Genomic DNA, 288,358 nt, shown 5'->3' with positions numbered 1-288,358 from the left:
TAGCAACTTACCCAGCACCACAGCTGGTAAAAGGGGGAGCCAGGTTTTGAATCTGGGCCATGTGACCCTGGTGTCAGCTCACTTAACTATCAAAAGCCCACTAAAGGATCAGCAAACAAATGAAAAAGTCCTCACAAAATGTGAAAGTTTGAAACACCAGGAATAAAAAGATGATTCTAAAAGCTTCTGGGAAACAAATCACAACACAACAAGAATCAGAATGGTTATTAGTCTTCTTCACAGCAATACTAAAAGCAAGCAAACAGTGGAGCAATGGCTTCAGTTTTTGAAAGAAAATAAAATTTCAGTCTAGAGGTTTATTCCAGTCAAATTGTCAAGTATGAAAACAGAATAAAGACACTTTCAGACAGGTTTAGACTCAGAAAATTGACCTTAGAAAGTGACTAGAGGATGTACACCAGTCAGACAAAGAAGTAAACTAAGGAAGGGGAAGACATGGCATTCCAGAGACAGTAAATCCAACCTAGAAAAGCCATTAAGAGAAGACCTCAGGTTGATAACTGTGTGGCGGGACTACAGAGCCACCCATCCGCAGCAGAGCAGTAAGAGAAAGGGCTTCACAAAAGAGGGTCCAGGAAAAAAGTAGACCCAATAGGGAGGTTGATATGATATAAGAGATGATGAAGCAACTGGAAAGAAGATGTGATGAGGCAATTGTTAATTCAAAGAATGATAAAAGGCTAGGTAAGAAAGGACATGGAATCACAGTATTCCAATAGGTTCTGCAGTGAACACTATTTACGTTGGTATAATGATGCAAACATTAATTATTGATATAATTAAAAGCATGATAAAATTTAGGGGAGAGGATGAGGAAAGAGAGTGGAGGTACTAAATCTTCATCTCTAATAACATTTATAAATTAAATTTTTTTCTTTTTATTGTATCTATATGAATTGATGGATGTTAAGTAAACCTATTGTGGTAATCATTTCACAAGTGTATGTAAATCAAACCATAATGTTGTACACCTTAAACTTATACAGTGATGCATGTCAATTATTTCTCAATACAACTGGAGAAAAAAAAAACTCTAAAAACTGCAATTTATGCTATTATTTAAAATGTAAATTTAACTACCACAAAAAGCAAATAAAATTCCAAAGCAGTTACCTTTAGCAAAAGACTGGCAGCTGTTGTACAGGGTACTACTGTTTTGTATTACAAGCATTTTTAGCACTATTTGACTTCTAGATTATGTATATAGTTACTTAATTTTAACAAAAAGAAAACTTATTTTTAAAAGAGGCAAACCCATGAGAAGAATTCACACAATTAACACAGCTTCATGGATCTCCCTAGTTCTTTTCACAATTCTGCCCCTTGGCGCTTGGCCAGCTTCCTGAATTCCCATCCTTTGACATCTCACCTATGTCTCCTGTTTGGGCTCCTGCTTTGGCCTCGATTATCTGGTAACATCTGGTTCCCCATTCTGACATGCCCTGTTCACACAACGTCCCAGCTCACTTCCTGTCACTGACTTTGATATCCTTCTTGTCCTCCCCCACCCTTTCCCCCAGCTTAGAACACACGTGTCCTAGAAGTGTGGCTTTCATCAAACAATTATAGGAAATACAATCTGCTACGACCAACCAAATCACCTTGTGTCTTATGGTCCCTTTTCTGCAAAGGGAGACAATTGAATCGAGGTGATCTTTAATCTCCTTCTGTCTCTAACACTCTGTGATTTGTACCCTGATCATAAGGCAGAGCCATACAAAAATGATCACAAAGAAAGTGACATCTATTCTATGATTAAAGAAAATAACTCCCTGAAGAATCACACCGGGTTCTGTGCACTTTAGAAAGAAATTTGAAACTCTGTCCATGAACCCTAAAGCATCAGTGGTCCAGATCTGAATCAAGCCAGTTGACAATTTAAGAGGAGCGCAGACAGTTCCAAAGTCAGTGAACTCGTCATCTTGATCAAACTTCTTTTATGAACCGTTTTATGAGACAGATATTCAAATTCAGACTATCACAATGGCTCTGGTGACCTCTTAACACAAAGGAGGGAGTTCAGTTTTAAGTCCCCTCACCTCTTAGAGGGGAGAGAGAGAGAGAAGCTGGAGACAGACAAAGGCAGTCTTCCTTTCAAAAAGATGGGCCTGAGCGACAAGGAGCAGAGTAAGGGCCCAGAGGTGCACAGACTCCCTTAGTGAGGAGAAGCGGGGGATTCCACTGTAACAGGAAAAGATCTTTTCTTCCCCCTTCCTCCACAGTACAGAGCACCAGACTGTGTGGACTAATCCACCTGTGCTGGGCGGCACCCTGCCGGCCTGCAAGCCCCGGACTCACCCAGCCTCAAGACCAGAGGAAGAGCCCGAGTCAGTGACAGAGACATCAGTGGTTTAATGGATGGGGGATCTTCCATGTCCGAAGGAAAGGGGTCCTGGGGTGACACCCCTCGGTGGACGGTGGACGGCATACAGCAGCAGTCTTTGCTCCTGAAGGTTGGGGGTGGGGGGCGGTTACCAGTTATAGAGGGAACTGAAGTCAGGTTGGCTCATCGGTTACCAGGGAAACTGGCAGAGGAGCAGGCCCCTCATGGCCCGTGTGATAAACTATCACAGTCGAGATAGTTCTGATCTAAAGGTCAGAACAATCACTAGCTGGGGCCGGGGGCAAGTACATGGGCATTTACAGATTAGGCTCTGTGATTGGAGGGCAGGTCGGGCAGGTGAGAAGGGTGTAGGTGAAGCAGGGACTAGTCGAGTGGAGGCACAGAGAGCAAGAGAACAGCCATCTTGGGTGGCCTGGTCCTACAACTTGCCAGGTGGATCTCAGCACCAAAAGAGAAATCAAGGTGTGTACTTATAATTACTAACAGGGAAGACGTACGTGGCTGGTCATACCTTCTAGGGTCAGGGAGAAAATCCTAGGCATATGAGATCCCAGACCCCTTGTGTCACTAAATAGATTAGGCTTGAGGGAAACTTGCAGGTGTGTCCCAGCAAAATGCACTGGCATCCAGGGAGGCCAGTCCTTTGAAGTATTAATAATCTGTAAGTCTTTCACAAATAAAAGAAATTAAGCAAATATAGTATATCTTGAAGTAGTAACACACACACACACATGCACGCACATTCTGAGAAGCAGATGGTAAACAGAATACTAGAAGGAAAAAAATAAAAATCAACCTGAAAAATCCTCAACGATAAGGAGAAATCACCTAAGGATTCTCAGGCCTCTGCTAAAACTGAACTGATTTTTTTCAAGACAGATAACTCCATCCCTGCTAATGGACTTATTCTTGTGCTATGGCATTGGTTCCTAAACTAGAGCACATGGATATACAATAATAAAGGTATTCCTTGGAGAAGAAACGTTGTCAACCATGTATATATTCAGTACACAGTTACTGAACTAATAAAAATGTTTACCGACTTCCCAGTGTGCCCAGTATATCACTCAGTGCCTTACATTTTGGCCCATTTCATAACGACCCTGTGAAGTATGAACTATTAGTGGCCGCATTTTACAGATGAAGAAATGGGCAAAGCAAGGTTAGGGAACACACCTAATGGCTCAGTCCTTGATTGCACAGCTAGGGGGCATGTTCTGAACATGGTGCTGCTCGCTGGTCCCTCAGCAGTGGTGGGAGAGGTGACCTCATCCCTGTCTGGAATTAGACATGAATCTGAAACTTTCACAAAAAGTAGACAGGCATTTAAGGTCATCTAACAGGGTGAGCAGTTAAGAATAAAGCCTACTTGGTGTTAGACATGGGTTTTTTAAAATGTCTAAACACCACTGAAGAGGGTTCACCTCCCTGGCTTCCAGTGGAGGTTTAGAGGGTTTAATGGGTGACCTGGGCCCTGGGTGGGAAAATTGCTGCCAGATGCCTTTCAGAGAGACCCAATGAAAAAGTCCTGTTCAAAAGACTGCATTGTAAACCTGCTTGCAGATTTTCCAGTTTGAATAACAAGAGAAGCACAATCAAGAAGTTCCTTCATTTCCCTGGATCTAGAGGCCCCTATGCCTCAGTGAGGTTGTAAATGTCTACCTGGGGCTCATCTGTGTGCATGTCTGATGTGTGTGTGTGTGTGTGTGTGTGTGTGTGTCTGTGCGCGCGCGTGCAGTGGGGGTGGGGGTGGGGTGGGGTGACAGAGGAGTGGGAGGGTCAAAGAAATTCCCCAGAAGCCCAAAGATGTTATTGAAATCTTGTATTTTATCTTTAATATATGCTAATTTTAAATTCTTCCCCATAATGGCTCAGTTCTTGATTTAATTTTTAAAAATCCCTCCTGAAATGTTCAGTAAATATGACACTCTAGAGAGAGTCCCCGTAATTGTATAAAGCTTTGAGAACCCCAGTTCAAACCCACATCTGGTACTCCATGCACTTGTTCTTTAAATGAGAAGCAGGGCCAGTGGAGAGAGCACTGCGTGGGGAGTGAGGCTGCGTCCCACACACCCACAGTGGTGGGGAAGCTGAGGATGCTCTGGATGAGGCAACAAAAAAATGAATGAAGCAAGGAAGGAAGGAACAAATGAACAAAGGGGTGTGACTCTCTGTGGAATACTTGTTTCAAGGAGGCCTGCCCATGTCCCCTGTGACCTGTCTTGATTGCAGAAGATGAGCAGTTTTCACTGATACCCAAGGCACAAGCCAGACACAAGCACTCAAGACAGACTTTCAGGACAGACCCTGGAGATGCCAAAGGATGAATCTAGCAGGAATAATTAATCACCTGGGAAAAAAGAACCTGAACCTGAGAGACAAAGCAGCTGACAAGAGGGGAATTCTATGTGGAAAACTATTAGACATGGGTGTTAGACATCCCTACCATCTGTGGCAGGAGAATAAATCATGTTGCCAACAGCAATTTGTGGGTAAAGGAAGGTTACGGAGAATAGAACAGAGGAGCCAGAAACACAGAAGGGTCTCTCAGGAAGGGGACCTCCCAATCTGGGCTGGGACCCGCAACCCAGAGAGGGGGACACACCAGGTACCCTGAAGTCAGCTAAGGTGACCCAGCTCAAAACCTAATGATGAGAAGGCTTACAGAGGGCGAGGACAGAGGTCTCTTCTCTTGCATTGCTTGGTGACTGCCTGGCAAAGTGATACAAGAGAATGGGAAGTGTGGCCATTCAAATGCAACTATATGACAGCTAATTAATTATATGCCAATTTTTACCCCAGTACGGAATAATATTTGCGTTTTTGTGTGCTTCAAATGTGAAGGATGTAGCATTTCTACATCCTGCGTACTTCCAACATTAAATAAGAAACCATCTATAAAATCATGGAAAAGATTTGTAATCTGCCTTGATTCCTGGGCTAGAGTTTGATGTATGTGGACTTTAGTCCAAACACCTGGGAGAGCTGATGTGAAATATCCAGAATGGAAAAGTGCCTCCACAGAGATAGATAGTAGATTAGTAGATGCCCAGGACTGAGAAAGGGAGTTGAGGGAAATGGGGAGTGACTGATAATAGGTCTGGGGTTTCCTTATGGGGTGATGAAAACTAACTAAAGTGAGTTGTGGTGATGGCTGCACAACTTGGGGAACTCACTAGAAACCACTGGATTGTGCATATTAGGTTTGTGACTTGTACACGAATTAAATCTTGATAAAGCTATTAAAACAAAACAAGAAAACCCTGGGTCAGGGTCCTAACACTGTCACTTACTAGTTACATGCCCTCGAGAAAGCTACTTACACTTGCCTCAGTGTCCTCATCTGTAAAATGGGGATGATATGAAAGCACTGTCTCAAAAAAGGGATGTGAATTCTCAGTGCGATCACACATGTGGAGGACCTAGCACAATGTCCTGTATATGGTAGAGACACAATAAATGTCAGCTACCTGTCCATTTGTCCCAATATAAAAAAATAAATGAATTCACTTGAAAATCGAGGTTTGGGGTTAGATTGATAGCTCCCCGAACAGGGCCCTTAGACCTCCAGAGAGCCTAGAAAATAGTCCTTGGGCTTCCTCTCACTGTCTCCTGCCAGAAAATCTACTTGAAGTTGCACAGTTCCCAGAGATCAGGCTGCCCCAGACTCCTAAAACCATCAGGTTTCTTTGCTTTAGGCCGGAGTTAGATGAACTCAGCATGATTCTTTGCAAATCGAAAGTTCACCTTGGCAATTATATTAAGCCTTTGGTTAATTATCTGATTATTACCTGTTAAATGCTGTTCATCTGGGGGACAAAAATCTTTCAAAACACAGGGCCCGTGGAGGAAACTAATGAAAGGACTTTTGGTGGTGAAAGGGTGGAAAACCACTGAACCAGGTTTCTCTGAGCTCCGTCAGATCTATTGTTTGTGTTGGGTTTTGGAGGAAGGGTGTTTGCCAGAGACAGAGAAGAAAGGCGTTTTGTGTATTACCTTGTGCTGGAACAGCAGCACACGTGACAGCTCGGAGCAGGAGAGCTCCGAGAAGAAATGGGGAAGAGAAGAGAGTTCTCTGCTCCTTCTCAACCACTAAGACTTAATTCTGGCTCCTTCTCAACCACTAAGACTTAATTCTGGCTGCAGGACCCAGGCATTTTGAAAGCCACTTCAAGGTCATCCAGCTCAGATTCCTGTCTCTAACTCATCTTTTGTGATACAGCCGAGGTCAAAGCCACCGTACCAGGCACCATTATTCCGGGACAAATGGGAGCTTGATGTGGGTTATTTCACCTCCTAAGTCAACTCTTACAAAGCACTGTGAGTCTCCCTTGGCATCTGCCAGGCTCAACAGCAGAGTTAGGTGCTAGAAGGAAGAATCACCTGGGACTGTGTTTCTGGGTGGATCTGATCCTGTTCAGGGTGCTCAGTGTCCGTCCCTGTAGGCAATGCACACAGCCCACTGGACATTGGCCCCTTCCCAGACTTGGGAGCGGCCCCTTAGCCTATGTGTCAGCTGGCGGAGAAAGACTTCCACCTCCAGAAGGTCAAATAAGAAAAGGGCTCACAGCTGTCTTCTGAGAGGCTTTCCAATGTGGCAGTTACTCACTTAAGGACTTGACCGTGGTCCATGGTCAAGTAGACACACAGAGAACAACTGACCGTGATCACATGATCAATGCATAAAGCCATTCTCCCCCTGAAGATAATCTGGGATGGAAACCCACTCAATGGCTATTGAAAGGGGTTTTGTGGCCCTAGATCAGGACAGAGAGAAGTCAGGCAGGTGAAAGGTGGCAATTGTTAAGACTGCCTGGGGCAGCTATCACCACTGCAGGGTCAGTTGACATAAAATAGTAGGTTGAGAAGCCTCAAAAGATGATGGTTAATGCTTCTGGTACCACCACCAACTAAGAGAGAGCTCAGAGGGACTTTGCCCACCTCCGTCGTAGGTCCTCTCCTTTTTCTTAGCTTCCATGGTGACTATGCCCTTGTGACTGACTGACATCAGCTGTCTTTAAATGCATTAAAATAGTCAGTCAAATTAATCAAAGCTCAGAGGCTTGGGTGTGAAGCTGTCTCTCTCAGAATCTGCCCATAAATGCTGGAGTCTAGTTGGACCCTCAAAGGACAACTACTTAACTCCCTATTCTTTGAGGGGGTCTCCCTGCAGCCTCTGAGCATTAATAATCACAGACTAACATTTACTGAGTGCCTACAATGTGCCAGGCACCATGCCCAGCACTTGGCGTATGCTAACTCATCCAGTCTTCATGAAAACCTCATGAGGGGGGTTCTATTACTATCCCAATTTACACGTAAGAAACTTGAAGCACAGAGAGGTTAAGTAACTTGCCAAAGAACATGAGGCTCATAAGTGGAGGAGGCAGTATCTGAACTCTGGCCGTCCAGCTCCAACATCAATACCCTAATACAGTGTGTCACAAATACTGACAACAGTCACTGCTTGAAAGGTCTTCCCCAAGGAAAAGAAAATTAACTGGATTTCAGGGAAAACAAATGGAGTTTGCTGGAGATTGAAGAGTCTTGCTGAGTGTTGAATCTAGTCTTTATAAATAAGTAAATATGCAGTGGCTGGAAAGAGGAAGGAGGTGCAGGTAGGCGCCTTGCCCTGGGAGCGCCCTCCCTTCAGTGTGGCTTGGAGTCCCTGCTTTTGCAGTCACTCCTTTGATTTGTTGTCTTATTCATTCAGCAGACTTGTATTGGGCACATTTTAAGCAACAGACATGAGATGCCAAAGAAAGACAGAGAGTTGCTGCCCCAAAGGACTTCCCAGATATGGCGAGAGATTAATATTTGTTTCCATGTATACTATGTAGTTAACCTTGGGACCACCCCATGAAGTAAGCAAGGTGGGAACTGACCTGCCTATTTTATGACTGGGAATACTGAGGCACTGAGTAGCTAACTGCTCTGCCCCCATGTCTCTCATATCATGCCCACTAGAATTCCAAATGTAGCTCTATTTCAAATGTTCTGTCTTCTTGCATCCATGTATATAAATTACACATACATGGCCTATCTGTTAAGGAGGATTTCAATAGTCACCAATGAAATGAGAAAAAAATGAGGATGATGGAGCATTTTTTCATTAAACTAAATTTCTTCTATTTAAAGAACTACCCATCTATTCTAAAATTATGTTCTTCCTACTTTTGATATTAAAATGCCTTTTTATAAATATTGGTAGTTTTTTTTTTTCTTTTTAATGCACTTACATGCCCCCCCCACCAAATTATTAGTAATTCTGATGTTTCCCAGATCGATTTGCTGGTCTTTGAACCATTGCCCTAAAATGGACACAATCCCTAAGAGAGACAGAAAGTCTATCCATCATCCAGAGGCCTAGATGAGCCTCCCACAAGCTGTTACCCAAGACCATGGCCTTGACTTGGGGGACAGGGACGCTTTGAGGAGGCTTGGATTGAGAAAAACAAAGAGCAGTAACAATATGCTGCAATCCCTTTACTCTGATTTACATAACACACGACTTTCCACAGCCATGGCAACTAGCCAAAAATGATAAGGCTGATTAATTCCACAAGTGCATTATTCACATGTCACCAAATATTGACTCTTACCAACCCCCTTCCCCCCGGCCATCTGCCCTGGTGTGTCAAATCAAAATAAATCAACAAACAAAAAATGGCAGGCAGATGATACCCCAGGGATGCAGAGCCAACTGCACAGTTCCCAGTACTAGGCTGAGTCCTGAGTGGCTGACTCATTTCTCCATCTCCCTTCTTCCCCAGTGACCAGGAGTGTGTAAGCACACGTGAATGCACACACACAAAGGTTTTAGATGGCAATGTTATGTATGTGAGGGGGAAAGGTTGGGGACAGCTGGGGTGAGAAAGACTCAAAAGATCCTAGGGAGTAATAACAACAGTAGACCACTTACTGAGTTCTTATAATATACCAGGCATATTAATGCCACCATAATATTTAATCCTCATCACAACTCCAAGATTTAGGAACTAATATTATCCCCATTTTAGAGACGAAAAAGTAAAACTCGTTTATATTAACCAACTTGTTCAAAGCCAAACATGTAGCATTTCAGGGTCCAAATTCAAAATTAATGCTTTTCATCTCTACATAAGCTAATTCACCTTCACTGCCTCCTGGATATGTTTTTTAAACTCTCTGGGCTTCCGTGTCTGCATCATGATAATGGGACAACTATGGTACCCAGTTTACAGGGCTGTTGTGAGAAACCAATGAGCTAATACATGTAATGTACTTATACTAGTTTTAGTACATTTGTGCTTGATGTGTATTTGCTGTTCTTATGATATTGTTACTTTTATTACACAGTATCATCTACCTTAGCTGGATGAAGGGAGTATCTCCAAAACAGATTTAACAAGGAAAAAGGATATATTTGGATGTATGAGCATTCTTGGGGATCTAGTGCCAAGAGAACTACATTTCTATTCCCAGGCAGAGAATAAGTCATTTTCTCTACACCTGCCCACGCCAAGTTGTACATTTTCACGCCCTGTAGATTTCTGAGTCTCCTGTTCTCTTCCCTTCCGTCTGTCACCTCTCTTCCGACAGCTCACTGGAGAGGCCACTCCTCCATCTTTCATAGCCCTCTCTCCAGAGTCCCAAGATGCTAGGGTGCACAGCCCCTCTGCGGTGGTTACAATGAATCGCCACATCGGTAGCTTGGTGGTGATGTGTGCCACACCTGCACAAACTCCCGCCGGAGTGTAGCGGATCAGCTCATCGCTCCATCCTATTTTTTTAAAGCAGTTTCCAGCATTTGCCCTCTCCACTGCTTTCCAGCAAACTATGGGAAAACCTCACAATTAATTGACTGTAACCTTCCTAACAGCTGCTACCCAACTCCATGCAGGGCTAGTGGTACACACTAAGAACTTTGCATTTTGTCTTACTTTTTGTGACTTGGAAAATGTAACCAACCACCCCTGCGAAAGTGAGTTATTTCATGAATTTTCTTTTCCAACATCTGAAACTGATGACTAAAGTCCCAGGCACCAGCTTGAGTGGGTCGGGAAAATGCTTCTTTCCCACATGACCTTCTTTCGCCGCTGACTGCGTTTGCAAAAGTAGCCCAAGGCCAGAGAACAGCTGTTTGCTGGTTCTCTAAAGAGCAAGTTGCAAATGGTGCATCACTGGCTTGCGCTTTTTTCCCCTTCTTTTAGGGAAGCATTTAAATGTGCTAAATGGAAGAGAAGAATCATAGGGTGTTAAAATGGAAAGTTTCTACTACTCACCAAGATATAACAGATGTGAGAGTAAAAAAGCAAAGTGTAAAGTTAAAAAAAAAAAAAAAAAAAAAACCAGCACCAGCTCCGTAACTCCTTGTGCTGGATTGTTCCAGTGCCAACCTGTTTACACTGGGCACTACACTTTCCAGAAAACCTTACAGAGTGTTCTGGATTTGAATTTATCGCATGTGAATTTGGGAGGGATTTGGGATGTGGAATTGAAGCTGTCACCCTTACTCACTCGTGGTTGCTGTTGGTTAAGGGCAGTGAGAGACCAACGCAGAGGTGCCAATGGGTTCCAGTTCATTTTTACTTTTCTCTGCAGTGCGTCCAGCTCCCCTTTCCAGCCGCTGACCCCGCTGACCAGCAGTGACCCCAGACCCACCACAGGTGCTTAGCCATGAACTCTGAGGTAGCAACTAGGAAGAGCAGACAACCTTCCACGGGCTTCTGTACCTGCCCCCTTCATGCACCTGCTCCAGCAGCGGGAAGAGCCCAGCTCCCCGTTGTCCCTGAGAACTCTGACTCATCCACCTGTGCCAGGCCACGTCGTGACCTTTTCCTGACCCTTCAGCTCCTCTTTTCAAACCTATATTTCCCCTGTGCCTCCCACAACTGTGTATGCAGCAAATTCCTTATTCCCTAACACTCCTAAGGGTCTGTGTCCCTGGCTGGACCCTGACTGCTGTATCCCTGGGCCAGATCAAGGATAAAAAGGAGGCAGAGTGTGACACAAAAAGAATTGTCAAGCAGTTTCCTTGAGAGATGCAGCTGCGGCCTGTGTGGCCACCTCCTCTCACACCTCAAGCCTCATGACGGACCACCATGGGCCCCTCAGAGAACTTTGACACGTGCTCCAGCAGCTGAGATAGGAGAGCTGCCACCTAACATATGCCTCAAAAAGCTGCAGCACAGGGTCAAGGTGGCCGCACTGGGGTCCACGAGGTTGCCTGGAGTTTAGGGGGCTGTAGGGTTGTCCTGGGCCCTGACTGATAGGACTAGTGGAAGGGGCAGAGCAAGCCCGGCAGGAAGAAGCTGGTGGTGGACTCAGGATTCCCAGGGAGGAGGCATTACCAGCGACCACCAAGAATGGAGGTGCAGCCACCAGATCAAGGGATCTGTGGGGGCTCCAGTGATGAGAATGTTGGAGGAGCGTGAGAAGGCAGTTCATTGGAAAAACAGGGGTCAGTATCTGCTGACCTGGTGAGCCCTCATTTACCATTCCTTTCTCCCTCCTCTCTGACCCTAGAAAGATCACAAGTTGCCTAGCAAGCTAGAAAGGTGGTGGGGCAGACAAGGGGTAAAGATTTGCTATAAATGAAGTTCAGAGTTTCGGTTAACCTCTTGGAGTGGACACAGCTGAATTGAGACTATGTCTTGGGACTTAAAGTGACCATGTTAACTGAGAGTGAGCTGAAAATTATGAGTCTGCTGGAGTTTTTACCTAGGGGTGAAGAGAGTATTTCCATTTAATTTACCTTAATGTGGGAAAGGAAAACGGAGCTGTGGCTGCTCACAGCCAGAGGCCAGACGCTGTGAAAGCCAGTTACAAATGCTGAGGCAGGGAGGGTCCAGGCCCTGCAGACTCACTCTGAGCTGGTGGAGCCCTGGATGCCTCTGGTGAAGCCTCAAGGACAGGAGGGGCCCCAGAGGAGGCTGAGAGTGTGGGATTTGGGGGTCGCCCCTCTGCAAACAGAGCTTCCACTACTTTTTATATTGGAGTTCCAAATAAGTTCTCATTTGAAGGCAGGAATAGAATTCCACCACTTTAAACAGACCTTGAAACCTACTTTCTGTCAACCCCCCCTTAACCAATAGAGAAATGAAGGGGATAGAGAAGTGATCTGCTGAGGTACAAGCAGGACCTGAACCAGGGCTCTGACTCCCAACCCTAGACCTTCTCCCCACCACCCACAGCCCCAACCCCAGCACCCACACGGAAGTCTGCTAGGTGATTTCACATTTTTCAGTTCAAAAGCAAATGTAAGGGCACAGATGAGACCAAGGGTAGAAGACGAGATCAGCAAGCGCAGGGCCAAGCAGGAGGAAGGTCTTGGTGAGGAAATGAAAGACCCAGCTGCTGAGGAGCAAGCCCTGCCTGCAAATTGCTCTCGACCTCAGTGGTGCCCTGTCACCTGGCGGACATGTGACAAAGCAGATTCCTAGTCCCCAGGTCACCTGGGTTGGCACAACCCTGAACCTGGATTTTAACAATCATCTCAGTGATTTAGTTGCCACGGCAGGTTTGGCTCCATGAGGTGGCTGCACACATCAGGCCCAGAATGCCCAGTGCACTGTGAAGGCAGCGTGCTGGCACTGGCCCTGGCTTCTCCCTCCCCACTGAGGCATGCTCTGGAGAAGTGCAAGGCAGTTCCTGCAGGCTGAGGGGTGACTGAGGTTTAAAGGAGTTTGAAAGGCTGATTTCTAGGCTGAGGAGTTACCACTGAGGGGCAGATGCTGAGGGAATCTGGGTTAATCTATGCAGGGACCATTCTAGAAACTGGCCTAGCAGACGCATGGTGTCTGGCTGCATGAAGGACAGCAGCTAGAATGGAGCCAGAGGCAAGAGCTGGCCCCAAGCTAGGCCTGGGAGCAGGGCTATAAAGCCTGGGACATGAGGAAAGGTCAGGATTCCAGGTGATAGGGGCCATTTTGAGGGAATGAGACACCAGAGAATGAGAAAAGGTGCTAAACTGAGAATCTTTGGATAGCTCTTCGGCCACAGGCCCTTATGGAAAGGTTTTATGTTTCCATAACCAGCCTGAGTCCCAGAGCCTCTGAAAACATGTTACTCCTGTTCATCTACAATAGTTCTCACCCAGGGGTGATTTTGGCCCCCAGAGGACATTTGACAGCATCTGGAGACATCTGGTTACAATTGGGAGTTGGTGGGTGGGCATCCCACAACACATGGGCCCTCCCCACATGAAAGAACTACCCAGCCCAAAGGTGCCAGGCTGGAAAGGCACTGGTCTGTGTATGATGGAATCATTACAGGAACCCATTACAGGAATTCCATCTATGTATGATGGAATCATTACAGGAACCCAGTGTCCTTTGGGGAGACCCACATCTGAGACGCCCACGACATGGAGCCCTGGGGTAACTGCACACACACTGGAGTCCTCCGCTCTGGGGCACAGCCAGGCCTGGAACGGGGCGGGTGTGTGCAGATGTATGCTGACCACTATGTATCAGAGTAAGTTTTATTAAAAGACAAGATAAACAGCAACCCATTTTGTAACAGGCTAAGTAGATAGGTACTGAAGACTGTTGGCCTCACACCCCGATAGCCCCTTCTGCACCCGCATCTAGCCCTCGCTCACCGTCCCTCAGCGACGGTTCTGCTGATGATCCCAGAGCGTGGAACAAGCGCCTTTGCATTTCCCGCCTCCACCTCAGCCACTAGGACGCTGCTCAGTTTCCAGGAGGCAAATCTGACATCTCTAGCAAACCAAGGGATCCAAGGCAAAGCTGGGGAGGGGGTGGGGGTTGGGGTCATTGCTCCTCCCAGAGGAGCCAGTTTACTTTCTTTGGGGGCTACTCATTTTGCAGATAGGGTGACTGCAACCCCACGCTGATCCTGGCGTATTTCCTACCTCTCAGCTATAGGTGTGGGCATCGTGTCCCCAGGACACTGCTCCGACTTGTCCAGGCTGCAGCACCCCACTTTCTCCCAATTCATCCTTACTGAGGCACTCAAAATTGTCCCCCCTCATATGCCAGGGCAGCTGGGTCCTCTGCCTCTCTCAGAGTGTACGGCCAAGTCCCTTAAAGGGCCTGGCAGGGAGCAGAGGGTGCGAGCTCAGAATTTGTGCTCTGTCTAGGCAGGGTGTTGCCAGATTTCTTTCCACACTGGAAAAAAACCTATTTAATATTTTGAGCTGTGACTGAGATGGCATTTATGACATATAGCAAAGCAGGAATTATCTTTAGGAGCAGAAAGACGAAGACATACTGTGGATCTGATAAGATAAAAGCAGCCGCAGATGAAAACATTTACAAAGGGAGACGACGGCTATCTGCCAGACGGGAGCAAGGAAACTCACCTGCTAAACTCAAAGGAATGAAAAGAAGTCAAACCAAATTCTGTGACGGGCTGCACACTAGCACCCCTCCTTTCCTGCAAGAAGAGTCAGTAAAGGGAGAGACTCTCATAGTCAAGATGAGTTTAAGTAAGTAGGTGCAGGTTAAAATCTACATAAGCTGGGAAGCATCATATATTTAAGGGATGGGTTCTCAAACTGCATCGTACAACAGTGTCACATAGGAGAGCTGTTAAAAATCCAGATTCTGGGCCCCACCCCCAGAGGTGCTGATTCAGTAGGTTTGAACTATGTCCCAGGAATCTGGATTTTGGACAAGTACTTCAGGTAATTCTGAAGCAGGATGTCCCTAAGAACCCTATGAGGTAAAATACTGCTATGACTCCCATTTCACACATGAGGACACTGAGGCACAAAGTCTGATAACTTGCCCAAGTTCACCGCCTAACTAGTGGCAGAGCCACCTCCCAAGAGATCTAGGGCTCAAGAGACAAGGAGTGAGGTGGTCTCGGTCCGGGTGGGGACTCCCCTCTCCACCCTGTCCTCTCAAGCAAGGAGCAGAGTTGCCCATTTCCAGAAATATCCAGCAATCTCAGAAGTGCTGGACCTCTGAATCCCTTAAGCTTTAAGCAGACAAATATGCTCGAGACAGGTGCAAACAGATAAACTCATGAATGAAAGAGACAGAGGAGGAGGAAGGGAGGGAAGGACCACATTAAAAAGAATCTTTCATTTCAAATTTGTGCTTCTCTAGAGCACTTTAAAGATTTACCAAAAAAAAAAAAAAAAAGCTCTAAAACGTGTCGATGCCAAGGTCATTAAAATGCCATTCTCTACCATCAGCATACAGCCAGGAGAAGGAGCTGCAACTAAGATGTCAGGTTTTCAGAAAATAATATTAAATGAGCAAGTAGAGTTTCAAACCCCAGAATCACCGAATAGTCGAGCTGGATGTACCTCTGGGAATTAACTCAATTAATCTCTCTATTTTACAGATGAGAAAACTGAGTCTTGGGGAGGGGATGTGCCAAGGTGGGTCAGCAGCCCCAACCCCAAACCTCAGGGTTCTGACCCCCTAGTCTGATGCTCATTTTGCTCCACACTCTGCCCTCCGTGAACATTGAAAGGAAAGGAAGCCCTTAACATAAGTTTCCTCTAAACTCCGTCTTTAACAGACACGTACCCTTGGTTGGAACAGCAGCTGCAGGAAGAATGAGCAGAGGTGTGGGGATGTAGTCAGCAGCCGACTCAGCACGTGAGGGAGTCTCACACAGTCAAGGTGCCGAGAGGGCCCAGGTCTCCAGCTCCCTCACAGAATCACAAATGAAAGGGACAAGCGACTGAGGGGAGGAGACCCGGGGAAGCTCCCCAGGATGCTCCAGGAGGGGTGAGCACATACCTCCCCTCTCACTACCTTCCAGCCTCTGGTATCCAGGGACTCAACTAAAACATCCACATCTTGGAGACACAGGCTGCAGTGGCTAGAAGCAGAGGTGGGATTTTGGACAAGTGATTCACTTCCAGCTCAAAACCCTCACAGGAGCCCTTGACGAAGCACCGCAGGTCCACCATGGTCTGGCTGCAGGCTGTCCACCCAATCTTATTTTCTGCCACTGCCTTGATGAAAGCACACGTCCTAAACCTTGGATTATTCTGACCAACCAACAACCTGAGAAAAGCATCGGTGTCAGAGCGAGAGGCCAGCCCAGGGGCCGTCCTTGGCAGTGGAAGAGGAAGGATGTCCTGGGGACGGGGGACAGGTGAGGTTACAGGGAGCAGTCCTAAGACCAGAGGGGAAGGGTCGCAGGCCTAGGCAAGGAGTAACCCAAGGCTCCTGCACCTCTCCCAGCCCATTCCATCAGCACGCATCCCTGCACAAGTGACACCACCGTGCAGCCACGTCACCAGCAGAGGGGGCATGGTCCAGCCTGAGCTTCTGAGCTGCCAACCCTCCTGCAACCAGATCAGTCAAGCTCAGTGCCAGCAAGAATGGCACAGAACAAGATGGAGGGGTCCAAATTTCCTGTTTTCTCTCCACTAAGAGACTGTAGCCAGGATCATTATCACTGGCTGAGTAAGCCCTGAGACCATCACCAGAGCGGTGGTGAAGGATAACCCAGGATATGCTTCCTCCAGTGAAAGGTCAGACAGGTGAGCTTGCTTCCCACTCAAACTGGCAACACAGAGGTGACCCTGGGACTGAGGTTACAGACGCTCACTGGCTTTGGCTTTAACTTTGTTTAAACCAACTTGCAGAAAAGTAAAGGGGAAGATTCTCAAAGGGTTAGCCACGAAAATAATCCACTGGGTAACCCTCCACGCATCAGGCGTATCAAATTGTCTTCATTTTCTGAACAGAGCACGGGTGTGTGGCGACACCAGAAAGAACGATGGCCCTGCCAATCCGAGTAAGTCCCACAGAGCCTCTCAAGTTCCCCTCTTTCTGCGATTTATCTTGGTAATGAATTCTCTGCGCCTTTGACCTGCCAGTTCAGCTATCTTTCCCCATCTCTGACAAAAGCCTAGCTGTGGGGAAAGATAATATTTTCTTAATCAAATGAGCATCAGTGAAATCTATGGAACAGTTGCTAACATTTTTTAATGACCTGAATCCTTAGAAGTTTCTCTTAGGAGAAAGCCTTTGAATATGGTAAGAATATGAAGAAATAGTCTAGATTTATTCAACTCTTTTTTATTTTTTAAGCTTTAACAGTTGGCTGGAGGAAACCTTGAACTTTCTAGCCTTTTCTACAAAGACAATGGAAAGGGGGAATGTGAACAATTTTAAGGAAGATTTGATCAGTTTCCAGTTCCAGTTCGATTCAGTCTTAAGGCATGAGTACTTAGGGTTTTGAAAGACCTAGGTTAGAATCTGTTACTTAATCCCTCTCTGCTACAGTATCCAAGCTTATACAAAGGGAGTATCATGGTGCCGGCCTCAGAGAGATATGGAGAGGGTTACATAAAATAGTGACTGTAAACATTTAACACGGAGCCCAGCTCAGTAAATGTTAGTTTTCTTTCCTCTGTCAACCAAAGGATTATCTCAAATTTCCATTTGATTTGCCTTCATAGACATGGCTTCTAGACATTCTGAGTGTCACGGGGCAGCTCTAACAGTGAACAAATAGCCTCTCTGAGTAAATGCAGTCAGCACAACCTGTGTATTTGTTGCCTGGAAGGAGAAATTGGCTGGAGGATTACCATACTGTTTCCTGGAGTGGCCACCACGATTTGCCACAAACTGAGTGGCCTGAAAAAACAGACTGTTACTCTCATAGTTGCAGCAGAGCCCAGAAGTCCAAAATCAAGGAGTCGGCAGGGCGAGTTCCTTCTGGAGGGCTCGGAGGAGAACATATCCCATGTCTCTCCCAGATTCTGGTGGCTGCTGGCTCCTGGCATCCCCTGGCTGGTGGCTGTCCTCTAGCTTCTGTCTCCATCTTTTCATGGCCTTTTCCTTTGTCTCCTCTTTCTCTTACAAGGACACCAGGCATTGGATTTAGGGCCCTCCCTAAATTCAGGACGCTTTTATCTTGAGATCCTTAATGAATTACATCTGCCCAGACCCCATTTCCAAAAAAGTCCAAATTCATACCACTCATATTCACACTATTCAGCCCACTGCAGTTACTTTATGTTCTTCAACTGCAATGTTTTTGCAATATATACAAATGTTGAATCATTTATGCTGTACACCTGAAACTAGGTGGTGGAAGTTCGTCAATTCTTGATATGTTTGGAAAGTTGAGCCAACATAGTTTACTGAGAGATTGGGTAAGAGGTGTGCAAGAGAAAGAACAAAGGACCGTGTGGATGGCTCCCCAGAAGATAGCCCTGGAACCTGTGAATGTTACCTTATATGGAAAAGAAAAAGGTCTTTGCAGATGTAATTAAGGAGTTACATGAGGAGGTCATACGCTGGATTACCTAGGTGGGCCCTGCATGCAATCACATGTAACCTCATAAGAAGGAGGGAGAGGGCTATCTGACACACAGAGGAGAAGTGATGTGAAGATGGAGCAGGCAGAGATCTGACAATGCTGGCCTTGAAGACTGGAGTGACACAGATACAAGCCGAGGAATGCCAGCAGCCACCAGAACCTGGAGGAGGCAAGGAAAGGATTCTTCCCTAGAGATGCCAGAGAAACCAACACTTTAATTCCAGCACAGTGATACTGATTTCAGACTTCTGGCCTCCAGCACCATGAGAGAATACAGTGACATTGTTCTGAGCTGCCCAGTTTGCGTTAATGTGTTACATCAGCCACAGAAAACTATGACAGACGCCCACAACAGTTTCCCTCCCCACACTAAACATTGACTGTTGTGTGATTGACACATGGCCTGACACAAGTATGTGAACTTGTAAAAACTGGATTTGTTTGGAGGGTGTTTGTGTTTCTGATCAATATTATTCAGGTTTGCTGTCTTTTTTGTGCCAGACTTGATATGTTACAGCCTTCCCACACTCTCATGTGCGTGCACACCTTGTTGGATGCCTCCGTCCGCTGCAGAACATTCTTCCTCCACCAGATACCCCTTTTTCATTTCTGTAGACACGGACATCTAGGTTGCTTCCAACTCACCACTGTCACACTATCACTTGAATAAAATTTTAAAATTTACTTCATCAAGAGGCAGAGAATTGCTGATGCAGTCTTTCCAGGACCAGGTGAAAAGAACAGATATTACAGTTGGACCAAAACTACAAGATGATAAACTGTCAGCTCTGTAAGTGTTTAAGTGAGTAACCATTATGAATGATTCTTGGCTTCCCTTGGCCTAGCCTTTCCTTGCAGGTCTGTCTGCCCTGGCCTTCCCTCTCCCCAAGAGATCCCAGGAAACTGAATGGCTTAACAATTCCAGCTGCTTTGCCTGACAAATTGGAATGGAAGTCAACAGCTGTTTTCCCTCCGGCATCCTCTGGGAAATCCACCCAACTACATGTTCCCAGCCTGCCCTTGATTTCAAAGCTATAACATTCAATACCAAGTGGCAAGCGCCATGTACAGGACATTAGTGTCGGGAAGCAGTTCCAGGGCTGGGATGGGCAGAGACAGCCCCTGGGAGGAAAAGAAGCTGAAGTGAGTTAGCTAGAAGAAACGAGGACAGGATGGTCTCAGGTGGCTCCAAGTGTATAAACAGTGATGCTAAACAATTGTGCTTCTACTGAATCAAGGAACGGACAAAATAGACCTGAGCTGATAAGAAATATCTGGCTCAGACGTTCAGAAGGAATTTTTAAACAAGTAAAATTAGAGGAAACAATCATGCAGGATCGAAGCTGGAGGATGTGGATTCAAGTAAGCTCTAAAGCAAAGCCTTTGCCTGGAAGGGACCCTAACAATCTATCTTAGCTCTGTCACTACTTTGCTTCAGAACCTGAGCTAAGCCCCTTTGCTTTGGTTTCCTCATCTGTCAAGAGGAGGCTTCAAAAGATGTGGCTGCACAAAATTAACTCAAAATGCATCATAGAACTAAATGTAAGAGCTAGAGGTATAAAACCTCAAGAAGAACACATAGGAGAAAATCTTTATGACTTTGAATTACACAAAGATTTCTTAGATATGACACCAAAAGCATGATCCATAAAAGATAAAAATTAATAAGTTGGATTTTTAAAAAATTAAATAATTTTGCTCTTTAAATACTATTAAGAAAATTAAAATATAAGCCAAAACTGATAAAGTTATATAAACAGTAATTTATGTAACTGATAAAGGCTTATATCCAAAATATGTGAAGAACTCTTAAAATTCAATAATGAGGCAAGATTTGAACAAATATTTCACCAAAGATAATGGCTAAGAAACATGCAAAAAGATGTTTAACAACATTATACATTAGGGAAATGTAAATTAAAACCATAATAATTTATCACCACACATTCATTAAAATGAGTGTAACCAAGAAATCTGATGATACCAAGTGTTCCCAAGGATGTGCAGAAATTGGAACATCCATACAGTCACTGCTGATAGGAATGTAAAACAGTTACAACCACTTTGGAAGAAAGTTTGGTGGTTTCTTAACAAGCTAAACACACACCTATGAAATAATACAGCAATTTCACTCCTAGGTATATACCCAAGAGAAATGAGCATATATGTCAACACAAAGACACATATGTGAACGCCCACAGCAGCGTTAGTCACCGTATCCCCACGTTGGCAACAATCCAAATGTCCATCCACTGGTGAATGGATGAGCAAAATATAGTCTATCCATACGATGGAACAGGAATTCAGCAATATCAGAGCAAAACCACTACAAGCAATAACATGGTTGAATCTCAAAAACATTCCTCAATGTGGGAGAACCAAACACAAATCACATATATGTGATTCCATTTATATGAAATTTCTAGTAAAGGCAAACTATTGATACAGAGAGTTGTGGATCACCTGGAGCTGTGGGTAGGAAAAGGAACTGAACATAAACAGTCACGACAGGATATGTGAGGGTGAAGGAAGTGGTAATGGCTTCAGAATTGTATAAATGTACTAAAAATCACCAGCTCTACTCTTACAACCAGCAAATTCCATGGGTTATAAATTATACCTCGGTAAAATGGGGGGGGGGTGGCAAATGGGAGACTCTCCACATCTCCAAGGTTTGCACAAATTTTGGTTTTTGTTCAATACACACCCACTTGTTCAACAATCTAGTTAGAAAATGCCTAAGAACAGTGAACCAGGAGGTGGTGGATTTGTGAAATTTTATACAAAAATCAGGGGTGGTCTGGGTTAAAACTATCTGGGTTAAAACTAAAGTAGGTGGCTTTGTCTCTTTTCTGTTATCTGTCCTCTCCTCCAGGTTCTGGTCACCTCATTTTACCCTTTCTGTTAACCCTTGTCCTCAAGTAGATGAGAATTAGACAGACTTGTGTTCAAATGAGCAAGTTCCTTAGACTCAGAAGAGAGTTTTTCTCAGTGAAGTGGGAATAATCAAACCAATCTCACATATAGGAGCTGTTAGCTGCCAGCTCCTCTCTCCTATGCTCCTGCCCCAAACCTCTGCCAGGAAAAGAGGGTGCTGTTAGCCACTGACACCCTGCTGAGGATGACTGCATCAAATTCCTTCTCTGCAGAGTTGAAGAAAGGCTGGTTTTGCACTGAAGGGAAGATGGGCCCCAGCCAACTTGCAGCCCTTCCTAAAACTCCCCAAATCTCCCTCTGGTCTCCTTGTTTGACTGCCCACCAAAGACTCTGGAAAGAAGCTAATTTTTGGCTGCCTGAAAACTGCACTTTCCCATCTTGAAGTGCCTTGCTGTCTGTCACATGGTCCCCATGAAGGTAATGCTATTGGTAATGACTAAGTCAGCAGACACCCAGAATGCTGAGGGCATAGCCACAGCCAGAGCTACTCAATGCTATGTGCTTTCGTGTTATTGTTATTGAGAATGCTGGTGTGGAGCAGAGCTGGGACAAGGGTGAGGCAAGAGGGGCTTCGGAAGCAACATTTAAGGAGGCACTCTCTCTCCGGGTCGGAAGCATAGGGTTGGCCCAGAGAGCGGCCTCCTTCGATGTTACACCTCCTTAGTTGCAGCCCTACTGGAGAGGGCTTGGCCCCAAGTCCATGTGCTGAAGTCACAGCACTCACCCTGCCACCCATTACATGTGTGACTTGGGGCACGTCTACGCCCCTACTCTTCCTGCCTGTTCTGGCTTCATGAGTCCAGGGCTACTTTACTCCTCTCCACATCAAAGCAAAACAATTATGGAAATATGCATTACCTCGATCTATTAGAACCCAGCTTAAATTTCCTGTCTTCACGGAAGCACTCCCTGGCCGTGTAAACCACCCTCTGTCATGTTCCATTAGCAACTTGTTCATTTTATTCACAGCGGTTATATTTATCGTAATTTTATTTTATTGCTTTATATCAGTCAAGATAGTCCAGATTATGGTGCAGTGATAAAAACCTCAAAATCTCAAGAGCTTAAAACAGCAAGGATTTATTCCTTCTCTCTTCACATGTCTGTCATGTCAGCCGGGAGGCTGTGCTCAGGGACCAGCTGATGGAGCAGCTACACACATATGGGGCACTTAGCTGGTCACTGTGCTGGAGGGAAACAGAGCTCCAGGGGGCCGTGCATTAACTGCTCAACCCGGTAGGGACACACATCACTTCCAGTCATGATTCATTGGCCAGAACTCGTCAATGTTCGCACCCACCCACCTGGGACCCCTGCCACTGCGCTCTAACATGTGCCTAAGAGCCAGAAGGGTTTGGTGAGCCGCTCTAATGACTCTGCATTATTTACGGGGTTTGGTCTGAATCCCCGGACCAGCGCGGCCCATGGGGGCAGGACCGTCTGTCCTGTTGACCGTGTTGTCCCCAACGCTGGCACTTAGCTGGTACTTAATAACGATCTATTGCCTGACTAAATGGTTCTGGTGGTTTAGGGTGGGGGCTGAGACTGTTGTTTAGACTAAGATCAGCTCCCAGCAAACTGCTCAGATCCTGGAGGACTCAGGGCCCCAGCCTTCCGTGTTCACCAGACCCTCCTAAAGGGGGAAGAATAATTACTCTAACTGCTGTTTTTCCTCAATTTCTCCTGGAGTGTGTAACTGCAGAGGCCGATGAATAAGAACCTCTAAGCATCTGGGAGCATGGTCCAAAGTCTGAAACTTCTTTGTAATTTTATTCTTTTTCATCCTAAAAGTTCATGTGAAATTTATATTTTGTTCTATATTATAGTCATAGTCATAAAAAAGTTTTAAAATATTTTTAGAAGTTTTAAAATATTTAAACTTAAATTAATATTTGAACTTAAATTAATATTTGAACTTAAATTAAGGCTTCGAGAATGTGTCATGCTTATCTCACAGCTTCAAGGTTCCCCTAATAGCCCACCTCCCCACACAACCCCAAGGTGGTTTGCCCCAAACCAGGAAACACAGCTCTAAGACTCCTTAGATGGTTGCTGGGGCCTTAAGGCTCAAGCTTAAAGCATGAAGAATAGACCCTGCATTTTGCTTTCTTTCTGTGGTGATGCTTCTTTTCTCATGGGAATAAAATTCCCCTTGCATTTGGGAATTTGCTGTTGTCTAATGAAACGAGGGAAAGTGTGGCATTAAAGGCTTCATTTTCTTTTCTTTTTTTTTATTTCTTAACTTTTGGTGGGGGCAGGTAATTAGGTTTATTTATTTTTCTTAGTGGAGGTACTGGGGATTGAACCTAGGACCCCATGCATGCTAAGCATGCATGCTACCACTGAGCTATACCACCACTCCCTCAAAGGCTTCATTTTCTTTCCCACAGGTTGATGGACTAAATTCTTCCAAACCCGTGTTTCTCATTTTTTTACGGTGACCCACACTAAGAAGGACACTTTATATCACTTCCCAGCTGCTGAGTGTTGACTGGTATTTTCTATAATATTCTATTCTGTGGGGTTTTTTTTTTTCTCTCTTTTTGTAATTGAGCAGGACCCTAGGGGCCTTCCTGGGACAGACCCTTCCCTCATCTCCTTTGCCATAGCTCCTCTCTGAGGTGCCTAGATCCCGGTATCTGATGCACATTTCCTGAGTTGTTTCACACATGCTAAAACCACCACCAAATGGAAGAAATTCACTACTTGATGATCATGAGCCCCTGACCTACAGGCACCTAAGGACTGGTGATGTTGACCGCCCTGTTACCCCAAATTCAACCAGTCAGAGAGTTGTGCATGAGCTGATCACAGACCCTGCGATCCTCCTCCCTCACCTGGCTTTTAAAAATGTTTTGCTGAAACCCTTTGGCGAGTTCAAGGGTTTAGAGCAGAAGCCACCTGTCCTCCTTGCTCAGCCCTGCAATTAACCTTTCTCTGCTCCAAACTCCGAGGTTTCGGTTTGTTTGGCCTCACTGTGCGTTGGGCATGCAAACTTGAGTTCATTAACACTTTGTGGCCCTCTAATTTGATTTTACTAATAGGTCACAGCCCAGAAATGTAAAAATCACAGCACTAAACCTTTCCAAGTCAACCTTCTGGAGGCTGATGTCCAGCACCTGGGCAGGTGAGGGAAAGGGACTCCAGTCTCAGTGTGCACAGCATCAAGGGTGTTGAGATGCAGGAATTGGACTCCACAGGGCTGAGCCTCTCAAGAGAGCACCTGTGTCCTCTGCCTTCCGAACGCAGAGGTGGCCACCGGCCTCCTCCACACTGTTCCTCGGGCTGCTCCTCCTTCCCCACAGGCAAACACCCTTACTCAGGGCTTCAATGGGAAATGTGGGTTCCAAGGAGATAAAGCAGTTTTTGACCTTGTACAAACGCACAAAGATGGACATGTGAGAACATTTATTTCAGCGTCATCTGTGATGCCCAAACCTGAAACATCCCAAACGGCCATCACTAGATGAACCACAGTGCAACCAAAGGATGACCATGTGCCCACTAAAAATAATGAGGTAGATATCTAAGTACAAAATATTTCCCGTGATACACCAAGTGTAAAAATCAACTGGCCCTATAGTTCACCAATATGCTTTAACGTTTCTTAGTTTAATTTTTGCATAGTAAAAATGTGGAAAAAATATACTCAAAATTGTTTACAGTAATCATGAGCAGGGGAATGATTATGGAAGACTTTTACATTTCCACAACCTTTGAACAGTTTGCCACAAGCATAATTTACTTCTGAAATGAGAAAAAAGCAATCATTTTCATTTTAAAAAAGTAAAACACGAAAAGAAGCTGTAAGGTGGCGGCGTGAGTGCCTTTGAAGTCACAATAGCAGCCCTTCAGCAGGTAAAGTGTGTTTTCAAGAGTCTGAGATAGAAACCATTTCTAGGAGTTCATGCTCCGAGGCAACATTTTCGCTCCAACATACAGAAATGTTAGATAAAATACAAATTGAGGAAATTTGTAAGTCATGGCAAAGCCCAGAAACTAGGTAAGTGTCGCCGTGCACCAGGAACAGAAGAAAACCCCCTATCTGGGAGCAGGACTGAGGTTAGGGTCTTCGAGGCAGGTTTTGGAAACAGACAGAAGTAGCTCCAGCAGGACCACAGGGTTGGCAGGGGGAGGGTGGGGACGGGTGATGTGGAGCTGCAGTGCAACGCTCACTGTTGGCAACTGGGCCTGGAGGCCAGTTCCCCAGCTGGTGAAAGGAAGCTGGAAAAAGCTGTCTGGTGTTTTTCGTTTGTTTCGGTTTTTTTAAAATCAGGAATTGTTACCCTGGCTGCATCTTAAAGTCACTTGGAGACTTTTTTAAAAAACGTCATTGTCCCTGAAATTCTGATTTAATTTTAAAATTCATCCTCTCTCTGTCTCTCTCTTCTACAAGTCTCCCTTGGAGAGCCTAGTACACATCCAGGTTTGAGGAGACCTCACTGAAACTCTGGGTCTACGTAGGGATTGGAAGATACAGACACAAAGTCCATCCAGGCACTGTACCAAGCAAGCAACCAAGTTTGGTGGTAAGATCTGGGATTTCCTGATTATGATCCCCAGAGGGGGCATTTCTAACAATCTACAAGGCCTGCTTTTGGACTGGAAGCCTTGGGGAGGAGCCTAACAGGGTCAGGGTGGGGTAAAGAGACAGAGAGATAAACGGGGAAGAAACGTCCATCCATACGTTAATGGGCGAATCCATGCCGTACGTGACATATTCACATAACAGAGTATTACGTAACCATGAAATTCAGTAACCCAGCGTTAACACTGTGCCTAGATGCATAACCCTGCAAAAACATAATGGCGAGTTATAAAAGCAACTTACAGCACGGCATGTTTTTTATAATACCATTTATTTAAATTTTGAACTCTAGGATACAACAAAAAAAATGTATATTGTTTTGTGACTAAATACATATACACTAAAGCTATAAAAATATTTATGAAAATCAACCATACCAATTTAAGGACTGTGATTACCATTGGAAACAGGAGAAGGGGCAGACAGGGAGTGATAAAGAGGAACAACCCTGGATGAACCTCAGGGCATCACACTGCGTGTAAGCAGCCAGTGTTTAAAGGGTCACATGGTTTATGATTCCATTTACGACATTCGTGGAAAGACAGAACTATAGTGATGAGAATGGATTAGCGGTTGCCAAATTTCTACATAATCAGAACACCCAAATAAGTTTGTATGGGAGCAAAATTTGCCACCCTAAATGATTCTTTGGCATGCAGATTATTTTGAGCTGAAAGCAATCCAGGCCCAAAAGACTTAGAAAGAAACCTTGACTTTCCCCCTAACTGCCTAAAAGAATTTAGATAGAGAGGCTGTTCCTCTCTATCACCAGAGATCTCTGCAAAGAATACGGGCTAATTGTGATGGGGAAACTCCACAGGTCCTAGAGATCAGAGCCCGCTCTGGGTCCCACTGTCTCTGTGTGGCCCAGCAAACATTTGTTTACCAAACATTTCCTTTCCAACTTCATGTGACTTGCCTTCCTCCCTTTTGAATTCCCAAGCCACTACTCTCAATATCCTCTTTTGCCTTTAGCTGAGAATAATATTTACAGCAAGAGCTTCGGCCGTTTTGATGAGTTACTCAGTTTTCCTGGGTCTCCCCCTTGTACATACGTTATTAAACTTTTGCTTGACTTTCTCCTGTTAATCTTTTTCATTCAACTTAATTCGTAGACCAGCCAGAAGAACCTAGAAGGGTAGAGGGAAATTTCTCCCTCTCTGACAATATTCTCAAGAAAAGAATTAAAATTTAATCAGTAGCTCTCTTCAAAAGAAGTGCTAAAATGATTTTAAAAGAAAAAATACACAAAAACGTGTCAATTTTAGTCTGAGCTACTCAGATTGATCTCATAAAGCATTTTAATTTGTTTCATCTAACTTTTGCTTCTGCCAGTCTTTGTTCTCATCCTAGTCTCCTCCTCTCTAAGTACAACTTCATACTGAATGACTTCTGTGACTTCCTTTCACTGTAACCAAGCAGGACCCTATGGGGCCTTCCTGGTGCAGCCCCCACCCCACCCGCACTCCACCCCTTGTCCTCTGCCTGCCTCTTCTTTGTAGAAGAGCTGTCCTCTCCCAGCCCTGAGTCACAAAAGCCTGGCCCAAGTATTAACGATTGAAAGAATGTAAGCATATAGTAACAACAAAAAATTGCAGTTGGGCCAGAAGAACTGGCAACAATCTAAACGGTAAACCAGCCATTTAGCTGTTACAGAATCTTTAGTTTCTCCCTGAAGGATGCAGATAACAATATCTGGTGCACATCCCTGAGTTGTCTTACAGATTCTAAAATCCCCACCAAGTGGAAGAAGTTAACTACGCGATGACCATGAGCATGTAGCCCCCAGACTGACTGGAGCCTGAGGACTGATAACGTTAACATCTGTAACACCACCCTGCTACCTCACCATCAACCAAAGAATTGTGCACGACCTCTTCACACACCTTGTGACTCCCCTTCCTCATCCTGCCCTTAAAAATTCTTCCCTGAAACCCACCGGAGAGTTTAACTTTTTAGAGCATTAGCTGCCCGCACTCTTTGTTCGGCACCTGAAATAGACACTGCAGTTTCCTTCACCGTAGCCCCTTTACTGCATGTGAGTGAGTGGACTTGTTTACTTTGGTAACATCACCCCACTTCTAGAGTGAGGGTTACTCTCACTAGAGTTAGAATGATCTTTCTTTAGAATGTAGTACTCTGCAAAATTCTTGGGTGAAAAACTTCTTCCATTGCATCTGCAGGGTTCTTGGCTGCAACAGAACTGACCCCAAAGGTCAGGGAAAACTAAGCCTGCACAGGGAAAGACATGGGCAAGAAAGCCCACCCAGGGACCCCTTGCCTCGCCACCAGAGAGGACTCAGCTTGAGATAGTACTACCTTTGGAACCATCACCCCCAGCTGGATTCCCACCGTGCCGCAGCCATCATGAAGAATTTCTCAGCTGACGGAATGTCTTCTCTGTGCCATTCCATCACGATTGAAGGTTCTGGGTGTGGCCATCCAGTTGGCAGAGCCTGGGTCCCCAGTGCATTCTCTAAGCTGCCAGGAGCTTCTTTAAAAGGAATCTGAGCCCCACACTCCAACAGCACTCAACGAAGGACTCTCATTTCATAGGAAGGGAATTCAACAGTGGGCAGCAAAACAAGCAAGAACTACTCTAATAGATTTCCACAGACTTCCCAGCATCCACATGCGCTCTTCTTCCCTGACTTAAATTCACCTCACAGGCTCCCCCTCCCCCTCCCTGTGCCCCGCCCCCATACTTCCACCCAAAGCAACTGCAACTTTCTTTTGCACAACCAAAAATATACTTGCCTTTGCCCAAAGGGACAACACAATTCTGACACCTTTGAAACTCTTGCTCCTCCTCTTCTCCACACAGCAACCAGGATGATCCTTCTAAAACCCAAAACAGATCCTGTCACTCCTCTGCTGAAAGCCCTCCAATGGCTCTCAGGTCCCTCACAGGAAAAGCCAAATCTTCACAATGGCCACCTAGACCTTACGTTAGTCCTCCCTCCCCACCTGCCTGACCCCATCTCCTATCACTCTCCCTCTCACTCTGCTCCAGCCGCCCAGCCTCCTCTGTGTTTCCCCTACACACCCAGCTTGTTTCCATCCTGGGGGCTCTGTTTACCTTTCCTTCCATCAGATAAACACATAACTTGCTCCCTGTACAGATAGTCTTCCCTGACTCCCCCTAAATTAAAGAGCACCACACCCCTCTTCCCCCACCCCATATCCTACTTAACTTTTCTTTATATAATCACAGCTGATGGTGTTCTGCGTGGCCATCGTTTATCATGCATCTCCGTCTGGAATATAAACACTACGCATCAGTGGTTTGTGTTTCCACTGCAATATCCGCAGAGCCTGAATGGGGGCCTGGTGGACAGCAGGTGCTCAGTAAACATTAGTTGCTACTCAAGTGGGAGGTGAAGTCATCTGCTAAGAATAAACAGTGGGAAGGAAAGTGAGGGTGTCTTCGACTGAGGAGGAGTGTGGATGGGGTTTGAGAAGGCTTCTCTGGTAAAGTGGAGACAGCTGACCAGGAAATGGAAAGGTTTGTCCCTACAGTGATGGAAGACACAGATGAAGGTGGAGATCAGGTGATGGGGCAAGGATCTGTGGTTGAGCAACTGTTTTTCTTTCAGCCCCACTCGGCAGCCTAGAGGTAGGTGCAGAGAAGCTGTGTTGCATTTATCCACCAATAGGGGATGACCATGCAGGTAGAGCAAAGGGGACAGGAGGCAAGGACCTTGAGATTCATTAGCAAGAGGGTATTAAAGGGAAAGGACTTTGGGCTTTAAGCTGATTCAGGAGAAAAGACAAGGAAGTGGTACAGAATATGCAGATGCCAGCAGGTGAGGGACGGCACTCTGTCCAGAGGAGGTTAATGAATGGAGCCATCTGGAGGATTGCTCCTAACGGGTGGAGAGCCAGGCCAGTAGTGAGAAGAGTGGGAGAATTAATGCACAGGAAGTGTGGGTCGGAGGGAGGGTAATTGAATCTGAGATCTTTAAGCAAATCAGTCTCGGGTTATGTGTGTGGACAGGTTAATGGTAAGCAGATGTACAAGAGTGTGATCTTTGTAGATTTTCTGGACTCGTAAATCCTTCAGCTGCAAGAATATCTTTTCATTTTTCATTGTTGTCTAATGCATTATGACCTAGTTGAAATGATTAATTTCCCAATGACACTTAAAGATCCTTTTTATTGTTGAACTACTCAGGTATTACCATTTGAGAGGAACGATCGTAAAATATGGTGACTATAGTTGATAACACTCCATTGCATAGTTGAAGTTAAAATTTGCTAACAGAGTAGAAATTAAATGTTCTCGCAAAAAAAAAAAAGACAAATATGATGGGTGATGGGTGTGTTAATTCGCTGGATGATGGAGGAAATTCTTTTACAATGTACACATACAGCAAATCACCATGAGGTACACATTAAATATCTTAAAAGTTTATTATCAGTTTTACCTCCATGAAGCTGAAATTTAAAAAATACATGAGAGTATTTGAACAAAAAGTTTTATAGTAACCTTTAGTCTAATAATGCTCTGACTCCCAGGACAAAGACGAAACCTGACTCCTTTGAGTAGGACGATTGGCAGGGTATTGGGGAGCACTCTTGGATTGATAGAAAAACTGGAAAGATAAACTCAGAAAAGGGGCAGAAACCAGAGAGGCAAGACATCCCCCGTGGGGTCTGGATCTCCCCACAGTGGCTGCAGTGACCTTGTACTACCCACTAAGTTTCTGTTGCCTACAAAATCAGAGACAAGCCCATGAACATGGAATGCTAGGTCCTCCACCACCTGGTAGCAACTGACTTTTCCAGTGTCACCTCCTGTGGCTCTGAGCTCTCTCCTTCATGCATCTTGTCCCAGTGCAGTCTTCACTGATCCCCAAACACACCACAGCCCTTATGCCTCTGAGCCTTGGCACAGGGCTTCTTCCCATGACCTAGAATGCCCTTCTCTCTCCTGCTGCCTTTATCAAGCTGATGAACTCCTACACACACTTCAAAACCCTGCCAATATCACCTCTTGTATGAAGCCTTTCCCTAGGCTCCAGGTACATGGTATTCCCACAGTACGCAGGTAGTATCTCTAGGATAGGCCTGAGTGTGTTATTTTTCAAGGATCTGTTTTCAAGTCTGGACTGTTACCTAGCAGAGGGCAAAGTCAGTGTTTGATTAATCTTAGTTAATTAATTGGGTTACGCTAATTAACCTAAAAGGTAGGGCCTGTTATTTGCCCCAAGTGGAGAGTACAGTGTCTGGCACATTTGCATAGTTAATAAATAATTTAAGTAGTTAAATGAAGACTCAGAAAGCTGGCCAGTGTCTCATGATGCCACTTAAGGGATTCTTCTACTTTCATGCACGGTCCTCTGAAATGTGATCAATCTTTTCCTTAGACCTGGGAAGCCTTTGGGCAGACATTCTAATATTTCCTCTCCTCTACGTGAGGAAATGTCCTTATGCCTAGTGTAGCTTCCTCCTAATGTGTCGGAGGTGCCCCCTCTGTCCTGCTGGCCTCTCCGTTGGAGAGGGGAGGCCCAGCGAACGAGCGCCAGTCCTCCTTTGCTGCTCCCTCCCCGTGGGACCCGTCCCGCACTGTTTTGCTTTTTCTTCTTTTTTCCTTTTCTCCTACCAGATTTTTGGCGCCTTTGTCTTTCAAAGAGGGCGATGTTCTGTCGGCACTGGGCAGGTGCTCTGGTTGGCTGAGGGGTCCGTGGATGAGAGTTTTGGTGTATTTGTGGGAGAGGGTGAGCTACGAGGGTCCTTCTACTCCGCCATCTTGCTTCTCTCCCCTCCTAATGCGTTCTGCCCATGCTCTTGAATCCAAGCAGTGGACAGAGAACAGCTCATCACCATCACCACACAACAACTGAATTAGGTACCAAGGCAGGTAGGGAGGGCCGCACTGGCCAGCCTGTAGAAACTTCTCGAACAGTCGGCTGGAGGTACCGTAACAAAATTCCAGACTGGGCGGCTTAAACAACAGAAGTTTATTCTCTTACGGTTCTGGAGGCTGGAAGCTCCAGATCAAGGTGTCTCCAGGGCTGGTTTTCCCCGAGGCCGCTCCCTTTGGCCTGCAGACGGCGCCTTCACACTGCCTCTCCGTGTGGTTGTCCCTCCGCATGCGCGCCCTGGTGTCTCTCTGTGTGTCCTAGTCTCCTCCTCCTACAGGGATATGAGTCAGATTGGAGGGGCCAAACGTATCCAGTCTTATTTCAACTTAATTCCCTTTACATAGGCCTATCTCGAATACAGTCACATTCTGACGTTCCACAAGAGGGGATACAGTTCAACCCTTGACACCTTCCAAGGAAGCGTTCTGTCTCAGACAGTAAACTCAAAGAAAAGCTCACTTGTAGAAAGCCTCAGTACACCTTCCTAACTCATTCTTTCATCCACTTTTACTCCACCAATATTTAATGCAAGCCATTGATATAATGACACAGTCTATATGAAACCAACAGAGTGATCTTTCTAAGACGTATGTCTGATTATGTCTCCCTTCAGAACCTCCTGAATGGCTCCCAGTACCCTTAGCAAAATTCCCAAATCTTAGCATTGGTGTGCAAGATATCCCAGGATCTGGATTCTGCATACTTACACAGCCATAATTCCCTCACATGCCTTTTGCTCCAGCTAAGCCCCTTAAGTAGAGTGGTTCCTCAACTTAAGTTGAGCTAAGTTACTTCTAGCTGTGTGATCTCAGGCAAAAATGTATTGACTCAAAAAGTATTTCATTGTCCCCTCCTTTCTGGAGCTGTGCTAGACTCTGGGGCAGGTCACAAAACCCCATCCTCCAAGATCTCCTAATATGAAGGAAATGTTAGACAAGTAAACAAAAATTATAATCAATCAATAGGTGATAACAGTCTAGTTAGATGCAAAAATGTGGTCAGGACCTCAGAAGAGGATCTCCCTAAATTCACAGAGCATTAGTTTCTCTAGTGAAGTAATACGTCAATCTCTAAGATTAAACTAAGAAGGAAGTCCAATTTATAACACAATCTATATGTTAAGGTATTGCTGAAATAAATCAGAAATATGGTTCCAGTTATTAAGAACAAGATAAGTGACACCTTACATGAGTAATGAAATGGGAATTGGTCACACGCCCACCAAAGGATGCAGAACCCTGAGTGGAAATTGAAAGCTCTCCATGCCAGCATGAATCCATCCCTGGAGTGTTTTTTAAATGTACACATGAAAAGTCATGTGGGACAACCCCTGTACAAGCCTCTCCACCAAAGCCCAAGGAAGTCTAATTCATTAATCACCTGAAACTAGCAGCTGTCCTCTACTGATATACTTTTAGTATCATGCAACGTGTAGTGAGAGCTATTTTATTTGTGTTTAAAACCACCAAGCACGTCTCTCAAGAAGTTACCAGGTCCAGGAAGTTGGCAAAGAACAATGAAGAAAGAACAAGAAAAAGTATTGTTAAACTGCGAGAGCAACACAGACTGAAAACCCTCCCTCTAAGGCCACTCAGAAATGCCAGGTGTAACACATGCCTCTTTGTTTTTAGTGCACAACTGACTTCACAACCCGAGTGATCCTAACGAAGAAAGAGCATAAAGGAAAAGCAGTAAGTGATGAGCTGACTGAGCAGCGACTCAACTAGGTGAGGTGATACTGATACCAGTTTCCAAGAAGTTTGGGTTTTAATGCCCACGTGGGAACAGGAAAGAAGTCCCTGAGTCCAAATGAGGTGGGAAGTGGGAAGAGGGCCTCCGCTTAAGGACAGGACTCTCAAAAAGGCGGCACCATTGGAGAAAGGCAGACGGACAATAAGTGGATGCCCTGGCAAACAGACAAGGAAGTGTGTCTTCACCCACATTCTGGGTAAGGAGGAACGGCAGTCCTGATAGGGCACTTAACGTACTGCCTCTCAGGTACAAGTTCGTCTTAGTCCCTGGTCTGTGATAATGGATTGGCTGCCTTAAGCATTTCTCCTTTACAGTAAAGCAGGATGCGATGCTTTGTCAGCAGAGGGCGCTGGAGGGACACTGCAGGAGGAAGGGGGCTTCTCTTCCCGGTTCCCCTGTGCTGGGTTTGCTTTTCCTCGCTCTTGTCCCATGTTGTGTCAGCAGTGTGGGTGTGCCGGTACACCCAGTGGTATTCTTCACAGCCTCTCGGTGACCTCAATGTCCCAGCCCAGGCCTGGAGACCACAAAGATACCATGTGCTCCGGGTTTCATGCCCACGATGGCATCCCAGGTCTCTGCGTGCACCCACATGACGGCCTTGACATCTGCGCCCCAGAGGGTTGCTTCCTGCCTGCGCAAGGTCTGTGCATCCACTGGAGTCTGCGCAGCCCAGAAAGCTTCTCTGCCTTCCTGTGAGCTTGACCACCCCTCACCAAGGAGACCTGCACCCTAGCCATGGGGGAGAGCTCTCTTTTCAAGTTTGTTTTTCCCGTCAGCATTCTCTTCATTCTTTTTGTATCTTTTTAGATGTCCTCTTATAGCTTAATAATTCCTTAAACTAACCTATTTAAATTACTGTGTGGTTTCTGTCTTCTGATAAGACCCAGACTAATACAACTGAGAAATCAAAATCCTTGGCCTATGCCTTATTAAGGTTCAAATTCACATTACCAAGCAGGAGCAAACGCACAAACATTGTGGAGGGCTGTTTCCTCACCTTAGTTTGCATGGCGTTCTCACAGAGAAAGCATGCTGAATGTGAATTCACGATCCAAAGTTTTAAAACTCACAAATAAGTAATCCATCGTGAGGAAGTGTGCCAAATATAATAGTTGTGGTCCTTAGAATTACAATAACTTCTGACAATTAAATAATCTTAAAAGAAAAAATTAAAAGTATGCTTGAAAGAAAATTGTAACTTAAAAGAAATTGTTTAAAATGTAAAGGGACTCAGCAACTGAATTAAAAGACAAAAATAGTAAGATCTTTGTTTTATTTCCTGATTTGAATGTTGTCCCACGGATATGTTCACTCTGTGAACATTTATATGGGTATCCTTTTATAATTATGCACTTTCCTGAGCGCATATTTTTTACATGTTTCTAAAATACGTGTGTTTATACATAATTTATAGGCCAAAGAAACTAGAAATATTTTAGAAATAAATCAGTAAAACACTATTATGTCAAAAGTTTGTGAATGTAGATAAAGCAGTACTTACAGAGAAAAAATTCATGACTTTAAATAATTATACCAATAAAGGAAAATAAATAAGCTAAGAAATTAAACAAAGACATTAGGCAAAGAAAATAGTAAATTTCAAAGAATGTAGAAGTTTAGGGAAAACATGCCTGAGAAATTGCAAGTATTAGCAGATCTTTTCAGTGTTAATTTGTGCTTGCCTTCATGACAGAAAGCCAATCTGTGCAAGTAGGACACCTGAGCCTTGACATTGCTTTTGGGCTTTGGTTGATCTAGGCAAACTTGGACTTCAGGTTTGGTAGCCTCACAGAGTGAGGGGGAAAAAAAAAAAGTAACTGCCCAGGGCGCATCCTGAACCTGGGTCCTCTAATAGAAAGCCCTTTTCTGTATCAAGCTGGTTTCGAAAGACTACACCCTCAGGGGAGGATAAACTATAAGTTCTGCCCTGAAGCCATCTGAGGGCACTAGTGAGGGCTGCCTTGTGCTGGCTGAAGTCAGCTGGTATGCAACTGACCCCCCTCAGTTCCTCCTTTTCCTCAAATTCTGGCCTGATGGTTCTTTATGATCTTATCATTTCTATAACACTTTTACTAGATTTTGAAATATGACTTAGGGAAAAAGTATATGTCTGTCTGTCTGCCTGCCTGCCTGTCAATCTATCCAGATAACATTTACCTGTATTTACCATGAGGAAAGGCTTGAATTACCTAGCCCAATGTTATCAGAAGCCAAATCTTTTTATGTGGTGAGAGTATAAAATCTTTCTAAAAAAAGAAAAAAAATCCAAGAGTTACACATGCCAGCTTTAGGTTAAAAGTTACCTGTGGGATGGAAGGGAAGAAAAAGAAAGAGCGATGGGTCTTTACTTTTATTTGTAGTGTTTTGTATCTTCAAAAGAAAACAAAAGATCTGAAGCAAAGTTGCAGAATACGAACATCTATTAAGTCTGGCAGAAGCAGACATTGGTGTGTTACTTGCCCAATGTCCATTCTTTCATATTTACAAGCCCCAGTTTTGATGGGGTTGGTAATGCCACCTTTCCAAAGTTTCTTGTAGCCTGGAACGGCCATATGACATTGATCTGGCCAAAGAAGAGGGGGGCAAAAGTCCCAGGGAAGGGCTTTCTGATGCAATAAAACAAAATTAATAAGGTTCTGTGTATGGAGAAGGCCCTTTTCTGTCTTCTTCCTGCCTGGAATGGACAAGGTGACAGCAACCATCTGCACATCATGAGGAGGATCGAAGCCACTTAAGGTGGTGCTAAGAGTAGAGGCGAAGCCAGAGAGAAAGCTGGTCCTTGCAGGCCTCTCTAAGCTACCATATCAGCTTCGGAATCCCTACTCCCAAACTTCTTGTTACAACAGAAAAATTAACTTTCTAAACCCACTCTTTTTCATTTTGGGGGTTACAAGCCCCTGAAACCTAGCCCTGTATAGTACATTGGTCCATGGCTTTTATTAAATTATTTTATACATGTTGAAATGTCTCATGACTTTATTTTAATAAATTGTTTTAAAATGTAAAGAAGTAACAGAAAATATAGGAAAGTAGAAACAATTTTGCCAAGTGAGTTCAGCCTCTCTGTCCAGACTGGCTGAAGGGAGTTAATGGTTGTATCAATGTCATTCCTTTTGTTTCTAAGAAGTTTCCTGTACAGAATTGGTTCCTATTCTAGGTTTGAAGAAGAAATCAAAGGAGAGAGGTCTTCAATTCTGCTGTGTCAGATAATTTCTTCTCTGGTTCTGAACACCGGTAGGGATGAAAACAGTCTTCTTGTTTGCTCGATTCTACAGTTCCAGCTGGCAGAGCTAAGCCACTTTGACTGAAGTTATCGACATCACTTACTATGACACTGCTTGGTGGCCGGTGACCCTTAAACACTGTGTCATAAGGTGACTCGTTACGGAGTTTTGTTACTAAATAACAGGACATAACAGGGTAGTTTGGGCAGGAAGAGAATGTATGGGAAATAAGCTCAGTGACTGAAAAGGGGGCTGATGAAACCAAGGGGGGAAGTGTAGAAAGAGATAGTCTTCAAAGATTTGAGAGACGGGAACAGCTCAAAGGTCTTAGCAAATCATTGATTAAATGATTCCAATCATTTATCTCATCTTTGTGACACTCCAGTCCAAATTCAAATTCCCAAGTGTGTGCATGTGTGTGTGTGAGAGAGAGAGACAGAGAGAGAGAGACAGAGGCGGGGGGTGGGGGCATTTACTAGCTAAGCATAAGCCTGGGGCCTTCCTGTCTGCTACTGGGGTTTGGACTTGAAGCATGTGACAAACAGAGCATTTAGATTCTGACGGGAAGAGCACACCACGGATCTGCCATCCTGCTGCACATGTGTGGAACATTGCTCTGAAAGTCATTTAGGCCACTGTGACAAAGGGGTCTGGATGCCAGGTAGCTAAAACAATGACCACCATCTGCTGTCATGATCTGTCTATTGTCAAAGTATATGTGCAGAAAGAAACTGGTTTATTTATCCTGGAGATCTCTTAACCACTACTTTCCTACAGTATTGAATTATACAAATACTGCTAGTGGAGAATCCTGCTTTTGCCGATAATTTTCAAAGCAAATTTCTGAACGTTCCTGTCAAATGAATGCATAGGTATTGTTATCAACTGAAAAGTATAACGCTCAAAGCATGGACTTGTCAGATACTAAAATGAGAAAAGAGCAGCCTTTCAACTTATTTTTAAGAAGACTTGGTCTTCTTAAACTATGGTCATGTCAGTAACTCATAGTCTTAGTGAATAAGGATAGTTAATATTACTATCAAAGTTAATATTACAACCCAAAGACCACTCCAAGGTAAAGTGTTACCTTGCAGTGTCATTTATTCAAACAAATATTTTAAATAAGTTAACAGGTGGACAATGACCCTCTATGTACAACAAGTTAGACTTACTTTTGAAAAAAACCTTGAAAATCTCCGAAAATTACTTTCTAGCAGTATTAATTTTCCCCATAATTTTGAAGTTAATTAAATGGCAATTTTGTTTTCCTTAGAACTTAGGTTGACATTTCTATTGACTTTTCATCTACCTTTTTTGGTGTGCAATTAAAGCCACTGAAGAACAAAGCAGAGCGTATTTAAATCTTCAGTTTGAAAAAACTGTTCTGGTTTGGATTTCAGAATATTGCACGAACACAATACATTTATCTACTCTTTCTCCAGAGACTACATTAAGATGAAACTTAAAAAAGAACAGAGTCAACAACAATGTAGAGAATCAGAAACGATCATGAGTGGATGAAAGATTTCAACACATGTACACAAGATGAAAAGCAGGTAGAGACTTTTACTTCTGGGAGCAGAGCGGGTTGAATATTCTGAAGCGTCCTGTCACTAAAAATTAAGTCCTGCGTAAATGACAACAAACACGGCTCCAGATGTGTTGCTGACATCACAAGAAAGTGAACAAAATTTCTCTAAAAGCCGAAGTCAATAAAAGAGGAACAGGAGGAAAGGAGAAGGACATTAAAAAGGGAGAAGGCAAAGCAGACAAAAAAAAAGTAAGTGAACGGGACCCAAAGGAGGGAGCAGCCACCTGCATGACGTGGCTTCACCCTCCAAACCGTCTATATGTTTGTAAAATCACTAAGCCATGGAATTTTGCATAATAAAAAGAACAGGATACACAGGAAAGCTGGGATTAGGAAAAACACTCTAAACCTGTATAGTCTCATAAAAAAAAATCACTGAAATATCATAATAAAAGTAAACAAATACATACGTAAATGCTACTGCCAGTTTCATTTTCTAATAATAAATACAATAGCAGTAATCATAGACAAAACGTGTAGGTTTGTTTGCTGTAGTGAAATGTCACAGCTTTGGAGTCGAGGAGAAGAGGGAGAAGGAAGAGCAACGTCACTCTTAGGCTGAAATGCTGTGACACCAGTGGTGGAGGGTTACGGCTCATTGTTTCTCTTTCTTTTGCTCTGGCTTAGAATAGAAATCCTACCTTTGTTGTCTCCCAGATCTCTCCGTTCACAAAGAAGCTCCCCATGCGTCCAGACATGGGGTGCCATCCTGCTGCTCTGAGCACTGTCGCCATTAGCTCCAACCCCTTGCAAATGCTTCCCAACCCCAAGTAACACAGAGGATAACTGGGGTGCATCCACCTCTCCTTTTACTTTCTTCACAGTGTCATCTCTGATGGAATGCAGTGTGGCCTCCTTTGTTCCTTGAATATCACACATTCACTCGTTTCTTTTAAAACTATAACTCCAACCTTCCCTTCAATAGTTCAAGGATTTTTGTTGTTGCTGTTCACCATTTGGATTCACATAACCAGAATGTTGACTTGCATTTGGAATGCTGTCTTAAATATTTAAATTAAAAAGAATACACAAGCTTTGGAGAACAGTGCAATGCACCCTTAAAGGATAGATGGATAAATCGTGGAAAGACGGACATTGAAATGTGTGTGTGTGTGTTGTAGACCTCCATGAAACACAGTGTTTAGCAGGGTGGCTTTTTTGTTTAATTCTGGCATTTGGCTCAAGCACAAGCAGAGTAAAAATGTGAAAAATCATGGATAGGCCAACACAACTTCTAGTTCTGGTGATTTTATTCTTTTGCATGTTTATCTTGAGTATATAAATTCACTCATCACAAACAAAACAGAAGAAACTGTAATGATGCTAAAGGCAAGACTGCTCCAGAGGCAAATGTTGGTAACAGTTCTGAAATCTGGAGACCAACCCTTTGGCCCACAGCAAAGTGAGTGAGCTAAATCTCAGATTGATCCATTATGATCATTACAGGGGGCTGAAGCATTCTTGGTGGCACCCCTGGGTCCTAGTTGCTATTAGGACCACAAACAAATGTCCAGTCTCTCTAGAAAAACCAAATTTAGGCTCTCAGGATTTCTATTTCTATAAGCCCATCTTCTTCATGAATATAGGGCATAAGTTTTAAACAAAAAAATCAACAAATCAAAGCCAGTGACATACGAGAGGACTGTACATCACAATTAGGTAGTGATTATTGTAGCAGTTCAACGGTAGTTTAATATCTGTGACTCAGTTCATGTAATTCACCACATAAATGATAAAAAGAGAGATACCGATCATATGAGCATCTCCATAGGTACAGAAAAAGCATTTGATAATTACTCTTAGCAAATCAGGAACAGAGGTAAACTTCCTTAATCTGATAAAGAATATCCCTATAAAAATCTATAGCAAATGCCCTACTTCATGGTGGAATATTAAAAGCATTCCCTTAGAGACAGGAAGTGAAACAAAGATGGCTTCTATCTTAATTTTTGTTCGCCACTGTATTGGTTCTAGTCAATGCAATAAGGCAAGAAAAGAAATCATAAGGATTGGAAAGAAAGAAATAATTCTACTTTATCGACAAATGATATAGTTATGTACATAAAACTCTAAAAACATCAAAAGATGATTTCAGAATTATTAAGTAAATTTAGCAATGTCATTGGATCCAAGATCCAAAACACTGCTCTTTTTATATGTCAGAATAAACAACTGGAATATGATAAATTGAAATGATCCCATTACACTAGCATCAAAAACTTCAAACCTTAAGGAAAATGCAAATTAAAAAGCACAGTATTATATGATTTCCCACTCAAAAGAATGGTTGTAACAAAAAGTCAGAGGATACAAGATGGTGCCAAAGATCTGGAGCAACGGTAACTCTTCTACGCTGCTGGTAGGAGTGCGAATTAGGGTAACTCCTTTGGAAAACTGTTTGGCACTAACTAGCACAGCTGAACATATAGGTACTCTGTGATCTAGTTCTTCCACTTCTAGGCCTATATCAATAGAAATGTACACATAAGTTCATTTTAAAAAAGTATAATAATGCTTACTGTAGCACTTCCAAATGTCCAAATATTGGACAGACCTGAAGTGTCCATCAACATTAGACTGGATAAATAAAGTGTGGTATTTTCATATAGCAAAACACATTGCAGAAATAAGAAGGAATGACATATACATACATCAGCAACAGGGATAAATCTCACAAACATAATGTTGACCAGTAACAAAAAAGCCAGCTACAACGGCGAGCATACCGAATAGTGACATTCACAGTCAGCCTTTCGTATCTGCAGGGCCAGCTGTAGGAGACTTGAGCACCTGCTGATTATGGTTTCTATGCAGGTCCTGGAACCAACTGAGAGTCAACTGTATATGAAACTTAAAAAGAGGCTGAACTTATCCACAGTTTTAGAAGTTAGAAAAATCACCACATTTGGTAGAAAGTAGTAAGTAGGAGCCAGCAGGAGAGGACTTCCAGGTGGTGGTAAAGCTCTATTTCTAGAGCTAAGTGCTGGCTGCAGAGGTGTGTTCAGTTATCAAACTTCTCACTAAAGATTTCTGCACTTTTGAGTATAACTATATTTCACTTGAAAGTTCTCTAGAAAGAAAGAAAAGGTAGAGCCTAAAGAAATCAGGAGGTCAATGGGGATGATACAGGTAAACAGAAGGGAGGAAACAGTAATGCTTCCATCTTAAAAAGTGGGGAGTCAATAGATATTATTATTAATGGAACAGGTAATGTAGGCTTAACTAATTTGAAGATGCAAAGGTGATGAATCGAGAAACCAAGACTAGTATCAAAACTATAAAATGAGGGTGTGTGGGAGAAGGGGATGAAGTAATGGACTAAATCTTCATTTGTCATAGCAGGGGATGAATGGACAATGCCAAAACTAGATGAAGAATCTTAGTATCTTAAAACAACAACTATTTGTTATTTCTCATAATTCTGTGGATTTGCTGGGTAGTTCCTCCACTGATTTTGCTTGGGGTCACCCAGGGGCTATATTCCCCTGGAAAGACTGGCTGGGCTGGGCTGGACCGTCCAGTGCGAGGTGGCCTTCCTTGCACATCTGGCTGTTAATGCTGGCTGTCAGCTCCTACATGGCCACTCACTTCTGTAGGCTAGACTGGCTTCCCTAAGTGACGGTCTCAGGACAGCATTCCGAATGGCCAAAAGCAGAAGCTGCAAAGCCTATTAAAGAAAGGCTTAGCTTCAGATTTTGCAAAATATCACTTCTGCCTTACGTTATTGAACAAAAGATGTCCCAGGGCCAGCCTGGATTCGAGAGGTAGGGAAACAGACTCTGCCTCTTGATGGAAGGAGCTGCAAAGTCACGTTGTAAAGGGGTGAACATGACAGGAGGAGGAATCTGTGGGCACATTTATAATCTACTACCATCTGCCCTCTGTTCACAATTATTTACACGTCTGTCTCACACAGAAAAACAAAAACAAAGTTCAGATTGACTGTTTCTGGGAAGCAGAACAGGAGGTAAGGAAGAGGAGGGACATGGTTTGTTTGTTTGTTTGTTTGTTTAACTCTAAGCCCTACCATGTCATTCTTTTTAAACACATGCATGTTGTATAAAAATTAATATTTCTAATGTTATACAAGGTTTGATGCATATAAACCCCTTGCTTTGAACAGAACAACAGGGAAGGCAGCTTCTCCTACTCTCATTTAATAAATGCTGAACAGTATTTATTGAATATGGATTTTAAGAACTGTAAGATTATTAAACCACTGAGAAGCAATAGTCTTCAGTTTTGTCCTACCTACTAAGGAGTCCATCAAAAAATGTGATTGTATATATGAAAAGTGCTTCTTAAACTATAAATGTTTTATAACTCACCAGACATTATCCATTGCCACTGTTTCCATGTTGTGCCCAGCACTGTATGAAGCTGCGTGTAGGCCGCAAAAGGTCCAGAAAATCAGGTTCCTGCCAGCAAGGAACTAACAGTCCAGGTGACGAGAGAATGCAACACCCACAAACCAATTATGAGACACTGTGCTAGACCGTAAGGGTCCAAGCAGACAGGGACTTCACTCTCGTTCACTACGGTCTCATCAGGACCCCACATGTAATAAGATCTTGACAAACAGGTGTTAATGGAGGGATGGATCCATCACCTGGCAGCCCACAGTTCAGAGCCTGGACACAGTGCCGACTGGGGGTGCTGGGGGCGTCTAAGAGACAGTGATCACCTGCACCCTGATGTTCATAGCAGCACTATTTACAATAGCCAAAACATGGAAACAGCCTTAATGTCCATCAACAGATGACTGGATAAAGAAGAAGTGGTATAGTTATACAATGGAATACTACTCAGCCACAAAAACCGACAACATAATGCCATTTGCAGCAACATGGATGCTCCTGGAGAATGTCATTCTAAGTGAAGCAAGTCAGAAAGAGAAAGAAAAATGCCATATGAGATCACTCATATGTGGAATCTAAAAAACAAAAACAAAAACAAACAAACAAAAACAAAGCATAAATACAGGACAGAAACAGACTCACAGACAGAGAATACAGACTGGTGGTTACCGGGGGGTGGAGGGTGGGAAGGGATAGCCTGGGATTTCAAAATTGTAGAATAGATAAACAAGATTACACTGTATAGCACAGGGAAATATACACAAAATGTTATGATAACTCACAGAGAAAAAAATGTGACAATGAGTGTGTATATGTCGATGAATGACTGAAAAATTGTGCTGAACACTGGAATTTGACACATTGTAAAATGATTATAAATCAATAAAAAATGTTAAAAAAAATAAATAAAACTATGCCTTAAAACACCTCTGAGTAATTCAAGCTGGACTTGCTCTTGTTTCGTCTGAACATGTCAGGTTTTACATGCTGGCACTAAGAATAACTTTGAAGGCAACCTTGCAGTTATTTTCAAACCGTTCAGGTCTCCCCCATCATCACAGCTACCTCATGAAGTGGTGTCAACATAAGAGGCTAACGATCAGAGTTCTTCCTTGCCGAGAACTAAAGTAGACTCATGAACTCAAGCAGGAAGCGATTATAGTGGATGCACGCTCGAGAGCTTGAAGAATCAACAGAAATATGTGTAAGAAAACCAACAGCAAGGAAAAATGAAAAACTAGCTTAAAACTAAAAGAAAACTTGATTTGAGGAATTAGAAATAATTCAAGGACCAGAGAGTATCAAGACACAAGCAACCAACAAAGTTATCCACAACACAAGACAAAACCACCTAAAATCTAAAGGGAAATATGAAAATGTATTATATTTATTATATATACATTATATATATATTGTATAGTGCCAATATATAAATTGTATATATGTATACAAACTCAGGGTTTGTTTTATATTATTGTTATTACATATGTACATAAAAGTTATGCTACCCTTTAGCAAGAGTCAAAAAACAAGGTTTGAAATGATAAAAAAAGATTAAAAACTTAAAAGCAGGGCTAAAGATAAAATATAAGTCTTTTACAGTAGGCAGCCAAAACACAGATAGATAAGAAATATGTCAGATAACATGAGACATGGAAAGAGTATCCATCATTCTAGGAGGCCTATTACCCAATTAACTAGGTGTTACAAAAAAAAAAAAAGTAAAGAAATGGAGAGAAGGAATTTATTAAAAATAATAAAAAAATTCACCCAAAATGAAAATTTTAAGTCATCAGACAATGACTTTTGCCCAGTACAATAAAATTTCTGGTCCATCAACAGATGACTGGATAAAGATGTGATATAATTATGCAATGGAATACTATTCAGCCATATAAACCGACAATATAACGCCATTTGCAGCAACATGGATGTTCCTGGAGAATGTCATTCTAAGTGAAGTAAGCCAGAAAGAGAAAGAAAAATGCCATATGAGATCACTCATATGTGGAATCTAAAAAACAAAAACAAAAACAAACAAACAAAAACAAAGCATAAATACAGGACAGAAACAGACTCACAGACAGAGAATACAGACTGGTGGTTACCGGGGGGTGGAGGGTGGGAAGGGATAGCCTGGGATTTCAAAATGTAGAATAGATAAACAAGATTATACTGTATAGCACAGGGAAATACATACAAGATCTTGCGGTAGCTCACAGAGAAAAAAAATGTGACAATGAATATATGTGTGTTCATGTATAACTGAAAAATTGTGCTCTACACTGGAATTTGACACATTGTAAAATGACTATAACTCAATTAAAAAAAGTGTAAGAAAATTTAAAAAAATAAAGTTAATATTCAAATAAAAAAAAATTTCTGGAAGATTTCCAACTAGACACACAAGACCAGGAATAAAGAAATGCAAAGAGCCTCCATGGTGTTGGGTAGGGGGGCAGAGTAGCTTCCTACAAAAGACAAGAAACATTCTGACACTGCACTCCTCACACGCAATACTTGATGTCAGAAAAGCTGGGGGGGAGTGAATTTTGAAGATAGAATTGTATACCCAGTCAAGCTGTTAACCAAATATGATCCATCTGAATAATTTTTAGACAAACAAAGCCTCAAAAAACTACTTCCTCCTTTCTTAAGAAGTTCCTTAGGGATGTACTCCAGAGAGAGAAGGATGCCGGGTGCAGGAAACAGGAAACCTAGGAAGGTTGTATGGAGAAATCTCAGGACAGCTGTTCAGAAGAGCGAGAGGTCCTAACTCAGGTCAGGGAGCCAGGACAGGAGAAAGACAGGAGCTCTGCAAGAATGGCTACGTCTGAAAGTGTTACCAGACTTGGGGCTCTGGGAAAGGCACATTCTTCTCTTTGCCAGAAAGGAAAGATGAAAGAGAGGGAGGGAGGAAGATTTGAAAAAGAAAGATAAAAGATGAGAAACGGCAAGAAGACCAGAGGCTATACAAGAAGGTCGTGATCCAGACACAAAGCAAATGAAAAGTGACACAGTCAAGAAGGTCGTGATCCAGACACAAAGCAAATGAAAAGTGACACAGTTTTAAATAATCGCTCGTCTGAAAGGAAAGAAAAACCATTGACCTTGATGCTGCAGCGTCTCTTCCCTCTCACGTAGCCCATAGATCCTGACACCGGGCCCGTGGAGCAGTGCACAGAGCCCCAGGATGCTGCCCCTCCCTGCAGTGGGCAATACTTAAATAACCGTAATAATGCAAATGCCTTTTCTGTGCATTACAACTTTTAAAATCAAACCATAGAGAAAGCAGGGAAGCCTTTATTACAGCTGCAGAACTGAACGCAAATCTTAACGAACGTTGGTAACATAGAAGGAAAGTCTGGCTGGCAGAAGGGGCTCTAGGTCAGTTCAGTGAGTTAGCCAGCATCTCCACAAGAACGGAAGTGCCAAGGAGGAATCCAAAGCAATCACATCACTACAAAACACCAAAATCCTAAATTTGGTAAATTCAGCACATTTGCTATTCATCACATCGCATTTTAGAGAACTGGGCTACTTCTTAAAGGAGGTAAGTGATTAAAGAGAAAAGAGTGATACCTGAAGGGCAGAAGATACCGACTGAAGGTGACAGAGCAAAAATGAAAGGTTTTTAAATTAGAGGTATTGAAAGTTTGAAATATCAGCATTAGAGGAATTTTTAGAAAATAATATAACCATCCAACATCCAGAGGGAAAGAGGGAGGGGAAGTACCAGGCCCTGGGCCCTAAGTCCTCATCTGTCATAACAGGGAGTAGGCAGCATGTTCTAAAGGCAAGGAAATGAGGCAAGGGTGATATAAGCTTATTATTTTGAATTACAGAATAAGCCACAGAAGAGTGAAAAAGAGTGACAGCCAATGAAGTTTGCCTCCGGAGGATGGGGTGAGGGCTTGGGCGAGGCAGGCCAGGAGATGGAGCTTTTCAGTGTAAGACGGCTCTTGCAATTCTTCCTTTATATCCAGTGCATCAGCTGTGTCAGAAATACTTTCAGATGTCTACGTACGTGTGAGTGCGTTTTCCTTACAGGCATGGACCACACGTTAGCCATCTTTGTTTTCCTAGGTCTACCCTATTAGTTGGCTCGATAACCATAAAGTAACAACAGTAAAATCATCGATTTGCTGAGCGCCCACCCTCCCCCAAACACGTGCAAGTACCTCACCTAAATATGGTTATTCCTGACATAACCCTGCGAGGTAAATATTCTATCTTTCCAATAAGGAAATGGATGTAAAGGAGTCGAAAAAATAAATTCTCCAAGGATACACAGCTGGTTAATGGCAGAGTTTGAACCTAGGTTCTGAAAACCAGCAGGATTCGAACCTAGCCCGACTGCCTCTACAACGTTTTTTTTTTTTTTAAACGAAAGCAACATTTGAAGGAATTATTGTGAAAGAATAACTATGAATAAATGGATGCCTACAAAACTTAAAATGAATGTCAGTTACATTGTTCCACGCCTCAAAAAGTACCATTCTATCTTGCTACAAGCATCACCATCTAGATCCAGAAAGCTTTAGATTCATAAACATCTTGTGCCTGAAATAACTCGAAGAGTCTATTATGTGAAGCAACAAATAAGGTCTGGTGGAAGCCAGAGGGAAAATTTAGATTCTCAAAAGTAAGAGGAGACATTTTGTCCAGCAATAGAACAAATTGAAATAATCCAGGCTGAAGAAACACTGGGTAGGAAATACATATTGAATCAACCTCAACATTTTCAGCCCTCTGGACTTAAAATATTATTTTCATGCAAATTTTAATGGTTTAGGGATTAGGGCTTAATGCAAAATTAGTTTGCCTAAGTGGCTGTGTCTTTGAGCCCAAAGAAGGTCACACAGATGCAAGAGCATGCCCTGCCTCCGGAGCACAGCACGGGTCCCCGCGCCTTTTGGATCACTTACTCTATCCACAAAAAGGTGGCGTGCGCCCCTCTCCCTTGCATGTTATAACTGAATAAAGATGTGCGTTACGGCACATATACAGATACTGAGAACTTAAGGGAATGAAATAAACGTAGAAGTTCTACTTTTTCTTCTCACCTTCTTGTACAAGCCCAGCTACACCCGACTTGGGAGAACACCGGCCTTTGTGGGTTACCACGCACTGAGCAAGTAGCCATGGAGAAAAGGTTGTGTATAAAATAAAACAAAAATATTACAATTTGAGCCAGCATTTATTACGCACTTATCTGTGCCAGGTACTGTTCTAAGCAGTCTGTGTGTTTTAACTCATTTAATTCTTATAATGACTCTATGGGCAGGTTGCATTATTAACTCCCGTTTTACAAAAAACATGATTGATGCACTGAAAGATGAAGTATCTTTCCTGAGGTCACACAGCTGGTAAGTGCTGGATCCAGGCTGCCTTTTTTTTTTTATATTATATTTTATTTTATTTTATTTTAATTTTATTTTATTTTTCTCCCCACCCACACATATATACTCCCATACCCTCAAAAATCCCTCTTCAGTGTGGCATATTTGGCACAATCGATGAACCAACATGGACATATTATTATCAACCAAAGTCCACAGTTTACATTAGGGTTCACTCTTGATGCTGTACATTCTATGGGCTTTGACAAATGAATAATGACATATAGCCACCACTGTAGTATCATGCAGAATAATTTCATTGCCCTAAAAATCCCATGTGCTCTGTCTATTCATTCCTTCCTTCCTCTCCCTACAGGCTGCCTTTTTAAAAAAATAAATCTTTTGCTTCAGAATAAGGTTTAATTTACAGGAAAGTTGCAAGGATAGTACAGAGTTCTCATAGATCATCATACAGCTTCCTTCGGGGCTAAATCAAATGTACCAGGGTACATTTGGCAAAACTAAGAAAACAACATTTGTACATTAACTAGACTCTAGGTCTTATCTGGATTTTACTAGTTTTCCCACAAATGCCCTCTTTCTGTTCCAGGATCAAATCCAGGGATCCCATCCAGAAGCGGTACCCCTTCTGATACTGTGCATCCGTCACAGTAGGATGTGTAGACAGGTACAGATATTGTGCCTGCACTTGCAGGCGACTGTCTTCTCCCTGATTCTGCACATCATCTTTCCTCTACGCATGTCTTTCTCTGTGTCCACATTTCCCCCTTTTATAAAGACACAGTCATATCGGATTAGAGCCCGACTAACGACCTCATCTTAACTCGATCGTCTACAAAGATCCTATTTCCCAAAAAAGGTCACATTAACAGGTACTGAAAGTGAGGACTCTACATTTTGGCAGCCGGTGGGGGGTGGGGATGTCACAGTTCAATCCATAACCAGGCACATCTGAAATCAAGAGGGCAGGCCACCAGGAAGGGTAGGCTAGAGAGTCAGGCAAGCCTGAGCTGCTGTCTACAGGCAGAATACCTTCTATTTCAGGGAATCCTCAGCTCTGCTCTTAAGGCTTCCCATCTGATTTAATCAAGCTCACCCAGATTATCTAGGATAATCTTCCTTATTTAGAGTAAACTGATTACGGACTATAATCACATCTACAGAACACATTCACAACCACATCTAGATTAGTGTTTGAGTAACAAGTGACTACAGCCCAGCTTCACTGACACATAAAAGTGACCATCACACATTGTAATACATTTAGATTCATTTGCCAGAGTCGGCTTTCCAAAGGATGCTTTTTGAGGCCCTTCTGAAAATCCAAACCAACCCCAGAAAGTGCTGTAACCACGAGCATCACTAAGAAACCTTATGCATGTACTCACTGATGCCAGACATGCTCCCCATGCATTATCTCATTTAATCCTAGCAAGAGCCCCATGAGATAAGGGTGCCAGCCACACCTGACAGACAAGGAAAGAAAGACTGGTGGTGGCAGAAGCATGATTGGAACTGAGGCAGGTGTGTCTGGCTCCAAACCTTTGGGGCCCAAAACCTTCACCACGATGCTGCAATGCCTCCCTGACCCCAACTGAGTCTTTTCAAACATACGCAAGAAAAACTCCAGGGGGCAGTTTCAAGCATTTAAAAGTCATATGATTTTCACTTACCCAAAATAATTTCATTTTTAACTTCAGTGCATCAGGTATTTTTTTATGAGGACAAAATTCCCTTTGTCACTTTTTTGAATTCTTTTTATTCTAATAAAATACACATAAATTTTGATTCCTTAACCATCTTTAAGTGTACAGTTCTCCCTTTGTCTTTTGCAGTTAAATAGGTCTTCGGCAAAGCCCAGACACGCCTCTAGAGGTGGCTGGATTACTACTAAGGCTGTGATGACACCTTCCCTAAGAGCAGAAGGAAGAACCTGGAATAAGAAATGTTCATAGACCAAGGGCAATGGGCTTGGCAAGGTGAGTGGAGTGGGCAGGTGAGACGGGAGGTGGGGGAGGGCACAACCAGTGAAGGAATGACACCGCAGTGGAGGGCAGGACAGACTGGTTACCGGTGGAAGATTTGACTTCCAGTAGACCTTGAGCCTCAAGGCACACCCACAGGCACCATGACAGTTCTAGGCTGCCTGTAAAAGTCAAATAGTAGGTGGGGGTCGGGGGCGTCCAATTCCCCGGAAATCCCTGCTCCTTCCCCCAACTAATTGGAATAATCCTTCTACTCATTAGCATGTGAACCGAACCCACGAAAACTAACGACTTTGCACCTCCTGGTCTCTCTCTTTCTGAGGCAACCTGCACTTTGTCTATGGAGTGTGTGTCTACTTTTACTTTGAACTAAACACCCCAACACATTTTGGCCTCTCTCCCTCTTGCCTTCTGAGACAGCCTGCATTCTGCCTATGAAGTGTGTGTCTTCTAAGCTGTTTTCCCTTCCGAATGAGACAGACCCCACTCTGTCTATGGAGTGTGTATCTCCCTGAATAAACTTGCTTTCACTTCACTATGCCTTGCTCTTGAATTCATTCCTGCACGAGGCAAGAACCTATTCTCCAGCAACACAGGGTCCCCAGGGTTGTGCCTGCACTGATGGCATTTCCAGATGGCAGCTCTTAGCTGGGTGGCAGAGGTCATGAATGCAACAGGGCCTGTGCAAACCTCTACAACCTTTTGTCGAGGGGCAGTGTACTGTACAACTTTCCTTCCTGTCTTCCAAATCTTTAAATTACTGTCAAGTCCTCAAGTGAGGATCTTGATAATAAACTAAAAGAGAGCAGAAACCATCTTGGATTGCGTGTGGATTACCAGAATGGCAGTTATGGGAAAGCAGTCCCCTCCACCCTACCCTCTGCAGACAATGAAGGACTTACAGTCCTGAAACTTTATCATTAACCACCTGGTGACCCCCAGCAATGTCCAAGACCCAGGTGAGGTCACATTTTATATGTTTCACTACTTTAGACATGTTTTAACAGAAAGGGTTACAAGATGGTTTCCTTAAAATCACTGCAGAGACAGGAGGACAGAGTCGTGGGGCAGTGGAAGGAGCCTCCTTGGATGAGGGGCCCCCATTCATCCGCTCTCACCTGCTCACCTGCAGCCAGCTCACTTGCAGCTCTGCTCTGCAGATAAGAGCGTCAAAACCGGGTCAGACTTTCAGGATGGAACGAGGAATTCCACAACCCTGGCAATCTGTCCAGTCTCCTCCACGTGGCCCACACAACCTACCCCACCACACAGAGGAGATCTAATGCCTTGTCCTCCTTGGGGTCCACAATTACTGCTCAAATGCCACTGGGAACAACAGTGACCCAAAGCAACCCCAGACACCCGTGGGCATCTTCAGGAAATTCTCTCCAGCTTTCCAGTCAGAATGTGAGACCCATCTGAGATGAGGACTAGATGTCTCTCTCTTCTCCTATAGGAGCTCCCCTGGAGTCAAGGGTGTTACAATGTGAGGCTAATTACTGTAGCCTTTTAATATTCTCTTCTCCGAAGCCCTCCCGGGAAGGATAAAATAAAACACTGCATGGTAATAGGTGAAATGAACGGCGGACTGGGAACCTTCAGTAGCTGCGCGACCTTGGACAAAGCAGTTGACCCGGACTTGTGATCTCATTAACACACAAGAGAGAGAGGGAAAAGGCCCCTTCCTCTCCCGTGCCAGGGTGAGGAGGCTCCGGCCGGAGCCGCGCTGTCAGCACACCCGAGGGGGCGGCGCTGCCTGTGGGGGAGACAGCGCCTGGCAGTTCTCCCTGACACACACCCTACAAGTTTCGTTCAGCTGACAGCCTCAATTTTATTTGCCCAATGACTTCTTCTGTTTTGTTTTCGTTGTGAACTATATCCTGTGCACAGAAGGGTGTAAAAAGCTTATGTACAGTTTAGAAGCTAACAACAACATGAACACCTGTGTATTTGTCACCGGCAAAGCCCATGAACAATTCCCAGGAAATAAAAATAGAGTCTGGGCAAGAAAATAAAAGCTAACCTTTTTTTCCTTTCCTTTGTGCTTAGCCTAGTTTCACTTGCTCAAAGGGTGTCGCCCGCAGAGGCCTTGCTCCCGACATTTCAGTCCAGTTCCTGGTACGAACCGGCTGCTGGCGGCCGCTCCGCTGAGGACCGAGCGCAGAAGCCCTGTGCGCCGCACGGCAGTCCAAGATGGCGCGCCGGCCGGGTGCAGGCGCTACCAGGGCACTGCCATCCGGAGCGTGAGCCGCGTGCCTGCGCCTGCGCCGTGAGACGCCCGCCCCTCCCCGCGGACGCAGGCCCCGTGAGGCGGCCCCGCCCACAGCCTGTCTAGGAGAGCGTGGACTCTAGGGCCAGAGCTCCCAGCTCTCCATTCTCTGATCAAAGAATAAAGCCTTCCTTTGCTTCTGAACCAAACTCACTGTCATTCTGTTGGCTCCAACGACCCCGGCAGGAGGATCCTTGCTGGTCGGTAACATATTCACCACTCAGGAATAGAAATAGACTCTTACCATGCCTTAAAAAGTCCAGCGTGCCTCCTCAAGACCACTTTCTCCTTCCTCTGCAGAGCTAACCTTACTAGCCTGATTTTTGTGTTAATGGTTCTCTCTTGCCTTTTCTTATCACCTGTGAATATGCCTCTAAAAAAAGACAAATTTTGTTTCTGACATTTATGTCAATGCAGTCATGCTGTGATGACTTCATCTGTGACTTGCTGCTTGTGCTCAGTTTTGTTCTTAAGATTCCTTTGTGTTATTGAGGGCAGCTGTGTGCGGTGTGTTCCTTTTCACAGCTGTATCACATTGTTTTCATATCCTGAGTCAAATATAACAGAATTTATGCATTCATTCTACTGTTGATGGGTATTTGGGTTGTTCCCAGTTTGGAGCCATTAAGATCAACCCAGCTATGACTGCCCTTGCATGTGTCTCCTGGCACACAGTGTTTAAGAGCTTCTTCAGGTACGTGTGGAATTGCTGGGCCACAGAGTGTGTGGGTGTGCAGCTTTACTAGGCAATACTAGGTGAGGCTATCCTGTCTGTCAAAGTGGTTGTGCCGATTCATATTCCCACTAGCAGTTAGTAAGTTCCTTGCACACCCTCAACACTACCAATTACCACCTTGGTTGTTGTTTTTGTTAGTTTGTTACTGTAACTTGGCTTCTCATTGTAGGTGGTAATCTTTTGATCTTCTGCATTAATTTAAGAATCTGCTGGTCATGTTCTATCAAAAAAAAAAAACCAACTTCCTACTGGAATTTCACTAAATCTATAGATCAAAAAGGGAGGAATTAACATTTTACATCTTTGTAATACTGTTTTTCTACTCAAAAATATGGTACACATGGTGTGTATCTGCATGGTTTTAGGACCAAGACTTTAGGACTAAAGTCCATCAGTAAAGTTTTAGAGCTCTATCTATAAAGACTTACATCTCTTATAAATTTATTACTAAGCATTTCATATTTTTATTGCTAGTATAAACTTTATCTTCTAAACTTACATTTTTCTAGTTGCCTCTGGTATATAGAAACGCAACTGATTTTTATATCAATTTTATATGCAGACATCTTGCTAAACTCTTATTAACCCTAATGATTCATATATAGATTATTTTGGAATTTCTACATCTGCAAATAGTGACAGTTTTGTTCCTTCCATTCCAATTCTTAGACTTTCCATTTCTTTCTCTTGGTTCACTACCCTAGCTATGCCCTCCCTGTACAGAAGTGGGCGTCTCTATCTTATCCCTTGAACTTAAACTTATGATTCTTAATAATGATGTTTGCAGTAGGTTTTTAGGAGGTCCTTTTCCAAGTTAACAAATCTCTCTTCTATTCCTAGTTTGCTTTAATTGCATTCCAGAAGTTTTAAAGCATCATATTCAGTTCTATGTATTTTTAAATTTCCATTATGACATCTTCTTTGATCTATGAGCTTTTAAAGGTGACTTTCGTTTCCAAATGTAAGGTTTTGTTTCATTATATTTTTGTCATTGGTTTATAACTTAATTGCATTTGAAATTTATTCATAGGAAATTCCATGAGTGCTTAAAAAGAAGCAATAATCTCTGACTTGCAGAGTGCAGGGTTCTCCATATGCCCATTTTACCAGGTTTATTTAGCGTGTTCTTTAAATCTTCTATATCCTTACTGATTTTTATCTGTTTAGTCCATGAATTACTGAGAGAAGTGTGTTGTAATCTCCCACCAGCATAGTGGATCTGTCTGGCTTCCCTTGTAGTGCTGACATTTTGCTTGCTTTGTGTATTTTGAGGCTATGTGCACACATATAAATTTCATATATTAGAACAAAAATACATGCCTTATTGCTAATGTAAATAGTACCTCATATATGTCATCTATTATATATATATCTTACAAGTTTAGAATTATCATTTATTTTGGAGAAATTAAGCATTTTGCCATTATGTGGTGACTTTTTTATCACTCATAAAGCTATTTGCCTTAAAGTCTGCTTTTTTCTGCTATAAACGTATTTTTCCATCATTCTTTTGATTGGTAGTTGCCTATTGTATCTTCTCCTGCCCTTTAACTTCTGATACTTCTCCTTCCTTAAGTTTGAAAGTGTCTCGTGTAAACAGCATATGCCAGATTATATTTCTTTATCCAGGTTATCAATATTTGTCTTTTAGCTGAGGATTTCAGTCCTGTTGTATTTATAGGAATTACTACTGCATTTGAATTTATTTCTAACATCCTGCTATGTGGTTTATACTTGTGTCACTTTTTCTCTTCTCCCTCACCCCACTTCTTGGGAATTAAGCAAGTTTGCTTTGGTTTGTGTTACATCGTCTTGTTTGTTTAGAAGTCATCATATCCGTATCTTTTTGTGGTTTGCCCTAAAATTTTAAGATGCATTTTTAATAATTCTAAAATTAATATTTTAACTCCCTCTTGAAAAATTCAAGGTTTCTAAATTTTTTTTTTCAGATTCCAGTTATCTGCCCACCTAATCTAATGCTTGTTTTCTCTGGTATTTTACTTCTAATACTCTTTTTATTCCTGAAAATATAACATTTTTATTATGTTATAGCGTTAAGTTTAATTTTTTTTTAAATTTTTCTTAAAAAAAATTTTGGGGTTGGCTATTTATTTTTCTAGTGGAGGTGCTGGGGATTGAACCCAGGACATGGTGCATACTAGGTGTGCACTCTACCACTGAGCTATATGCCCTCCCCCCAAGGCTAATTTATTTTTAGCCACACATTTATGATGTATCTGTTCACCATTCCTGTCTCATATCTCTTATCTTTTAGACTACCTTTCTCTTACCTGGAGTTTATTACGTAGAATTCCATTCAGTGGGGATCTTCTAGTGGTAACTATCCATTAAACTGCTGTTTCTTACTTTTATTTGTAATATCTTTACTTTGTCTTCATTTTTTGAAAAAATCATTTGGCCGCATACAGAATTTTTGTTAAAAATTATTTTCTCTCAGCACGTTATACCCTTGGGCTTCTGTTGTAGGAGTCCGCACTAACCTCTAATTGCCATTCTTTTACAGAAGGTCCATCTTTCCTCTCTGACTGCTTTTAAGATCACCCTTTTCTTTATTCTGTAATTACTCTAATGTGTCTAGGAGTGTGTTTCTTTTTATCTACCCTCCTTCAGATTTGTTGAAGATTAGCGTCTTTCAAGAATTCTGGAGGATTCTCAGCCATTTTCTGTTGAAATTAAATCCCCTCCCCATATCTGACTGAAATCTTTCACTTTGTCCTCTTTTTTCTTTTTTGCCTTCCACCCCCATTTTAAAATTACTTCCAAATGTATACCCATGATAATGCCACTGCATCCATCTCCATTATTTACCTCTAATTATATCTAGTTGTCTGGTTACTCTATCCATTGAGGTTTTAATTTCAATTCGTATATTTTATTTTTCAAAAGTTATGTTTTTTTTTCCCAATCTACTTGCTTCCTGATCAAATTTTCCAGCTTTCCTCTTATATCTTTAAACATGTTTTGCACAGTTATTTTACATTCGGTGTTCAATAAATAACGTCTGACACTCTTGCTGATCTGTTTTGACAGTTTTGTGTTTTGCTTTTTTGCTGGTTCTTACGATCCCAATACGTCATTACCTTGTGTGTTTTGTGATTTTTTGACTATAAGCTGCTCATTCTCCTTGGACATAATCTGGAAATTCTGAGAGGACTGGGCTGCAGCTGGATTCCTCCAGAATATATTTATGTTTATTCAGTTGGTCAAGTGAGGTATTACCAAACTGAGATCACACTGAATTTTCAGATTTAGATATTTAGGACCACACAAGTGGTATTTGCATTTGAACTGCAAACACAAGTGAGGGTCACTTTATGCCAGGCCAAAGTGATTACCTGGGTTGAGACAGACAAGCTTTCTTGCTCCTCTTTCTCTGTTCACCGTAAAACATGTGTAACCTTTTGGGATTCCAGCTTTATTTAAGGATCTCCTATAGGTACCCCACCTTGGTCAAGCCTGGACTTGAACTCCTGTATCCCATCCCCATACAATCTCCAAGGCAGTAGCCCAAAGTGTCCGCATCTGGCAGAAGCTTCCAGGGTGAAAGCAAGCTTTGATATTCACTTACCTCCCAGAGCTCCTGGTTTCAGTTTGTTAGGGAGCTCCATGTCAGCTCAGAGACACATTTTTAAGATTTTAAAATATATTTTGTTCAACATTTCAGTTGTTTTGGATGGGAAAATTACTCTGGCTATCTAATTCACTCTATTGCTGGAAAGAGAAATGATCAAGCTGGTTTATTTTTAGCCAAGGCTAATTTCTGCATCACTCTGCACCTGTGAACCTGAACCAATCTGCATGAGTGTGCATTCCTTTTCTGGCTAAAAAGAATTTTCAGAGAGGCTAACCAACGGACTTCTGTTGGAGAAAAACACATAGCACACCAGCCTACCCATCCCAGAGGCTCTCAGAAACTATCACGTCAAATGTGTTCATAATAATAGCTAATGTCCATCAGGGTAAGGCTTATTATCATTTGTAAAACACTAGGTGTGTGATATGCATTATCTCAGTTTTCACAACAACCCTCTGAGCTAAGTATTATTATTAGTCCCATTTTACAGATGAGAGAAACTAAAGAGCAAAACGGCCAAGTAATTTTCCCAAAGAATGCAGTGGAAACGGGAGACAGGTGGGCTCCAACACACATGTCCCTAGCCTTACTGTTAGGCTGTCTCTGTTAGAAGATAAGCAATCAGTGAGAAACTAGCTTCCTGAGAAATATGGCCCAAATTAGTTTATTCAGGGGAAATTATTCCTCTAGCACTAGGGCTCTCAATCTGAGCAGCCCATCAGAAGTACCCAGGGAATGTTTTCAAGATACAGTTGGCACCTCCCAAGAAGAGATTCAAATTTAGTTGGTCTGGGGTGGGGCCCCAACATCTTTATTTCTTCAAGCCTCCCAGGAAGTACTGGTGAATTCCCTTGATTAGAATCACCCCTCTGTGGGTTATTCAGGGCCACCACCCTGGATAGCTTCCTCTCTCCCTTTTGTTTATGTGTGAGAACACTTTACCAGGTCTCAGCTTCCCAGAAAAATGGGTGTTGGACAAGAAAGAGTTGTCATCTCACTAGTCACCACCAGGATGTCCTCAGGCAGTTAAGACTCTTGGGTTTCTGAGTGGCACTGAATAAACCCTAGGCTCTTTTGGATCAGCACCGTGTATCAGCAGGTCAGGGCTGGGGGAAGGGGATTTCTGGCCTAAAGCAGTCATGGGATGGCTTATGCACTCTATATAGCCATCACTCCATATGTGTGGGTATTTGGGAGTGAGAGTCACTGTGGGATGCTGCCACCGAAGTGGTCCTGAATGGTCTCCAGCACATTTTCTGTCTCGGAAAGCCCATCTTCTCTCCACCGTAGTTAAGTGCTTAAGAAAAGCAAGAAGCACAATTTAACTGGGGAAGAGTCACTAAGGGACAAAGTCCTAAAAAAAGAAGGAGACCCAGATTGAGAATGCCACCCACCTCCACACACACACCCTTCTGTCAAGGCTGCTGAAGCCATCTGGGCAGAAAGAAGCTGCTTTTAAGGAATTTGGCTTTGTTGGGCCTGCATATAAAATTCCAACACAGATGTTCCTTGGCAACCTGGCACCTGGCTTCTCTGGACAACACGGCAACAACTCTCCCTCCCTAGCTGGTTCTGGCCTTGGGTTTGCATCACCAACTTAGTGCTTCTGTTCAGCACCTCTGTCCTGAGCCCTTCTAGCTGTACTGGATCCCTCCCAAGAGTAACCAAATACTTCACCACTGGGCCAAGCCTGGAATCCCTCCCCAGCGCTCCCTGCCCTGTGCTTCATAGGGTTTCTCGGCTCTGCTCTGTTCTCTCACAGCATCCCAAGCCCTCAGAGGTCAGGGGCAGAAGTCACTCCATGTGCAGTTAGAAAGGTGCCAGGGGAATGTGCTGAGCTCTCTGAGGACCCCTGAGAAGCCACAGGCCGTGATGCACAACCCAACCTCATCCACTTCGGGACTCCCCTGAGAGGTAACCCGGCTTCCCCACCAGCCCCAAGCCTGTCTCTGGATCACCAGCTGAGCCTGGCCGTATCTCCTAGACTCCCAGACCTCCTGTGGCTGCCTCTGTAGGTGAGCCCCAGATAGGTGATCAGATCTCAAGGACAGGGCTTAGCCAATACTCTGCTTCCCTCTCAGCAGACAGGCCTTAGACAGGCCTCTGGACAGGGGGCTGGAGGGGGGAGTGGCAGGGGGACTGGAGGCCAAGAGGACCCGGTTCTGTGTCAAATGAGCTCATGTGCTTAGTGCGTTACCTACAGCATCGTAAGGGCTCATTACCCCAGGCTATTACTGTGGAGTGCTAGGTGGCGATGGTCTTCAGACGCCATGTGCAACACTCTATGTATACTCTCCACGAATCCTAATAAAGTTCCTGCAGGATGGGTATCATTATCATCACAATTTTAGAAGTTTAGAGAAGGTGAAGTAACTTGTCCAATGTCACACAGCCAGTGACAGAGTCTGGATCCAAATCCGAACGGGTCCAACTCCGAAACTGGACCCTTGCCTACTACTCCAGGTTGTCATACCTCCTTTACAAAATGGCAAGGTTCTCACTACATTTGCTTCTTAAAATGACTAATAAAGTATTTTTTTTTAAGTCTTAAAAGAGCTGTGAGGGGAAAAGGCCAAATGACAATCATTACAGTCAGTGTGATTACTGTAACTGAGCATAAAACTGTGCCCTGGCCTCTTCACAGCCCAAAGAGGGAAATAAAGTGGGTGAAACTTGTCTTCCTGGGTCCTCCTTTTCTGGTGGCTCTTGCTTCCACCACACTAGCATCTAGCTCTGCCCCTCTTCCAGAAGGTTCTAGTGCCCAGTGCTTGATCCCCACCCAGAGCAGCAGCCCGTGCCTCGCCCCATCTCTCTTCCCTCAGCTTGCCAGCCATTGGTAATCATTTTTTCCTGTATTCTGTGCATGCATAAAAATAAGAGAATAAGCTACATGCAATAAAGGACGGATGTGGGCAGCACAGGTAAGTACAGGGCACAGTAGGGTGAAAGGACGAGTTTGAGGTTTAAACAGGAAGGGCAGCAGGCACATCCCCAGTGCAGGAAGCATCTCCCATGGCAGGCAGGGGTATGAGGGAGAATTCAGAATGTGGGTACCTTTGGAGACCCGACGTCATGTGCCCTAGAGCCCCTGTCTGCTCTACCATGGGTTGAGTTGCTCATTCTCTCTTAACAAGTCTGTAGTACAAGGTCAAGCAAGTTTCACTAAATAATCCTGGAAGAACAGGACTGCTTCCCGGGACAATGAATCTGTTTCCTACTGTTCTGGCGCACAGGGCAAAGGCAGTTAATGAAATCCTATATCCGAGGCAGAGCAGGTCAATCTGTGCTTCCCAATTCCTTGAGACTGAAGGTATTTTGAGCCTGAGAATCCACAGCACTTACTGTAGACTCAATCACCACGTCTCCCACTAATGTTAGGAGCCACCATCTCACACAAGTACCAGACACTACTGAGTTTGTTGTCTAGGTTCTTTTGATTTTGAGGAACAAAGTCAGAAAGAAGGGCTCTTTGGTAGTAATGCCGTGGAGTGGTGAAGGAGGCAGACTCTTCCACGGTGCTTCAGCCAGATTTCTCCAGAGAAATAGAACTAATAAAGGCAGGAGTTGATGCTGCAGTCTTAAGGCAGCATTTCTTCTCTGGGTAACGTCAGCTTTTTCTTTTAGCTGATTGAATGAGCTGATTGAATGAGGTCCAACCACATTACTGAGGGGGAGATTCCCTTAACTTAAATTCAACTGATCGTTAATGTTAACCGCATCTACAAAATACCATCACAGCAAAACCTAGATTAGAATTTGGTTAAATAACTGGGCAGTATACTAGCCAAACTGACATAAAACCAACCAACACACATGCACATCCGGGAACAGGAGTCATCATGGACCCACGGGGGCAGGAGGAAGGTTGTCCACACCGACTAGTACCCAGGCATTAACGTGACTCAGCCACCTCCTCACGTCTCCTCTCTTCCCAAGTAGCGAGTTCTTTTTGAACATTCAGTTCACATTTCTAAGAGAGAAAATCCATTTATTGAGGCCATTGTTTCATACTAGACAACATTAAGGCCATTGTGGAGACTGGTTGTCCTAGAGTCAGGCAACCTCCCCACGGCTCAGTCAGTGGTTACTCCCATGCAAGAACCAACCAAGGGCTCCGTCTCAGAGCAGGTGGCTGGAGGCCCAGGAATTTGAGCTCGAGGAGAACACGGAACACAGCAGACGCCTGACTACACACCTGCAACACATCCTTCTGTCTTCACGGCTCCCACCCAGTGTTCCAAATCATAACACACACAGATGCACACAACTCACCTGCTCCCAGCAAGGAGACAATCAAATGTGCACGTCCTGCAGGTATCGTGTGCCACGGCCATGTCACGCCGCACCTGACAAAGCTGTTTTTCAGCATCAAGCCCACGATCTCTTGAGGATACTCGCTCTTCTTGTGTTCCCTCTGCTACCATTTCTAGGGGTTATTCCTCATTATTTTGCAAACTCAGGGCAAATGGTGAATGTAACCGCCACCAACACACCTGATAAACATGACAGAAGGAATACAGAACATTCTTAAGCTGGCAGTAGCTAAAATAATAACATCTGTCTTGTTTTATAAAAATGGTGGTGGCAGAATAGGGTATAATTCCTCAATTTTCAGACACTTTAGCAAGGAGGGGAAAATAAACCTGAAAAAGAGGTAGGGTATGCCCTTAATTCTACAATTGATCCTGAGGCTGTAGTTAATGGACATCCGTTGTTCCCTTCATTCATCTTCCAGGTTCTCTTTGTTTTTTGCTCAGTTGAGTGATTCTACCTTTTGCTATCAGGAAATCTCTTAGCTGCAAATAATAGAAAATCCAGATAACAGTGGCTTAAATACAGGGATTTGTTTTTCTCATATAACAAGAAATTGAAAGCAATTTCTGGGTTAGGTTTAGCTATAATGTCAGGTCTCTGGGTCACATCTCCACTCCACTCCTGCCCTTTGCCTCACGATCACAAGATACCATCATGGGCACCTTGGCCATGTTCACAGCAGGAAGACTAGCGAGAGAATGGCACCGGCTAGCGGCTTTTCATCCGCAAAGCCACAGCTTTCCGCTGGGCTTCCAGCAGGCTTCTCCTCCCATCTTCTTGGCCAGAACTGCATCAGGTGACAACTCCTGCTACACTGGAAGCTGCGAATCACGTATCTAGCAAAAGGAGAGAGGAACGTTATCACTGAGCTAAACCAAATGCAATTCTTTAGCTGGGTCATGACAGATTACCTTCCTTCAATCAAGATGAACAAGAAAGAGGTGGGGGACGGGTCGCTGATGCACCTGCTTACCTGGTGTAGTCTGTTTTCTGCTGGCCTTGACAGTCCCCTGCCCTCTGTTTGACAGCAGTGCCTCCCCTGGATAATCGGCATAGGGCTCCTTTGCCAAGACCCTGTAGGCTCAGCATTTATCACAGTCCTACTCCTAGTTCTAGTTCTGTAGGATTTTACCCTGTGCCTCCATGGAACTATCTCTCCACTGGGTAGGGAAACTTCCAGACCAGCAGAGTCCAGCCACAGCGGTGAGACTGCATCATCGGGTGTAGGCGTGAGCAGCCTCCGGTCTCCACCTGCAGATTCCTGGGAGAAGACGGCATTGTATAGAGAACTGAGAATTATTAATGAACTCACAGTTGCTTTTTCTCATTATCTATTTGCTCAACCAGTCATTACCAAGCAAGAGTTACATGAGTGTCTGTGAAATGGTTTTGACTTCCAAAAGGGTTCCTGACAACTGAACCAATATGGAGGCTCACTGATCCAGTGGGAAGACGCCCAGGAGTTAGAGGCTTTCTGTGTTAAGCCTGGCCCTGTGGCTGGCTAACCAGCTGGACAACTTTGGAGAAACCACCTCTCCTCCCAGGACCTCAGTTGTAAGATCAGTTGATTGCACTAGAAAAACCGCTAAGGTCCCTTCCAACTTGCAACGTTTTCTACTAACTTATTAGGACCTTAGGATTTTAAACTCTGGATCCTATCACTTTCAGGGTTAAACTTTCCTGCTCTTCTTAGTTGGCTGTCATTTCAGGCACTAGGGGTGGACATCTTCTCATGTCCCCTTGAGGGGATGGGCTCTCTCTCTCTGGACTAACTATTCAGAATGTTGCAGCAGCCTCCCCGTGGTCATCAGGCATCCAGTATATTCACAACTTCTATTTTCAAAAATTAGAAAAAGAAAAAAAAAAAAAGGAGTTCAGTTCAAAAAATCTTAAATCCCCCACCAAAGAAAAATAAAGCCACTTGTCACTCTCTGGATACTACTGAGGACTTTGACCCTCTAGGCTAATTGGCAACGCATCAAAAGAATCACAAGGTTCTAACGGAATTCATTGATGCCAAAGTTCATTTATTCACACATGGTGCAGAAGTGATGGCATACCATGGTGAAATAAATCTTCATTTAAAAAATAAATGTCAAGGCTGTTTGAAGATTTTTTTAAAAAGTTAATTCTTTGGGTTTTTAGGCCTCTCCTTTTTCCTCACGGATGGTTACACAGTGTGCTACAAAAGGCCCAGAGCTGGGAATCCATCATCAAAACCGCCTGGTTGCAGTAACTGTGTGGTCCTAACCAAGTCCTTTTACACTCTTTTGCTTTAAAACAGAAAGAATAATAATGAACACTCAGGGCTTTGGTGAGAATAAAATCACACCAGAAGAAATACGGTAGTAAATGCCAAAGTTTTTGTGAACTATAAAATAATGTAATTAAAATTAAAAACGCCTTATGAGCTAATACGGAAATGGTGAAAAAAGAATAGTTTGCAAACTATATGATTTGTGATTAACAATTTTGTTTGAGGTTCAAAAGATTCTCTACATCTGAGTTTTTAAAGATACATTTGCCAAAGTTCAAAGCAGCTGAACTCACATAGATACACACATGCGCATGCTTCTTTAGTAGGATTTTAGATGTTTGTTTTCATTGATCCAGAAAAAGAGGGAAAATAAATTCTTTTCAATACCATCATTGTAGTTACTGTTTTACAGGGGTATACGTAAGTCAAAACTTATCAAATTGTACACTTAAAATACAGGTAGTTTTTTTTTTTATGTTTTTAACTTTTTTTTATTGATTTATAATCATTTTACAATAGCAGGTAGTTTATTATGTATGAATTATACCCTAATAAAACTGTAAAAAGTGTTACTCCTAAAAGGTCATTTAACACAGAGGATTATATCCTGGTTGACTCACTCCTCTGGCTTCCCTCTCCTGCATTTTCCTTCATTCCTGGAAATTTTCTGAGGGAACCCTAGCCTTGAGCTGCTTCCAGCTGGAGTTGGCCTGAGACCAAGACTTCACTACCACCTCTGCAGTAATGAGGGGGGAAATGAAGACCGGGAGTCTGGAAGAACCTCTGTTCCTGGTGGGAGCTCAGCTGTGAACTAGCAGGTGGGAATAGAACCAACCAGCTCCTGCCCACTTCTGGAAATCCTGACCCAAATGCTTAGCTTGTCTTTCTCCAGGGATTCAGCAACACAGGGCAGGCTGTCAGCACATTCCCCAGGGAAATAGACAGGGGTGGGAGGCAGGGGATGCGGAGCATTAACGGGGCCTGAGTTCAGAGTCTGATGCAAAAGCAAGAAAAGTCTGGTCGCCTTGAAACAACCCCTGCCTCCCAGCATCCTTCCCTTGTCCTGATGCTTGGCTGCAGGGCACATGCTGGGGAGGCCAAACACAGGAACAGATGTAACTGAAAGCCATTTTCATCTGGCACAGAGATCTCTAAACCGATAGACTATTTCAGGCGTAATACAGGAAGCGATGAGATAGGACATTTGCCAAAATGACAGGAAGTTTATGCAGGATGCTAAAGAGAAGGCTACTCTGCCCACACTGAGTCCCCCCACCCCACCACCAGCAGCGGTTAATGATTTATTCCCATGCTGTAAGGATTTGACTTTTATACGAAGTGAATTCTTCTAGGAGCATAATGCTCAGATTTATTTTTATTCTCAGGTAGGTTTGAAAAGTATCAGAAGTCCTCCCAGTGGTTCTCAGGATTATCTACCGACTGAATCACCTGATTCGATTTTAAATACTGATACCTGGGTCTCACCTCCATGGATTCTCATTCAGTTGGTGTGCGCTGCAGTCTTGGTATAGGGATTATTTTTAAGTTCCCCTTGGTGATCCCAGGGTGCAGCCAGAATTGAGAACCACCTCCTTGGGGAGGGTACCCGCTCCTGGCTGGTAACTGGAGCCTCTAGGAGTCTGGTGAACATACAGATGTGAGGACCCCCTCCGACTTTATGCTCAGGATCTCTGGCAGTTCATCATGCAGCCCTGCATTCATCCTGGGGCGAAGTCCTCCAAGACAGTACCTGCATCTGCTGCTGGCCACTCCCACTTCACCCGGAGGCTGAGCAAGGCCGAAAGGGGTGCTTCTGGATGTGCATTCACGTTACCTGGGGATCTCGTTAAATGCAGAAGCTGATCTGTGTGGAAGGGGTCTGAGATTCTGCATTTCTAACTAGCTCCCACCTAACACCCAAGCTGCCAGTCTGTGGAGCACATTTTAAAGAGGAAAGGACCAAGAGTAGTGGTTTTCAACTGAAAATACTGATGCCTGGGAGATTCTGATTCAGCTGGTCTAGGGTACAGCCTGGGGTTGTTCTGGGAGTTCTCCAGGTGATTCTCAAGTGCAGCCAAGGTTGAGATCCACAAATTAGCAAAAACAAATAGCTATTTTAAAGGGATCTCAGCTTTAGGGTTTTGGCAAAGTAATGCTTTAAATTTTTGACTAGAACAAAGAATATATTTTTTTAAGTATATATTATTCCACTAGTAGAGAATGGACCTTGAGGGAGAGTCTTTTGTTTGCTGAAGGGATGGTAAAAATGCAGAAACTAGTGGTCAAAAGGGAACTCTTTCTACATAAAGAAGAGCTTGGAGCTCTGAGATAAGATGATCCCAGCACTGAGTACCACCTGGAGAGAGAGAAAAGGCAGCTGCTGTGGGGATGGAACTTGGGTAAGCGGAAGAAATGTCTACAGAGAATTTTAAGGAAGTTTTGCTGTGTGTAGGGCTGTGTACCCTCTTTCCTCAGTGTCCTCAAGAAACCTTAAACAAAAAGCTGGTCTAAATAACATTTAGACTCTGATCTGTGATGGGTTTTGCTTGGGGTCTGCCTGAGTCACCGTGCTTAACAGGGTCTCACACCAAGCCCGTATGGAAGTGCTGTTACTATCTGTGTATCACAGATGAGGAGTGTGAGGCTTAGAGAAGATAAACAGTGTGCCCCGAGTCCTGCAGCTGCCGCCTGGAGCCAGAGCTGAGCCCTGGGTTGGCAATGAGTGAATCAACCACACGGCCCAGGTCTTGGGATGGATTTGGATTTGCATGAGAAGAGAAAAGGCCTCAAGTAGAGAAAATTTGCTGCTGGATGCAGGAATACTGTCTCTGCTGAAGGCGGGAAGTCTCCAGCTCAGCAAGACCTGTCACTCAGACCACACTCCACACCTGAAACCCAGGAAGGAGAAGGGCTGGAGGGAGAGGAGGATGGAAGTGAGAAGTGTAAAAGCTTTTTCTTCAAGGATCTCTGGGCAGCGTTGGGGTCACAAGGCAGCCTGCCTCAAGATCCAAATAATAATGCAACACAGAGGTGGGCCGGGGTCCCCCTACTTCGGCAGGAAACACAGAGCTTTAAGAGCTCTGTGGAACACCACATTCATTCACAAAGCATTTACTTAGCACCTACAGTGTGCCCAGCGTTGAGGATTCAGTGATGAGCGATCCCAGCGCTGAAATTAGGGTACTCCTCCCGAGACATGGCGCTCCCTGGGTTCCGGCCCACTGAGGCCAGGCATGTCTCACATCTTGATCTTCACTCATTCCACCAGAGAAAAATTATTTCTAACTTTCCTTGTGCTGCAAGCTTTCTGGAAGCCAAAGACAAAAAGAAAGTGTCCACAAGATTAAAACAACTGCCCAGTGGCTTGGAAGATGTCTCTCTCTTGCTGCTTTAGGATTGCACACAGAGTAATATCGCCCACAAATCACCAACGTCTTATTACAGGACTTCCAAGGGTTATTTCTTTCATGGCTCCTCAATATAAGTTTGTATATCAGGCCAAAAGTCATCCCCAAAACAGTTCCACAGAGGCCCACTCAGCAAGGACATGCCTGGGGGCAGCTTCTTCCAGGAAGATGTTAAGGTAATAATTCTTAAATGTGGGGGTGGGTGTGGTGTTGAGCTTCCCTTTGAGAATCTGAAGAAAGCTGTGTTATAGTTCCCTGGGAGGAAGTGGACATTTTACACAAATACAAAATGCTGCCTAGGATTCCTGTTCCCAGAGCCCTGAACCCCAGTCACAGATGTGTTATGACTTGTGGGACCCAAGTGGTGAACACCTAACCCAGAGGAATGGGTCACTCTTCATAAATGTGGCTTTCAGCTGGGCTTTGGAGAGCAAGGCAGCCGTAAGTTTGAGGGCTTTGGCATTCTTAAAAGATCCTCTGGGGATTCTGCTATGCAGACAGTTTGGGAGCCGCTTTCAGAGAGTAGAAGGTGGAGATGTTAATTGCCCCAGGTCTTTCCTACTCTCAGGCAGATATTCTCCTGAAACGCATCCTTGTGGTCATCCCAGATGTATAAACTCTGAACTAGCTTCATATCGGTTGGTACCCAGCTGCTGACTCAAGCCCCTGTCCTTCCCCAAGACCCCCCTCCTTGCTCGGGCTCGCCCACCCCTCTCCCCCAGAGTTGGAAGAGGGTACCCTGACTGGCCATGCCTGTGCTAGAAGTGTTGTTGGATATCTCAAAGATCATTCCTGGCAGTTTCAATGCTCGTTTCCCTTTTGCGATACCTTGGTATGTGTGGGCAAAATCAGAAAGACAATTTTGGGCAAACAGCTTTCTGGACACAAGTGGCAGAAAGCTGAAAACCCCAGCTCTACCTGTTCACATACTAACTGAAAAGGTCAACAGCAAATTGGGACTTCTGCTCAGCTTTTGCAAGAGACAGCTCAGGTCTTTGAAGTTTTGTTCCCAAATGTACCCAGTCTATAGTCGGGTTGACTCGAGTTGTCCAGAGAATAAGAAATATTAAGAAAGAAAAAGGAAGAAAAGAGACTCATGACATGATCTCCCACTTTCCAGCCAACTACATTTTCTTGAATGGTGACAAGCAGGCCAAACAAGCCTGAGATTTGAGCAAGAGCAGGGGACGACAGTTTCCCATCATTAACCAGAGTCAACCACATTCAATAAGACAATCAGGCAACACACAAAACAAGCTGGAAGTATGTGGCCTCTACATATCTGGTCAGAGACAGTAAACACAGAAAATAAAAACTACATTTTACTATTAGTTCAATCTCTTTCATAATTCACTGCAGAAGAATATAAGCAGTGAGAAGAGATCTTCATCTTACCCAGGGCACATCAGCCGCCTGTGTGTCCCCGGCTTTTATCACCTGTAGAAAGTGGGGCCCTCCTTCATTCACTCAACAAGCATCAGTTGAGCAGCCAGCGTTTGCCAGGAGCCCTGCTAGGAGCCAGGGTAGAATGTGAGCCTAAGACATGAAGTTGGCTCTCAGGAGCCCACAGCCCAGCAGACAGACATGCAAACAAATAATTATAGTGCACGCCGGGAAAATCTGTAACCAACACCAGGCAAGGGGCATGGGAGCTCAGAGGAAGAAGTAATTAGTTTGCTGCCAGGTTAGGAAAGACCTCACGGGGAGGCAGTATCTGAAATGATATTACAGATGGATGGTTACAGATGATTCCTACTGTTTCTTCCAACTCTGACCTTAGATTCTGTACAAGAGGATGGAGCACAGTGAAGACACACTCTGGGAGCAGTCCTGGATTAAGCATGAATATTTCTTAAAGGCTCAGATCAACATTTGGAGACTCCTTATGCATCACTGAGGCCCAAAGGAGTGGCCTGTTAATATCCGCTGGGTCTTAAAAAGTGTCAGGCTATGTAAGACATTGCTTGGAAATTATGTCATGACATTAATGAATTGATCTTCAGGGAGAAAATGGTGGATCCCTTTTCTATGAACATGCATTTCCCAGAAGCCACTGATTCCCTGGAATTTCTCTTGGTGGTTCCCAGATGCACTAATGAGCTCTTTCAAATGGCACCATTTTTGATCATGTTTATCATGTTTTCCTTGGTGTTCCAGTAAGGAAAACTGGGTCTACGCTGAAGATTCACACTGAGGATTTGGTTGGGTGCCATTTTTTTACCTCCTGCTCCTCCTTTTTATGGCTGGTTTAGAGTGGTGATTTTTAATTAAATTTAAAGGGAAACCCTTGATATTCCTAAACAGAAGATTTTGGGGAAAAAATCTGACAACCCTTTGGTTTGGGGTCATTAAACCCTCTTCCCTAAAGAAAAGCCCTCTTTCAAGGTCCACTGTCTGGAAGCTGAAGGGAGGGCAGGGGAGGGGAAGGGCGGGGAGAATGTTATTGCCAAAGTAAACCTAACAGTAGACCTTGGTAGACGGGAAAAGAAATGGATTCTTCAAATCTGCCTCCTCTCATTCACAACCATCACAAGCAGGGAAGGGCTTCTCCCACAAATTGCGTTGGCGTGTTTATCTATTTACTAAGCCTGTATACAACCAGGAACAGGAGACAAAGATAAAGGAAAAGTCTCTCAAAGGAACTTGCACTCTATTTATGAACATGAACACTGATTTTATTTTTAAAAAATCTTAAAGCATAGGGCAGTGCTGAGTATGGAAGTAGCCTGCTTCGGCCACTAGAATGGAATCTGGCACTACACGTGAAGGACCACAAGTAAACCCAGTGCCTGAGCATGAACTCAGGGGGTCTCCCAGGGCTGGGGCAGGAGGGTCTGCTGAAGAACCAGGTGTTTGGGACATTCTCTGCGACCAGCTCCTTGCGACCACCCTTCACCCAGGCTGTGGGAATCCATGGCTTTGAGGCGTTATCTTCTGTGACAGGGTACAAAGGCGTCTGCTACATTAACGCTGGGGACAGTGCATCCAAGAGAAGACAAATGGCTCACTGAAAGCTTCGTGGGGAAAAGCATTCCACAGGAATCAGGACCCTGGGCTCTTGTCTCAGCTTTTGTCACTTTACCACCAAGAGCAGACAACCTGCTCAGCCTCTTGGCCTCAGTATCCTCACCTGTAACATTGGAAAATGGGTGGTATCACCTCTGAGTTCCTCCTCCAGCCTCCCCAGGAACTGCATTCACTCCAGGGGCCTCCCTGGCGCTCACCAAGGCTCTCAGAATCCTGGGGTGACTAATGTGGCTTTGCAGGAACTCAGCCCCACAGAAGGCAAGGAACACCATGGCTAGAGGGAGTCCCTCCGGTCCCTGTTGGAAACTAGTAAGTTGCATGTCTGGTTTACAACCTTCATTCACCTTCTCGAACATGGCCAGTTCAGGGTCATTGACAAGCAGGGAATATGACTGGAGTAATGCCATTCCCAGGTCCCCCTGCAGCCTCCTCCTGACAACTCCTTATTTAGTTCACTTTCTTCTGTTACCTACTGTAAACTTGCTAAGCATGTGTTGAGACCCTCCTGGCCAGGACCTTACAGTCTGGTTGGGGACAAAGACATTGTTATGAGTTGAATTGTGTCCCCCCTCTAAATTCGTAAGTTGAAGTCTAACCTCCAATATTCAGAATGGGACCTATTTTGGAAACAGGGTTGTAGCCGAAGCAATTAGCTAAGAGGGGTTCCTTAAAGCGGGCCTTAATCAACATGACAGGTGTCCTTATAAAAAGGAGTAATTTGGACACAAACACAAACACAGAGAGAACGCCGTGGAGAGACGCAGGGAGAAGGTGGCCGTCTATCAGCCAAGGAGAGGGGCCCGGAACAAATTCTTCCTCACAGCCCTTCGAGGGCTCCCATCCTTGATCTGGGCTTCTAGCCTCGAAGACTGCGAGGTGATATCTTTCTGTGGTATTCTGTTAGGGCAGGCCTAGGAAACAAATTAAAGACGTGCCCTTGAAACTGTCAAGCACAAGGCAGGACCAAGGCCTAACTGAGCTGTGGCTGGGGAAGGAACACTGGCCCGGTCTAGATCCAGACAGGCTATTACTTACACAGATGTGTAAGGACAAGCAGCCGAAGGTGCTGGCTCCCTGTGGCCCGTGACACCAGAACAAAGGGGGCCGGAGGCCTGCAACCCGAGTGCCGGGGTCCCTGCTGCTGGAGCCTCATTCCCCCTAAAACATGGGAGGAGTGTCAGCCTCCTTGGAAAGAGGGCAAGAGGGAAGCAGATCACAAGGCATACTGCCAAGACTCACACCCACCGTGGGTCCAGTCCTGCCCGTGTGGCTTCTGTAGCCATGTGCAGGGTCAGCAGGGCGCCCCCCAGAGCTGTTCTCCTACAGTGGCACTTAGCATCAGACAGTGAGGTGTCCGGCAAGCCCCCAGCTGCACAGAAGCTCAGCAGAGGAAGGTCAGTGGGACCAGGGGGCCAAGGGCTTGACGGATGGAGCATCACAAGGGTGCACACAGACCAAATGTGGGCGGACAAAGAATGAGAGCCCTGCTTTTCTAAAATAAGTCTTTTTTATTCTTGGAATAGGGCAGGTGCAACAAGCGAAATTTAGAAAATTAAAATAAATATAAAACTCACAGACATAATGCTGAGCAAAAGAAGCCAGACACAGAAGAGTGTGTACTTTACGAGTCTATGTCTAGGAGGTTCTAGAGCAGGCAAAACAGATCAAGGAGGGAAAAAAAAGAAAAATAGAGGTTGCCTCTTGCAGGAAGGATAGTGACTAGAAAAGGGGCACAAGGGAATTTTCTAGAGAGATGGAGACGTTCTATGTGTGACAGGAGTGCGAGATGAGTACGTATACTCATTGTCAAAACTGTATGGTGAAGATTTGTGCATTTTTGTGTATGTAAAATTTACCTTAAAAATGGATACAGACAATAACCATCACCCAAAATCACACCACTCTTTTCATTACCTTAGGGCCTTTTTTTTTCCCTGCAAAGTTTATATAGTTGCGATCATACTGAATACACAATTTTGATTTTTTTTTAAGTTTATGTTAAAAAAAAACCTTCCCATATCGTTAAAACAGCTTAGTCAATATCATTTTAAAGTAACTGCCGGGGACTGTATTGTTTGGATGTACTACAATCCGTTCATTTCCACAGCGTTGGGCACGCAGTTTACCGTCAATAATAAATGACACTGTGATTAACATCTGTGCCCATACATCTGTGTCTGCATTTCTGATTATTTCTCTGGAAGATTTCTGGAAGAGGAACTACTGCGTAAAGAGTACGAATATTTTTTTCAAAGCCCATTGCCAAACTGCTTTCCTGAACAGTGTGGGAGCAGGGCTATCCTCCCCACACCCTCGCCAGCCTTGAGTAGTGTCACGGTGTTAATCTTGCTTGATGCAGCAGGGGGCAAACAGCATTTTATTGTTGTGAGTGCATTTCTGTGATTACCAGTAAAGCTGAACATTTCCCCATAGATTTATAAGTCATTTTTATTTCCTTATCTGTGAACTGACTGTTCATGTCCCCTGCCCACTTTCCTATATTGATGTTTTTGTGGGTTTTTAAAATCAAAGAAGAAACTCTATTAAAGATTGAGGCTATTAACTTCTCTACCACATTTGTGACACATCCTTATTTCTAGCTGGCTTTTATTTTAGAGTTTTCTTTAAACTTCCGTCTAGTCAGAACTGTTCCCTTTGCCTTCTACGTCAATGCTCTCTGTAATCTGGGGTGGCGTATTCTAGGTGGGGTCACCATCTGAGCTATGGCCTAGAATCAGCAAAAAGGTGATAAGGCTGGAAAAGAAGGGCTGGAGATATGTAGATATAGATACAGCAATCTGAAGAAAATTGACATCCTAACAGTATATAGGGCTGTATAGTGAGATAGAGATACACACACACACATACACACACACACATATACACATACATTTTCTTCAAATTACTCTATAGATTCAAAGCTCAAAGCTTCACAATCAAAGTACCAGATGGCTATTTTAAAGAAATTAACACGTTGGTTCTAAAGGACCTAGAATAACCAAAACAAATCTGAAGAACAAAACAGAATGGCTAACACTACCCGATTTCAAAAACTATTACAAAGTTCTAGCAATCAAAACAGTGTGATATTGGCATAAAAACAGACAACATAGAACTGGAACAGAATAGAGCTCAGAGATGAACCCACACATACACGGACAAGTGATTTTGTCAAAGGATTAAAGGCAAGGCAGTGGAGAAATGACAGCCTTTTCAACAAAGTACGCTGGGAAAATTGGTTAACTAGCTATAAATAGATACATTTGTATACCATATACAAAAATTAAATCAATATGGCTCATAGAGCTAAATGTAAACTCTAAAACAATAAAATATGTAGAAGAAAATATAGGATAAACTCTTTGTCATCTGGGGTTAGGGGCAATGATTTCTTAAGTATAATGCCAAGAGCACTGCACCTAAAAAGAATAAGTTGATCAACATTAAAAAACTTCTGCTCTTTGAAAGACAGTGGTAAGAGAATGAAAAGAGAAGCCAAAAACTAGGAGGAAAACTTTGCAAAGCATATATCTAATAAAGTATCCAGGATCCAGTATATGTATCCAGAATACATAAAGAACTCACAAAATTCAACAATAAGGAAACAAACAACCCAATTTTTCAAATGGATGAAAGAATTAAATAGATATTTCATCAAAGAAGGTATACAGATGGCAAATAAGCTCAAGAAAAGATGTCCAATATCATTAGTCACCAGGGAAATGCAAATTGAAACCACCATCGGATACCACTACACGCTAACTGGAACAGTTCAAATTAAAAAGACGGGCCATACCAAGTTTGGCAAGAACGTGGAGGAACTAGAGCTCTCACACACCTGATGGGAATGCAGAACGGTACAACCACTTTGGCGAAGAGTTTGGCAGTTTCTGAAAAAGGTTAAGATACACCCAGCATATAATCCAGCTGTTCTACTCCAGGTTATTTACCTAAGAGAAAAGGAAATACATGCCCTTACAATGGCTTATACATGAATGTTCATAGGAGCTTTACTTGCAGCAGCCAAAAAAGAGGAACTCAGATGTTCATCGTAAACAAATGTGGTACATCAATAGAATGAAATACTGCCCAGCAACAGAAATGAGCGAGCTACTGATACATGCAACAACACGGACGAATCTCATAACAAATATTCTCAGTGAAATGAGCCAGACAAAAGAGTAGACATATATACATACTGTATATTCCATTTATATACATACAACTCTAGAAATGCAAACTAACCTGCAGTGACAGAAACTGGATCAGCAGTTGCTTGCGGGTGGAGGTCTGAGAGGGGCAGATGGGAAAGATCACAAAGGAAACTTTGGGAGGGATAAACGTGTTCATTTTCCTCATTGTGGCGATGGTTTCCAGGTATGTACATATGTCAGATTCTTACACTTTAAGTATATGCAGTTTATTGTATGGCAATTACACCTCAATAAAGCTTTTTTTCTTCTTTTTTAAATTTTAAAGTATTGAAAGATTTTAAAAAAAACAGACAAAGAAAGAAAGGGAAAACACTGCCTCAGTCCCAGGCCCTCCCGGTGTGCAGAGGCTCAGTTTTTAAGAACTGTGGACAACTCAGGTTGAATTAAGTTGTGTTAAGATTAGCTCTTGACTTTCTGTAGAGTTCCTTCTTAAAATCTTCCAAAACAGATGGCTTTATTCCCCAGCTACCAGAACAAAGCACCATTGGGCTCAGACAGGAAGAAGGTCAGTGTCCTCTACCTCCTATGACTAAGAGTTGTGGGTGTATTTCCAGGAATCTGTGTCGGGGAATTTCAGGACATTTGCGGCAGATATTTCCTTGTTAATCTTATTCCTCCTTATTCCTTGTTCATTCAGTGCCTGTTAGTTGAGCATCTAGTATGTGTTGGCTTATCATTGGCCAAATGAGGACACAGGCATGAACAAGACAGGCACAATCAGGGTCACATTATACACTTTGTGGGCCCTCAGCACGTAGTCTTTTTGAGTTCTTTCCTCCAGAAATAAACAATTAATTTATATTTGATGACTGTGTTATTGTAAAGACAAATACAATGTAGATTGGATTTATTATTATATATCCATTATTCTTGTATTCATTTTTCTTCAACTAATTTGAAGAGAAATTATTTAAATTAAAGTATTTTTCTTTCTGGATCCCTAAAAGTATCATGGCCTGTGGGCCTACTGTGCCGGTCCTCATGGAGTCTGCTGCTAGGAGTGGTGAACTGCGAGCAGATGCTCACACTGCTAACTAACTAGTTAGGTGTTCTAGGCAAAGGACAAAGCAAACAGTAGAGGGGAGGAGCACAGCGTCTAAGAGCAACTAAAGAAAAGTCAGTGGTGACAGCCTAATAATCAATAGGGAGCTTCATGAGACCAGAGATGTAACCTGAAGCTGAGTTATGCAGGACTTTGGCCTTTTATGTTAGGAGTAGAAAGAAGTCATTGAAGTGCATCAAAAGATACAGATAGCAGAGTGGACAGGCAGCCCACAGAATGGGAGAAAACATTTGCAAATTTTATATCTGATAAGAAGTTAGTATCTGGATATATTTTTTAAAAAACTCCCATAACTCAACAAAGAAAATCCCAACTTGAAAGTGGGCAAAGAATTTGAATAGACATTCCTCCACAGAAGATGTACAAATGGCCAGTAAGCATATGAAAAGATGCTCGAAATCACTGAGTATTAGAGAAATGCAAATCAAAACCACAATATGATACCACTTCTCACCCATTAGGATGGCTACTATCGAAAAATAACACGTATTGGTAAGGATGTAGAGAAATTGGATCATCTGTGCACTGTTGGTGGGAATGTAAAATGGTGTAGTTGCTATGTTAAAACAGGATGACAGTTCCTCAAAAATTAAAAATAGAACTACCATATGATCCCAGCAATTCCAATTCTAGGTATATAGTCAAGAGAATTAAAAGCAGCATCTCAAGGAGACATCTGTACACCCATGTTCATAGTAGAATTATTCACAGTATCCAAAAGGTGGAGGCAATCCAAGTGCCCATCAGATGGATGGTTAAACAAAATGTGGCGTATAGATACAATGCAATATTTTTCAGCCTTAAAAAGGAAAAAAATTTTGACACATGCTATAACATGGATGAAGCTTGAAGGCATTATGCTAAGTGAAATGAACCATTCACAAAAAGACAAATATTGTTTAATTCCACTTATATGAGGTACATAGAATAGTCAAACTCACAAAGACAGAGAGTAGAATGGTGGTTGCCAGGGGCTAAGGGGAATGTGGAGTTATTTAATGATAAAGAGTTTCATAAAGATGAATAGTTCTGGAGACTGTACAACAATGTGAATAGACTTAACACTACTAAATCATCCACTTAAGAAATGGCTAAGATGGCAAATTTTGTGTAATGTGTTACAAATGGTTTAATTAATTTTTTTAAAAAAGATGGCTCTGAATTTTGTGGAAAGAATGAACAGGAAGTATGCAAGAGTGAAGCCAGTGACATCCCCTGGAAGATGCTGCAGAAGTGCCGGCAGAAGATGAGGATGCCTTGACCAGACTCGACTAGAGAAGGAGAGGAGACAGAGAGGAATGGGTGGATTGGAGCAAAATTTAGGACTTTGAATCCACAGAACTTGATAAGTGATGAAATGTGGAAAAGAAAACTATACTATATTGGTAACTGACCAATTCTGACATGAATAACTGAGTGGCTGGTGACATGGACTGAGCCAGGGGGCATCAGAGAAGGAGTCCTCTGGGGAAGAGCATGACGTTCCATTTTGAGATGCCCGAGATCCAAGTGTGAAAGCTGGACTGGCAGTTGACAATATAGATCTAGAGCTAGTAAGAGTCTTTCTAGCTGGAAATGCTGCTCCACGTCCTCCTCCTCCTTGTCCTCCATGCTTGAGTAACAGCTCTAGTAGGTGTGAGTGAGAAGCTCTAGGAGCTAACTGTTCAGATAAAAGGAAAGAACCTAGAACTGAATCAGCCCTCATTCCTGGCATATTGACATCAAGAATAGGAAAGTCAGCATTACTGTCCCATTTTATAAATGAGGAAAAGGAGGCTCTGAGAGATTAAGCATCTTTCCCCAAAGCACACAAGTCAGTAAGGGGAAGGGCCAGAATTTGGACCTGAAATCCACCGTCAGCCACTATCCTCCTCCCACCAAAACAAAAACATAAAACAAACGAGAAAACAAGACAGGAGAGGGCTCAGGGAACTGCAGCCTGAGCTGACCCTGGATGCCTCTCCTGGCCCCTCACTGTCAGCTGCCTCCTAGGACAAGTCCCCCTTGCCAACTGAGACTCAGCTTCCTCGCTTGCAAATGGAGAAAGCGCAACCTCCCTTTCTTAGCACACAAGGTTGTGGCGAGGGCCAGGTGAATCGCCGATACACACGACTGTCAACTGAGAAACATTGTTTGATGGGGTTACGTTCTCATCCGTGTGCTGGTCTCTGAATGAGGGAAGATCCCCTGCACAGCTGGCCTGAGATCATCTTAAAGGCAGAGGTCGTTATCCTCCCCTGAATCTAAACCAGCCACCCCATTAATCAGCTCCACCTCAGACCCACCTCCTTGTGTTTACCTCTCTCTGGGAACCATCAGCCTGGTTTGCAGTCTCTGCCAGACCTGTTCTTCCCTGAGCTGGGGCCACCCGATCCCCACCTGCAGGCCCAGCCCCCTCTCTACGCTGGGCATTTGATCAGGGCCAGCCTCACAGGAAACTGAAATCTTCTCCTGTTTCATTCTCAAATGTACTTATTTCCCAAGATTTCACCCGGAGGTAAATTCTCTTTTCTGGATATTCGGTCCTTTGACAATCTGACCTAATAACCTGGATCAACTAGCACCCCCAAGAGGAAGAGGCCCACGGATATAAAGATTATTTTTAAATTAGATGACCAAGGTCCAAGCTTAATTAATGGGGGAGGGAAAAGGAGGGTGGGAGTCAAGAGGGAAGCTGAGTCCCAAGAAGGCTGGCCTCTCCCCAAGGCTTTGGAAGGGAAGGCCCAGGCCCCAGTGGTCTCTGAATCCTCCCAGGCCTGGTGTCCTACCAGGCACAGATGGGTGCAGTTTTTGCTGGATGAATGAATGAATGAATGAATGAACGCACACGTTGGTTCTTCCCTCTCTGTGCCTTCATGCGTTTTCTGAGGCTGTCAGTCCTCCCTCCTGACCTGATATGTGACGTATGCAAGGGCTGGAGAGAAAGTGCCTAGTCAGCCAAGTCCAGAGAGGACACATTAGTTCCTGTGAGGGCTGCCCAGGAGTAGAACTCACTTGTCCCTTCAGGAGACCGAGAGGGGACAGAATGGGCACCCAGACTTTGAAACAGACCCCCAGCTCCTGCTGTCTCCCTAAGAGAGCCTGGGCCCCACCAGTGTGCTTTCTACTCAGACACCCTCTTGCCTGGGCTTATTGGCAGGCCCTGTATTAAACAAGCCCTGACCTGATTTATCTTTAAATCTACCCAAGGACCTTCTGAGGCAGGCACTACTATTTTCTGCACTTGACAAGAGGAGGAAATAAAGGCAGGAGGTTAAGTAACTTGAACAGCATCCCACAGCTCATAAAAGTAACAGAACTGGAATTTTTTTCCTTTTTCTGAAATGGTGCTGTTTCATCTTTAAAATATCAGCAATTTTCCCACATGCTCAGCTTGGATGAAACGTGTTATTTTCGAATCTAGTAATGAACTACAGACGGTAGGAGTGGAAGAGCCCCCGAGGTGAATTAGTCCAGGCCAGAGCTGGGGAGAAAGCGGAAGGAAGGCTGAGCATACAGGCTGCAAATGCAAACCCTCCTCTCCCTCTTCCCTCTGCTCCTAAAATAAAGCAGAACAAAAGACTAGAAGGTCACTGGATTTAAAGAATTCAGCATCTCCCGCCTAACTCCCTGTGATTTTATTATTCGAGATAGCAAGAAGGGCCTATTTCCTAGAGCAAGAAGCTAGGATCCCTCTGCTGGTGGATGCAATCTTGAAAGTAGGTAGGGGCAGGGAGCACCCTGGGCCCTCCCTCCAGCTGTGGGCTTCTCCCTCCAGCCCTTCTCTCCAAATGCTGTGAGGCTGCAGATCCTATAGACTTCCCAGGATTGGCTCCCTGGGAAGACAGCCCTGTCCTTCAACAAACCCTTGCCTCCCATCTGCATCCCTAATTGGCAACTTCTGGTGACTTCATTTTTCATATTTGGCTAAAAATGGGTCTCTGATGATTTATTCTACCCTGGGTGTTGACAAGCTCAAGAAGTTGTGTAGGGCCGCTGCCAGGCACTCGTGGTAATGAAGTGTGACTCACCACTCCGAGGTCAATGCGGGGGGAGGCGGGAGAACCAGCTGACGGTACCTGCACTCCATCACCAGGCCTTCCTGCCCTCTTCTGTGAGGGCACTACGCTCCTGAAAGGGCCACCCCAGAGCCCTGGGGCAGAGACAGGACAAGCAGCTCCCAGGCCAATCACACCTCATTTCCCACCCCTAGTGCCAAATGCTAAACTGCCTTGCAGAGAGAGCTCTAAAAGGGAGTTATAATCCAGCCCTCATTGAATCCACCCAATCACCTGTTCACAAACATGAGCACTAGAAGAAAAAAAATGCTTGAGAAAGCCTTAGAGGTCATTTAACTCAATCCTATTGCTTTATGGAAAAGAATTTGAGGCCCAGAGAAGCTGAGCAACTTGACTAAGGTCACAAAGCAAGAGGTGGAGTTGGGACTAGAACCTCAGTCTTCTGTCTCCCAGCCCTGTGCTCTGTCTACTGCCCACAGTATTATGAGAACTGAACTAAAGCTCGTGAATGAGTGGAGGCTGACTCCCTCCCCTCTGGACAGGAGCAAGAAGCACTCACCTTTAAGGGGAGAGACTGCTGGAATTCTGGCTGTGCCCTGTGTTCCTCTCTCACAGAGGGCTCTGTTTGGCAGACAGCCTTTTCCTAGCTTGTGGGGGTCCCTGGAACCTTGGGGCTCTCCCAGGAACGAGGTCCTCCTCAGAGGAAGGAGGAACCTGAGAGTGATCGCAGAGCAAGTTACCCTTATACAGAGCTGAGTGCTTTCATGTGGCTGCTAAATGACCCCATTTCTTGTTTTCTCTCTATTGACCTTCTGGGTAAATAGTCTGTTTGCTCATGGAGTCAGTAAGTGAAAAGGGCCACAGAGTTCCTCCAGTCTGAAGCTACTGCAGGCAGTCCAGGAACCCCGTCCGCCACACCCCAGAGGGACACTACCCTCCGCCGGAATGCTTCTCAGGATGAGCAATCCTCCTCCATCCCTCACGGCCCCTCGGCTGCTGCACGGGTCCACGCAGGAGAGATGACCTTCCAGACCTTTCTGACATCAGCCACTCTGCAATGCCACTTTTGCCTCTTACGCTGATGTAGAGCGAGAGCTTTCCCTGCTCTAGACTACAGCTGTGCCTGGTTCGTGGCTTAAAGGGACAAGCCACACCAGACATAACTATTCTTGATCCTCCAAAGACTGAGCGTCTGTTTGGTGGGCTGGGCAGAACTCTTATTCAATTTTCTTTTCCCACCCAATTTCCATGGGTTTAAGGGAAAAAAAAAAAAAAAAGCTTGCTCACCTCCCCTAGAGAAACTGAGTACTGGATCTGCCTGCTTGCTTCTTGTTAGCAATTCTGGTGAAAGGTCTTACTGGGGAGGAGGTGGAAGCCATCCAAGGTGAGATGCTAGGACACCTGTGCTCTGCAATTAGCCTCTTCCTCCTCCCCTCACCATTAAAGCAAACCCAGATATTCATGAAAAGTATTATTGTTCTCAGTTCCTCATTTGCTTTCTCATTCCCTTTGGAAACCACATGTGAATTTCATCCAGTCAAAAAGAACAATTACTTACTATATGCCAGGCAGTATTCCAGGGGTATGACAGTCAAGGAGACAAAGTTCCTGACCCCACGAAGCTCATGTTCTGGAAGAGATGACAATAATAAACTAACAAACAAAATAATACAATGTCAGGAACTGGCATGCACTGAGAAGGGAAACAGCAAGGTAAGGGACAAGTGGGGATGGAGTGGCTATTTTGGGTAAGGGGGAGAAAGGAAGGCCCGGGAGGTGACATTAGAGCAGAGACGGGAATGGAGGAATGGATCCCTCCTTGGGAATGTCTGGGGGACGCATTCTAAGATGAAAACCTGCAAGAAATTCCTGATCTGTGTGCAACCTGGATCAGTTAGAATGATTCAACTGACTTTTCATAGATGGGAGTCATTTTCAAGCCAAGTATTGCCAATAGCTAAAGAAATCGACATGACATTAACTGCACTTAGAAGTCTTTAGCTTTGATAACCTGATTTCCAGTAGGTGGGACTCTCAGTATATGAATGAAGTGATCAAAAAATCTTATCTTTGTGAAAAGCTTCCTTACACGATACCCTTTTTAATAATCACAACTACCCTGCAAGGCAGATATTATAATTCATAGCAATGTTACCAAAGTAAAGTGCCTTGAGCATGCAGAGCCAACACCGATAGGATCTGGTCTTCTGACTCTGGTCCTGACCCAGGACATCAGTTTGCAGAAGTGCCCAGTCTCTAATGGAGGTTTTCAGGACTTCACACCTGTATAGAGAAGAGTACAAGAACACCTGAGCTTGTGGATTTAATTCTAAATCAGCACAATATCTGATGTTGGAGATCAACATCTCTGTGGTGGTGTGGCAGTGCACCACTCAGCTGCCTTTCAGGGGCACTTGCTGAGGGGAGCAGAGTTGCCTGACAGCCCCAGGTAGTGCCCTGTGGACCCACCTTCCTGTTGGTGTCCCCCAGGCTGCTCCCAGACAGTGGCTGAGCACAGCAGTGGGGGTACAGTGCTCCTCTACTTGACATAAGCTGCAGCCTTTGTGCTCTGGGACTCCTGTTGTCCTGACCGAAAGGCACTGATGTCAGAGGCTTTTTCTACCCAATTCGTCCTTCCCTCTCTCCTTTTACAGGTGTCAGGCCTGCATTATGGTCTGAAGGTTCTCCCTGCCATCCCCTGCCACCTCCCCCTTTCTCCTTCACACACACTTCTCCTAATAAATCTCTTGCATGTTTCAGCTCATCTTGGCATCTGCTTCCTAGAGGATCCACAATGATATAATTTCTAATCTAAATAGCTTTGTTTTACTCCTTTATAGGAGAACTACATTATTAGTTTATTATATCTTTGTCTTTCTGGACTTGAAAAACCCAAAGATAAAAAAAATTTTTTCTCAGCTATCGGTGTCAGACTTTTGGCCTCACTAATGGTCCATTTTAATTAAAATGCAAAAGGAAATTCTGGAATTTTACTGATGTTAACAGCGGTGGTTTTGGTCTGAGTTCTGGTGACAGCCTTTTCTCTTAGCAGTTTCCAATCAGCTTCACAGATCCTTGTCTAAGGCAAACACTTGCTGCTTCATTCCCAGGCTGTGAATTCCCAGCTTAGAGCTAATCAGAGCTGTCAATGCATATTTGAAAGTATGCCACTGGTTCTAGACTGTTTCTGGGAATGCTGTAAGCAGATGCAGGGGTCTGAACTTGCACTGTCCAATAGAAATGTAATGTGAGCCACACATGTAATTGTCAATTTTCTAATAGTCACATTGGAAAAGGAGAAAGAAACAGGTAAACTTTATGATATGCTTTATTTAACCCAAGACATCCAAAATATTATCATATCAACATGTAATGATATGTAAACATCACTGATGAGCTATTTTGCGTTTTTTTTTCACACTAATTATTTAGGTGAGTCACATTTCAAGCGCTCAACCGGCACACGTGGCCAGGGGCTACTCTACTGGACAGAGGAGGTCTAGGCACTCCTAAATCTGAGAATAATACCTGGATATGGGGCAGCTGACAAGCTGTTTTTTCTTAGTGATCCTCTAAACTGGTTAAAGATCTCCACCCACCCACGCCCCATTTCGGAATTTGTCAAATCATCACCCAAGGGGATTTTTATTCAGGACTTTTTCTTTGTGTGCTAGGTAATAGAAAGCATTCATTTTGAAATTAAGTATTCCTGGAATTGTGTTCTTAGGCATATATGGGGTGTTAGCTCTTACAATGATTTTAAATAAACCTTTGCGGCTAGAGAATCAAGTGTACAAAAAGGTGAAGTAATTTCTTTCTCCCAAACACGTCTGACTCCAGCAGCTCCAGCAGTTACCTATCACGTGACTGATATCTGCCGCCCTGCCCTCGGAGGAGCCATGTCCCACCTCCCCTGGCGGTTGGTACCCCAGCAGAGATGCATTACTATTACAGGAGAGCACTATGATACTCCACTTTTTTATACTGGAATCATGCATTTAACGCCAACTTCACCCGAGGCAAATATTGTGTAAGTATTTGCCTACACACTCACTCACTCTATTTTCAACCTTATATTATTATCTCCATTTTACAATTTAAAGAAATTGAATTTCAGAGAGCAGTAACTTGCCCAATGCCACACTGCTAATCATTCCACATAATTTTAAAAGCTGGCATTGGGAGACCGATATCCTGAACCAATTTACAATGTGGATGGCATTATAAATTGGTTCATTCTTTTCTGAGATTAACTTGGCATTGTTTAACAAGTTATAAAAATGATCCATGCCCTTTTACACAATGATCTTGGAATTTATTCTAAGGGAATAAATAAAATACACGAGACATACACACACACATACACACATCAACTTGTACAAGATGTTTATGAAAGATATCTGTGATAGCAAAAAAAAAACTGCATATACCCAAAATCTTTCACTCATTTAGCAGACATTTACTGAGTGCCTTCTGAATGTTACAGGTCTAATACCAAGTATTCAGCAGTGGAGAAAAAATAAAAGGACAAAGATGATCCCTGCTTTCATGGAGAAGTTTCACACACAAATATCCCAGGAGTACAAAAGAAAAACGGAAAATGAGAACCATATGCATAAGTTTAAGTTGTCCAATGCCCACATTTAAAAGGTAAAAAGAAACTAGAGAAATTACTCTCAGTAACATATTTTACTTAAATGTATCCAAAGTATTATTTCAACATGTAATAAACATAAGAAACTAATAAGATACTTTACATTCTTTTTTCATGCTAAGTCTTCAAAATCCAGAGTGTTTTTATATTTACAGCACATCTCAATTTGAACACTAAATTTTCATCAGGAGTACTAGATCTGTATTTAGAGTTCATAAAATTTATCATTAAAAAAATAGTCACATAACCAAGATGTTCCAAACAAACTTAAAGGTTTCCCAGTAAGTTAGTTGAATATTACAAATAATTTTCTTTTAATATTTGCATCCAATTGACCAAATTAATTCATGGTTGTTTTTTTTTTTAGAAGAAATGGTTTGACTTTGGAGCAAAAGCATATTGGTTTCAAAACAATTTTTGTTCAGTTTAGCTAAATTTACTAAATCTTGGATCATCTCAGTCTTACTGACACAAATTCAAAAGGTTATTACATAAACTAAAAAGCAACTCTGAACTTATCAATATCAACAAAGCTTCCTTCAAGTTTTTCCAGCCAATTTACATAATAACACTGTCAATTATAATTAAAACTGTCTGCAACTGATTCATATTAGAAAAAAGATATAAAATTGTTGTCACTGATTTGGATTATGAAAATTTTTGATTTCAACATAAATTTTGGTGCCTGTCTAGCTAGGTCACAAATAATAAGCCTTTCCTTTACTTGAAACTTCAAATTTCACACGTCCATATGCAGTGCAGTATCAGTGAGGAGACATGAATCACACTGACGCTGTGTGTCTTTGATCACTGACCATTTGGCAAGTATTTCTTTTGTTTCAAAAAAAAAGAAATTGGGCTTCCCAGTACAGCAAATCTTTGTAAAAACTCTTCCCCGACTCAGACAATGAGTCCTGGCAAATAACAGTAAATTCATTAAACCCATTGTCTTCTATTTCTTTCAACATTTCTGGAAACTGGGATGATTCATAGCATTTGCACATCTATACTGAAGAGTCTTAACAATTCCATCCATTACTTCTCAATAGCATCTCCTCCAGAAAACCCAGCCCAAATATTTTCAGTATGTGTCACACAGTGAAATGAAGCAATAATGGAAACATAAGTCTGTTATTTCAAAATTCCAATCAATCTGGATTTTTAAACTGATATAGCTAGATCACAGTACATCATGATAGAAACTAATTCTTTCATATCAAGCTAATGTTCTTTGATAAATAGAAAAGATTAAAAAATATCCATGCCCTTGAGTTCAACTTTTCTGGGCAAAAATTTACATTTCTTTGTAAATGTGGAACTCCTTTGAGAAAAAAATACCTAAACATTACTGTTCCAGTCATAGTAATAGCTGCTACATCTTCACTTGATTCCACAGCAGTAATATGCCTTCATTTTAAACTTAAATATTTGTCCATACTTATTTTTAACTGGAAAAATAATTTAATTATGTTACTATTAAAATAAATGAATTTTGAAAGTTTCATAAAGGTAATCACTAATTATAATTTCCATGGGTATCATTATAATTCATGTTGCCTGCAGAAAATATTCAAATAAACACAATACTTATAAGTTATATTAGACATACAGAAAAAAAACATTCAAGCCTTACATCAACTTGGGTGAAGTGTTTAGGTGTAGACTATAGTAAGATCTTATGCAACGTAATTAAATGTCCAACCAAAACAACAAAGTTGTGTTTAACAGGAGGAATATTTTATACTGCTAAAGCTTTAAGTTAAATTAGGTTAATTTATATTAACTCAGTAATTCCATGCCTCAGTCAACCTGGCCACATTTCAAACACTTGGTAGCCACATGTACAGTATTACTAGTAAAGCCTTGTTAGACAGGGAGAGAGTCCAGATTACTGGGCTATTTCAGACCTGCCTCGTGTTTCTTTGAGGTCCTATGAGTTTGGAGGAGAGAAAAGGCATCTGGGGCCGGGCTCCTGGCTGCCCCCTTCACTGCACCCAGGCTGGCTCCACTTTTATCTGTCTTACATATTAAATCTTCACATAAGGTTTGATTGGAAGAAAGGATCCCAGTGTGTGTTTTTCTTTAAGATTTGAAAGCTTTGGTCCTCTGTCTCCTTGCTTCTGAAAGTGGTGGATCTAGCCTAGGCACCTCACCCCGACCCAGAGCTGGATGAAAATGCAGGTTCTCAGGCCCCGTCCCGAGTGATTCACGTGCATATTAAAGTTTAAGAAACAGCGGGCTACGTGGTTTTTTTGGCCCCATTGTGCCCTTTCCCTATGAATCATACACACACACACACACACACACACACACACACACACACACAGTGCTTTGATGAGGAATTACCCATCCTAAAACCACAGCTAGATTCTGGCATTTGAGAGACAATCACAGGTCAGGGAGCGCAGCCCTCGGCACTTCCTTTCGGCAGCTGTGACCCGTGTGCGGCTCCTGGATTCTGAGTCGGCCCCAACACTTCCGTCCCACTCCTGCCACTGCTGTGCATGACGGGCCCGGGAGCACTGTCACTGTAGCAGAAGCTTCACTGATGTGGTAGAGGAGGTACGCTTAGTAGTTAAATGAATCAACCCTGGAACCGAATTGAGTGGATTTAAATCCCAAATATACCACTCTCTAGCTTTGTGACCTTGGGAAGTTTTCTTAATCTCTTAGTGCCTCATCTGTAAAATGAGGATAAGAATACAAAATACATAAAGGGCTCTTATAATGGTTAAATGAATTAATATGGGTAAAGCATTTAGATAGTGCTTGGAACATAGCAAACATTAATAAGCAATATAAAAATCAATCAACTTCTGCATTTTTTTTCAATTTTTGATAATAAAAATAGCAAAAATAGAGCATTTTTCCTTAAACAATTTTCTATCTCTGGGCAAGTGAAAGTTTTATCTGCTACAAGTGGTATATTTATACAATGGAATACTATTCAGCCATAAAAATGACAACATAATGCCATTTGTAGCAACATGGATGTCCCTGGAAAATGTCATTCTAAGTGAAGTAAGCCAGAAAGAGAAAGAAAAATACCATATGATATCACTCATACGTGGAATCTAAAAAAGAAGAAGACAAATGAACTTAAATATAAAACAGAAACAGACTCACAGACATAGAATACAAACTTGTGGTTGCTAGGGTGGGAAGTGACAGACTGGGAGTTCAAGATTTATAGAGACTGACAGGTATATATAGAATAGATAAACAAGTTTATACTGTATAGCACAGGGAAATATATTCAAGATCTTGTAGTAGCTCACAGCGAAAAAGAATATGAAAATGAATATATGTATGTTCATGTATGACTGAAAAATTGTGCTGTACACCAGAAATTGACACAACATTGTAAACTGACTATAACTCAATTAAAAAAAATAGGTATCACCAAATTACTTTCCAAAATTAGAAACCCACTCACCCAAATGCAAAATATGAAATTATCAGCCTTCCCACATCTTCACTGGTACCCTCTCTTTTTGTTAACTTTGCTGTTTTCTAAAGAATATGCATTCAGCAGGTTACCTCTCTACCTCAACCCTCATCACATCAGATTCCCATGTCAGTGTACATCTGTCCGCCCCATAGGATGTACAGCACCAACTGCAAACCCTAACGTAAACTATAGACTATGGTAAACTATGATTATGGTGCGTCAGTGTACTTCCTCAGTCATAACAAATGTACCACTTCCCAAGTGAGTGCTAATAATGGAGGAAGGGCGTGGGGGGGGGCCAGGAATATAAGGGAAATTGTACCTGTACCTTCTCAATTTTGCTTTGAACCTAAAAAGGCTTTTTTTTTTTTTTAAAGCAATCAAGTGCACACTTTACGGTGGACACTGTGATACACCCCCAGACCCTCTTCCTTTAGCTGCTGGGAGTGGCACAGAGGATCAGCCACTCTGGAATTGCGTTAGCCGAATGAGCAGTTACTTCCCCCATGGGCATGTCACATTCCTGACTGACACAGGGAACATAAATACCAGCTTTCTTGTCTCAGCTCTGAAGGGTCACCCATCTTTAGAACTGCCTGCAGGGTCACCGTGACAGCTTACCCTGAGACTCCGTCACAGCTGGGCTTCTTCCTCTGCTGAATCCTGCTCCCTCCCCAAGGACATTGCTAGTAAACTCCCACGTGCTCCTCTCCGTCTCAGAGTCTGCCTCCCAGAGAACCCAGAAAGGAGCGTTCTGTTTTAAGAGAGAGGAAGCCACATCAGTATTCCGTATAAGAGTTTCTAACGTACAGAACTCATGGCGCAAAGTTCTTTTGATTTCCCTGTCTGATGCCTCCCACAGATGAAGCAGCCGCAAGTTTATACCTCTGCACTTATAGAGAGGTACATGTGTTTCTTAGACACTAATTACACCTTCCTGAGGACTGTGTTGCTCATCAATACTGTAAAAGAAACCTGAGAGCCAGAGAGATCGTTCGCCAGAACTCTTCCTAGATCTTGCCAATCACTGGGTGAAAAACGGGTTCTCACCTGCACTTTTGATGGGCATCTCCCCTGCTAGTGAGGGTGACCATGTTTGCACGTACTTGTTAGGGCGGTGGACTTTCCGTGAAAGGTCCACTCATACACTTCTGCCCATTTTCCTTTTTGTTTCTCCTGCCTTTTTTCACAATAATTGGTAATAAGTGTTTGGATATAAGTTATCTGGGCTCTTTTTTACAGTAACTTTCATCACTTTAAAGATAATACTTTATCTGTTGGTTTTTGGAGGATTACTTTAGTTTTGGTTTTAAAAATCTATGTTTATAGAAGCATGTAAGGAAGAAAGTAACTGTCTGGTCTGTTTGGACTGCTGTAACAAAAATCCTGTAGGTCAGGAGACTTACGAACAACAGAAATTTGTTTCTCACAGTTCTGCAGGCTGGGAAGTCTAAGAACAAGGCACCAGCAGATTCAGTGTCTGTGAGGGCCTGCTTCCTGGTTCCTAGCTCGCTCTCTTTTTGCTGTGTTCTCACATGGCGAAAGAGGCAAGGGATCACTCAGGGGTCCCTCTGATGACAGCATTAATCCCATTCATGAGGGTGTCACCCTCGTGACATAACCACCTCCCAAAGGCTTCACCTCCAAATACCATCACACCAAGGATCAGGTCCCACCATGTACATCTGGGCAGGGGCCATGTAAACATTCAGTCTGTAGCAGTAACAATCACTCAGAGTTTCTCCATTTAGAGAAATCACTATGAAAATTGTCACTTTTCTTCGCAATTTTTCCATGCTGTTTTCATAGTTGAGATAATCCTATATCAGACTTCACATATAGTTTTGAATTCTAGTCTTTTCATATAACATTATATCCTAAGCATTTCTGCAAGTCATAAAAAGCCTTAATAAGCATCATTTAAATGGCTGCCTAATAGTTGATCTAACAGATAAACCATTTGATGTCATCCCTTCAGAACTATCAGATACATGGATCATTTCCAGTTTCTCACTGTTACAAATAATACTATCAGGTGCTTCCTAGGCAGAGATATCTGTTTGTTTTTCAGATTATTTCCTTAAATATGTTCTCAAGAGTGAAATTGAGTTAAAAGTAAAAACACTTAAAGACCCTTCCTACAGATCTCAGTTTGTTTTTGAGGAGTCATTTATAAACCAATGTTCTACATCCGGAGGGAAATACATCACACTCAAACTAAGTGCAAGCTTTGGTGGTTCCAGCCAACGTCTTGGGGTCTCACACGCAATCAAAAAACATTGATGACACCTACTGCTTATTTTAGGCACTAGAGGGACGTGGATAACACTGAACAGGACCTGCTGTCAAAGAGCAAGGTGTCTGAGGGTAAGATGAACAGTAACTGATTAGCTATCACATGAGAAAGAGTGAAATAGATCTTCAACAAAATCGTAAGTCAACATGTGAGGGAGAAAATGGTGAAACAGTGCAGCCAGGAAGATAAGTTACTGCATTACAGTATCAGAAACACCCTAGAGGGCACTGGGACCCGTCACATAATCAATACTGGAAGTTTATGAATGCCCAGTCTGGGATTTGGAACATGGTTTTAGGATTTTACGTAACACATAGGTTTATGGCTTTTACAACTTTGCTTTTATGATCTACTGTTGGTCATTGCCACGGTTTCATCGATACCAGGTCCCTAGCATGCAGCCTCCACCTCCTTCCTGCAGCGTTTTCTCTGACAGTAGCCCACTCTGGAGTGTGGCCTTGAAGACTGCACTGTGTCTTCAGGGCAAAGATTGTATTACTCGATGGTTTAGGCTACCCTGCTTACCTCAGGGGGGCTCTGGTGAGTGGAGAGAGACTTGCCAGACTGGTTTCCAGCAAAGCACGCTTTGTCCACTGCTCAGAAGCCGAAGGGACCCCAGACCCTGTGACCCAACCCAAGTCACGTTAAGGGCAGAATGGTGGAACGGCTCTGGAGTCAGAATCTCTGAACGTGGCTTGTGCTTGCCCCATGGAGCAGCAACTGGATCTGGACAACCTATTTAAACCTCTCAACCTCTCTTTCTTCAACCATAAAACAGAGCCAAGAGGAATCATGAGAAGACAAGATGTTAATGGATATGAATGCACTTAAAAGGAGGATATCTGTCTTTGAAATATCAGCATTTTTTATGCTTGAAAAAAGTCTAAACAAGTGACTTTCTAGTCCTTCTACTGTGAACAGATTTTGCGGTCCATGGGGGATGGGGAGAGAGGGATGGTAGTTCATTGATTTATTCTTTGTTTTTTAAAAGGCATGCCTCAAAGCAATGTGGCAGAATAGCGATTTTCCTGGCTTTGCTGTATCACTAGAGAGGCAGGTTTTGGCCAGCTACGAATACACTTTTGTGTGTGCCTGAGGTTGGAGAGCTAAGAGTTTTGTACAGGGTACTTGTTTTATTGCACTCTACTGCATTTCACAGATATTGTGTGTATTACAAATCAAAGGTTGTGGCAACGCTGCGTTGTTGAATGTTAGCATTCTTTAGCAATAAAATATCTTTAATTAAGGTATGTACTTTTTTTGACATAATGTGATTTCATACTTAATAGACTACAGTACAGTGTAAACATAACACTTATATGCACTAGGAAACCAAAAAGATCCATGTAACTCATTTTATTAGGATATTCAACTTAATCCCATGGTCTGGAACCAAACCTTAAGTATCTCCAAGATATGCCTGTGGAAGGCTAAGTGGGACAGTTCCTTTAGGGTTTACAAGTTGTTACCAGGCTCTACCCCATAACCATGCAGACCTCTGAGCCCTCAAGAACTACCCTCCACTCCATCATCTACAAAGGGGGCCCTTGGGAAGCAAATTCTAACATGATGGGTGGGGTTTGGATTTCAGCCAGGATTCTGAACAAATGAAGCTTGAAAGATATTCTAGAAGAAATTTTCAGAGAAGTGCTTCCACTTTGGTGAACCTATCAAGAAACCTGCAGAAATGTTGTTTCTCCCAGTTTTGTTGCATGGGGAAAATACACTACTCCTTTAAGAGCCTACCTGAAAAAAGAAGGAAGCGTTACCTGGATGATTTTGTTAGGCACACTTGGAGGTCAGCTCCAAGAGACTACACCTCCATTCAGGGATGCTCAGAGGAAGGAGAGAAGTGACTAGACCCACTCCCCAATATAGCCACCCACCCCCTCACCAGTCAGCCAGGTAACAGCCCTGGAGAGCAAGAGTGAGGCACCCCTCCCCACCCACCGCCAAGTTTCCATCCTCAGTGGCACCCCCACATGGACAGGGAGACTGTGTGAGGCTGACAGGGTGCTGCCCAGGAGCTGTTTCCCCTGCTGTCCACCCACCCACCTTACACGCCTGCCTTCAAGGACACTCCCCTGCCCTCAGCGACATCCCAAGGCATCTGCCTCTTCAGGAGCAAAGCCAGCTCCTCCCTGATGTCTCCACTGCCTCTCACCCTTCTCTGTGCAGTGTCATCCAGCTTTGCTCTCCCTTCTGGCTTCCTTCTCATCACTGTTCCCTAAGGATCCTCTTTCTCCCCTCTGCTCTGAGATTCCCCACACCTGCCTGTGCTTGAAAGAGTGTCCGGGGAATTCTCAGGACACCCTAAATATAACTCAGTTCCTGTTCTGTGAATCCTCAGCCCCAGTCAGAAACATGTGGAGCCTTGCCTCTGCTCCCCACCCAGGAGAGGCGGTATTTTTAGAGGGACTGCGGAACAGGGAGGGTCAGAAGCTGCTGAAAGAACAGTTCCACCAAATGAAAACCCTTGCTCAGATGGAAAATAATAATCATAAGAGTCAGAGCTATCATTTTCTGAGACACTTTCCTATTTACCCGTCATCTCCTTGACTCCTCAACATCACTCACTCAGGAAGATAAGCAGGTTACTGGCTCTGCTTTGCAGACAAGGAAGACGAAGCCGGGAGAAGTTGAGTAAGCAGCTACAGCAGAACCCAAAACTGGGGGCCGTGATATTTGAGGCCCCTTCAGCTTCTGGCAGTGGAGCGCGAGTGCTGGTGGGAGCAGGGAGGCTGCTCTGCCCCCGCTGGGCTCTGGCCACACTCCGGGCCACGCTGCCCAGCAGAGCCTCCTCCACCCAGCTCTCCAGGCCGGCCAAGGAGAACATGCTATCCTGAGCACAAGGGGGCGGTGGCGTCCTGATGAGAGCTTCCTATCAAGTAAGCATGGCTGCAACTCACAGCAAACCATAAAGGCAAAGCTGCAAGAGCTGTCAACCTCCACTGTCATGTGAAGCAGGAGAACCACACTCCAAGGCCTCTAGACTGGACATCACATGCTGCCCAAGACAAACTCAACCATGGGTCCCCCCACTGTGTCTCTCACTGCTTCTCCTTGGCAACCTAGGAGGGTTTTGCCATGTGTACTTTGTTCTTTCTTCCAACAAATGGGAAGAACCTGGTCTAGAAAGCACCTGCTGCCAAAAGCAGACTCAACACATGGGCTGTGTCCGTGTCGAGGGGTTTTCACCAGATCCCGATGCCTGGAGGCCCTCTTCTGCAGGATCTGACAGAGGAGGGAGGCCCCCTGCAGCTCCTCACCTCACCCTGGCTGATGGAGGTGGGATCAGGGCCTGTGAGGCTGTCCCCACCTCACATGGGTCAGAAGGAGATTTGCTCTCCACCCCACGGGAGCCAGGGCTTCCACTTTGAGGGTCATCTTACTGTTTTCTTCTGCCCTTCCTAGCCCCAAAGTGGTTCCCTCTCCTAAGAACTGACTTCTCCTGCTAGGAAAAGAAAGGTAGGTAGAGGATGACTCTGGGATGGTAAGGAGACCCAAATATTACAGTGCTTTTGTGAACAGTGACTTATCTAAGCCTCAGATAGCCCTCTGGAGTCAATGGAAAAGCTAATGTTAGTATTCATATTCGTGATCCTGTTGGTATTTGTCCTGGATATTCCACTGCTACTTGTATCAATATTCGTATTTCCACTCACATTCGCATTAATGTTGGTATTTTTATTTCTATTCATATTAGTGGCCACACTCAGATTGGTGTCCATGTTGTTATCGGTATCAGTGCTGGGACTTAATAGGACAAGTGGTGATGCACAGCGGCTGGAAAGTCCAGTGCTGCTGCATCTGCCTCCCACTCCCCGTGAACACTGGGGATCATTTTGGGCAGTCAGGACAAGTATAGAGGCTTTTGAGTTCTGTTTAACCTGGGACAGGAATGAGATGGCATTGTGCCCTCCTGGGGCTCTGGGACAGGAGAAATTACACAAGTAAGGCTTTAAGCACAGCCCCCACGCCCTATGTGTGAGGGTAGGTCTACAGCCAGGTGGTGGGAAATTATGCTGGAAATGAGGACAGGAGGGCAAATTCTGAATGACATTAGGAGTTTATTCCAAAAAAAACAAGTCACCACTAAGGTTCTGGGAGCTCTCTGAAGGCCCAGGACCCAGGTCCAGGACTCTTCCCCTTGCACCACAACATGCACACCCCCCACACACACCACAAACACCACATACCACACATACCTCAGACACACACCACACATATACCACACACAGCACACTTACCATCCACCACACACCACACACACCTTGCACAAAGCCTCTGGGTCGCCTGCATGTGGTTCTGTTGTCCTGAGAGCTCTGGCAGAGCAGAGCCAAGCTTGTTAACTTAACCAGAGTAAGTTGAAGGCTTGTTCCACAGATGTCAGCCCCAGGGTAACTGGTAATAGTTGTTATTCATGGAGATTCTACACCACCTCAGCACTTCTTTGTGAATGGAAACCAAAGCCTCAGGCTTCCCGAAGCATCAGTAGTCCTGCTCTTTCTGGTACCACTTAGCCTGTGGCCACACCTAAGGTGCAGAGGTCTCCCGTGGGTAACAGAGCCCAAGAGCCCGAGTCGCCTTCAGTAGTACCACATGTCCTTCCAAGAGGGGCCAGCACCTCTCTCCCATCCTTCTTTCATCTCACGTCACACCATGGGAGGACGCAGTATGAGATTTCACATCTTGGGACTTTCCACTGCAGGAGGCCAATACAAAGCCATGGGTTTCCTCTTATCATGTTATTTCACAACATAAAAGAAAGTGCCCACCCGGGGAGCCGGAGTCTGAGAGACATGCACAGACTCCTGCATGAGCATCCCTTTGATCTGTACGGGCAGCAGAGGGAGACAACTGAGCCACACTGGGGGCCTCGTCCTTTCCACTTGATCAACTTCCCTCCCGCTTTGGGGGCCGTGTTCTCACACGTGCCTGGAACCAGGTCAACATGTGGGCCAGTGAAATGTACAACTTCCTGAAGCATATTAACAGTCAAGGTCAGGCATCAGAGGTGAACCTTCAACATCAGAAATGCAAGCATCTTGTGCTTAGATTTTGCACCACTGGAAAGAACTCTAGACCTTTCCAACTGTAGGATACCCCAGAGCTCATCTAACGCCATCATTCCACAGGTGAGGAGATTTAAGGATCTGTTTCCTGAGGTCTATCCCCAGATTTGCTGCATCAAGATTTGCAATGGAAAAGCCTAGGAAACTGCATTTTGAATAGACTCTCCAGGAGATCACATACCTGAGAATGTTCTAGAAGTACAGCTGGTTCATACGGAGACCGTAACAATAGTAATAACAACCACGATACTGAGAGAAGGTAAGTCTGGGTAGCCCCAGAGACACATCCCCTCCCCACGAGTTTAGCAGGAGCTGGCTTAGCAGTTCCGAGCAAACCAAGAGAGAACTTCGTATCCCCCGCCACAGAGCCCCCCAGCTTCCCCCTTCCTAACAAGGCCACTCCCTCAACCCGGAAGCCCAATGACCCACACACGTCCCTTGCCTTTCTGTCCCTGTAATGAGGCAAGGTCACTCTGCTGATGCTCTTTCCATGGTATTAACGGTCCTGCTGGGTCCAGTCCAGACATGCCTCTCATTATACTGGTTCCACAAATACGTACTGAAGGAACTCTGTGCCAGGCACTGTGCTAGGTACCAGCAATACCATGAAAAAAATGGGCAGGGCATCAAATGTGGGTCTCCATATAAAAGAGGCTGAGAATTGCTCCTCTATCTGCAGATTAGAGATTACGTGGGAAAAACCTTCAGATTTAGGCAGAAGGATTCCTTCCATCCAGATAGGAGTTGGAAAAGGAAACTCGCCTGTCCAGTGTGGCTCTGAAGAGGATGCCATGGAACATGCCTTTAAAATGGCCCCCAAAATGTATTTCTTGACCATCTGTATCACATTAGCCTCACACGGGAAATTGCAAAGGGAGTGGCTGCTCGTTTGGAAGCTCAAAAGTGCCCACTCCTCTGCTGACCTGCCAGCCATGGAGCAGCCTTCTTGAGACACAGGCAAACTCTTACCCAACGTCTTCCCCAAAGTTCAGGTCCACCCAGATCTACACATCTGCATTAAGTCCTAAGCCCTAGGCCACCTCGTGGCAGCCCCTACAACGCGCACACACACACACACACACACACACACACACACACACACACACACACATCGAGATGACCCAGGGCCCACAGCTGTCTCTGTGTCCAAATTACCCCCTTTTTCAGGATGCTAGATAGTTTGGCCTAGCATCCTAATGCTAAGCTAGCACCCTAATGGCCTCCTTTTAACTTGATTACCTCTGTAAAGACTCTATTTCCAAATAAGGTCACAGTCTGAGGTAATGGGGGTTAGAATTTCCATATATGTTCTTCTGGGGGGACATAACCCAACCTGTAACAGTACCCCTTTCCACCCACTCACTCAGCCTCACTTGATTTCTGAGTCAAGTTGATCCTGCACAGGCCTCTGTCTAATCTAGTTTAATCTCCTAGAATTAGGTATACCCAGCATGGCCAGTGCTCTTAAAGGTTATCTCCAAGAACCATCTCTGTCTCTCTCCTCTCTGCCCTCAGGAAGGTAAGGCTTTGACAGTGACCTTTCCCTGTCTCACGAGAGGGACTGGATGATGCCCCAGCAGCAGGTCATCACCAAGCTCCCTTTCCCCGGTCTCCGACTCTGGCCACCTGTCCAGCAGACACAGTGTCCGACACAAGCACCCTTCACAGGTCTTAGGCAGAGGCTTCCGCACCTGCACCCGAGACTCCCTCCTTTGCACGTAGTCGTCTCATATAAATGAAGAAAGCACCTCTTTGTGAAACTGCCTATCTCCTGCAGCTTAAGTTGGAAGAATGTTTACTTATTTGGCCCCGGGGAATCGTAAACATCTTACAGCGTATGTTAACAGTTACTCCCTAACACCACGCATTTTTACTATCTGAAGCTACGGAGTGTTCCCCCTAGGATTCACCTCCAGTGGTTAACAGACTAATGGGCCCTGTTTCCCTTGTCTCAAGCCTCAAAGGGACAACGGTATTGGTTCTGGTTTGTCCCCTTCAAAAAAAAAACAGCATCTCTTGATGTGAAAAAGCCGAGGGACCGGCCACCAGGAACAAGCCTCATTGCAAAACTTCTATAAATGCCCAAACAGAAGGAAAGTCAATGACGATAAAAGACAAGACCATCATTAGATTTAGTTTAAGCCAGCAGTTTCTTTCCTTTTTTCTTGTTTTTTAAAGCCTGCAGCACCCGATCCAAGTACTAACCAGGCCCAACCCTGGACCCTGCGTAGCTTCCGAGATCAGCCGAGATCGGGTGCGTTCAGGGTGGTACGGCCGTTGACTAAACCAGTGGTTTCTAACAGCTGGTAAGTGAGCCTGAGTGAACCTGAGAGGCATTTAAAATACAGACACCGGGAGCCCACCCCACACCTACCTATTAAAAATCAGAATCTTGGTAGTGAGAGGAGAAAATTCTGCATTTTTAAAGAACTTGAGGGGAACTTATTACAGAACCAGGACGAGTGCTCCTACATCCCACACACGTCTCTGCAGCCCCTGCTTCCCGGTCCCAGCCCTGCTGCTCTCAGGCATCCTTCCAGCTCCCGAGGACACTCACAGCGTCCTTCCCCCAGGCCTGCCTGCCCCCGGGCAGCATCACTGCCCTGCCACTTCCATCTTCCTCCTGCTCCCTGAAGTGGGTGGGCCACTCGCTGGGCCCCAACAGCACCCGTGTCTCCTCTATAGCAGGACTTCCCACACTCACTGTTAACACTACGCACCGGTCTGTCTCCCCAGGTAGGCCGCGAACAGACGTAGGACTTGCTTGTCTTTTGTGCACCGGCCCGGGTCCCGCCTCATCACAACCTTGCTGCCTGCCTCAGCGGCAAACCCTCCCTCTGTGACCACGTGGAAGGCAAGACAAGCTCCTCCGGCCCTCTCTCCCTCTCTCCCCTGTGTCTGTCCCTTGTCTTTTTCTGTGTGTGCACTCTCTCTCACCGACACCCTGACCTCTCAGCACTGGTCCAGACCTGCTGCTAGAAACTTCCTCACACTGCTGTGAACTGGGCCCTTTTCTATCCCTCCCTCTGCATTCCCCAAGTGTCCAGCTCTGTGCTGGGCACCTAGCAGATCCCTGTACCTGTAACTGTGGACGGCCAGTTGGCAGAGGCACAGGGTGGTACAGGGGAAAAAAACCTCAGGAATGTAGAAGACCTGATTCCAGCTCCGGCCTCACACCTGGACAGTGAATTTGCTGTGTAATCTGGAGCTCGTTCCTTGACAGCTGTGGCTGTCAGCCTCCTGACTTGTAACTCGGGGTTAGTGCTCCTGCTGCGATGCAGGGAAGTTAGACAGGGTGAGGGAAGGGTCTTGGAGCCCTGATGAGCTGCAGTCCCTAGGGCTGCTGGCGCAGAGGTGCCCTGAGTCAGAAGCAGCCCAGCCACAGTGGCATGTCCCATGGGGCAGTGCGACCACCCCAGACTCCAAGAAAAGGGGAAGGAAGGAGGGGAAAGGGAAGAGGCAAGACTCTCCACTTGGCAGCAGACCAGTCCCAGGGGCCAAAATCAAAGCTGGACACCCTCAAGCAGGGAGACTCAGTCATGCCAAGGGATTACCATCCCCAAATCCATGACCCACTGGCCCTTCTGTCCAGGAGAACGTTAGCTGAGCCTAGTCATCCTCCAGAAGCCAGACCTGAGTCCACTGCACCTCTGCCCAGGTCAACAAACTGGCCGGTAAGAGGCAGTGTACCCTGCAGGCCTGCCTCACCCTCATGGCCTCGGGGGGTTGAGGTTTTCACCACATCATACACAGTAGGAGGGTGTCAATGCTTCCAGGAGCCGGAGCTGCTGGCTGAGTGGCCCAGTAGAAACTACTGCCTGGCAGACACCAGGAACAGACACTTTAAGATGAACCACCCTGCTTAGACTGCAGAGGGGAGGGTGACACTCCTCTCCCAGGAAGCAAAACTGTCAGAGGAAGCTCCCCAAGTGTTCCTATCAGGACCCTGGAGGGCGCCCCTCTCTTCCTTCTTAGGAGCAAACAGGTGAGTGCCCTGGGGGCTTTGCCAAGCATCCAGACCCTGCAGCCCCTCTCCGCACACGTGCAGTGTTCACTGCTGCTGCTCCTGCTAACCCCCTTATTCTCTACCTAATGTATGGACCAAGGGAGAAAGGCCGGCACAAGGGTCGGCAGAGCAGGCGGCTGCCTGTTTGCTGTGATTTCATTCCCTTGTCCAAGCAAAACACATCATTTCATTCACTTGTCCAAACAAAACACCTCCAGGCCCAAGAAGCCCCCAGACCCTCCCCCGCCGAGGACCGGCGGGCTTCCCAACTAGGAGAGTCCCCGGTTACGGTGTCAGTATCATATCTCTGGAAGAGAAGGCACAGGACGTTTCTACTGGTCATTTATACCTCATCTAAATCATCTGCTCTTTTTCAGAGTGAGTTTTCATGTGTGGAAGGGGGAAAAAAAAAAAAAACAAGAAAACTCACCCTCATCTTTCAAGACACGGTTCAAGAGTGTCCTCGACAGAGGTTAGCTTTCTCAGAGTGTCCTCGACAGAGGTTAGCTTTCTCCAGCAATGAAAACTGCATCCTAACTTTTCACAGCTTGTTTGCATCATCCAAGTGCCACGCCTTGTGCTCTCTTCACAACATCCTTGCAAGTTACACATAGAAAGCAAGTATCACTTCCCCGCTCGACAACTAAAAACAACCCTCAAAGTGTCTGTCATGTTTAAGAGAATCTGAATCTATTTTCATTTTTAGTGGGAAAGTATAAGAATTTTAAGTTTATAGAGTGTGGCGTGTTTAAGAGAACTTAATTTACCATAATTATTCATTTATTGGATATAAGAGTAATTTGAATGCTTAAGAGGGTTTTGCTTATTAATACTGTAAGTATACTCTGCCAGGCATTTGAAGTATTTTAAAATTAAACATATTAAATTTATAAATGTGGTTGAAGATGTCTAAGGGAATGCCATTAACCAAGTCTGTAAATGGGACTGATTTTAATCTGTGCCCATGAGTTAATTGAAAATCAGTGAATAAGTGAAATTATTTTTTTATTTTCTCACAAGAATCATTAAATGTATAAATTTAAATATTTAAAGACTGGCTTTAAATACGTAAAGAAAACTAGCTTCTCACATTTGGGTGTCTAACTAGGCATCTCACACATGTCCCAAGTGGAGCTGTTTATCTCCCACAGTGTCCCCATCTCAACAAACAGCAGCTCTGTTCTTCTGGTCACACAAGTCCAAAAAGCCCTCAGTCATTCTTGACTCTTCCATTCCACTCACATCAACCCATGAGAAAATCCTAATGCCTTTACCTTTGAAAGCCATTCAGGATCCAGCCACATTTTAGGGCCTCCCCTGCTATACCCGAGCCCAAGCCATCATCCTCTCTCTCCAGGATTACTGCAGTCAGCTCCTACCTGCCACCTTGGCCCCTCTAATCTATTCTCAACTCAGCAGCCAGGGGAGATCCTGTTCAAACAGTCAGGTCATGTTGCTCCTCCACCAAAACCTCAGAGTGAAGTCCAGAGTCTTCACAGAGTTCTGCAGGGCCAGCACTGCAGGCTCCCCACTGTGATGACCTTGGAGCTGTGGGCTCTCCTCTCTCACCGGCTCCGGCCTCCGCCACCTCTGGACCTCGGCTCTAGCTGCTCCTCTGCCTGGAAGACTCTTCCCCTGGTGTCAGTGTGGCCTCCTCTGGCTAAGCAGAATAATGCTCCCTCCCCCATGCCCCACCCAAAGATGTCCTGTCCTAATCCCCAATCCTGCAGATATGTTAGGGTACATGGCAAAGGGGAACTAAGGCAACAGACGGAGTTTGTGTTATGAGCTGAACTGCGTCCCGCAAAACTCTTGTGTTGGAGCCTTAACCCCCAGAGCCTCAGAACGTGACTGTGTTTGGAGGTAGCGTCTTTAAAGAGGTAAAATGAGGTCATCAAAGGTGGGTTCTGTTCCAATATGAATGGTGTCTTTGTACGAAGAGATCAGAACACAGACACACTCAAAGAGAAGACCATGTGAAAGCACAGGGAGAAGACAGCCGTCTATGAACTAAGGAGAAGGCAGTAGAGGGAACCAACCCTGCCAATACCTTGACTTCGAACTTTCGGCCCCAGAACTGTGAGAAAAGTGATTTCTGTTGTTTAAGCTGCCCAGTCCTCTGTTAAGACAGCCCCAGCAAACTAACAGGGGTTGCAAAACAGCTGATCTTGAGACGAGGTTATCCTGGATTATCTAGGTGGGCCCAGTGCCACTGCAGGGTCCTTGTAAATAGAAGAAGGAGGCAAAAGGGAGAAAAATCAGAGATGGTGTGAGAAGGTCTTGGCCTGGTGATGCTGGCTTTGCAAATGCAGGAAGGAGGTCACAAGCCAAAGTGTGGGGGTGTCCTATGGAAACTGGAAAAGGGAGGAAACAGACTCTCCTCTTAAATCTCCAGAAGGAATGGAGCCCAGCCAATGCCTTAATTTTAGCCCAGGGAGACCAATTTCAGACTTCTGACTTCAAGAACTAGAAGATAATAAATTGGTGTTGTTTTAAGCTATTAAACTTGTGTTAATTTGTCAGACCAGCAACAGGAAACAAATACACCCTCCTGCATCTCCTCCAGGTCTCTAATGTACTTCTCAGTACAGCCCTGACTTCCCTGCCCCTCCTCCTCCCCACTCTCCCACTTCATTTTCCTCTTTAGCATTTAGTGCCAGCTAACATACAGCATGTTTTGACTTATTTATCATGCTTACTCTCTGTCTCCCCTCTTTGCTTAAACACACAAAGGCATGAACTTCTTTTTCTATATAATCTACCCACATAGTAGGTGCTCAATAAGTCGTCGGTCCATTGGCTAAATAATTCAACTCAAATACAGTATTAATTTGAAACTATTGAATTATAAACAACCCTTTGCCCACATAACAGACCCCTCCCCCCCGCAAAAATATTCCACAATTTTGTAGCGGTTGTCTCTTTATATTTTCTTAATCTAATTTTAGACTCAAACAGATCCTGTTCTACCCACAGTGCCAGTCAGACAGGAAGGGGCATCAGAGGTGAGGAGCCAACTACATTCAAATCACGGGGCGGAGAGGTTCAGAGAGGGAGGCGTAGCAGGTGAAATGCCGCACCGCAGGGTGGACGTGCCCTGCCCAAGCCTGAGCCTCGGCCCCACCTCAGCTGTTTCCTGTGCTCAGAGGACAGGAAATCTTTGGAAATAACAGTCCATTTCCTAGAACAGGTGTGTGCATTTCTCTAGGGAAAGAATCCATCAGTTTTACCAGCTTCTCAAACAAGCAGGGATCCCTTTCCTGGTGGCAGCCGTTTGCCCATGAATGTTCTCGCTTGGATTCCAGCCCATAGCCACCCAGACTGTGTCTGAGTGAATTTACTGAACTGTGGACAAAATAAATGTCTAATGATTGTGGTCAGTTGTTTCATTTTTAAAATAAATTTTTTTTCTGATCCAACCTTAGTCCAAACTTTCTCATAACGTTAGCTTTTCACTTACAGCAAAACTATTCTGATTTTTTCATGGCACAAGATCTTCCCTTAAAGCTCTAGTAACATAGGCCTGGTCTCATCCCCAGAAAATCTGAACTGTTTGCAGGGTTATTTCTAGGTCCTTCTTCATTTAATCATAGCAACATATCTTCCCTTTCCTCCTTCCATCCTCGAGCATTTATTAAGCATCAACTGTGTGCTAGTCTCAGTGATGAATGAGACAGTATTTCTGCCCAAGGTGCTCGGTCTGATGGAAAGGAGAGACGTAAGTAAAGAATGCAGCATGTGATAAGTGCTCTCACAGAGACACACAGGCACAGAACGGTGTGGTGATTAAGAACAGAGACCCAAGACTGGACAACTCAAGTTCAAATCCTGCCTCCATCTCTAACTAGCCACATAACCTTGCACACATTTAAGTTACTGTGCCTCACTTCCTCAACTAAGATGAAGATACGGACAGTGCAGACTTTCCAAGGTTCCTGTGACAACAAAATGAGACAACGCGTGGTAGGTGCTTGGACAGCAACTGGGACATGAAAAGAGCTCACCAGCTCTTTAGCGCTCCCCGTTATTGGGCAATGGACGGCGCTCAGAGAAGGAAGTGGCGACAAGGGGCTGACTCCACCCAAAGGGGTCTGGATGGCTTCTCAGAGGAGGTGATAAATGATGAATCCTTTTCCAGGAAGGAAAGAGGGGCTGGGCCTTCCAAGTCGGGGTGAATATACAAAGTGTCCTGAAGGTGATAGGGAACCAGTGAGTGCCTTTACGCAAGAGAACGGCGTGAACAGATGTGTGCTTTAGAAGACTTTCTTGGGTAGCTGATGCAGAGAATGGATTGAAACAGTAAGAATCTGAAGGCAGGGAGATGAGTTATGATACTGTCAGTCACTCGGGGGGGAAATGAGAGAGGCGTGGAAGGAGGCAGAGAGATGGAGAGGAAGCAATGGCTTTGGATTAGAGCTGCTGACGTTCCTGGTGAAGGTAAGCGGAGGGCCAGGGCAGAAAGAAAATGCTTATCTTTAGAATCTACAGGATGCCTCTCAAGCCTCCTTCCCCAAGGCTGACCAGGATCTCACTGAGCAGCCATCGGCTCTTTGGCTGGTAAAGACTAGACGCTCCCCTAAGTGAAGGGGCTTTCAGAGCACCCGGTCAAGATTCACCAGGCCTCTGAAAGTGATTCCTGGAGCCTAGGGAGAAAAGAAAGCTGAACACAGGGAGAAGGTGAAGGGCGCTCTGGGAAAGCAGAGGCAGTTCCTCTAGGTGTCAGGACGTAGGATCCAGGGTTGATGAGCATCCGTCAGGCATGAGTGAAACTCAGAGCCTGGCCCAGAGGAAGAGAGTCACTAACAAATCATAAGGGAAAAGATAAACTCCCCAGCCCTGCCCCGTGGCATTTGCTCTTAGTTCCTCAGTAAAGAGGAATGCAGGACACAAATACCCGGGACCTTTATGCACCACTGGTCCTTCCCAGTCTCTCTCATTCCGCCGCCTGAAACTCAAGGGGAATTTCCCGGGTTGCTCACAAAGATCTGTCACTCAATCACATCATGCCTGCCAGGGTTTTTGCTGTTTTTGTAAAACCGAGTAAACCCAGTGAAACCCAAATGGTAAATATTAAACCTTTAGATCTATATTTCCCTGTTGTTACTGCTACTGCTCTTTGTAAGTGCCAAATAGCCAAAGACCTAAATCTCCAAACATCTGAACACTGCTCCTTCAAGTATAACCCCTCTTCAGAATTTAAATAAGGCTTCCATCTAGAATTTTCTTTTGTTTTTGAGATGCCAAGTCTGAGAGTTCTGAGACCAAGAATAATAAAGACACTGAGTTTTCCGCAAAGACTATGGCTGCCCAGCCACTGTAAAGACCCAAGGTGTGGCTGGACGTGGCTGCCTCCCTCTGCCTCAGCCTGTCCCCTCTGTCCAGGAGAGAGGGGTCCCTCGCTGGCCCAGGGAACTGACTGCCCCATTATTTCCTGCAGCAAATCTCAGCAATGACTTTTTTCACTCAAATTTATTCCACTCTGGCCCTGCCTTCTGGGTCTCCTCCTTCCTATAAACAGTTTAGAAGACAAACAAAAAACAAAATGCAAAAACTTCACAGGTTTACACAGTTCAAAGAGACAGTTGGGACATCTAATTTCCAAGTCCCCTTGCCTGAGCCCTGGTGTCCAATCAGTCCACCTTGTCATTTCAGCTCACTGCCATTTAGGTGACACTACTGAACGTGGTCCTTGGTGCTTGGAGAAAGAGCCCACACTCCCGCAGAGCTCAGTCCAGCCGGTGAGAAGGCGCAGGGATTTCTGCCCTGCACACCTGTGTCCCGAGGCGCCAGCTGCCCAGCCTGCTATGGCAGAGGTTCACACCACTCTCCCACCTTCGCTTTCTGCTCCCTATCCCCAAGGAATCCACTTTTTTTTCAATCTGTAAAAATCAAAGGATCTTATGACAACCTCTCTCCCCAAATAGGTTTTCCCCAAATAGAATCTCCAGCCCAACTCTTAAAAATAGGTTTTAACAATAGCCTCAAGGGGTCTGTCAGTCAGCGTGGGCTCCTGCAACAAAATACCATGAACTGGGTGACTTCAATAATAGAAATTCATTTCTCACAGTTCTGAAGGCTGAAAAGTCCAAGGTTAAGATGCCAGCAGATTCAATTCTTGGTGAGGCCCCAATGCCTGGCTTGTAGATGGCTTGTTTTTCCCATTACCTGCTGCAATGACTCTCTCCATTCATGGTAGGGCATGTGCGGAAGAGGATCCCACGAAAAGGGGAATATGTACAAACCCTACCTCTGCTTTCACAGAGGTGGAATCCCAGCATTGAAAGGGGTGTTGATACTACTCTGTCCATCCTCCACACAATGCTCTGCCAACAGTTATTCAGCTTATTGTAAATACCTCCAGGGCCAGAAAACTCACTGCTTTCAAGGTATGTCTTGCCTGCTTGTTTATTTGCTTGTTTGCTTCTGAAAACACACACGCATTTTTGGAAGGTTGCAAGTATACTGTAGCAGACCAGGCTTGGGCTTTGGTGTTAAGCAGACCTAAAAATGCCAGCTCTGCCACTTGCCGTCTGGATTCAGGGAAATGTTTGAACATTTCTGAGCTTTTATGTTGTTATCTGCTAAAAAGAGGGAAAGAGCAATGATCCCTATTTCCTGGATCCTTCTGTGAATTTATTAGACAATAAAGTGCCCGATGGGTGTCAGTGTTTGTTCCTCTCCCTCTTCCTTATCACCCTCCTTTTTAGCCTTTCATTCATTTCCTGCAATACAGATATCTTGACTGGGACTTGGGTTAATACAGAGACATTGTAGCCAACAAACTACTGATAAAAGCATCACAAAAATCATAAAGGAGTTATTATGTTGAAAAAGGAGACCGTTGCCTGGCAAGTAAACTCATAAATCCATGACAATAATTAACACCCTCACTTGACTGCAGATTCTTCAAGGGCATAGATCTTGCCTTATGTCCCCCATAGAACCTACTGTAGGTCCTTGTGTGTGGTAGAAACTCAATTAATGTTTATAAATTGAATTATGTTGTCTTTTATAAATTTTATTTCTGAAATGTATATGGATCATGGCAAAAGTACAGATAATATTTGGATGTCTGTTATTTTGGGATTATCAGCTCCTACATGAGGGTGTAGAGGCACATCCCTGCATTTACAGTCAAAAAGAAAAAATATATTCTCCAAGACAGGCTGTAACTCTGAGGGCTATTGCCTTTGTAGCCAGGCATTAAGTACCAATCAACCTTCTGCAAATTTAGTTATTTTCATTATTTGCATGATTGAACCACATTTATCCTTTTAGGAGACTGGAGTGTTTGAAAAGTTTATTCTTAGCTACCCCTATATTCCTAGTGCCTAGCACAGTAACTTACAATATGTCGGGGTGGATGGATAGACAGACAGATTCCTTAATTTCTACTCTACTTGGAATATATTTGCTGAAAAACATAATGAAAGTAGAAATTAGGATGACATTAAAAGATCTGCTACAAACATTATTTACTTAAAATAATTTCAACATTCTCATTATAACTCAAGTTTTAATACTGTAGTCTGTTTGGTTGATTGAGTTATTACACAAGGTATGATCAGAACATAAGTCACTCCAAAATTATAGTGATAAGTCATCCTCTGTGAATGAATTTGGTACAGATCAACATACAACGATGAGCTTATAACCCTTATAATGATGACAAATAACCCTTCCCAAGAGATAGTTGGTAAATGTGTTGCTTACAAACTTAAGAATAACCTAAATCCAACGAAGGTGATTTAAATGTGACTTCGGAGAGTCAGATTAGAAAGAAAGAAAATGTCAGAAGAGGAGATGTGGTCAGCAGGCAGTCTTGCTGTGTAGCTTTCAACACTCTGCATTATCTTCTTATGCCTCTGCAGGCTCTCTGCCCTGTGAACTCTAAGCTCCAAGAGAGTAGGGAAATTTTTCACTATGGAGTCTCCAGCTCCTAGCCTAGAGCCTGGCACTCAGTACACGTTGGGGTTTCTGGAGGAGAGATGTTCCCCTCCTGTCCTCTCCAGATTCCTGTGGGGACCTCAGGGGTGGGCTGGTGCAGCCCTGGGCGGCCCCTGGGGCTTGGCTTTGTCAGGATGCCAGTGTTCCTGCTTTGAAATCGCCTCCTTACTTGCCCATCTGTCCCAGCAGACTGTGCGCTATTAGTGACTAGAAATGGTATCTTCTTCCTTTTATCCAAAATGCCAAGATGATGCCTGATCTGCCTCATACTCATTGGATATTTGTCGAGTAATTTTGGAGACCTTCAATCTTGCAGTTTCAAGAAGTTGGGCATTGTGAGGTGTATTTAAAGTTTATGCGGATCAGGGGAACGGATTGGGGTGAAGTAAACCTGAATGATACCTAAATACAGCAACTATATGTCCCAGATTTTTTGGTACAGACCTGGTTTCAAATATTCTCACCCATTTTCCCTATAAGTACATTTTTACCTATCAGAACTTGTGCTCTGATATTTTGGTTTGGAAAATATGGACAGTGCAGCAAAAATGACAACTTGTTATCTTGTTGTGGCTGGACTATTGAGGTCTGCGTTCTGTGTTGAGGGTGTTGAAGTCTGTGTTCTCTGTTGAGGTCTGGGTTGAGGGTGTCAGAGTCCTGAGACCATGAATAAGCAATGACAAGGCTGTGTAGTGAGCATGAATGCAGCAAAGCTATGGGTTTATTTAATTACTGTCTTTTCTGACCTCTATGTGCTATGCAGGCATATCAGTCAGGGTTCTCCAGAGAAACAGAACCAATAGGATATATTTCAAGGAATCTTATCACACAACTGTGGGGTCTGGCAAGTAGGGAAGACCAGCAGGTTGAAACTCTTAGGCAAGAGCTAATGTTGCAGTTTTGAGAGAGAATTTCTTCTTTCCCAGGGAAATCTCAGTTTTGCTCTTAAGGCCTTTCAACTGATTGGATGAGGCCCACCCACATTATCAGGGCCATCTCCTCTATTTATAGGTCAACTGGTTGTAGATGTTCACCATATCTACAAAACATCTCTGCAGCAACACCTAGACTAGTGTTTGATTGAATAACTAGGTGCCCAGCCATTATGAATTGCCCACAACTTGTCCAAGAAGGATAATATGAAAGAACAATACTGGTTTGGGCATATTCTAGCAGATGTGGAGCAGGATTATCTGATAAACTTTTGTTCTCCTCTCCAAAGAGGGGCAGCCACAAGCCTGTTGACTTGCTTGTCAATCCCAGTGGGTTAAGTTAGCAAAAGCTGGGAAGTGGCCCTACAAGGGGACTGCTGTTCTATCCCCAGGAGGGAGAAGTGTTGGAATAACACTTCTCTATTCTCCTCATCCCCTTCTCCTTCTCCTTCCATGGGAAGGGGGACCTGATTTGATTGGTGTTGGAAGCGGCAGTCTGCGATGGTCCCTGAATATCTCTAAATATTCTGCCTGTGTAAGCCATGAATTCAAGAGTCTGACTGCTCTTCACTCAGACCATTATTCAGATTTGCACTGGCAGAGAGAAACCTTGAGAAAGGAGGTAATGACTCTCCCTGGGCAGAGAGCAGCCTTGCCTCCACTTGCTATAAAAGTGGTGAGACACCAAGCTCTGACTTCCTCTCCTGCAACAGTCCCCTGCGTGTTCAGGGTCAATCTGGAAACACTTGCGCTGTCCCCATGGGACCTGGGGGGCAACTGGTGTGAACATCATGCTGACGCCCTGGCTACTGCATTTGCTATGAGGAATAAAATCCTTTGTCTCTGATCCAGGAGTCTCCTATCTTCTTGCCAGCACCCATGAAACAGCTGCAGGCTAGCTTGTTAGCTTGCAAGTAGGGTAAAGCCTCAGATCCTCTGTAATTTTTGACAGTAAGAAGCCTTGATTTTCTGCAGACAACAAGTGTTTGTTTCACATTCCCAGTCTTTACTGCCTCCTCCATGCAATGAGGGTCTGCCCTGGAGACCAAACTCTCCCCACTCCAGGATCTCATTGCAGGAGGAAATAGTAAAATCTATCTTGGCTTTCCAGCTCTATCATTAAGAAAGCTACTGTCTTAATTCCCAGGCGGGCTATTCCCAAGTGGTTTGGAATCTGTGATATTTCATCCCTTTTTAAATTCAACAAAGGCCAAGTGTAGTGCCCAATGTAACTAAATTCATTTCTGCACAGGCTAAGGTCATTTCAGCTGCCCACATCCAGGGCTCTTGGTCACCTGAGGAGAAATCACTGGACAAGGCCCACCCCAGTCATGGCCATCCACCATCAGCTGGCCCTCTGCCCTGCTCAGGCAGGCCTTCTGGTCACCAACACCTACCCAAGGCCTCTGGGTCCAGGCCCTCTTCTTCACACACTACTTTTGAGAAAGACTAGACTAAGAAACGTTAACTCCTACATTCATCTCTCCTGGACTAGTCCTCTACCCACTGGCTGTAGGAAGCTGCTTTCCCAGAGTCTAGGGCAGTGCCTGGTCCAGTCTAAGTGCTCAGTGCCCTGTGTGGGAGGGAGGGAGACGAGAAGGAAGCAAAGGAGTGAAAGAGACTTTACAGATGAGAAAATTCAGCAGCAGAGTGAAAAACGCATCAGGCTGCTGAAGAGCGGAGTCCCAGATTTGAGTACTGTCAGCTTCTAACTTTCAGTGTGATTTGGAAGCAAAGATTAAATCCTTTCTGACTCAAGTTTCCTCACCTGTAACAATGGGATCATGAGAGTGTCTGTCTCAGAGATAAAACGAGATGTCCATAGGGCGCTTAGCTGGGTGTCTGGAAGACAATTAACATTCCATATAAGTTAATTTTACTATTATTATAATTATCATAACACCACTCTGGATCTGCAATTCCTCACCTACAATGTGAGGGATTAAAGCACATGACCCCCACCTCCCCTCGAGTCCAACAGCTCTGACACTTGGTTAGGCAGAAATCAACTCTGTTTACATCAGCTCCACTTCACAAACGACAACGGTGGAGGAGAACAGAGGTGCTGGAGCCCCGCACTGAATTCTGCCCCAAGCGCTCAGGCCATCTCCAGCAGCAAACAGTTCAGAAAGAGGCTGCTCTTAAATTCAGCTGAAAGGCTTCCATCCTGGCTCTTTCCTCCCCAGCTTGACTGGTACCCTGCCTCTTGCTGCAAGGCTAAGCTAATATTAAACCTTACTGTTCAGCACATACTGTACTGCTATTGATTGTCACATTGTGTTTCAGATTAGTTTTAATGCTTTATGTATTCAGCCATGCACAGCTTGCTAAAACCAGCCCAGAGTCACTCCTCAACCCCTTGCAGGCTTCACAATGTTTTCAGGATGGTAAATTTCTTAGAGAACTGAACCAAATTTTCATTGAACAACTGGCATCGTTCATCAGACAACTGACATTGAACTACTAAGAAAAGGAACCTCAAAAGCTCTGTCTGCAAAGAATATAAATTACGAATGATCAATTTCAGTGACTCCCAGTGCATGAATCATTTCAGTAATAAAACTGTTTGGGGAAGGACTGAAGGATTGTGTCTCTTAATCTTACTCTCCCAGAATTCTGTTATTAAATGTGTCCAGGGCCAAAAACGGGTTATGGATTCATTTGAAGAATCACTTAATCCCTCAAAACTATCAGGGCTCAAGTGGAATTTGTAAGTGGAATTGCACAGATTTCTTACCCACTAGAGTCAGTCAGTAGAGCTGATGCATATGGGTGATTTTTCTCTCATTAATGAATCTTTCAATACTTGAAAAGTAATAACTTCTTAAGATGATTCCCCTTCTCCAATGAAGGAAGTTTTCTACTTTTTCTGTAAAGGTTGCTTCCATTTCTCTCTACTCCTCCCCCAAGAAAGAAGCACACAAGTTTAGCTAAAAATTAGACTGCAAAATGTTTCACAAGTTAGTAGTTAATTGTTGCATGTTGATGATTCCTGACTGTTAGTGCTGACTCCTAGATAGACCATGAGGTCCTCAGACACAGAAATACCAGCAGAAGCAGAAGCTAGTAGAGTGGTTCTCAACCAGGGCAATTCTGCACCCCTAGGAACATTTGGAAGTTTCTGGACACAGTTTGGTTATCATAACTGAGCTGTGGTGGGTAATAATTGGCATCAGGTGGGTAGAGGCCAGGGTGCTGGTAAACATTCAATGCATAGGTCAGCCCTTCAGCCAAGAGTTACCCTGCCTGAGTTAGTATTCTCCAGAGAAACAGGAATTATAAATGTATAACATATTTATTTATACTTTATTATTCTTTTATAATATTATATTAAAATAATTATATACATGTACAGAGGGAGACACTTATTATAAGGAGTTGGTTTACACTCTGTATTACAGAGGCTAGCCAGTCCAAACCCTGCAGAGCTGATGTTCCAGCTCAAAGGCCATCATTCAGGATGAATCTCTCTTACTTGGGGAAGAGTGAGCCTTTTGTGCTATTCAGGCCTTCAACTGGTTGAATGAGGCCCACCCAACATCAGGGAGGGCAATTTGCTTTACTCAAAGTTCAATTAAATATTAATCCCATTCAAAAACACCCTCGCAGAAACACCCAGAATAATGTTTGACCAAATATCTGGGAACCCAATGGCTCAGTCAAGTTGACATTTAAAATTAATCATCACACCCTCCAAAATGTCAATAGTGCTGTGGTTGAGAAATCCTGATCTAGAATCATTCTAGGCACATAATAAATGCTCAAAAATGTCTGTTGATGGAATACAACTGGCTTGTGCTCACTTTAAGACAAAGGAGACCTCAAAGTTGGGTGGGGTGGTCAGGGGATTCATGCAGGAGATGAGCCAGGTTGAAACTTGCAAATCTAGGTGAGCTTGAGTGGACAGGGAGGATAAATTCCAGAAGGAGAAGCCACATGAGTGTGATGCATGCAAGGCGGGCCATCATCCAAAACCCTAAAGAAGCACTCGAGACCACGGAGATCTTAGTAGAATAGAACCCATGATCAAATCTGAATGAATGATGTGGCCTTGTTTTTAAAACAATTGAAATTATGTGTTTTGGGGGAAGGTGAGTAGGAAAAAAAATTTGCCTTTAGCACCATTTATATTTATATAAATAGCACCACTAATTTATATTAGCACATTTTTACAGATGAAGGAACTGAGACATGGAGACATGAACCACACAGTTTGGGAAGCTTTGTTTCACAGTTTGGTAAATGCGCTTACTTATGTCTGTTGACATGCGCTGGGTGTTACTGGAGGCGATACCATTAACGCACACGATCACACAGTGATTACCGCGTGGGATCTGGAGCCAGAGTGTGTGGGCTCAGACCGGTTCCACCACTTAGTAGATCACGACCTTGGACAAGAGGTCAAACTTGTGAATATTAAATAAGTTCATTAACATAAAGCAGGCAGAACACGGCCAGCCAGGCACACAGAAAATGCTCAATCATGTTCGTGTTGGCTGTTATTACAGTCATTCTTTTTAACCCCAGGATTCCCGCCCTAACAAGCAGCACCAAATCATCTGGGGGCAAAACTGAGGAGGCATTAGCAAGCCCCTCTGAGGACCTTCCCTGCTCTTTTCAACAGGTTACTTTCACAGATCTCTCAAAACGAAGTGATTTTAATTCAATGGCTCCGTTTGAGCTGAAAACATTTTCTCCTGCAGCCATCTTATTAAGCCTGTAGCTTAGACAAGCAAACAGTAAAATAAGCATGTACAAGCTTCTGCTCTGAGTAGCCAGCTGGGAACTGATGCCGCCCAGAAAGGTGTGTGTGTGTGTGTGTGTGATATGTGGAGAGGGGTAGAAAAGGGGCATGAGTACCAGGACAAGCTGGAGTTTCTGAGAACACAGCAGCAGGCTGCAGGGAACAGCAACCCTTACAAATCTCCAGCAATCAGCACCTTTATATGCAACTTGTATGTCCAATTTTCAAAGAAAAAGTGGGGTGGGGGTGGGGAAGATAGGGGAATTCTCCATCAGTCACCTTCCTGGCTTTTAATGGCTCATCAAATAGGGCAGAATCCAGGAGGGTCACCAAGCTGGTGAGGAGGCTGGAGGCTGCAACAATGAAAAGAACAGGGCAGGCTGAACCTAGAAAAGAGACACTAATGGGGGCCATGGTGGCTGCCTTCAAATAGCTGAAGGGCCAACGGTATGGACGGGCATTTAACATCTTTCATGTGCAGGAGCCAGCTGAAATGAGCAGGTTTCAGTACAACACACTGAATGTCTTTCTACTACTTAGAATAGTCTAAAAAGGCAGTTCACTGTCAAGGGGTAGTGAGTTCCTTGTCGTAAAGGTTATGCAAGAAGAGGATAAGTGATCATTTTGTGGGGTACTGATTTCATACTTTAAAGTGGTTTCCAATCCTACAGTTCCCAGCTTTTAGACTTACATCGCCTGTGCGGATGTGAGGTTTAGATCTTGCTTATTTTCCTTGCCTTCCTCACGCTTGATTCTGTACTAATGATAGGAGAGTGTTTCTGTCTCCAAGACCAGCTCTTGTTAACTGTCCCCGGCTGCCTGGAACACTGTGGGAAGAAGTCTTCTAAGACTGTGTAACGTGATAGATTCGTAATGTCTGCTAAGGACAAAGGAAAGAAGCAAAGGAGGCTCACTTTTCATTCCCAATGTACACACAGCAGCTATAACATACATAACATAATAAGGATAATATCTTTTTAAATATTTTAAATCTAATTTCCCTTCTCAATAAGCAAAACATTTCCATTCCCATATTTCTTTTGCATTGAGGTGGTGAGGGCATGAGGTTTATTGCCTCACAGAAGGGGCAGTAGGATGGGCCTGCCTAGATCAGAGTTTATAAGGAGGAGGAATAAGAAAGACATGATGCAGAGCAATTCCCAACAGACAGAAGGGAAAGCAGAACCCTTCCTGGGAGGAAGTGGAGAATCCTGGAAAGGATAAACCTGGGAAGAAGCAGCTGCCTGCGAACCCTCTCCCTCTGAGCCTTAGCTCAGGGCAGGGAGTGAGGACAGAGAGCAACTCTGAGGGGAAAGAAGGAAAAGCAGGACCCAGAGCGGATCCAGAGCACTTCCTGTTTGGAGTTCCAGGGAAGGCACCTCACCAGCACCCATGCCACTATGGTGCAGCCACAGCAGGCAGAGAGGACCATGTGGGATGCACAGGAAGAGAGAGGTCTGGACCCAGTGCCCCTGAGCGTCTCTGCTCAAATGAAGTGTGGAGGAGTCTGAAGTTCCCACCTGCATCTGGCACAGGACAAAGAAGGACACAGAGCTGGGAGCAAAGGGAGTGTGGAGAGAGCAAGTGACCAAGATGGAGGATGTAGCTGGTGCTCAGGGATCTATTAGGCCAGTGAGGTCTGAGATGGGGTCGAGTCAACAAGAGGGGACCAACAACCCCTGAAAATGCCAGAACAGCAGAGCCAAGTTACACCACCGTGTCACCATGTGTCAGCAGCAGATGCACGAGGACAGAGACCGGGGCTGAAAGGAGTCCAGAGGGCAGGGGAAGCGACAGAGAAGCACAAAGCTCAGACCAGGAGCCTCTCCCCACAGGATGCGAGGATGAGAAGCTTCCCTTGCTCAGAGGCACTGGGGAGTGGGGAAGGGAGGGGACACCCTCTCTGCCAGTAAGTCTGAACTTAAAATCAACTAATTGCTCAAAGAGCCTTTCGACCCAAGAAAGACAGAATTTTCTTTAACTGGCAAGTGTAAGTCACGGTGTAAGGTATGATCAGGATGGAACTGCTTTTTCCAAACCTGAGTGTGACCATTTCAGCATCTCCACCACCACACACACACACACCATAAATGCATGTGCAGTCAATCATAAGAACTCAGCAGGAGTAGCTGGAACAAAGGTCTGGAAGACTTTTCAAGAACAGAGAGAAAGAAATGGAAGGACTGGGTGTGCGGGAGCAACGGTACTGTGGTAGGAAAGAAAGAGGAGAAATCCACCTGAAGGGTAACGACTAGCACTGCTGAATGCTGCCCATGGAACATGCACTGTGCGTCCTCACTGCTCCAAGCATGGCCCAGGGACCAGCAGTGCAGGCATCACCAGAGCTTGTTAGAAATCCAGAGAGCAGTCCACACCCTAGCCCACTGCATCTTTTTTTCTTTCCAGCTTTATTGACATATAATGGACATACAATTTTGTGTAAGTTTAAAGCGTACAATGTGATGATTTGGTGCACGTATATTTGTTTAACATATACATATATATGTTTACACAGTAAGGTTAGTTAACACACACTTCACATCCCATAATTACCATTTTGTTGTTGTTATTGTAATGAGAATATTTAAGATTTACTCTCTTAGCAATTTTCAAGTATACAGTAGAGAATTTTTAAGTATAGTCACTATGTTATATACTAGCTTCCCGTAATTATTCCTCTTATAAATGCAAGTTTGTACCATTTGCCCAACATCTCCCCATCTCCCCCACTCTCCAGCACCTGACAACCACTGTCTACTCTCTGCTTCTATGAGTTCGGCTTTTCCAGACTACACATATAAATGAGATCATACAATATTTGTGTTCTTCTGTCCCTACTACATCTTAACATGATTCCAGGTGATTTATGTTCACACTCAAGTTTGAAAGGTGTGATGTCACATGATTTAACACAATCAGTTCAACACAACAATTCTATAAATTATACAATATTCTCCCCATTTTGCAGATGCGCAAACTGAGACCCAGCCAAGATGACATATGGGTAAGTGGAAGAACCAAGATGTCAACCCAAGTAGTCTGACTCCAGAGCCCACCGGCTTCTCTGTACCAAAAGCTTAGGCTTCTCCACTGCTTTGTATCTGATCAAATGTGTGTTTACAATTATGTTGATGCATGCCTAGAATGTTTTGGAATGATCTGTGGAGATACAGCAGTGACAAGATTTTCTGTTCCAATGTCTTTTTCAAAGTACAGCACCAGATATTCATGACTCAATCCATGCCCAGGATTCTGCGTGATCAAGCGCCCCCAGTATTTTAAGCTTTTGGGCAATTCATAGCTATCATGTCTAAATTGTTCTGCTTGTTCTAAATTTGCCCTGCATGTGTTACCTTTCAAGAATAGTTCTTTTAGCTGATAAACTCTCATTTTCAAATGCAAATGTGTTTTGAAATGTATCTGTTCAATCAGTTCTCCCTCAAAATCATACTATAGCTGAATTACTCCAAAGGAATCTGTAGTGAAGCACGGAACATTTTCAAGCATAATCCTGTGGTGCTTTTCATCTAAAAAGGTGACTAACAGCTTGCATAAGCTTATAACCAGACTTAAAGCTTAAAATCCCTGTGGAGTTTGCAAAGGGCGTTGAGAAAGCAAGCCAAACCTGGGAAACATAAATGTCTTTGCATGCTGACTTATCTACCAGTCACGAAACCAGTCCAATTTAAAATTGCTGTTACTCATTTCAGCTCCACAGTCTCTATTCTCCTGACAGTGAGTTGAAAAAGCACTCCTTTCCCTGTTAAGAAAAATAAGAAATGGCTCCTTTCTAACACATGTTAATTAGGTCATGCAAGGTGGCGAAAAGGGATCTAAAATAAGATGAAACTCATGTATTGCTGCCTGATAGCAAGTGGGTAATTATAAGCACACGTTTGGAAAAATGAATGAAACCTAGCCTCGAGTCTGGAATTAACCAGCTCTGTGACCTTGGGGAACTCACTCTGCTCTCCAGGATTTTTTTTTTTTTTTGGCCTCAGTGATTTCCTAAGACTCCTTTCAGCTTCACAGTCTCAAATTTTAAATCAGACCTTAATTATGTGCTAAGCAAAGTATAACATACTTAATTTGAGGGATGGCATACTGACAAAGATAGTTAAGAAGATGACAAGGCAGCATGGAAACTACACATTACATAATATGAAATGCAAAGTGGTGTTTACACTCTCTAAAGCTACGCAAGATTCTGTGTGCATGTGTACAGAAGCTAGGAGGAAAGAGGGAACAAAGAGAACTGAGTGAGATCATGAGTGGGTGACGTTTCTTATATTTTGACTTTCGTTAATTTGCTGTTTGATATTTAAAAACCACGCTTTTAGGAAAGCATATCTTCACGTTCTGTGGAAGAACTATTTGGTAGTTTGCTGCCATTTATACTCTCAGCTTCCAAAGAGAGGGTAAGCAGGTTGATCTGCTCCATAAGGACTGCGTCACTCTGCAGAGCCCAACACTGTCACACACCTGTGCCCCAGGAGGCAGACCCCCATCTTCTCAGCTCCAACCTAGAAACATAGATCCTGTGTTTGCCTTTCCCTCCACTGCCAACTGGGAAAGAAAAGGTACTGCACACAGAAGTCCAGTCAGAGCACCTCAGAGGGGAAGGGACCTTAGAGTTTGCTCTGCCCTTCCTCTGAGGTAGTCCATTTAGAGAGTCTACCTGGTTCATAAAGAAACCCTTCACTGCCCACCCGCGATTCACAACCAAGGGCCCCAACAGCTGTTTTGGGCAATGTGTCTCTGCTCCCCATCATGGCAGCATTTAACTGGACAAGTGCTGAGCACCTGACCCATGATGGCCAATCAGAGCCTCTTTGCCAGACATCTGAAATTGGGACTAAGAAAAAGTCAGTATCTCTTGAGATGGTTAAATCCAAAACCTGTCAGCATGTCAGCTTGAGTGCTATGGAGTAAACATTTTTGATCACCCATGTGGATTGTAGAAGCAGAGGAAGCTCATACTGGGGATGAGACGTCAGTGAGGAGAGAATGAGCCTGGTTGCCTCTTTGCTTCAGCGCCTTCCTAAAGGATGCTGCAACCTGCCCTCGGGCTCTGTGAAACAGCCTGAATCCTTAACTAAGGCATGTTGGTTTCTATTACCTGTAGTCAAGATTGCCCTAACATAGCCTCCCTCCCTCAGTTCATCTGTAGGAACGTCCCAGCAAGCCACACAAGTCCCTGGGTAACCTGGCCCTGTCAGGGACCCCACCTGATAGCGCACTCGCATTCTGGCCACACGGGGCCTCAGCTGGTAGCGCCCACCACCTTACTACCTCTTGTTGCCAGTCTTTGCTGGCTGCTCTGCCTGAAACATCCTCCAGCCTCTGAGCCGTCCCCAGCCTGAAGGCACAGGCAGGTAAAAAGCCTGTCTGCAGGGGTCTGCTTGCTTGCTGCCTTTCTTCAGCCTTGCATATGATGAAAGCACTCACACTGAGTGCTGCCTGGGATGCTGGGAGCCGCTCTTTCTGACCGTGCTAGCCAGAACGGACCGAGCTTTCAGAGAGCGGGCCCTCCTGGGAAGCCGAGGGAGACAAGTCTTGCTGCCGCAGCCTGAGATGCTGCAGCTCTCATTAGGTTTTGCTGCATTCTTTATTTATAAGGACGTCCTGGGCTTCCAGGTTAAAGGCTGGCAGTGCCCAGCATCCCCACGCTTAATGAGGAATCAATAGCATGGTGGAAAAAAGTAGATCTAGGGCAGTTTTGCGTTCCAGGGCACCAGTGAAAGAAGAGAGCTTCTCTGAACACGCCTGGGGAGAATAACTTGCTTCCCAAAAGATTTTCTGAAAAGCAGAAAATGTGCACGTTCCAATCCTACTTAGTTGAAAGGAAGGGCAAGTAATGACCACAGACATTATATAGCGCATGCGCAGTACCTCGCAAAAGTCTTCTCAAGTAGGTGTTCTCAACCCTGATTTACAGATGAAAGAAACTGAGATTCAGAGGTTGAGCAACTTGCTGAGCTTCCACAGGACCAAGCTGGCCTGTAGGTGCAGAACTGGTCACCAGCCCCAGTGACTATCCTCCAGGTCAGGGGAAAGCAGCGTGCCCCCTGGACCGGCAGCATCAGCGCCGCTTAGGACGAACTGGTTAGAAATGCAAATTCTTGGACTTCGGCACTGACCTACCAAATCACACACTCTGGTGGATTCTGAGGTGCACTGTCCCCAGCTATTCAGTGGGGGTCTCATCACCTCCAGCTGCATCAGCACCACCTGGAAACTGATTAAAAATGCAAACTCCCAGGCCCCACCTCAGATCGAGTGAACAGGGATCAGTATTTTAGTAGCTCCAGGCATGTGTACGCACATTAGCGTTGAAAACTTAAGGAGCAAGCAGTTGGCATTTGGTACCATGTCATTTCAATCCTGTTTGAAGTCCAGGAGGTGGAGGGGGTAGAGGAGACTACCTTGGGAGGAAAGATGATGAGAGGGTTAAGGTTTCCTTTGTGAGTGGCAACACTTCTTTTCTTTTACTTCATCATGTAAGGAGGCAATTCTGTGTGAGGGCATTTTTGTTGTATGTGTTTTATATTTACATGAAAAACCCTTTCTCAGGGTATTCAAATTGATCTTATTTTGAAGCACTCTTTTTATTAAGCTGGGGCAACATTTACATGCATGGGATCACAGGGGCTCCCCTAAACTGGGATGAAGTCAAGGGAAGTCAGAGGTGACCTTCACTCATGCCAGGCTTCCTCCTTCCTCACAGAACCTGCAGTCTACGTACTCAGTGCAGCCGTGCTTCAGAGGGGGCGCACCTGCTCCCAGCCCCACGGAATGTGCTGCTTGGTCTATGAAAATGAATCACGGTTCCATTTTTCTTACCAGTGACTGGTTTAAAATAGGCGTGTGAACCTAGTTCTAACCAGTGAGACAGGAAAAGTGAGAGCAAATGTTGCCTCAGTCTTAAAAAGAAACACAAGGACTATCTCATCCCCATTAGGATGGCTACTATCCCAACAAAAAGGGAGGGGTGAGGAATGCAGAGAAAAACTGAAACAATTTTGCACTGTTGGTTGGAATGTAAAATGGTACAATCACCATGGAAAACAGTTTGGCAGTTCTTCAAAAAAAAAAAAAAAGTAGAATTACCGTATGATCCAGTAATTCCACTTCTGGGTACATACCCAAAAGAACTGCAAGCAGAGTCTTGAAGAGGTTTTTGTACACCTATGTTCACAGCAGTATTATTCACAACGGCTAAAAGGTGGAAGCAGCCCAAGTGTCCACTCAGCTGGTGAACAGATAAACTGATGAGTGGATAAACAAAATGCGGTATATACATACAAGGGAATATTATTCAGTCTTAAAAAGGAAGGAAATTCTGACTCGTGCTACAACACGGATGAATCTTGAGGGCATTACAGTAAGTGAAATCAGCCAGTCACAAGAAGACATATACTGTACAACTCCCCTTATACAAACGCATAGAGTAGTCATTCATAGGGTAAGAGACTAGAAGGATGGTTACAAGGGGATGTGAACGAACTTAACACTACTTAACTGCACACCTGAAAACAGTCAAGATGGTACATTTTATGTCGTGTGTATTTTATCACAATTAAAACTAATTTTTTAAAAGATACACAAGGAAGAGACTGTCTGCCTCTGCATATTGTGTCTTCATATGGTGCCTGGAATAGCTGCCACAATTTTGGGACCCTCTGAGGACAGGAAAAAAAGATGGGGAAAAACACTAATCTTTGGTGATGCCTTTGAGTCACTGCATTAACAAGCCCTGGACCAGCCTTATCTACAGGACTTGTACAATGTGAAATAATAATTCTTATCACTCAGCTACTTTGAGTTTTCTGTTGCCACCAAAAGCATCCTAACAGACTCAGGGTTCTAAGTATCCGACAACTGGCAGGCAGCCAGCATGGCTCATGCAGACAAAAAGGGTCAGCTTTGATGCTCTCAATTCTGCTGCCGCAGCAGTGGCAGTGGCTGGTGGTGGTCAGCAAGGAAGTCTCTGTGCCCTACTTGCTCATGATCATCACAGCTTTTTTTTTTTTTCTAATTTCCCAGATATTGCTGTGCAATATATGATTTTATAAATAATCACGAATTACCATAACCCCTTGGATGGCTATCATAGCATGGAATACAATGCAGCCATTGAAGTGATGCTGAAGACGTTCACTCACTAACATGAAAAGCTTCTTACCTGTGCATTTAAGTCGTGGTGAGGGCGGCGGCGGAGATGGGTAAATACAAGTTACAGAGTCGTGTGATTCAATTTCCTATGTATTAACTCCAACTAGTTACAGACAGGCAGGCAGATGACAGGGTGAATGGATATAAACACATAAATAGATGTGAAGAGAGAACACAAGAGCACACAAAATAACACTGGTTGTATCTTGGAAGGGTTATAGCAATATTTTATTCCCTTCTCTTTGCTCATGTATTTTTCTAAATTTTCTTAGGGGAACTACCTTATTTTGTGATAATGAAAATATTGGTCTTTTAAAAAACCTTATGCAATATTTCAATTCACTTTACTCATGGATACTTTATTCTTCTCAAAGAGCTGAGTATGTAATTCCCTGTGTGTCCAACCTTCTTACATCAAGCACTTAGAGAGGACATCTCTACAGTGTATGACATGGGCCCCTGCCCCCAAAATAGTGTCTATAATGAGCAGTGCTGGTGACACAGGTTTATTATTCTAGACTCCACTGCTGTACTGTGCGGTGGTGTTCTCAGGTAATATACTAGAGCTGTGGCACACCTTGACCCTCACCAAACAACCCTGGTTTGCTATGTTTTAAGTTCTTGGATCTGCTTTTAAAACTTTTAGTACCTTCAGAAATTCCTCACTATTTGTCAAAGTATGTGTCTGTTACATACCCTCCCCTGCCCTCTGCTCTGCAGCTTCCAATATACTGAAAGCTTGGAAATCAGGTGAACTCCATGGTATCACTGAGTATAAATAAGAACGAAGACTCTTAATTAAACTTACGAGCTTTTGCACAGCAAAGTAAGTTATAAACAAAAGGAAAAGACAACCCATAGAATGGGAGAAAATATTTGTAAACAATTCAAATGGCAAGGGCTTAATTTTCAGAATACACAAACAGCTCATACACTTCACTAACAAAAAAATAAACAACCAAATCAAAAATGGGCAGAAGACCTAAACAAATATTTCTCCACTGAAGACATACAAATGGCCAAAAGGCACATGAAAAAAGTGCTCAATATTGCTAATTATCAGAAGAATGCAAATCAAAACTACAAAGAGGTCTCACCTCACACCAGTCAGAATGACGACCATTAAAAAGTCCACAAACAATAAATGCTGGAGAGGGTGTGGAGATAAGGAAACCCTCCTACATTGTTGATGGGAATGCAGTTTGACGTAGCCATTACAGGAAATAGTATGGAGATTCCTTTAAAAACTGAAAATAGACTCAGCCTATGATCAGCAATCCCACTCCTGGGCACATACCCAGAGGGAACTCTAATTCGAAAAGATACATGCACCCCAATGTTCACAGCAGCACTATTTACAATAGCCAAGACATGGAAGCAACCTAAATGTCCATAGACAGATGACTGGATAAAGATGGGGGTGTGTGTATACACACACATATACATATAGATAGATAGATAGATAGATAAATAGACAGACAGACAGACATATATGTAATGGAATACTACTCAGCCATAAAAAAGAATGAAATAATGCTATTTGAAGCAACATGGAGGGACCTGGAGATTATCATACTAAGTGAAGTCAGTCAGAAAGAGAAAGAAAAATACCATATGATGTCACTTATATGTGGAATCTAAAAAAAATGAGTTAAGTGAAATTATTTACAAAACAGAAACAGACTCACAAACATAGAAAACAAACTTAAGGTTACTAGAGGGGGAAAGAGAGGTGGAGGGATAAACTGGGAGTTCAGGGTTTGCAGATATTAACTACTATATACATAAAATAGATTAACAACAAGGACCTACTGTATAGCACAGGGAACTATATTCAATACCTTGCAATAGCTTACAAGGAAAAAGAATCTGAAAAAGAATATATAAATGTATAAATGAATCACTATGCTGTACACCAGAAACTAACACAACATTGTAAACCAACTATACTTCAATTAAAAAAAAAAAGGAGTGACGGCTCAAGGAAGCTTTCTCATGAGGGAGGCCTATGAACGTTAGTCCCCGGGCTTCCTTGCCATCTCAGCTGCACAAAGCCTTTTTCTGGCATGACTCCTGGTTCCTGCAAGTATTCTAAACTGGTGAAGATGCGGGAGAGCCAAGTTCCGCACAAGTGAAGTGGGAGTGTTTCTGATAACAAATAGCTACTCCATTAAGAAATAGCGTGACTGGTTCTCTGGACATCTCGATCCAAAAGAAGGAGGCTGCAGATGGCAAGAGCAGAACCAACTGGGGTCCCTCTACCCCGTCAAAGTGAGGTTATTTAGGGTCACCACCTGGTTATTGGGTTCGCCAGATGGCAAGCTTGAGTAACTGCTCAGAAAGAGAGCAACTAGCCAATCCAGTGCCCCAGCACAGTCGACACCATTAATTTAACATGGGATGCACATACTAGTACAGAATATGGGTAATGAGGCATCACAGAGCCATCATAAAGGCAGCCATCCGGGCTCACGTGGGACTGTGCACAGCGGCCATGGGAGAAACCCTCCTGCATTCTGTGCAGCAGGGACGAGGAGGGGCGTGGGGCTGGGGTTGGGGCAGGAAGCGTGCCCACATGTCCACAGTATTGAAATACTTTGCTTCCATCTCTGGGCCAGTGCTGACTCTCGCCCAGCCTCACCTAGTTCTCAGGTTCCCTTTGTTGTTACTTTCAATTTTGATCAAAAGGTAAATGATATTTTTACAACAGCATTGGATGAATAGAACTGTGACTAAAGGTGGTTTTGAATACTTTGACAGTTCTAGTCCAACTCTGACAGTCACAAAAATGGATTTCCTTTAGGAAACGGCATGCGTGTCTGGGTAGGGGATGGGGGTCGGGGTGGCTCATGCACTCTGGCTCCCCTCTGGAACAGGCTTGTGACGGAGAAGTTCCAACCCGTCCCACTGGGGCTGACGCACATGGGGCCTGGGCACCGCAGAGAGGAAGGCCCGAAAGAAGAGCTGGTGAACCAGGGCACGCCCAGAGGCGGGCACTGTAAGTGACATGGGGCAGGGACACCTCCTGTGAGGAGCATGGTTCCTCCTCGTTACCCTACAGTACCCAGCACAGCGCTGCCCAAATGAGGCAATTTCATGTGTGTGGAAGTCAGTTCACTTGTTCAACAAGTACCTACCAGCTGCAGGGCACCAGGGGAGACTGGGTAAAGGGCACATGAGATCCCTGTGTTACTTCTCACAATTGCCCATGAATCTATGGTTATCTCAAAACGATTTAAAAATTAAATCCCAGAAACTTGAATATGTCTAAAAGAGAGTGACTCAAGAGAAACAAAGAGATTCAGAAATGTCACTTTTAAAGAGGGAGAGAGACAAACATTTGACAGACGGCCACCTGGCAAAGGGTGTATGTGCAGCACGTCTCAGAGGGGCCGGCGAGGAGAACACAGGCGTCCAGCAGAAGCCCCTGAACCAGCAGGTTCCATCAGACTCCCAAGTGCCCACTCACTAGGCACCTTCCAGGGTTCCTCCCAACTCTGAGAATGCAGGAGATGCTGACCTATTTTCAAGCCAATTTTCCTCACTGCTCATCCCCCGCCTCAACAATGACCTGTGACTGTAAATTAAGACAATCTGTCTTTAATCCAGCTCTTCAGAAGCTGAGTACTTTTCACAACTAAATTTCTGAGCACCCGTTGGGGTGGGGGATGCCTTGTGCCCCCTCCTCTAAGGAGCTGTCACCATCACTCCTGTTGTCTAAAGATTGTCCCCCACAAGGTCATGCCCATCACTCTCATCATGGCCTCAGGGGAGGAGAGGAGGCAGCTTTAGAAGTGACAATGAAGAACCTAAGAAACACCTGGCCCGTGCTTTACGTCAAACGCCCAGAAATAAACTGAAGATGCCAAGGAGAACGCGACATACACCACGTTTCTATAGTATTGTCTACACTATGTTCACTTTAGATAATCAGCAATGCACAATAACCCTGTGAGGCCAGAAGTGTCGGGCTCTCCCTTGACAGATGAGGAGACGAGGGACAAGGGGTTCCTGGGTCCCAGGAAGAGTAAGAGACAGAACGGTCATCCTCTGACTCTGGTGCCCATTCTTTCTTCTCAACCCCACTGCTTCCAGCCCATGGTTTTGCTCCTCAGGATCAACGTGTTCTTCTTTGCCTCTCCTCATCTCGGCTGCATAATCTGGTCACTAACCCCCACACCGCCTCCCATCCTATTTCATCAGTGCTACACCATCTACATCTTGGTACCTAAGTGTTTTGTTCAACTTCTCTGTTACTCATTAAGTCTTTCACACCTTGGTGTCTCCAACCTCTCTGATCTGATGCTTGTTAGCTCCCGAGCACCGGATCTTCTCTCCTGCCTTACTCCAACACAATTCCTTTTGGGGACCAATCTGAAATAGGTTTTTCTCAGATGCCAGCCTGTCTGCCCTCAATAGTGCTTCTGCGTGTTTCATGTCCAGTGTAGCACGGAGCACAGTAACAAGGCAAGGCCAGGGTCAGTGAGATCCACAAGTGGATGCAAGAAATGTGAACTATCTATGAGGACCTGGGAAAGTGGATGATGCTACAGGGGGCAAGCCTGAAGGAAACAGATCATTTCCTGGTTTGTCTGGCATAGGAAAGCTTTTAAAGGGCCAGGTGTGACTGTCTCCTTTTGCTCCACAATGTCTTAAAGGCACCACCTGTCACCTGGCAGATGATTGATTCAGCAGCCTGGGAGTTCACAGGGGGCCAGCCTGCCTTGGACACAGCCCTGTTGATTGGAGCCAAAGCATCTCACACAACAGTGATAGGTTAAAGCCAGCAGATGTCTTCACACCCTGAATCACAGAGAAAGTCGGGGTGGGAGAGGAATAACTGACAGTGTCCCTGATCATAACAGACACCTCATCACAGCATATTTAGTGGAAAATACATACAGAACAAAAGCTGGATTCTGCATCCAGGCTGCAGTACCTAATACATCACTGCCAAGAAGAAAACATTTAATAAAACCCTCCTGTAAGTTTTGTCTAGAATAGATGCTACATGAAGCAATTAGTTAGACAGCAGTCTGACCTCCAAATTCACAGAGCAATGCAAATAACCTGGTGTGAATAAACAGACACAGTACATCCACCCAACAAATATTTACTGAGCACTCTTAATATGTGCCAGGCACCAAGCGGGGCTTTAACTTCATACCAGACTTTCCCTGTAAAGTTTCCAAAGCAAGTTCACATACACAATCAAATCTGATCCTCATAAAACTCAGTGACGTAGGTGTTGTTATCCTCTTTTTGAAGACGAGTAAACTGAGGTTCATCAAGATTAGAGAATGGTCCAACTCTGTAAGACTAGTGCCACATAAAGTTTTCTGCATTGGGAAAAAACCTCAGGGAATAAGGAAAGGAAAGGAAAATTGCCCTTTATGCCCCTGGACACCTATGGACCCCTTTCTACTACGCCAAAAGCCTGGTCTTCAACTTCCACACTCACTCTACCTCAGATGTCTCTGCAGTCTGCCTACCATACTTTTTAAGGTAGGAAGAGTATGTTAGGACATGCTCAGCTTCAAGCAACAGAAAACTTAACTAAGAGTGACTTAATCAATAAAGAGAATTGTCTTATATAACAAGAGATATGAAAGCAAGGAATTCCAGAGTTGGCTCAAAATAGTCACAAAAGAAAAATAAAATTAAATTGAAAGAACCAAGATCTTTCTTAGTGTCCACTTAACCATCTTTAGTCTTCTCACCTCATGGTTACAAAATGGCTGCCACAGCTCTATTCTCATGTTCTCACAGGACTGTTATCCAAAGGCAGATCCAGGTCACATGACCACCCAGCAATGGGAGTAGGGGGAAAGCAAGATTCTGGTATTTGTGACTTTCATGGGGGGAGTGACTAAAAAAGTTGGGAGTGGCTAATTGCATAGCTAATCACCAGTCTCTGCCACAGGTCACTTGCTGATTCCTGGTCAGGGTCAGAGCTGAAAACTAATTCCTCCCGAGCAGAAATATGAATTTCTTAACACTACCTATAGGTTGCTTTATTAGTTTTCTATTGCTGCATTATAAATAATCATGGGCTTAGCAGCTTAAGACAATACCTATTCATTTTTTAACAGCTCTATAGGTCAGAAGTCTGGGAAGTCTTGAGTGAGTTCTCTGCTTAGGGACTTACAAGGCTAAAATCAAGGTGTTGCCTGGGCTGAGCACTCATCTGGAGTTCTGGGGAAGAATTTGCTTCTAATGCATTCAGATTGTTGGCATAATTCAGTTCCTTGCGGCTGTAGAACTGTCTCCATGGCCTTGTCAGCTGGCAGGCAAGGGATCACTCTTAACTCCAAAGGTGGCTCTCCATCCTCACACCTGGCCCCCTCCATCCTCAACACCAGCAACAGTGCACTGAATCCTTCTCGTACTTCCAGTCTCTCCAACTTTTCCTTCTACCAGCAGCTGAAGAAAATTCTGTGCTTTCAAAGGGCTCCTGCAGTAGATTGAGCCCACCCAGATACTCTGCCTTTTACCATGACCACAGGAGTAACACCAGAGGGTGAAGAGCATGAGAGCCATCCCAAAATTCTGCCTACTTTAGTCACCATTAAAGAAACAAAATCAGGATTTATTCTTGGAGTTTAGGATAGGGTCACCCTTCCCTGAATCACCATAAGGGCAGGAGGACTCCCAATCAAAACTGGGACTCTGAGAGCAAAAAACTGAAGGACAGAATGGCTGCTGGGTGAGCAAACAGGACTGGCTGGTTTGATTAAATTTTTCTGTGAAACAGATGCTAACCCTGATTTAGTTATACAGTGGAATAACTTCTAGCTAGGGGATTTTTTTTTTTTAATGAGAACATGGTGTGTAAGAACCACTGGCCAGGACAAGGATTCCTGCTCCATTTAACCTCCCCCACTCCCCCCAACCCTCACCACCCCTTCACCACCCCCACCTGCTCCTCAGCCAGCACTGTGCCCCTGACACCGACTCATGAAGAATGCTGACCAACAGGGAGTTTGACAGAGTTTCTTAACAATAAAAGTATTTAATGTGGCTAGATTTCTCATGTCTACTTTTAACTGGTTTGTATCTATCTGTTAGAGGTAAAGACAAAGGTTTATGGAAGGAGGAAGCCTGTCCCTCAAAGCTCACACAGAGTAGGTCCTAACACTGCCCACGGTGTCAGTAACGAGCCTTTGCAGGCCTTTCCACTCTTTCTAAAGAGAAATCACATGCCCTCTCCTCTGCAGAGATGCCTTATTAACAGTTCTTTCGATGCATCGGTTTCTGTTTCACTGCCTTACATCTGATGCAGGTCGCCTATTTTTTTTTTTTCAATTAGTTTACTCTGTTTTACTGACTTCTATTTGGATTTAATTCTATTTTTCCCTCCACCAAAAAAATCTGAAGTCCCAACTCAGATGTCTCCAAGGAGCTTATGTGTGTTTGCACAAACACGGGAAAATCCTTAAGACCTGCAAATTGTCAACCAGGAACAGCTCAGTGCCTTTCGGAAAGCTTTACTTTCATGGAGGCTTGTGTTTACCTTTTATTTCAAGCGCTTTCAAGCCCATCTCTAGAAGCCCTTGCCTTACCAGGAGCCCTGCCCGTTTGTTCTTGCTGCCTCCTTCATTCAGAAGAACCATCAATCAGTTTCTGAAACAAGGCAGCTTCTGTGCAGAATCAAAAGCCACCACATCACAGCTGATGGCAAGAGAATGCAGTGGGCATTGTTGTTTGTACACAGGCCTTCATCTCTTTGAGAAGAACCTCTGTTTGAAATGAATGAGGCAGACAAGAGGGGTGGCTTCAAAAGCAACTATCCTCCTCTGGGCTTTTCTTGTTGAAAGTCCTGAGCGGCACTGTTACTAGAAAGTAAAGAGGAAAAAAGGCCAATCTGAGGCAGGCTACAGGCTTCCTATACAAGAAACTCATACCTGGCCTCAGCCGGGCTGTGTGTCTGGACATTTTGCCTTTACTTTGTAGATTTGGGTTTGCAAGGTTAACGTGAAAAGAGGCTGTTTATTTTTTCCCCAGTGATTCTGCATAAAGAGTATACAAACTTCACCCACCCAGAGCCTAGCCCAAAAGGATGACAGGCTCCTCTCTTTCCTGGTGCTTCTTAAGGGCGTCACTGCTGGCAGAAGTAGCGCTGCCATCACTGCTGTTGCCATGGTTATGGCTTCTGGACCAGGGGACTGGCTGGTCCTCAGCCCAGCTCGTCCTCCTCGCTGTCATCAACTCAGCAGGAGGCTTCCTTATTCCCCGGTCCATTTGGTATTTGGCTGGAATACTGGAGAGCACATAGCTTTCTGTGGAACTTCATGACCCTTCTGTAGGTCCTTCATGACCCTAATGTTGATTAGGACACAAAGTCTTGGGCTAGTGGGAAAGTTAAAACAGTGTGCAAGGCTTACCAAGACGATCATCCTAGTAATTGGCGTGAGGATCATCCCCTTCATCTTTTATCTGCAGAGAGTTTACAGTGACTGCTTGAGAGCTCAGGGCAAATACCTAGCCCATGACTGGGAAGTGAAAAGGACAGTACAACATGTATTTGATGTATAACCTTAATCACTAATTCACCTTATTCTTCCCATCCTTACCTCCCCTACCTACATCTTCTTTTTAACATCTTGCATTATTTGTATCTTTTTAAGGTGTCTTAAATTTTTCTGAAGCAGGACTAAATATAAAGAAAGTAAAAGCATATCCCTCAGAAATCCACTTGATTTTTTTGCTATTAGCACGGGAGGAAAAAAGGAAAAATGCTCTTCTGGCCAGCAAGGGAAAACTGCATAATGCAAAGCACCTAGAACACATACTGTGTAAAAGTCAAATGGAATAATTTAAGCATATATTTTCTGTTGAAGAAAAAAGTATATGTACATGGTGCTTGGTTTGGCAGCCTGTATTACTAAAACTGGAATGATACAGAGAAGATTAGCCTGGCACCTGCTCAAGAATGATACGCAAATTCATGAAACATCCCATATTTTTAGATGTTGGTCAAAGGGTACAAAGTCCCAGTGAAAGAATGAATGAGGTCTGTCGACCTAATGCACAGCGTGGTGACTATAATTAACAATACTGTGTTATATACTTGATAGTTTTTAAGAAAGTAGATCTCAAATGTTATCACCAGACACACACAAAAAATGTAATTATGTCAAGGAATAGGGATGTCAACTAATCTTATTGTGGTAATCATTTTACCATGTGTACATAAATCTAATCATCACATTGTACACCTTAAACTTACATGTGTTATATATATCAATAATATCTCGGTAAAGCTGGGGGAAAATTGTCTCAACTACATGGAAAAAAAAATATATATATATATATATGATTGGTTTCAAGAAAACTGAATTTCTAGTACAATGGAGGGATAAGGCCATGACATCCTAAATTTACAAAGCCCCTGAATAATTAGGAGACTGCCACGGGAAGTCACTCACACAAGAAATTTGGGCAGTCTCGTAAAGAGTAGGGTGGGCTGTGTTTACACACCATACCATCAGGGAGGTGCTTAGTGGGTTCTGAACCCCAGTTTCTTGCACACAGTAAAAGCTTTACAAGTATCTGCTGAATAAATGGAAAAGATAAGTTTAAAAAAAAAAAACACCAAAAATTATTATGTCGTGCTAAGTAAACTCACAGATAATCTTCAAATTAACCCAAGTAGAAATGATTTAGCAGCACCCAGAAAAGTGGATGCTATAAAGGGTTTTTAGTCCTTTTAATACTCTAAACAACCCTCTGAGGTAGATGTTTTTATCTCCACTTGTTTTAAGGTGAGGTTAAGGAAGGTTAAGTCATTTTGTGCTAGGCCATATAACCGGTATGTGAAAGACTCAGGATTTCAGCTCAGAGCTGATTCTAAAAACAGACTATTCCCTCAGTCTACTCTGATACTTCCCAAGCTCTTCTCACATTAAGAACACAAATCTGAGGCCCCATCCAAGACACACTGAATCAGAATCTCCGGGGAGGGCCTTGGAAACATGTTTAACAAGAGATGAGATTATTATTATCAGGGAAGTTTAAGAAAACTGCTCTGTTGTATTAGGTAGGAAATGGACTCGTATCTCCCTCTGACTGATCGAACAGAAGCCATGAGAGATTTGAAGCTCCTGCAACTAAAAACAAATCATGTTATCCTGGAGTTTATCAGATTATAATAGTCCAGGATAATTATTCCTTGGTTTGGTAATATAGCATTGTCTGATTTAAGGTTACCTGGATCCAGAAATACCAAGACCATCTTGGAAAGTAAAAACGGGGTCTAGTTTAAACCTCAGACTTTCTTAGCTTTCCTCTCTGTCCCTCTTTGGTCCTTAGGAGCAGGCGTGAGTGAGAATTAGATTGCAGTTCCTAGCAGCTGTAACAGATGCAGAGGTCCCAGCTGGGCAGGGGCTGGAAGGCAGCTAGAAGGAGAACCGCAGGCTGAGGAGCAGTCCTTGTGTCTGGATGCCCACCAGATGGCTTTCATTGGATGAGCAAGTTACATGATCCAGGAAGTAGAAAACCCAGCATTGCTTCGGTTTGTTTTTCTTAGTTTCAGTTTTTCCAGGCCTGATGAGAAGAGCCAGGCCAACTAAGCCTCCGATCCAATACCTGTTACGGGCGCAAACAACTTATCTGTGCAGCCTAAACACTTACTTAACTAAGTGGAAAGCAAGGCAGTGATTCCTGACAGGGCTGAATTTAAGTCAAGTTGTGAAACTCCACAGTGAAGCCAGAAGCAGAGACGGACGAGTTGAACTGAAACCTGGGAACATGTAAGGGGCGTTGGACCACTGCCTCTCAGCCATTTTATTGTAAGTCATTTGCATTATGTGAGAGAGAAATCTGAGACGTGGTTAGAGAAAAGGATGGAACTGATTACTCGCATTTTGGGCATAGATCTTTGTCTTAAGAACTTGCTTTATGTGCTGTTGCCAAGAAACTTGTTTTGAATGCTATTTCCAGGCATGATGTCTATAAAAGCAGATAATTACATTTATGTACATAATTGTACATATATGTACAATTACATTCTACATATAATAATTTAATATGCTTTAATATACTTCTATTCCTGAGTGTTCTTGACCTCATTTACTCTTCATAACAACTCTGTGAAGTTGGTACTCTTATTAACACGATTTTACAGTTAAGGTACCTGGGCCTCGTCACAGAATCATTAAGTAAGTAGCAGAAAGTCCTCAGTTCATAGCTGAGAACCCACCTCACAGCAGTACCATCATCTGCATCCCAGTGGACTCCATATAACTAGGCCATTCATTTCTTGAAAACCAAATTCCCACACTGGATTAAATTAGAAGACCCAACAACATGTTTGTTGCTTAAAGATAGGTATCCATAACAAAAAGATGCAGAATGCTAAAAATAAAAAAAGTCTTATCAAGGAAACTCACACAACAAAAAGAAAATAAAGTCCTATAAGTAGATTTTGAAGCCAAAAAAGTGGAAGGAGGATGCTAGGAGGCTCCTGATTACAGTGAAAAATATTAAACCCACAGTGAAGACATGGATTACCAAAATTATAAATGCAAAGAGAAACAGAATAAATAAAAATCTATTGTAATGGGAGGTGTTAATTCACTATCAGACTAAGACAAAATTTAGACAATCTTACAAATTAAAGAAAATTAACAGACAAACATTTAGAAGACATTGAAGATCTGACAAAAATAGATACACATCTGAAAAATAACATGGAGGTTATGAATATTATAAAATTAATATGTTAGAACCAGTAGACATACTGAACTCAATAACAACATAGACTATATGTTTTTTTCAGTGTATGGGGCAGTGGTGCATATATACTGACTCTCAAATAAGGCTCCAAAAATAAATCAAGATAAATAAATATGTCTATATACAAATTATACAGATATATTTTCTCACCAAAACGCAATAAAACTAAGTGTTAATGATATAAGTAAAAACAATGAAAGGAGGCTTGGGCAAAATAGTGTTCTAATCTATAGCTTTGGAGGCAGACAGTTCATTATTTGGACTATAACTTCATCTCTTACTGCTGTGTGGCCTAGGCAGTTTATTGAACCTCTCTGAACCTTGGGCTTTGCATCTAAAAACGTGCTCTACTTTGAAAAGTTGTTATGAATATTACCTATAAAGTATGTAAAATAATATGATATGAAGACTTGAAGGCTAAAACCACAGATCACACAATATGACATCATATTTTTAATATTCTCATACTTTGTTTAACCAGGAAAAAAATCCAGACTTTCTGCTGATTGAAAGCACAAGTCTAGAAAATATGCATTTAAGTGCTAACAATGATTATCTCTATGCTTTGAAATTTTAGGTGATTTTTATCTTGCTTTATTTTTCTACTCTGAAAATATAGTGAGTGCACAATAAAACAATAATGAATATAAAAATAAATATGAACACTTCTTCAGAATATAGAACAAGAAGAAAATAAACATAATATACTGAGTATCCTATAGGTAGGTAGTAGTTGCTGCAAACATGCAGCCTGTTTCACTTGTTGCCACTGTCATCTTCATTACTGTAAATTCTAGAATACTTTCATTTTCTCTCTCTCTCTCTCTATATATATATACACACAATACATATAATATATATTATAAATAAAATATAAATTTAAATAGAAATTAATTATAAATTTAAATATAGACTATATAAATTTATTTAAATATAGAGTATATGAATTTCTATTTATTATATATAATTTATACTACATATAATATATACTATAACTGTACTATATAGTGTATATATAAAATATAATATTGGGATAACTGGCAATTTGAATATGGACAATAGAATTAGAAAATCATATCTATCAATACAGAATTTTCCTTTTTTTTAATGGTTAAAATTTTCTGATTTTTATAAGGAAAAAAATGACTATCTCAGGAAATATACATTGAAGTATTCAGGTATGTATGTACATCAGTAACTTATTCTCAAATGGTTCAGAAAAAAATTCTATATGGAGAGCAAATGAGTGATACAGCAATCAGGGGGAAACAGAAACAAACAAAATATAAAAAATGGTGAATCCGGGTAAAGAATGTACAGAAGGTTTTTACACTAGCCTTTTAATATTTCTGCAAGTTTAAAATTATACACAAATAAAAATTTACAATAACAACAAATAAATGGGTGACAACTTCTAACAACAGCAACAAAAATTCTCAACAACAGGATCAAGTAGAAAATTAAGAACATGAAAATAATTTTTAAAATATTATAAAACTGAAAATACCGCCTATCAGGGGTGTGGACAAACCAAGGCTCAGAGGCAAAGGTGCAGATGTGCTTTTATGTTAGAAGTAAATGAACTAAGCATTGGATTTAAAATCTTATAAAAGGAAGATGTCAACACAAGAGAAAATACAATAAATAATACAATAATGAAGATGAAGGACAGAAATAAACTAGGCAACAGAAAATTGGTAGAAATAATAAATATATTTAAATGCTCATTCTCTGAAAAGAGTGTAAGATAGACTAAAACCCCTGGAAATATAATAAATAAAAGGTATAAATCAACAAAATTAAAAATAAAACTGGTGATTTATTTAACTATTGCTATAAATGATTTTAAAATATAAGTGACTGCCATGCACAATTTATGACAATCAATTCAAAATGTTTAGCCAAATGGACAATATAAAATATAAAATTAGCAAAATCAGATATTAAAGACATGAAAATGATGGAGAAGGAAATTGAGAAAGTTACTAAAGAAATACCTTAGCCACCAAAAGAAATACGATTAAACAAATTTACTGAATAATATTTCTATGACTTCAAGAAACAGATTTTTCCATGTTACAGTCCGTTTCAAAGCACAGAGAAACAAGACCTGATCCCAATTCATTATGAGATAAACATCATCCTCATCCTCAGATTTGTGAAAAGTATCACACGTACACACACATAAACACACAGTCCTAGGATGGTGAATATGCACACGTGCCAATTCCAATACAACGGGTCTGAAAAAACTAGGAGCAGACTCAGGCGCATAGCAGCTTTTCCAAAAATAGTTGTTAGATAAGTGAATAAATGAATAATGGGTATATGAATAAAGAAATTAATACAGGTCAATTAGCATTGTCTACTGAGGGCATGAAAGGCAGGGATAGCTTGTACAAATCATCTGTCTGCTAACTTTTACCAGGCAACTCACCACGTCAGGCCCAATGAGCAGAGGCAGAAAAATCATTTTTAATTGAGCTCACGGAACACAGCTATAACAAGAGCACAGGGTGACCCAAAAAGGTAAACTCTAGGAATGTGAAAGAGTGCTACAAATCACAGAACACCTTTCATAGAAGAATTGCTTTTGGGGTGCGGGGTGATATTTAAAAGAAAAATTGAAGAAATGAAGACACTAAGGACTGGAGGGTGGCCATATACACTATCCCAAAATATGCCACCTTGGTATAAGGATTGTTTTGAGTTACGGGCACTCGAAAAACAGCAGATGCTTGAAGGGCATTCTAATCACCCCTTTTCTCCCTAACACAGCAGATAAAAATTCCCATGTGGAATATGCCCTCTCAGTATCAGGAGAAAAGAAACAATTTTCAATGGGGAATCAAAGAAGAGAGAATTCTGTACCAACAGACCTTGTTAAAATAATTTTTATCTTCCTTTAGTCTCTCTGCATAATATAGTTACTTTTCCACAGTGGCCTCTCTTTGTTCAACCCAGTATAAAAGCATGTTAAGTTTCACCATTTATTTAGGTCTTTATTTCCTTGTGAGGGCTCGCCTGTCATGTAACACTTAGATAAATTGATTTGCTTTTCTTTTGTTAGTCTGTCTTGTGTCAGTTTAATTCTCAGGTCCTGCCAAAAACTCCTAACAGGATAAAAGTAAAATTATACCTCCCCTACAGGATGTTTCTGAAGGAAAAGACTGATGAATCTGACTATGTGAAAATTTTTAATTGTGTTCAACAAAAGAGTCATAAGCAATGTCAAAAGACAATGCAAACTAGAAGACTTTTTTTTACTGAAAAACACTAATGAACTACTAGAAAGATGGGCAAAAGATAGGAACAAGCATTGTACAGCAGAGAAAATCTGAATGACCAATGGCACATATAAAAAGATGTTCAACCTTACCGGTAATCAGAAAGACGAAAATTAAAACGAGATTCCATTTTACTTCCTTCAAACTGGTGAGAATGAAATAATCTTACACTATCACGTGCTGGTGATAATGTGGAAAAATTAGAGAAGCACTCACATTTTGTTGATGGTGTGTTCATTAGTGTAACTATTTTGGAGAATAAATTGCCAGTATTTATTCTAGTATCTAGCAACACCGAAGAGATACATATCTCACAACCCAGCAATTTCACTTCTAGGAGTAAACTCTAGAAGCTCACTTGTGGAAAATGCAAGTCCATTGTAACATGGTTTGTAAAAGTAAAAACCAAACACAAAAAAAGTAAACCAGACAAATATCCATCAACAGGATAAACAATTTGTGATATACCCATATATTGGGACTATTTAGAGCAGTTTTATCAAGAGATAAATCTCAAAAATATAAGACTGAGTGAAAAAACAAGCTGCAAGTAAGCCTAATAATTTGTAAACATATAAAATAATGCTATATATTTATAGCCACATACCTATGTTGCAAACGTATACAAACGTAGATGAGAATCCTAGGCACCAAGTCAGGATGGAGTTGCCTCTGAAGAGGAGAAAACAAAATGAGAACAGGTACACAGGTACACAATTATTCTATTTCTTAACAAAAATAGGAAACATATACAGCAAAATATTAGGATCTGATGGATCTGGGTAGCAAGGTGTTATTCACAAATATTCATTATATTGTGTTTGAAACTATTAAAAAATTTTAATGAGCATCCAAATTTTAAAAATATATAAAAACATATAAACTACTATATAAAATACATAAACATCATTTTCAGGTAATTCATAAAGAGAGAAAATAGCCAATAAAAACGGAGGTGATGATAAATTCAACTTTAACTCACTAGTAAAAAAAAAATTAAAATATACACATACCATTTTGGCTTATCAATTGAGCATCAAATTTTAGAAATGTTAATAGTTAATATTAACAAGAAGGAAGATAGGGTGGGAGGGTGAGCACACACATTCACTGTTGATGAGGACTTAAAATGATACGTTTACTTAACATAGCAGTATACGTGAAAAGGCAAAAAACGTTATGTACATATATTTATAACCTTTGCCTCAGCAATTCCACTTTAAGAAACTTAAGCAAAGGAAGTGATCAGAAATGGGGATCAAGATTTATGCTCAAGTATGTTTATACCAGCATTGTTAATAATAGCAGTATCTTAGACACATGAGAGATAATAAAAAACAATAGAGGATTAAGCCAACAACGCTACATCTATAGAATGCAATATGTCACAGCTGTTTCAAACAATATTTTAAAAGAGAATCTATTGCCACTGAAATATGTCATTAATATGTTGTTAAGACAAGCTATTAAAAAGTTTGTACAGTATGTTTACAGTTGCTTTTTAAAAAATAAACACATAAACAGGAAAATAGTTTGGAGGAATCCGTATGGGAACGTCAGCAGTGCTTATCTCTGCATGGTGGAGTTATGGATCCTCTTTGCAATGTTCTTATTTTTCAATAATACACATTTATTGATTTTATAATAGAAAAAGTTATTAAAAATAAAGCATTTACCAAAGTAAGCTTTGGTTGATTAAAGATTTGACTATAAAATCTAATTATGGAAGAACTTGCAGAAAATTGGAAAAAAAAGTGTTAATCACTGCTCTGGGGGAATTTTAACTTTCTCAGCTTTGAGGCTATTTAAATGATTGCACCATAAAAAAACAAACAAACAAACAAACAAAAAACACTACTAAAGATTTTTTTAAAGAGGGGAAATATTTCTATCAAACATTACAAAGAATTAAAATATATCAAAAATAGCTAATTCAAATATGTTAAATAAAAGTCAAGATTCCAAAAGATACATAGGTAAAAGACAGGACCATTCCCATAAGTGAAAAACAGGAGACAAACAGTGGGGAAATGTTCATTCTCACTAGAAATCAAAGAAATGTAAATGAAAGCAGTCTGAAGATGACAATTTACATATTCAAAAAGAACCCCCCCCCAAAAAATTGAATGCTAATATCCAATGATGGTGAAATTGCCCAGAAATTGACTCATACATTTATTTATAGCTGTATGGTTCCCACCCTTTAGCCAGAAATGTTACCACTAAGAATTTATTCTTAAGAAATTGTTTGGCAAAAGCAGAAAGGTCCCTCTGCATCCTCCTGACTTCTAAATGTTGCAACTCTCAGGGCTCATTCCTTTGACATCTTCTCTTTTCTGTCCGCTCACACAGTTTGGAGGATTTCATCCATATACCCAGAGCTCTCTCCTTGTGGGTCTTCAGGGAGAAAACAGACCCAAGCAGAGATTTCTCTGGGGATTGGAGGATTTTGAAGGCAGTTCTAGGGCTCTGAACTCAGTCAAAGGTGGGGGCAGTGAAGACAGGAGGGGCCAGCAAAAAGGATCAAAGAGATGCCTAAAATAAGCTTCACTGTAAAATTCCTTACATTGTTTATAATTGAACATCCCAGGCTTTATCTGCCAGGGAGTAAGGGTGAGGTCCTCAGGAATTTCCTCACTGCAGTAGCCCTCAGGCCACCAGATCTCAGCTGTCCTTGACCCCAACCTCCCAAGCCTGCAGGAATGATTTTTCCTAGGTAGCCTGTACACATACTGGCTTCCTTGCCGAAGTCCATGCAGGGGAGCAAAATTTGCCACCCCAAAATGTCTCTTGGGTATGCAGATTATTTCGAGCTGAAAACAAAGCCCAAAAGACTCAGGAAGAAATTTTGATCCCCCATAACTGCCTAAAAGAATTTATATAGAGGGCCAGTTTCCAGAACAGTGCTGTCACCAGAGATCTCTGCAAAGAATATGGGCTAATTGTGATGGGCCTGGAGATCAGAGTCTACTCTGTGTCCCACTGTCTCTGTGTGGCCCAGTAAACCTTTGTTTACCAAACACTTGCTTTTCCATCTGTCTCATGTCAATTTATTTCTTAGACCAGCCAGAAGAACCTCAGAGGATAGAGGAAAGTTTCTTCCTCCCCAACACTCATAACCACTTAAGGTGGGCACCTCAGCACTCCTTCTGCGCTTCTAGGAGAGTCCCGACCTGCTAGGAGCCACACCTTTCCCTCTGCTGGTGGCTGATGGCCACCCCGGGACCCTGTGATGATGAGGGATGTCCTGCTCTGAGGTCAGGAAGCAAAATGGCTTGGGTCCCCAAATCACCTAACATCTTTATGTCCCACAAATACACTCACCCCCTTGATACCCCAGCCTGGAGTCTCTAATTCACATGGGTCCTTTTATTGCTTAAGGATGTTTGGCCATTTACCATCCTTATCCTTCATTCTCATGACCTTGTGAGGTCAGAATCACAGGTTTCACTATCCCCACTGTAGAAACATCACAACTTACCCAAGGCAGAAGTGGACTCAAACCCAGATCTTCTACCCTCAAATCCACGTCACTTTCCATGGCACCAAGTGTGGCCCAAAGTGGCTACTGCAACATGTACTAACAGTCTACCATTTCCTTCCTCGTTTATACATTGCATGTGAAAAATGGACAAGGGAAGTTACTTTTCTACCAAGAGTTAAAACAAGCAGTTTTGCTCCAGAGATGATATGATAGCAAAAAGAAAGAGTCCCTAGAGGCAAGAAACCCTGTGTAAATCTGACTGTGTTCTCCCAGCCCCAAGATCCCAATTACACACCGGCTGACCTCTGAGATCTAATCGTCGCCATTTCCTAAGGCATGGAAAGCATGGTTCGCTCTCCAGAGTACCCCCTACCCCAACCCAGCTCAGCCTGACAGTCAGATTAGGTGATAGGAGTGGAATTGTGGAGTGAAAAATGGCACTTTCCACAGTATCACTCCAGTGGCCATAAATTTAAAGGAAGCCTAGACGCAGCAAGATTTCCCTTCTCCTTTCCCTGAACTTTGCCTAGAGGTAACCCTCCTTCCCCAGCCCGGCTCATGCAGAGCCAGCGCTTGCTCCAGTGCCTTCTCCCCTGCAACACGCAGGCTGCTAAGGAAAGGAGAGGGCGCCTCACCTGAACAATCTGGCACTTCCTCAAGGCGTGAGAACTGAAAGCGGGGCCCCGACACGGGTCTCCCTTCCCGGGGCCGCTCGAGAGAATGAGACTGAGTTTGGCTCAGAAGCCAAGGAAACCTTTCTTCTTTGGTTAGAGAAATGGAGACCTGCGAGTTCACAGTCTAGAGTCCACGCTCCCCCGGCAGGCCCGCAGCGGGGCCGCCTCACAGGGCTGGCGACCGCGAGGAGGGGCGCGGGTCTCACGGCGCAGGCGCAGGTGCGAGCCCCCCCCCCTCCCCGCGCCAGACCGCAGCGCCCCGCGCAGCGTCTGCACACGGCCCGCGTGCCAGCTTGAACTGCGGCGTCGTGCGCGGGGCTTCTGCACGAGGCTCGCGAGCCCAGGTGACAGGTGCAGCAGTTTCACATCAGGAACTGCGTGTGAGGCCTCTGCACGAGGCACCCTATGAGGAAGTGAAACTAGTCTAAGTACAATGGAAAAGAAAAAAAAAGATTAGATTTCATTTTATTACTCAGATTCTATTTTTACTTCATGGGAATTGTTAATGGGCTTTTGGTGACAACAGGGTCAAATCCATGCAGGTATCTTGACCTGGAAACATCCAGGAATTCCTTTTTGTAGTTCAAGAGATCCTCTCTCCACCCTACCCAAAGGGAAAAAAATAAACTTCCCAAAGGTAGGTTTGCACCAACTACTCTGGAAAGAGCTGTTTGGTCAATTTTCTCTGGTGCCTGGTACACACTGGCCCCCAGGGCACAGACTCTCGGCCCTTGGACATGACCCCTGGGGTCTGAGGACTCAGACCAGGGATAGACTCACCAGTGAGTTCCTAGTCCTGACTCCTGAGAGTCACCTCTCCAGGCGGTGGGTCCTGTCCCCAGCTCTCCTGGAAGGACCCCCTCTCTGAGGGCCTTTCTCATATTAGAGTCCATTTTCTCTGCCACTGACCTGAGAAAAGGAGCCACATTTTTTCAGTTTAAATTCAGGGTGATGGGAATCACTCAAAAAACAAGATAGCAAAAAAAATTTTTTTTGGAGAGTGCTTTTAAAAATTATTTTATTTAATTTATTTTTTAACAGCAGTACTGGGGATTGAACCCAGGACTTCATGCATGCTAACCATGTGCTCTACCACTGAGCTATACCCTCCCCCTGGAGAGTGGGCTTTTTATTTTTTAATACAAAGGAATGCATAACAACTTATACAGTTTCTTTCAAAATCAAGACCAGAAAGGATAGACCCTCTCTACACTTTTTCTTAAAAACACTATAAATAGTTCCATTCTTTGTTATAAATAGTCAGTTAAATGAGCAGAAAAAGAGAAAGGGAAGGAACATGTAAGGGTAGGAGAAATAAAAAGCTCGATGAAAGACTATAATCAATACAAATAAGAAGAGCCAACAGGTATTGTTCTGGGCACTGTGCTAAGCACCGTTCATGGATTATTCTCATTTATTCTTCCCCTAAACCCTATGAAGTAAAAAAAAAGTACTGTCCCTATTTTAGAGTGGAGAAACTGAGGTACAAAGATTTTAAATAATTATCCTGCTAATGGCGCTAAAAAATGGAGAAGCCAGCAAGGAAATCCAGTCCTCTGTCACAAAGCCCTCACTCAAGAGACAAATACCAAAAGAGACAGCCTTTCCTTGGAAGGAACCTTAACCTGTTATCTTAAAGTTCTGCAGCTGAATACTTCCTTTATCACTTCTTAACAATAGGAATGACATGGAAATTTTGTGCTTCAATAGAAAACCACGCACTCCCCACAAACCACACAACCTTCCTGGGTTAACTGATTCTAGCGTCCACTGCCCTTGAGGCATTTTACAACTGTGTGCATTGTAGATAACTAACAGCAACGTGAAAGGCAGCCTCTGTGCTTTCCTGTACAAGTTCCAGCCACTTCCCTGCCATTTGCCCATTCATTTCAACATCGCTTTATCCACATAAGTTTGTGGGGTTTTTTTCTTCTCCTTTGAATTGGTTATAACATCCTTACCAGCTTCCTCATTAGTGAATTAAACAAAATACTTACCATAGATTCAGTTTTATATCTGAATGAGAGTTATGGTTTTACTTTTTGAAAAAAATATTATGTCTTAACAGAACTATCAAAGCATGTCAAAGCACCTCATTGTTGCCTTCTGCAGGACCCTTCGGCGTGACCTAACCCAAATGGTTTTAAGAGTAACTGGATGACTGTTGCTGGTCTGTAAATCAGGTCTTTTGTAGCACAGTCTTGCCCTAACAATTTCCTGCCAAACACTCTGTTCTGTCCATGCCAAAGATTCATGGGTGAAGACTCCTGTCCCCTCATCTTGGCTGGTCTTTTTCACTGTTGATTGGAGAAAGTTAATCTATGTATAAATTATGTAATTCCATCCCACCATAGTGTCTCCATTACGTCTATGTTCTGCTGTGTTTCATGGGCTGTTTCAGGCTACCTCCAGTAAACAGCTGAGAAAGGCTCTAGAACATTTGTTTTTAAAGTAATAACAATAAACACCTGGTCTACACCTTCATCAGCAGTTCCGGAGCACAACACAACTCCATTTTTTTTTAACCTTAGATCCATTCTCGTGGCCAATTCCTACCGCACTTGGCAGGACTAATTTTTGTTGTGTGTGCTTTGAATTCAGACAAACATGGTTCAGATTTCATTCCACCACTTACTGGAGTGTGGATTTGAATGACTCAGTAACCTCTCTGAGCTTCGGTTTCCCTCTGTGCATAAAGGAAATAATCATACATGCATCATCATGGGATTGTTCCCGAGGCTTCAGTGAGATCTATGGGAGTTGGCCCCTGAACTGTTAACCCCTGACTTCTGGGCCTACCTAGGACTCGATGACTAACCATGACAACAAGATACCCTGTGAAAAATAATGAGTCACTAGCAGCACTCGAAGCAGATCACTGGGAACTGATTTCTTTAGCCAAGGACTTCACTGGCTAACCTCAGAAGGCTTTTAGGAGATGACTGGGTGTTTTGGAGCAAGCACCAACTGCTGCAGGGAGGCTTGGGCCGCTTCGATCTGAGCGATGCCCTAGTCCTGCCTGATAGCGAGAATGAGGACTGTGCCCCTGGCTGCCCCATAGTTGGAAGCACTGGGATCCAGAGAAAGAGAGCTGCTGTGCCAATGGCCTGCCTTCCCCAGCTGTGCCCTTGGTTTGCTGCAATGAGCCAATTCAGTTCATATCTTGGTTGGTCTCCCCGAGGAGCTGAGCATGATCACCTCTCAATAAGCCCAGGCAGCACCTGAAGCAGCTGGAGGATGTAGGCACAGAGTCCATTCTATGCCCACCCTCTTTCCCACAGAGGGGAAAGTCCTTGTCAGACTTTAAGGAGGCAGCAATGGTCTTTATCTGGCTATTCAAAACCAAGTTAAATCTTTACCTCCCTTTGCTTTACAAGCATAATGCAAACAGAGACAAACGGTTTTCCATTCTACTGGAACTATTAACATCATAAAATGCATTGTTGGTTCCAGAGTATCCAGTCACCAAAAAAAGACAGCTCTGGTTTTTGTGTTTTGTTTGTTTGTTTCACTGTTCCACAAAACAGCAGCTGAAATTCTGATAGGGAGAAAAAATGGGCCAGCATAGAGCTGAAAACAGAATTAAGTGTAGAAGGAGACCTCAGTTCTTTGTTCCCTAGCTCTTCACTTCAGATTTTGGGAGTGAGTGAGTATCAGTTTAGAGGGACCTTGAAGTCCTCAGATCCAGTCTACAGAGATTACATAGCCTTACACAAGGAATCTCAGAGTCTCAGTTTTCTCACCTGTAAAATGGAAGAAGTAATTTTTATTTCATTTGTTACAAAAACCAAATGACTCTGAATGTGCCAATAGTTGTTACAAACACATTCCATATAATAACCATTTCACCCTCACACTTCTGTTTACAGATGAGAAAACCCGCACAAAGAGAAGTTACATTATTTGCAGGAGGTCACACAACTAGTCAGAGGCAGAGCCCATGCCGAGGTCACTCTGCAAAGGTTAGTCAATGCAGGCATGATGATCTTGGACGAATACATATCTGCTTGAAATGCTTGAAACACTTCATTCTTTCACAGTTTTAACGTCATCCACAATCTTGTTTTCACCTTTCATGTGTTTACTTGTCTTCAAAAAAAAATAAAAAGTAACAGATAAGGAAAAGGTTAGGCCTCAGGCCAACCCCCTTTCCAGTAAGGCCATGTTCCAAGCCAATTCAAAGAAGTGTCCGGACTTGTTTTTACTGTAATCCCACATGGTACAAGAATGTCCACACAGATCGATCTGTGACCCAATAAAAGATTGTTCATTTTTCTGGTAGCAGCCTGGCTCCAATCAGGTGTAGGAGAGGAGAGTTATGTTCCAAGGACTTGACCCTGCACACTTCACAGATTTCTTGTAGGGAGTGGAGTGGGGTTGAGGTGTAGGAAAGAAAGCTCAGTGCAGTCCTGAGAAAAGCCAGAGATTAAGTGGTTAAGAAATCACACCCTGGACTCAGGTGGCCCTGATTTCCCCTACCTCAGGTTTTTCCTGGTAAAATACAGTTTTTCCCTAGTTCTTCATCTCTTAAATCCCAACTGTAAAATGAGAGACATAATAGCAGCAATCGAAAACTTACTGTTTCCACTGCCCTTTCCTTGGAACTCCACCAAGAGCCTGCCATTCTCAGCTATCCCCGGTGTCTGATGAGGAAAGCAAGAAAAGCTGATTTGAGAATATAAAACCCTGTTTCTCTCACCACAAAATGTCACCTTGATCTCCTGGCTTCTCCCTTCTGGGACTTGCTCTCTTTATCTCTATAAAATATTTTTTCTCCTGATTAACTTTCTTATCACCATTACACTAAAAGAAAAGGTTACATCCAGGTCATCAAAGCCCAGCCTCTTGAAATCTCTATTTCTTCAAGAAGCTTTTCAAATTAAAAGAGAGCATGAACTGGGCAATTCTTAGGGATCTGGTTATAAGACCTTTAAGTTTTGTTTTTTCTAGTGGAGGTACTGGGGATTTGAACCCAGGATCTCACGTGTACTAAGCATGCACTCTATCACTGAGCAATACCCCCCCCCAACCGCTGAGACCATTATAATTTTGGATTGAGGATTGCAGACAAGAGCGAGCCCTGGGCTCTACCACTGTGGGCAACGTGGATAACTTAGCTGGAGGCGCCAAGGGTCATGTTCATGGGAAGTGAAGGGTCCTGCAGTAGCTGCTGAGCTTTCTGGAGTGTGGAGATGACTCGATCCCACTAATGGATCTGCTGACTGCTCCAGTGCTTTGATGAGATCCCCTGACCCCAGTCAAGTCCCTGAGGCTCAGGGGCCACCGTGTCCCTCTACAGCAGTCTTCACCCATTTTTTTAATTATGTTGAGACATGTTCCCTCTATACCCACTTCGGTGAGAGTTTTTATCGTAAATGGGTGTTGAATTTTATCAAATGCTTTTTCTGCATCTATTGAGATGATCATGTGGTTTTTGTCCTTTCTCTTGTTGATGTGATGTATCACATTGATTGATTTGCGTATGTTGAACCACCCTTGTGTCCCTGGGATGAACCCCACTTGGTCATGATGTTAATCTTTTTTATGTGCTGTTGGATTCTATTTGCTAATATTTTGGTGAGGATTTTTGCATCTATGCTCATCAGTGATATTGGTCTGTAATTTCACCCATTTTTAGTGAAGCACCTTTATCAGTTTGAAAAAATTTTTGAATTCTCCCCCAAAATATATGGGTATATTTATCTGCTTATAAGTTATATAGCATTAATATATTACATAGTACTATATACAAATGTTATAGTGTAAGTATATTATAAACATTATATATACATAAACAAAATTTTCTAAGGTGGTGTCAGTCTGTTTGGGCTGCTATAAGAGCATAGCATAGACTGGGTGGCTTATAAAATGTATCTCGCACAGTTCTGGGGGCTGGAAGTCCAAGATCAAGGCACCTGCAGAGTTGGTGTCTGACGAGGAACTCAGAGATGGCCATATTCTCATTGTAACCTCACAGGGAGGAAGGGGCGAGGGATCTGTTTGGGGTTCCTTTCATATGGGCACTAGTCCCATTCATGGGCTCTGGCCTCGTGACCTAATCACCTCCCAAAGGCTCCACCTCCATCTACCATCGCCTTGGGGGCTAGGTTTCAACCTATGAATTTTGGGGGGACACAAACATTCAGCCTCTAGCAGGTAGTGTAAGAGAAATCTGAAAGACCTATCATTTTCCTCTTGTGCCCCAACAGATCATTCAAGCGTCACCCTGAGGCAATGGTTCTCAAAACTGTGGGTGACCAGGAATAATCCGGAGGACTTGTTTAAAATGCAGGTTGTCTGGGCCCCAGCCCTAGAAGTGCCCATTCACTGTTCTTGGGACGGGCCTGTGGCTCCCCTCTTCCTGAGCTCGAGGACTGACTCTGATTCCAACCCTCAGTCAGATTTGGGAACCACTGATCCAGACCATTCTGTTTTCCTAACCTTTTCATTTTTGGCTAAAATTTTATCACTGTGGTCTTGCTGTTTATCTACCTCCTGGACACTCTCTTGACCCCCTACATGAATTAAATGCTATAAAAATAATTAGAATAGTTGCCATTTATCATCTCCTGCTTGCCACGATTGCTATGGGCTTTACCCCTTCACCTCACCTCCTTTAACCTGATCAGGTAAATACACCTAGTCCCACTACACAGACAAAAATTCTAGAGCTCAGATCACTAATGTCCTACTCTAGGTCACCCAGTCAGTAAGTGATAGGCCAGGGACCTTAACCTAGATCTTTCTAACTCCAGAGCCTGGACTCTTGACTACTAAGCATATTGCCTACAAAATAAATCACTATAATTTATTGAAATTCTACTCTGAACAAAGCACTCGGCTGGGCACTTCACGTACAAATTTCCAACACTCATGACAGACCCATGCTTGCAGAGGTGTGAATCTCAGTCCACAGATTCTGATGTGGAAGAAATATCATTATTTTCTATAACCCATCTGAATTATGACTCCAAACTCCTATTTTTCAAGCCCTCCTGGATTCCTTCACCCTACTCCCCCTGCCAGTTTGAGACCAGACACAATACCCAGGCCTGGGGTTAGGGGTGAGCAGCTGGTCCTCTGCCATTAGTCCACATAGGGGACCACTGACTGAGGGGCTGGTCCTCCCCATCTACATGACCTGTCGGCACCAGAGACTCCCTGTTGCCCCCACCCGATGCCAGGCACAGGGGCATCTTTTGCCCCACTGCTGACACACTCACAGACGTTTCCTCTTTGGCTTCTTACTACCTCTGGAAGCAAGGAACCGTCCCCCTCTGTCCCATAGACAAATGTCCCCCTCCCCTACCCACTTGCAAAGCCCAGCAGACTCTCCTTCTAGTGATGGGGAGGTAAGGGTACTCCTCCCTTCACATCCCTTTAAAACATGTTTAGCTATTTGCTTCTCTTTGTTGGTTGGAATTCACTTACCCTAGGTCCTAAGGTTGAGAAGACAAAGATTTAGCCTTCTCTCTACTTTACCCTTTGTAAGAGGGAGGGAGAGTGTGCAGCAGAGGTTGGGAGAAGTATATTAAGTTGACACCTCAAAATACTATCTCCAGCTCATGGTATCTTATTTTACAGGTGAGGAGATGGAATTCATTAAGGTTAAATAACATTTTGCAGCTAGCTGATAGTAAACCCCGGATCCCGGAGGCACTCGGATTCACTGGTATCTTGGTGAGTTAATCTGCAGGCTGAGATGGGGGCACAGTTGGTTCCCGGCAGTACCCAGAGGACAAAAGATGAGGTGGACCCAGGGGAGAGGAGCCCAAAGTGCATAGTCAGCTGGTTTTAGGTTCCAACTTTCTGGGAAATAAGAAGTGGAAACTTTAGTTCCTGCTTAACCGTGCAAAGTAGGATGGAGCCAGCCAAGGAGCCAGGGCAGAAGTCTCTGCTCAGAAATGATGCATCTGACCAGATGGTCCCCATGGTGCAGTCTTCTGGAAGGAGGTGCAGCCACAGGACAGCACAGTGTTAAGGTTTGCCCTAGGGTCAGCCTGTCCAAACTGCTGGTGGCTTCAGATGGTCTTGTCAGTCACTTTCATATAGGCAATGGTCACCACGTTACCCAATTGCCTACCCAATATTTCCACTTGGATGTCTAAGAGGCATCTCAGACTCCACGTGGCCAAATCTGAATTCCTCATCTTCCCACTCACCAAACCTGCTCCACTCACAGCCTTTCCCACCTCAGCTGATATCAACAGCACTGTCCCTCTTGCTCAAGCCAAAATCCTTGAAGTCATCTTCTACCCCTCTCTTTCTCCACATCCCAGGATTCAGAAAATCCTGTTGCAACTACCTTCAAAACATATCAGCACCCATCCACCACTCCCCAGTTCTACTCTTACCATGCTGAACCAAGCCACCAATAGCAATAGATCTCCCCCACGTGTACCCCTGCTCACTAATAATCTGTTCCTAGCCTTGCAAACTAGAATGGTCCTCACAAATGTAATACAAAACCGTGTCACTCTTCTGCTCAGGCTGGTTCCCCGTATCTCATGTGAAAGCCCAAGTCCTTATGATGACGTCTCCCTAATCACTGACCTCCGTGCAATCTGTGGAACATATCAGGCATGCTTCTGTCTCAGGGCCTTTGCACTGGCTGCACTGGCTGTTCTGGCCGCCTAAAGCTCTCAAGATGTTCACAAGGGCAGCTCCCTCAAACGCTCGCTCAAAGTGCAACTTTCTAACAAGGCTCACCTTGACTATTCTATTTAAAATCACTACCTCCTCCAACCCCCTTAACTCAGTCATACTTTTCCTTTTTCTGTAGCTCTGATTGCATTCTACCAATCTACATCATCTCTTACTTATTATGTCTATTATCTGACACCTCCCATCCCCAATGGTACATAAGCTCCACAAGGACAGGAATCTTGGTCTGTTTTGTTCACTTGCATATCCCAAGTGCCTAGAACAGTGCCTGGCACATCGTAGGTATGCAAAAAACCAAAAATAAACAAACAAAAAAACTGAACAAATGAATAAAGTTTAAGTAAAATAGAGACCCAAAGAACACTATAAGAGCCATACACAGAAACATTTTCCCTGCCTGGTTCTGCTGCGTGTCCTTACTTCTCAGTCCTCTACACAGCTGGAGCATTAATTAACACGGAGGAGGAAACAGGATGTTTACTCCAGGGGCCCCCGGAAAAGGCATCCAGTTCTGCATCTTTGCTCCTCCATCAGCCCCTTCTTACACTAAGGTTAGAGGTTTTCTGCCACTTTCAGCTCTAGAAATATTGCCCACAACTCTCTGACCCCAGGCACCAGCAATTTTGCCCAATTCAACAGAAAACAGACCCTCTGGGCTCTCCTCATAGCAGAGTCTTTTTCTTTCTCTGGGCTTAGCCTGCAGTTTGAAACACCGCTGGCAAGAGCCTGCCTCCCCTTTGCAGTGCTGTCAGAGAGAGACTTAGGCAACCATGTGGGAGCCACCTACCCCTGACCTTTGACAGCATTTCCAAGCACAACACATTAACCTTAAATTGATTAATTTGGAACTATGACCTTGGCCCGAGAAGGTTAGAGTACATGACAAGATATTTTAGTTTCAAAATGTATCAGAATTGAAAACAAAAACAAACCCTTTGGTAAATCAACCTTTTTTTTTTTTTTTTTTTTTTTTTTTTTGGTATGAGATATAGTCAGATTTGGGATTACAGGTAGCGAGGAAAGTGAACACTAGAAAACGTGTTTAGAAGGTTAATTATTAATGAGCAGTCTTCCCTAACAAAGTATCAATAGGCAATCTGGTCTCTTTAGCTTCAGAAATTAGCAAGAAGACCTCGGACCCTGGCTGAGACAGGAAACATGGAAAATCCCCTGTGTGTCTCTATTTTCTTGATTTTGTGCATCTTTATCCAGTCAAGTGTCCATGGACAAAGCCTGGAACTAGGTAAGAGCCTACCTTTTCTCCGGAGATGGGCATGGATTTTCTTTTTTAAATGTTTGTCACAACGAATGTAAGTGTTCTTGACTGTGTGGGACAGAGCTTGCTTTGTAGCATACCAGGTAGTTCTGTCGGTGGCACCCCAGGTCACAAGGGACCTGTAGCCGTTTGTAAGCAGGATTGAAATTGTAGGAAACCACTCTGGGAGTAGAAGTCTTCTCAAAGCGCTTGCAGCTAGCAATGAAGTCTCTCGCAAATCCAATTCAGAAATAGTCAGGCTGAGGTTTCTTTGGTGGAGAATACTCTGAAGGAGTTTCAGATCTTTCTGAGAGTTAATTTGGCGTCTAATTTGCAGTTGAGGGGCACAGCTTGCAATGAAATGCTCTGCCTTGCTGAGACTGTCTAACTGCTGGCTCTTTCAGAAGAGCCCTCTTTCCAGTCAGGCCTAAAGCAGAGCTATCACTGCACGTTTTCCAGACTTGGCCTTTTCTGCCAAAGTTTTACTCTGCGACTGAGGAATCCAATAGCAATCACGTCTGTTTGGTCTCTAAGTTCACAAACTAGACTGATGGCCAAAGAGATCCAAATGCTTGATCAGGTGGGTGAATTCCAGTTTCCTGGCTAAGCAGCGCGTTGAATTGATCAATGATGCATATGATGTGAACTGGACTGTTTGGTCAAATGACACTGGCGTTTGGGACATTGTTTTTGTGCTGGTTACTGATGAGGGGCTAGAAACTCTAAGGGAGAGGCTTAGATTTTTCTTTCCTCCAAGACTATGCCTGGAGGGACTTCCAAAAAGAATTAGGAGCTTACTACTCAAAGATGTACCTGAAAATTCCAAAACCTTTTTTTCTCCTTTAAGAAAAAGGACTGTTCTTTGTATTTCACTATTATTTTGTATCCTAGGCCAGTTGATAACTTACTAGCAGTATTTATTATCACCATCCACTGAGCATTCTGCATGTCAACCACAGTGCTAGTTACTTTCCATACATCTCACTCATAAAGCCATGTCCAAAAAAGATAATAATAACTTAGAGCCATGCAGGCAGAACTGCTGATGAACTTTATTCCCTGTGTTCGCAGGGATATTGCTGAAGAGGCTTTCCTGCCCTTTGGCCCAGAATGTTTTTGTTAATTTTTTAGTGAAGTATAACATATATCTAGAAAAGCGCTTACGTAGTAAGCACTCAATGAATTTCCACAATTTGAGCCAGCATCCCAGAAGCCTCCCTTGCATACCCTTGTGCCTTAATATAGATTATCTTGCTTTTTGTGGGGAGCTTTTCAGTGACGTAAACATACCGTATGTGCTCTTTTGTTTCTGGCTTCTTTCATTCAACATCACGTTGGTAAGGTCCACCCACGCGGCTGCACGTGGTGGGACTTGTTCATTCCAGTCCCTGCAGCCTTCCGCTGTGCGCGTATACCTCCCTTGCCTCATCCGTTCTGCTGCTGACTGGTCCAGACTCTGTTTCAGTAGAGGCTTGGGAGCTGGAAGCCATTAGAGCCAAGGTGAAGATTGAAAAGCAGGACAGCCTTTCCCAGTTGCCAGGTATCGTCCAGATTTCCCTCAGCAAATCCCATGCTGGTCAGCTACTGCTTTCCCAGGATCTTAGTTTGTCCAAAAGCTGAGGGAAGCAGCCACAGTTAGTGGGCGGGTTCCTCGGGGATGAGGATCAGAGTCAGGGGGCCTCCTGCTCCCTTGAGAGCAGAATGTCTCGACAGAATTCCTTCTGCAGGGGGTGGACCAGATCAGTGTGCACGAGGCTGGTGCGACGTCTTCTTGGGCTGCTGCAGGGAAGCAAGCATTCCACAGTGGCGCCCCAGAAGTCTGAGTATCTATACCTCATAGGATAGTTTTACAAACCACACCCCCCCCCCAGGGACATTTGGCAATGTCCAGAGACAGTTTTGGTTGTCACTACTGGGGACAGAGTGCTGTTGGCATGTAGTGGCGAGACACAAAGGATGCTGTTAAACATCCTACAATGGACAAGATACTCCCACAGCTATGAATTATTCAGGACAAAATGTCAACAGAGCCGAGGCTGAGAATGCTTGGTCTATACCAAGATCCAACTATCACCAGTCAGGGGCCAGGAAGGACTTCCTCCTCCACCACGGCCCTCCCAGCTTACTATTTTTTTTATTTATTATTAGTGACATTGCTAATGGACCCACTAATGTACTGTGCATCCAGTACATGCCGGACACGGCACAAACATTTCATCCCACCCTCTCCTGTGGTCAAGTCAGCCAGCAGCAAAGCGACTTCCCGTGGCTGTTCAGGGCAGAGCAGGGAGAGGCACCTAGAGCTTGGTCTGCCTTCCTGAGGCTACAGGCATCTCCCACCATTGTGCTCACGTCCAGTGGTTTGACAGCCAGAGATCCATTCCTAGAAATGCATTCTGCTTGCTTCCTCCCACAGGGGAGGTAGATTCAGGCAATGTCCGCCCATCAGCACCAAGGGAACAGGAGACGGTGAGCCTCCTGAAACCCCCAGGACACAGAGCTACCATCACCCTCACCCCCAGACCTCACTGCCTGAGGTCCACGCTCACCTCACTGGTGTGGCCGGTGGCGAGGGGCAACGCTGCTTCAAATGCTGGCAACTGCTCCTAGACCCTGGCAGCCCTCACCTTCTAGTGGTACCCCCCCAGTGGTGTCCACCACCATTACCTACAGGTGCCTACCCCATCCCTCCAGTCCCAGCCACAGCTTCCAAATCCTGGGAGCAGCCAAAGCCCATCCGTTCCGTCACTCACTCATTTAACAAGTGTGCAAAGGCATCTGCCGTGTCTAAGGCAGTGCGTTAGTACAGCAGTTCTCAAAGCTTCTGGTCCCGGGACACCATTACATTCTCAAAAATTATTTAAAATTTCAAACAGCTCTTTTTTATATCGAATACAGCTATGAGTATTTACCAGATTGGAGACTAAAACCGAGAACATTTTAAAATTTTGATGCTTTTAAAAACAACATACTCATCATGTTAACATGTATAACATGATATTATGAGAAATAACTTGTATTTTCTAAACAACAACAAAAAAGTGAGTCAGAAGAGGGACATTGGTTCACAAAGAAATTTTGCTAATTTCTTTAATGCCTGGCTTAGTGGAAGTGGCTAGATCTTCTCACCTGCTTCTGTGCTGACTCTGTTGTGACACGTTGCTTCATTTGAAGTGTGTGAAGAAAATCAGCCACACGTACAGGAAAAGGGAGGACATCCTCAGAGACCCACCTGGGCCCACACTCAGAGCTGCCGCATTTGTGCAGGAGATACACGGTGCAACTGTGGACTACACCAGCAGTCCCTGCCCCCAGCTAGCTTACTGTCACGTCACCGGTGGACGTGGGAGTGGGGAGGTGGGAGCTGCCCACCCTAAAAGCTGGCAATAAAGAGGTCATTGTCCATAGAGACTGTAAAACGATTAATACAACCTACTAAAAGCTGGTCTCTCTTTCATTATCACAATTCTACATAATGCTGGCGATAAAAAAAAAAATAAAACCCCCTCTCCGCAAAAATAGTTTTTTGGTCAAAGCTGTAAACAACTTCTGTGGTTACTGTTGAGTTTTTTTTAACATATATGTAAACTCCAAATGATCGCAGTTTTATTCTTTCTTTAATTAATGTTCTCCATCGACATCAATTTAGAGAACTCCCAGTTGTGCAGCTGGCCCCTAATATTAGTGGACTGTGGCACGTGCTCGTTGCAAATGTCTAATGGTTCAGAATCCTCCCAACTCACTTTGGTCATTTTATGTCTCCAAATCCCATAGTGCTTACTGCCTGTTTTTGCATTAACAGCAGATTCAAAATTTAAAATGATACCATAGTGATTGTAAAGACAAAGAAACAGAACCTGAGAACTTCAATTCTGTTATCCTATGTGACCACTTAAGAGTTTTTCATGTTTAAAAGTTAAAAACAGTCAAACAGATTTTACAGTGAACTGCGGGGTGTAATATTTTGTTTGGTAAGTCAAAATTTTGGTTCTTGCAGGAAATACTTCTAATGAACTTGAGTATCTTTAGAGTGGAAATGTATTCTTTTTCAAATTGTTCATTGCTTTAAAACTAAAGAACAAGTCAAGAAAATAGTGATTGTTACTTATTTTCACATGAATGTTACTGAAAATAACCCTGTCTTACAGAGCAGAGGGGTATTAAAACAACCTGTTCTAGGGTTTCAAATACATAAGGTATACCATGGAGTCTAATAAAGGAGGTAAGACATGAAAACTAGAACAATGGGTCAGAGGCCAGTCAGTCCAGCAGGGAGTGGGGTTACTATAGTAAGGTAAACAGCGGGTGCCTGGGGCTCACACTCGGGCGCCAGGCTGAGGGCAAGGAGACAAACTCTGTCATTCCGACCCTGGAGGATTCAGGGTGCGGCCAGGCTTCCCAAGAGAGGGTGCGATTCTGAGCATTGCCACAAGGTAGCGCAGTGATGTCTCAGCTGCTTCAGGGTTTCAGGAGAGGATTCGGGTTTGGGAGAACCCAAGTTTCCGGATGACTGAAAAACTCAGGGCTACTGGCAAACGTCCCTTTTTCTCTCTGTTTATGACTCTATTTCCTGAAACAGCCACAGTTTCAGTGTTTCTACCGTGGGATCTTTGGGGGAGGGATGGGAAGAAGTAAAGAGAAGGTGTACTGCTTGGAAGGGGAGGCCTCCTGTCTGTCCGCAGCATTTTCACCTCCACCTGCACAAGTTCACCTCCAGGGGCCTGGTGAAGTAAATTCTGGCACAGCACTGGACGGCGTATTGTGGCACCATTACAAACAGTTCTTATGGCGACGTAAAAACGGCAACATTGACCAGTGTTTTCATTCCAAGTCTAAGTGGGGCAAAAGCAGTGTGCCTAACTGTGTGTGTCTTGTGAGCACATGTGTGGTTGAGGGAAAAAGCACTAGAAGAAAATGTACCTACGTGTTCAGACTTCAGTTGAGTTTACATCTAAATTTTTGTCTCTTCTCAATGTTATGCAATGTAGTGTGTATACAGTATATTTACCTTAATGATTTGAATACTTTAAAAATTTACATCAAAATCATAAAACAAAGGGGTTTGAACTAGTCAGACGTTCTCGAGCTTTAGGGCATATCAGAAACTTATTAAAATAAGATTTTATTAAATCTCCTTTATTTACAAAATAAACAAATTCTATTAAATTGATTAAATAAATAAATCTTATTAAAATAAGATTTCTGGGTCCCATCTGCAAGTTTCTAACTCAGTGGGCCAGGGTGGGTCCATGAATCTGCATTTCTGAAGTTCCCAAGTGCTGTGCTACAGGTATGGGGACGACAGCTTGAGAACCACAAGAAAAACAAAAAATAGCCAGTTAATGGTAAAACATTGACTTGACTTGAACCCAGGTCTCCGGACTTCCAAGCTTAAAGCTCTTCCCTCAGAAAAAATGCAAGCTTTCAGGACAAAGCTGGCTTTCATTTCTCAGTCCCCTGGAGCGGAGAGGGATCTCAATGGCTATTGATCCTGAATATTGACCTCTCAGGAGTAGCCATATCCCAAATAATATAAAACCCTGAGACAGTCACAAGTTATTCCTCCAAAATAAAATATCATCATGTTGGGAAAAAAAAAATTCCCAAGCTGAGACTTACTTGTAATTGGTAGAAAAACACTAATTGCAAAAAATGAACCAACCATATTCACTAAAGCACAGCTTGGCAGGCCTGAAACTAGGATCAAGGAAATTCTTTTCATATGAGCTGGGCATGACCAAAAGCTGGGCAGAGCCTGGGAGTCTCAGTTAACGAGGCCTGGCCTTTCTGTGACTGCGAAAAACTTTCCAGTGACAAATGTTCCAGCATCCTTGTCCCAAGAGAAAACAAAATAGCAAAAACAACATACTGCTTTATACTGAAACATAAGGTCAACCACAGCAAATTACAGCATCTATTAACCACCCTTCTGTGTACCAGGACCCATGGTTAGTACAAAAGCATATTCCTGAGGTTGCAAAAGCGAAAAAGCATGCTTCCACTTATCAACGAGCTTCCCAACCAAATGTCAGGGCGCCAACAGCCAGCCGTGAGACTGTGTGTGTGTGTGTGTGTGTGTGTGTAGGTTAGAGATTGGAAGAGGTGTAATTCCAACATAGCGTGATAAGTGCACAATTAGGTACAAAATATCACAAGGTGTTGAGGCAGGAAAGGTTAGCAAAGAAGGCTTTATAAAGGAAGTGATGGGTGAGTGGACTCTTGAAGGAGAGGTGGAAGGATGCAGCAGGCAGAAGGAAAAGCATGAACCAGTCTTGGAGGCTTGAAAATGGATAATGGAATTGGGAATCCCCTGGCAAGTTTGCTACAGCCCAGGGCCAAGGGTGAGGGCTTCAGAGGACATGGTACTGAGTTTGGCCCTCACCCTGGAAGCAGAAGGGCCACCACTGAGGTTGGTGTTTGGAAAAGGGAGGGGCTGGGCTGCTGGCTGCCTTTCCTGCTGGGTGGGTGGCTTTCTCTCCCAGCCTGGCTGAAACCCCAGCCACTCCCTGGCAGAAAACAATGTTATCAGCAGGAAAAGGTGGGGGTGGGGCTCAGAAGTCACCAGCTCTGCAGCCTTACCTGGCTGGTACCCACAGATCTTCTTCTCACGGGGGCCCCAGCCCATGGGCAAGTCTATTTGAAGTTTTCTTGTTAGAGTGTTATTCCTAACTCTAAATGGTAGGATTTATACCAATGAAAACTGAGTCAGAAATACATAATAGAGGCCTGAATTGGAATCTGCTATTTAAGAAGCATCTTCTTCCAAGTCTGAAAAGAGAACCCTTTGGAAATTCCACATCATACTGGTTTAGACACCTACAGCAATTTCAACTTTAAAACCTCATTCTCACCTGCGTGATATCACTTGATTCTCACAATATCCCTGTAAAGAATATTGGGCAGGTGTCCTTATGCCCATTTTATAGATGTAAAAGTTCACCAACTGAAAGCCACTAGGAACACACCCGGAGTCAGATGAAAGCTAGGATTATTTGGCTTACTGCAGCAAGGTGAGGGTGCACCCCAGAGCACCCTGAGGGTGTCCCTGCCTGAGGAGCTGAGAGGGGTTTTCTGAGAAGACTGGGGCTCGTGCTGGCTAAGACTAAGGAAGGGCTGGGGAACCAGAGGCGATTCTGCAGGGCAGCTACCCTCACCACCATACCGCCACTGCTGCACAGCAGGGGTAATTCTGGATGGGATTCTGTCAAAGGGGGAGGGGGCCACTCAGTGACCCGGTATCTAAATAATTTAATGATTAATTGCTGTGAACTCATTGTTGCTTAATTTAATCAATACTGTTCCAGCAGGCAGGGCTGGCAGCGGCAGTCACTCCTTGTTAGTTGGAAGCAGGGACTGTTTAGTCACGTTTTCAGATTCAAAGTGGCCTCCTTTCTGTCCTGTTGCAAACAGAGACGCACAGGGTCCTTGTAACATATTGTTTCTGTTCTGTGCGCATTGTCTCTGTTCAACTGGGAACACTGTGGTCTGGCTGCTAGCAAGGGGTGTTGTTGTGTTTGTTTTCATTTTCTCACGTGCCAAGAAACCCGGGTAATGTCTTTGAGGCCTCTCAACACCTCCACCCTAGCCCTGTAACAGCCTTGGGTGGCTGCCTTCTGCGCCTCTGATTTCTCACCAGTAGTGTGGGGTCCCTTCCAGAACTGACATCCTGAGCGTCAGCAGGGCGCATTGAGAGGTCATCGTGGTGCTCTGACACTTCAATGGCTGCCTCGCCTGGTGTCAGCTATTTAACCACTAACCGGAGAGAGAAATATGCAGAGTTCTATCCACTTTCAACATGGGACATTGCCCCCTGCCTTAACCCTAGTGCAACTCAATTGCCTCGAGCTATTCAAAGATTCCCAAACACCAGCAGGACAAAGGCGAGATTCTGTAAGAACAAGCCAAGCAGTAAACGACCATTAGACCTTTCCTTTCCCAATGCTGGTTTAAACAGACACACATCTGTTTTTGATCAAGTACTAACAATGAAAAATATACATTTGATGCTTAGGTTGTTTTAACTGAGTAGAACCAAGACATGTGAAATGACAGCAACTCTTATTTTTCAGAACTTTAAAATGTGTCAGATGCTTTGCATATTTATTTTACTTAATCCATGCAACCCTCCTGTGAGATATCACCATCCCCATGTGACAGAGGACACTGTGGCTCAGAGAGAGGAAGGGGCAGCGAAGGCAGCGAACGCCCTGGGATTTTCATTAGTGCTCATTTCTGGCCACACTGGTGCCCCCCAGAGCCCACGTGGGTACGCTGGCTTTCAGGGGTCTCCCACTTTGGACGTCAGTGCCAGGGGAGCCAGGGACATACTCTGAGCCTCTCTGGGTCCGGCCACTTCTAACTAGAAGTTTGCAGTCACCTTACCCACTATGAGTGATGTCTACCTCTCAGTGGCCCAGGAGGAAACCCATCCCTGGACAAAGTCCTGGTCCCCTCGTGTCTCACTCTCCATTGCAGCCCCTGGTTCCCCAAAGTCAAGCTCAGAAACAAGGTGTGAGCACAAATCCGGCAGCCGAAAGAAAGGAGAGGCCCCATGATGTTAAGCCTGAAAATTCTGGGCCGATTTAAGGCAACCAAGGATGCTTCGAAAAGGTTAAAACATTTCTCTTCACCCAAGAAAATCCTCTAAATATAGAATTGTTTTCACAAACTGAGCTGGACCCTCCCCAGCTTCTCTGTGGCTTGGTGACATCAGCAAAACAGCACCTGAGAATCTTCTTTTAAGAGGTCTTGCAACTGTTCCATGACTAGGTCATTTGGTGCGGTATTGTCATGCCCTGGCCACCACCTTCATGCCACCTAGAGAGGCTCCCATCCCTGAGATTCGTGATCAGGATGGGTGATGTCAAAGCAGAAAGAACTGGAGAAGAGTCTTGGAGGGAGGGTGGGGCTCAGCCTGTGCCCTCTCACTGGGGTAGGTCCAGATGACCAATCTAAGCAGGGAAGTCCACACTCAGAGGATGGCACCTGGGCCAGACCCATGCAGCCAGCCACACACCAGCCCTGTGCAGGTCCACCACGTTCAACAATCATCAGTGTATTCATTTGCTGGGGCTGCCATGACACAAGACCACAGACTAGGTGGCTCAAACAAGAGAAATTTACTCTCTTGCAATTCTGGAGGTTAGAAGTCCAAGATCAAGGTGTTGGCAGGGTTGGTTTCTTCTGAGGCAGCTCTCCGTGGCTTGCAGGTGTCTGTCTCCTCCTCTTTATCTTCACATGGTCTTCCCTCTGTATCTTTGTCCTAATCTCTTCTCGTTGGGATACCAGTCACGTTGGAGTAGGGACCACTCTAATGACCTCACTTTAACTTAATTACCTCTTTGAAGATGCTGTCTCCCAAGACAGTCACATTCTGACATAACGATTAGGACTTCACATATGAATTTGGGGGTGGAGGCGGAGAATACAATTGAGCCCGTGTTACTCCAGCAAACCCTTTGAAGATCCTGCTCTGACCTGTGTCCTGGGCCAGGCACCAGGGGTGGGGTCCCTAGGCACACCACAGTTACATCACTTTTCTGTTAGCTGTAGCAACTCGCCTGGGCAGGGGAGCTTCAGAGTTAGAAAAAGAGGCTTATAAATATACCTGAGATTACAAAGTGAGTAGTAAGCCTCCACCCTCTGCACCAGGCCCAAAGAGGGGGCCTTCGCTGTAGGGGCTGGGGAAGCCATGGCCCAGCTGAGGCCTCAGGAGCCAGCTGGCAGCTGGGAGGCGTGGGGGGGCTCGGCCCTTTCCAGCAGCGTGATTAAGACTTTCTGGCAGCAGGAGCAATAACTGGCAGGAGACCAGGAAGGGGCTGCTTGTCTGGCTCAGGTTGCGGGTAAGTGATGAAACTCACCCTCTGGCGCAGCGCCTGAGGCACCGCCGTCCTCACAGGGAGGTGCTCCGTGTGAGCCCACACGGCGCTCTCCACTCGGACGCGGAGAGGCCATTTCCCTACACAGGAAGGCTGCCGTCAGCCAGGCCGCAGCCGAGACCCACCCAGGCTGAGCCAAGGTCAGCTGCCATCATCTCCCTGTTGCCTGCCACCCTCCTCCAGCCCTGCAGACCCAAGAGGAGGCGAGGACAGAGCAGGACTGGGAAGATAAACACTGGGTCCCCTTTGTGTCTGGGCTCTCAGTTCCTGGCACAGGCTTTGTTAGTTCCTGATAAACCACGGACTCCAGAGGGAGACTCTGTGTGAGAAGAGAACTGGATTTGGAGTCTAAAAACATGGTCTCAGTCCTGCTAGGTCACTTACCCACAGGTGGCCTTGGGCAGATCACCGTGGTGTCTAGGCCTCTGCTTTTCAGTCGTGAATGGGGTGATTAGAGAACCCACAGGGTTGTTCTGAGGATAAAAATAGGATTGTATATGTATGTGGAACTACGTAATGCAGCTATGCACTGCTGGCTATGGAACAAACGTTTGTAAGCACCTGCTATGTCCCAGGTCGTCCTCCATTGTAATTCTCGCCTGATTCATGTAACACTCCCAGGGTTCCTCCCACTTTTTATTACCAAGGTGTCCCAGTATAGAAAAAATTGAAAGGGTAGCACAATGAATTACCAAAGTCCCTCCAGAGACATTCAGTAACTGTTAACATTTTAGTATTTTATCTCTATACACACATGCATACTTGTATGTGTGTGTGTTTTGAAGAACTATTTGACTTCTCTGTCTCTCTATATGTTATTTTATTTAACTTTATTTTATTTAATTTTATTTTATGGCAGGGGGAGGTAATTAGGTTTTATTATTTATTTTTAGAGGAGGTACTGGGGATTGAACCTAGGACCTCGTGCATGCTAAGCATGTGCTCTACCACTGAGCTACACCCTCCCCGCCCCCATATGAATCATGAATGTATGTATCTATCTCCTCTCTCTCTTTCTCTCGTATATGCCTGAGCCCACTCTCCCAGGCCCCTTGTGGACCTCTCATCCACAAGCACTTGGCTCTCTGTTCTTTAATTACCGACCACACATCTCTCCTCACTGGACCAGGGGCACCTCAAGAGCAGGGACAAGGTAGTCAGCGTTGTCTCCCCAGGACCTGCACAGGCCTGGCATGGAGTAGGCACATGGCAAGTGACTGTGGGGTATACACCGCCTCAACAAAGGACTAACTAACATAATGCTTTTTAAAAGTAAACGAGTTTTAAGTCAGTACATCTCGCCAATTCCAGATCCCTGCTGGAGATCAGGGGAAAACATCCCAGAGTGCAGGAGCACCCTGCGCAGGTCTGGCTCTACCTCCCCCTGTAAAAGCACGGGGACTCGGAAGTCGCTTGGGACCCTTGATGAGAGGCTGCCCTCTATGTCTGTGATACAACTGTCCATCTGCCTGGGAGAAATGCTGTCCAGATCACAGTCTACTCTGGAAAACACACACACACAGGGGCACGGAGAAGCTGGCTCTGTCCCCACTGTGGACCTTACAGAAGTGATTCTAAGTCCTTTAGGTTTCCATGGAACCAGGAACCCACTTCCAGAACGGCGGGAGTGGAAAGAGGAGATGTATATCATGTTCGTGTTGTTGTTTTGCCTATAAATTCCCCATGATGCTCATGACTTTCTTAAGAGTTCTACGCTTCCCCCCGCTTCAGATGATGCCCTCTAAAGCACAGCTTCTCAAACTTTAATGTGCATACGAGTCACCTGAGGAGCTCAATAAAAGGAATGTTCTGTTTCAGTGCATCTGGGATGGCCTCCAAGATCCTACACTTCTAACAAGTGTTCAGGTGGTGCCAATGCAGCTGGTTCCCCAACCACACATTGAGAAGCAGAGTTCTGAAGAACACAAAATAGCTCCTCATTTACTCAGTGAACTAGTAATTGGCACCTGGTGCTAGACATAAGGGAGTGTGCTCAGCGCTGGCAAACCAGGCAACAGGAAGAAATATAAAAGCGAACAAGATGCGGTTCTTTGCCTCACACCCAGCTGGAGATGCCCAGTTACCATGTCCAAGCACTTGGCTTAAGCTGCCTTCGTTCTTACAACTTACAACCTACACAGTGTGTACTGTTGTTCTCATTTTACTTGTGCAGAAACTGCGGCTCATTGAGCCTAACTGTCTTGTCCAAACCAGTAAAAGGCTGCCATGAGATCTGAGTTGGGGTCTCCCTGACTCCGAGGCCTGTGTTTTCCCCCTGCACCTCTCACACCTGGTCTTGCCGCATTTCTCATCAAGTGCTCAGAAGGAAGGGCAGGGAGAGCCCAGGAAGCACACCCCAGGGACCCGGGGAAGGAGGTGGGGTGGCAGCAGGCAGGAGGCTCTAAACCACCACCAGAGACAGGAATTAGGACCCAGCAGGTGGCTCAGGGCCACGGTCCCTAGGGTCTTCTGACTGCTTCCGGTAATGTATTTCCTAATGTGGCAGATCGAACACTGCGCATGCTAGGAAACCTCAGCCATGGATTATGGCCTGAACGTTGTCACCAAATGGCCATGTGACTCTGGATAAATCACTGCCCTCCCCTGGACGCCAAACTGGGAACTCTTTAATTCCTTTTCTCTCTGACAAAAGGTTTGGTTTCTAAGCTCTCTTCCAGTCTTCCCCTCAGGTCAGGGTGAAAGTCTCTTTGTTATGTCGCCGCTTGGGGACACCCAGCCCCAGCTTCTCAGCTCACCCAGTTTCTGGGGCTCACCCAGTCTTCCTCTTTTCTTTCCTAATTTCACACATGTTTATTGAGCACAACTGTGTCCCAAATGCTGTGCTGAGAGCTAGGGACACGGAGACAATGACACGCAGTCTCTCTCTCAGCGGAACGGCCCCAGGAACACGGAGAGCAACTAACTCAGCACAGCTCGGGGCCGGCAGCGCTGAGTGGCCAGCTTCCCCACATGCCAGGGCCTCCCTTGGAATATTCCACTTCATCCCTGTGGGGTGAGTGCTCTTACTGTCCCCATTTTAAAGATGAGGAAACTGAGGCTTACAGAGGTCAAGTGACTGGCCCAACGTCACACAGTGAGTAAGGATCAAGTGAGATGATGTATGCAGAAACACTGAGCACACTGTCCAACAAGTAGGAAATAAATGGTAACTGTAATGCCTTCTTTAGACGGCAGAAGGGAGAGAAGGAGCTGGTTAGCCTCCCTCTCGGGCACAACAACCTGGAGAGCTGGAGAAAGGCCTCCTGTCTCTGCTGGAAGATAGGGACCAGGCTTGGGACTGGCCACGCATGATAAGAAAACTGCTAAGGAGAGAAGCAACAGAAGCCTCGAGAAAAGGCCTTGGCAGGCTCCAGAGCACCCCCACCGCACACATGAGGTCAGAGCGGTCTGACAGAGGTAGCGGTGATAGTCATGCTGGGGGAGGCGCGGCCGCGGCCACCCAGGGCCCTTCGTCCTTCCTGGATAGCAGCTCACCCCAGGCTCAGCTGGTCCGTGCTTCAGCTGCCGCACCCCCCATCTGGGTAATGGAGTGTTAGGAAGCATGTTGGAGGCCATCAATTAATGCTTAACTCAGTGTCCATCGGGTTGTATTTCCAGTGATGCTCCACTCATACCCACAACAGAGGTAAATCTTGGTCCTTTTCATTCGATGGCTTGGAATTAAAATGCCGCCCAAACATTTCCTTCCAAAGAAATTGAGATTTATGGGTCACTGTCAATATCAACACATGTTGGCCATTATTTGAAAGTCTCCTAGCTCCTCGGGACTGATTATTATTTACTTTGAAGGATAAATGTGGCTTTATAATCCACTCGGCTTGCTGCATTTGTTTCTTTCTTTGGAGATTTTTTTATTCCACTTTATTATTCTTTTTCCTTTTTATTGAAGTATAGTCAGTTACAATGTATTGATTTCTGGTGTGCAGCATAATGTCCTAGTCATGCATATATATACACATACACACACATATATTCCTTTTCATATTCTTTTTCATTATAGGTTATTACAAGATATTGAATATAGTTCCCTGTGCTATACAGAAGAAATTTGTTTTTATCTATTTTTATATATAGTGGTTAACTTTTGCAAGTCTCAAACTCCCAAATTTATCCCTTCCCACCCCCTTTCCCCCAGTAACCATAAAATTGTTTACTATGTCTGCAAATCCATTTCTGTTTTGTAGATGAGTTCATTAGTGTCCTCTTTTTTTGTCTTCTTTTTCTTTTAGATTCCACGTGTAAGTGATATCATATAGTATTTTTCTTTCTCTTTCTGGCTTACTTCACTTAGAATGATAATCTCTAGGTCCATTCATGTTGCTGCAAATGGCATTATTTTATTCTTTTTTATGGCTGAGTAGTATTCCACTGTATAAATATACTACAACGTCTTTATCCAGTTATGGGTCGATGGACATTTAGGTTGCTTCCATGTCTTGGCTATTGTATATAGTGCTGCTATAAACACTGGGGTGCATATATCTTTTTGAATTAGAGTTCCCTGAAGATATATACCGAGAAGTGGGATTGCTGGATCATATGGTAAGTCTGTTTTTAGTTTTTTGAGGAATCTCTGTACTATTTTCCATAATGACTGCACCAAACTGCATTCCCACCAGCAGTAGAGGAGGGCTCCCTTTTCTCCACATCCTCTCCAGCATTTATCATTCGTATTGCACTTCATTCTGTTTTGTCTGATGGTGTAAGCCCTATCTTGCCCCCACCCCTTAAATACTCTGATGTATTTGAGGCTCTGGAACAGAGACAAGAGGAACCAGTGTGTCCTCAGTCAGGATGCCAGTGTGACAATAAGGAAAGACTTGCCCCTATTTTATGGACTGAAGCCAGTAAACATGATCTGAGGCCAGAGTTGAGACCACCAAGGAGCTTGCTTGAGGAGCAATAGGTGGTCCCCTCTCAACACTCCTGGTCTTTTATGTTGCTGGGTGGTCTTTTGTGTTGCTAGGTGAGCTTTGGAAACGGGCGGGAGCTGAATGAATCACTTAGGTCAGTGGTTTTGACATTGGTTCTCAAACTTGAGCTGGCACCAGAATTGCCAGGAAGGTTTGTTAAAACACAGATTTCTGGGCCCCACTGCAGACTTCCTATTCAGGAGGACTAGGGTAGGGCCCAGGACTTTGCATTTCTAATGAAACCCCAGGTGATGCCAATACTGATGTTGGTCCTGGGGGTCCCACCTGAAGAACCACTTTAGCATAAGAATGAGAAGTATTACAGGCCATGAGTCGGGGGGAAGAGGCTACTGGCAACGTTTGTCACTCTGGAAATAGAATAACAATGTCTAGAGAGGAATTTTTATTAAGTTTTGCTGGGCAGTGTGTAATTTAAATCCCTTTCTAGGAAATCTTCAGTTGAAGGTCAGTTTAAAGTAAAGTGAAGTAAAGTAAAGTTGGAGCTGTTTTGGTAATGCATTGACGTGCTAATGGTCTGGAACCACCCAGGCCACCCATCCGTGTTCTGCTGTACCTAGGTTACTAGGAGGTAACGGTCTGGCTGCTGGGATGTTTTGACAACTTTATTGGGTGACAGTTGTAAGGAGATTCCTGGTGTTGGTAACAGAGCCCGTGCTGCTGGTTCACACACAATGGTCCCTAAGAGATTTTTCCCTGCAGTAGTCAGGATTTGCAGGTGAAACTGGACCCAGGGCAACAAAGGGGCACAGCCCACAGTCTCCAGGAGCTGAACACCAGAAGGGTGCTGGAGGCAGATGGTAGCTTTTTCTTTGCATCAGACCTCACATTCCAAGTCACAAGGCTGCAATTGCCCCAGGAAATGTGCTAGAAAGAGCCATTGTGTACTGAAGCCAGGCTGCTCCAAGTCCAACGGACTGGGCAAGTCATCACTAGGGATTCATTTCTTGCACGAGGGTGTCCCCAGAGCAATCAAAGGAGACTCCTCACAGGGCTGGGAGGCTGTTACCAAGACAGGTAGTACAGTGGGGATGGAGGAAAGTCAACATATTTAGAGCTGTGAAAAAGTAGATAATACCCAATGACTGATTTTATTAGTTGGGACTTTTGGTCACAAGAACAGAAATCCAACTCAAATTAACTTAAGCCAAAGGGGAATTTACTCACGAAACAGCGATGTCTAAAACACAGGCTTCAGGTAGAGCTGGGTCTATGCCTATAATAAAAACACAGTGTCTCTCAATCCTCTCTCTTTCTTTCTCTTTTCCTCTCTCTCCTTCCCTCCAGATGGCACTTGGGAGTGCCATCACTCCTTAGAGCTTAAAATTCCAGAGAGATTATAATACCTTATTGCAGACCTCTGGCAACCATCCCAGAAAGGACTCTGCTTGGCTGGGTGCTCGCCTCTAAATAGACAACTCTGGCCAGGAGGATGGGCTGTCTGATTGGCCTGGTTTGGGAAGCATGCCCACCCCTTGGGAAGAATCAGCTCTATCTACCCAACCTGACTGAGCAGGATCCACATGGGAGGGGCACTTCCTCTAACGGGGAGATGTCAGCCTGACCAGAGAGGACTGGCTATGAAGCCTGAGGATGGCGGGGGCGAGGGTGGGGGGGCGTTGCAAGGAAGACTCCTGCTTCCTTAGGAGCGAGCAGAATGACCTCTCTGTTCCTGCTTACATAACCCTGACCAGGCACATTGGGCCCCTGCTCCAAGGTGTGCTGTAGCACCTAATCTACGTGGGCAGAGCTGGCCTCATGAGCACGGGGAAATCCTGGATGGCCTTGCAGGCTCAGCTGTCTGCAGAGCGATGGATTTTCAATTGGTTCTTTAACATATAGGAACACCAATGCAACTTTCCACTATTGTTTCCCCCCAGAAAAGTGAGATAAATAAAATCATTTTTATTGGCCTCCTGGGAAATTCCGTGGCCTATTTTCAAAGCTGTGTTAAATACACACTTCAGTGATGCTCTATTCCAGGTGCACTGATTCTCAAATTACAGTCCCCAGACCAGCAACACTGACATCACCTGGGACCTTGATAAAAATGCAGATTCTTGATCCCACCCTAGACCTACTGGATCAGAAACTGGGTTCAGAGCCAACAGTCTGTTTTACAAGCCCTCTGGGTGATTCCGATGTGTTCTGAAGTTTGAGACCCAAGGCTCTATGCATGTACTAGATTCAATTCACCAAGTTCAAAGGGACCACAGACTATAAAAACTAAGGCTTATGTTACAGGTTTATTGTTCAGTCTGAATTTAGAGGAGTATAAATAGGAAACAGTGTTATATTTCACCCCATCCTGCCTTCAACCGTGTACCATCAAGTCATACCTTTTCACCCCTTAATAGCATCTTGAGTAGATTTCTTAACGTTTGGTCAGTTCTGTTATTAAAGTCTTTCTCCATCGTATTTTATTCTAAAGCCTCCATCTCACACGTGACTTGACGTTCTTCCTTTTCCCCTTCATGAGCTAGATTCAGGGAGGAGGTGGGATCTGGAGTGGGCCGGGCAGAGTTCTACTCTTTCAGTCCTCACGGGGGCGCCGTGGGCTGGGCTGGGCTGGGAGAGCAGGCCTGGTTCTGGAATGGCTCCCCCTCCCTTTGCAGGGCCTACCCTCTCTGGGAAAGCTGGTGGTGGGGTACAGGTGGTGGGGACAGAGAGATCCTCACTGCTCACTGGCTGTCTGGTCTCACTCTGGTCCACTCTGGGCCCATGTGCTGCTGGTGGCCTTGGCTGTGGAATGGTCCTTTGAGGATGTGTGTGGCTCCGAGGGCCCTGTCAGTGTGACCCCAGCTCATCTGTCACTAAGGACAACTCTAGCCCCTTTGGCTTCTCCAGTGGTCCGTGCCCCCACCACTCTGCACAGAGCCTCAGAAACCGCTGGCATCTCCTTCCCCACCCTCTAAGGGCTGAAGGGAGCTGAGGTGAGAATCCCACCCCGTCAGGCACACCACCCCCCAGCTGTTTCTCCCCACGTGGCTGAGCTGCCTGTCTTCAGATGGCCGAACAAGGCACAGCCTCCACGTTCACACAGAGCCCCACAAACTCTCTCCAAAACTCCATCAACCTATGTATCCCTACCACCAGATGGGCCAAGGGTCTCAGCACCTGAGCAAGCATCCAGCCTGGAGCAATATGACAAGTCAGCCTCCTGCAGGCCTCACCCTGCCATCTCCATGTGGGATTTCCATAGATGCCCCCAGCTGGACCTCAAGATGAGAGTCATGATGGGAGGGCAGAAGTAAATTCATCTCCCACTAACTCCCTCTGCCCTTCTCTCATCTGTCTCACTACGTGAGGCCAGGGGAGGGGGCAGGAATGACAGTTGGGCCCTCTCCTCGAGAGCCCTGGATTTGGGGGTGATCTCTTTAGAGAGTATGGGTCACTTAGCACAAGGTGTTTCCAGCAGATCTTCTGGTGCCAGTTCTGTTCACTGTCCTCTTACACTTGCTCTTTGCTACATGTGTTCACGTATATTATCTCGACCTCACAGTGATCCTGTGAGGCATTTAACCTAAAAGAAACAGGCTCAAGGGGGTTAACTGACAAGCTCAACCTCACGTGCCTGGCGGTGGCGGTGGAAGAGGCACCAGCCCTGCAGCTCTGGCACCGGTCTTCTCCCTGCTGGTTCATGCAGTGCCTCAGCACACTTGTTTTGCAGCTTTAAACAGACTCAAAGCAGCTCACCGGGAAAATGCTTGTTTCCAAAGCCACGGAGCAGCTGACAGTGGAGGGTTTGGGGCACGGGATTACCTTAGAGAAAACACCAGCTGGTTCACATCATGGGGTCGTAACCACTGTCTTCCCAGGCCGAGGCCACATGACCCCAGGGAACTCTGAGGTGGCTTTAGTCAGCCAGCCCCTCCTGCTTTTCTGGGGTTAGGGAAGGGGCAGGGGAGGGGATATAAGTTGGTACTTCCAAAGCAAAAAGCTGGGCATGAGCTGACAGGGCTGACTGGCCAGACCCTGTGCTCTGGCCTCACAGAATACTCATCCCAGGTCGTGCAGGGTCAGGGCACCATCTGTGCCTTCTGGATGGCTCTGTCCAGAATGACTCATTTCCACACATGGTGGGTGGAGGTTCACGGTTAAACTTCCGACAATGGCCAGACTGCATGGCAATTTTCTCATCAACAGATGGGATTGGAGCCCCTGCTACACACAAGAGGCTTCTTTCTTCAAGTTTAAGTAAAGACTTATGATGACCATGAGACCCTTGCATGCACTTATCCCGGGCAGAACTGCCCCCGGGGCTGGGGTTCCACCCAGATGGGCTGGGATCATATTTCCCCACCAAAGATCAAAGTGCTCACCCTCAATAGAGCCAGTTGTTAAATTTTTAAGACTTTTGTAAAAAAAAGAAAAATTTTTTTTCAAGAATTTTGTGAGCTGATTGTTAAGCACAGCCACTATTTAAAAATTAAATCTTACCAGCAATGTAGGCGGGTTCCCCTTTTCTCCACAGCCTCTCCAGCATTTTGTCATTTGTGGACTTTTGAATGATGGCCATTCAGACTGGTGTGAGGTGATACCTCATTGTAGTTTGGATTTGCATTTCTCTGATAATTAGTGATATTGAGCATTTTTTCATGTGCTTACTGATCATTTGTATTTCTTTCTTGGAGAATTGCTTGTTTAGGTCTTTGGCCCATTTTTGGATTGGGTTGTTTGTTTTTTCTTATTAAGCCATATGAGCTGCTTATATATTCTGGAGATCAAGCCTTTGTCAATTTCATTTGCAAAAATTTTCTCCCATTCCGTAGGTTGTCTTTTTGTTTTACTTATGGTTTCCTTTGCTGTGCAGAAGCTTGTAAGTTTAATTAGGTCCCATTTGTTTATTCTTGCTTTTATTTCTATTGCTTGGGTAGATTGTCCTAGAGAATGCAGTTTGGTACAGCTACTGTGGAAAACAGTATGGAGATTCCTCAAAAGACTAGGAATAGACTTAACATATGACCCAGGAATCCTGCTCCTGGGCATATATCCAGAAGGAACCCTACTTCAAAATGACACCTGCACCCCAATGTTCATAGCAGCACTATTTACAATAGCCAAGACATGGAAACAGCCTAAATGTCCATCAACAGACGACTGGATAAAGAAGAGGTGGTATTTTTATACAATGGAATACTACTCAGCCATAAAAACTGACAGAAAGAGAAAAAAAAAAGAACATAAATACAAAACAGAAACAGACTCACAGACATAGAATACAAACTTGTGGTTGCCAAGGGGGTGGGGGGTAGGAAGGGACAGACTGGGATTTCAAAATGTAGAACAGATAAACAAGATTATACTATATAGCACAGGGAAATATATACAAGATCTTATGGTAGCTCACAGATAAAAAAGTGAATGTATATATGTTTATGTATAACTGAAAAATTGTGCTCTACACTGGAATTTGACACAAACTGTAAAATGATTATAACTCAATAAAAAAATGTTAAAAAATAATTTAAAAATAAAAAATAAAAATTAAATCTTAGAAACTTACAATTAAATAAAGTTAAAAACAACAGTAGTAAATACTCAAACTCCTCTGTTCTAGTTATTTTACAACATTTCAGTATTATCTCTGTTATTGACATTTACCAAGATTTATGGTGGAAATACTATATATTGATGTGACAAAGTTCATCTCTTCCCAACTCCCCTTAGTAGTAACATCACGCTGGTAGCTAAATAGTAGCCATGATTACTGTATTTACACATGGAAATTGGCAAACACTACAAATGTATTTTACATAAATAAATACATAAAAATATAGATGAAAATAATTAATCAGGGTTTGATTTACTGTTTTGCTGAGTATGTAGAGCAAGCATCAGCAAACCTTTTCGGTAAGGGCTAGGCAGTCAATATTTTCCCCTTTGTAGGTCATACGGTCTCGGTCGTGGCACAAACACAGCTACAGACAATAAACGAATGAATGTGGCTGTGTTCCAATAAAACTTTATTTACATAAATAGGAGATGGGCCAGATTTGACAGGCCAGAAATTGCAGGCCCCTTAAGAAAGCCTTAACTATCAAGGTAAAATGTTGACTATGAGGATTAAACTGAAAAGTGTATTGTGTCTGTAGTTGTTCCAACTATAAACAGCACAAAAAACTGAGGAGATGCTCTTCCAGGATTCTAAAGCAATCATCTGATACAGCCGAGAAGCAGCTTATGTCATTGTTGAATGGTTTAAGTTCTGAAACAGGTCTTCATTGTTTCAGTTTTGTCTTACTCCAAGTAAATGAAAATATCAACTATCATTCCTATTAGAACGATCCACGTTCATCACTCGCACCCAGGGGGCTGGCTAGTGATAGAAAAGTCCAGCAAAAGTCAACAGGAACGTTCTGTGAGAGCCAATTGGCTATACGGAGTTTACAATAAAGAGTACTCGATATTTTATTATTCCTTATAAACTGTGTAATACATAGCCTTGATATTAATAGACTATATAATAAATTACGTATGTATACATATGCATACATTTCTTTCCAGGGAGCCGATGTTAAATATTTCCCATCACTCTACTGCCTGTGGGGCAGCTACATAAAAGGAGACCAAACTGTCCAGAGTAAGCATGTGTTGGAGGACCAGAGTCTAGGAAAGGGGAGGGGTGTCAGGGATGGAGAGACAATCAGGCGGGCCCTCCAGGATATCCTGGAGAGCTTCATGGAGGACACAGCACCCTAAAGAGCCACAGGACTCAAAATGAATGGGGAGGGGCTGTGCTTCAGACAGGTAAACAGCACACACAAAAGAGCAGAGGCAGGCACGCCCTGACTCGGTCAGGGCTACCAAGAGGAGAGGGCCAGCACAGGAAGCAGTGGGGGATGAAGTGGGCCCAGGTACATTTAATGACATGGAAACGTGCTATGAGGTTGAGCAGAGAAAAAGCAGGTTACAAAATGTGTGCACTTGTGTTAAGGAAAAAAATACATTAGAAGAAAATGCACTTAAACGTAAATAGCTCTGGGTGACAGGATTATAGCTGATTTTGATCTTCATGCTTCTTAGCACTTTTCTGTAGCTTCCTGTTATTCTGAAGTGGTGTGTATTACTTTGATAATCATGCAGGTATAAAGGGCAAAAAGCAGGCAGCCCTAAAGCACTGGGATAAACCCGAAGCCATAGCCAAGAAGAGGCCACCTGGCCCCTTGCAGCCCAGAGGCCCCGGGATGGAGGCGCTGAGGAGGGCTGCACTGCAGACTAGGGGGTGAGCCCCCTCTCCTGGGTGACAACTGTGAATGCCCCGGCCCTGTGGGCCTGAAGCAGTGCTCTCCGTGAGGGGGTCTGCCCCCACCCCTCGGCCTCACACACGTGTCTTCTTTCTCTTTTCTCCCTCAAGTACTAGTTTGCAAAGTTTTCCCCCTCCATACTCAAAAAAGCAGAACAAATTGGAGAAAGGAAAAAAAGAGAGAGAGAGAGAGAGAGAGAGAGAGATTCTCTGTCTTTCTATGACTTCACCGTTGAAATTTTCCCAAGTGAAGAAGTAGATGTTTTTAAGAGGACACCTGATTCATAGAAGTAGAAAATTAGAAGGGACCCTGGAGAACATCCAGTCCAACTCATTTATTCCACTAAGAAGGAAACAGAAACTCAGGAGGCCAAGCACCATACCCAAGGGCACAGAGCTGGGTGGACCCTGGTCTCCAGCAGAGGTGACACCCGGGCCTGGTACCCCCTTACTCAGCATCTAAGCCCTATCAAAAGGAGCCCGGAGGCTCATCGGCAGGTAGGCCGAGCAGTTCTGGGCTTCAGAGCATGGCCGATTCCAATCCTCCCTCAAGTTTACCCATGGAAGCAAGAGCACCCACAAGGCACCCAACTTATTATATGTGACCTGGCTTCTCCTCTGTACACCACACACCTGGAATAGCTCCCTCTGTGCATGGGACCACTCGCTCCTCACCTGTGGTGGATGAGACCTGCAAAGCTGTCTTCTCCATAAAGCCTTTGTTTGACTAAGGTCATGTCATTTTGTGATCAGTCATTTTCACTGTTATTACCTTTACTTGCCAAACCAGCCAGGTAATTTTATTTGGTAATCAAAAGGGCTAAAAACACTGGCTTGGTCATTTTTTCCATATAAATTTGACCAAACTACATATAAAGTGGGTTTTTTTTTTTTAATTTCGGGGGGGGGTAAGTAATTAGGTTTATTTATTTATTTTTAACAAGGTACTAAGGATTGAACCCAGGACCTCATGCATGCTAAGCACTCGCTCTACCATTGACCTATACCCTCCCCCTAAAGTGGGGATTTTCATCTTGCATCTAAATACCTAGCAGCCCCTGTGACTCACACAATTCCTTTTCCTCTCCCTCCTGGACTAAAGCCCGTGTCTTCATCCTGCCACTGTTGCTGACTACTTGGGTATTTTCTGCACACCTCTCTGTGTACATGCCATGTTGTTAACCTTAAATTATAAGTTACTGGAGCACAGAGAACATATAAGTTTATGCTTTTTCTGATCGGGAACATCTATAGCTGGAAGATTAAGAAATACATTTTCATGAGTTGGGGAATAACAAAAATTAAATGGCAAAAGTCATTGCTGTCCCCAGTAGTTGGAAAGCTTTAAAAAAAAAAATAAGTAGCTATTTCAGAGTTTTACTACTACAGAGACAGGTGAACTTCTAGAGGAAAATTTGTACCTGTATACCTCGTGCCATGCTTCTTAAAAGAATAAAAGTTTAAATGGGATCATCTCCTGAACAAACTAAATATGAAGTTCACAAACTGACCGTTAAAGTTTGGAAATGGACTTCCCTGAGCAAGGTGGGCATGTGTGATGGTTCGACCAACAGCATAGCGTCCCCACGCAATTACCTTGCGTAATTAAAGCATAACCTGGGGAGATGAAGGCAAACAACAAGAACCACTGGGATTGTTCTTTAGATCAGTGTCCACTCTAACTAGTGTATATGTCATTGTTATCATTCATAGCAGAGAGATTGTCCTCATCCCTGGCTCTTTCCTCCAAGTCAAAACATCTGCAGTGACACCTTCCAAAGAATGTCCCATTCAAGGCTTTCCCACCTAGTCTAAACCCTCAGTCTTGGATGCTTTCAGCTTTTAGAACAGCTTTCCACCAGAGCTGAAAAACGCTCTTGGGTCATTTCCCCTTGAGAAAAGCTCAGAAGCCAAAGAAGTCCCTATTTCCAAGCTCTTCCCAGTAGAATTGGAGTCACCCTTATGCCCCAGGGACTACACACAGAGGACCACCATCTGCATTCCAGTACACTCCATCCCTTGTCCTAAACCCCACAGTCCTAAAAGAATGAGGATGAAGGAGATTTCAGCACCTTCTGAAAAAAAGCCCCTTGTCAACCATCTCCCTGATCTTTAGGAGATGATTTAATTTGCACGTTAGCTCAATCCCAAAGCCTGCCATCAATAACACCATTCAGGTCCTTATGTCCATGGCTTTATTATTTTTCTAATGAATATTTAAGAGGAAAAGGTAATAGATCATAGAATGTTGAGAAGACTATAAATTTCCCTTTGCCTGTGGATGCAATACATTCTAGACGGGAAGGATGGTGGGGGGGCTTGCTTCATATTTTTTAGGTGATATTTCTATTTTCTACTTCGGCTGAGACAAAAGGAGCTATCAGTCACTGAAAGCCAATGCCCTAGCAGACTCAAGGTGGGGCAGGCCTCTCTCAGCACAGGAAGACTGCTGGGAAGTCTTGTTAAAAATCTAGTGGCCAACCTTTGACCTTTCCCAGTGAGCAGGAAGTGACGCAGAAAATGTCTTATTAGAGACCCTGCTTTGGATAATCCCCCATACAGAGGGTAAATATTTGCTGGTGAGGTTGTATTTCAGTCCTTTGCTAACTTTAAGTGAAGCTATCTTTTCAAAGCCTTTGGAGAATTGGATTCATTGTTTTTTCCCCCTCTTTGGGGTCTCTTTTAGAGATTTAACAATAAATATCTGCATACATAAACCAAATAAAACCTACAAAGACATAACAATTCCCAAGCCTGGTCCAGGTTTTCAGGAAATTAGCAGTTTCTGGAGGAAAGTCCCACCCACTCCTAAAAACAGAAAATATAAACAAGATGAGAGTCTACCAGCAAACAGGTGTTTCATATCCCCTCAAGTCAGATAAATAGATTTTTATATTTAGGAGAAAACAAATAAGCATTTCCCCCAGTGTGGGCTTGGCTTGGCACACACTGAGGGAGGAAAGCAGCCCGGGTTCTGTGCACTGGATAAGCCACACCCCTTCCCAAGGCCGCCTGCACTGTAACAGACTCTGCTCAGTTTACCTGCTGGTGAGGGACAGCTACCCTATTGCTATCATAGGGCCTCTGAGGCCCTGTGCAAACAACACACTTCCTCCTTGCTGTAAAGGCCCTGGGCGGCCCCTGGTGGGGCTCCTGGGTTCCTCTAAGATCAGAACAACAGACAGATGTGGGAGCAGTGGGCTCACACCAGACAAGAACTGACCCCTCCCATTTTCCTAAGAAGGGGTTCATCCTGAGGGCTCCCCTGGAAAGCTGTGCAGGTCCTGCCCCTCTGCTTTCATGCCTTCCATTGGGTGTCTGAGTGCGGCCCCTTGGAGTCTGCTCGGGAAGTCTTTTCAACTCCTAATGAGCATCATTCAACCAACTCTAAAACGCCCAAAATCACTCAGCTCCCAGCACCTTGGCCCGCGAACAGCCTGGCTTCTGTGTTTGAGGATGCTGAAAACGTATTTCTGAAACAAGGGTTTGGCCTCTCCCTGGAGTTCTAACTCTGGATGTAAAGCAGTGAGGTAGAAGCTTTGGGGAATTCAGAACACAGAGGACAGCTCGTGGGGAAGGGGGTTGCTGAGCCCTCGGGGTGACCAGGGATGTAAAATGGAAAGGAAAGGAGGGGATTCAAGTGGGAGCAGCGTGTACAGACAGTCATGGTGGGCTCTTGGGGCCGGGGCATCCCACGTGACCAGAGAGAAGGGGCTGCAACACTCCAGAGCCCCGCACTCTGTGCCAGACACACTACCACGCCCTTCCCGTAGTCTATAATCCCATCTCCCACCCTCACCCACCCTATGGGGAGCTCTCATAACATCTCTCTCAATGATTAGGAACCTGAGGCTCAGGACAGTGACCGTACTTGCTCAAGGTCACTCAGCTAGTTAGGGGAGGGCTGGAATGCAAACTCAAAGCGACTGGCAGTATGGCTCATGCAGGTCCATTTTCTGCCCTGCATCTGCATCTCCCAGGGAGGGTTTGGAGAAGCCCTGGAGCTGAGAGATTATAAGGCACCAGACTAGGGAGGTGGGGAAACAGGGCCACCTGTTACAGGGAAGGAGTCAGGATCAAGAGCAGAAGAACCCAGTACCAAACAGCTCAGAGAGGGGCATCCTCATTTAGCCCCTCTGGTCTTGGTTCTCTCATCTGTGAAGGGACAATGGGCCAGACTGGTGCATCTCTGAAAAAGGGAGCATTAAGGCTCTTGAGCAAAGAAGTGACTGCAACATGACGCTTAAGGGGTCTGGGCTTGGGGCTGGTCCACAGTCTGGTTGCAGGGGAAGAAAGCAAGCCAGCAAGGCCAGTTTCCTAAACGTGCCAAAACCCAGATGTGAGATGAAGGGGGCAAGACGCAGGTGCAGAGGATGCGGCGCTCACTGTTGCAAAAGGGAGGTCAAAGCAAGATGCAAGAAACACTTCAAAGGCAAAGCAAAGAGCATTCAGGGATTGCCTGGGATAATGACAGTAGTAAGTGCTAACGTCTGCAGAGAGTTCTGCCCATTACCCCACCGAGGGCTCCTGATCTTCACAACAGCCCTGCTGCCGGATCACGGATGGTGAGGAAAGTGAAGGTCACAGAGTAACTTGCCCCCAATGGCAGAACCAGGATTTGAACTCAGACAGTCTCTGTGCAGAGCCTGTGTGCTTAATCCCCACAAAACCCTGCCTCTCCCTGTGTCCTGAAGGGAAGAACAGCTCTCTTACTTTGGCCTCTGCATTTCACTCACAGTGACTGATCCGAGGAAGCCTCCTCCTCTCCCTGGTCCCAATTCCCTTCAAATTCCAGATTCCAGCTTCTCCTTAAAACTCTCACCCTCCGCTCTGTCCACCTGTCCACACCTACCTCCCACTGTCTCCCACAGTCCAGGCCTGCTCGCCGACGCCCGGAGTTTTGCCCCTTGTTCCCCCTCTTACCCATCTGACATCCACACCTCATCCACGCCGCATACCGAGTGTCAGCCCTCTGCCCCCAGAGTTAGGCCCACCTCTCCTTTGCTTCTGTCACCAACGTACCTATTTCTTGCATGTATCACACTGTATTTATTGTATTCTTTGTCTGCTTGTTAATATTTCCACCCTCCCTATAAAAGTGTGAGCACTTAAGAAGGCAGAAAGAGGCTGAGTCTTATCCAGTCTGTGCACAGTGCATGGTACATAGTAGGTGCTAGATAAATGCTGTTGAGTGATTTAACATAATTGATTGCATAAATGAATGAACAACTGGCTCCAGGAGAGGGGTCCTTCTGCCTCCAACCCATCCCACTAAACAAATTCACATCTAGTGTTTATCATAAAGGCTCTTTGTGTCTGTCTTAAAGAGTTGATATGACTGGTCTGCTTTCTGCCTCATCTGTAATCCATTCCATTGGTTTATACTCACACACATGCACACGCACATGCACACACACACATTTCTTCCCTGAGTGGACCCCAGACCAAAGCCAAGGAAGTAAGCGTTCCTCCCCCTGTTCTGTTCCCACTCAAATTAATTCTAAGCACAAGAGGACAGAACCCAGGCCCTGCAGGGATGAGCCAGCTGTACCCAAGACACCACCTCAGAGGTAAGGCTCCGTGGAGCAGGTTAATTGCCAGTCTGATTTTCTCACCTGCAGTTCTTGGCTTCCTCCTCCTCTGTAGGAGAGGCACACCTCTGGCTCAGAGGCCTTCCAGATCATCCTGCCCTCTCAGGTTGTCTGAGGGAGCCCACCGGCCTCTGCAGGCCCAGGCAGAGGGAGCAGACCCGCAGAACCACCGCAAGGACCAGCCCCCACCCCTGCACTGGGCCCGGCCTGCCGAGACAGGGCAGCAGGGTTATCTTGGTGCTCAAGCACCTGCACAGCTCTGAGTTATTCCCATGGTGCTAAGTAGCCCCCAGAACACTGCAGACTCAGCCTGGCTTTTGAAGTCCTTGCTTTTGCAGGAGAATCCAAGAAATTGATTCCAAGTCTTCCCTCCCAGCAGGGACCCCAGTGGAGCAGCTGTGGGGCCAGCTGGCTGGTACAGAGCGAAAGCCAGGGACCAGCTCCCCCAGTGATGCATGAGCCCTACACTGGCAAAGGGCCTCCCTGTCTGACTGCTTTGTTCTTGTCTTCTGTGGATGACCGAGTGGGAAGGGAAATCCCACGTCATGTACCCCAGGGTCCTGACCGCTGCTTGCTCAGCACAAAGAATGCTGGTGAGGCCTGAGTCTGGGTTCCAGCGGCAAAGTGCTCTGTGACCTGGGAAAGGGCTCAGACCCCCTGAACACTGATCTCTAGTGCCTGCCCCACCTCCGCGCATATGTGCGTGGACTTGGAAGTAGAAAGAAGCATGTCAGTGTGACTCAGTGGGTCACAGAAAGCTGTCTGTGCTCTCCCTACACTCAGACGGTTTTGAGAGAGGGACAGAAGCCAGACCCTCGCCCCCACAGCTGACTGTCAGGAAGGCTCCAAAGAGCTGGTTCCTCCCTGCTGCCTGCCGGCAAAGTAACCATGGAAGACAGAGAGCAAAGGGCAGGCTCCTGGGCTGTGGTTCCCCTGGGCCCTGAGCAGGTGCCACCACTGGTCCACATCAGACAGGTGCTTGGGGACCAAGAAAAGGAGAGAAGGGAGGTGCTGAGTGTCTTGGGTCCACATTTCCTTACAACCTACACAAGCAAAGCCAGGTGTTGGGTGGGGTTTGTAGCGGCCACCGAACCACAGAACCACTGAGACTCCTGGTTTTTTAAATATGTCTGATCAGGCCCTGTATCAGGTGCTCTGTGTGTGAGAGAAGAGAGAAAAGTAAGGAAAGGTGGTAATTACGGTTTTTAATCCACTGAAAACATGGCAGGAACTGGCCCAGAAACATCACCCCCTCACCCACACCACGCTCCTTTACTTCTCTGCTTATTACAGTTACACACACACACACACACACACACACACACACACACACACACACACACACACCAGCGTCCTTTACCCTTTCTCTCAGGATGCGCAGAGGCCGTTTTGTCTCAGTGCCAACGAAGGCATCCTGGTCTCCCCAGGGGGCAGTCAGAGCCCCCCAAGCCTCATTACACCATTTGAGAGTTTAAACTGACCAACCCACCAACCAGCAAACACCCATCTTTTACTGCCTTATTATTTCATCTCTCCCTCCGCGTCCCCTTACTCCTTCACTTGCTTCAAATGGTGGTCTCCCTCCACTTTGCTCCTCTGAGCTCATGTATATCAGCTTTCACCCACTTGCTAAGGTCTGATTCAGGCCTCACTTCCCCCTTGGAGGTTTCTGATACTCCTCTCTCAATACTGTGCTATTTGCAGCTAATTTGGTTTTTTCTTTTTTGAAGTATATTTGATTTACAATGTTGTGTTAGTTTCCGGTGTACAGCGTAGTGATTGAGTTATACATATATATTCACATATCCTTTTTTCATAATAGCTTATTATAAGATACTGAATATAGTTCCCTGTGCTATACTGTAGGACCTTGTTGTTTATTTTATATATAGTAGTTTTTATCTGCTAATCCCAAACTCCTAATTCAGCCCTCCCTTGCCTCCCCCAGCTGGTAACTATAAGTTTGTTTTCTATGTCTGTCAGTCTGTTTCTGTTTTGTAAATAAGTTCTTTGTCTCATATTTTTTAGATTCCACATGTAAGTGACATCATATAGTATTTTTCTTTCTCTGTTTGACTTACTTCACTGAGTATAATAATCTAGGTCCATGCATGTTCAGCAAATGGCATTATTTTATTATTTTTTATAGCTGAGTAGTATTCCATTGTATAAATATACCACAACTTCTTTATCCAGCCATCTGTCAGTGGACATTTAGGTTGCTTCCATGCCTTAGCTATGACAAATAGTGCTGCTGTGAACATAGGGGTGCATGTATCTTTTCGCAAATTAGAGTTTTCTCCCAGTATGTGCCCAGGAGTGGGATTGCTGTATCATGTGGTAAGTCTATTTTTAGTTTTTTAAGGAATCTCTGTACTGTTTTCCATAATGGCTTCACCAAACTACAGTCCCACCAACAGTGTAGGAGGGTTCCCTTTTCTCCACACCCTCTCCAGCATTTATTGTTTGTGGACTTTTTAATGATGGCCATGCTGACCAGTGTGAAGTTATACCTCTTTGTAGTTTTGATCTTCATTTCTTTGATAATTGCAGTTAAATTGTTTTGAGCCCTTACAGCACCAGGCATCATGCTAAATCCCAGGCCTGAACCATTTTCTTTCATCTACCTAATAATCTTATGCTCCTCATTCAACAGATGAGGAAGCTAAGGTTCAAAAGATGACATAACTCATTCAGGATCACACAGCTAGTCACTGGCAGAACCAGGATTCAGACCCAAGAATCCTGACTCTAAGCCAATGTGGTGATGTGCAAAGAGAGTGGCTTTCCAGTCCACAGACCAGAGTTTGAATTTGGGTTCCAACACTGCCCACTTGGGGAAGTCCTAATGCTCTCTGAGCTCCAGCCTCTTCATGTAAGCACACCAGCTGTGGTCAGGATGAAAGGAAGTGTGCCCCTTTCCTGCTCTGTCCCAAACTTTAACACTCATTCTAATGCCTTGTCCTCTCTGACCAGTTGTCTCACTGGAAAACTAGAGATCAGCCCCTTCAGTGGGAGACTTAAAGTTTAAGTTCTGGGTTCCTACAGCCTGGAGAGCTCCTCCCAGGGAAAGTTCTATAAATATTTTAATTGGCTAATTGAAGTCTTTTTGTGTGAGGGGTAATCAGGTTTATTTAATCATTTGTTTATTTATTTACTTAATGGAGGTACTGGGGATTGAACCCAGGACCTCATGCATGCTAGGCACGTGCTCTACCACTGAGCTATACCCTCCCCCTCAACTGAAGTCTTTAAAAGGAAGCTTTATCAAAAACGTTTTTGCCACTGTAGAGGTCTATGTCCCAGACCAAGTCAAGCTTGCAAAATCTGCTCTGCTCTTTCCCAGTCCCCCGCCCCACCCCCTTCACCTCTCTCTTGCTGTGGTGAACCCACAATGCAACAGCCCAGCCTGACTCTAGCTTCGTGCCCACTGCTCACCTTCAAGCTATAGTACCCACCATCTTGCCCCAACTCCTGTAACCCATCTGAGCCCCTGCCATCAGCCTGGGTCAGCCACACTCCTCCTCTCACCAGGAAAGAGAGGAAAACCCATCAGGTCTCCTCTCTGCCTTGAGGGTGAGCACATAGCCGTCTTCTCCAGTCCATTTCTCCAGCCCCTCTCCCGCCCTCTCCCTCAGGGACCCGGCATGGGGTACTTACCAGCTTTTCCAGTTTTCCATCAGTCCCTTAGGATTCTCAACTGTTGTCTCACCTAAGGGGGAAAAAAACATCAAACAAAGGTATTCATTATCTTTGAACATTTGATTTCACAGTACATCCTGCATGAGTCTCAAATATGAGGTCAATACACAGAAAATCATTTAAATTGCCTGATATTAAACACTTCTGACCCAAAGAGTAAAAAGCTTTTTGAGTGATAGTTACATTGATACAAGAGTCACAATGACAGGTTTCCAAGATGAAAGTAATGGATCAGAAAATAGAACAGCAGAGAAAACGCAGACGAAAGGCAAATAACCCCATCTGAAACCCAAAGCTTTCATTTTGGGGAAAATATTGCCAAAAGCACTATTTTGTGTTAAATAGATCATGATGAAAGGAACACACACTTGCTGCCTCCTTGAGTTTTCATCTCCCAATAGAGGTATCCGTGTCCGGCTTTAAGAACCGCGGCTTTTGTAGTGACCGTTTCCTAGGCTGGTGATGGCGGTCATGGAAGTGCTACGGCCCCCTCAGGTGAGAGGTGCCACCTGAATGACCGCGCTGGGCTGCACAGACCCCCAACTACCCCCCCCCCCCGCCCCAGGGTTAGCAGAGCCAAATACCAGCCTGCTTCCCCACACAACTAGGGCTCAACAGGACTTTTCAGTAAAAGAGAGCATAGTGACAAACACTTAACTAGGACACGCAAAGCATTTCATTTAGAGTAAGATTTAAAGACATATGAACAGAAAGCATCTGGACCACTGTTCTTTCGTTGCCGTGCACCGCAGCCTAAGCCGGTACGTGAGCCTCTCAGATGTGTGTAAAAGGCAATTTTTTAACTCACCTTCAACCTTCCTGGAGTTGATTCTAGAACTTTCAGTGGCCTCACCAGGCATCCAAACAGGTGGGGGCCTTCCTTCTACTTTACCTTTAAAGTGGAAACAAAAGAATATTACTGTTGCTGGTTTGCTCTGGAGTGAAGAAAAGCCCAATTACTGCAGCCCTGTCACTCCTCTGGGCATTTGGAGTTTCTGTATCTCGTCCCTCCGGGGACCAGAACAGTCTCTGTCATGCATGCCCCACATTTGCCCATGTTGCTCCCATCCTTCCAACCAGAAAACGTCAGTTCCCTCTACTTTACTGCCTCCCTAACCTCAGCTCTTTGCCCTCCGGAGCAGGATGTGCCCGCTGATTGATTTATATTTGCTTTACAATTTATGCTTATTTATTCCAGTGGTTTTTACACCTGGCTTTCTGACACAGGCTGCTCTTACACAGTCCAGATGAAGGTTAAGATTTTGAAAAGCACATTTAGAAAGAATTCCATGAAATTCCGCATGAAAGTAGAAAAGGTTTTCAATGGGAGATTAAAGTGATCAATGAAATAATTATTATAGGAAATTACTGAATGCAGGGCTGGGCTGGACAGAAGAGACAAAGCCCAAATGTCCAACTAAGGAGCAGGGGTGAGCCCAGCGACATCACGGATCAGATCTCTAAGGAGTGAAGTTCAAAGAGGAAACAGTGAGCTGGAGGGAACAGGAGAAGAGCTTGGGCCAGGCATTCACGCACCTGGGAAATCAGCGAGTAAGGGAAGGCTCAGACAAGCCTTGGGGACCCAGGGACTGGGAAGTTAGAGTCAGAGAGTGCAGTCATCAGCAATATCACATCCAAACAGTGCCAAGCTTTCTGTCCTCTCATCTTCTCTACTCTCTGTGGTGTGTGGTCAAACTAGGTACATACAGGTTCCGCGAAACTAGACAGAGACACAGAGCCCTTGACATCTGTCGCTTCTAATTAACACAGAGTCCAAGGTGTTAGATATTCTGTTGTGTATCTAAAAATCCTCTGAAGTTCTATCAAGCCCCATCTCCTAATGATTAAATGCCAGTTCTAAAGTACAGAGACTTGTTCCCAAAGTCAACAGATGTTTGGGCTGTCATCATTATGCCTGTTCCAAACTCATTTGTGATTACACTGTGAAGTCCTGACTGCGTGATTTATTAGAAATCACTTACATAAGATAATTTGGAAAATTATACCAGTCAGGAGGTGTCTATCCAGCTCAATGATTTGTCTTTTACAGCAATACAATCCAGCATTTTGTAGGAGCATTTGGTCAGCCTTCCATCTCATCAACCTAGAAACGTTCTAGAAATTCCCCACCCTCTTTAAGGTGGCCTTTATCAGATAGCTTATTGTCATGAAAGGTAGACTAATGCTTCCCATCTTGGATACACTGCATTCTCTAATTAGCTATAGGACATTCAACAAGCCACTTAGCTCTCTGGATCTCAGTTTTCTCACATATTAAAATTAACCAATAGACTACACTATTACCGTGGCCCCTAAATGCTAAGGATCTAAAGTTATTTTAAATGCTTTATCAGCTTTCTTGACCAAACTGACATCACAGGTGAGAAACAGGCTGCAAAGACCAAAATCTTTCTCACGTTTATGCAGAGAGAAGGAAAATTTCCAACCCTTTTAGGTTCTTCTGGTCGGTCTAAGAATTAAATTGACAGGAGACGAACTAACAGGAGAAAATCAAACAAAAGTTTCATAACATGTATACATGGGAGAGACCCAAAAAAACTGAGTAACTCGCCAAAATGGCCAAAGTCTTCACCTTAAAAACTATCTTTAAATATGAAAACGAATATAGGCACATGTATGTATGACTGGGACATTATGCTGTACACCAGAAATTGATGCATTGTAACCAACTATACTTCAAAAAGAAAAAAAAGAAAAAAAACTGTCTTTAATAAAGACAAAAGGGGAGGTTGTGGTTAGTGGTCTGGGACTTCAAAGGGGAGGAAGGCAAGTTACATGAAGATGGAAAAGCAAATGTTTGGTAAACGAATGTTGACTGAACCACACAGAGACAATGGGACATAGAGGGGACTCTGATCTCTAGGATCTGTGCAGTTTCCCAACCACAATTAGCCTGTATTCTTCATAGAGATCTCTGTTGAGTAGCTCTGTTCTGGAAACAGGCCCTCTATCCAAATTCTAGGCAGTTAGGGGGAAAGTCAAGGTTTCTCCCTGAATCTTTAGGGCCTTGATTATTTTCAACTCAAAATAATCTGCATGCCAAAGAGACATTCTGGGGTGGTAAGTTTTGCTTCCCTACAATACCCATTAGATCAGAGCCAACCACTTCATACGTTGTTTGGGTTACTTATTGCTAAACACATCGTGACCTTGTCCATATTGAAGTTCATCTGCTACTTTTCTGCCCATTCACAGGGTCCCAGTTCATCATTACCAGCAGCGAGCATCTTACCTCCTAAAATGAATGTGAATTCTTTCTTATCTTTCCAGATCTAATAAAACTCTTATATGGTAGTTATTGCAGTTACTAAGGAAAGTCACTTTTCACATCTCTTCATTCAGAATATTATCTCAATTTTTGTGGTGACTTTATTCTAATGAATAACAATTCAAGTTTTCAAAGCACTTTTTAGACATCCGTTGCCTTATCTGACCCCTCGTACCAATCCCATTTCTTGTTTTTTATAAAGCAGTTTGTTACCTAACATTCTTACCCATGTGTGATAGTTGTAACAACTTTTTTTCCTAATAGACTTTGGCATGAAATGTTATCAAATTGTTTCTGATAGTTGAATTTTTTCATTCATTGTATTCCTACCCAAATGCTTGCTGACTTTGGGAACGAAATCTGGTGGACCTGTGAAGCGTGCATCCAGCTGCCAGAGGGTCACTGGAACTAAGAGCTGCAATGGCCTTCAGTGACCATCTGTCTCACCTGCCCCCGAACATGGAATCACGTTCCCAGTGACCAAAAGGCACTCAGCTCTCAGGGGCTTCCTGGTCTGAGGTGCAGGAACTTTGATTATAGGCTCCTTATCTCTGTAAGCTCCCCTGAGTTGCTCCTGAGCGCACAATTTCTGATTTGCACGTATCAGGGTCCCCTTGATGGGTTTTCTTGGTCCCCTCGTGTAAGGCACATTTTTCTTGCTTCAGAGATGCCCTTTCCCCAAGATGGCTGCTTTGACTTAACAAATCCGCTGCAGTGTTTGTGATCTGCTGCCACGTTTTCTGGGAGGCAGCTTTCCTGGGCTTCAGGCAGCCTGCGGCAGAGGCCTCTGGTCTTCCCGCCGGCTGTTTGCTCTGCTCCTTTTTCCTCCTAATTAATGCCTACGTCTTATATGAGTGGCCCATTCTCAAACAGAGTTACTGAGTGATTGATGTGTTTTGTTGTGTTTTTTTTCCGGAACCCCTCCCAGTCTGCCCAGACTTGAATTAATTGGGGTTTGCTCACTGTTGCAGAGTGATTCACCCACCAGGTATCCCTTACAGCAAACCCTGCTCAGCACTTACAAAGAACACAGCTTGAGACCGTTTGGCAAGTCTTAACATTCACAGGGTTTCCAACCGAGGGTCAAGGATGGTTCAGCGGCTGAGAGCCTGGCCTCTGCAGCCAGCCCAAACTGCCTCTGACACAGTGCTCTTGAGGCACTGAAGCTTCCTAAACTTCAGTTTCTGAGCCTATAAAATAAGAATAATAGGACCTACTTTATAGAAATGTTGAGGAAATCAACCAAAATAATATATCAAAAATGCTCAGTACCTGATCAATACCCAATGAGAGTATCTGCAATAAATGAGTATCTCACCTCCAGATTATAGATGAAAACACTGGGTTCAGAGAGGTCACACAGCTCATCCCATACCACACAGCCTGTGCATGAGCCACAGCAAAGCCAGGACCTGAATCCTGGTCCTCTGCCTCTTAGACTCACACTCTTTCCACTTCTCCAGCAACACCTCTCAGAGTTAAGACCTGCGTCCTCTACAATGGTGGTCCCCAAAGTATGGTCCCCAGACCCATTGCATCAGTATCACTCGGGAACTTGTCAGATTTGTCAGTTTTGGGGTCCCAGACCCAATAGATTAGAAACTCTGGGGATGGGGCCCAGCAATCCAGGCTCTAGCAAGTCCTCCAGGGAACTCTGATGCAAGCTCCAGTTTGAGAACCACTGCTTTACGGAATAATAACATGTCTCTTGAGATGGGTGGTCCTCAAATCCTGGTGTGATCCCCATGAGTTAACCCTTCCAGCCCTGTGACAGTATCCTCACCAGGAATTTGTTTTTAAAAACATGGAGTGGTTCTCACCCCTGGGCACACACTAGAATCACCCAGGGAACTTTTAATATAACACAAAGGCCCACCCCAGAGCAGTAAGCATTCAGTTGTAAAGACAGCCTGGACTGAGAACTCCAGAACCATGGAACTGCCCCGCACAGACTCTGCTGGGCTGGGAACATTTTCACCACATGAAAGCTTGTGTGCTTTACAATCCACTACCGCTAAATTGGTTTCTTTTCTTCCTGTGAACCTTGGGTCCTCTGCCTGGGTAAGCCCTCCATCTTGTGCCCACTTATTTGCACAGCTGCTAGGGTTCCCGTGGAGGCGTTTACTTAATATGTCTCAGCTGAGCCTCTCCTGTCCATACCCAGGGTTGTCCCGCTTGATCTAAAGAGGAAATGACAAGGGATGATAAACATTAAACACTGACTCACTACCATTCTTATTTTCCTTCTAATAACTTAGAAGGGATAAGGGAATATTGCTGTAGGAGCATGTTGGCATATTAAGGATCCTACGCTTTCTCCCTGGCCCACCAGGGTCACAACCACACACAGAGCACTGGTTACTAAGAGGGACCACGGGGTAATCCTTTCTCACCCTCACATTGGATGGGCGCATCTGGCTTGCGCCCAAGGCCATCATGAGGCCAGGTCACACCCAGGTATGCCTGACTATGCTGTTAATAAAAGAGGAAGGGGGTCATTTCAATTTGGGTTTGAATAAGAAGGGTGAGTGTTTTGGGTGACTCTGAAACCCCCCACCCTCCAACATCGGCAGAGGGGAGCTGGATAGCCAGGGAGGGCAGGGCAGCAGCCAGAGGAAACATCCCCTGCAGTCCCAGCTACTCGGACCCAACACCTCGACCAAGGATGACCCCGCCCTGGCCAGGGCCCCAGTCCCTGAGCACAGGGTGTCAGCTCAGAGCAGAGAAGGCTGCTGGGAGCATGTGGTTCTGGCATTTCCAGTGCACGTGGTGCCGGGGTGGGTTTTATGTGACCAGAGAGAGGCGGGAAACACTGACGAGAAATCAGAGATCTGCCAGAGAGTCGGAGATGAGCCACAGGAAATGCTTTTGTCTAAAAATATGCCATTTCTGAAAGGAAAACAGTCATTAGAGGGTGTGAGAAGCCCCCGTGGTGAGGAAAGCAAAACAGTACGGCTCACTGGGAGGCCAGTGGAGCAACAGAGCAGCCCATTACCCACCCACTTCCTGTGCGATTAGCGAGACTTCAGGAGGATGAAAAGCAAGCAGACAAAATGACAACCCACAGACAGAACTCCAGGGGAAATGTCTGGGGACGGCATCCGAAGATGCAGCCGGTAGGTGGGAGGAGAAGAAACTGTTCCAGTTAATACTTTTCTCACGTCAGCTGGTTCAGCTATAGACTCGGTGATGGCTTCGTGCGTACTTCCTTTATGTCAGGTGCAGGGAGGGGCTCTGCCTGCATCATCTCCTACCTTCCTTTCAACAACGCTGAGGAGGAGGAACGTGACTTGTCCAAGGTCACAGAGCTACTAAGGGATAAAGATGGACTTCAGCCCAGGTTCCCTGACCCCAGATCTCTCACTCACTCCTGTGTACAAGGCTGCCTCCCATAGGATCAAGGGTCCTGGCCCTCCCCAACCTCAACACGTCAGGGCCAGGCCGTCCAGTCTTTCTGGTGGACTACAGCCATTTGACATTCTCTCTATGTCTCACGGTGAAGCAAATCTGGTTAAAACAAAAATCGTCACCTTTTTGATTCCTGACCCGTTGTCAGCTAAAATGCATTGCAGCTACACTAGATCCATCTACTGACCCAGGAATGGCGTAGCCTTGGATGGGGAGGGTAACACTTAAGCCACCTAATCTGAAGTCCTTCTATATCCATTGTGAAGTGACTGGACCTCCTCTGCTGGGAGGTCCAGGGACTGGGGCAGGGACTGTGCAGGGGAGACGTGGTACGAGGAGGCTTCCTTTTCTGTCCCATTTAGTCTAATATCACATTTTACAGACTATCCTGCCAGGGATACAGTTCCCAGAAGCAATACAAGCTGGCTCCTCTTGATTTCTTCCGTGTGCCAAGAAGTTATGCCTTCCTTTGGGGCTAGCATCATGGGTGCAAGTCCTTAGGTGGAGGAGGTGGGGACCCCTCCTCTGGGGGCATCCTGACTGCTAGGGAGCACATCCTCTGTGCTAAGAGCAGGAAAGAGTGGACAATTTGACACCATCCTGTAGACAAGGAAACAAAGTCCGTCTTATGTTGATCCCAGGCCTGCCTCCTTTTGGCTGTCACTCGTGTCAGAGTTTGGCATTCAGGGACACAAAGAGCTCAGTCTCCTCCGTGAAGGCATGAAAGGTCATTGCAAGGGTAACAGCTTCCTCAGACTCTCTTGGTCCCTCCACCCAGGCTAAGCACCCACAGGTCCTCAGCTCTGCTCTCATATCCTCAAGGACACAAAGTCACTCGCACACTGGGACAGCCAGAGAGGGCTGGCGAGTCTCCAGGTCCCTGGGACTCAAGGCCTCAGTCCAGCGGCCAAAGCAGAGAGGTGCCCATCTCTGTCTACTGAACTGCCCCAGCTGAGGAAAGCAGTGATCTCTCAAACACCACGCCTAATGGCCCCTTCTCAGTTCAGTCCCTTGTTATTCCTTCCTGAGTCGGGGCGCTGGAAGTCAGTGTGGACACTCTCTCTCCCTCACCCTGCTACCAGCCAGTCACTAAATCCAGCCGACCTTCACTCGCTGACCTACCTCACCACCTCCCTCCCCTACATCCCTGTCGCTGCTGTCCTCTTCACACCCTGACTCCCCCTTCCCTGAACTCCTGCTCCAGGCCCTTAGCAGGTCACCCTCTCCCATCCATCCTTCACCCTGAAATCCTAGTGATCTGCTGATGAGGCAGAGTCAATCATGTTTCTTCCCTGCTTAACATCCATCAAATGGCTCTTCATGGCCTCTGGAGAAAACACAACTTAGCCTGGCCACCAAGGCCCTCCCCCTGCCTGCTCACTGGCCGTCACCAGGAACCTACAGCCTCCTGAATATGTCCTCCTTCCTCTCCTCTGCTTGTTCTTCCTTCAAGACCCACCTCAAGTCTCTTCTCTCCATCACACCTTCCCTGACCCTCCAGCCTTCAAATCAGAGGTGACTGTCCCCCTCCTGCTTCCGTGACCACACCTCACACTCCCCCGAGCTGAGGCACCCCTGCAGCTACAATGCAACTGCTGGTTCACGTGTCTGTCTCCACCAGTGACCACAGACCTGTGAGGAGGTGGCCTCTGTGCTAAGCCTTGAGCAATAAATGACTTTACAACAAAGGGAGATGGTGAAGGACCACGTGAGCCAAATCATGGCACTTGGTCCCCATGACAGCAGCTCCCAGGTCAGGGCCCAGACCCGGGCAGGTTTACCTGGACAAGACACTACAATAAGTACCACTGTGAGCACTTTCAGTGGACCAGGAACTGTGTGAAGCTCTTCGTTTGCATTATGTCATTTAAAGGGGCTGAGTGAGTTAATTTAAAGTGGTCAGCACAGTGCCTCACACAGGGTGAGCACTGAACAAACGTTAGCAATAAAAGTGACAGATCATGTAGGGGACACTTATGCTGACAGCATGCCAAGCACAGTCCATGCATTGTCTCACTTCTCACAACAACCCTGGCAGAAGGGTGTTCCTACGTGCCCCCATTTCACAGATGACGACACTGAGTCTCAGTTGGGCTACGTGATCAGCACAGAAATAAGTAATGGACTTGAGCTTCCAGCCTAGAACCATCTGCTCTGGTGCCCAGGTTCTCCAAGTCTCTGGAACAGCAGCATGCCGGGTGGCCCCCAGAGCTCAAGCGGGAAGAAGGCCGGCTAGGTTTCCTCAGAGCAGAGCCTACTGAGATGTGCAGGGGAGACATGTGGTACGAGGAGGCTTCCTTTTCTGTCCCATTTAGTCTAATATCACATTTTACAGACTATCCTGCCAGGGATACAGTTCCCAGAAGCAATACAAGCTGGCTCCTCTTGATTTCTTCTGTGTGCCAAGAAGTTATGCCTTCCTTTGGGGCTAGCATCATGGGAGCAAGTTGGAGTCAGTCCCCTCCTTCATGCAGCTGGGTAAACTGAGGCCCAAAGAGTTACAGCGATTCACACTAAGAATAGAATACATGGGGGTCAGCCCATCAGTTGGTCTGGGCCCCACTGGGCTGGCTGCATACCCAAGACAGTGGCATGGGGCCACGGAGGAGGCTTAGCTGTTGGCCTCTCAGAAGCCCTGGTTCTGCCAGGTGCTAACTCTGTGACATCTTGGACAAGCTGTTTAACCTCTCTGAGCCTCAGTTTCCTCACCTATGAAACAAAACTGAGAGCTTCTTCTTCACAGGGCTGTGGTCAGAATCAAATGGATGGCATGTGTCCGCATGTTTGTGGGGGGGGCCTATAAAATGTGCTACAGCTGCTGCCCTGGTGACAGTTCAGAGGAAAGTCCATTCGGCCTTGAACTCTGCAGCCCTTGTGTTTCTGTTGGATCGTACTGTGCCCAGGGTTCTTCTGCATTCCAACAATAATCAGGCTCATTCTAACTCACTCTGTGCCCGTCAAGAGCAGCGCTGTCTCAGAGCAGTCAGTCCTGCACCACAGTGGCACCACGCTGCGTTCCTAGGCAGTCAGTGTTCACTGAGCTCTAAGTGAGCGCATCCCCACCAAGCTCCTTCAGCTTTTCCTCTTAAAGATTTTTTCCCCTTCAACTGAAGTCCACAGGTGTTGGATGACAAAGCCAGCTGGTTGTCTGTAGCGTTTCTTCCAGGGAAGAAAGGGGCTCTGCCATCTCCTACCCCTTTTAACAAAACCTGCCTTGATTTTCTCTGCCAAGGTATATCTTAGGACTGGGTAGGTGCTTCTGAGGCTCTGTGAGTCCCGTTACAGCTGAAGAAAGAAGTGAAAGAAGGAAGCAGGGGTGAGACACCCACCATAGTCCAGGGACTGGGCCCCACGTTTCCAGAAAGCTCATCCCCAACGGACCAGCTCCTGCAGAGAGAACTGGAAATGGCTGAGAGAGAGGAGATGCAGGCGGATCTCCCAGACATTTTACGAGCCAAAGTGCTTTTGTTATTGATTAATTTGGGGGAAAATATTCACTGTGTCCTCGTAAAGGGCACAAAACTCCACACTGAGGAAAATAAAAGATTCCAAAATCATTGATAATGCATCTCCTTTAAGCTTGTAGAAGACATGTCCCTACCCTGACTACCCCTGGTGGAAGTTCCCACAGAGTCTTAGAGAGGGATGATGAAAAGTTGGGAAATGCCTATGTTTTCTGCTTGCTTTAATTTATGGAATTGCCCAGCGAAGCAGTGACTGAATTTCATTTTTCGCATAAAATACATGATCTCCAGGAGATCCAGGGCTCAAGCAACAGATTTTCACCACGTCACTTCCCCTTGACCTATGAGGACTGGCCTGATCTTGGGAAAATTTGAACCACATGCCAGTCTGCAGGGATCCATGAGCCCCTCCATGATCTGATTCACCTACTTTTTCAGTCTCCTCTCACTTTCCCCACTCCAGTCAGAGGGAGCTGTACCCTATACTCACCTCATACCCGTCTGCCCAGGCTCTGGCTTTTAGCTCCTGTCCCCCAAAGGCCGGCCTCCTCCCCACAGCTCAGCATACGCAAGCCTGGCCCATCCTAAAGTCACCTCTGATAACCACCCCCACCACCTGCCTTGCTGCCAAGCTAGAAGTAATGACTGAACTCTGAGAATTAATTATAATAATAATAATAACAACTTGCATTTCTTGAGCTGAGTGCCAGGCATTTTACCCTCTAACAACCCCATCATGAAGTATGATTTATCCCTGACTCACAGATGAGAACACTAGGACTTAGGGAGGTTAATGCAAGTTGCCCAAGGTCATACGGTTGGTAAGTGAAGGAGCCAAGAGTTGAACTTAGAGTCTGGTTCTAAGCTTATCACATGCCACCTCTCCCAAGGGCAATGCTTTCATGCCGCAGACCACTTCTCACCTCGTACTACTAGAATTAGTGGGCAGTGGTTTTGTAGCCTTTACAGGAATATAATTCAGTAGGCAAACACTATGCATGATTCTTTATACCTTCAACAGCACTGAGTTTTCAGGAATGAATGAATGAATGAGAAAGAGAGAGAGAGAGAGAGAAAACATGCATCAGACTAGAGAGTTAAGGCAACTTTTATAAACATTAAAAGGATGCCATGTCAATAAAGATCCATTAAGCACCGACCATGTGGCCCACATTCTGATGGGCTCTGGGCCCCTGAATCGAAGCCAGAGTTCACTGGACTCTCAGGTGTTCAGTGAATTCCCACCTTCCAATCTATAAGATCCCGTTGTCTATTGAGCACTGATTCCCAGTCTCCTAGCAGCTTCTCTGCTCATTATTGCTTGGCAAACAATGTGATTTATGCATGAGGCACACACATTAAGATGCAATGTAGTTATTCCAACTGTCATAACTACTAAATTGGATTGAATGGCAATGCACTAATAGTTCAAGCTCTGCAGAAAAAAAAAAAAAGTCAGCCTGAAAATAATCAATTCAATAGTACTTCACAACATTGCCAGAAATAACTGTACAAACAGTAGGAAAGGTGAAGTCATGACTGTCATTTATTAACACTAATGCGTGGAGTTTGGGAGGTCTGAACCGAGATGGAGGCCACTGAAATGTGAAGCTAATTTGTCCAAACAGAATTTCTAATAAATACCTTTGATTGTTCCTTTGTCTCTATCCTTTACTAAGGACAGGCAATTAGCGGTGTTTGCAATATTGCAAGCAAATGAAATTGGGTCTCTGCCCAGCCCGCCTACGAAGGACTTCTACAGCAATAAAAATAATCAATTGGATTCTTCATTTTCTGCTGGGTCCATGTGATTTCCTTAATAATGTCAATGCAGATTCTAATTTGCAGGAAAAAAATAAACACCACTTGCATGAGGAATGAAATTTTAGACCACAGAAATGTCATCTTTTCTTACAGATTGTTTTGTTATATAAGGGTATGTGGCTTGGATAACTAGAATAGACCTCGGGTCTGATGCCTAATTTGTCTTTCATAAACTGACCTGTATTTTATCTCCCAAACGGGTTTTGTGCGTTTTTCCTGCTGTACCTTCGCTCTGCAGCGATTAGCAAGAGAATGCACCCCCATCAGAATCAGAAAACCAACATTAAACCCCCAGTTTTGCCACTTACCAGCTGGGTGACCTTGGGCAAGTCATTTAACCTCCCTGGGCCTCAGTTTGCTTCTCTGTAAAATGAGGCATACATGTATGAAAGTGCCTAGATTCTAAGTTCCCCCGTCCCCTAGGACAGGCCTGGCCCACAGAAGGCATGCAGGACTCGGTGCTTAAACAAATGAGTGAATGTCCTGCATTCATCTGGCATGCTGTCAGCACAAATTAATTGTTGCTTAATAATTAAGAATCTGTTTCCCACCTCTAACACCCACCTTCTTCCTCTTGGCCCAGCAAGGTCCTTCATTCTTCAAGGTTAGCATCAAATTCTGCTTGCTCAGAGAAGCCTTCCCAAGCACACACCAGCCAAAAGTGGTCTGACTCCCCCTGAACTACAAAGACGCGCACTGTCCATAAGCCTCACTTAGAACCTGGGCTCTCGGCCGTGTACTGTTGCCTCTCCTCTCGTAGGGATTTCTTCATGGCCCGAGTACATCACAAGCTTCTTGGGGGGCCAGGTCCAGCGTCTTTGATTCCTGGTCATCTTTCTAGCTCCCAGTAAAGTACGTGGTGCACAATGGATGTTCCACAGACTGACTGGAGCGGGGGAGCCCAGTCCCCGTGCAGAAGGGCAAGTGCCCGTGGAATTCCTTGGCTCCACCCCTGCCCCGGAGAGGCCACAGCTCCAGTCCTTACAGCTCTTGCCCTGTGTCTCTTAAGACTTCTCGTCCATAGAAAGTTTGCACCTCTTTGCAAAACTCTCCCTATTTCTGAAGAACCAACATCCTCCTGCCTTGTGGTGGAAGGGTAATTGTACAAAACCTCTTCAGGAAACAACATGGCAATAGCTCTCAAATTTTAAACTGCACATACTATTTTTAAAAATCAAAGACACACAAATACCCTTTGATCCCACAATTGCATCCCTAAATGTTTATGTTACAGACTAACTGCACATGTGTGGAAAGACATACTAAGAATATTCACTGTCGGGTTATTTACAGTAGCAAAAGACTGGAAACACTTTAAATGTCCATTAACAAGGCAATGCATAAACAAACCTTGGTACATTCACAGAGGAGAAATGCGAGGCAGGCTTTCAAATGGATGAAGTAGACCTGTATGTACTGATGTGGCGTATCCTCCAAGATGTATGAGGTGAAAAAACAAGATGCCATCCAGTATGGATGGTCTAATCTAACTTTGCAAAAAGAGGGCGTGTGTACCTGTGTGCCTGCATGTGCATAAAATGTCTAGAATACCAACGGCTGACTCGGGACAGGGGCAGGAAGGCCTGGGGTAGGAAGAAAGAGACCCGTCGCTGTGTTCAGTATTCTGTTTGTGCGGATTAAGTCCTTCCGCAAGTGCATGCATTATTGTTCTCTTCTTTCCTTTTTTAAATTTAAATTGTATTAATTTTAATAAGGTAATACGTTCACATGTACATAATTATAAAAGGAACAAAACAGTGTGTGATTAAAAACTTGCCTCTCCCATCCTAGCCACCAGCCTCCTGGTTTCTACCCCAGAGGCAGCTAAGCCCCTTCCTCCTGTCCCCTCTCAGAGCTTGCCCATGCACTGCCAGTGTTCTCTTTAAAAATCATCATAAAATGAACTGGGGGAAAGCTTCCAATGACCTCGTCTTCCCTCTCCTGCTAGTTCTCTATCCCTCTCTTCTGCGCACAGCCGGGCCACCTTTTGGACAGGCTGTCTACTTGTGTGGAGTCTGCCTAGATGGGAAGAGCGTCCTCCGGTTTTGGAGTCAGGCAGACCCACGTCTTCAATAAGTTACCTAACCTCTCTGGGCCTTACTGCTTCATCTGTAAAATGGACACGTAACCCCCACCTCTTAGGTTGTAAGGGTAAGAACAACTCATGAAAAGCAGGCAGGTCACTTAGCAGGTATGTGGTGCTCTTGTGGTCACTAGACCTCTGGGTCCACGCACACTGAGCAGTGTTCCCAGGGGCAGCAGAAGACCACAGACCCCGGGGGCCCCTCCCACCCCCTGGTAAGTCCATCCCAGTGTTTCAGAGGCAACATTCTAAGGCACACATCTACAGCAAGTTGAAGACTTGGTGGTGTGCTGTTACGCTAATGATCAGCACCAGTTTCTCACCTTGGGTTTGGGGACTTTTGAAAGGGTTCAGGGTTAGGAGTCAGGAAATCTACTTTTGAGGCTTTATCACTAACCAGACCTCCTTGAACAATGAACTTCTCACCCTGAGCCTAGCACAGATTGGGGGTGATTTCTCAGACCCCGGCCAGCCTTATAGCCTCAGGTAGGGGTGTGTTAGGGGAGCCCTTGAGAGTGTGGCAGAGGTGGGAATCTGGGCGACGAGTGTGATTTCCAGCTTTAACCATGATACCCCTACTGACAAAATGATGTGGGTATAGAACCAGCATTTACTAAATTCTTCAAAGCTAATCAACTAAATTCTTCAAAAAGGGAGTTTTTAAATGAACTTTAACTCATGTTTATCATTATTGAAATGAAGTGTAAGTCGTATGAACTAATTAAAGTAGCTAATACTCCTTGTGCCAAATGCCAAGTTATAAAGAGTAAGAGATCTTTCATTTGTTTGTTTTTTGTTGGGGGGAGGTAATTTATTTATTTTTAGGGGAGGTACTGGGGATTGAACCCAGGACCTCATGCATGCTAAGCACACGCTTTACCACTTGAGCTACACCCTCCCCACTAAGAAGGGACCATTTGTAACAAAAGTTTTACAGACCAGTAAAATAGCAGCTGGGGAGAGCTATTCTAAAACTCCTTCCAACTCTAGGGGGCTCTGATCTGATATTTGGCAAATAAGCAACTGGCACACTGGTACTGTGATTTAGAGTGACTCCTGTGATCCTGAAGATAGATGGGGATTTTGCACCTGGAAAATCCCCACACACAGGAAGACACACACACACACGCACATACACACACGCACGCGCGCGCGCACACACACACACACACACACACACACACACCCCACTAGAGACATGGTGAGGGCGGGAGGGGACCCTGCAGTCTGGGAAGATGGCAGAACCCGGGCCTGTCAGCCGTGTCGTTCTCACTGCTGCATCACCATTTCAGCACACAGACTTCATTCCCCAAAATAAATCACAGATAAAAAGTAGAAAGATGGTTCTCCATCTATTCTTTAAGTAAATTTGGGGAGTTAAAGAGCACAGCTGTCTCCAATAATGCCACGCTCACTGGGTAAAAATATCTCTTAGCAAGTTGTCCTAAATCATTTTTTCTTAATGAGTCCTCTTTTTTTCCTACTCAGTCTTGGTAATTTAATAGCTCAGTGAAAAATACTATTGAAGCAAAAAAACTGAGTATTTTCTAATTTATTCTCTAGGACATCTAACTGTTCATCAAATATCTTGATTTCCTCCACGCTTAAAAAGGGCATTTTAAAGTGACATTTTTAGACAGTCCAGATCACTCCTTGAGTTTTATTCTTTTTTTAAAATTTATGTCCAACGTGGGCTCTGATCTTGAGGACTGAGCTGTGTGAGAAAATTTCTATGAAAATTTTGGGTGAATCTACCAGTGGTGTTGAGACTACCCGAGAGGGCAGACCACTGAAACTGAGGAAGACCCACCCCTGGACCCTGTCTTTTGGCCTGTCATTCAAATGGGCATGGGCAGAGGTAACGAGGTCCTGTCCTTGGCATTTCAACTCTTTCTTCATCACATGTTGTTCCTTTCCAAATCCATTTGTTGATAATCCACTGTGCACTGGGCACCTCTCTGGGCACCAGAGGTGTGAGCAAAATGCATGAGAGTAAGTCATTTATGTAACGAATGCTTACATAGCTTCCTATTATGGGCCAGGCACAGTGCTAGTAAGGGCTTTTCAAGTATTAACTCATTCAATCTTCACAATCCAATGAGATGGATACTATTATTTTCCCTTTGTACTGAGATACAAGGTGGGTAAAAAACCTGCCCAAGGTCACAGAGCCAGTGAGGGTCAGCGCCAGGTTCTGAGCCCAGGCACCCTGGCTCCCCGAAGCTCACGCTCCTACGATTGGGTTACGCTGCCTCTCAAACACCTTCTCCTCCAAATTCAAAGATACTTAACTAAAATTAGATGCGAATGGAATACGCAAGCTGAGAATGCTATAGAGCACAAGAGGAAGTGACATATGTGCTAAAACCTGAATGATGAACAGGAGGTAACTAGGCTCATGGGGAGGAAGTGGGTTGTAAGTCAAGTTTCTGGGTGGCGAAAGAGCGAGATGTGTTCTAGGAACTGAGCAAAGCCGCCCACCGAGGCAGGAAGGTGTGGAGGAAGGAGTGTAGCTCAAAGGGCAGCTGGAAAGCAGGCAGGACTACATCATTCAGCACTCTCACTGCAGGCCAAGGGTTGTCTGTGGCGGGTTCTCCAAGAAGCTAGGAGTACATGGAAAGGAGTTGGTGGGGAAATGCCAGCATCAGCTTTGCATGACCCAGGGATCACTCTGGCTGCTGGTATGCAGAACGGACCGGGAGAAGGCCAGAGTGGAAGCAGGGACCCTGAGGGAGGTCAGTGGCCAAAAGAGAGCTAATGGTCCACTGGGTGGGGGTGAGGGTGGATGAAAGCAGGTTCAAGGGAGACTTAGGAGGTAGTGTCAATAGCAAAGGGTGACCATTTCATTATGAGAGGTGAAGAAAGGCAGGTGTCCACGATGGCTCTGAAGACTAGGTATTCACAGGGTCAGGGAGCACTGGGGGGTGGGCAGGCTTAGGGTAGAGGTGGGGGAGAAGGTCCCGCACAGCAGCCACATGCACCGTTCACCACTCTTCTAGGTCACAGGCTGCTTCAGGGCTCCATGCCTTCAAACGTGATGACCCAAGTTTTCTGGGTGTCCTTCCCCTCCTCCTTCACCTGCAGAACTCCTTCACAGAGATTCAGCTTGAATGTCATTTCCTCCTCACACGTACGTGTGCTGAGCCCTGTACCAGGCACTTGTGCAGACACTGTCCTATTTGACCCTCACGCCCCCCTACAAGGAAGCTATTGCCATCCCTGTTTTACAGATGACTGAGGGTCAGAGAAGGCCCAGAGCTGGCCAGGTGGTAGGTGGGAGAGCCCACAGACACCCAGTGCTGCCTTCTTGTGACACTGTGGGAAAGTGAGCTTGGACTGGGACCTCTTCTTCTCAAAGGCATTGCGGCTACTCAGCATGCAGATTAGAGATGTGAATTTAAGCAACAATGAGAAGTTCTGAAGCCCATGCTGTGGGGTGCAGGGCGGGACGGGGACCATTGGACCCAAAGCAGGTATGCACCATACAACATGCTTCTCTTCATCCTCCAAACTTTAGCAAAGGGCCTCCCAAGCATCAGACACCCAGGATTTCCCTGTTCTTCCTAGAAATAGGCTCCAGTGAACAGACAACCCACAGGGTAACTGAGGACAGATGTGGTGCCTCCTCTCCTACCTTCTTGAATGGACCCCTCCTCTACCCATGTCACTCTATTGCCACCATCCCTTTGCTTGTCTCCATCCCTCTGCCTGGCTCCTCCTCTCTTTCTCCTTTATGTGCCTGGAGGGGTCTTACTCTTTGGCTCAGGCTCACCTGGAGCATCCCTTCAGCATCTCCTCAGGCTGGGTGTAGGATGACCAGCTGTCCTGATTCACCAGGAAAAAGGGATCATCTCCTGGATTGTTGGACATTTGGTGCTAAATCAGGGCAGCCCCATGATTAGGTTAGGTGTTTGGACTGTGTCAGCTTACTGCAAGCCCAGCAAATGTTCAACCTGTTTTGCAGCCATTGGTTCTCTCCTGTCTATTCCTCTGAAGGAGATGTGGCTCCTCAAGATAAGGTCCTGTGCCTTGTTCATCCCCGAAGTCTGGGCATGGTGTGCAGTGTTTGTGGAATGAGTGTATGGCGTGAGCACAGGCTCAGGGTGAGTGTAGTAAGTGATGGGGGAGCAAAGCAGTCAGAGGACACCCATTAAAGAAGCTCACAAGCAAAATTCATGGCTTGAGAAAGATGGAACACTAGCCCATGAGAGCCTAAACATTTTTTTTGTTTTTTGTTCGTTTCATTTGTCAGCTGGAAACTTGGGGGATAACTTAGGGGAAATCTCTTCCTAGATGCATTTAACTTGAAAGAACTCAATTATAGGTGCTTGGAAAACAACCAAACAGTGAGCAAGCTCAAGAGAGAGGGGAAAAAAGAATAATAATGAGCAAGGGGATGGTTCCACTCGCCAGGCAGCTCGGTGAGCATGTGCCCACTGCGGGTGTGAAGCAGGAGGGGCCCACTGTCCCCCTGCTCGTCCCTTGTCGTGCGAGCCTCTTGCTGCACCGGCTATGATTCGAGCATACAAAGACAGGCAGCCTGGTCCCTAAACAGAAGGAAATGCCTTCATCTGATGACAGACTGGGGGAAATATTGGCTGAACGCTTACATTATGAGTGATTGAGAGATTTTCAGAGATGGTTCTGACTATACACATATGCTGACATTAGAACCCTCAGGAGTGAGACTCTGGGACTTAGAGTCCAGCACCCCTGGGCTTGAGTCCCAGCTATACTACTCAGTAACTAAGTGATCGTCAGTAGGTAAACGACTTAACCTTGCAAAACTTCGGTTCACCTCTGTGTACATGGGGCCAAGGGTAATACCTGCCCCTCACAGGCCTGCGCACACAACACGTAGCAGAGCGCCTGGGACACAGCCACTGCTCAGTAAGCAGCGGCTATTATTTTCAGGAGTGGGAAGAGCACTGCTTTTACTGGGTACCTAAAACTTTTAAAAATGAAAAAACTGGCTAGTCAATCTGGGCATTCCATAGTGTTGCCGAAGCAAGACAATCCTTTAATATAGAGCTTTCAGAAAATTTGTCATTTAAAACTACACTTTTGTTTCTCCACCATCAGTCATATTATTTCCCACACGATGGTTCTTGCTCCAGAACACGGTGGCCCAAACAGGCTGACTAATTACAGCATTTCCAGAACACATACGATCATTCAGAAGCTGCTTTCTCAAATCTGAGACTGAAATAAGTGGGCAATTAGCAGGTTTAACAGGATTTTCTTCCCCTGCCTTACCCCCAGAACCTCTAACGCATTAAGCTGATCACAACAGTTATTTTTAGGAGATTCAGCGGGAGTGTTCAGTGGGGTTTGAGGCAATCTTGTGTCCACCATGGATTCATCATGAAATCCTGTTGCCTGGAGCCTTGTGAGGGCTTAGCAGGGAGGCTGGAGGTCAGGAAAGCCACGCTCTGTCGCCAGAGAGCTGCGTGGCCTGGGGCAGGTCACCCGCATCCCTGGGCCTGTTTCCTCATCAGTAAAGTGAGGAAGCAGTCTTAGTTCCTGAGGCTCCCTCCCACCCAGGAATCAGACGGTTCTCAGAGACCTCTGCCTACACTCCAGTTGGCCACTGAATAACATATAGCCACCAAATGCCTCCGTGTTTTTGTTTTTGTTTTTTAATCTCTGCCATTCATCCAACAGCTATTTATTAAGTTCCTCTTAGGTGCTAGGCACTGTGCTAGGTGTTTGGAAGAGTGACTCCCATATCCATCCTATCTCTACAACCCTATAGGAATGCCTTGCTTCCAGACTTAGGCTCCTTGGAAGGAAAACACTTCATCCCAATTTCCGTGTCCTTTCCATCTTGGAGTCATCGGGGGCTGCCTCTCTAACCCTACCCCGCCCTCTGAAATATGTCAGAGGTGTGAAGCCCAGGCTTGGGGCCTTCAGCACAAAGGGACCAGGTCTTAGGGGAGGGATAAGTTCCAGGACAGAAGAAATTCTGGAATTGTTTTGCCTCTCATCATCCAGGCTTACAGCAAAATGAATCCACGATGAGCAAGCCTCTTCCCCTTAAGTCCTTTCGGCAACACCGAGGACGTCCTCTATGAAGGCCGCACACACCCCAGCATCCTCTGACAACCTAAGGATGAATTCCCTATTACATCTTATTGGGGGGAAGGACAACAGGATTTAGGAGTCCTAGTTTTACCACCTGAGAAAGGGATTAATCTTGACATCAAGTTTTGTCGTCTGCAAAACGCACATGGTACTGACAAAGCAGAGTGTGCATCTGAAAGTCCACTATAAACCATGAAGACATTAACGGGGGCCCCTCTTGGCCTTCTTTCACTTCGTGACAGCACAGGGGTGACCCCACAAGTAAGCGGAAGAGATAAACATCTCCACAGAGTTGGACCACCACCAGAAAGTTTCACCTGTCCCAAAATACCTTCCCCATGTCCTGAAATTCAACTATTTTGTGATTCATTCAAGCACCCTCTTAGACAGCTCTGCCAGCTGTGACCTACCTACTCAGACTATGAAGGAAAGTTACATGCATTGGGACCTTGCCATAGCCCAGGCCCTTTGCAATACTTAATTCTTTTTTTAACCCCAAATCAATATGTGAGACAGGGCTTATTATATAGTACATTTCAGAAACTGGGAAAGAGATCCTTAGAGAGTTTAGGCAACCACTAAAGGCCCATGTGAGTGACGGGGTCAGGGCTTCAGCACGGGTGGGGTTGGGAAGGTGGCTGGCCCTGGGTAACACACAGGGCAGGTGCCAGGGGACAGAGGCCAGCAGGAGACGTGGACCAGCACCAGCCACGCTCAGCCCACTTTACAACGCCCTCTGGCCCGGTGCCCCCAGTGCCCAGTTCACCTCCACGAAGACAGCCAGCATTTCTGCCAGGGCGGAAATAAAGAGTGTTGACGCTGTTCATTTTCTGAAGCAGCATATCTCCTCTGGCTAATCTGGAAATATTATTTACAGGGCTCTTGAATGCCCCTTTGTCACTGAGTGGGTAGATAGGCATCACGAATATTTGGCACTGCTGCTCCTCTGAGAACCAGCACCATTCATTGGATAATTACCCTGTTGTCTTCTCACCTCGGGAGACGCCCTCTTTCCAAAACTGGTCCATCATGCTAGCAACTCTTGTATTTTTAGAAGCTGTTTTTCCCTGATAGTTTCACAGCCTCTAATCTGCCACTCTCCAGATGAATGTAAATGAAAACACAATGAAATATGGAGAAATGTTTCCCCCCACCATCCTCTCCAGCTCTCTGAACCCAGGGCCACGAGTGAGTGGAGCCCTGATTTTTGTCTCCAAAGCAATGGAGAGAGGAAGGGGGCGAGGACAGGCATCACCTGGTCGCTTCCGGCTCTGATGAATGGCTGCCAACCAGTTATTAGGGAGGGAGAAGCACTTGCAAAAACTTCAGGTCTCTGAGAGCCCGAGGCCGGAAAGTGTAGATGATTATAATTACACCCAGGTGGGAGCCTGACCGCAGCTCACCTGCCAGGGAAAGAGTGATCCTGTTAAAGAGCCATGAAGGAATGGAGTTCACAGGGGATTGGATTTCTACACTGCAGCCTCAAAGTCATTCTCAGATTTATCCCCTAAACTCTGAAGGTGAAGGAACAAAAGTGCCCTTTAAGAACAGGGAAAGGGGGGAGGGTATAGCTCAAGTGGTGGAGCTCATGCTTAGCATGCACAGGTCCTGGGTTCAATCCCCAGTACCTCCTTTAAAAATAAATAAATAAACCTAATTACCTCCCCTCCCTGACCCGCCAAAATAAAATATATTTTTTTAAAGATAGAAAAAAGAACAGGGAAAGGGAGCCTCATCCCAAAGGAGAGCTGCACAATGCTTAGCTCCTGAGCTGTGGCCTCAGGAGGACAGATGTCCTGTCTACAAAACCCTGCCCTGCTGATGTCCCAAGAAAACCCCAAAGCTGGAAGGTCAGAAGCTAGCATTACAAGAGCTGCCAATGCCACCCAAACACAGGAGAAGTAACAGTGGTTTACAGCAGGGAGGCAATGCCATAGAGCAGTCCGAGCCTGGGGTGTGAGCCGGACAGCTGCAGGTTCTAATCCTGACTCTGCTTCTTCCTAGGTGCTTCATCCCGGGCAAGTCACTCAACTATACCGAGCCTCTGTTTCTGAGACTGTAAAATGGGAATAATTATGCTATTGCTTTGGTTGTGAGGCTTTGAGGCTTAAGAGATAAGATGAATGCAAAGTTCCTGGCAGACTCCCCAGAACATAAGAGGTGCCAGAGTTAGTTTAATCTGTCCCTCTCCACCACCACCCACCCCACACACCAGAGAGCAAATTCCTGATGAATTTCTATGGGATATTTCTGCTAGATATTGGTTATAGTTTCACAGCCAGCCATCAGGCAGCAATGACCCCGGAGTCCCGCCCTCTCTGCCCCATCATTCAGCACGTGGCACAACTTCAGGGACCAGAATCCGAGAGCCAGGCTTTAGGGGGAACCTGCCCTTGCCTGACCAGGGACATACAGCACTGTCCCTCCCCCTTGTCCTGGGACTGACCACAGAGTGTCATTGCAGGAGGGCTGGGGCACTACAGGACTGTTTATCCCAGTGAGACCTAGTGGTGCCAACAGACCTGGAGACTGGGGGCTTTCTGCCCTCATTTTCACGCATGACCCGGAGCCTGGAGCCCGCTCTCCATAGCTGCTTTTCTGACTGAGTTGGATACCTTGACACGGCCCCAGCAAGCAACAGAGCACCCAGTGTTCAGAATTTCCAACCCCAGAGAAGGACTGTGCCTGCCAAGTCCAGAGGTACTCCCTAGATCCTGGCAGCAGAGAGAGAGGCTCCTCAACCTTCCACCCAGAAGCACAGCTACCCTCACCCACACGGCCCTCAGTTCCTGCAAGATTCTCGAGTCTGTCTGCTCTGCTGTTTGTGAAGGGCAAGGAGGGAGGGTTGGTCAAGCAGATGAAACTTAAACCTACTCTCTGCTCGTGGCCTTGGAGATGTTATGGGATTATTATTCTATAGCTGTAATATATTAATATTACCATAATTAATACTACTAGGATTTATATCTCTGTAATATATTCAGCTGTAATACAAACATATAATGTAGCTGTAATAGCTAACATTTATTCTGACTCTATGGCAGGTCTGTGATAAGCATTATCTTAGCCAGCCCCCCACCACAACAAACATATGAGGTAGGAACCACTGTTCCACCCTCTTATAGAAATAAGGACACTCCAGAGAGGCTGTATTACTTGCCCAAGACCCAAAACACCTCCCGGCCTTGTCAGAGATTTTTTTTGGGGGGGGGGGGATTAACTTCACACGATTGGGAAGCACGGGTGACTAGTAAGGCAAGGGGTCCTCTGTGCCGGCCCCTTCCTCCTGGACACTCCACCGCGGCCCACCTACGGCCTGCTCACCCAGACTATAACCTGGTGTTGGAGGATCCCGTGTATCATTGTGAGGCTGCTCAGCTTTATTTCCACTAGAACTATGTCACAAAATTGGGTCATTATGGGGAATGAAGGAAAACAAAAAGAATAATGACTCTGTATACACTGGACCTACATTTGAGTCTTGTCCAACACACATACGTTAAGCCCTACGGTTCTCAATTTTTTTAAAAATACAGGCTTACACATAAATGGCTCCCTATAAAAAGAAAACATTTAAAAGGACGCTCCTTAAGTAGAGACTGCATCGCCCAGGGGCATTTTCCTTATACGAGGCCTTTGAAGATGGTCATGGTTAACCGAAAGGGACATCTGTCACCTCTGGTGGAGCTCCATTCACTGGAGCAACCCAGGGTGAAAGAGGCTTTGAGGATGAGGGGAGGGCAGAGGTCACCTTATCTCCTGGTGCAGAGGGTGTAGGAGTCATCCACTGCCATGTAGCAAATCGCCTCTAAACCTAACAGCTTAAAACCAAAAACATCCACAATCTCACACTTACTAAAACCCAGACACCTAGGAAGAGCTTAGTTGGTTCTGACTTGGGGTCTTTTATGGGGTTGCAAGTCAGCAGGGGCTGCAGGCACCTCAAAGCTCCACTGCAGCTTGAAAACCATCACCAAGTTCATTCAGGGGGTTAGTTATTGGGGCGCCTCAGTTCCTCACGGGCCTTTGGGCAGTGGTGTCAGCTCCTTGCCATGGGGGCCTCCCCACAGGGCTGCTCATGACATGGCAGGGAGCTTCTCCCAGAGTCAGAGGTCAGAGAGAGGGAGAGAGAATCCAAGACAGAAGGCTGGGTCCTCTGCGGTTTAATTCCAGCATGACACACCATCACATCCGCTGTTCGCAGGTCACACACTTGAACGCTGGTACCACTTGGGGGGGGGGGCCACACAGAGGTGTGAATACCAGGAGGCAGGGACCTTCGAGGCCCAGGAGGGCGCCAAGCGTGGTGAGGTTCTCAGTGGGAGGTATCCACACTGCAGCCCTTGGGCAGGTGAGCCCACCCAGCCTCACTCTGCCCTTCTGTAAAAGGAGGGTGACAGAGTTGCCAGGGATCAACAACGTCTAGAGAAACAGCGCATCTCCTCTGGCTAAGCTGGAAATATTATTCACAGGGCTCTGTACAAAGAAGTGTCGTACAAAGAGGAGGCAACATTATTTTGATTGTCACTGGCAGTCGCGGTGACACACGGTTCTGGGGACTCCTTCTCTGTTGCGCTCTCGCGCCCGACCCACCCGTGTCCGTCAGCACCAGTGTGCATTTCAGATTGCCAGTTCCCGACGCCCGATAATGAAGTGTTGCAGAAGACAGCTTGGGCAGGACCTCTTTCATGATCTGTTAGAGCTGATTTATAATTAGCCTTTCACCTGAATGCAGATAGGCAGCCTGAAGTTCTTGCTGTTCTTGCTTGAAGATGATCTCTTCTCTTCATGTAAATATCCTCCCTTCATCCTGTTTACTTAGCAACTCTGGCTCTCCTGTTTAATAGGCAGTATGAAAGCCAGCATCAGCCTGGCCCTCTCTGAACATTACAGGCTCCACATCGCCCAGCTCTCGTGCCAACAATCCCACCTGAAACCCACCTGGCTGCCCTCCCCTCCCAGACCCCTTGTCCTGCCACAGGGGCTCTCAAGACGGATCTAGTTTAACTCTGGGCATTGAGAACACCGAGAACTTTCTCACCAGGAAATGCCTCTTTCTGGAACCCCCTCAGTGCTGGGAGGACAACATGAGTACTGGAGAGGTGTCAAGAAACTAGAGTGCCCATCCTGGCTCTGACTCTGGTCCAGGTGTGGCCGCTCTGAGTGATTCAGATCTGGTTATCAAAGGCTCAATGCTCCCACCAGTTACTCACCCAGCTCTTCTGTGCCTTCTCCAACAGCCCCCACCTCGCCTGCCCTACAGCACCCTACCAAAAGCAAGCTATATGCAGCCTTCCGAGCTACTCTTCATAGTTCTGTTTCTCTCCCTGCAGGTTTTTCTTTCCTTCTCAACACTGGCAAGACCCACCTAAGTGTGTCATGCACGAGGCATGGAACCGTTCTGACTTTGAGCTGGTAATTCAGCCTCATCTTCACAACCACCATAGCTGCCCCCTCCTGAGCACTCACCATGTGCCAGGCTCTATTCTACCACACTGACTTCACAACAGCCCTGACGTTGTCACTCTCACCATCTCCATTTTATAGATGAGGAACCGAGGTTCAGAGAGGGTAAGCAACCTATTCAAAGTCACCCAGCCTGTGTGAGGCAGAACCAGGATTCAAACACAAGCTATCTGGGACCAGGGTGGGCTCTCTTAAGACTGACTTCTTCCTCTGCAAAGAATCTAGACTTCTTGATTACAGGCCTATTTCCTTTACACACAGTCAGCATCTGTAAGTATTTGCTGATTGACCACAGGCTTCCGTCCTAGACACTGTAAGCATATGGCGAAGCATAAACTCTGTCTGCCCCTTTCCAGAGCATATGATCTAATATGTGATAACAGACAAATCCAAACTTTTCATAGACTCAGGGGATTCAGAAAGAAAGTCTTCCCAACCCTCATTTTGCAAATAAGGAAGCCTGAAAAGGTCTGGTGAGTTGCTTCTGATCACACAGCTCCCGGTCCCAGAGTCAGGGCATGAGCTCTGTCTGTCCGGAGGTCAGGCAGGAGCAGTGGTTCTCAGTGGTCCTCATCTGGGGTGACTCTGCACCCCAGGACACGTGGCATTGTCTGTGGACGTTTTTGGTTGTCACAGCTGGGGAAGAAGTTGCTACTGGCATCTCACGAGGGGAGGCCAGGAATCCTGCTCAACAGCCTGCAGTGTATAACCCCCCCCAACAAAGAATTATCGGGCCCTAAATGTCAAAAGTTCTGAGACTGAGAAACTCGCGCTATAGGACTCCCCAGCTCCACTTAAGGCTCTTCGCTCCTCTTGCTTACACAAGAGGAGCCATCCACAGCTGGGCAGCTTGTCTGAGTCCTCTTTGGTTCCAGCATCCAACAAAGTACTCGGCGTGGAGTAAAAGCTCACTGACCGAGAGAGGGAGGAAAGGACAGGACGGGGGAGAGGAAGAAGGGATGGAAAAGAAAGAAAGACAGAAAAAGATATTGGCTTTCCTGGTGGACAAGAAAGTCAAACTCTATAAATCAAGACCTCTGTTCATAAAACAGAAGGCTATTGACTGTTTAAAATCAATTCTTGCACATTTTTCCAGACAGAAGGCTGACTGTGAATACCTTCTTAATTACGCTTCAGCATAATTTAAGCCAATATTAATAAACTGAATTAAGAGAGAGAACGAACTCCTGCTACAGAAATTTTCCCCCTGTGAAAGTAAGTCCTGATTGATGGATGTGATGGAGCTAGTGAGGTACAAATGCACTGCCCTTTTTATAAATAACTGGTTCCTTAGAGGTGTCCGCTGGGAAAATTGCAGTAGTTACAGCTGCCACTGAGGAAGGCTTAATAGACAGCTCTCATTCCAAGACAGCCGAGCCCCAGAGGAGGGCTGGCCAGTGGGCTGCAAATCCAGATATCCAAGGGCAGCTAATGCTTCAGCTCTCGACCAAATGACAAATGGCTCCCCTGTCAGAGCTAGCAGGTGATGCCCCTGTCCCCCCTCCCCACCTGCTACAGTGGGGCAATCTGTCAGCAGCCACTAATTCTCACTTCGGGTGGGGAAGAGGGGGGAGGTCAGCCTGTGGCTACTGGGCAAGGAGAAGGGGTCTCTGAGTCTAGACACCTTGCTGGGAAGCGCAACTCCTGCCCTTTGTGGCAAGTGAGACCCCACGGCCAACCGGAGGAGCACAGCGCTTCTCTGTGCTCTCCTCAAGGTCTCGTGGGCACCCAGAAAATACCTCGAAACCATCAGATGACAAGTCCTTGTACGATCCTCTCTCCCGCCCTTTATGGTGCTCCCCAGCACCTAAGTCACGGGAGCCCTCCCCACCTCACCACAGATGTGCCTCTTCCAAAACCAAAATGAAGCCTCCCACAGGAGGCTGTTCCCAGGCTCCGCATCAGGATGGTACTCTCCCCACTCTATGCCCCAGCAGCACATGTGCCTCCCCGAAGGTCCCTGGCATGCTCCGCCCGCTGAACACCCCTGGCTGGGAGCTCAGACCTGCCCGGCTGCCAGACTTTGTTCTGCTACCTCCTGCAGTGCTGTCACCACCTGCCGGGTCCTCCACCGTCTCAGCCACAACAGGCAGACTTGCCATGGAGCCCACAGAGCCTAGGTTTCAAGACCCCTCCCCTGCCCAAGCCCCTTCCAAACCCTACATAATCATGATTCATGATTTTGTACTCCTTTTCATAAAGAGGCCCCCCCAAACTGTATCTATGATTCTGATCCTACAGAACCTGGCTCTTCCTCGCCCACAGTGATCTCTACAGAGCCCTGCATGCCCTGCACATAATAGGTGCTTAATGAGGATTGAGAAGAATGGATCCTGACTCACAATCGATGAGGAATCAGTAACAAAACAGAGAAGATACGTGCTTCCCTCTGGCAGGCTTTAATAATTATTCTAGCCAAAAATAACCAGTGGTGTTCTCTATCAGCTAGTCCAGGGGTTCTCAAACTCCAGCGTGTGGCAGAACCCCCTGGAGGCTGGGCTCCCCGCCAGAGTGTCTGGTTCAGAGGGTCCCGGGCAGGACGGAGAATCTGCACCACTCACAAGATGCCCAGTGCTGCAGTTGCTGCCCCTGGCTGGAGGGCTGCACCTTGAAAACCACTTTGAATCCATGCATTTTCAACAGGGAGAACACTACCCCTAAGGAAGTGAAAAGTGGTTCTTGGGGGAGACAAAATCTTATGCTTTTTATAATAAAGCAGATATATGTGCAGTATATGAACAGATCTCTGGTATATCTGTGGCATTAAAATTTTGTGGTGGGCACTTAGGAAGAAAGTCCAAAAAGACCTTATTAGGGGGTAATAACAAAAAAGGTTACAAAACACTGTTCTGGCCCAACTTGCTAGTCGGTGCTAAGCCCCGCCCCTCCCCTCCAGTGACCTGGAGCCCATCCCATAGCTGACGCTGATGCAAGGAGCCCTGGAATTGGAGTCACACCCCAGGCTCAAATGCCAGCTCTGCCCTGGAGCAACTGTGTGATCTTTCCACCCAAACTCACTTTAGCTTCTGCACTGAAACAGAGGAAGTCACACAGACCAAAACTACTTAAAGAGAGCACTATGTGTGGGTGGGAGAGAAGCTTTAGTAAGTTGTTACAGGGATGCGGTGAGCCAGCTGCCAAAGCGCCCAGCGGAGTAACAAGAGCAGCACCTTCCGAGGAAGGTGGGCCTGTTGACCACCTGGCTTCGCTGAGCCACAGGAGCGCGAGAATGCACGTTGCAGGGCCAAACCGGAGTCCTCTGCCCAGGGAGGCCAGGGGCTGCGGGGTGGGGAGGGATGCAGACAGACAGTGCTGGGGGAAGCCTGGGAGAGCCATAGCCGCGTGAAACACACACACCCCAGCCTGATGTGGGCACTGCTCTGAGTGGCAGTTACATAAACTCTTTCTTCATCATCCCTACAAATTCTGAACCAGTTTCTTGTCACTAAATGATGCTCTTGGGACCAGTAGATTATTTGGGAGTAGAGCCCAGAGACTTGGTGGAATCTACATGCATGTTGTGTTGGCTCAAAAACAGGCTCACATGCAGGACTCGTCCCACCCTGGGTTCCACTTCTTATCTCTGTTGTCATTTGCCTAGTGCTCTCCAGGCCCCAGACTGGGAGCTGTCATTGACTCCCACTTCTCCTTCAGTCCCAGTGTCCAACCAGCCACCCAACCCTGCAGATCTACCTGGGCAGCCCTTCTCTCCTGGTCCAGGCTCTCTGCCTGAGGCCTGGTCTTCTGCGTCTCTCCAGGGAGCTTCCCCTTCCTACCTAAGCCCCAGCTCTGGCTGCCACCCAGCTCAGAACCCACCCCAGCCCCAAAGCTGTCTTCCTGTTGGACAGATTGGGTTGTCATAACTGCACAGCCCTGGCCCAAGCAAAGGTGGGCAACAGAATTGGTCCAGGCCAACTCTGTTCTGGGGGAGAAAGATAAGTGGCAGATAGGATTTGGCTAAACATCTTTTAGGCAGCAGCCTTTACCAACTGAGGTGGATGTCAGAGTCATCAATCAGGGAGATCGGATTTGGCACAAGAGATGAAGAACTAGGACCCAGCCAGAGCAGGGAGAGGAGAATGTAGGAGAAACAAGATGATTCGACCTCAAGTACAGGGCAGGGGGCCAGCCAAGATTTATGGGTCCCCAGATCCCTCAATAGTCCCTCAGATCCCTCAATAGTCCCTCTGATGGTAAGATTTGGGAGGCAGTGAGGAATAATAATAAAAAAAAAAAAACAAAAAAACATGAGTGTTGGGTATCAGTTCTCCCTCGTGCAAACTGTAGACCCAGGGACAAGCAGCATTACCCTCCGAGCCTCAGTTTCCTCCTATGTAAAATGGGGATGATAGTGTCTACTTCATAGGTTGCAGTGGAGACTGAGTGAGATGCAGGCACTGACAGATGTGGTGTTGATGATGCTGGGATTTGGGTGACCTCCTCTAGTCCCTTCTCCCTCGTGGGGCTCTCCTCTGAACATGCTCTGCTGGCTCCACGTTGCTCTGAGATGAAGTGTCCACAACCAAATGCAATGCTCCATTGTCACTTAACTAGCACAGAACTGAACAGGACTGTCACCTTTCTTTTCCAAAATGCATGCTTCTAACGATGCAGTCTACAAGCAAAGGAGGGCTCAGAGGAGACAATGTACAGTGTTCACTCCTGTTGACGATGAAAATTAGAATCAAATAAACCCATGGGTCTTTCCACAAGTGCTGTTACTAAGCCACAGTTCACTATCTTTTCCTGGATTAGTGGGGTTTAGGATCTAAGATCAAAGTGCAACTCGGTGAAATTTCCTCTTTCAGTTTCTCTCTCTCCCTCTCCCTTTCTTCAGGAAAATTTTAGATTTTGTTTCTGGTGTCACTTCTAGCTTCCTGACACCAGAAATCTGATGAACTCAGACTCTATATTATTATTCAAATCAACAGCAAAATTACTAAGCCAAAGGCAAGGATTGGACCCGAAGTCGGAGCACAGGAACACTCCCTTCAAGAACACATCAGTCAGCCCAGATAGCGGTCCTTTCAGCACCTCGGTCCAGTTAGGCATCCATCAATCTAACCGTTCTTGCAGCCAGTCCATACCTAGATTTTCTGAAAAAGACTTAAGCAGCTCAGCATACGTATATTCAAATGCATCCACCCTGTCCCCAAATAATCATTACCTGGAAGTCACTCTTGCTATTTTTTATGTCTTAAGCTTTTGGGTTTTTTTGTTTGTTTGTTTGTTTTCCAATTCTACACTCTAGTATTTCTTTGGTGAGGACAGATCTGCTCCCAAAATGACAAATAATTTAGAAACATTTTTAATTTACTTTTAACATATGCGTCAGTGAACAAAGAAATCATAGTTGGTGATGGGGTGGGGAGGGAGGAAAAAGGGAACTTACGTAGCTTTAGCTCTTACAGGAATTTTCATCAGTGCTGGCTGAAGTGGGATGTGATATCAGATTGGGTCTAATCATAAGAAGGAAGGTTACATTAAATTGCCTGAATATATTTACCAGTTTTTACAATACCATTTTTTAAAACTCTCTGTGGAAGCCAATTTCCTTATGAGAAAATTATCCTACCAAGATTTTTTAGAATAAGCAAAAGCAGAAGTTCTCTCTTAACCTAACTCAGTCATCTGTCTCTAACACTGTGATTCTGAGAACAGACATTGGTGCCATCTTAGAGAAAATGGTTCTCTACCCTTCAGGAATTTTCTGCAGCCTGAATTTCGGTATGAAAACCTGAGGTTGGAAAGACTAACTAGTTATCTGTTATGTATCTTAGTGTTAGGGAGTGGGAATAGAATCCCACCTCGGCCACACTCCTGAGTAGGCTAGAATTTAATGGGATTCTTGAGATGTGTGGGCTGAGAGAAACTCAGTAGCTGAAAGATGCTCGAGGCTGGACCTGAGGCCTGGCTAGGTAACTGACGGGCAAGGTCGGGGAGTTGGAGCTTTGTGTGGCTCTTAGTGACACTACAGCTCCTGGAATGAGGCAAGAAGAGGCTGACACGCCAGGACATCTTCTCCTTCTCTCTCTTTCTCTGCTGTTCCTCTGGTGCCCCACCCCCATGCAGAAACCCTTTGGCCCTTCTCCTCCTCTGAAGTCCCACAGCACTGTCTGTACCTCCCTGCAGCATCTCTGCACTCCTACACTGTTCTTTATGCACAGGACCCACCCTCCCCACCAGACAGTGTGCACCTGGAAAACAGGCTTGTGACTTACTCATCCACACATCCTGAACACTACCTGGCACAAAGTAGGTGCTGAGAATATAGTCCACTAAAAGAAAGAAATGTTTGAGGGGCATCATTACTCAGCATCTCCACTTGGGTTTATACATTTTGTGTTTAATTTCATGTAAATTTCTCCCTCTTTTGCAAAAACATTATAATGTAGCTTGCCATCATTCTTACTTTGGGCTCACACATATCAATGCAGTTAGCCTCAAGTGACTAATGTGTGGGCAGTAGGGGATAATGCTCCAAAATGAGAAGTAAAAGACTCTCAATGCTAAAGAGAAGGTACAGAATGAGTAGGGCATATTCATTCACATACGTATTGAATAAGCAACTCTTGGAGTGTTCCCATGTGCCAGAAAGCATGTTGGGCCTTGGGGGTATAAAGATGAGTAAGACATAGTGACCACCACCCAGAAAATCTCTCAGCCTGGAGATCTTCCCTAGTCCTTCTGCGAGCATTTAACGAGTCTGTGAGGTGCTGAAATACTTCTTATAGCCTTTCTCCTTTTTTAAACAAACACTTCTATCATAAAGGCCAGGCATCATTGAAGATGGCATATAGATATAAATAATTTACATATGCACTTTATAAACATTAACAATTATCTTTGTAACAACTCTATAAGGTTTGCACAATTAATTACTTATTATTACAGATAGATCATCTCTTTTAATCCTCACAGTTGAATGAGGACAGTATTGCTAGTCCTGTAACAAAAATGAGAGAACTGAGGCTTAGAGAAGTTAACTATTTGACCCAGAGTCACACAGCCTATTTAGTGGTAGAATCCGGATTTTTTTTCTTGAGATAAGAGAACTCAGTGCGTTCCTTAAACCCTGGTCAGAATCTGTCACTGGATTTGCCTGATGTCGATTCCGAGACTGGAGGAGCAGGGCAGAGGCCAAGGTTGGAGACCAGCAGGAGGATTGGAGAGGTGGCTTATAATATGACTTTTGGGGCAGCACAGGCCCTGGGTAACTGGGATCTGGGAACATCACTGGCATCTTTGGCAGGACCCCAGGAGGCAAAGGTTTAGTTTGCATGGACAGAGACCATGGTCCTGGCCCCTACCATCATTCTACCTGCCATTCAAACAAGCAGCACCCACGAGGGTCTTGTTGCCATCAGGTCAGGCTTCCAGGAGCAGGGCTCATCCCCTGCATGCCCACCTAGGGCAGAGAGCATGCAAACTACTGTCAACACCTGTCTCCATGAGGCCCCACACCTGCCAGGGACCAAGCACAGAGCAAGCATCCAAGAGCAAGTCACCTGAGCAGAGAGTGCAGTGCAGTAGCCATGGAGAAGGAATCTTCCTAGCCTGTGACTCTGCAGGCATTAGGACCCACACCACTCAGAACCCAGGGCAGACCACACACACACACGCATGCACGCACACAGGTATGTGCACGCACATAGGTGCACGCATGCACCTGATCCTTAGCCCTGCTTCCTCATGTGGGCATTTTCCTAAGAAAACCAGAGAGCAGCACTCCCCAGCCCATGATCTGTTTCAAGAGCTGAAAGGACCTAACTTCCAAATGGAAAGAAGGAAAGAAATGCTCAGGAACCCCTGTTTACCATAGAACATCATACCCCAGTGTGAAAGCTTATTCTGACAGACCGGGCCGGAGTGTAGGGCCGTGTGGCATCCTAACTGGAATAAACGAGCTCCATCCAGACTCCACTGGAACACCAGGTCTGCAGCACAAATACCTCCTTTATGGCTGGGTTACCCCTGCCCCAGATGGGCCGCTAACCACTCAGAGCAGAGGAAAAGAAACATGCCATTGTCAGGAGCCCCATGGTGGAAGTGAGGACAGCTGCCCCTTCCTAAGTTTTGCTTTTTTATACCTTGTGTCCCCTTTAGACCCTTCAGAAAAGAGATGGTTTCTGTCTCAAGCAGGCATTTCTTCAAGCCAAAGCTACAAAAAAATTCCTATTTTATCCAATTCTCTCTCCAGAGGTCAACACCCCCCTACACACACGTAGGGGGGCATTCAGGTGGTGCAGGACAGCATTCAACAGGCAGAGACAACTCAGAGCATGGTCCGAGGACTGCACTGCTCTGTCCCTCAGCCTGAGGCGCTAGGTCAGTGAGGTCCTCTCAACACTTTGAACAACTCATTTTATAGATTTTTGGTTGTTAAGAACAAATTTGGATTTCTTTTCCTCCTTTTCTCTTTCTCCTGGCAATCTCAAATGTGTCAAAAGAAAGGAAATTCCTACCACTATTGTCAGAAACGAAGCTGAAATAACACGCCCCCATTAAACACCAGTGCTCTTTTCACCAGAAAGCAGCACACCAAGAGCAACAGAGCTCGAAGTAATACCCAGGGCACAGGAATCCAAGTGGCCCCATTATCTCAACACCAGGAGAGTGGGGCAAGCTGTACTGTTTTATAAGGACCGTTGTGCTTCTGGTGGCAAAGAAATGACCTCCCGGTTCTTAAGTGGCATCGGAGACAGCAAGCACACAGCCTGAGAAAGAACAGAGCTCACATGGTCAGATAGTTTCAGTCATATCAGGCTTCAAAACCTGAGTCACAAGCCATAAGAAAAAGAATAAAATAATGCCATTTGCTGCAACATAGATGAACCCAGAGATCGTCCTACTAACTGAAGTAAGCCAGAAAGAGAAAGAACAATACCATATGATGTCACTTATAGGTAGAATCTAAAAGAAAAAAAAAAGACACAAATGAACTTATTTACAAAATAAAAACAGACATAGAAAACAAACTTATGGTTACCAGAGGGGAAAGGAGGTGGGAAGGGATAAATTAGGAGTTTGGAATTTGCAGATACTAACTACTATATATAAAATAGATAAACAACAAGGTCCTACTGTACAGCACAGGGAACTATATTCAATACCTTGTAATGGCCTATAATGAAAAAGGATATGAAAAGGAATGTATATGTATATATATGTATAAAAGAGTCACTATGCTGCACACCAGAAATTAACACGACATTGTAAATGTTGTAAATCAACTATACTTCAATTAAAAAAACAACAACAACACAAAACACCTGAGTCACGAAGAAGCTGTGGTAATCAGTGGGCAATTTTCCCAGGGAATGAAAATTCCCTGGAGACTGGGCATTAGAGGTCCCCACTCTTCTGAGGCATCTAAAACTTGACGTGACCGCACCGGCAGGGGCCGACAGTCCATGAACAGGCAGGGACCGATGAGGTCGGGACGCCACTGTAAAGCTACCCGGGAGCTAGGCTGGAGGTGGGGCTGGTGGGAGCAGACTCTGGTCCACATACTGACCAGAGCTTCTGCTGTGTACAGTCCCAGCCCCACCACTCACTAGCCATGTGGCCTCAGGCAAGTTACATAATCCCCAAGCCTCAGTTTCCTCATCTTTAAAAGGCAGAATAATAAAAGGTGAATGTACTTCACAGGGTTGTTGTGAGGATTAAGTGATTTAATAGAAAAGCATTTAGAACAGGGCTCAGCACATAGCAAGTGCTCAATCGTTACTGTTGTCGGACAGTCAGCCTGGTGGGTAGGGAAGCCTGCGAGGTGGAATCTTCAACAGTATAAGTCTTCAGAGGCTGCTCTGATCTTACGGCTGCTGTGGGAATGTTCCTCCCTTTACTGTACTGAGATCTGCTTCCTTCATGTTCCACCGAGCCCCACACCAGCCCTTCTCTTCTTTGGCTAAATATCCCTTAACTGGTCCTCAGGAGACATGGTTTCCAGTCCCTTCACCTTAGGTCACTCTCCTTGGAACAAGATCAAGCTGCTAAATGTCCATCTCTTAAGCCAGTTCCCACTCAAATCAACATTCCAAGATGAAAACCATCACCTCCACCGCTGAGTACACATTTGCATTCGTGGGACTTGCAACTGCCTTCTTGGGGCTGCAGGCGGGAGCCAGAGCTGCGGAGCCGGCGCACGCAGCCTCCTGAGCTCCCTGCTCACAGGAGATGGTGGTGCCTCCTTTGGCCGCCCCACCCCGACCCCCATGCCTCTGATAGAGGAATCCATCTGCTTGGAGTCCCCTCCTCACCCAGCCAGCCTGGAGGGACTTCCTTGGAGGGAGGGCAGCAGTCTTGGCCCGCAGTCTGTCCCCCTCAGCCGTGTCTTTGGGAGGTGTGCCCTGCCTAGGCTGCACTTGGATGGCTTGACAGCACCTGTCAGCCCTGCTCTGGTCTCACACAAACGCTGGTGTGGGACTCATCCCCCAGCACCCGTGCCTCACAACGGGGCTCTGCCTAGTCCAGGAGAGGAGAGAGCGTAGGAAGGAGATGGCTGCACTGCCTGTGGCATCGCCAGGGACAAGGGCGTTGTTTTGCTGCCTTCATAGATCTCTAAACCCACAGCTAGGCTGGAGCCCAGCAACAGAAGTCACGCCAGCCTGCTTCGGCACTACTCCTGCCAGGACTGAAAGGGCACACTCACACAGGAGACGCTCGGCCAGCAGTTCAGCGACAGCCACAGCTGAGGGGATGGGCCCTTGAGCAGGGTAGAGGCAGAGGAGAAGGCACAGCCAGGGGGGCCCGGACACCTGTGCCCAACCCCCCTCCATTCCCAGTCAATTTTGCCTGCAAGTCCAAAGCCAGACCCATAGCTTTTGAGAAACGCTTGCAGGCAGGTGGCAATATTTTCTTTCTCCAGATGATACTGACTGCCAAGAGGCCCCTCCAATAAAGCGCTAGTGTTCTCCCTGGAGACACAGGCTCAAACTGTGCTCTGCTCAGAGCTGGCACTGTTCCCTGCCTCCCAAGCCCCGCTGGCTCCCTCCATCCCAACCCGGGAACAACGCTGCAGGTGCACGGAGGCAATGAGGCGAACACCAGCAGGTTTACCTGCTCTGACGGGCTCGGAAATGAAATTGCTTTTTACAGTGGCTAGGCTATCTGGAATTCCTTCTTTCTTTCTCTTATCTGCTCAGGTGTCTTTCTAACCAAAAGAGAAAAATATATTTGTTTTCTTTTAAAAAAAAATTGAAACCAATCTAAGCCAAAATGAGTCAACTTAGTTGATTAGTAAACATACAAATGGGATCATCTCTGTCCCTGGAATGTGATCCTTCACCTTTCTGCAGGTCATGTGACATATCTTTGTTCAAATTACTTCTTTTAATCAGGGCTCTGCCCTCCCCCCAAAAGTAGGAGTACTTACTTTACTTAGATAAACAAAAGCGTTCACTAAAGTGGTCCGCCTCTAGAAGAGAGAGTGGTCCCTAGGACAGAGTTCAGCCTCTGGAATTCTGGAATGCAGAAAGCACCATTTGCCAGTGACTTTAAAAACCCTCCCAGGCACTGCCAAAAATTAAGCCGATTGTCCCCGAAGCAGTCAATCCAGTCCAGTTCCCTTCACGACAAGTGACCCGAACACAGGTCTCGGGGCTTTCCTAGTGCTCTGTGGTCACTATCGGGGGAGGAGATCCTTAACACTCACACTTTGATGAAGCAGAAAATGCCTTTCCCAGCTCCTTACCTTTCCTATAAGCCCACCCCCACCCTCTTTATTAATGAATTTGTTAATAGAGGAGAGTTTGAGTGCATCAACTTTGCTCTAGAACAAAGCTGTATGCATTCATCCCCAAATGCAGTGCTGACGGCTGAGAGAGTGGCTTTAAGGCTAAAGTCTTTCTGCTGAGGTTCTCACATATCCCAGCTTCTTGGACGCCTTTTTCTCCCCATTCATTTGCACCCTGCCCAGCCCCACGTGTGAAGAACCACTCAGTATGTCCTGATCTTGGTGAAAGGACCACGGGCTTTTTCACCCATTGCTGTTGCTGCTTTTTCTCATCATTCCTCTACACATCTTCCTTTCCTCTCTGTTGAATGCAGGCTGTAGCCAGTATTCCCTCCTTCACCACAGCCCAGTGCATTTGTGTCTGGTCCTGTATCAAAGCACACCTGGTGCGGTGACTCTTTTAGCTACTACAGAAAAGACCAAAGAATAAAACAAGCCAAATGAAGTACAGTAAAGAGGATGTGCAGGGAATGGTGGGGGACCCATTACCAAAATCCTCTCATTGTTACCAAATCTATAGGTTCCCCTCAGTGTTGCCTGAGAAAGACATCAGTCCACAACCAGTGGTTCAGATAAAATAGAATCCATCAAATTCGATGCCTTGACTTCTCTCCAGATGACGGGCCACATTCTCCACTCTAATTCCAGAGCTGGCCCAGGTCTCCTTGAGGTCCATTAACTCCTATTAGACAGCCCACAAATCCCAGGTTTTCTGGGTTGGCACAGAGTATTTGGAAAAGCATTGGGATCCTAGAGAAGCTGCCCACTGGCTGTGGGCTGGTTATCCTCTCTGAGTCTCAGTTTCCCCATTTGCAAAGTGTCACAACGCCATCTAACCCAAGGGTTTCTGTGAGGATCACATACTAGCCTCATAGGGGCTCAGTAAATACCTGTTCTCCTTCAGAATTCATTTCCCACCATCACTGACACAGCCCTAGTTCTTCTACACCTTTCTAGAGCATAGCAGTCATACTACTGCTTGCCAATTCTTCAGCAGGCCAGCACCCTCTGTGTATTCTCAGTGCTTTGCGACAACACTTACAGGGATGCAACTCTGTGTCCTACGCGCCCCAGTTTACACTGCTTGGCGACTAAGACTCACACCTGTCACTAGTACCAGTGACAGCATGTCTGTGTTTGGAAACTGAAAAGTGTTACGCAAAAGTGCTTCATAATACGATAATGAGAATTCTATCAATGGGAATCTACCATTGTATCTACCAGTCAAAAGTTTACTTCTCATAATTGGTATCATCAATTAAATGAATTCAGAACAAAAGAGTTTTTAAAAATAGCAACGCTATTTTCACACTATTTTATTTCCATAAGACTTCAATCAGTTCCACAGCTAACGAAAATGTAAAAGTACAGAATTCTATTCATTCCTCCATTCACGTGACACGTATTTACTGAATTCTTTCTGTGTGCCAACACCGTGCGAGGTGCTGGGCACGCGATGGCAGACACAGCTGACGAGAGCTCAGTTCCCCGGGAGAGGAAACAGATACTTCATTTCATCAATTTGAAGGCACGTGTTTCTTCATGTTTGAAATCAGAACATGCCTTAGCAATGCTGCAGGCTAGGCCATGGTTGTGAGACTGATCAGAAGTGCTCGTATTATCATCACTTCAGCTGAGTTAAGTGCACTGCTGAGACTAGATGGGTCAAGGTTAATTGCCAGTTAAAATGTTTTCCAAAAGACTAACCTATGATTTTCAGACAAAAATGCGTGGAGATGGTGTGAAGGCATCCATGGGATGTTTGTCTTAGGAGAGATGACCAACATCCCATAATTTCTTACAAAGTAACAAACAGGTATTTGATGGAGTGATCATTGCAATATATGAAGTCACGCTTTACTGACAGACATGCAAAAGGATTGTCCATCACACTCTAAGCAAAGCTACTGACAGTAGGAGAAACTGCCAAATCCTTAAAATAGATGAAAGAAATCTCAAAGCAACCAGAGGCTACTGTGAGCAATTCATGCCTGCCCCAGGCCTGTCATTAAGGTTTCGTGTCACAGTTTAATTTGTAGCTTTCTTTTTCCCTTTTCCGTGCTGTATAAAACAATGGTATTATCATACCATCCATGGCACGTTGTATTCAGTGAAGCACTATAATAAACAAGGAAGCGAAGCATAAAATCATTCCAGTTCCCAAAAATGTTACGAAACAATAAGCTAGACACTGTCATAGGGAGTTACAGTACAACCTAATTTATACAGACAGGCAAGAAAGGCCTGCCTGAGGAGGCAAAGTCAAGAAGAAGCCAACCCTGCAAAGAGTCAGCAAAATATTCTAGGCAAGGGGAATCACTAGTGCAAAGGCCCTGAGGTGGGAAAGAGTGTGTGTGGTCTGGGAGGATTTTATCACTGGTTAAAGTCCAGGCCTGCTTAGAAGCTCACAACAACATCATGAGACCACAAACCAGCCCAGCACGCTGCTAATCGGCACACAGCAAACATTACACAGTAGTTCCCCCTTATCTGTGGTTTCACTTTCCTCGGTGTCAGTCAACCGTGGTCAACTACCATCTGAAAATATTAAATGGAAAATTCCAGAAATAAACAATTCATGCATTTTCAACTGCACACTGTTCTGAGCCGCATGTTGAAGTCTTGCACCCGCCCACTCCGTCCTGCCCAGGACGTGAATAATCGCCTTGCCCAGCACATCCGCACTGCATGTGCCATCTGCCCGTTAGAATAGGAGAAATCACCGTACATATGGGATCTGGTACTGGCCACGGTTTCTGGGGGTCTTGGAACACATCCCCCGTGGGGAAAGGGAACCAACCACTCTAACAAAAACAATTTGGAAATTTTAAAAATATTTATGACGCTTCATCCTAGTAAACATATGGAGTCTAATACAGTCTAATTATTCTGGTGAAGGCAATGCCCATTGTCGTCACCACCCACAAAGAAATTCAGTCGTAAATAACCGTGAGGGAAAAAGTGAAAACCCAGTTCAGATGAGGCGGAAAAGTGAAAACTGCCTTTTTAGCTGGAGTGTTTTATTCTCCTCTGCCTGTATCCTGGTGTCCTTCACAACCATACATTTTGCAGAAATGCCAAAAAAGTCCTTAAAATCAATGGATGGTCTGGATCAGGAGTCTTAGTTTAGAAGCAAATTAACCTCATAAATAAACCAGTCAATTTCCCTTAGCAAACTGGCCTGCTCTATCAGTTTACTTACTTGCAGACACCTAGACTGCCCCTCCAGGACTCGCTTCTTATGGCTGTTTTCACAACAGCTTAGGACCCTCTTCCAGCTGGCAGGAGTCACCACCGCCCACCAGAGGCACTACAGTTTCTGAAGGAGGTTTCGTTCTTTCTTTATCCTCATACCCTTTCTATGATGCAGGTTCTAAGTTCCACTGACAGACAAGGAGACCGAAGCTGGGGCCAGGACAAGTGACTCACCCAAGTCCACACAGCTGTCAGAGCAAAGACTAAAAGCCCAGCTCGGGGCTCTTTCATGTCCTTAAGGAGGCCATGTGACCTCCAAAGTAAGGGGGCCAGAGAAGCTGTTCAAGTGGGGTTGCCAGATACAATACAAGATGTCCAAGAAATTTGAATTTCAGGTAAATAATGAATAACTTATAGTGTAAATACGTCCCAAATACTGAGTGGGACATACTTATACTAAAGAAGTGTCTACTGCTCATCTGAAATTCATTTCTGACAGGGTGTCCTGTGCTTGGATTTGCTAAATCCTGCTAGTGCAATGGATGTGGCCGTTCTTCCTTCTCCCCATTCTCCACCTTCGGACCCTTCTACGTGGTTACAACTTCTCCCTTTCTCTTCCAGCCAGATTTCCTCTATATCAAGAACTGTTAACCTAGAGTTCATAGAGCCTCAGGGGGGTCTGCAGATAGAATTCAGGAAGTTCATGACCTCAAATGGCAAAAATTATCTCTGCACTAACTCGTAATTGGAATTTAACGTTTCTTTTGATTATGAACACAGGCAACCAAGCACAACAGATCACATTACAGTGGTTGTAAGTATCTCAAAATATCACTTATGCTCACAACCACTTCAAAATTACAGTCGTTATTAGATTGGCTGCTGGATCTTATTTAGTGCTTGATGCAATTTGGATTCCCCAGGAAGCAGACGGAGAGACAGTGTTCAGCATTCAGTGGTTTATTACGGAGGGCCTTTGAGATCCACAGCCGTGTAAGGGAGAGGAAAGAAGTAGGAGGGGACAGAGGGGCAGTCAAGCTTCAGTGCAAACCCAGCAGCCTCGGTCAACCCCACGGCCAGCTCTGGACGTGAAGTGGACTGTCTGCATCACCCCGCATCGGGCTGAGATGGCTGGGCCTTTTACTCTCAGCTCCATCGTCACTGGCTGCGGGCATGACCTTGGGCAAGGCTGCTCTCTGCGGATCAGTCAGACACTGAAGACCTGGCCACTGAAGACCAAATACTGACAGCACTCCCCACACCCAGGGGCAGCACGCCCTTCCTAGAAGGACATTTGGGTAGTGCTTTGCCATGACCGCCTGGATGAAGGAACTGTATGTGCATGTCACCGGTTTCCTATGTAAACATAAGTATTTTATGTCATGCATTTGAAATCAGTTCCTAGGCTCCATCAGGACAAAATGGTTAAGAACCCCTGCACTCTTCTCTATCTGCACCCCTTCTCCTCCTCATTCCTAGCCCATCACAGCATCATGGTTACCACCACCACAAACCCCCAAACACTCTTTTCAAACCTATTCCTCAAACCCATCGAGACCAGAGGAGGCACAAGAAGGTCATCTCCTTCCTAATCATGTTGCCTAAGTCTTTATCTTACTTCCGGGCTTTTATACCTGTTTCTGCTTTTACCTCTTTCCCACCTACATCCACCCCACCCCATCCTCTGCCTGTGCCTAATTTTGAAACCTCCTTCAGGTCTCTGCTCCCTGCAGGAAGCATCCACTGACTCCCCCAAATGTGGACAGGCCCCGCTGTGAGCCCACACCCCTTCCCATGCTCCCTTCTCTGAGCGCCTCCCACACCGTGCTGGTGGCCTGTTGCCTTCTCTGCCTGCTCCACTGACAGGACGGGGACGCTCCCATCTCTGTCGTACGCCCAAGCCGGGCACAGCGCAGGCACGTCACGAGTCTTTACAGGAAGAGAAGAGGAAAGGAGAGGGGGACAGAGGTGGGGAGGAAATCTGTCCAGCTGTGTCAGTCTCAATCCTATCTCAGCATCAAGGATTCTGGCTACTCTGCCTCTCTTTTCAGTCCGCACCCTGGCTTTCCTCCGGGTGTTCACACGGAGCTGTATGTTTACTGTTCTCACAGAGGCACAGACTGCTCCACGCTGGGCCATCAACTCCATGTGCTCTTCTTAACCAGCATGTTTCACAGAGAGCGATCCAGCCTCCCTGGCTGGTGATAACCAGTAGTGAAATGGCCAAAAAAGCATCAGGAGAGAAATAAGGAGCTAGAAAATTCCCAGCTAATTCACCAACTCAGTCGTCATCTCTGAACAGACTGACTCGGCTGCACTCCAAGGAGCGGCACCCACTCAGGTCAAAGGGCACCGCCGGGTGGAAGCTCACTTCTCGGGGCTCCCACTGGAACCAGATAGGCCTGTTCTCCCACTGACTGGCCACAGGACACTGAGCAAGCCTCTGCGCCTACATTCCTCCATCTGCTAAAGCGAGGTGCTATGCCACCATGCAAGGCTGTCGGGGGACTGATTGGAATTACTTTGCCAAGAGCCTGGCTCCTGGCGGCCCTCACTGATGGGCGGTTCATCATCTCTGTCTTCCAACCCGACTCGGCCTCATAAGACAGCACAGACATGCCGCACGGAGGACAGGCACGTTCTCCTTGACTCACAACCCTCTGCAGCTTCCTAACCAGAGGCCTTGCTGGCACCACTAATTTTCCTCTCAGCCAAATAACCAGCCAGCCAAGCAGCACAGAGACGTGCCCACAGTGTGTGAGCACCAGCCCAAGCTGAGAGACATTTGGGGAGCAGAACCCGAGCCTCCCTTTGAACCATTGTTGCACATGCTTCCCCAGCCACCGCCCACGCGTCCTCTGCGGCTTAGGCAGGCTTTTCCGCAGCAGAGAGAACAGCTTTCATAAAAAAGAGATGGTCTCCCTCCAAGCAGCATTCTCACAGAGAAGGACAAATGCCCCACACGTTTTCCGGAATCTCCTCACTGTCCCAGCTGTAGAAAAACTCACGTTAGCTTCTTTAATCCACAAATTTACAAATAATAGAAAACTGAACCCTCCTTATGCCAGGCACTGTGCTAAATTCTTATTTAATATAAAGTACTATTATAAGGCCGTAAGCACTAACCTTGTCTGTCTTATTTCTTGTTTTGTTCATGGTATCTAACCTAGCATATAATAAGTTCTGAAAGAAAGAGAGAAAGAGAGTGAGGAAAGAAAGGAAGGAAGGGAGGAAGGAAGGAAGAAAGAGAAAGTAAAGGATGTGTGTGTGTGTATGAATGAATCAGTGACTGAAGGGGGGTACTAATAAAATGCCGAGCATATAGTTGGCCCTCAACAAATGGTAGCTTTTCCCACTGTTCTTCTGTTTTCCTTCTTGACTCAGTTAATTCCAAACGCCTCAGCAGGGCATCTGGACACACCCTACAGAACCAAGGCCCCTGCCCACTCTGGCGCTGGCCCTCAGTTCACAGATGAGGACGCAGAGGCTGTGAGGAGGTTGCGTGACTTGCCAAAGGCCACAAGGTCCCTGGCTGACCAGGCCTGGAATGCTATCCCCCTCACCAGAAACCTCAAAGTCTTTAGCGATGACTTTGCCAAGGGTAACCGTAGGACAAATGGGTGCCCTTGTCTATGCTGTCTAGTCCAGTCTCTGAGGACCTGCACGAGGCCGGTCCAAACTCAGAGGCCCAGAGGCAGCTGCCCTGAAAACACAGAGTGATGCATGGCCAACAACGCTGCAGGTGCAGCCGACGAGGACTGACGCTGAGGACACTTCCCTCCAAGGTAAACTCTAGCGTACAAAGTGCTGACACACAACATCTCATTCCAGCATCTCAATAACCGTACCTGGGAGGCATTAGTATGTGTATTTTACAGAGGAGAAGACTGGGGCTCAAACAGGGGAAGAGATTTCCCAAGGTCACTCAATTAATGCCTGTAAGAATCAAAACGAGAATACATGAAACAGTGTAACACATGAATTAGATGATCATCCACATTTGTGTACAAATCCGGCAGGTTTCCAGCTGAGGCTTTCCAGCTGTTGATCCAACTCAAAGGTAGCCTTCAGTTCTCTCCCCCGATTCCTCCTTTGTCCCTGGGAAGGGAGACTGGTAAAAGGAGAGTAGCTCAATCTTCATTAAATGCAAGGCTTTGACCCCAGGAAGTACAGACAGTAACTCATTCCATGGCATCTCCCGTGGGGTTTCCAGTGATGATGGCAGATGCTGCAGAGACATGATCCATAAATACCACACCTCAAGGGTTAGGCCCCTGGAGGGTTCTCCTAGGTAGGACTGACTTGAGGCAGGGGGGACCCATTGTGTCCACAAGGGAACCCCATAGTTGGTTTGCACCAGTAAGAGCTAGACTGGAGCTAACAGACAACTGACAACATGTATTAGGGCTCTTTTAAAAGCTCAGGTCACTTAGCCTAGTAATTCCACTTCTAGGAATTCGTTCAAAAAAGTATTTATCTGGGATGTAGAAAGAGGTCCATGAATAGGACTGCGTCACAGTATTGTTTACATCTGGAAGGAAAAAAGTGGATAAAATTATAACAGTAGAAGATTGGCCAAGTAATTCTGATACAACTACACACTGAAATTCTCTGTAGCTGTGAAAGCCAATTATTGATGTCATGGGAAATGTCTAAGACAAAACATTAAGTAATAAAATTGGGATTCTAAATAAGAAATACATGTATATTTATATATACATACTTTTCCATATATATATGGAATATATATATATATATATATATATACACACACACACATACACACATGCAGCACATTTCTCATTTTAAAAACTAGAAAGAAACCATAATCCAATGGTTATCTTTAATTGTCAGATTACAAGTCATTTTAGTTATTTTTCTTTGTACTTCTGGTGTTTCTCTATTTTTTAAGTTCTTTAAAAAAAAGAGTTTGGCTTTTGGTTTATTTTGCTTTTTTTAAGAGAGAAAAGGCCATTCAAGTCATTGGTAGGGATAGATGTGAAAAACGAGGACTGAGCCTTTAAGCCAGAAGTGTAAGGAAGGAAAGTGAATGACCCAAGGAGGCTGAGCCAACCACACTGCTTAGAAAACCCACAGGGCTCAAAGGCCATGGGTGGCTTCTCTGGATCTAACAGTCTTTTAAAGAGGCAGATGGACTCTTGGATCTGCCCCATCCCGTCTTAAAGTGGCCTGGTCATGGAGTTGGAGCCTTGGCACGTAGATGTACATAGCCTGGGGTCAGGTACCAAACAACCTGAGCATCCTCTGCATGGTGTACAAGGTGGAGGGTAGGGAAGAAAGGTGAAGTCGTGGCCTCTGTCCCCAAGGTGCTTACAGTCAACGGGAAGCAGTGAGACGGCCACAAAGAGAGGACCTGGCACAGGAAGGCTCATTCGGCAAACATCTTCCAGACCCTAGGGCAAAAGTTCCATCTTTTGCCTCCATTAAACTACACAAAACAAAACACAACCACCAAAAAAAAAGGTCCCCAAAAAAGTACATAGAAAAGGAAACACTGAGGAACACAGAAAAACAAAAAACTCCGAAATGATGACTGTTTCACCCCAAAGGACACCTGACCTTTCTGAGGCATCCTGCAGGCGTCCAATTTTCTCAGCCCACAGCCCCCAGATTCCACTTGGCACCGTCTGGAAACAAGGGGTACATTCAATGGAAGCTTAGCAGATTCAGATTCCCCTGCAATCCCACATCCCTTTCTGCCAAGAAGCTGTTTCAAAAGATGACACTCCCTTGATGTGAATTTGCAGCCTGCCCCATTAACAAGGCTTCCCTCAGAAAATGTTTTTAGATCAATCCTGTTCCAGACACTTGCTCCCAAGGACAAACTAGAAGAAACTCTGCACCAGCTCAAACCTTTTGGAGCTCTTTGATGATTAGAAACGAGGGAAAATATTAAAAGGAATGTGATTAATCCAAATATTCTCAACAACCTTCAAAGCAAACCATTCCTCTTTACTCCAGGAAGCACAGCTCAAGCAGAGCCGGCCCCTTTGGCCCTAATTCCTATTAGCCAAGCGAACCCCTTAAAAACAAACAGACCTCAGAACAATGCGGGGAAATTGAAGGTGAGGGAAGGAAAAGGGAAGAGGAAGCAGGTACATGAAAGAAGGGGAAGGCGGATTGGAAAACAAGCTGCAATTAGCATGCATCTCATTTTACCAAAAAAAAAAAGAAAAAAGGATCAGGGGCTCAAATGGCAGAGCCCCCTCAAAGAAGCCCCCTGAGTTCACTCTTGTGCAACAGAGAAGTCTGGAGAGACGGGGGCAGCCAGCAGCCATGTCCTGTCCCCCACTCGCAAAGGGCCAAGCACCACCCTCACCACATGCAACTGTGCTTCTCTCAGAGGTGGAAGGAGGGGCGTTGCCGTTTCCAAACCTCAGAGCCACTTGCTCTCGGATAAACAAACATCTCCGCAGTGCCTTGCCAGCTTCGCCCAGCCGGAAAGTCATAATGCTGAATTAGTAGCATTTCAATCACTTCTGTGACAGGCTGGTGACAGGCTGGGATACGAGGCGTGGAACACTCAGATGTTGTTACAGGAAAGAGGCATGAGGACAGAATAATAACAGAGTGGTACAGTGATCATCATCCCCAGAATAGCCCGCGTTTACAGAACATGTATCATTGCCAGGATGACAAAATAAGCAGGAGCACCTGCTCGCAGTCAGACAGACCTGAGACAGAAGGCGGAAGGCCAGCTCCTCTGTTTCTACCGCTGTGACCCTGAGCAACTTCCTTGCCCTTTCTGAGCCTCGGTTTTCCATGACTAAACGGTGGATAATGGTCTCTATTGCATAAGAGTGTTTGCAGGTTTGAATGTGTGTCGGGCACCTGCACAACATGAGAAATACACTCAGGGTAGTAGCGCTGGGATTTTAAGTCGTATTTTCTGTGATCTCAACTAGTGCTACTTCATGCTGCCTTTACCACGTATAGGAAGGACAGCTTTAACCCTACTTGGCTGAAAGTAAAACAGAGATCCGGGAAAGCTACACGTCTTCCCCAGGTTAAGATTAAGAAGTGAACAGGGAAATAAGGGCTGTGCGTTACTTTCTCATTGCTTCGGTAACAGATTACTTACTACAAATGTAATGACTTAAAACAACACAAGTTATCACCTTACAATTGTGGAAGTCAGAAGTCCTAAAACCATGATGTCATCAGGACTGTGTTTTTTCTAAAGGCTCTGAAGAGATAATCCATTTCCTTGCCTTATCCGGTTTCTAGAGGCTGCCTGTCATGCTTGGTTCATGGCCCCTTCCGACATTCACAAAGCCAGCAGCCTCTCTAAGGACCCAGGTGATTCCACTCGGCGCATTCAGAATAGTCCAAGATTATCTCCCGTCTCAAGATCTTTCACCTAATCACATCTACAAAGTCCCTTTTGCCAGATAAGTGAGCATATTCGCAGATTCTGGAGATCAGGATGTGGACAACTCTGGGGAAGGGTCACTGTTCAGCCTAACACAGACTGAATCTTGTTCTGCAGAATCTAACCATTTGGGTCTGGTTGCGGTTTTGTTTTTGTTTTGCTGTAAACTCATTTATTTATTTAGCAAATACTTTGTGCAAGGCAAATTTATTACCATGCCTGGTAATTTTTGATTAGATAATACAGTATGAATTTTACTGTCAGTGCTGAATAGTCTTGTGTTAAACATTCTTTAGATTTTTTCTGGGATGCAACTAAACCACTTTAGAACAGCTTAATCTTTTTAAGGCTTCCTTTAAAACTTTGTTGGGTGGGACCAGAGCAGCCTTTAGTCTAGGGCTAATGTGCCCTACTCTGGAAGTGACAACCTTCTGAGTAATCTAGCCAATGCTTTATGCTTATGAGGCTTTCTCACTCTGCTGGTGGGAACACACTCTTCCCAGCCCCGTGTGAGTTACTGCCCTCGCTCCTTTCCACTCCTTCCTTCCCCAGCCTCAGGTAGATTCCTCAAATGCCTGTGCTAATCTCTTTATCAGCTGAAGACTAGGGGAGACCCTCTGCAGATCTCTGGAGCTGCTCTCCTCTCTAGCACCCTTCTAAACTCAAACTGCCTTGGAATTCAACTCCCAAATCTGCCCCCTCCACTAGGAGGGGCCTGTGGGCTGGAAACTCTCCAGGTTGCAAACCGGGGCAGTGGTACGCCCTCCTCCTTCACTTCCCCTCTCAAGTTCACATCCTGTGCCGCTTACAGCCCGGTGTTTGAAAACTGTTCTTTCATATATTTTGTCCGGTTATTTAGGGTGATAGTATCAATCTGAATTCTCTTATTTCATCTTGGCCAGCAGCAGAAGTCCTTTGGTAGACACTTTTGAGTGCTAGAATTTGACGTGGCTCTCTTAAAAGGATTCAGCCCACCTCCTCCCTGTATTAAGATTCTAAACAACACAGCTTGTGTCGTGAATAACTACCACATGATGCCAAAATACCCACATCCCACACTATCCATCAGCACACTGAGTCTCCCTTCAGCACTGTATTTGAGTAGAACTGTTTACTACCTCACCTCAACCTTTTACAAAGCAAAGTTCTCCAATGTTTTAAAAATACCTAATATTTCTTTGGCACGAGCTTTGCACCGCACCAGGCCTCTTACCTCTCACCCTCAGAGTTGTACCCCTCTCTGCATTACATGGTACAGCCCAGTAAGCGAACGATATTCCGACAAATGAACATTGCCGTAACATTCCACATCCTCACCCAGGAGGGCCTCTCCCTCAGCCTCCCAAGGGACAAAATCAAATCCAAGACTCAAGACTAAAAATACCTTGCGTTTTTGAAGCAGACCCCTTTGGAAGTCTCACAAGGTTTTAAAAGAGAATTTCCAGGCTGCAAGTGTTGAGAACTGCAGCCTTAGAGAGTTGCAGGGATGTTTGAAGCCCTGCCCACAGTTCCAGGAAACACCCTTTGTATAAGAGCTTCTTTCCGACACAGATGTGAGAATGAGGCTACGACCCTGGAAACTGAACACAGGAAAACAGAAACCCTGCTGAAAATATTCTCGCACCAGCATTGGACACAAAAGCCCCCGCAGGCTTGATTTGCTGCCACAGTCCAATAAAAGACTAACATGTAAGCATTTCAAAGCTGTTTCGTTGACATTCTCACTTGATCCTGGCAAGTCCGTAAGTAGGAGAGGCAGGTGGCGTGGTTCCCAGCAAAAGATGAGGGAAGTGAGCCTCACCCAAGTTAAGTGATGTGAACAGGTCAGATGGCTGCTTGGTGGCAGAGTAGGACCTTGAACTTCTGTGGTCCTCTAACTCTAGGTCAAGAACTCTTTCCATTCTGCCCTGCTCTTCTCTTGCTGTATCAGAAAACAAGCTACACATTTCATGAGGACCCTATACCAGGACTTCTCCACCGCAGCAGTCTTTGACATTTAAGGCTGGATGCTCCTTTGTTAGAGGTGGGGCCGGGGGGCTGTCCTATGCATTGCAGGATGTTAAGCAGCCCCCTGGCCTCCTCACACTAGACACCAGTAGCGTCCCCAACCCCTACTCTTGACAACCAAAAATCTCTCTAAATGCTACCATATTGTCAAATGTCCCCAGCGGGGGAGGAAGGGAAGGGGAGACAAAAATCACCCCTCAGTTGAGGCCTAAGAATGCTGCCCCCATGTTGGAGAGGGAGGCAGGGACCAGGTTTGCTCTGTAAAAGGGGAACTCGTGCTTACACCAATGAGTCTAGACCTGGAGCCCAGCAGTGAGGACTGGGACCTAATATTTCTTTGGCACGAGCTTTGCACCGCACCAGGCCTCTTACCTCTTGCCCTCAGAGTTGTACCCTTCTCTCATTACATGGTACAGCCCCTAGGAGTTATCGAAAACGTTCTCTTCTTGGCCACACCCCAAATTTAACCTTCTGCATCCTCACTGCACCCCTTCAGACTTAGCCAACTCTGCGTTAACTCAAACCATTTCCCAAGGAGACGTTTCCAGGAGGCAGCACGGAGTTAGTTAACCTGACAAGAGGCAGGATGCATAGGAGCTAAGATGCAGGCTCTGCTCATGCAATAACAAGGCTAAACCACACATACCGGTGAGTGAGAGGAATCAGGCACAAAAGAGCGCTGGTTGGAACCTCTTACCTGAAGTGCAAGAACTGGCAAAGCCAATCTCTGGTGACAGAAGTCCTGACAGTGATTATGTCTTCGGTGGTGTTACCTGGAGACAGGTTTGGGGAACCGCCTGGGAATGGAAATGTTCTGTCTTGCTCTAGGCAGTAGCCACGCTGGTCGTAAACAGAGGCAGAAACTCACAGAGCTCTACATTTAAGATAAATTATAGCTTCATATAAATAAATAAGCTTTATCACCTCAAAAAAGAGGCCATCTCTGGAGCCAAACTGTGTGGGTTTGAGGAGGACCCTCCTACCTCAGTGTCTCGTGTGAGGTTAGTGAACTGAGTGGGGCATAGGACCTACACAGTATTAGCATCACTGTAATGAAAGGGACACACTTCTAACCACCCAGGCAAAGTGAAGGATTAGGAGAGGTGCTTCTGAACCCCTCTGTTGTCCCCCTGGCCCACGCATCACTGCTCTGATCACAGAGTGGTCCATGCCGTAGGCACATGATGACTCCCTTGACCCCCCTCCTCTGTCGGTGCCCCCATCCCAGTAATCAAGACAGCCGAATCTGCCCTCATTCTCTGTCTTCTCTAGCTCCTCCCGGAGTCTCTCAGGAGGCTGGCGCAGGAGCTGCCCCTGTTTGTAGAGCTCTTCATCAATAGACTGAATATTTACAGAACACGGCAGTTCTGATCAAACAGTTCATTTCACTGGAGACTGGGGTACTGTACTGCGTCTCCTCGTGAGTTATTCTCGGCAGAAGCAGCCCTCGCTCTTATCATCCGTTTCTTCACATTTTAAGGCCTAGCATAAGAAGAAATGCAGTGAAACAGATGAAATGAGGAACAGATGGGATCAATCTGTACCTTTCCCCCAACCGCGTCTCAGTGCATTTACCACGGCACCCTCGCTGCTGTTTGCTCCTTGTTATCTTTTATTCTTCTCTTTGGAAAGTGGCAAAGTCAGAAGGAAATAAACAGATACAAGGGTGTGTAGAAAGAGCGTTCGACGGTGTATCGGGAAACCCGGATTCTGGAGCCAGTACCTAGAGGTGTGACTGATTTACGTGTATTTTAACCTTTCTTTCACAGTTCCTGTTTTAATCTGTGAAATGAGTGATTTGTCTAGATTTGTGGCTTATGAACAGATGTCAGCCAGTGGAAGCCCTCTCACAAACAGGATATCAAGCAAAAAACATTAAACCCTGACAGCAGTTGTTGTTTGGGTTCAAACGGACATGGACATCAGGAACCTGCCCCCTCAACTTCTGCAGCCCCTCCCGGCACCCCAGCAGCCCCTGGAGCACCTCCACAGGCCTTGGGCTTGGAATCCTAGGAGCACGATTTAAAAACCATTCAATTTGATCTTTAAAAAAAAAAAAAAAACTTACCTGCTAGCTAAAATACTCCTAAGTGCCCCCATTCTTATTGATTCCACAAACTTTAATCAACAGACCCTCTGTACTTTAAAGAAAACCTAAAAGTAAAATCCCATACGACATATCTGCACAGAAAAAGACTAGAAGGAAAAACACCGAAAAAGCCAGGATAGTGGTTATCTCCCAACGAGAATATCCCAGCTCTGATTCCAACAGAGAGCTGTGCGGCTCTCGCTGTCCTGCAGAGCCGCCTATAACTGACACCTAAGAAGACCCTGTCCCTCCCTGTTGGGCGGCACCTGCAGGCCTGCAAGCCTCAGAGGGGCCCAGCCTCAGAACAGAAGAAAGAGCCCAGAGACAGCGAAAGAGACACCAGTGGTTTACTGGAGAGGGGATCTCGTAGGTCAGAGGGAAAGGGTCCTGGAGCGACGTCCCACTGTGTAAGGCGGACAGCAGGCAGGACAAGGCAGCAGCTGTCACTAGTCGGGGGAGAAGGAGGCTACCACTTCGAGGGGGAATTGATGCCAGGGCGGGGGGGGGGGGCTTATCAGTTACCAGGGAAACCAGCGCCCGGGGCACGTCCCTCCCAGCCCAACAGGTTAACAAGCATCACAGGGCAGATGTTTCCCTTTAATAAACTAGGAAGGGGAGCCGTTCTGGCCTAAGGATTAGAACAATCACTAGTTGGGGCAGGTGGTGAGCAAGTTCATGTGCACACGGTGTAGGTGATGCCGGGACTGGTGGAGCAGGGGATGCACAAAGAGCTAGAGAACAGTCATCTTGAGGGGCCTGACCATACGCTCTCCCAGTGCCCAGCCTGTGCCCCACCTTGAGGCCTTCCCTTCACGAGGGCAGCTAGCCCGGGGCCTTCCAGACACAGATGAGTATGAGTGGGGCCCTACAGGATACAGGCGTGAAGGAAAACTGTCCTCAGACAGGATTTCCTCCAGTGGGTCCCGTGAGATAGCAGTCCCAGAAATGCTTGGCTGCAGAAAGGAATGCTGTGGGGGACGGGGCGGCGAGCAACCTCCCCCAAAGTCCACTTGACCCTTGAACAATACTGGTTTGAACTACATGGGTCTGAATTGTGCAGGTCCACTTACACATGGATTTTTTCAATAAATATAGTACCTGTATTTTCATGTCACAGATCTTTTTTTTTTCTTTTTTTTTTTTTTAGTAGAGGTACTGGGGATTGAACCTAGGACCTTGTGCATGCTAGGCATGCATTCTACCCATGAGCTATACCCACCCCCACAGATTTTAAGTTAACTAAGTGTGGGGGGAAATTTGTGTTCAATTAGACATCACAATATGTGGAATCAAAAGAACTAGTGTTTGAACCCTGATTCTATCCAGACTGCTTCAGCTTCCTGCCCCTGGGTGAGTCATCTATCAGTTCCTTTGTTTTGAGGCCGAGATAACAGTCCTCGGATTTTCCATTGCCCGGGGCATTGACATCCCTCACCCTCGACATTGTTCCAGGGTCAGCTGTAACCGAGTGTGAGAACCACCGCACGGATTTCTCCCTAAGAGATTAAATGTGCAGTAAGTAGCATCTTAACGCCTCTGGCCAGCAGGAAGCCTGATTAAGGTTGCTTACTACAACAGTTCCCAAATTTATTTGACTACAAAACTCTTTTCTTGCCACAACCCCTATGAATACTGCAACAGAGTTCCAGATCCAGAACAGGCTTCACAAAGGCAATTTTTAAAAACTGAATTGTAAGGCTTAAAATCAATGAGGAATTACAAAAGGGGAAGGGAAGAGAAGGAAGGAGACTGCTTCAGGGTCTGGAGAACTTGGAGATGAAGACGAAACAAAGGACCATCTATGATTCCAAAGAACATCTGGAACTTTCTTCTTATCTGTTAGCGCCTTTGTTTCCAGCACATTCCTAGACAGCAAATCACCGTGCTGATGGTCCTAACAGCTCATGACCACTGCAAGGGGCCTGTGGGCACCAGAAGTGGCATTGTGGAGTCCCTGCCTCTACCCTCCTCTTCCTCTCAGCTTTGGCTGACTGAAACATCTTTCCCTAGGAAGAGCAGAAAAAGGAAATTATCCTATTAATTCAATTCATCAAATACCCACCTCTGAGGCAGCCTTGCCCTAGGGTGCTGGGAGCACACAGGTGCCTAAGGCACAGGCCGTTCAGACTAGTCGTCAATTCAGCACAGAAGCAAAGAATCCCTCCCCAGGGTCTGCACAGGGGTCTGGGGAGCACACAGAAGGGGCCGTCCTCCCAGCCAGTTGTCAGAAGTTTCCTGAAACCTCAGCCCTAAAGCGCACATTCTGGGTCCCCCCAAGGTGAGGGCTGAGGCGGAGGGAGGGGAGAGGGAATTCCTAGCAGAGGGAACTGTGAAAGCAAAGACGTGGAGGCGGGAGAGAGCAGGGCTGCCCAGGACCTCCAGGCAGCTCAGGCTGGGGCACAGCGTTTGGCAGGACGGGGGTGGACAGGGAAGGGTGGAACTGCCGGGGAGTAAGTCACATATATTACTGCTAGAGTTGTAGTTGCTGACGGTAAGGGGGGAAGAAGAGGAGGGAGGAGTGGGAGATGACTGAGGCTGGTAAGCACGTGCCTGGAGGAAGAGGGACATGGGAGCAGGATGAGGAAGTCAGCAAAAGCTGGTTGAAGGTGGGAGGTGGAAAGACAAGTTCAGTCCTCAACAAGTTCAGCAGGTGATATAAGAAGCCCAAGCATTAATGGTGATGACGATGATGACGATGAAGGCGACTGTGAGCTCTCTTTCTCCCCATCTCCCGTCTCTGCTGGTTGTGGGAGTTGTGGGCGGAAGCAGGGGAAGACAATGGTCAGCAAAAGAGAGTTGATGTGTCCTTTCTAGAGAACACCTGGGGGCAGACAGAGCTGCTGCCAGCTTCTCCATCCACCCCTGCCACTCTCTCCCTGCTCCCCATTCATCCTTCTGCAGAAGATAGACAGACTGGGCTGTTCCACTGGGTCCCGCACCGCCAGCCCTAGATCCCCAGTGGGCCATATCCAACATATCTTCTCACCACTCTCCCCTCTCCCCCTGATTTGCCTAAGACTGGCCCTACTGGCCTGACCCCAGCCCCTTGGAGGATGATTCCACCCTCCTTCTTCTAGCAGGTCATGGTCCAGAGTGGCCACCACCTCAGTTTCCTCCACCCCCAGCTCCCAAGAAGCCTGGGATGAGCCATCTCCCTGCAGAAGCAGAGACCAAGTAACACTGCACATAAAGTAAGGCCACACTGAAAACACAACAGCAAGACAGCCTCCTCTGAGGACGCTTTACCTTCAGGGTAGAGGCTGAATTCTAGTAACACTTTTCCAGGGATGTCCCCTAGAGGACTTGCTGCCTGGCTTTTTTTCCATGGAATTTCTCGCACCTTGGCTCCCCACGGCCCCAAGCACTTTGCCATCTGCTGGGCCCAGTTCAGCCAGAGAGGAAGCTGCCTACTTGGGAGGTTCCCTGTGGGGTCAACTTCACTCTTTCAGGTCACTAAGGACCCCACGGGAAGGAGCCTGGCCCCCCGATTTGTTCAACAGCTGAAGTCAAGGGCCCCTGGGGCCAAGGTCAGTGAAGGCATATGTGTGTGTTTTTATCTCTGGGCTTTTAATTCTGTTCCATTGGTCTATGTGTCTGTTTTTATACCAATATCACACTATTTCAATTATAATTGTAATACAATTTTTTGTAATATAGTTTGAAATCAGGAGGTGTGATGCCTTAAGCTTTGTTCTTTGTCAAGATTCTTTGGCTATTCAGGGTCTTTAATGGTTCCATACTAGTTTTAGGATTTTTTTTTTATTTGTATAAAAAAATGCCATGGGTATTTTGATAGGGATTACAATGAACAGCAAGATGGTTTTCTTTGTTTCTTTTTCAGATAGTTCATTCTTAGTGCATACAAATGCAGCTGATTTTTGTTGGTTGGTTTTGTATCCTAACTTTACTGAATTTGTATCTTACGTCTAACGGTCTTTTGATGGAGCCTTTAGGATTTTCTATACACAAGATCATGTCATCAGCAAACAGAGACAATTTGACTTCTTACTTTCTGATTTGGATGCCTTTTATTTCTTTTTCTTGTCTATCTAGCTTGGACTTCCAGTATTATGTTGAATAAAAGTGGCCAGAGGGGGCATCCTTATCTGGTTCTTTCTCTTAGAAGGAAAGCTTTCAACATTTCACCATTGACTATGCTGTTGGCTGTGGGTTTGTCATACATCACCGTTACTGTGTTGAGATGTGTTCCTTCTATACCCAATTTGTTGAGGGTTTTTATCATGACATGACGTTAAATTTTGTCAAATGCTGTTTCTGAATCTATTGAGATGATCATATTTTTTTTAAATTAATGTGGTGTCTCAATTGATTTGTGGAATCATCCTTGAGTCCTAGGGATAAATCCCACTTGATCGTAGTGTATTATCCTTTTAACGTGCTGTTGAATTTGGTTTGCTAAAACTTTGTTAAGAATTTTTGCGTCTGTACTCATCAGGGATGGCCAAAGCTCATATGGCCAACGACTAGGCAAGTCATCCTCAGGATGATCCGTCAGCTTAGAATAATGCAGATTCTCAGGCCTCCCCAGCCCTACTGAATCAGCTGCACTGGGCATGGCACCCAGGAGTCTGCATCTTAGGCATGTGTGTATGGAAGAACCACTGCCCACAAACATAGAAGATAATGTAAAACGTAGGGGATCCTGGAAGGGCAAGTATTTATTTAGCAGTGGTTTAAGGACAGAACACTGGCTGGGTATGTCTTGTAGTCAGGGTTTTATTTCCCCATTGACCTGTAGCCTGGTTTGGCTCCTGGAGCTGCCTGATTCGAATGGCATGCCTGGAGAACCCCAGCTGGTAGAGGCAGCTGGGCAGGCTCCAGAGCTGCTGCATAAGGTCGATAGATTCTTACCGCCTAAAAGAGCGTGGACACATGGGAGAGGGGAGGCTGAAATCCTCATTCTGAAGAGGGACCTCCTTTTCTTGACACAAAGGCACAGTGCTCTTGCCAAGACATGTGATGTGCTGCCTAAAGGAGGTACACAGAATTCACAGAAAAGTGCTAGATCAGCAGAGACCTCACTGCGTGAGTACCAGAAAGGGTCTGGGAGGAACTGTGTGGGGTCACAACATGAGATGGAAGAGATCTTAGGCAAGTTTTAAAAGGAAGGGGAAGTGAAGTATTGAATGCTAAGATCTGTATTAGATCTTTCTCCAAGCTTCCTCCAGCTCTCACAAGAACCCTGTGGGATGGATATTCATATTTGCAATTTAAGAGAAGGAAATTGAGGTTCCCTCGGGTTAAGTGAGCTTCCCAAGGTCACACAGCTCCTAACTGATAGAGAATCAAATACATAGTTGACTGGCTCCAAAGCCAGTGCCCTTTCCATTACACTGTTCTGCCTCTGCCATTGCTTCCAGGGTGCCCCAGGAATCAAGGTTCATGTTCATGGTCTGAAGGGGGCAGGCAGTAGTCTGCCATGCCTCCAGACACAGTGAAAGGAAGACACCAATCCAGAACACCTTAGGGAAAGTGAATCAAGAGTAAAAGCACAGACCCAGAAAGGTTTTGCAGTCACAGAACTGAGGTGCAAGGAGAGAGAGGTAGAGAAATGGGATTCTGGCCCTGGTTTGCTTCGTTTAGCCAGCTGCTGGCCTTTGGCCAGTCAGTGAGCCCCTCCTTTCTGCATCAGGAAATGAAGGTGCAGAGAAAGGAAATAGCTGTTCTGCAGACCCCAGGGCTGGGGAATCTCAAAGGAGATGAGGGCTGACAAGGGTCCCAGGAGAGCTGAAAGGGCCCCGGGTGCAGACTGCAGCCATGACCTCAAGCTCTGTGAGTCCAGGGGTGATTTATTGATCACACATGGGCTCATTGTTCTTCTCCCACATTCCATAGTCCCCTCCTGTCAGGACCGACCTTTGACTGTAATCCCCAGGATTACCTGGAGGAACTGATAACTCTGCCCAACACTGGGTACCCTGGCTGCCTTCACACCAGCCATGCTACAGCTTGGTAGTTGCCTCTCCTAGTCTTCAGCCATCGAAAAACTTCCCGAGCTATGCAACAATTGTCCATTTACTTGCTTCCACCATATGCCCATGAACTTCTTGAAAGCACCATCTGTCTTACCTCCTGTTGTATCTACCACAATGTTAAGCACAATCCCTTCCACATCATAGGTGCTCACTGAATGTGTGATAGAATAAATGAATGAATACATGAATGAATGGAGTCATGGTGGGTCCTCAGCCTCTAAGATGTAAGCTATAATAGGGCCCAGTGACCTGCCCTCTCAGCCACAGACTGCAACTCAAGGACACCCCAAGGGAGGCTCAGGGGTTGGGTGGGTTGGGACCACTCCCTTATGGCTCACGTTCCTCACCCATGGTTTACTTTTGCCTTAAGGAGTAACCTTGGGGCCGTCTGGCCAAGTTAATGCTTAACGCTTTCCTCCTGCTGCAAGTGTTTATCTGTGCAAAGCATCAGGCTCAGACTCCAGTGCAGGAGAGGGCAGCAGTCCTGCAGGAACAGAGCCAGGAGTCCCCAGCTCATCTCCACTCTGACTCTCACTTTTCTTTTTGCCTGGTTAGCTCTGGCCTCAAAAACACTTCTCTCTGGAACCTTTTATCTACTGAATCTACAGAGGTAGGACAGGCAGAACTCACACATTTCAGAACCCGAGGGACCCTGGGATCTTCTCCCAACCTTTTAGTTTTCCAGCTGATTTGGAGGAAAATCCAGGTTTAGGACTCTGGTCCAGCTGACTCAAAAAGCAAAGGACATCTCTGCATCACCATGGAGAACTCAGAGCCAATGGGTCCAATCTCCTCATTTTCCAGATGAGGAAACTGAGGTCTAGAAAGTTAACTGATTTGCTCAAGGTCAACCAGGGTGAGCTAACGGGAAACCAGGACCTATGGAGATCTGCCAACACACAAGCACACACAGTTCACCAATAGCCAAATATGAGTAAGGTAGTCCTGAGTGTCTAAAGCCACATTGTCTATACAAGCAGATGCAGATGCTGCAGACCCAAACAAGCACGTGCTGTTGCTTGCTTCATATGAAATGCCTTCAGTCAGGCTCTGAGCTCTCTTCAAAGGGACCATGTAAATGCAATTTAACACAGCCACACTCTAGACCATGGGAGTGCAGTTGTGAAAATGCTGATTTCAAAGATCTCGTGGTCAGTGAGCCTCCCATGGGGAGCTGAAGGTCTGGCAAAGGAGATTTGTAAGTCTGTCCCAGTGGGTGGTTTTAATTTCCTGGACTGCAAAGGAGCCATTCCTGGCGTAAGTGTCAACTCAAATACTTCCTGTGTGACCTTGGTCAAGACATTTATCCTGAGACCCAGTTTCTTTGGGGATAGCACCTACTCACAGGGGTGTTATGAGGATGAGATAAAATAAGGAATTCCAAGTTACTAGCAAAAGGTAACTGACAACCACATACACAGCCCTTTAACCAGACTTAACAATTCCTCCAGAATCCCATCATTAGCTTTAATGAGAGCTTTTGGGTTTTAGGATACTCTGGGTTTGTAATAATTATGACTACACCTGAGGGGGACTTACTTGTAAGACTGCTTCAACTCCCATGTCAGCAAAACAATCTCACCATTTAACCAAGTAATCGCACACCAGGTAATTCACCCTCAAGGAAATAATTCTCTAAAAGGAAAAGCTCTCTGCGTGAAGTTCATTGCAGCTTTGTTTATAAAGGTGAAAAACTGAAAACACAGTGCTCATCCCAGATAGGGAAATGGATACATAAATTACAAAGCATTCCCTTGGTGGAATATTATTCAGCCTTTAAAAATGATGAGTATGAACACTAGGAATATGGAGAGGTGATTACTATATAATGTAAAATGAAAAAAGCAAAAAGCTGTTCTATCTGCACAGTTACATGAAAAATACATTTGCTTCTGGATACAGAATAGAAGTACAGGAAAATAAAAAGTCAACCCATTAGGGTGATGAGAATGTGAATCTATTTTTTAAAACTTTGTTTTCTGCCATCACTCCACTTTAGTGCAACAAATATATTTTTAAAAGGAAGGGAAGAAAATCTGATACTCACTCCAGAAATAATGTAGCTGAAGGCAAGTTTCATTTGTGGGAAAATGCCTGGCACAGAGTAGGTACTCAGGAAGCGCTGGTTGGCAGAATGAATGAGTAAATAAAGGAATAAGTGATTGAAGGGGAGCACCACACTGTGTGTTGTTTTTCCATTTAAGTCACAGGCCCCAGGTCTATTTGGAAAAGCCATTCTGGATCTATCCTTCCTGGGTAAGAGGGTGAATGAGGCACTGCACACCTGAGCAGGCACAAAGGAAAATAAATGATTTACAAGGCTTAGCAGAGTGTCAGGCACATAGCAAACACTCAGCAAACGCTGACCACTTATATGACCATCAGGAGTGGATGAAACAGAGCCAGTCTAGTAAGACTGCCTGGGTCTCCACTGAAGAGACGTATTATCATGGGAAGCAGCTAGAATGGGGCAGAAGCTCTGTGCTCAAATCTCCTCTTTGTCCCTAACTAGCTGTGTGAGCATAGATAAGTGAATTTGCCCCTCTGAGTCTCAGCTTCTTCATCTTTATAATACATTGAGATATTATTTTGAATTCATTTTCCCACCTCCACCATCTGTTTTCAGGACTGAGAGCAGAAGCCACATGAATCTACCCTATGTTGCTGTCTTTTGTAAAAGTCTAAACTCATAAAAGTCTCATGTAAAGTCTAAAAAGATAATTCTAGGCACCTCAAAAAGGAGATGAGAAAGAGAGGATGCTTAACTCCCTGCCTGTGAGAGGGGAGGGGCTGGTGTGTCCCCAGACAGCAAGAACCCAGCCAGAGCTTCCATGACAGTCCTCAGGGATGAAATATGCGGTGCCCTTAGCCTCAGCCTCAGCTGCACAGAGCTTCCCACCCCTTAAGCACAACCGCAAAAAGTGAAATTTCTGAAGGGACTATGCAGGAATGGGACTGGGCTTCTTAGCAGCTGAACCTGATGTGAACAATGAGCAGTACAGACTGGCCTTTGCACAGATTTGGGGTAAATGAACTCCACCAAAACTGTACAGGATGGGGACCCAATGCCCCATTTAAGGTGATGAAAGGAAAATAAAGAAATGTGTTACTTGTCACTCACTTAAGTTTTGTGGACTAAGAACCTACTCCGTGGTGAGCTTATTTTTTACCTGATGCTCTATCTCTCTCAAAAACAACAACAACAACAAAAAAACCTTGATATTTAGCCAATTTCCATGGTGTAAATACTTGTACGTGGCCAATTTCAAACTCTCAACTTTAAATTACTGAACGTGGAGAGTTGGGAAGAGGTGACCACAAGTGGCTTTTCTGAGCCAGCTCTGGCACATCCTAGAGGTGCACACAGTGAAAGCTTCCTATGTCTAGAAAGCTCTCCAGGGCCTTTCTCAGCACTAGAATTCCAGGACTGTAGATTAAGGCTAATTTATAATGGTCAAAGCTATTCACTCTATCAAGTGTAGTCTGCTGATTTTATTTATGTTGAAATATGGCTTAGTGGAATTGCTGACCTTTGATGAACACCCCTCCCCCAAAATAAGCCAGCCCCTTTGTCAATAAATAAATATAAATGTTCCAAACTGAATCTATTCTTTCCTTTGATTAAGTGGTCTTGTGACTAAAAACAGACCATGCATCATCCTTAAAGGTTACTGAGAGGAAATCCATAAATCTTTCCTTCAGGTTGTTTTAAAACAATATATTTTAACCTGTAACTCATAATAATCCTTAAGGTAAGATGAGGGCTATAAGATTAATCCTGTAAAACAGGACTAACTAATGCTAATCTCATTTTATAGGTAAGCCACAGAGAGGTGAAGTAACTAACCCAAGGCCACACAGCTAGTAAGTAGCAGAGCTGGGATTCAAGCTAGGCGATCCAGGTCCAGAACCCAGGTTGCTAATGGGTCCACAGCACTGTGTCTCACTGGGCAGCAACAACCCATGCCCAGGGAGAGATCTCACCTTTGGTCTCTTCCATCCACAGGGCCAGTTGGAAAAGAGCCAGCAATCTCTCTTCTTTCCTCCTCTGGGTGTTAAGTACCCAATTCATCTTCTGGAAGGTGACTGTGGAGGAGGGAGCGGGCCCCATTTTCCCCTTACAGGCACAAGTACTGCCAATAATAACACAGTACGCATCCCCACCCACCATTACTCCCAGTGAGCTTGTCTCCACCAGGTGGTGGCTCTGGTCCAGGGTAGGACTCAAGTGCTCCAAGAACCCTTGACTCTGCTACCATCTGACAATGCCCTAACTCCATAATTAGAGTTAAGGTCCTCGGCCCCCACCCCTCCTCCTGCCCCTTGTAAGACTCACTTGGCAATTGTGTAGGTCATGTCACAGACAAGGCGGTGAGGGATAAGGAAAAATCAAGTTCAAAGTCAGGAGTCAGACAGTCATTAACATCCAAATAAAAATTTGAAACAAGAACACTATTGAGTTAATTTGTCTCTGAAGATAGTTCTTGGCAATTCTCAAGCCAAGACTTTCAGCCAAGGTCTATCATTCCAAGAACTGTTGAAGAACCTGTGATTGTCCAGCTTTGGGGCAGCTTCTCCTGACCTGATTCTGGTCAGATGCCAGCCTCGTAGCCTGCTTAGCTGTGCAAGAATTCTCCCAGAGTTACCTCTATGAGAGAAGGGACAACCTCTGGTCTAAAGATGAGGCTGGCAGACAATTCTGATGGGTGTCTGAGGGGGTCGTGGGACTTGCCGTTTATTATTTTGGTCGCCTTAGTTGTCTGGGGGAATTTCCATCAGCAAGAGGTTGCCCCAGCGGCTGTCCTCTTGGGCTCCAGACATGTTACCTACTTGATAACTAGGGGCCTTGCTTGATGGGACCAGCCTTTATGAGGCACGGAATCTGAGTCCTCTGAGCTTCATCCCAGTGAGGGCGGAAGAGTCCCAAAACAGTGCAGGGATGTGGGTTGGGACCCCTCTTCCCCAGAGTAGGAAGGTGCTGGCTTGGATGGCAAGAGAGATGTGTTCTTTTGATTCTGCCGTTAACTAGACACCTGGACTGGGACATGTCTGTTGTCCTCTCTGGGTCCCAGTTTCATCTGTAAACAAGGAAGTTGGACTAGATCATTATTACCGACAGGTCTCTGGTCCTTATGGAGTAATGGTTGGGGGTGGGAGAAGGGTGTTCCCAAGCTATTTTCAAACAAATTACAAAGGGAGATTGTACCACACAAAACAACTAAATGTCAAGATTCTTTGCTTTTCACTGGAATTCTGTTTGCTGTGGTATTCTCTCCAGAGGGTTGCAAGAGTAGATTGGTGGTGTTATCTATAGCCTTACTTAATAAAAAATGAAAATGAGAAACTCTGCAATAAATGCAGGTTGTTTGAGATGCACAGAAAGAAAATGAAAAGCGGGCAGTAAACAGTCTGGGCGCCTTGACACAGCACAGTCTCCCAGTCCCTGTGCCCTCTCAGCCTCTTTGACCAAATGATTTGGGTTCCCAAGGAGGGACCCCCCCAGGGTCCCCTAGTCATCTCTGGCCCAAAGGAACCTGGAAGGGCTTTGCAAGTGCACCAGGTCTCCCTGAGGTCCTAGAGGGCTAGGCCTGTCCCGGATTGATCCAGTCATTTGGTTCAAAATCAGGGCTGGAGCTCTCCCTGCCAACTGACCCCACCCCAGAGGACTCAGAAACATCCTATCCTCTCAGGCCAGCCCAGCCCCACACAAGCAACTGACACAGAAAGTGTGCCATGTGGCCTGCAGTGCTCAGGCCTAGATCCTGGGCTACAGGGAGAGGCAACAGTATTGCAAGGCTATAATTCATTTTTACACCAATTTTTAAAAATGTACACCTAGGGAACCATTACTACCAGTAAGATATAGAACATTTCCAATCCTTCCGAAAGTTTCCCTTTGCCTTCTCTATCCCCAGACCCCAGGAAACCACTGACCTACTGTCACTATATTGTAATGCATCTGAGATTCATCTCTGCCACTGCATGAATCAGAAATGTATTCCTTTTTATTGCTGAGTAGTGTTCCTTTGTGGTACATTCCATGGATATACCACAATCTGTTTATCCATTTACTAGATGATAGGCATGCATTGTTACTAGTTTGGGGCTATTATGAATAAAGCTGCTGTGAATATCTGCATCTCTGTGTGGACATAGGTTTTCATTTCTTGGGTAAACTCCTAGGTTTGGGATTGCTGGGTTTTATGGTACATGTGCATCTACTTCTATAAGAAATCGCCAAGCGGTTTTCCAAAGTGGCTATAGTATTTTGCAATCCCACCAGCAATGAATGAAGAGTTTAGTTGCTCCACAGCCTCACCAACATTTGGTGTTGTGAGTCTTCTTAATTTTAGCTATTTTAGAGGGGAAGTGGAGAGGCAGTATCTCATTAAAGAACTTGCCCAAGGTCAAACAAGTAGTAAGTGTTGGAAGTGGACCTCAAACCCAAACCCCCTGGCTCCTGGTCTGGGGGCCTGACCACTACACTTGACTCACTAAAGTTTTAATGTGAGCAAAACCAGACCTAGGTCCTGCTTTCACGGAGCTTACCACCAAACTGGGGAGACAGGTGTTTAGGTAATGATTATTCCAATAGAAAATTACAGCTATGAGAACACCTAAGAGAACAAAGAATAAGGAGATGTGGCCAAGTCAAGAAACTTAGAGAAATTTCCCCTGAGGAAATGAAGATTGAGTTTAGAATTGGAGAAAGAGTGATGTGAGCTAGGCAAACAGGGGAAGAGAGCAGAGCATGTCAGGGCAGGGGACCACATGAGCAAAGACCAGGCAGGAAGGTATGTTGGAAGAAAAATCTCAGAATGATCATCAACAGGGAAGGCAATTTTTATCATCTTTTATCTCTTCACTTATTCACTTGTTCTAAAACTGAAGTGGCCAACTTATCTGATTTGACAGGACAACTGGTCACCCTACCTTAAATCTATCCAGAGTAGGGGGAGGGCATAGCTTAAGTGGTAGAGGGCACGCTCAGTATGCATGAGGTCCTGGGTTCAATTCCCCAGTACCTCCTCTAAGAATAAATCAATGAATAAACCTAAATACCTCCCCCCACCAAAAAACAAAAAAACAGTAGAATATGCCACGACCTTGGGACCACTTTAGGGAAGTAAGCCCCATTGTCTCCAAAGGATTCCAGTACAACAGCAAAGCTTTTCTGAATGGCATACTGTTTCATAATCAGATTTCTTGAAAGAAAGAAAAAGAAAATTCTGATTCTAGCCAGAGTTGCAGGGAAAGAAGAAGAAAGTTTGGAGGGGGGAGAAAAAAAACTTTCCAGCAAGAAAACACAGCCTCTGTTTATTTTCTTTCCTGGAATCCACAGAAGGAAAAACTGTGGTGTGAGGCTGTAGGATGGCTAGCAAAGTCAGGCCAGAATAGACACAGAAAACTGAATTAATCAGACTAGTGAAAACAGCTTTCCTTCCATCTCTTATCATCATTGTATTTGACAACAAAATGGTGAAGCGCAAAAGCAACAAACAAGAAGAACAGAGAAAGCAGGAGTGCTAAAGAGAACGGGGAGACGGCAGCCTGAGACGGCAGCTCTAGACCCCAAAGCTTTTCTTAAAGAGCAGCTATAAAATAAATTCATTCAAGACAAACTTAGGCATTTCTGCTGGGTTCAAAACAACATCCTAACGACCTGAAAAGCTGACACAGCTTTATAAAGCCCCTCATTGGAGCGATTTCCGCCTTGGGTCAGTTGGCTTCACCATCATAGTGCAGTGATGTTGGGGCGTCACAAGACCTGGGGGATGTTATAAAGATTAGTGACTATATTATCCAAATTGAGAAATTCAGGCACAGAAATATTTTTAAGATAGTAAGTAAGTGGGAGTGTGGGATGTTCAGGGCAGGGCAAAATTCGAGAAGGCAGGAGTGAGAGAAGAAATGCTCACTTGGGCTCGGGCAGAATCTGCTTGTCACCAAAGATGAGCAACAGCTAAGAGCTGAATCTCCAGCAGCCTAGTAGTGACTAAATTCTTGTTCACATTCTTCCATCCTGTCACAGTCCTAGAAATTCTGAAGTCAGTGTTGCCTACATATAAACCATAGGCCTGACCACGGCAGGCAGAAACGAACAGAGCGGTGGCTACATTTATCTCATGGGTTTGCTCTATCCTGAGCAGAGGACATGGCCCAGAGGATTTCAGAGCAATCATGAAGTAATGGTCTTCAGAGGACCCCTCTCACTACTCCTATGTCTGGGAATATTTTCAGTACATTAGCAAAGTGAAATCACACACACACACATGTACACACACACACCCCTTAGCAATTTAAGCAAAGTATGTGAAGATATTTCACAAACAACTCTTTCGGGGTCATATTAATACCTGTGGCTCCTGTCTTACACACTTGAGTCCCCAGCATCAGCCAGTGCATGGAGGTGCTGGACAAATATGGAGCTGAGCAGAAGCACCCAGGCCAGGCATCACAGGCCGAGGACAGGCCCTGACTCCTATCAGGGCCTTTCACTGTAGAATCCTTGGCTTTGCCCTAAGCCAGCTCAGTTGCCTGCAGTCACCCACCTAATGATGTCCTTACCCGAAAGAAAATGAAATCATTCATTCTTGCATGAAATTTGAGGAATCCTCAAACCTGGGGGCTGAGTTAGGAATAGAGAAATCACTTGCTGCAAGGAATCTAGTATTAGAAATGTCATGCCTGTACCCAGCGTCTCCTCCTGACTAATTCTGAGGAAGCTGTGCTGCCCCAGGAACTTGGTGTCACAAAGAGGGCAGCCCCACATCTCCCCAGCCTGTCTGCTCACCTTCCAGGTGACAGGGGCTGACTCCCTCAAAGGCTTTGACCTAATTAATATTCTCCCCCTCAAAACCACAGCCTCATCCCCAGATTCTTATCACTGGTCTGTCTTTATCTCTTCCAAAGACATGAGAAAAGTGACAATTTCAGAAGACATGCCTGGAAAAGGAAAAGTTCCTATCTCATACAACTGGGACACATTTCCTCACTCGTAACAAAATCATCGGATTTCCTCACCACTGACTCACAGAGATGTGAGATTTAAATGAGTTCATACAAACAAGACTGTTAAAAAGTGCCTGGCACAGCAAAGGCACTCAATAAATATTAGCTTAAAAAGTGCTGAGTATCAGTTTGGATATAAATACATATATAAAGAGATATAAATAAGAGCATACCTAAGAAGCACATGATTCTAGCTTTGGGAATCTATAAAAAAATACTCATAGATTCAGAGCAAGATTTATGTATAAAGATGGTCATCAGAGCACTTTGTAATAGACAAAGAAAAAAAGAAACCTGGAAACAACCTAACTGTCCAACAATAAAGAAATAAACTTCACTAGTTTTCAAAAGCATGTTTTTGAAGAATTTTTAATGTTATAAGAAAATTACCATGACAGGTTAAGAGGGCTATAAACCATTCACATACGATTTTTTTTTAGTTAAGTTTTTTTTTTTTTTGAGGGGGAGGAGGGAGGTAATTAGGTTTATTTATTTTTAGAGGAGGTACTGGGGATTGAACCCAGGACCTCATGCGTGCTAAGCATGCGCTCTACCCACTTGAGCTACACCCTCCCCCTTGATCTTAGTTACAGACACTCCAAATAAACATTTATGGAACGAACATTTCCATAAGAAAAGACTGGAAGAAAATATTCCAGGTATTGTTTGTGTGGCTTTCTGAGTAGGGAGATTCTTTATTCATTTCAGAATTTTGCAGATTGTATTAATTCTACATATAGACAAAATATGAAACAGTTAAGAGTCCACTATAATACTACAACTAAAACTAAAACAATGTAAGTTCCTAGACTAGGCTGGTGGCAGGGAGCAGAGAAGATAATCTTGAAGCTGAGTCCTCAGCATTTGATGACCCTGGCGGGTCACCCAGGGGACAGAGAGGACATTCCAGACAGCCCTAAAACTTTCTAGCTTGAGCAACAGCATAGACAAATGATGGTGTCACAAACCACAGTAGGAAATGTAGAAGAAAGGAAGAAGAATGGGTGGGGAGGCAAGAAAATAAACTCAGTTTGTCCTCCTTGGGTTTATAGTGTCAAAAGTGGACCCAAGTAGAGAAGCCCAGTCCAGAGCTGGCTAAGTGCAGGGCTAAAGCTTAGAGAAGAGATTTTGCTATACTTTAGGGTTCGAGTCACAATCGTGTATCCCTGAAGCCATGGCTTGCACAAGGATGCTCCAGTATTCTGTGTGTTGCACAAAGGAGACAATCAGACTTTGCTCCCACAGAGGCTCAGACACTCGGGCTCTGGAGCCCTACCCCTTCCTCCCAAAATGTGACCTGAAGCAGCCCCAGCCTCCTGCAGTCACAAGACTGCTGTTGGATTATAGTGAAGACTCACTGTGACTTCAGTGATGTTTGGTGCTGTGGGTGCTGCTTCCATTGAGGACTACAGAGCACTCTGAGTCAACCACATAGAACTTACCACTGTATATTTCACAGGAATGGTGTTCAAGACAATGACCACTGCCTCACACAGTGGCCTCTTTTTACAATAACCCACAGGGAAACCATTTCAGGCTTCAGGACCAGGAAAGTGTGAGCAACTGGATGCCATGAATCCTGTAACTGCTCCAATTTCCCCCTTTGACTTGGCCGGTAGGAAGCTCAGAACCAAATCTGTGGCCCATCTTCTGCAATCTTGTATAATCCCAGAGTGTGCATTTCAGGGTGCTAATCTATCAACATTTCTGTCTTTGTTGTTTCACTCCCTTTATTTTCTCTTTGTCCCAATTTCTTCAACTACGAATTTTGACAAACCACTTAAAGTCAAAATTTTTCTGACTCTGTTTCTATCTCCTGAAGTTGCAGAAAAGAATTCTAGGCCCTCTTCCCACAACAAATCCACTAAACCTTACTATTTTAGGCACTAGAGCTCCACCTTCTTGAACAATTTATCCTAGATGTGAGCTTCTAAAGAATCTTTCGTCCTTCCAGTCTCTCCACTGCCGCGCTCACAGCAACCACATGCAACGGCTGATTCTCATGCTTGCTCTCCCACTGGACTGGGAACTCCTGAAACACAGAGGTCAGGCCCTGTTTGCCGCTACCTAGTACCCAGCCAGGGCGCAGAGCACAAGATAGTAATATGTGCTCAATAAGTATTTGCTGAGGACATGAATGAATGAATGAACTTCCTCACTCACACACATGGCCCAGGAAGAAAAGGGAGAGCCCAGGTCAGTCCAGCTGTTTGTGAACCTTTCCATCTGACAACTGTCCTGAACATCCTTAAGGCCCCCGGCAATGGGGCCAGAGCTGATTCTCCCAGCTAAATCCAGAGTAAATACACAGAAGACAGAATTGGTCCTCTGAGGGCAGCTGGGATAAATTTTCACAGAAAGAAATGATTTCACAGATCAAAAATGCAATATGCCTGGTCACCAAAGGGGAAAGGGCTGGGAGGGATAAATTGGAGGTTGGAGATAGATCAATACACATTAATATGCATAAAATAGATAAACAACAAGGACCTACTGTATAGCACAGGGAACTATATTCAATTTCTTGTAATAACATATAATGGAAAGAATCTGAAAAGAAAAAATATATGTATATAAATATGCATGTATATGTATAACTGAATCACTTTGCTGTACACCTGAAACTAACATTGTAAATCAACTACATGTCAATAAAAATTTTTTTTTTAATGCAAGATGCTGGATGCTCCAATTAGTATTATTTTGGCACACACTTTACATTGGTGCTAATTATGTGCCAGGCATTGTTCTGAGCTCTTTACAAATGCCATTTTTTTAACCCTTGTCACAACTTCATAAGATGGGTATTAGATCTATCCCCGTTTTATTTTCACATGGTCCTTTCAGCATTCAAGTCAGGTACCCTGAAATGAAGGAAGATGTAGCTATTCAGTCACTGAATAAATGAAAATTAGTTACATTGAGTTCCAATATATAAATGGCTGACAATTCAAATGTTAGCCTTTGCTCTGAGACCGGATCCCACATAACACCACATTGCTCACCGAGCACTAATTAAGCATCCACCAGCTCTGACCGCCACGAGTTCACAGCCTGGTGGAGGACATACCACACACCCAGACAAATAAGAGCCCCAATATGGTGCTGGCAGCAAGAGGAGAAGGCTTCCTGGAGGGGGTGATGTCTTGAGTTCTGCTTTAACAAATGGACCAGCATTCCTGGGGAGCAGCAGAGAGAGAAGCAACGGTGCAAAGGTGCAGGGATGCGAAACGGCTTTGGGAGGAGCTAGTGGCAGCCTGGGGTAGCAAGGAACGTAGAGAGGGGAGCAGAGGGGTGAGAGATTATCATTTAGGTGGTGGCCTTGGCTGCAATACTAAGAAGCCACCAGCAGGTGTGAAAGTTATACAATAGTCATTTCTGTTCTAGGAAGATTCTTTGGGCAGCAGTGTGAGGGAGGGTGGTGAGACTAAACAGAGTGAGACCACTTAGGAGGTCGTGCCAGTAAACCAAGCAAGAAACAGTGTGCACCTGGACGAGGGCACTGGATTCGGGGATATTTGGGAACCTGAAGCTTTGGGCTGATTGGGCAGCTGGTAAAAGAGCGTAAGATGACACCCCAGCTCCTGACTTAGAGACCAGGGGGGCAGTGCTTGCCATGAAATAGGGAGCGGTCTGGAGCATGCTTGCAGGGACGAAGACAAGCTCAGTCTCTAAGCTTGGGAAAGCCAAACTGGGCAGCAGAAATCTTCTTCATTATCTCAGAGAAGTTACTCAGAGTCTCGTTCACATCTCCTTTTAATAAAATATGATGCATTTCATTCTGTCATCATAGTGAAAAATCATTGCCCTTTTCTGGGAATTAATAACCTTTCGAATTAATAACCTTTGGGTAGGAAAATTGGTTCCATTAATACCTCCTCTTGGACTTTGTAGGTTCATCATCTCTCTGTCCTGCTGTCCCCTGAAACCAAAAGCCCAAGACTTATGTTTGAGAAGCCTGAATGACTTTATGCTCAGAAAGGATGATCAGGGTTCTTAGTAATTGGGCTGAACTGCATTTACTGACTTAAAATGCTGGTATGGCCTTGAGTCAGCCCCTCAGCCACAGGGGAGCCCACCCTTGGCTGGAAGGGATGGGGAGAGCACCCCACCCCCCTGTTCTTGGCCTGATTCCTAATCTTGGCAGAGAGGATGTCACCCATGCTGGGGTGCCACCACCCGGGAACATGGCACCTCCTCAGGCCTCCCCCGCCCCTGACCAGAAGGGTATGTCTTTGGCTGACACCACGGTCTTGACCGCTGGTGGGCTGCCTTGCAGAGTCGGGTGACTGTCCACACTCCACAAAGTGGCTCAGAGTCAGGATGAGGCTCCCCCAAAAGAGAGGCTAGAAGGACTTTCAGGGAAACAATACAAGGTGAATTCTTAAAAACAATGTTTTTCTTCTTATCCCATCCTCTTGCGATCTTTGAAAGATTCCTAATAGGTATTCATTTGGCTTTTTCTGCTGAAAAACTCCTTAGCAGCAACTTATCATCAAGAGCAAAACGTCCAGACTCCTCAGCATCCCAGGGCCCCCACACTCTGGCTGCCCAGGCTTCTGCCTCCTAACACCCGCAGCATCCCAAACCTCTGAGCCCTTACCCAGCTGTTCCCTCAGCTCACCCACCCACGCATACACACAAGCCCTTCAAGGGCAGCATCAGCATCACTGTCCCTGAGAAGTCCTCCCTGCATGCCACTCCCCATCAAGCAAAAGTCACCATTCCCCTTGCGATCCTCCCTACCACAGCCCTACCTGGTCTGTGCAAGGCCATGTGATATAATGTGTCTGTGAGCAAGAGCGGGTTGAGCCACATGAGAGTGTGCACAGGGTCATTTAACTAAGATGTTCTATGTGCTGTCTCCCTAGCATTGGGATATAGGGAACTGGAGTCAGAAACACCAGGTTCAAATCCTACCACTTATTGGCAGCGTGATTTTGTATGAAATGATTATCCTCCCTGAACTGTAGTCCCACTTGCTTCTCCCATATTCCCACTGTCCTAGAGTTACTCTAGTATCTGACTGGCTGGTCCTAGTCTCCAGGATGGCGTGATGGAGAATGTGGCCCCCTGCACATCTTTGTTGGGTCCTCATAAGTCACCCTCCATCATCTTCCAAGAGAGAAATGACCATTCCATTGGAAATGCTCTTTAGGGCTTCCCAAAGCTGCAGCTCACCTCCACCACCTCACAGTAACCCCATTATCTAGTGCTCTTAGAAACCTTTGGGATGTCCCAGAGCCAGCAGAGATGGAACAGATGCCAGGTTAAGCACCATCCCCAATCTTATATTCCAGAGCCATTTGGAAGAGGATCTCAAGCTGTTGAAACAAACGAAACATCACAGGAGACAGAAACAAGATTCCTGCTCTTTAAGGACAAAACCGATAAGGGCTGTCAGATTCGGCTCAACCACCCAGACACATTACAGCAGTGCGCCTTCAACTCCTCGTTGCCCCTGGTGATGATAATCCACGGGTGGTCGGTAGGAAATGCTGACATGCCCTTTCCCTCTCCTTTTATGTTTTCTTTTATTTCCTCCCTAGTGTGTTCAATTTTAATAAAAAGATAGGGAGCTGGTGATAACAACTTCTTGCATAATATTTGTAAAGCACATTCTAATTTTCCAAGTGCTTCCCCACACATTATCTCATTGATTATCTCAATTCCATGAGTAAGCAGGTCAGGGAAAGTATAATTATCTCCACATTTCAAGTAATAAAATGTGGCTCAAAGAGGTCAAACAGCACATAAATGCCCATAAGAGATGGCAGTTCATGCAGGTGAATCTGCATGTTTCACAAGAGGAGGTAGGAAGCCGGAAGACATAGTCTCCCAATGAAATGTTGTCTCTGTAAGGGTTAAATTCAGCTGCAAATTGGCAGTGGTTCAAATAAAACAGAAGTTTATTTCCATTTCACACATAGTCCAGAAACATGTAATCCAAAACTGAATAAACAGCTTTGGTCAATGAAGTTCCTCAAGGACCCAGCTCATTTCCTGCTCAACACTTAGAGTGTGGCCCTCATCCTCACAACCCAAGATGGCAGCTAGTGCACTAGCTATCACATCTGTATTCCAGGTAGCACAAGGTAGTAGAAGGTGTACACAAAAAAGTCAAAAAGCAGGGAATATTTTAAAAACAACTTTGAAAGATAATTCACATACCATACAATTCATCTATTTAAAGTGTACAATTCAATGACTTTTGGTATATGTGTGTTTTGGGGGGTTACCTTCCGAGAAGAATCTGTGAATGCTTCTAACTACATCCATTGGCCATACCTAGATGGAAAGGTGGCTGAATATGTAGCCTCTTGGAGAAAGTGTAGCTTTTTAGTGATGCTAAAATCTGTTACTGTGGCAGGAGTAGGGAAAGAATATCGTGGACAGTGATTGAAGTCAGACATGTTTCCAAGAGGAAATTCTGCCTTACTGGTTTCCAGCCCTCCCACCATTTGAAGCTTGGTTCGCAATTTGAAACCTCTAGAAACCTGGGGTCTATTTCATGACTTAAAAACCTTTCCCTGCCATTTAGCTGAAAAATACTCTTGAAACCGCCCATCTATCCTTCCCTACAGGGCAAATCGAGCCCATCTGCCCACCACCACTCTTTCAACAGCTGTGTACTAAGAGCTTGCTACATGCAGGCTCCTACCCTCCACACAAACAAAACAGACCCTGTGCTTGGCCTCGTGGGGTAGTGGGGAGCCACATGATGTCACATGGGTGTAGCCACGAGGTGGGGGCCCACTATTCCCAGCCCAGAAAAGCACAGAGGCTCTGCAGCCAAGAGCAGCCTCCAGCAGCCTCCCTCTAGTATTTAAAGGGCCCCTGTCCCAGGGAGGTCACGGGTTCCACCACACCACAGAGCTGGCAGTGAAGGCGGGGGGGGGGGGGGCCCTCCAGATGTGACCTAACATAGATGAGGCCCTGCAGGAGCTAGGCCCTTTACACTAGACATCAGCCCACTGAATCCCTACACACCCCCGACATGGCAGCTCAGAGAAGTCAAGCAGCAACCACAGTTACACAGTCCTCACTGGGCACAAATCCAAGACCAGAACCCTCGTGCTCCAAAGCCACACTCTCAAAGAGCCCTCCACAGGGAGCCTTTGTCAAGGACAGGTTTGACAGGGGGCCCATCACACAACAGGCTTCACGTGGCAATCTCCTCACTGTAGCTCTTTCCAGCTGGGCCAGGAGCTCCGTCTCTGTTTCTTTAAGAAAAACATGGACTAGGAGGCAGAGGGCAGAACCCTGAGATGAAGCCTGTTTTCAAGGGAACTGAGGATCAGACAGGGAAAGCTCTCCCATGGGAGTGGGGCGGGGGATGCATGGGTTAGAAGGCCAGTCGCTGTCAGGGAAGAACTTCCCCTCTCCTCAGCTGCTTTAGCCAAAGGGACCTCCCCTTACAACAGAAAAAGAGAAAAGAAACAGGCAAGGAGGGAACGCTTTTGGAGCAGAGCTTTGGGGAGAGCAGAGCTGTGGACTTGGCACCTGACTCGGGGTAGGGACTGGAGCTGAGAGCCTCCGGGTAAGGAGGTCCTCACACAGCAGAGTAGGCACTCCCCTGCCCGACCCCGCCTCCCCTCACCTCTGCTCGAGCTCCTTCCCCATCCATATGACTCCTCTCCTCTTGACTTGGTATATGTGTGTTTTGGGGGGTTACCTTCCCAGAAGCATTGGCTCAGGCTGTGCCTTCTGCCTGGAGTGTCCTCTCCCTCTTCTCCTGCTGGACAGTATCCATTATATATTTGGTGCTAAAAATATTTGTCACCTGAACCAATGGCTGACTAAACATCTTGTTTACAAACAGGAATCAGCAGGGTCCTCTTACCAGGATCCTTTTACCAGAATGAGTTCTTTGTTCTCAAAATCCAGTCCAGACTGGAATACATCTACCACTGCTAGTAATAATAATAATCACAGCAGCTGCAGGAACTAACATCTACTGAGTCCTTACTATGTCGCAGGCACTGTTCTAAGTGCTTTGCATTGATTAACTCATTTCATCTTCACAACAATCCTGGAAAGAGGGCACTATTATTATCCCCATTTTCCAAACAAGGAACTGGGGCACTGAAAAGTTAACTAACTCGCCCAAGGTCACTCAGCTAGTAACTAGGACAGTCTGGATTTGAACCAAACGTGCCCCCTCCACATAGAAGGCACTGGATAAACACTTATTATATGAACACATCTTACCCTGGAATCATATGCCAAACCACGCTGTCCAGCCCCACCTCCGCAGTCTAGTCATCAACCACGTCAGACTTTTCTCCTCTCCCCAGACAGACACACCACACTGCCCTTCTGTGACTCAGCACCTCTGCATGTGCTCTTCCTTCTGCCCGGACCTCCCCTGACCTCACCCCAGCCCCCACTTTCACATGCCCACCTTGACACGTCTCAGTGAACTCCTATTTATCCTTTAAGACACAGCACATGTGTCTTTGCAGGAGTGCCCTGCAAACTGGTACTGAAACAAGGTACATACACAGAACAATTCTGCATAAACACTTACTGAGCTCCTACTATGTTCCAGCTCACAGGGCTAGTCCCTCTAAAGCAAGCAGAACACGGTGGGTGAGAGGAGAGCAAGCGAGGCGGGATTCCCACGTTGGGTAGCGCGGGCTTCCCAGAGGAGGTAGCGCTGGAGCTCACCCTCAAAGGATAGACCAGCTTTCAGCACCTGATCTACAGAGACTTTTTCATTGTCTTAAGGCTTAGAAAGTCCTAAAATAGGGAAACTTTAAGACAATGGTTCTCATTTGAGGGCTGGGCTTATCCCCCAGGGGACGTGTGGAAAGTCCGGAGACATTTTTGGTTTTCACAACTCGATGCAGGGGAGAGGGGGTGCTGCTGGCATCTCATGGATGGAGGCCAGAGGTGCTGCCAAGCAGCCTACTGTGCACAGGACAGCCCCCACAGCAAAGACGTACCCAGCCCCACATGTCGTCGATGCTGAGGTCGGGAAGCCCCGTGTTAAGCCCTTTCTCTCGAAGAGAAGGATCCAGCATGAGCCAAGAGTCGGAGGAGGAAAAGAGGTGAACAGGGAGAAAGAGGAGCCAGCACTGTGTTCCCTCCACCCTCCCGGGGACACTGATGACCCTGTGGGCCCGCCCGCAGGTGGACGGCTTGCTGGAAACCTGGACCTGGCAGATGGTGGCTGCACTGAAGTCCCAACAGGCCCAGCCAGTGAACGTGGGGATGGCAGACTGGATGACCCTGGCCTACCACCAGTACACCGTGGCCGTCCGCAACGCTCGCCTGGTCGGCCAGGAGATCGCAGCTCTCCTTAAGTGGCTGGAGGTGAGACCTACCCCCACTGCCTTCCCCCATCCCCGTCCCTCACCTCCTCTCCCTTCCTCTCTCTTCCTCTAACATGGAGTGAATTGAGCTGATCTCCAACAGCAACCCAGACAGGAGAACCACTTCTGCTAGGCTCACAGGAATGGACAGAGAACAGACTCCCAGGGCTCTTTCAGATGCCTCCCATGAAGCCCTATTTGTGGAATCCTCTCCCCTGCTACGCCATCCACTATTCCTTTTATGCTCACCTCCTTGGATGTGCGAAGGGATATAAACACACCCTGTAAAGCATTGAACCCTCACACGAATGAATGGGATCTGCAGGGCATTAACGTCCAGGTGAAGATGGGCAGGCAGGAGGCAGGGTCCCAGGAAACCAAGTACGAAAGCAGAAAGGACAGAGTCAGCAGGTGAGAAACCAGTCTGGGTCCTGAGTAGGAGTTAAGTACCTCACTAGTGATCAGGCCCAAAGATAACAGAGAGCCCAGAACAAGCTGGACCCCAAAAGGCTTTTATCCAGGGGGCTGTTCCCCTCCCTCCTGCAACCATCTTACCACTGTCTTGCAGGAATCTGTGCAATTTTCTCCAAGCAATGTTCATCTAATTGGGTACAGCCTGGGTGCACATGTCTCAGGATTCGCCGGCAGTTACATGGGCAGAAAGCACAAGATTGGGAGAATTACAGGTAACCATGCCTGGTAACTAACTGTAATCTCCACAACAGCACAGGGGCGTGGAGTGAGGACCCGCTTTTGCAACAGTCTCATAACGAACACACCCCGGGCTTCCCTCGAGCTGTACTTAAGAGTTCACCGGAGGACTTGAAGCATTGTTTCAAACATGACCACTGTCACTGACTGCTGTTCCAAGCGAATTCAGAGCCAATCACAGCCTCGCTTCCTGTTGCCTTTCCTCAGACAAATGCCTCTCACAGTCATGCCAGTCCTAAAAAGTAGGCTTTCTATACACTTTTGAAGCAGGAGTTTCTTTTTCAACTGGTATCTTTAAAAGCCCAACGTGAGTTAAAGAATCACAGCCCTGAATTTGCTGTAACAATCACGTTAGTACCTCAGTTTCTGCATTTGTGAAACGCACGGGTCTTACTCTGGGGCCCATTTGGCTTGAGGGAGGGATCGCTGCACCAAAAACCTTGCCCTCAGCTCTAAGTCAGCTTGGAAATGGCCCTAGATATCCTAGGAGAGCTGAAGACAGGCGGCCCCAACACCAGCCTCACTCCCAGAGCTACATTCAGAAGAAAAGACATGTCTTGGCTCCCCAGCCAAGTCCCTGAGGCGCACTGACTCCTACAGGGTAAAACTCAGGAGGGCCAGGCAAAGCCCTCCTCAGTGTCATCTCCCCAGAGCTCTACAACTTCTCCACCTGCTGATCCCTTTCTGCAGTTCCAGGCTTCCATGACGCCAGGCTTGCCTCCACTCTACAAACACGCCATGGCCTCCTGCTCTTCTGGGCCTTTGAAATCACCGTTTCCTCTGCCTGGAATAACTTAACACCACTCAACCGCCAGCCCTAGTCTACCTACCAAACTCCTACTCATCCTTCAGGACTCAGCAGGCAGAAACAATTTTCACAAGCTGAAACAATTCAAACAAAATTTGAGATGAATAGCATTGCTGTGACCTATTTTATCAAGGAAGAACATTTTTGGCAACTACTATCTACTATTACCATTATTTTGCCTAAGAGAAGAGATTTATTTTAACATTGAAAAAAGACAGGGATGATGACAGATATTTGAACTAAGCAAATTTGTCATGATGAGAATTCATCTTCTGGTCCTTTTTTTTTTTTTTTTTTTTTTTTTTCCCTTGCTGGTGCCTGAGGAGGCCTGATCCACAGACCAGTATTTGGTGGCCTCCATGATTTAACACTGAATAGCCCTGGGGGTGAGCAGACCTCCCATGAACACCTTCCACAGAAACCCAATGAGCCTATCATGGACAAACCAGGCCTAGAAGACTGAGTCAGAATTGCAGAAAGGCAGCACTGGGCCCAGGACCCTGTCTACACCAGCTGGTGTTGTGATCACATAGGCATTATTATCCAGGCCCACACGTGTCAAAGGCAACAGGACAGCTAATTATTCTGTGGTCATCTTGTAGTCAGCCTGATGGAGAAAGGAATGTAAATCACACCGAAATATCTTCCATTTGTAACTACGGGTGAGGACTGGGGAGCAGTTACTCTCAAGGCCCCCTGTCAATTCCTTCATCCCCAACAGGGATGGAAGCCAGGGCTGTTGTGGGACAACAAAAGGTCCTCCAGAGAAGGTCAAGGAAGAAAGATGGAGAAAAAACCTTGAATGCATAAATACTCCCCAACTACAGTCAGCCAGGAGCTGCCACTTGTCTCAGGCAAACATACCTACCACTTAAGAACCAGAGCTGTGAACCATCCTATTTGCTCACAACAATTTTCCCCAAAGAACAGTAATGACCCAGGGCTGTTCTGAACTTTCCAACGAAATGACATTAGTGTAGGGGGGAAATCAGCTTGTTTAGGGAAATTATTGACAATGTGCAGGCAAATAAATTCTTTCTTTGATGGCACGTGCTTACGATAAGCACAGCAGAGTTTGGGTATGCAGACAGATGCTCTTGAAAGTAGCTTGAAAGGTGCTTAAAATTGATTTGCTTAAATAAATCAAGCATTACCTCATAACCTTATTGCTACCCCTGGATAGTTCCTGCAAACCTCTTTTCCTTATAGATAATGCCCAGCCTGTGTTCAATTTTCAGCACCATGAATTACTGTGGTTTTACTGCAAAAAGGTTACAGCAAGATTTTCTAGAGAAAGATTATGTCCTAGGATTTTCTTCTTCCTGCTAGCTCATGAATGTGTAATGACACCAGAAAGCTAAAAAGAGCATTTCTCCTCCCCTCCCCTTGCTCCCACCTCACCCTTCCTCTTGCTGTCCTGTTAGGTCTGGATGCTGCGGGCCCTTTGTTTGAAAACGCTTCCCCCAACGACCGTCTTTCACCAGATGATGCCAATTTTGTGGACGCCATTCACACCTTCACGCAGGAGCACCTGGGCCTGAGTGTGGGCATCAAACAGCCCATAGCGCACTATGACTTCTACCCCAATGGGGGCTCCTTCCAGCCTGGCTGCGACTTCCTAGGGCTCTACAAACGTATCGCCATGCACGGCTTGAATGGTGAGAAAGAAGACACTAGCCGACGCCGGTTTACACTCCCACACTTGAATCGGGCCTCTGGATCCAGTGGAATCGAAACTGCGGGATTCCGGGAAGGGTTTGGCAAGGGAGGGGCCCAGGGAGAAAGGTCACCAAGTCCACTCAGAGTGAGGGCTTGTGGGGGTGGGTAAGGCTGCCATTCCTCCCGGGGCCCCTCCTCTTAACAGGCAGTGGTCACGGGAGCCCAAGTGCTGAGGAGGAGCTGAGGGGCACCACCAGGGGTCCCCACTATTTACCTCCACCCAGAGGACCCAGTAAAGTAGCTCCTGGGACACTAGCCCCTCTGAAAGTTGAGTGCTCATGTCTGTGCTTATTTCTCTTTCTCCAGAAGCTTCCTCACTCAGGGAGCTTCCCGTATTCTGGGCCATGTAACAATCCACTGAATAGATCATGGCTTCCTGATCCCTGGTCTCACAAAAGTGGGAATAACTCTCCCACTGCCCCCCATTCCCTCCCAGGAGGTTTAATGAGCTGACCCTACAGGACGTTCATTACTGAGATTCTTCCAATTCGAAGTTCAGCTCTAAATAGGTCCTTGTGATGTCCTCTGTCTCAGGGCGGAAGCTGAATGTGGCTTTATCTGGGTTGTGATCCCACTTCTCAAATTCTGAAATTGAAACATTGACGTGGACGTTGATAGCAGACACAAGATCAAAGAACAAAAATGTCAGCAAAAACCTTACGTTCCACGGGCCTTCCAAATTTCTCATTATGATAAAACATGATGATTAAGATATGCCAACTCACTCCAAGTCAACTGGAGAGCTCCACCCCCGCAGACCACCTCCTCAACCCAATCATCTCAGCTGAGCTGAGAACACATTCTCTGTGATTACACCACCACCTTCACGTCTCCTGTATCAGAATGACCTTCGCACTCGACATTATCTCATTTTGGCTGGACTCCCAGCTCCACCCACCCACCTGGACAGAACGTTCTGGGAATTTCCCCTTATCATTCCTTACATCTTCCTCCAATCCTCGCTCCTCTAGTCACCAGCAGTTCTCGGTGACCATCTAGCCCTCCTCCCAGGTCTATACCCTCCGTAAGGTCAACACAGACCCCCTAGGATGGTGTTCATTAAACAGGTGCCTGTAAATGCATCTCTGACCAATTACTGCCATTTTCTCCTTGGTGCTACCCTTCAGGGTGATGGAACCAAGTATATTTATTTAGCTTGCTTGGCCTTGTGATTTTCCTGAGTTTTCTTCACCCTTATGTTGGAAGCGGCTCCCACACTGGGGTGAACGTGACAACTTGCTCACTTGATAACTGCTTTAGCATCCTTATCAGCTCCTGGCTAGGTGAGCTTGAGTGAGCTAGCGAATGTCTTTGAAGCTCAGTTTTCTCGTTGATAACAGCTGCCGCCAGGAACACCCATAGAGGCACTCAGCATAGTACCTGCCTCAGAGTAGGTGCTCAACAAACACTAATGACCAAGAACTGAGATGAGTAATCCTGGGGCAACAGCTTTTGGCAAAGTTACCAAAGTTACCCTCACGTGTGGTACTTGCCATGTCCCATGGTGGTTCCTCAACGTTCCTTGAGAACACTTTACTAAAGGTTATATTAAGATCTGGAGACCCAAAAACAAACCAGAAAAAAAGGTCAAAATCCACGTTAGATAAACCTCCTAAACCTGCTGTTTTGGGTCAGGCCAATTCAGACCTGGTCACTGGAGTGTGCCCTTCGAGAAGCCAATCCCCTTCTGGTCTTACAGGCCAAAGGGAGGCAGTGGCTGCTCTGGAACAGAAGGCAGACATGATGGGAGAGGGCTCAGCTCTCACCAGCCCTTAGCCAAGTCCCAGGAGTGCCTCGGCACGGGTTTCCTCAGCATTATTAAGAAGTATTCCACACAAGCCTGTCCTGCTAACTTACCCCCAAAGCATCGGCATTTGTGCATTTTTAACCATTTGAGACTAAAATATTTCCCAAATGAATCACACTATCCCACTTGGTTAAATAATTCAGTATTTTCTTAGTGACCTGGGGTCATAACACAGTGTAATAGCAGGGCTCCCTCACAGCCCCTTGGAGCCTGAGATTACGCCTCTACGCTAAGTGACTGCGAAGGGTCTACTCTTTGTGTAGTTTTCAGCCAGTTATCGCATCCACTGCAGACAGCGGGCCAACCTTAGCAAGCCCTTCTCTCCTTCCTAATGTGCTGCTGCTCTGCACTGAGGAACGGGGTGAGCCTTTGGGTAAAGAAAGGGGGTAATAACATCCTTCTTGCGCTGTGTTTCAGCCATCACCAAGGCCGTCAAATGCGCCCACGAGCGGTCAGTGCATCTCTTCATCGACTCCTTGCTGCACGCCGGCATGCAGAGCACGGCCTACCAGTGCAGGGACATGGCCAGCTTCAGCCAGGGCCTGTGCCTGAGCTGCCAGGAGGGCCGCTGCAACTCGCTGGGCTACCACGCCCGCCGGGGGCGGCAAAGCAGGAGGAGCAAGAGCCTCTTCCTGGTGACTCGAGCCCAGTCCCCATTCAAAGGTGAGTGCAGGCGGCCTGGAGCCTTCAGAAGGGCAGGATGCAGCCGCTGTCTTCAGAAGGGTCCAGAAGTTCCCTGAAGTCTTTTCCTTCTTACATCGTGCTCTGCTATTTCAGTGTTTCCGACACTGCAGATTCCAGACTGTGATGTGGACACAGTCACTCTGTTTCCCCAAGAATGTGTGGCAAGAGCTGGAGGAGAAAGCATGATACTTTCTGGAACAATCCTTGGGCTGGCTTTTGTTTCATCCATTTTCATGATCCCCTAGAATGTGAGATCAGGAAGACCTTGAGCAATTACCTCGACCACCCAGGCCTCACTGTGCAGAGCCCTGGAGGCATCTCTGAACTCCCACTAGAACCCAGTGCTTTCATCTCTGCTCACAGGGCCCCACCAAAAAACCTGGGCTCTGGGCTACATTTGCAGCTCCTCATTTCTCCTAAAGTTTGAATCAGCTCACCTTACAGGAGATCACTATCCTGTGGAGGTCCTCGCAAGATTCTCTTCTCAACCTCAGGACAGAAACCGAGCCCCTTCTGTTCTCTGGGTTGAACAGGAGGTCAGGGAAAGGGCTGTGGCCATGATTTGGGCTGAAGCCAGCAGAGAAACTCTGCACTGAAGCCTAAATCCTCCTGGAGGGAACAAGCCAACATCTGTTGCCATTAACATTTCTGCCTAATCCTTAAAACAGCTCGGGAGTGATTTAGCGTCTCACTGTTTCATAGCACATGCTCGCCGGCGCTGGGAGGAGCCTGAGGCTGTGCTGTTTGATTATTACTGTACAGATATTTGTAGCTGCAGAAGGTGAACATGCTGTCACCACCATTTTGCATTTGCATACTGTTTGTCCCAAAACGCTAGATGCAGCCCACGTTGAGGTGCCCACGACAGCCGAGGTCTGCAAGGTTGGTCACAATTCCATGTTAAACAGGAGGGAAGCAGAGCTTGGGTGGCGTGACCTGCCCACAGCCACACAGCCTGACAGGAGGCCTAGAACCCAGGTCCCTCTGACTCCTGGGCCAGGGTTCCTTTCCTTACCACACTCTCAAGTTCAAGCTCCCAGGCGGCTTATTTTTCAGGCACAGGATTCCTCTGTTTATCTGAACTTTTGCCCTCTAGTCAAATTTCCCTTCCGTGAGGCCCAGGAATGACAGAAATCCGTTTGAGTGGCTGATAGCTCCTGAGAGCACCTGGAGTGAGGGTGGGCTCTTTCCTTCCTGAGGGGCAGAGGGTCCCTGTCTGTCCTTGAAGGGTGGAACAGCCTGTGGCATCCGGGAGCAGGTGAGGAAATTTGGAAGGCCTCCTCCTTCAGGGAGCTCCCCCGACTCACAGGCTGCCAATTAAACACTCATCTGGGCTAACCAGCTCCTCTTTTAAATGGCAAAGCCGCCTGGAGTGATTAAGCCTCTCAGATAATCACATTTCACTGGATCTACTTTAATCCTGGAATGTTAGCAATTCGGGAAACCACCCAACCCCACCATTTCACAGACTGGGAGACTAAGGCCCAGATGAGGGAAAATCATTACACAGAGGGAACTCTTGTCAGAGCCAGCATTTAGACCTGAGCCTCCAAGCAACTAGTCGAATGACGTTTCACTTCAGTAACCTGCGCCTGGTCTGCTGTGGGGTGAGGAAGGCAGGAGAGGAGGCGGAGGGTCTCCCTTTCTCCTTGACATCAGCTAGGAAGAAAGGGGGTTGTTTTTCACCTTCCAAGGCTGGGCTGTGCATCTGAAGTGAGGGACTGGTCCAGCCCGAGGACATCTACTGGGCGGGGAGATGGGGGAGGGAGGCCAGTATCAGACGGACGAGTAGGGCGGAAGAGCAGTAGACACCAGCCAGGCTGTTTCTCCCTTTGCCAAGGAGCCCAGATGCCTGAGCACCACACGCTGCTGCTGTGAACTCACAGGGACCCCTTTCCTGTGAAGGAGGACCAAGGAATCGCATTAGAGCAGCACTATCTCACCCAGCAGCTGCCAACCCCAATGCGCCCAGCCATCATTTATTCTTCCAACATAAACTGAGCCAGGGCAGGCAGATGCCCTCTCTCAGGGGGCTCACAGGAGACCGAACCCCTTCCATGTGCTGCAGGCTCAATGCCGTCCAGGAAAACGGACGATGAGTCCCTTGGTGACAGCTCTTGGGTCCCTTTATCACCAGCTACTCATCTTGCTCTAGGGATATCCAAAGAGGACAGGACCAGTGAGGCCAGTGATGTGGACATGGGACTGGGAGGCAGAACTGCCTGAAACTGCTCAGAACCCAAAGCCCCCAGCCCCTGACAGAGTCCAGTGATGAGCTGCGGCCGGCACTGGGCCCTCCCCGCCTCTGGGCCCTCCACATTTTCCCCAGGTCCACCTCCGTCCTTCCAGTGAGCAAAGTCCTAAACTACTCAGCCTAAATGTACCTGCTGGAGGGGAGCTGCAGCCCTGTGGTCACATCCAGCTGCCCGGGCACTGCTGGAAGTTACACCCAGGTGAGACTCCACCTACATGGAAGTGGTTGCTCACGGGACACTGCAGTCTCTATAATGGTATGTCACCCCGTATGGTAGCTGCTAACCCTATGTGGCCATTTAAGTTACTTTAAGTTAAAAAAAATCAAAAATTCGAATCCTCAGTCACACTAGCCACTTTTCAAATGCTCAAATATGTGGTTGCCATATTGGAGAGCACAGAAATAGACTGTTTCCATCATCCAGAATGTTCTATTGACAGCACTGGCATCAAGTCTTTAATCTAGGCCACCATAACTCCACCCTTCTCCGCCCATCATGGCCACGATCATCTATGACTTGGGCCCCCAGAGCCTCTCTCACTGGCCACCTCCAGCATTTGATGAACACTTACAGACTCATAAAGGAACAGACTTGCCCAACCCTGGCTACAGAGAACCCACAATCCCTATTTTTCAAGGACATCTAACTATACTATATATTTTAGTGCAGGGTCTGGCTGGGCCAGATAAACATCACTTCCTGACTGTAGTTGCACAAAGGATGACTAACTAGGACCTCATTCCTCTGGCTCCCGAGATACTTTGACAAAACCATCAAAGGGTCTATTTTTCTGCAGCCATCTGCCAGCACTCGGGTGAACACTGGAGAGTGCAGCGGTAGCAGAAGAGAGCTGCGAAGCAGGCACTGAGCGAAACGAGGGGATTTATCGCCCACTTCCATTCTCACCCTCTCAAGAGGAACCTTTGCTAGATTGGGAGCCTGTTTTTTTTTAAGAGAAGCAAGGAGGGAAACAAATCTGTATTAAGACCTGCTTAGCAAGCACCTTATCTACTTTAATCCTCACAACTGGATGAGGTAACCCGGTGGAGGAGGAGGAAGCAGCACTCAGGGAGGTTTACTCTGTCCAGGAACCATGCTGGATGTGTTGTGTAAACTATCTCATTTATCATTTAATCCTCACAACAGTGTACAGACTGAGAGAGACAGAGATGGAAGGGGGGCCCTGATTATGCCTAATTTTCCAGTAGATAAACTGAGATTCAGAGAGGCTAGCTCCCCTTCCCAAAGTCGCACAGCTTGTGAGGAGCAAATGCAGTGCTTGACCCCAGGTCTCCCTGATTCCCTGGCCCTCGCTCCTTTCACTCCCCCTGGCCTCCTAAGTGTAGGACCACGGCCAGTTCACTGAGTGACGGCTCACTGCTGAGTCACCAGGTGCGCATCTTCCCCCCTCCCCAGCTCCTCTTTCTGAGTCTCCTCTCTTCCCGGTCTTCCCTGGCCTGCGCTTTGCCCCTGCACTCTGGGCCCCGTCCAGCCGGAGGGAATTCGCTCCAGCTGACAACAGCACTCTTTTCTTCTGGTTACTGAGATAAGCAGCCAAACTGTGACTTGTTGTGGGGGGGGGTCTGTTTGTCTTTGGCTTTTCTCAGCTACTTCCTTGGAAGGTTTTCACTGCTTTCCAAAGGGAGTTCCAGAAGAATCAGTGGGTACCGCAGAGAGAGCCAAGGCTTGGGACCGGGGCAAGGAGTGTCCAGAATTTGGCTTTGCTCCCAACCATCTCAGTGACCTTGACCTTGTGACAAAACCTACGTGGGCCTCAGTTTCTTCAGCCACCCAGTGACTGTGTGTGGCCCAGCATGAGGGAGAACCACCAACACTGGCACCAGGGCGGGCTCTGAACCATTCCTGGTCAGTCCAGCATGGAGGAAGGGAACAGGCGTCACTGGTCAACACCTTCGAGAAGCCAGGCACTTTCACATATGCCATCGGGTCACATCCTCACAATAACCCTGTGAGGAAGCTTTTAACACCTGTTTTACAGGTGAGGCAACTGAGCTTCAGAAAGGCAATGAGCGCCCAAGCCCTCACGATGGTTCTAGGAGGCTCCTAGCTCTCAGTTGAGTGCACTTTCTGTCATCCCACGTGGGGCGCCACGGCGCAAACCACAGACGGCCAGTGCCAATCAGCCTAACAGTCTTCACCCCTCACACAGACACACACTCTCACTCCTCATCCCTTACACATACACACACATGCACACACTCTCCCCCATCTCCACCCCCAGCAGCAGGGGCGAGCATCCAATCTCATAACACCAGCATCACATAAATGGGATGGTGCTGTTGAGCCCAAATGTGGTCACCAACCCAAGTACATACATGCACACGCATAGATCCTTGCTCCCTCCCTTCCTCCCGTGAGCCTGCTCTGCTCTGGCTTCATTCAACCAGCCCCCGCTAGTGCTGGCTGCCTCTGACGGTAAGCCCCTGCATAAGAACACCCTCAGGCCTCTCACTCACATCATCTTCATCCCCCCCTCTCTCTGGAGTTAGGACCGTTTCAGACCCAGGAACAAGGCCTGGGTGCTGCAAGAAGACATGAGATCTCATTCCTACCATCTCCATGAGAGAAAATCCATATAGTCTAAAAAAAAAAAAGTTGTCTTTGATGTTTGCAAACAGAGTCCTACTATCTCCCAGAGCCAATAGCTAATGATTCAGAATCATTTTTTCCATGAGACAATTAAAAAAGGAAACAAAATATTCCCTTTTTATAAATTCTACAACCTGGTGCTCCTGGTGGCTGCTTGGTGAAAAACAAAAAATTTGTTTTTTTAAAGTGGCACCAGTGGGGCCCACATGGGATCGGAACCCAGGGTTTTAGGGTGTCTGAACCCCAGGAGGCATCTCTGGTGAGGAGACTCTCCAGAGGCCTCACATCTCTGCCCCAGGTGGAGTCTGCCGGATCTCGTTCAGGGTTAATGGACTATTTCATGCTTTTCATCTATAAGACCTGGAATAGTTTCTCCTGCCTGAACTGAGGAATGCGTTGTGCTGGCCTCTGCCGTCACAGGATCAAAAGCATTTTCCCTACATCATTTTTTTAAATCCTTATTAAACATGCCATAAGGTAAAGTGAGCAAAATTATTCATGCTTCTCCCCTCAATCTTTGTAACAGCATCATTGTCCTGTGGGGTGGCAGAGATTGGGAGGCGAATTGTCTGTTTTTCTTTTTTTTAAGGAAAAACACAAAAATCCCAAATAAGAACGAATAATTACTTCTCAACATGGAAGTGTCTTTCGTATTTTTTAAAAAATAATTTCATTTCAAGATTTCTCTCCAAGAGTGGCTTTCCTGGTGCAGGAAGTACAGGATTCCTTGTGCTATCAATGTGCGTTGGGCTTGGAACCTGGCTACTGCAGACACAGAGGTGCCCACATTCCCGCACATCTGTGCCCCTCCCTCCACAGCCTCACCCGGGCTCCTCACAGCTGACACACTTTGGAGGTTCTGACCTCCTGCACAGGTCCCACTCCAGGGAGACACTGCAGGGCACAGGCAATTCCCATTCATAGGATGTAAGAGCTAAAGGGACCTTCCTCCACAATCATCTCAGTCGACCCCTTCCCCCAGAATTGTGGAACCATGGCATCTCAGGCGTGGATATCATTCTCCTGCTATTCACAGTTTAAGAACAAAGGAAGGCAAAATCCCACCTCCAGTGCAGGGACATGAAACACTAATCCCCGCTCAGGGGCTGGACGTTCAGCAGGCAGGTAGCAGAGAGGAATCTGCAGCTGTGATGGCCCAGGATGGATGGCAGGAGGCTGAAGCAGGCGGGCACTTTGTCTTGGTGGCTTCACAGGAGGCAGATTTAGGCTGTGGCTTTTCTTCAAGGGCTGAGCGTTTACCATTTGCTTTCAAAGGGCAGATTCAGCTTGCCAGAACCAGAACCCCAGGAGAGAGTGGGAAGGGTCTTTTAGAATCAGACAGACTCCTGGATTCAAAGTCTGCTCCACTTCTAACCATCTGGGTCACCTTGGACCTGTCTCCAAATCTCTGCTTCCTTATCTGTAATTGACCAGGACTGCTGACATCGTTATCTGTCTAGGTCTCAGCAGAAAGCAGGACTCCACTCACCTGGGTCAGCTGAAGAGAGCAGGCAGGACTCCTTACAGAGAGTGGGTGCGATTAAGGAAACCAACATGGGGTGTTGACACACCCTGAATCTAACATCAGGCCACCAGGAGAAGTGAGGAGGGGGACTAGCCCAGGAGAATGGGAGCTGTGGGGGAGAGGCTCCCAACAGCCACTCATCATGGGGCACACTTACTACATAGTCAGGCTCCAAAGCAGGAGGGAGCTTCAGAAGCAGGAAGCAAAACTCCTTCACCTCTCTCTTCTCTGCCCAGGTCTCCTTCTGCTGGTGCCTCTTTGGTGGGTCAGTCCCAACCAGAAACCATCCTGCAAGAGATCCAGAGGCTGAGGCCTGGGGCTCAGAGCTCGGCAGAGAGCAGATGGGGACTGCAAGAGTAGGTGTGGAAAACAGAGTCTAACCACATATTATCCTTATTTAGTCTTATTACAAGGACTGAAATAACGTATGTAAAGTGCTTAGTGTGTCACCTGATGCCACTCTGCTTACCAGCCTCGAGCTCCTCCAAGGCCAGGACCACTGCTTCTGGTTCTCCTGTTTTCTTAATACTTTTTAAAATTCCCTTTTTCCAGTAAGAGTCTAATTGGAATACATGCTTATTGTAGAAAATAAGGAACTTGCAGAAAAGCATTAGAGAATAGAAATGATCACTCTCCCCTTTCCAAAGATAAGCTCTGGTGAGACTTCTGTGGTTCCCCCTCCTTCTCTGCATTCTGTTTTATTAGAGTTAGTCTCCTGTTAAGTATATAATTTGTATACTGATGGTTGTATGGGTTTTTTTCCCCACTTCTTTCATAAGCATTGAAATCATTCCAAAAACATCTTTTAACAACTTCCTAAGAGTAGATCACATGATTGGGAATATGAACTTGGATTCAGCAGACTAACGTCTAATTGCAGCTTCGCCAGTTCTGAGCTGCCCGACAATGGACAAGTTACTTCAGTTTCCTGAGCTTCAGCTTCTTCATTTGTAGAACGATGCAGAGGGAGGTTAAAGTAGTCATCTCACAAAGTTGTAGTCAAGAGAAATGAGGTAATTATGTGAAACAATAGTTCAGTGTCTGGGACATAATAAAGAGCTGAGTGGTAATTATCGTAATTACCATTATTAGTCCAAAGATATTCCTCTACTGGTGAATATTTAGGGTGGTATTTATTTTTCATTAAGTAATTCTGTTATGACATTTTTTAACTTAAAACTCTTTCCACATTTCAAGTCTTTTCTTAGGGTATATAAAGATTTTGGTCCTGAATATATATATATATATATTTTTTTAATTGATATATATGTATTTTTTTAATTTATATATATATATATATATATATATGGTTTTTTTTTAATTTAAGTATAGCCAGTTTACAATGTTGTGTCAATTTCTGGTGTACAGCATAATGCTTCAGTCATATATGAACATACATATATTTGGCTTCATGTTCTTCTTCACCGTAAGTTACTACAAGATATTGAATATAGTTCTCTGTGCTATACAGTATGAACTTGTTGTTTCTTGGATTTTGCGAGAATCCTGAATTTTGAAGCGAAAGACACTCTGCCAGAGTTCAGTAGGTGTTCTGTGCAATTCATTGGGTTTGTATATGTAATTCTTGGTGTATTTGTGGGAGAGGGTGAGCTGTGAGTCTCTCTACTCCTCTATCTTGGCACTTCCTGAAATGATAGTCCTGAATATAAACATCTGAAAGTTCAAGTTCTGGAGCCGATGGCCTGAACTTACATCCCAGCTATGTTACTTACTAGCTGTGTGATGTTGGAAAAGTCACTTAACCTCTCTGTTCTTTCATTTCTGCTTCTCTAAAATGAGATAATAATAGTATCACCTGTTGTAAGGATTAAATGAGATAATAAATAAAAAGTGCTTGGCACAGCTAATCAAAATAAATACTATCTGATGTTATTATCATGCATACCACCAACTACACTCTTACTCCTTTATCCCCAACAGCTTTTAGCACTGGGCTGGGTATCATATGTTTCCAACTGATACATATTAAACTGGTTGCTATGAGTGTTTCTTGTTAGCTATGGAAGATGCCCTGCCTCCTCCTTAGGGGGTTAACCTGAGGCCAGCTCTCTCACATCATCCTGCCCACAGCCCACCCCTCACCCCCACCCTGACGCCTATGGCCTGTTATCTTTGCTTTTTGCCTCAGTTCAACTTATAACACTGTTCACTTGTTACAGAGTTCCCTCACAGGCCCCGAATAATGTAAAACCTCTCCAGAGGCTTCTAGGATGATAGACCAGAGTCCCTGTCTCCACCACTGCCACCCAAGCGTTTAGGGACCCTCCCTGCAGCTGGGGCTCACAGCTCTCCTCTGCTTCCCATCCACAGCCTCATAGTCCTGAGAGCGTCAAACTACTTTATTCCAGGCTAGAGGATCTGAGCACTTATTATGCACAGGGCACTGGAGCCAATCCACCACAAAACCCAAATGGGAAAATTGGTTTATGCCGAAGGGTAGGGCTGTGTAAGTAACACAGAAACCCAGCAGTACGAGCACACCAGGACCCTGCGGCTGACGTGTTGGCAACACGCCATTAGCCACAGCTGCTGTCAGGTCTGTGTGCAGCTACCAACCTCAGGTGGAAATGCACCATTTGGGAGTAAGTAGATTGATTCATGAGGATGGTTTATTTCCACATGCTGGGTGCATAGGATGGATGAGCAAGGGGCTGGTTCCGTGATCTATGCTTTCCAGGAGGAATTCTACAACAAAGCTTGAATCTCAGATCTTGAATTCTCAGAGGTGCTTTCCATCTTGCTAAATGTTCATACACATCATTATACTCCCCAGCAGACTTTCAGTTCATTCATCCCACAAGTGTTTATTAAGCACCTACTATGTGTAAGCTCTTATCAGGACTCATGGATTAATCATTATCCAGAACAGGAAAAGCAAAGACACAACAAATATACCATAAATCCCCTATCCTTTGCCCAAGGCAGACACCAGTTCTCCAAAGAGCCCATCTCAACACAGGGCTCCAGGCAGTCCTAGCAATCAAATTGACATGCCATCTTGGAGCTAAAATGCTGCAAGTACTTAGAGAATATGGAAATAGCAAGAAAAAGAAGTCCAAGCAGCCATCAGTCATTTGGGAATGAGGTGGGATAATTTTGAAAATAGCCCCACAGCTGGCTGGTGCAGCAAGGCAGACTGAGCCCAGGCAGCAGTTCCAGGCCGAGAGCACAGACTCTGGTTTATGACCTTGAGCAGGTCACTTCACCTCTCTAACCTTGGCTTCCTCCTTTATGAACTGGGATTGAGAATAGCAATACCTTTACATTATGACCAGTAAATGAGGTGATGCAACGTATAGTGTTTAGCAACACTATCTGACAGCAGGCAGTTTGCTTTTATTAATTAAACATGGACTGTATTTAGGTAAACAAGAATAAAACAAATTTCCCTCTTCCAAACAACCCAGTAGAAGGACATTCTAGACATTTGACAGGATAGAAAAATTTTAGGCCCAGGTACTAGAACTACAGTTATCTTATTTCCACTGGAAAATGGGCTTGCTGAACCCCACAGAGCTAGTTCCCAGGACCTGCCCCAGAACAAGAAAAGTGGTCATTAAGGCATATTTCTCAGCTGGAGCCCCGTCCCACCCCAAAACTGACCCCATCAAACAGAGGCAAAAGTAAAAATGGCAGTATGTTCTCTTGCCTTTGTCAGGTGCCTAAAAGGCAATATATCCTTTGATTTATGAAAGGAGACCCTTGCCAAATACATAGAACAGTCCAACAGGAGTGCGTCCAGAAATTGCCAAATACACTGGACTCCTAAGCTGCCTTCTTTTGTTGGGTAATACTTATTACATTACAAACACAATACAAGTCCACTTAGACATTTAGGAAATTCAGTGGAGAAAAAAGAAGAAAATAAAAAGCATTCATAATCTCACCACCAAGAAAAAAACTGGAGTATCTCTCCATCCAGACCTCTCCCTCTGCATTTTTAAACTTTTTAATGAGATTTTTAATTTTTAAAATTCCAGCTTAAATTCTCTTTCTTTCTCCCTCTCCATCCTCTCCTCCAGTTTATCATTACCAGTTCAAGATGCAGTTCATCAACCAAACTGAGGAACCAGTAAAAGTAAATTTTGCCATATCACTCCTCGGAACTAAAGAGGAAGAGCAGAAACTTCCCATCACTCTGTGAGTACAAGATGCAGCCTCGCCCGTGGTGATGACACGCTTAATTTTCTCACAGGGTCTGGATGGACTCTGTGCTTTTCAAGGGTGAGGCCAGACACAACTTACTCTTCTCAGCCCATTATGATTGCCCCCAACACCCTGTCAGAAGGCACAGCCACCCAAGCCCAGTACTTCGTCATCCCTCCTCAGCCCCACCCATAAATTGCTTTATGTCCCTCTTGTTTGTGATGGGCCCAATGTGATGGGGGCTGAATGGAGAGGAAGCCAGAGGTGGCCAGTCTGTGTCCACAGTGCAGGAAGAAGATTCAAGCAGGGAGGAGTGGTGACGGCTGGAGCAGGTGTCCCCAGGAAGGCCCTGAGCACCTTTCCAGTGAGTCCTCAAAACCGTAACCCAGAAACAAAACTGGTATCATTCAACTTGGCACACATTCCCATCCCAATCAGCCTGCACGGCCAGCCCTGCCCATCTGTCCTTCGCCCTGCAACACACCTGCTCACAAGATGGCGAGTGGCCTCACACGTCCCGCAGAGGCTCCCCTGCTTCACTGGCTAGAAAAGGCCCATTAGCTACTTTTTCTCAGCACCTCGACCCTCGGAGTGAACTCTCCTTGGGAAGTGACACTAGCCCTTCACCCACTCGGGAGATAGTCCTCAGCTTCTGGAAAATTGCCACCAGCTTTAATTCTCAGATCATCACCCGATTCAGTCACGCAGCAAGGACTTGCTGGTGAGCTGCACTGCAGAGAGGACCCTGTCCCTGGAATGCTCCCAGCCTAGTAGGGTGGGTGGATTCCTAAACGGTTCTTTACAACATACTGCAGGAAGAGCTATGATGAGCCCAGCCAGGGAATCCTCCAGCCACCTGTCTCACCCTAAATCCAGCGTAAACTCTGCACTGTCCCCAATTCCTCCCTGGGAGATTGTTCTAAGGAGTGCAAAGGGCATTTAGCTGTTGTGTCACTGTTGGGACATTTTAATGTCTTGGAGATTAGTGAGTAAAGCTGATAATGATACCTAAGGATCTGCATTTAAATCTTGCTCCAAACTGGTGCATCCTTTTTATATGTGGTTTTTATATTCCTGCTATCCTTTGTTGTTTTAACAGAAGTTTCTATTTATATGGGGAGGAGAAAAGCATTACTCAGGAGAGAAGACTGGTGTGGCTGTAATGTGCTGATCACACCTACAGAGAATGGAATAGCCCAAAGGCCACTACCAAAGCCCCACCATCTCTTTGGGGCCAGTTTTTCTGGTTTGTAAACCTAGAAACTACGAAGCCTGAGCTAAACAAAGTTAGTTAGATTCATTATTACAGAACTCTTGGAGCCTTTTGAATATGCTAACTCAAAAAATAGGATGGTTTTCCCAATATTACTAGTCCGGAAAATCCTTTTGATCCCGGCACATCTATTGCTATCTCTATTAATAGTCTGTCCAACACTAGCTTGGGAAATGCAGAGAAAAGACCACCCCAAGTCACTCAGGCAAACCTAGTAACACATCCCAAATGTGCCTAAGCGTTGCTTCCCTGTTACAAATCAACTGACTGGGTCTGGTTTCCTTTGCATCTTCAAGGAACGGAGGAATTACTAGCAATAAAACCTATTCCTTTCTTATCACATTGGATTTGGATATCGGTGAGCTGATCATGATCAAGTTCAAGTGGGAAAATTACCAGGTGTGGGCCAATGTCTGGAACGTGGTCCAAAGCTTCATCCCATGGGGAAGAGGAACATTCCATGGGAAAGAAGAGCCCGTCTACTCAGGCCTTGCTCTGAAGAGCATCAGAGTCAAAGCGGGAGAAACCCAGCAAAGGTGAGTGAGTCCTGGTTCAACGTCCTCCTAACATCTATTAAGCATCTACCTGTGCCAGCACTTTCACAATTTATTTTCCCTTTATTTTTCTTTTTTTTGAAAATTTTTTTATTGAGTTATAGTCAGTTTACAATGGCGTGACAATTTCCAGTGTAGAGCACAATTTTTCAGTTATACATGAACATACATACATTCATTGTCACATTCTTTTTCACTGTGAGCTACCACAAGATCTTGTATATATTTCCCTGTGCTATACAGTATAATCTTGTTTGTCTATTCTGGATATGCCTGTCAGTATCTACAAATTTTGAACTCCCAGTCTGTCCCTTCCCACCCCCTACCCCACTGGCAACCACAAGTTTGTATTCTATGAGTCTGTTTCTGTTTTGTATTTTATGTTTTTTTGTGTTTTTTGTGGGTTTTTTTTTTTTAGATTCCACATATGAGTGGATATCGGTGAGCTGATCTCATGTGGTATTTTTCTTTCTCTTTCTGGCTTACTTCACTTAGAATGACATTCTTCAGGAGCATCCACGTTGCTGCAAATGGCATTATGTTGTCATTTTATGGCTGAATAGTATTCCTTTGTATAAATATACCACATCTTCTTTATCCAGTCATCTGTTGATGGACATTTAGGTTGTTTCCATGTCTTGACTATTGTAAACAGTGCTGCTACAAACATTGGGGTGCAGGTGTCTTTTTGAAGTAGGGTTCCTTCTGGATGTATGCCCAGGAGCAGGATTACTGGGTCATATGGTAAATCTATTCCTAGTCCTTTAAGAAATCTCCATACTGTTTTTCTCCATACTGTTTCCCACAGTGGCTGCACCAAACTGCATTCCCACCAGCAGTGTAGGAGGGTTCCCCTTTCTCCACAGCCTCTCCAGCATTTGTCATTTGTGGCCTTTTGAATGATGGCCATTCTGACTGGTGTGAGGTGATACCTCATTGTAGTTTTGATTTGCATTTCTCTGATAATTAGTGATATTGAGCATTTTTTCATGTGCCTATTGATCATTTGTATCTCTTCACTGGAGAATTCCTTGTTTAGGTCTTCTGCCCATTTTTGGATTGGGTGGTTTGTTTTTTTCTTGTTAAGTCATATGAGGTGCTTATATCTGGAAATCAAGCCTTTGTCAGTTTCACCTTTTGAAAAACTTTTCTCCCATTCCGTAGGTTGTCGTTTTGTTTTACTTATGGTTTCCTTTGCTGTGCGGAAGCTTGTAAGTTTAATTAGGTCTCATTTGTTTATTCCTGCTTTTATTTTTATTGCTTGGGTAGACTGCCCTAGGAGAACATTTTTGAAATGTGTGTCAGATAATGTTTTGCCTATATTTTCTTCTAGGAGGTTTACTGTATCTTGGCTTATGTTTAAGTCTTTGATCCATTTTGAGTTTATTTTTGTGCATGGTGTAAGGGACTGTTCTAGCTTCACTGATTTTCATGCTGCTGTCCAGTTTTCCCACCATTTGCTAAAGAGACTGTCTTTATTCCATTGCACTTTCACAATTTAATACTTGCATTTACCTTATGAAATGGGCATCACTGTGTCCTAACCATGGCATACAGATGCTCGGAAAGGTGAAATGAGCCTCCTGAGTTCACACAGCCATAGGTGGAAGGACCAGGATTTACACCCAGGTCTTCTGATTCCCAGTTTAGCCTCTTCTGTCTGCCCACAGTCCATAGCTACCTGCCTCTGGAGGTTGAGAACTCACTAGCCCAGTGCTTTTCAAACTTCACCAGGTGATGTTGGTGTTGCTGGTCCAAGGACCACACTTTGAGTGACAGGGATCTGGATGTGACCTTTCTGCTTTGTTGTTTACCTGGTGAAAGGCTTTTAACAGATCACAGTCTCAGGCTGTGGTGCTGCCTTTCAAATCTGAGAGTGCCAAGGGATCGCTGGGAAGCTTATTAAACATGCAGCAAGTCCTGACCCACCTGGAGAGCTTCTGGTTGGCTGTGGTCTGTGAAGGGACACACATCTCATGATAAGAGCCCTGAGAAATTCTTATGTGCACTAACGGATTACCCTCAGGGAACGTGGCTCTGTGTGATTGCCCTTGGCCTCAAGTCCCCAGGAACAGGAAGGCGTGGGCGTGGGGACAGGGAGTGAAGGAAAGAAAGGACATCCGGCTGCTCCTTCAGTCCTCTCAGCAAAGCAGAGGGATGCCCACCATATTTTGCTATGGCAATCAGGATTTCCTGTGGTTCTGCAGTTCTCCACGAAAGGAGAATTTTGTCTTTCCCTAGACCCTTTCCCATCTCCTCCCACTGTATTCAGGGAACTTGTCTCTCCTCTCCCACTGCCCTTGGTTGGACAGCCCATTTCTCTCTTCGGCTTGTCCCCAGCAGAGACGGAAAACAGCACACCTCTCACCTCAAACTGCTCTCCTCCCTCACCCCCTGGGTCTCACTGCCAGGAGTAGGCCCATGGCAGATTTATGCCCCCTGAGTCCCTTATACAACCGCACTCTGAGATTTTATCTCCCTGGGATACGAAATCCTGGCAATTACTAAGAGCACACTCTGCAGTCTGCCAACAGACTTCTCCACATGATCAATTTGAGAAAATTAAACTGCTTCTCTCCTCTTACACACTTAGCTATTCTTGCATGACTTTTTGGCCCTTTAGAACAGCTCTGCTTCTGAGCACCACCCCTCCCGGATTCTCTCAGCTAGAGAGTAATTCCTCAGCGTTAGTGGCTGCTCGCCATGGCAATTCTAGGTACCTTGACCTGAAAGGTTGTATAAAACACAACGCTACCTTCTCCCCGGGTGCTCACCCACATGGCTCTGAAGAAGGAAAGAGGAGAGGGACAGGGAGGGGCGCTGACAGAGCTCCTGCTGCCCCCGTGGGCTTGAGCTAGGTGCCCTAGAGCATTCCCCTCGAGGGAGCGTCCCAGGGAGCCTCTGAAATGGGTAGTATTGCTGGGCAGACTAGGAACCTCAGACTCACAGACGTTTCACAGCTTGAGGATATTGTTAATAACTGTCCAAGCCCAGCTCAGATTCGGTTTGTCTGACCCGTTTGTTGTATATGTGCGGTTTCCAACAGCTCCTTCCCTCCTTAGTCTTAACCCCACTGATCTGACCTTCCTTAGTCTCATCTAGTAGAGTTACAGAGCTGGAAATTAAGATAACTGTACATCAAACTCTTCCTCAGAACTGCAGGGGGTATATCCTGGAAAGGAGGGAAGGGCTCTAGGACCTATACTTTGTTTTTAACTCAGTGCCTCCTATGTGTCTTCGCAGTACCAGGCACCACTGAGAGATACCAGAAAATATCTGCATTGTAGCTTCTGGCATAAAGAAACTCCAGGACCTAATTAGGAAAACAAGTTTCATTAATTTTACTAATGATGTGCTCCATCCCTCCATCCCAGGGCTTCTCACACTTGAGCGTGCACACGAATCATCTGAGAATCGTGTTAAAAAGCAGGTTCTGCTTCAGTGGGTAGACATGGACCCTGAAGGTCTACAGTTCTAACAAGCTCCCAGGTGCTGCTGATGCCGCTGGTCCCCAGACCGCACTTTAACAGTGAGGGTCTGGTTATTGCATGGCAGAGGAAGTCTAAAAAGGACATCAGTTCAGGTTGCTGCTGTTGGCTCTGTGCTGCAACAGGCTTTGGGGAGGCCAAGAGGCATTCCTAGAGAGCCAGGCAGTGGGCAAAGCAGTATGTAGGCAGAATCCAATGACTTCTGCATCAGCCAGTCCTGAACCCAAATCTTGACTTCACTGTCACCACCTATGTAGGCTCAGACAATACTGGTCCTACGGCAGGACATAAAAAGTGATTGCCAGGGGGTGGGCATAGCTCAATAGTAGAGTGCACACTTAGCATGCATGAGGTCCTGGGTTTAATCCCCAGTAACTCCATTAAAGTGAATAAATAAATAAATTTTTTAATTAAAAAAAAGTGATTGGCTAACTGGAATGAGATGCTTGATTTCCACGGGAATCATAGAAATACAAAACAAAAATCAATGAAATGATCACTGGTCACCCACTAGTTTGGCAGAAATTAAAAGATGGATAACAACCAGAGCTGGCAAAGGTGTGAAGAAATGGGCATTCTCATAAAATGTTCATTGGCGTATAGATTACAGAGCTTCTGCAGGGGAGTTTCATTCAACAGCTAACATTTAGTGAGCACCTATCTTATGCCAGACTGCTGTGGGCACCAGGAATCCAGCAGTGAACAGAGCAGACAAAGCCCTTGGTCTCAGGGAGCTTATAGTATCAAATTTTGAAATATGCATAATCTTGCCCCAGAATTTTATGCTAGGTGTCTATCCTAGGGAAATGCTCAAAATGTCCACAAAGCATATATATGTACAAAAATGTCTGCTGCAGGACTGTTTGTAAACACTAAACCACTGGGGGAAATCTCAACGTCCCGCAATAGGAAAACGGCTGAAGGCACTGCAATGTCGTGCAGCCAGTGAAAGAGTGAACTAGATTTACATGTACTGACATGAACAGGTCTCCAAGTACCTTACTGGATGACAAGGACATTTTTCAGAAAAATACATACAACAATCTTTATGTTTGCATATGAACATCCATATATGTGTAAACGTGCAGAAAGCGGTCTGGAAGGACAGACAGAAAGCAAACCATGAAAGCAGGGAGGGGAGTGATATTAGTGAAAGGTGACGAAGAAGAGGATCTCTAATATTCAACTTCATGTATTTCTTTACTATTTGAATTTTTCAAGAATGCGTTTATAACTACTCATAATACTCTTAACTTAATTTAAAAAGTTTGATTTAGTAAAGACTTGATCATAGAATGCAATTTGAAGGGGGAAGAAAAAAGCTATAAACTACAATTCTCTGTGACTACTGCTATTTTTTCCCTAATAGATGCAGTTGAAGGTGGTAACACAAAATAGCATCTCAGGCCAAACTAATGACCAAAGCATTCTAGCCATGGGTCTCCAACAGAGACCCAAAACACATAGTGATGTCCTCTTTGGCTGGAGAACCATGTAAGAGGAAGGGGCAGGGCTTACAGGGCTGAGCCAGGAAGATGCTGGTGACAGTGGCTTCATGTCCAGGGACCTTTAAGAAGGGCACTGACAAACTGGAGTATATCCAAAGAAGGAAGGCTGGGAGGAGCAAGTTGAAGAAAATGCGAATGTTTGAATGTTTGCAGTGGAGACAGGGCATTGCAGTCAAAGAAACAACAGTTCCCCTCCAAGTCTTTGATGAGCTATATAAAGGAGAACAAAGCAGGACTGCCCCGAGGACTCTTCAGTTCTTACAGAACTGAAATCACACCATGCAGAGCTCCGGGAAGCCTTGCGCTGATTACTTTCACTGACTCGGGTTTTGCTTTCCTCTGAAGTTATGGAAATATTTGCGATCATAAGAATCTAATTTAAAAAAAATCATAGCATGTGTTACATAAATTTGAGTATTTGACAAAGGATGAAACACTTCAATAAGCTCCATCTAAAACTTAGTGCTGTGTTTGCTTGATGTTTCCTATTCAGAATGACATTTTGCTCGGAAAACATGAATGATCCACAACTTCACCCAGCCCAGGAGAAAACCTTTGTGAGATGTGAAGCAAACTCTAAAAAACTGAAGCGAAAGATCAGATGAGCTTTAACGAAGACCCAGTGTGAAGAAGAAATGATTTCATTCCTCATCTGGAACGGTTGTCTTGTTTGGAAACCAAAGTTATACAAAGAATTTTGCAAAAAGCCTAGAGTTTAGATTTAAAGGAGAGTACACATCACTATTATAAACCGAGCTTTTTAAAACAATGTTATATAACTCTATTCAAATATTAGTGTAACCAAAAAAAAAATCTCCCAATTTTATGTCTGATTAAATGGTAATATATGCAAATAAGTACAAATGTGAGAGCCATTTTAGATCTGTTGTTCTAATTTAAAATGGCTTTTACAATTAAGTCAGATTTCCCATAATTCCTTGCTAGTTTGTTCTGATCATGCTGGAAAAATACTTTATTACATAACTTGCATTTCCATAAAGTGAGATTTCAATTAATCACAGCTGTGTGTCCCAAAGCACACACCCTTTAAGACAATTCAGCTCACCGAAGGAAGGAAAAAGTCTGCTTACACTAACAGATGCCATCATAAAAATCATACAATTATTTCACTGAACCAAACTAATAGTAGACTTCTCCCAAAACCACTAATGATAACCACAAAAGCCGCATAGTTGGTCATGTTAATAATCAAATTACTATTTAAGTGCAATTTTCCTCTTTTACTAATGCTTGCCACAAAAGCTAATGGAAAACTTGGGAAATCTCAAAACTTAGATATCAAGTCTCAAACTGTCTAATAAGTGAAATAATGATGTTTTGACCAGCAAACTCCATTGCAGAGCATGTAAGGAAATACTAGATATGGTCATCACTTACATCTGTGTTTCAAGTAATTCAGAGAGGAGGAGCACGCTATGCACACTCAGCAAACTCACTTGACATGCACACAAGCTCAGCTCTACACAGCTCTTAATTCTCAACTTCTTCACCTGAGCAGAGGTTGTGGAAACAAAAATATCGAAGAGATGTCTGCCTCTATGTAATCAATTTAAGATCATCTTGCATGATTCACTTTCATTTCTCTTGGAAAGACCCACAACACTGAAGGATATGGGGGAGGGGGAGGAAGGACAGCTGGGTCAATGTTGTGCTGTGTCCTGGATGCTCATCTTGCCTGCAAAAGTATCTGACCACACTTTCAGGTATTGTGTATGTGTGTCTATAAATTACAGACATTAAAATGAACCGTATTTCCCATTACATCTAAAATACTAAGATTCACAATAAAACCATGTTTGTGTTAGATTGGCATGTTTGATCATTATCCAGAAGGAATTTAAAATATCACTTTTTAAAAATACTCTTTGCTTCTATGCCCTTATGGAATCTATGCACGTATTGAAGAATATTCCTATCAGCCTTGAAACCATCACAAGGAGAAACAGCTCAAATATCCTGCCGTACAATGCATAAGTGAACTGTGGTTATTCTTATGAAAGGTTGTTAAACAGAGATTTAAAAAAAAATTAAAAAATGAACCAAAGCCACACACGCAACAAGAATAGGGCTGAGTCCAGAGTGAGACAGCAAGGCATCCTAGGGACAGAACTGAAGGCGGCATTCCTGGATTGTGCATTTGCACAAAGACACAAAATGTATGTGTGGTATGATGCAAGGAAAACTAAGTTATACTGTGAGGGGTGGACAGATAGGTGGTAAAATCCTAAGTAATAAGATCCCTAGCAGAATAGTGAGATTGTGGGAATCCAGGAAGCAGTAAGTGCACACCAGCGGTCCAGACGCCAGCAACATCGTACTTGTCACTCCGGGTGGTGCTTCCACAGGTGTTCATTTTTATAACCATTCCTTAAACTGTACATATTTGATGCACTCACTTTTAGTATGAATGTCACATTTCACAATACAAAAAAAAAAAAAACCAAGAAAATCACGGTCAGAGTTAAAACCAGCATATTTCCATAGTGTGATGCATTCCAATATTAATAGGGTTCCACACAAAATATAATTAGAAATTATTTCATCTTCAGTAGGAAAACTTGAAGTGGCACAGGACGTCATAACATTTGGGGCAGAGAAATCAACATGCAACCCACATGACAAATGGTTAACGGGAACATCTGAGACTCCTTTTGGCATGGATTATTTTCATTTGGGAAGATGTGTTCATGACATCACATTTTTCTGAAGTTCATCTTAGGAGGGAAGTCAAATAGGGAAACTGAATAATGCAGCCACATCTGTTCATTGCACATGCAAAATGCTGGCTGGTATGCTGATTATACACACCTCTCTGCAAAGACTCTGTATTTATGAGCCCACTCAGGAAAGATAACACCGGCAGCTTGCCTTTCAGGCAAAAGCCTGTTTGTGCTTTTACTTGTAAGCGAGCACAAGGAAAAGAAACGGAGCTTCGATTACACCGCAGCTGGGCTCTTTGAGGGGCCCGAAGTCACAGAGGAGGAAACAAGAACTCTATTCAACACTAAAATGAATGCACTCTCCTCCAGAGCGAAGTTGGCTGTCCTCAGCGTTCACCTTGGTAATGCTGCCGCAAACGCAAGCTTTGGTACCAGTTACACGTCTCTGGGGTGGCCAAGCAAGTGCAATGCCTGTTTTACCACAGAGCCCAAAAAGTCAGGTGGATGGGAAATAGACAAGCCGGAGGAAGGCTGAAGAAGGCGATCCCAAGAGTCACCAACTACCTGCTCACCGTATCTCACACCACACATTTTTCCTTCACTTCTATTGTGACGAACGACACTCCCAACACATCTCATTCCTTCTACTGGGGCAGGCTGCCCCCAAATATGTCACAGAGGCATACTGATTGTTCTGAATTAAAGTTGCTGAAGAAACAGCCAGTGCAAGAGAGATACTCTGCCCCGCCTTCCTGTCTCTCTTAAAACAAGAAATAACTGACTCTCCTTTCTGACTCCCTGAAGGCAGGAAATACATCTCTCCTGTGAAAGGTACACTCGCTGACCTGCAGGCAGTAGGACATCCTGATTCCCAGTGAAAGGGAACTGGGGCTGCGAAGCCCATATAAACAAACCTTGTTACTTCTTTAACTTACTGCCCCAAGCCCAAATTCTGTTTAGATTCTTCGCTGATTGAGCACCCAAAACCTCTTTGTCCTGTCAATTCCTCACAAACATGTTGTCTCTTTATCTAAAAAGTATAAAAGCTGCCTGCTTTGGCCATTTCGTAGGTCCTATTTTTACAAGATCTCCGTGCGCACGCATTGAATTTTTTTCTCCTATTAATTTGTTGTGTGTCGACCTTGTTACTAGTTCAGCCACAAGAACTGCAGATGGTTTGGGGCGGGGAGGAGTTCCCCCTCCTGACACTTCCCATCTCTGCCTTTCCTTATACCTTCTTCCCCTTTGTCTTTCCCTCAGAGTTTCCCTGCCCAACAGCATCTCACTTCACCGGTGACTTCCCAGCTCAGCCCAGCCCCCCAGGGATCTCTCTCCCCTGAAAGCCTGGCTGTAAGGGAAACGGTTCACCAGGCCCTCGGTCACTGGCGCCCTGCTGACTTCCCTCCTCCCTCCGCTCCTCCTTCCCTCCTCTCTGCTCCTGGCCCTCTACTCAGCCTGCCACGGCAGGCTGCGCTCCTCAGGTCCAGGCCTCCTTCTCTGCTCACTCAGTTGGGGCCAGCTCCCCACTCCTGGGGCCTCATTTATGACCTATGCAGGCCCAACGACACATTAGAGCTGCAATGTGGGCCCCTGAGCAGCAGGCACTCCCCACTCCCAGCGGTTCCCCCTTCGCTGTCTCACAAGCTCAGTGTTCAGAGCTGAGCCCAGTGGCCTCCCTGCTGTCCCCCGACACAACCTGCCCCTCCCTGCGCTGCCTGTTCTGTGTCTCAGTGAATGTCATCACCAACCCCCCAAGTTGCTGACACCAGACACCACTGACGGGCCATCTATAGTGTTTCCTCCTCTTTGGCCCCTCACAACCGTACAATCACCAAATCCTATGAATTCTACCCGTACTTCCTGAATCTCTCCAGCTCCATCTCTCTGCCTCCACTGCCATCATCCGAGCGCAAGCCGCCACACTCTTACCTGGATGTTTGCCACGACTCTGCAGCTCTTCCCGCGGCATCCACATCCACTCCTCTTTCAATCCATTCTCATCACGGCAGCCAGAGTGATCATAACACAATGCTTTTTTTCACATTTTGTGCAGGACAAAAGCTTTCCAGGTAATATCCTAATATGCGATACATTTGAGAACCATGGGCCCAGACACCTGGGCCATCTTGCAGTTCCCTGAAAGGTACAAAGCTCTTCTGTCTCTGGCCCTGTTGCTTACACCTTCTCCTCTTCTCCCAGCTTCTTCCCGTGCTTCCAGTCCCAATTTAGGTGTTATTGCTTCAGGGGTAATTTAACAAAGGTTATCCCACCCAAATGTCTATCAATTCCCCCGCAATACACATGCTTAACATCTCTTACTTCTGGTAAAATTATTTGTGCCCATGCAGTGTGGAACCATATTGGAACAAAACAAAAAATCAGTAACACTGATGCTGTTTTTATATAAAAATATTGATATATTAATCATAGATTTCTGCATTGATTTTGATTTTTTTAATATTGCATTAAAATATTATCTTGATAGCTGTTTTTGGAGCTGCCTTAAATTGTACAACCAAGGCAAGTGCCTCAGTCCCCAAACCCTAGTCCTCTCAATTTGTGGGACTATTTATTTATATTTTCCAACTCTTTGCTAAAAACTTTGCTCTGTGCATCTATACTCCTCTTGAGTTCTCTGAACATCTTCGCCACCATTACTTTAAACTTTTTCTCAGATAAATTGCCTACCTCCTCATCACTTATTTCTCCTTCTGGGATTTTATCTTGTGCCTTGGCCTTGTGCCTGTCTTTCTACGTGTTTGCGGATTCCTTCCACAGGCTTTGGGATTGTTGTTTTCTTACTTCTGATACCTGCCTCTGGTGGACGAGGCTGGACTAGAGGCTTATGCAGGTTTCCTGGCAGGAAGAGCTGCTGCCTGCCCACTGCTGGGTGAAGCTTGGTCCTGGATCTCTCGTAGGTAGGGCTGTGTCTAGAGGCCTTTGTGGCTCAGGAAGTCTGCTGATGGGTGGGGCTGTGTTCCCACTCTGTATGTTTGGCCTGAGGCTTCCCTGCAGGCTGTTGGGTGGGGCTGGGTCTTAGTGCTAAGGACCCAATCAAGATGTCAGCCTCTAGGAAAGTTCATGTAGCTGAACATTCCTGGAATGTCTGCCCCCAAGTTTAAGTCCCCTGGCTGAGCTGCAGCCGTCCCCCACATCCCCAGGAGATCTTCCAAAACCAGCAGGCAGGTCTGGCCCAGGTTCCTATGAAATCACTGCCTCTGTCCTTGGACCTGGTGCACGTGAGGTTCTGTGTGCGCTTCCCAACTGAATGAAGTCTCTGTTTCCCCCAGTCCCGTGAGGCTCCCAGAGCCAAGCCCCACTGACCTTCAAAACCAGATGTCCTGAGGTGTCCTCCTCCCAGTGCCAGAACCTTGAGCTGAGGAGCCTGAAGTGGGCCTCAGAACTCACTCCTGTGGGAGGGCCTCTGCGATGTAACTATTCTTCAGCTTGTGGGTCGCCCACGGGGGGATGGGGCCCAATTATATCGTGAGCACGCCCCTCCTACTGTCCTGCTGTGGTTCCTCTTTATATGTCTAGTTGCAGAACATCTTTTTTTGCTAGGTTCCAGTCTTTTTTTCCGTGGCTGTTCAGCAGTCAGTTGTCGTTTCGTTGTCGTCGCGAGGAGCTGCGAGCTCCTGGTGCTAGCGCTCCGCCATCTTGGCCGGAACTCCGCGGGACTATTTAACGTCCACCGGGAGCACTGCGCGTGCAGCGCTGTGAAGTCGGGGAGCTTCTAGCTGCTCACTGCGTTAACCTAAGCACCCAGCCCACTGCGGCAGATTTAGCATCCTGTAAATATGTGTTGAATTGGCAAGTGACAGTCATCCTTTTATACTTATGTCTTCTCTCTCCAATTAGATTATAAGCTCCAACTACTGGATCTGTTCAAGATAGAGTTCACTGCTTCCTCATTCCGTGCAAAAACAGCCAGATTGCTGTAGGGGTTGGCTTCCCTTCCCCCTCAAGGACACCCTCATCCTTTCATGCCATCTAGCGTCCTCTCTTCCTGGTTTGGCATCTGTTTCAGGTTTCATTAAAAGCCTTTGTGTTCCTTGACTATATTTTTGCTTTTCAAATTAGGCCTATCACCAAAAGGACTTGCTAGAGGCTTAGAGCTATCCTCGTACCAAATAAGTTAGAGTTGGGGGTGAACATGGGGGGGTCATCCAGAGCAGTGCTTCTCAAACTGCAGCGTGCACAGGGGCCTTGTCAAGTGCCATTTTGACCCAGGAGGTCCTCCGTGGGGCTCGAGAGCCTGCATTTCTGGCAAGCTCCCAGGTGATGGCATTGCTGGTGCCACCACTGCTGGTCCCCAGGCCATGCTGTGAGGAGCATGGGTGGAGGTCAGTGTTTCCCACCCTTCTCTGATGACATGCATCACCTGAGCCCTAATGAAAATACGTCTTTCCAGACCCATCCCCTGGAGATTCTCATTCAGTGGGTCAAGGACAGATCCTAGAGACTTTTTTTACTTTTCCCAAGTACCCTGGGTAAATCTTCTCATCAAAAAATTTGGCATGACACTGACCTGGACCAAAACCTTCCTCTCAAGGGAACATCACACCTGTGGCCGAGGACCTTCAGTGAAGGGAGGTCCCTACCTTTGCAGAGAGGAATCTGCCAGGGCATAACCTCCCCTCCTTAGTTTCTTGCCTGGACACCCCAGAGACCAAATTCAGGCCTCAAACAGCTGAAGACAGTCTGGATGAGACTGTGAGCTCCTTGAGGGAAGAAGTAATGTGTTCTTGGGTTTTGTTCATGGGATTGTTTTAAATTTCTCATTTTTGAGATGTTTTACAAAAGTGTCAACACAACATGTGAAACAATGCAAAGATGTGTAAAGAGAAAGCTAGTCATCTCCCTGCATTCTCCTCCCACACAATCCCAGTGAGCTCCGGAGAGGATGGTAACAGCTGCTACATTATTCCTTTAAACATCCACAAGCATTTATACACACTCAGGGCTTTGTGGTTTTCACCAAAGTAGAATCACACTATATAGATTCCTCTGCAACTTAGTTCATGATATGTCATTAATATCCCTGTAAGTCAGGAGAGTTGGATCCTTTTTCTAATTTCTGTAGAACTAGAATTAAACCTGCTGGAGGGGTTAGTGCAATATTTTCCCTACTTGGGCCAGTGCCTGGTCTCCTGACCCACATAAACAACTAGGGGTGTCACTGAAATTTTTCTACGGTCATACACCTGAACATACATACACATTCTCATATAAAGGAAAGTTGTCACTATTTCACAAAAATGTAGTTATATTATACATTCTTTTTAGCAAACTGATTTTCT

At 45.3% G+C, this 288,358-nt stretch overlaps 1 protein-coding gene and 1 non-coding gene across 5 annotated transcripts; both read left to right on the top strand.

Moving 5' to 3' along the window:
- The first annotated feature begins 129,298 nt into the window (after positions 1–129,298).
- On the top strand, positions 129,299–129,402 carry LOC116664633. Its single transcript, XR_004321151.1, has one exon. It is a non-coding gene; the product is annotated as a U6 spliceosomal RNA (small nuclear RNA).
- Positions 129,403–130,936: 1,534 nt separating this feature from the next.
- Positions 130,937–282,202, top strand: LIPC (lipase C, hepatic type). 4 transcript variants are annotated; one of them, XM_032481089.1, is made up of 12 exons: positions 130,938–131,225; positions 143,486–143,578; positions 147,201–147,296; positions 149,391–149,523; positions 253,252–253,439; positions 257,087–257,269; positions 257,837–257,954; positions 260,212–260,445; positions 262,731–262,976; positions 273,431–273,548; positions 275,124–275,363; positions 280,871–282,202. In XM_032481089.1, exons 2-12 carry the CDS (start codon positions 143,486–143,488, stop codon positions 280,980–280,982), a joined length of 1,761 nt encoding a protein of 586 aa, XP_032336980.1. In that variant the 5' UTR covers positions 130,938–131,225; the 3' UTR covers positions 280,983–282,202. The 4 variants fall into 4 exon arrangements, with proteins under 4 accessions (XP_032336982.1, XP_032336980.1, XP_032336981.1 ...); XM_032481090.1 differs by lacking the exon at positions 143,486–143,578; XM_032481091.1 differs by lacking the exons at positions 143,486–143,578; positions 147,201–147,296 and having other exon boundaries at positions 130,937–131,225.
- The last annotated feature ends 6,156 nt before the right edge of the window (positions 282,203–288,358 follow it).

The sequence above is a fragment of the Camelus ferus genome, chromosome 6, assembly GCF_009834535.1.
Source record: "Camelus ferus isolate YT-003-E chromosome 6, BCGSAC_Cfer_1.0, whole genome shotgun sequence".
In the NCBI taxonomy this organism is placed as follows: domain Eukaryota; kingdom Metazoa; phylum Chordata; class Mammalia; order Artiodactyla; family Camelidae; genus Camelus; species Camelus ferus.
Note: the sequence above shows the minus strand (reverse complement) of the source record. Positions and strands in the feature narration are given on the sequence as shown.

Bases quoted from the DNA above. Each gene is read 5' to 3' on its own strand.
- LIPC (XM_032481089.1), top strand. From the start codon at position 143,486: ATGAGAAAACCCGCACAAAGAGAAGTTACATTATTTGCAGGAGGTCAC. The intron at 143,579-147,200 runs GTTAGTCAATGC...CTTATTTTACAG, and splicing joins GCCGAGGTCACTCTGCAAAG to GTGAGGAGATGGAATTCATT. The intron at 273,549-275,123 runs GTGAGTACAAGA...TGCATCTTCAAG, and splicing joins CAGAAACTTCCCATCACTCT to GAACGGAGGAATTACTAGCA.